The 288,358-nt window shown below is 40.0% G+C and overlaps 2 protein-coding genes, 3 non-coding genes and 3 pseudogenes across 6 annotated transcripts; 2 read left to right on the forward strand and 6 right to left on the reverse strand.

Moving 5' to 3' along the window:
* Window positions 1–3,895: 3,895 nt before the first annotated feature.
* On the reverse strand, window positions 3,896–5,042 carry LOC118626266 (annotated as a pseudogene).
* A 93,143-nt stretch (window positions 5,043–98,185) lies between these two features.
* DIPK1A (divergent protein kinase domain 1A) lies at window positions 98,186–205,982 on the forward strand. The gene is made up of 5 exons (XM_036255838.1): window positions 98,186–98,294; window positions 176,176–176,310; window positions 197,195–197,302; window positions 203,823–203,999; window positions 204,901–205,982. Exons 1-5 carry the CDS (start codon window positions 98,232–98,234, stop codon window positions 205,711–205,713), a joined length of 1,296 nt encoding a protein of 431 aa, XP_036111731.1. The 5' UTR covers window positions 98,186–98,231; the 3' UTR covers window positions 205,714–205,982.
* Window positions 128,584–128,747, reverse strand: LOC118627370. The gene has a single exon (XR_004959120.1). It is a non-coding gene; the product is annotated as a U1 spliceosomal RNA (small nuclear RNA).
* On the forward strand, window positions 135,883–136,223 carry LOC118626322 (annotated as a pseudogene).
* Window positions 189,655–189,835, reverse strand: LOC118627456 (annotated as a pseudogene).
* An 828-nt stretch (window positions 205,983–206,810) lies between the features above and the next one.
* On the reverse strand, window positions 206,811–215,684 carry RPL5 (ribosomal protein L5). 2 transcript variants are annotated; one of them, XM_036255840.1, is made up of 8 exons: window positions 215,589–215,684; window positions 214,866–214,935; window positions 214,656–214,771; window positions 213,649–213,783; window positions 212,270–212,472; window positions 210,741–210,918; window positions 207,456–207,541; window positions 206,811–206,977 (listed from the first exon to the last, which is right to left on the reverse strand). In XM_036255840.1, exons 1-8 carry the CDS (start codon window positions 215,589–215,591, stop codon window positions 206,878–206,880), a joined length of 891 nt encoding a protein of 296 aa, XP_036111733.1. In that variant the 5' UTR covers window positions 215,592–215,684; the 3' UTR covers window positions 206,811–206,877. The 2 variants fall into 2 exon arrangements, with proteins under 2 accessions (XP_036111733.1, XP_036111732.1); XM_036255839.1 differs by having other exon boundaries at window positions 207,456–207,544.
* On the reverse strand, window positions 207,233–207,367 carry LOC118627378. Its single transcript, XR_004959126.1, has one exon. It is a non-coding gene; the product is annotated as a small nucleolar RNA SNORA66 (small nucleolar RNA).
* Window positions 210,991–211,086, reverse strand: LOC118627374. The gene has a single exon (XR_004959123.1). It is a non-coding gene; the product is annotated as a small nucleolar RNA SNORD21 (small nucleolar RNA).
* Window positions 215,685–288,358: the final 72,674 nt, after the last annotated feature.

Below are 288,358 nucleotides of genomic sequence, written 5' to 3' on the forward strand. Positions count from 1 at the left end.
CTCTCCCTTCCTCTCTCTCCCTCCCACGCTATCTGTACAAAAAATGGAAAAATATCCTCGGGTGAGGATAAAAAAAAAAAAAATCCATATATTTCCTATTAGGAGCTTGTAACAATTGAGTTAATATTTATTAAACTGACCATAATTTATCAAATAAATATTTTTAAAAAATTTTTTTCTTTATTGATTTTTAGAGAGAGAGGAAAGAAGAAGGATGCTCAAAAAACTTAGTGAGAACTTCAAGGAACTTAGTGAGAACATCAACAAAATAAAAAAGGACCAGTCAGAAATAAAGGATGCACTAACTGAAATAAAGAATAATTTACAAGGAATTAATGGTAGAGTAGGTGAAACCAAGAAGCAAACCACCGGATTGGAATATAAAGAAGCAAAAAACACCTAATCAGTACAGCAAAAAAAAAAAAGAATCCCAAAAAATGAGGATAGTATAAGGAGCCTCTGGGACAACTTCAAGCATAACATCATTCACATCATTGAAGTGCCAGAAGGAGAAGACAGAGAGCAAGAAATTAAAAACCTATTTGCTTCTTGGCTTCCCCTACTCTACTATTGATTCCCTGTAAATTATTCTTTATTTCAGTTAGTGCATTCTTCATTTCTGACTGGTCCTTTTTTATGTTGTTGATGTTCTCACTAAGTTCCTTGGAGTTCTCCTTAAGTTCCTTAAATGTCTCACTAAGTTCCTTGAATGTCTCACCAAGTTCCTTGAGCAACCTCATAATCAGTGTTTTGAATTCTGCATCTGATTGATTGCTTATCTCCATTTTATTTAGTTCTTTTCCTGGAGTTTTATTCTTTTCCTTCATTTGGGACATGTTTCTTTGTCTCCTCATTCTGGCTGCTTCCCTGTGTTTGTTTCTATGTATTAGGTAGAGTTGCTATGTCTCCTAGGCTTCGTAGGGTGGCCTATTGTTGTAGGTGTCCTGTAGGGTCCAGTGGCACAGCCTCCCTGAGCACCCCAGCTGGGCCCTCGAGGTGCACCCCTACTGTGGACTGTACAGTCTTCTGTTGTAATTGAGTCTTGATTGCTGTTGGCACATCAGTGGGAGGGATTTACTCAGGCTGATCAGCTGCAAGGACTGGCTGTGCCCACTGACCACTGGCCTCTGACTACCTTGGAGGATCAGCTGTGTAGTGGCCCACCATCCAGAGCAAGACTTACTTCATCAAGGCTCTGGTACCCACTGATTCCACTCACTGAGTGTGTCACTTGTGGAGGTGGTTGGGTGGTGGTGATTCAATGTGGTGTGAAGCTGTCCACTGGGTGTGCTGGCTCTGGGGCAAGGTCAGCCTCTGCCTGTGTTCTACCCGGGGCCACCCGGCATAAGCTAAAAAGTGATCTGCAGATGTCTTTTTCTTGTGCTGAGCTTGAAGGTGTACAGAAAAAGCCAAGTTGTAAACCAAGGCTGGCTGCTTCTAGTGCCAAGCCTAGGGCCACTTAATGAGAGGTATGGGGCTCGCTGAGACCAGATGCTGCTTGTTTGAGAGATGTTAGGAAAATCTGAAGCAGGGTAGAAGACAGGCCAATCCTATGGTAAAGCCTTTGGAAACAGCTTGGGTGGGCCAGGGCCTCAGGGGATCACCAGGGCGAAGCAAACAGTATGAGCCAGGTTACTGGAGTCCCAGATATGGCTGCTGTCTGCTGCCCCAGGGAAGGGCTCACCAAAGGAACATCAGCCTCTGCCAGCACGTCTGTCCAGGAGAAAGCTGCTTCTCCAACTCTAGCCCTAATGCCAAACAACTCAGTTCTTTCTCATATGTTTCTGGTGCCTTTCAAGCTGCCTCCCCAGTGCTGGAGCCCAGAAGGAGTAAGTCCAAGTAAGTCCATGTGTGGGCCCTTTAAGAGGAACCACCTGGCCTGGCCAGTATGGCTCACTGGTTGAGCATCGACCCATTCACCATTCACTGGTGGTTTGATTCCCAGTCAAGGCACATGCCCAGATTGTGGGCCCAACTTCCAGTGGGGGGCATGCAGGAGGCGGCCAATAGATGTTCTCTCTCATTGATGTTTTTTATCTCTCTCTAAAAATCAATAAAAAAAAAATTTTTTTTTTTAAAAAAGAGGAACTGCCTGGGGCTCCAGCAGCCTCAGCCTCCCTTAGCCTCAGTTCCCGCTGGTTTTACAGCCAGAAATGATGGGGACTTCTCTTCCTGGCATCCTGAGCTGGAAGCCTGGTGTGGGATGAGGAGCCCTCACTCCTCAGGAATGACCTTCACAGCCGAGGTGTCCCTCCTGATTTTTATCCATCACATGTGGGTGTGGGACCAACCCATACATGCCTCTGCCCCTCCTACCAGTCTCCATCTGGCTGCTTCTTTAATTTCATAGTTGTAGGACTTTCATTAAGTCGATGTCAGGCAGTTCTGAATGATGGTTGTTCTGAAGTTTAGCTGTAATTTTGATGTGGTTGTGGAAAGAGGCAAGACCACATTTACCTACACCATCATCTTGACCAGATGTCCACCATCAAACTTTTAAAAATTAGTTTTCAGCCCTGACCGGTTTGGCTCAGCGGTTAGAGCATCAGCCTGCAGTCCAGAGAGACCCGGGTTCGGTTCCCGCTAAGGGCACGTACCTCGGTTGCAGTTTGTCCCCGGCCCTGCCTGGTTGGGTCGTGCGGGAGGCAGCCACTCAATGTGTCCCTTTCACATCGATGTTTCTCTCTCTCTCTCTCTCTCTCTCTCTCTCTCTCTCTCTCTCTCCCTCTCTCCCTCCCTCCCTCCTCCCACTCTATCTGAACAAAAAATGGAAAAATGTCCTCGAGTGAGAATAAAAAAAAAAATTAGTTTTCAAACACCCTTTGTGGCTGGGATATGATCGTTTGGTACTTATTATGCCTTGGCTGCTATTAAAGTTTCTAAAAAGTTGTATAAACTGCCTGGCCAGTGTGGCTCAGTGGTTGAGCATCAATCCATGCACCAAGAAGTTGCCAGTTCAATTTCTGGTCAGGGCACATGCCCAGGTTGTGGGCCCAATCCCCAGTGTGGGACATGCAGGAGGCAGCCAATCAATATTCTCTCTCATTGATGTTTCTATCTCTCCTTCTCCCTTTCTCTCTCTCTCTCTAAAATCAATAAAGAAAAAAAGTTACATAAACTATAAAATTTCCAGTATTTTATACTCATATTTTTTAGGTTGCTTCTATAAGCCTAAGAAGTTTTGCTTTTAAGTTATTTAGTTGGTTTTTGTTTTTTGTTTTTTTGAATCTTTAGTCCTTCAAAAAACTTTAAACAAGTTATACTACACCATGATTGAAAAGAAACAGTAGACTAAAAACAGAAAGAGATGCCATAAATATTAGTCAACAGCCATAGATGATAAATTTTGGGAACTCTAAGTCTATATAACTTTCTTAAATTGAACTCTTTAGTGTCAGTTCATTTTATTTAATATATTTTGTCAAGTGAGTGGTGATTATTTCTACCCAGATCTCATTCTTACTTTTCCAAGCTTTCACTTTGACCATATAGTGAACTCAGTGTGGGTAATGAGTACATTCGATTTCACAATAATGTCAAAATTATTGGACTGAATTTTGTTTTAGAATAACAAATGTTGTGGTATTTACTTCTTTTATTTTTGAAAATTAAAAAAAATTCAACTGGAACACTATAAAATAATAAAAGTATAACTGTTTAAGCTTAGTTTTCTTATACTTTATTTGAAATAACTATGAACAAGTACTACATCCTTACTAAAGAATAGGTTTAACATTTTAATGAGTATAAACTGGTATCAGTTTCAGTAAAATCTTAATTTCCTGTGGATCTTGACAAACTACTTCCTCCCAGAAAACACCAAACATTACAAAGTAAATACTGAACTCTTGTTAAATATCAGTGTAAATGACTCAGCGTGGAGAGAGGTTTTTCTTTAGAATGACAACAAAAGAAAGAGTGACTTCTCTAAAAGTGGAAAAATTAGCCCATCTCTTTCTTCGGGCATTGCAGGAAAAGACTTTTTTGCTGCAGATATCAGCTCAGGCTTTGGGGCTGGACCCGTAGCAGGAGGTGGTGGTTTCTTTGGTTTGGGAAAGTCCTTATCTAGTTCATCTATCTGAACAGAAAAACTGGAAATACTCCTTCTTTACCATTAATTTCACCCTCCTATGGGTCAGCTTCTCCAATCTCCTTACTGATCAAATGGAGATTCTCTTCCTCGTTCAAAGTAAGTTACTCTTCATTAGTACCTTTATAGTCAAATAACGTTCTACAATATTTCTTAGCTTTAATTTTACCTTCAGGGTCTGTTTTGTTGTTTCCACCCTCTGAGTTCTGGATCCTAGTCACTGTATGATTAAGGACTTTTCTGTTTTTTCCTCTTCTCTCTCACTGGATATTCTTGTCCTAAGTTTCACAGAGCCTTCTTTAAAAATATCTCTGAATTCAATTTCTTGAATTTTCTTTGGCTGTGTAACTGATCCAAGTGCATTTCATTCCCATTCCCCCAGAGAGGAGAGAAATAAGGTGGGCCCTGTGCAAACAGTTTCTGAATCCTCCTGGGCTTCATGAGTCTCACCTTCATCTGTTACCTCTAATTCTTTCACCATATTTGAAGAAAACAGTCCCAACTTGTCATTCGGGGTTCCCCTTCACCAGCCTTCTTCTACCTTTTCATTCAAATCAATACTATCTCTCAATTTCAGCTCCAGTTCACCATCATTTTGTGGAACGTACTCAGATAACTTTACACTGACACTTCTTGGTCTCCTTAATGTTTTTAGTTAGTGGGTGTGGCTGAATTCCTCCAGTGGAAAGTCCATAGGTGTTTATTTGTTGTATAAGACTTGCTATATTCCCATGCCATTCCCACTTGATGGGCAAATTGTCATCCTTAGATTCTGTCTTCCTCTTAATTTCCTTAACAAAATCATCAGGAAACATTTTCTTCTCCCATTTAGTTCTCCTTGTCATCCTTTCTCCGTTAGTTTTTTCACATTCCTGATGATTTTCCCAACTCGAATAGTTAATTCATCATGATGTACAGCATCATAATAAAACCCCACAATACCGTCAGCCATGTGGGGGTTCCAGCTGGGAGAAGCCCAGTGCCTGGTATTTGCTTCTGCTTGAATCAACTATAGTGTACAATACATTGGAACCAATAGTCCTTAGGATAAAAACTATCCATGTACAGATGGTGACCAGAGTGATCAATTAAACTCCAGATGTATAAGTACCGTAAGTACATATTCAGAGTTGTGAATAGAATACGGATTCCCACGGTATTAACCTACTTTCAACAAGCCATGCAAATAAAGTGAAACATAGTCTGTTCTATACAATTTTCACAGTCTCAATTGCTGTAACACGAGAAATGGTTTGTTAAAGGGTAGAAACCCTCAACTGCTTTTAAACCACAAAAGGCCATCAGTTACAGCTGGAAGCTTCTACCTATTCAGAATATTTGGTAATTATGGACAATACTCTCACTGTTTAAGTTAATAGATTTTGTATCCTTGGAATTAAAGTGCTTTTAAACCATGATAGGACTTAATTTTTCTTTAATTTCTAAAGAATTCTGCCCTGGCCAGTTTGGCTCAGCGGTTAGAGCGTCGGCCTGCGGTCCGGAGAGACCCGGGTTCGGTTCCTGCTAAGGGCGCGTACTTCGGTTGCAGTTTGTCCCCGGCCCTGGTTGGTCGTGCGGGTGGCAGCCACTCGATGTGTCCCTTTCACATCGATGTTTCTCTCTCTCTCTCTCTTCCTCTCTCTCCCTCCCACTCTATCTGTACAAAAAAATGGAAAAATATCCTCGGGTGAGGATAAAAATAAAATAAAAATAAAAATAAAAAAAAGAATTCTGTAATGCCCTGGCTAGTTTGGCTCAGCAGTTAGAGCGTCAGGCTGTGGTTCAGAGAGACCCGGGTTCGGTTCCCGCTAAGGGCACGTACCTCGGTTGCAGTTTGTCCCCGGCCCTGGTTGGGTCATGCGGGTGGCAACCACTTGATGTGTCCCTTTCACGTCGATGTTTCTCTCTCTCTCTCTCTCTCTCTCTCTCTCTCTCTCTTCCTCCCACTCTATCTGAACAAAAAATGGAAAAATGTCCTCAGGTGAGGATAAAAAAAAAAAAAGAATTCTTTAAAAGCACTCTTTTTGTTGTTGTTAATCCTCACCCAAGGATATTTTTTCCATTGTTTTTTTTTTTTTAGAGAGAGTGGAATGGAGGTAGGGAGGAGGGTGGAGAAAAAGAGAGAGAATCATCAATGTGAGAGACATATCCATTGATTGCTTCCAGAAAGACGGCCGGGGAAAAACTGCAACCGAGGTACATGCCCTTAGTGGGAACCAAACCCGGGTCTCTCTGAATTGCAGGCCGACACTCGTAACTGCTGAGCCAAACCAGCCAGGGCCTTTGCTGAGCCTTTAAATAAAAACCATGACACCTCTTCCTCAGTTCTTTTCCTTTTTATTTTCTAGCCAACTCTTCCTAAAGTAGTTAATCCACTTCTATGCCTACAATTGTTACCACCTGCCACTATTTCTCCTCTCCTTCCACTAAACAGACCCACTCTCCCTGTGTTCCCATCTTGGCTCTATGTCTATGGTTTTCTACTCCATTTCCACTTACTCTTTTAGGCACATCGGTTGAGTATGCGATGTTTTTACTTACTGCTCTGCCTTATTTCATCCTGTTCCCTCTGCCGGGGCCCTCCATCTCATCTTTCTATCTTACTCATCCTTTCAGGCCTACAGCAAACTTCGCTAGTTCTGTGAAGCCATTCCTGACTCAACCTTCACATTAATTTAACATTTGCTTATAATCACAGCTGAGTGCCACACAGTCTGGTTTATAGTGTCATTAGTTGTAAATTTTGCTTATTTCCTTCACTGATCTGTGACTTCCTGGGAGGTAAGAAGTAAGTACTACTCAACTTTGCATTGCTCTGTTACCAAGTATGTACTAGGAGCATAGAAGACATTAAGTACTTCAGTTTGTGATAATCAGGCTTTGAGCAACTCTCAGTTCTGTTTTCATAAGATACTCCTTGAATTGAGTTGAAACATTGATGGGATTGGTTGTCTGCAAGAAACATTTCTGAAATATTAAATTTTATAATTTAATGCTAATAGGATTTTAGTGTTGAAAGTAGTGTATTTCTTGCTAAGTCATCAAGAAGCATCCAGTCTAAAATATAATAAAAATGTATAAAATAGAGAATTATACTTATAAAAGCCTGTTGAAATGAACAAAGCCTGGTAATATAACTTTTTAAATACCATTAAAAGTAATTGAGCCTTGCTCGGCTGGTGTGGCTCAGTGGTTGAACGTCAACCCATGCACCAAGAAGTGGCTGGTTCAATTCGTCAGGGCACATGCCCAGGTTGTGGGCCCAATCCCCAGTGGGGGGCATGCAGGAGGCGGCCAAATAATATTCTCTCTCATCGACGTTTCTCTCTCTCTCTCTCTCCCTCTCCCTTCCTCTCTCTCTAAAAATCAATAAGGAAAAAAAAAATTTTTTTTAAAGAAATTGAGCCTCAAATATTACCGAAAAAGTAAAGTTGGTGACTAAAATTTCATTAGTGTTTCTCTGGAACTTTTCAAGGGAAAGGTATCTGGATAACTCAATATGAATATCTCACTTGGCATGACAGTCACAGTCTTACGTAATGCATCAGATATTCACAAAGAGCACCAAAGAGAGATATCATAAGGAATTTGTTTTTGTTTTTTTCCAAGAATAAGATTTTCATCATACCCTGAGGTTCTGCTCACTAACACAAACACAGATAAAACTGAATATGCTGTAGCAATGATCAACCAAGTATATTTATTTAGACTAGAAGAATATAAACATTTTAACTATCAGAGCTAATTAGCATATTTGGAAGTGGAGATACAAAATGTTACCACATAAAGTACAAAATCAATTACTTAAAATGCAAATAAATATAAATAGAGGAGGGCTGGGGCAGAACATCAAGATCATCACCAGATACAGACTTGTGAAAATGCAGAATAGGATCAGGAGCAAACACAAACACTTTTCTCTCCCTTCCTTCTCTCTTCCTCTAATAAAGGTTAATTTAGTGCTTATTACATGTCAGGCACTGCGCTAGATATAGGAAATATAGAAATATAAAAGCCTTTCTATATCTTATCCTCAGATTTAAGAAAAGAGTAAATAAATAATTGCAATACAAGTTAAATACTATAATAATGAAATATTCTGTGAGGCAGAAGAACCCTTAAGGTTGCACAGGAAAAAAGAAGAGAAGGAAAGTTAAATTTATGTATGGAGTTGGGGTGAGGGGTTCTACTTCCAATGAGATAAAAATGTGAGGTGATAGATGACAGCCAAGGAGCACACCTCTAAAGGAGTGTTGTACAGTGAAAAGTGTGTTGGCTTGTCTTATTGGAACAAGGAGCTTGTGTTGGGCATAGAGGAATATACGTTTAAAAATATAGGCAGGCAAAGGAAGTTTGTGCCTCGAGAGCAAGGGCCTGGGAAACTTGAAATTTCTTTCTTTTTTTTATCCTCACCCAAGGACATTTTTCCATTTTTTGTTCAGGTAGAGTGGGAGGGAGAGAGAGGAACAGAGAGAGAGAGAGAGAGAGAAACATTGATGTAAAAGGAACACATCGAGTGGCTGCCACCCGCACAACTGACCAGGGCTGGGGACAAACTGCAACCGAGGTACGCGCCCTTAGCGGGAACCGAACCCGGGTCTCTCAGGACCGCAGGCCAACGCTCTAACCGCTGAACCAAACCGGCCAGGGCTTGAAATTTCTTATTAATCCATTACCATTGTGAAAATAGGCATATGCCAGGAGGTGCTTTCATCTTCCAACCTGCCATTAGGGTTTTGGGAGGGGAGGCCTCATGGGGAGCATCAAGGTGTGAGAATCTCCAGAATCATCCAGAATACACTCAAAGCAGATAAATGGCTCTAGTCTCTCCCCTCCTCTCCTACTTTCTCTCTTACCCTATACTGGTTGGCTTTCAAATGGAAGTAATCTGAAAAATAAAGGAGGTTCAGTACTCATTGGTACAGAATTGTGAATTAAAGAAGACAATTTTCTTTCCATGTCTTGATGGCAGAACCATGTGTTTAGTTTATTATAACGAGTTTGAACATGATATTCTCTGATAGGAGAATTACTACAGATAATTTAAAAAATGCTAAAATATCAGGTCATAAAATTAGCATACAAAAATCACTATAAAGAAGCTATAATAGAAGATCCCATTTACAAAGGAAAAACTAAGAAAAAAAGAAAAGAAAGTACCTAGGTATGAACAAGAAATGTCCAAAACATATAAACCATAAAATACTTTTGAAAGATATAAAAATAAACTTGAACAAGCAGAAAGACATGTTTTAGATACAAAAACTCAACATCATAAAAATGTCAGTTCTGAGTTGTTTTTTTTTAATAACCTTTTTTTAATCCACACCTGAAGATATGTTTTTATTGATTTTTTTTTTAATCCTCACCCAAAGATAATTTCCCATTGATTTTTAGATAGACTGGAAGGGAAGGAGGAAGAAAGAGAGGGGGAAACATCGATATGAGAGAGACACATTGATTGGTTGCCTCCTGCACGACCCTGGCCAGGGCTGGGGATTGAACCTGCAACCCAGGTACATGCCCTTGTACCAGAATCACAACCCTTCAGTCTGTGGGCTGATGCTCTATCCACTAAGCCAAACCAGCCAGGGTTTTATTGATATTTTTGAGAGAGAAAGAGAGAGAGAAACATCAATGTGAGAGACAACTGTCGATTGGTTGCCCCCCATATGCACTCTAACCAGGGATGGAACCCATAACCTAGGTATATGCCCTGACCAGGAACTGAATCTGCAACCTTTTGGTATATGGGATGAAACTCCAACCAACAGAGCCACCCGGCCAGGGCAGTTCTCCCTGAGTTGTTGAATAAATTTAATTCACCCAATAAAAATATATTTGGTTTTTTTTTTTACTAGAAAACTGGAACTAGACATTGATTATAATGTTTATTTGGAAGAACAAACAAGAATAACCTGAAAAATCTAAAAAAGAGAAGCAATGAGGGGCCTAGCCTTACCAGATTAAAGAACATTTTACAAAGCCTCCATAATTAAAACCAAGTGCTACTGGCACATGAATTAGCAGAGAAACAAATACTGTAGAATGCAATAGAAAGTCAAGAAATAGACACTAGTCCAGCCAGTGTGGCTCAGTGGTTGAGCGTCAGCCCATGCAGAAAGAGGTTGCTGGTTCAATTCACGGTCAGGACACATGCCCAGGCTGTATGCCTGATCCTCAGTCGGGGGCATGCAGGAGGCAGCCAATTGATGTTCTCTCTCATCGGTGTTTCTCTCTCACCCTTTCATTTCCTCTCTCTCTAAAATCAATAAAGAAAAAAATTTAATAAAAAAAAGAAATAGACACTAATGTATAAAGAAATTCAGTAATTGATAAAGACAGCACCATGAATCAGAAGGTAAAATGTGGACTTTTAAATAAACAATGATAGAATAAGTAAATAACCATATAAAAAAAAGATACAATTGAACTCATTTTTTTCTTCTATTTTCCTTTTTATTGATTTTATTTCTTTTTTTAATTTATTTTTGTTACAGATGTTTCTTCTTTTTCCCCCCTAGACACCCTCCTCCCCATCTTATCCCACCACCCCCAGCATTGTTGTCTATGTCCATTGGTTATGCATACGTGCATATAAGTTCTTTGGTTCATATCATCCATCCCCCCCCGCCCTCTTACTCTGAGGTTTATCAGTCTGAACCATACTCCTTTCTAGGTCTCTGGGTCTATTTTGTTCATCAGCCCACCTTGTTCATTATATTCCACAAATAAGTGAGATCATGTGGTTTTTGTCTTTCTCTGATTGGCTTATTTACCTTAGCATAATACTCTCGAGGTCCCTCCATGTTGTCTCAAAGGATAAGAGATCTTTCTTTCTTATAGCTGCATAGTATTCCATTGTATATATGTACCACAGATTTTTTATCCATTCATCTATTAATGGACACTTGGGAAGTTTCCAGATCTTAGTGATTGTAAATAGTGCTGCTATGAACATAGGGGTACATATAGTCTTTCTGATTGGTGTTTCAGGCTTCCTGGGTATATTCCTAGAAGTGGGATCACTGGGTCAAATGGCAGTTCAATGTTTAATTTTTTGAGGTAACACCATATTGTTTTCCATAGTGGCTGCACCAGTCTGCATTCCCACCAGCAGTGTACTAGAGTCCCCTTTTCTCCACACCCTCACCAGCACTTGTTTGATGATTTGTTGATAGCAGCCATTCTGGCAGGTGTGAGGTGATACCTCATAGTTGTTTTGTTTTGTTTTGTTTTGTTTTGTTTTGTTTTGTACATGCCCCCAGCAGAAATCGAACCCAGGACTCTCTGGTCTGCAGGCCAATGCTCCAGCCGCTGAGCTAAACCAGTTAGGGCCCTCATAGTTTTCACTTGCATCTCTTTGATGATTAGGGATGTTGAGCATTTCTTCATATGTCTCTTGGCCATTTGTATGTCCTGTTTGGAGAGGTGTCTATTCAGCTCCTCTGCCCATTTTTTAATTGGGTTCTTTGTCTTCCTTTTGTTGAGTTGTATGAGCACTCTATGTGTATTGGAAATTAACCCCTTATCTGATGTATCATTGGCAATGATGTTCTCCCATACAGTGGGTTGCCTTTCCATTTTGATGGTTGTTTCTTTTGCTGTGCAGATGAACTCATTTCTTATACCACATACCAGAATAAATTCTAACAAGATTAGAGTCTTTAACATAAAAAGAAGAAACTAGTGAATAGTTCTATAACCTGGGAGTGAAGAAAATTTTCCTCTCCAGAAGCAATAAGGAAAAAGATTTATACATTAGATTTAATAAAAAAAAATTATATTATATAATAAACAACAGAATGAATAAAATTAAAAGGAAAAATTCCTAACTGGGAAAAATTCTGCAACCTTTATTATAGAGAAGGGATTAATATTCCTAGGATATAAAAAGCTTCTAAGTATAAAAAACAAAAAAAATTCTGTAGAAAAATTGAATTAGAGATACAGGAGTTCACCTGAAAAACTGCAAATATCTCTCAACCATGTGAAACTAGGTTGAATACAATCTCACTCAAGAATAGCAATGCAAGTCAACACTAAAGTGAGATATGATTTCTCACCTATAAGACTGATGAGAATTCAAAAGTTTGATGACAGTCTTTTGGTGAGAGTGTTGGGCAGTGTCCACTTTCATATATTGCTTGAAGGAATGCAAAATGCACAAGTGTCAATGGCAGGGAAATTGGCAATATCTGGCAAAATTCATATGAATTTCACTCAGAAATCCCACTTCTAGGAATCTGTCTCAAGCATACACTGACAAAAGTAAGAAAACATATGAAGCTATTTATAACTATATTCTTCGTATTGTCAAAAGACTGAAAAAATAAAACCATTAGTTCATCAATAGGGAAATAATTGAATAAATTGTGATACTGTACAAACTGTAGAACTACAAAGCTGTAGAAAGAAATGGGAAACATCTTTATATATTAGAACAGCATGACCACCCAGATATACTGTTAAGTGAAAGAAGAAAGGTGGAGAAAAGTGTTTTGGTAGATTATCATTTATCTAAGCAGGAATAGGAAAAATGAATGTATATGCACATGCCTATATACTTTTTAAAAATGGAATGATAAATCACACAATTTTTTAAATGGTTATCTGTGGGAGAAAGAAGCAGTAGGCCAGAGGAGACAGGGATAAAATATGTGTTTAATTATACCTTGCTTTTTTTAGTTTAGACTCTGGAACTATGCAAATATTTAATACAATTATAAAACAACATGAAAATTTTTTTTAAATCTGCAAGTTCATGATTATCTTTTTATTTATTTTTTATTTTTTTAATCCTCACCCAAGGATTTTTTTCTATTTATCTTCAGATAATAGAGGGAGGGAAAGAGAGAGAAACATCCACATGAGAGGGACATATTGACTGGTTGCCTCCCGCACAGCCCTGACCAGGACCGGGACGAACTGCAACCGAGGTACATGCCCTTGACCAGAATTGAATCCGCGACTCTTTGGTCCGCGGATTGACGCTCTAACCATTGAGAAAACCGGCCAGGGCTATTTTTATTTTTTAATTAATTTATTTTTGTTACAGATGTTTTAAATCTCTAAAAATTAAAAGCAAAATGAAACAAATTTACATATTCAGTTAGTGGCATAATCACACAGACAGGAGCTATTCCAAATGACTTTAAAAGACAGTAATTTGGCTGTATATTCCTATTGGTATATATTCTAAGGAAAAAGAATTGCAAAAACAAACAAACAAAAAAACAACCTTAAACTTTATTGGTATTAATTTGTTAGTGGAGGTGTTGATATTATCCTGAGATTATTATCCTGAGTGCATTGTGGGTTAAAGCAAATAAGCAACTATATTGGCATCACTAAAAAGTGGGATTTTTGCCTTGAGAGAAGGGAGACATAAATGTAAAAGAAAAGAGGAAAATCCCTGCAAGTACTAAATTTGAATTGGCAATATCAATAAGAACTCATAATGTATTTTATCTTTAAATATGTATTTCCTATCTCTACCCCCTGAAATGATCTATAAACAACGACAAACCAGAAGTAGTGAGCAACTGTAGTGCCCGGTTTGTAGGCTATATGTGCCATTTCCCACTAAAAGAAGTCTCAGGAGAAATGGCCGATTTCATCTAAGGCAGAAAATATAAAAGAAAAGCTTGGAATATTTTGTAATGCCAGAAATCAAAAAGGCAACCAAAAATCACTGGGGTCATGTCAAGAGAACTCAGGAACCATCTGGCCAAAGATATAATAGTTTAAGTTTCAATAAGTTATTAATAAAGAAAATAATTACAATGAGTTGAAAACAAACTTTATATCTATGAATTCACAGTGATTAGAAAAATCTAATTAGTCACATTTAGAGAATGCTGGGGTACCAATACTTTATTTTGAAAACTAATACAGAAGGAAAATAATCAAGCATTTATTCTGCCTTCCCTATATAGACTCTACCAAATAGCTGATGAGAGAAAATTTCTCATGATAAAAATATTCTAGCTAAAAATGTAGAAGGGTTAATAAACTCATCATTTTACAATCCATTATGAATTAATGGTTGTAGGCCTTGATCATCAGTGGCTGCTGACATTACAAAAAGAGAGATAACTAAATATTGTGTGTCTTTTAATGTTAGTACCTAACACCACATATGAAGTAATCTTTAAAAAAAAAAAAAATGTTCTTTTAAGTCCAACCTAAATGTAATCAAACCTAACTTAGATCTACATTACCAATTTATAGGAAATACAGAGGACAAAAGAATATATTAAATAATATCATGGGGATAACTCAGCAAAATTCAGCCTGTGGAAAATGTAGGACAAAAAATTGGTTTCTCCAACAAATAAATTTCAAGTTGAGGGAGAGAGAGGAAACCTATAGATTAAAAAAGACTTGAGAAACACAGCAACCTATTGCAATATGAACATTTTTTTTCTGGATTTTGATTCAAATACTATAAAAAAAAACTTTGTGAGATAATCAAGGATATTTGAATACCATATATTTGATGATATTAAGAAATTGTTCATTTGTTACATAAAATAATTTTGTGATTATGTTTTTGTAAAAGTCCATATCTTTCAGAAATACACATTGAAATATTGATAGATTAAGCCATATGAAGTCTGGAATTTGCTCCTAAGAAATGATAAGGGCAATAGGGGACTATAGATTAAACCAGATTGCCAATGAGTTGACCATTATTGAATCTGAGTGATGAAAATTCTTTATTCTGCCCAGCTGATGTGGCTCAATTGTTGAGCCTTGACCCATGCACCAAGAGGTGTGGGCCCAGTCTCCAGTGGGGGGCATGCAGAAGGTGTCAAATCGATGTTCTCTCATTGATGTTTCTCTCTCTCTCTCTCTAAAATCAATAAGGAAAAAAAAAGGAAAATATTCTATTTTCTCTACTTTTGTATATGTTCGAAATTTTTTATAATAAAAGTTTTTAAAAAGTCACCACCTGGCATCAGAACTCTTTGTTTGGGAAAACCTTTGATATTATGGAGAAGTGAGACCCTGAGGGCTTGAAGAGGAGACAGGGAGCTCATCAGGGGAGTGAGGGGGGGCATTATTAGTCCTGGAGATATATTTGCGCAGATTTATTGATGGAGAGAGAGGTAACAATAGAGATAGAGAACCTGAAAAAACAGGGAATTGAGGAGAGTTGATGAAACAAGGCCTTGTTTTAATAGTAGATTGAGCTCATTTACTCCTCAAAAGTTTTAGAAAAAATTAATTTCTCCTTAGCAAACATATCTTTCAATACTCTGCCCTTCAAAGATCTCATGCACTACTAAAATATTAACTCTCTTAACAAATGTATTCCAAATCAATACTTCTAATTTTGTTCTTTCTCTGCTTTTTGGGCATTTCCGTTTACATATCATGTAATTTCCTCTAACTTAACATGCCCACAAATTAACTCCTCTAACTGGACATCCTCCTGATGTATCTACTTACGTCAATGGGACTGTAATTCCCAAAGTCAACTGTTTGCTAATCCACCAGCTTCTCTTTACATCTTCATTTCCCTTGACACCCCCAGTCCCAGCCAACAAATTCAGCAGATTTTTTTTCTAGACCTCATTCTTGTTATTTTCTTTTCATTCCCATTACTATATCTTTATTTACAGATTATCCATTCATTCCAACAACTATTTTTTAAACTCTTGTTATATACCAAGCACTGTTCTAGATTCTGGGCATATACATTAATGAACAAAAACACCAGAATCACTTTCTTCATGGAGTTTTGCATTTTCATGGAACTCTAGAAATTCCATTATCAAGCAGGTAGGTTCTTAGTTGCAATAACCCAACAACTGGAAGAATCCTAAATTATCAGTCTTTGGTGATTTTCCCATCTTGATAGTTCAATTAAAATAGAAGCTCTGCCTCTTTCCCAGATAGGAGAACGAAGTCCTCTGGCTCTGCCCTCCACCCTGGTGGTTTCTTGCATGATATTGCAGAGGAAGCAGTTGTCCAAATCCCTCCCTCTGAAAACCCCATCAAATATTTAGACAACTGAATCGCACACTCAGGCAACAGAAAACAAGATTCAAATGTCTCTTAAACATATAAAAACATGTTATCGCCTTGGCCGGTTTTGCTCAGTGGTTAGAGCGTTGGCCTGCGGCCCAGAGAGCCGGGTTTGGTTCCCGCTAGGGGCGTGTAACTCAGTTGCAGTTTGTCCTTGACCCTGGTTGGTCATGTGGGTGGCAGCCACTCTATGTATCCCTTTCATGTCGATGTTTCTCTCTCTCTCTCTCTCTCCCTCTCCCTCTCCCTCTCCCTCTCCCTCTCCCTCTCCCTCTCCCTCTCCCTCTCCCTCTCCCTCTCCCTCTCCCTCTCCCTCCCACTCTATCTGAACAAAAAATGGGAAAATGTCCTCAGGTGAGGATTAAAAAATAAAACAAAACAAAAATGCTATCATAACATAATTGCAAATTAAAACTAAATGAAATATCATCCTGCAACTGTCAGATTGCTGAAAAGTAAAAGTGGAACTACCTATTTTGTTGACAGGATTACAGAAATAAATAAACTATTGTTGGGAAGATACAATCCATAATCCATTGAAGATAATTTGGAAGGTATTTCTGTTGCATTTATTCTTTAACCCAGCAATCTCACTTCTAGCAAGTCATCCTAAAATACACACACACACACACACACACACACACACACACACACCCTGGCCGGTTTGGCTCAGCAGTTGGAGCATCAGCATACAGACCAGAGAGTGCTGGGTTCAGTTCCTGCTAGGGGCACATACCAAAAAAAATATATATATACACACACACACACACACACACATATACATATAAATATATTTGCATTTATACAAAGTGACAAATATACAAGGTTATTTGTTGAAGAATTGTTTGTACTAGTCAAGGTTGGAATTAGCCCAAGTGTCCATCTATAGAAGAGTTTCTCATCTCCAGCACTAATTGATATTTTGAACCAAATAAATTATTTGTTGTGGGGGCATCCTGTGCACTGTAGGATGTTTAGCAGTATCCCTGGCCTCTGCCCATCATGTGTCAGTAGAATTCTTCCCTCAAAACCAAAATGACTACAGACATTGACAAATGTCCCCTGGGTCTGGGGTGGAAAGAGACAAGATCTTTCACACTCCCTGTTGAAAACCGCTGACCTATAGAGAACTGACTAAATGAACAATGGTGCATCCATAAGTGGAATACCATGCAGCTGTAAAAATAATGAGCAGCTTTCAATGTACTGATATAGAAAATTGATTGGATAATAAAAAATATGAAAACAAGAGAAGAAAGGAAGTTGCTATTTTGATTACTGCAAGGGTGCCAAGGAGAAAAAGAGGTGAGCCTGTATTTCCATTGCTCATAACACTTTTTAAAAGTATACAGAGGTGGGCAAAAATGGGTTTACAGTTGTGAGTACACAAAACAGTTTATTCTTGTGTTATTATTTATTCTCGTATTATATATTTTGCCATACAAACAACCGTAAACTTATCTTTACCAACCCTTGTATTTTAGATAACTTAAATTTTTAGCAGCATAAAAAGTAAGGCCTTGCCCTGGCCCGTTTGGCTCAGCAGTTAGAGCGTCAGCCCATGGACCAGAGAGTCCCAGGTTCAGTTCCCGCTAAGGGCACATACCTCGGTTGCAGTTTGTTCCCAGCCCTGGTTGGGGTCATGTGGGTGGCAGCCACTCGATGTGTCTTTCTCACATCGATGTTTCTCTCTCTCTCCTTCCCCCTTTCTCCCTACCACTCTATCTGAAGATAAATGCAAAAAAATAAATAAAATTCCTTGGGTGAGGATAAAGAGAAAAAAGTAAGGCCATACTTTTCATCAAGTTTCTATTCAGGAAATAGAAAGCTATAGAAAGAGAGAGCAAAAGTTCAGTTTATAAGTTATAAAAATATTTCTCATATAAATTGATATTTTATAGGAAGTGTTAAAAAAGATACTGTGTTAGAAGGTTAATTGTATTTGATTTTAACAGAAAATCTTGTGCCGCGTAAAGAATTGCTCAGAGATCTGTTCTAGATTCTATTAATAGCTGGTTTGGAAGTTATAAAGTTATATTTTTCTAACGGACTTTAACTTCCTTTTAAAAGACTTTATTAAAGTCCTAAGGCAGAACACAAGCACGCTCTGCTGCCTTTGTGTTTCCAAGAATGTAAAACCATCCTCCAGCTGTGACTCAAATAAGAATAGCTACCTCATAGGAGAAAAAAAAAGATGTCTTGCTGATAAAATGTAGATCACTGACATTGTTCCAAAAATTCCATCTCTAATTAATCTTTCAGCTGCCCCTGAGATCTGTTTATTTCTCCACTCATTCAGCATTGTGCTTGAGTGCCTACTGTGTACCAGACATTATGTTAGGTACTAAGAATACAGCAACAGCCATAATGATACATTTCTTGCTTTCCAGGACTAAGGGGTTAGACCCTAAAACCCCCATAAGTACAGAATGTTATGGGAGTACAGAGAGAAAGCACAGAAAAATTGGTTTATAAATTTGCTTTATTTTATTTTTTTATATTGCTCATATCATCCTCACACCTGTAATAACTGTCTTGCTCTTTCACTGTCTATATAAAATCTATCCTTCCTGTAGAATTTAGTTTAGGTTCTACAGAGTTCTTAGAGAAGACTTCCTGCACCATCTCCAAAACATCATAAATATAATATTTATTGATCATATACTATGTTCTAGGCCCTTATACACACAGTACTTTTATATCCCTTACATCAGCCCTTTGAGGAAGTGATGACTATGCCCACTTTACAAAGGAAATGAAGCTTAGGAAGATTAAAAAGGCTGCCAGTCAAGATGACAGCATAGGTAACTGCAGTACTCACCTCCTCCTACAACCACATCGAAATTACAGCTAAACTACAGAACAACCATCATTAAGAGCTATTTGAAATATAGCTGAACAGAAGTCCTACAACTAAGGATATAAAGAAGAACCCACATTGAGGCCCTGGCTGAGTTGGTTAGAGCATCATCCTGATAAGCCAAGGTTGCAAGTTTGATCTCCTGTCAGGGAACATACAAGTATCAACCAATGAATACATAAATAAGTGGAACAATAAACTGATCTTTCTCTTTCTCTCTCAAAATCAATAATTTAAATTAAAAAAAAGAAGAAGAAACCATATTGAGTCTGGTAGGAGGGGCAAAGACATATAATGGGCTCATCCCATATCCATATGTGTGGATAACAATCAGGAGGAATATCATCACTGTGAAACTGGCGAGGGGTCCCAGCCCCACACAGGCCTTCCAGCCCAGGTTAATAGTGCCAGAAAGAGAAGTATCCATTATTTCTGGCTATAAAAACCAGAGATTGGCCTGGCTGGTGTGGTTAAGGGGTTGAGCATTGATCCATGCACCAAGAGGTCTCCAGTTCAATTCTCAGACAGGGCACATGCCCAGGTTGTGGGCCAAATCCCCAGTGGAGGGCATGCAGGAGGGGGCCAATCAATGTTCTCTCTCATCAATGTTTCTATCTCTCTCTCCCTCTCCCTTCCTCCCTCTCTAAAATCAATAAAGAAAAAAACATTTAAAACAAAACAACAACAAAAAACAGAGGTTGTGGCTGAGTGAGATGGAGTTCTTGTAGAGTCCCAGGCAGTTCCTCTTAAAGGGCACACAGATTTACTCAGACACTCCCTCTGAGCTCCAGTGCTGGGGAAGCAACTCAAAAGGACCCAAGGACAGCCCTGGCTGGTTTGGCTCAGCAGTTAGAACATCAGCCCACAGACCAAAGAGTCCCAGGTTCAATTCTGGCTAAGGGCATGTACTTTGGTTGTGGTTCATCCAGGCCCTGGTTGGGGTTGTGCAGGTGGCAACCAATCGATGTATCTCCCATATCATGTTTCTCTCTCTCTCTCTCTTCCCCTCTCCCTCTCTCCTACTCTATCTGAAGGTAAATGGAAAAATATCCTCAGGTAAGGATTTTTTAAAAAAAAGGACCCAAGGACATACAGGGAGGAACTGATTGTCTATCATGAGGGCTAGAGCTGGAGGGACAGCTCTCTCCAAAACAGAAGTGTTGGCAGAAGCCACTATTGCTTTTCTAAGCACTCCCCACACAGAGCCAGCAGGCAGGTCCCATATCAACTTGGTATCACTATTGACCTCACCCTGGTGATTCCTTGAGACCCTGTCCCACCCAAATTGTGGGCCTACCCTGGCTATTTCCAGTGGCATTTCCATACAAATGGCTTCTCTTGCCTCATGCTTCACACTTTCCTACAATCCCACAAAAGCAGCAGTTGGCCTCTGCATACCTTGTATCTCTTGCTAAGTGGCCCCAGGCCAACCACTAGCAGCAGCAGGCCTTGGTTTACAGCTTGGCCTCTCCTGGGCACCTCCAATTCCAGCACAAGGAGCAGCCATGTGCAGATGGCTCTGTAGCTCATGCCCAGTGGCCCTAGGCACACAGGTGGTGGCTGACCTTACAATTTCCAGGAGGCCCCAGAGCCAGTGCATTTGGTAGACAGCTTCAGACCACATTGAGGCATCACTCAACCACTTCCATAAGTGACACACTCAAGGGGTGGACTCAGGGGTCACCAGAGCTTTGCTGAAATAAGTCCTGCTCTATGGGGTGGGCCCATGCATAACTGACCTTCCAAAATTGTGGCAAATAGTCCTTGCAGCCAATCAGCCTGGAGGTGAATCCCTTCCATTGACGTGCCAACAGCAATCAAGGTCAACTATGACAGGAGGATGTACACATCCCACACAGGGGGCGCACCTGCAGTGCCCAGCTCGGGTGAATGGAGAGGCTGTGCCGCTGGACCCTACAGAACACCTACTATCTTAGGCAAGTCTACCAAGCCTAGGAGATGCAGCAGCTCTACCTAATACATAGAAACAAACACAAGGAGGCAGCCAAAATGAGGAAACAAAGAAATATGTCTCAAATGAAAGAACAGAATGAACCTCCAGAAAAAGAATTAAACTAAATGGAGACAAGCAATATACTAGATGCAGAGTTCCAAACACTGGTTATAAGGATGCTCAATGAACTTAAGGGAAGAGTAGATGAACTTAGTGAAAACTTCAACAGCATAATAAATAAGATGGAAACCATAAAAAGGAACCAGTAAGAAGTGAAGAATACACTAACTGAAATTAATAATATACAGGGAATCAATAGTAGAGTAGATAAAACTGATAATCAAATCAGCAATTTGGAATATAAGGAAGGAAAAAACACCCAATCAAAACACATAAGAAAAAAGAATCCACTAAAATGCCGATAGTGTAGGGAGTTTCTGGGACAACTTCAAGAATACGAACAATCTCATCATGAGGGTGCTGGAAGGAGAAGAGAGAGAGCAAGAAATTGAAAACCTGTTTGAAAAAATAATGACAGAGAGTCTTCCAGTCAAGATGGCGGGTAGGTAAACGCGGTATCGCGTCCTCCCACAACCACATCAAAGTTACAACTAAACTACAGAACAACCATCATTCAAACCCACCTGAAATCAAGCTGAATGGAAGTCCTACAACTACGGAATTAAAGCAGCAGCCACATCCAGACCGGTAGGAGGGGCGGAGGCGCAAGGGGCAGCGGCGACGGCTGCAGCAGCACTACGGGCTGGTCCCACAGCCAAGTGTGGCGGATAAAAATCAGGAGGATACCTCGGCTGGGAAGGTCCTTCCTGAGGACTGAGGGGTCCCCGTCCCACACCAGATGCCCCGCTCAGGGTTCCAGTGCCAGGAAGAGAATCCCCATAACCTCTGGCTGGAAAAACCAGCGGGAACTGAGGCTCAGGGAGGCTGACGCAGCTGGAGCCCCAGGCAGCTCCTTAAAGGGCCCACGCACGGACTTATCCGACTCGCTCCCTCTAAGCTTGGAGGGGAGGCAGCTCGAGGGGCACCAGAGACATACAGGGAAGAACTGAGCTGTTTGGCACTGGAGCGAGGGCTGGAGAGGGGGCTTTCTCCGGGGCTTTACAAACGTGCTGTCAGAGGCCTTTGTTCCTTTGGTGAGCCCTTCCCTGGGGCGGCAGACAGTCTCCATATCTGGGACTCCAGCAACCTGGCTCACACTGGTAGCCCCGCCCTGCTGACTCCCTGAGGCCCCGCCCCACCCCACCCAACTTTCAAGCCCACCCAAGCTGTTGCCACTTGCTTAACCATAGGATTGGCCGGTCTTTTGCTTCAGGTTTTTCCTAAATTCTTTCAAACGAGCAGCACCAGGTCTCAGCGAGCCCCATACCTCTCATTAAGTAATACACAGAAACAAACACAGGGAGGCAGCCAAAATGAGGATACAAAGAAACAGGTCCCAAATGAAAGAACAGAATAAAACCCCAATAAAAGAACTAAGCGAAAGGGAGATAAGCAACCTAACAGATACTGAGTTCAAAATACTGCTTATAAGGATGCTCAATGAACTTAGTGAGAACCTCAGTGAACTTAGGGAGGGCCTCAAGAGCATTAAAAAGGACCAGTTAGAAATCATGGATACACAGAATTGAAGGAGGCATTAACTGAAATAAAGAATAATTTACACAGCTTCAATAATAGAGTATGTAAATCCAAGGAGCAAACCATCAATTTGGAATATAAGGAAGCAAAAAATCCCCAATCAGAACAGCAAAAAGAAAAAAGAATCCAAAAAAATGAGGATAGTGTAAGGAGCCTCTGGGACAACTTCAAGCGTGCCAACATTTGCATCTTCGGGGTACCCGAAGGAGAAGAGAGAGAACAAGAAATTGAAAACCTGTTTGAAACAATAATGGCAGAAAACTTTCCTAACTTGGTGAAGGAAACAGACATACAAGTCCAGGAAGCACAGAGAGTCCCAAACAAGATGAACTCCAAGAGGCCCACACCAAGACACATCATCATCAAAATGCAAAAGGTTCAAGACAAAGAGAGAGTCTTAAAAGCAGCAAGAGAAAGGCAGCTAGTTACCTACAAGGGAGTACCCATTAGGTTGTCAGCTGATTTCTCAAAAGAAACTTTGCAGGCCAGAAGGGAGTGGCAAGAAATATTCATAGTGATGAAAAGCAAGAACCTACAACCAAGATTACTCTATCCTACAAAGCTGTCATTTAGCCAAACTGGCCAGGGCCAAAGCTGTCATTTAGAATCGATGGCCATATAAAGACTTTCCCAGACAAGAAAAAGTTAAAGGAGTTCATCACCACCAAACCGTTATTATATGAAATGATGAAGGGTCTTTTTGAAGAAAAAGATAAAATATATGAACAAACAAAATAGCAATGAATACATATCTATCAACAATGGAATCTACAAACAAAATGAATAGGTAGAACAGAAACATTCTCATAGATACAGAGAACATTTTGTTGGTTGCCAGTTGGGAAGGGGGTTTGGGGGAATGGGTGAAAAAGGTGAAGAGATTAAGAAGTACAAATTCATTGTTAGACTGACAAACCTCAAAGGGAAAGGGGTTGGGGGGGGGGGAAGAAATAAACCAAAGAACTTATATGCATAACCAATGGACACAGACAATAGTGTGGGAAAAGGCGGGAGGGGGGTGGGAGTGGGGAGGAGGGGGTCGACGGGGGGAAAATGTGGAACATCTGTAATACATTTTACATCCAACAATAAAGATTTAAAAATAATAATAATAATAATGACAGAAAACTTCCCTAACCCGGTGAAGGAAATAGACATTCAAGTCCAGAAAGTGCAGAGTTCCCAAAGAAGATGAACCTAAAGAGGTCCACACCAAGACACATCATAATTAAAACACAAAGGTTAAAGATGAAGAGAAAATCTTAAAGACAGCAAGAGAAGTCCTGGCCTGTTTGGCTCAGTGGTTGGAGTGTCGGCCTGCAGTCCAGAGAGACCCGGGTTCGGTTCCCGCTAAGGGCACGGACCTCGGTTGCAGTTTGTCCCCGGCTCTGGTTGGTCATGCGGGTGGCAGCCACTCGATGTGTGCCTTTCATGTCGATGTTTCTCTTCTCTCTCTCTCTTTCTTCTTCTCTCTCCCTCCTACTCTATCTGAACAAAAAATGGAAAAATGTCCTCGGATGAAGATTAAAAAAAAAACAAAACAGCAAGAGAAAAGCAGTCAGTTGCTTATGAGGGAACTCCCATAAGACTATAAGCTGATTTTCAACAGACACTTTGCAGGCCAGGAGGGACTGCCAAGAATTATTCAAAGTGATGAAAAGCAAGGATCTATAACCAAGATTACTCTACCCAGCAAAGCTTTTTTTTTTTCATTCTCACCTGATATTTTTCTATTTATTTTCAGATAGAGTAGCAGGGAGGGAGAGAAAGGGAGAGAGAGGAGAGACAACATTGACATGAGAGGGATACATCAACTGGTTGTCTCCCACACGCCGGGGTCGAACCTCAACCTAGGTGTGTGCCCTTGACTAGAATCGAACCTGCAACTCATTGGTCCGCAGGCCAACACTCTAACCACTGAGCCAAACCGGCTAGGGTATAAAGTTATTATTTAAAATCAATAGACATATAAAGAGCTTCCCAGACAAGAAAAAGCTAAAAGAGGTCCGTCACCACCAAATCAGTATTACATGAAATGTTAAAGGGTCTTCTGTAAGAAAAAGAAGAAAAAAAGATCAACAATATGGACAATGAAATGGTAATAAATACATATCTATCAACAATTGCATCTAAAAAAACAAAATAAACAAGCAGAACAGAAACAGACTCATAGAGAAAACATTTTGATGATTGCCAGATGGGAAGGGGATTGGGGAGACGTAGGGGATTAAGAAGTACAAATTGGTAGTTACAGAATAGTCATGAGGATGTAAAGTACAGCAAATGAGATATAGTCAATAATATTTTAATAACTTTATGGTGTCAGATGGGTATAAGATTTATTGGGATGATCACTTCATAAATTACATAATATCTAATCACTGGGTTGTACATCTGAAATTAATATAATATTGAATGTAAACTGTAATTGAAAAGTAAAAAATGATTTTTTTTTTTTTGTCCTTACCCGAGGACATTTTTTGATATTTTGTTCAGATAGAATGGGAGGGAGAGAGAGAGAGAGAAACATCGACGTGAAAGGGACACATCGAGTGGTTGCCACCCACACGACCCAACCAGGGCCGGGGACAAACTGCAACCAAGGTACATGCCCTTAGCGGGAACCGAACCCGGGTCTCTCCGGACCGCAGGCCGACACTCTAACTGCTGAGCCAAACTGGTGAGGACTGATTTTTTTTTTTTTTTTTTTTTTTTTATCATCCTCACCCGAGGACATTTTTCCATTTTTTTGTTCAGGTAGAGTGGGAGGGAGAGAGAGGAAGAGAGAGAGAGAGAGAAACATCGATGTGAAAGGGACACATCGAGTGGTCGCCACCCGCACAACCAACCAGGGCCGGGGACAAACTGCAACCGAGGTACGTGCCCTTAGCGGGAACCGAACCTGGGTCTCTCCGGACTGCAGGCGGACGCTCTAACCGCTGAGCCAAACCGGCCAGGGCTGATTTTTTTTTTTTTAAAAAGAAAGATTAAATAACTTGTCCAAGTTCTTCCTCCTGCTAAGTGGTATGGAGATTTGAAAAAAGGACTGATTCCAAAGCCTATACTTATAAATACTAATGTATCCAATGATCTAATATTGTGTTCCTCTGAATTCTCAAAGTACTTGTCAACTGTACTGCTCATTCATTTGTTTATCAAACATTAAGCATCTATCATGTACCAGTCATAATAAATGACTCCTACACTTGTCCTTTACTACTTAGGCTATTGTTTTTTTTGGTAGATTGTGGGTATGTGAGTAATTGTCTGACTTCCTTTCTGATTCTAAACTTCCTACGGGCAAGAACTTTTAGGTAGGCCCTACAACATAGCTTTCGTCTTGCATTTGTCTTGCATTCAGCTAACCTCTTAATCTTTTTTATTCTACCTTAAAATGCCTCTCAGATCTCTTTCTTGCTTTCCCTTTCTATTGCCACAGCCCTAACACAACTTGTATCATTTCTTTCTGTGTCACCTAAGTAATCTCTGAGCTTTCATTTTCTTCTTCTCCCTTCAATGATAACTTCCTCTCTGCAGCCCAGATTTGTCTGTATAATGTATGTATCTTATACCTCTTATCAAACACCATTCATTCCACAGGATAAAGGCAACATTCCTGAGCCCTTAGCCTAAGTTCTGTCAGAACCTTCCTAATATACACTCCACTTTCTAGCCCACTAGTCCAGTCCTATTTCCCAAACAGAACAAGTTCTTCCATCGCCCTGGGCCTTCTGCCACACTGGAATGCACTTCCTCTCCTTGTTTACTTGGTGAGCTCCTCCTTAGCCTTCAAAGACCAGTTCAGATGTTCTAGATACTAGTCCCATTAGCACCAGAATGGAAAGCTCCTTCTGTGCTTCACTTTGCTCATATTTCCATGTTTTACTCATTCACATTGATTTATTTAGATATGGGCTAACATGTTTGTTCCTTTTAGTCTGTGCTCTTTGAAAAGAAAGGACTATGTCTCCTCCCTATATGTTCTATTGTAGAGCAGGCTCACAATATAAATAACTGATAAATCAACAATTAGATGAGCATTTCTTTTCTTTTTCTCTTATTTAAACAGCATTACTTTTTGCCTATGCTTTCCCATTAGAGTTAGTCTACATATACCCATAAAATAATTTTTTAAAACCCCACTGTGGATTTTTGTTATATGTTTCTTTCTCTCTCTTTTTTAATCCTCACCAGAGGATATATATTTTTTTCCATTTATCTTTAGATAGAGTGGAAGGGGCGGGGGGAGAGAGAGAAACATCAATGTGAGAGAGACACATCGATTGGTTGCCTCCTGCATGACCCTGACCAGGGCTGGGGGAGAACCACAACCGAGGTACATGCCCTTGGCCAGAATTGAACCCGCGACTGTGGTCCGCGGGCTGATGCTCTAACTGCTGAGCCAAACCAGCCAGGGCTATATGTTTTTTCTCATAAGATTTTTTTTCTCTTTCTCGCTTCTATAATGGCAGGGAGCCCAAGAATATTATTTAAGGGTGTCCTGGAGACCATCTTTCCTCAATTTCTACCCTTTCTATTCCATTTTGAAGCATTAAAAGGGCCTTCACTCAGCCAGCATCAAAGCCTCATACTTAATGATTAGTTGTGTCCTGTAATCTTATACAATATAACCATAGAGATTCCTGCCAGTAAAAGGCCATAATGGTATAGCAACTGATATATATATATATATCAAACTAGGTGCTGGTGTCAATTGTACGCAATTATCCATCATAAGACTACTAGGAGGTATGGTCCCTTGTCTTGTCGATCATCAGTAGTTCACCTATACTATAAACATTTACTGTAACAACCATCCAGCAGCACTGTGTAGACTGTAGGGTCACCTTCTGCTCCAGCCCAATCTTCTTGTAAGTAACTTACTCTACAGTAAATTATGTTATAATAATAAAAAAGAGTCTTCAGGCTTGTCCTTACTTTCAAGTTATAGAAATAATTTTTGATTCAGACTGATGTCCCAGTCTTCTTTTCATTTGGACTATTCACCAGTCAACACTGATTTATTTTAATAGCAAACATTAGTCACAACAGAAGGACAAAATCAAATAAAGTCACTATAATGGCTTTTATTAAAAATTAAATCCTTTCTCTCCTATCTGCAATAGACAGAGGTACCTGGCAGCTTCAGAGGCTGGGTTTCCCTGGACCCTGTCAGCATGTCTGCTGCTTCCCACTTATTTTCGGGAAAAGGCACTCTGTTGATCAGCCTCAGGGATTCAGTATTCTCATGAAATTCACCAATGCTGATCCCAGAAGTTGGAGCACACTCTTCCATGGAGAACTCTCTGTCTAGGTCTGACTGTATTCCATGTATTGAAGTGTTTAGTGCTAAATGTTATAATTTCTTTGAAATTAGTGATCCAAATATGACATGCATTTGATTATACTTGCTTACCACACTATAGACCAGTTAAGGGCAAAAACTGTCAACTATAATACCTTGGGCAGAGTAGACATCTCAAATATTTCTTAAACTAAGTGAATTGAAACCAGGGCTAGGTACACAATTTACAAAGCCAGTGGAGAAAAAGAAAATGAAAATACAAGTCTCCATGTTCATACAGCAGAAAAAAAGTGCCATAAAAATATTAAAGTATAATGTTTATACTAATATTATTAATAATAGCCAAGAAGTGAAAGCAATTCAAATGTCCATCAGCTGCCCGGCCAGTGTGGCTCAGTGGTTGAGCGTCAACCCATGCACCAAGAGGTCACCGGTTCAACTCCCAGGCAGAGCACATGCCCAGGCTGTGGGCCCGATTCCCAGTGGGGGTCATGCAGGAGGCAACCAATCGATGTTCTCTCTCATCCATGTTTCTAGCTCTCTCTCCCTCTCCCTTCTACTCTCTAAAAAAAAAACAAACAATAAAAATAAAGAAAAAAATTAAAAAAAGAAAAATTAATAAATAAAAATCAATAAAGAGCCCTGGCCAGTTTGCTCAGTGGTCAGAGCATTGGCCTGTGGACCAGAGAGTCCCAGGTTTGGTTTCTGCTAAATGCACATACCTCGGTTGCAGTTTGTCCCCGGCTCCAGCTGGGGTTGTGTGGGTGGCAACCAATCAATGTGTCTTTCTCACATCGATGTTTCTCTCTCTCTCTCTCTCTTCCCTCCTCTCTACCTTCCGCTTTATCTGAAGATAAATGCAAAAATGTCCTCGGGTGAGGATAAAAAAAAAATCAATAAAAGAAAAAATTAAAAGAAAACAAATGTTCATCAACTGATGAGTGGATAAACAAAAGTAGTATATCCATACAATGGAATATTGTTAAGCCATAAAAAGGAAGTACTGATATATGCTATAACATGAATGAACCTTGAAATCAATATGCTAAGTTAAAGAAGCCAGTCACAAAAAAAAGCACACACACATTTATATGACTCCATTCATATGAAACATCCATAACAGGGAAATCTATAGAGATGAAAAACAGATTAGTGGTTGCTGAGGGCTGGGCTGGGCTGGGCAGGGCAGAGGGAACTGCCGTGGTGAGAGGAGGCTTTCCTTTCTTTCGTACTTGCTTTATTTCTTTTTAAATATGTTCGTATTGATTTTATAGAGAGAAGAAGGGATCCGGAGGTAGAAACATGAATGAGAGAGAAACATCAACATCAAGTCTGCTGCCTCCTGAAAGCCCCCTACTAGGGATTGAGCCTGCAACCTGGGCAAGTGCCCTGACCAGGAATCAAACCAGTGACCTCTTGGTGCAAGGGTCGATGCTCAACCACTGAGCCACACCAACCATGCAAGAGGTGGCTTTTCTTTTTGAGGTGGTGAAAATATTCTAATATTGATTTGAGTAATGGTTGTACTTGTCTGACTACATTAAAAAACACTGAATGCATACTTCTAAAGGGCAAATTATATGGTATGTGAACTGTGTCTTAATGAAGCTGTTTTTTAAATAAAGGTACTAAAATATAAAGCTTTTTCCTTTCTTCTACAGTCTCCTTCTGGACTTGCAATGGTGTTTTAAATTGGGTATTTAATGTTATTCTAAATAAAGAAAAAATTAAATTTAAATTATTGAATGTCCATCTTTGTACTGTGCTACTCCAGTTTTAATTGCAAATATAACGTTGAAAAATGCAAATATAAGAGCATTTAACTCATGCAGAATTACCAAAATTATACAATTCATATACAGGGGTGGGCAAAAGTAGGCTTACAGTTGTAATCCCAATAAATAATAAATAATTACTACATAACAATACAAGAATAAACTGTGTTTCCCATACTCCCAACAGTAAACCTCCTTTGCCCACCCCTGTATTGTAGCTCATGTATGCACGTGAATTTCATTCTTAGCAGAACAGTGGGAAAGATGTACAAAACTAACTCGACTGTTTTTATTTCACTTCTTTAGATGCACACATTCTACCAGCACTACCGCCAGCTTACTGATAAGGAAGAACTGAAAGGAAAAGAGCTATGGGCTGCTATCTTTTCCTTTCTTTCCATGTCATCATATTCAGTATAAGTGATTGGCTAATACAGAGAAGTGACAAGAGTAAGAAAGGCTATGGTAGGGTTCTTTAGCCATTTTTTTTTTATTTTTTTTTTTTTTTTTAGGATGTCATTGCTTGCTTTCTGCTTTCAAAGCAAGTTCTGGTTTAAATGGAAAACATGGCCTCCCAGGGTCATTAGGGACCCACTTAGTCTTGGATACAGCGTGCTTATGTTGTACTTGCTTTGAATCTTACTGAACTCTCCAGGATCTACACTGGAATTCTGTGTTTCTCGGGTAAATCTAGAGTTAATGCCAGTTTGGCAGTAACAATGACCACAAAAAAGGAGGACACATATCTCCTCTGCTCATGTGCAGGCTTCACTGTCCTATCAAACTTCACTTACAAAATACACTTTCAAAGATAACATTTTTTAGAATTTCAAGATGGAGATAGCAGAGTATTAAATCAATTATGGAGTATTTTTGAGGGTGAGCCCTGTGTGACTGCAGAGGTTGCATGTCCATGAACCAACATTGAAATAGTTGATTTCTAAATGAGTATAGATATATCTTTGGATAAGCAATACATCTGAGGACACGAAATTGCAAATTCTAACTTTTTCTCCAACTGAGGGACTTTGAGCAAATGATGTTTTATTCTTCATCTTTCCCTTACACTGTTCTGACCTAAAAAGCTAAAAGAGTGAATTACATTTTGCTCAACAATTCCAGATTCAGTTTAAAGAAAAGTTCAGTGAAAATATATTTTATAATCACCTGGATATCTAGGCGTGAGTCTAAGTGGGGAACAGATTTTCCTGTTCAACAGATTTCTACCCTCAAGAGGGACTGTGGTTGACTGAGGGAACAGGGGAGGGTTGAGCAGTTGGATCCTGTGGGGAGCATGGTTGTGGTTCATTGGGGCCTGCATCTGGTCTGGATCTGAATCAAATAAACCAGGAGAGGTCTGAGATAAAGCTCATCAGCCACCCAACCCCCTCTCAGAATAAATGAGTAGAAAGGTAGTTTGTAAATTACAATTGCAGATGCTCAATGATAAATTTTAAATAGCTTTTCGTCCACAGTTAATTTAATGACCTTAATAAATAAATGTCATTTATACAAATTACCTAAATGAAATATTTCAATAGCATGTTATTTATACTACTTACTATTTAACCAGAAAAAAAAAAATACTTTCATCAGGGTTCATGTAGCTAAAGCATCAAACACTTCCATTATTTTATAATTATTACAGTAATAGGAGATCGAAAATGCTTACTGAATATAGAATGAGATGAAAATCAGTTTAATCTGGGGATGGGTTGCTAGAATGCAGTAAATTCTACTATCCATTATTCTGTCAGTAAGAAAAAGTTGTTTCCCTGGCCGGTTTGGCTCAGCAGTTGGAGCGTTGGCCTGCGGACCAGAGAGTCCTGGGTTTGGTTCCACTAGGGGCATGTACCAAAAAAAAAGAAAAAGTTGTTAACTGACATTTATCTTTTTAACCCAGTACTATATAATGATTATAGGGTTTCATATATGACCCTTGGCCTTGTGTAGTAATTAAAAATTTTTAAATGGTATCATAACATTCAATTTTATTTTAATAACATCATATTTCAGTGATTTGAAGATTTGATTCCAAGAACATTGTATTTATAGTGTACATGTGGTATTTGATTATTAATATATTCCTATTCTCTGACCAAATATACTCTAATAAGATTTTACTTGCTTAGTTTCTAGATTAAGATTTCTAAACTTCTCTATATAACCTATCATTAAAAACATATTTCTAAAAGACACTACAAAGAAAGAAAACTACAGGCCAATATCCCTGATGAACATAGATGCCAAAATCCTAAACAAAATACTAGGAAATCAGATCTAGCAACACATCAAAAAAATTATCCACCATGACCAAGTGGGATTCATCCCAGGGATGCAAGACTGGTACAATATTCACAAATCAATAAATGTGATACACCACATAAACAAAATGAAGAATAAAAACCACATGATCATATCAATAGATGCTGAAAAAGCATTTGACAAAATCCAGCACCTATTTCTGATAAAAACAATCAGCAATGTGGGAATAGAGGGATCATATCTCGACATAATAAAGGCCATATGTGAAAGACCTACAGCCAACATTATACTCAAAGGGCAGAAACTAAAAACATTTCCCTAAAGAACAGAAACAAGACAGGGATGCCCACTTTTGCCACTCTTATTTAACATAGTACTAGAAGTCTTAGCCTCAGCAATCAGACATGAAGAAAAAATAAAAGAAATCCAAACTGGAAAGGAGGAAGTGAAACTGTCATTATTTGCAGATGACATGATATTATACATAGAAAACCCTAAAGACTCCATCAAAAATCTACTAGACCTAATAAATGAATTTGGCAAAGTAGCAGGATACAAAATTATGTCAAGAAATTGATGGCATTCTTATACACCAATGATGAAATCACAGAAAGAGAAACTAAAAAAACAATCCCATTTACCATCATGGCAAAAAATTAAGATACCTAGGAATAAATTTAACCAAAGAAGTAAAGGACCCCTTTGCAGAAAACTACAGGTCATTGAAAAAAGAAATAGAGGAAGATATAAAAAAAGTAGAAGCACATACCTTGTCCATGAATTGGAAGAATTAACATCATTAAAATGTCCATATTACCCAAAGCAATTTACAGATTCAATGCAATCCTCATCAAAATACCAACGACATATTTCACAGAACTAGAACAAATACTTCAAAAGTTTATATGGAACCAAAAAAGACCCGGAATAGCCACAGCAATCTTGATAAAGAAGGACAAAGTAGGTGGGATCACAGTACCAGATATCAGATTATACTACAAAGCTACTGTAATCAAAACAGCCTGGTACTGGCACAAGAACAGGCATATAGGCCAGTGGAACAGAACAGAGAACCCAGAAATGGATCCAAGACATTATGCTCAATTAATATTTGACAAAGGTGCCAAGAGCATACAGTGGAGTAAAGACAGCCTCTTTAATAAATGGTGTTGGGAAAATTGGACAGCTACATGCAAAAAAATGAAACTAGACCATCAACTTACACCATACATAAGAATAAACTCAAAATGGATAAAAGACTTAAATGTGACTCACGAATCCATAAAAATCCTAGAAGACAATGTAGGCAACAAAATTTCAGACATCATACACAGCAGAATCTTCACTGATACATCACCTAAGGCAACAGAAACAAAGGGAAAAAATCAACACATGGGACTACATCAAACTAAAAAGCTTCTGCACAGCAAAAGAAACAACCACCAAAATGGAAAGGCAACATTTCCAATATATATAGAGTGCTCATACAACTCAACAAAAGGAAGACAAAGAACCCAATTAAAAAATGGGCAGAGGAGCTGAATAGACACCTCTCCAAACAGGACATACAAATGGCCAAGAGACATATGAAGAAATGCTCAACATCACTAACCATCAGAGAGATGCAAATTAAAACAATAATGAGGTATCACCTCACACCTGTCAGAATGGCCGCCATCAACAAATCATCAAACAACAAGTGTTGGCGAGGGTGTGGAGAAAAGGGGACTCTAGTACACTGCTGGTGGGAATGCAGACTGGTATAGTTACTGTGGAAAACACTATGGTGTTACCTCAAAAAGTTAAAAATTGAATTGCCATTTGACCCAGTGATCCTACTTCTAGGAATACATCCTAAGAAGCCTGCAACACCAATCAGAAAGAATATATGTACCCCCATTTTTATAGCAGCACTATTTACAATAGCTAAGATCTGGAAACAGCCCTAATGTCCATCAGTAGACGAATGGATAAAAAAGCAGTGGTACATATACTCAATGGAGTACTATGCAGCTGTAAGAAAGAAAAATCTCTTATCCTTTGAGATGACATGGAGGGGGACCTGGAGAGTATTATCCTAAGTGAAACAAGCCAAACAGAAAAAGACAAATATTACATGATCTCACTTATTTGTGGAATATAATGAAAGTAACAGTCTGAAGAATGGGGTAGACCCAGAGACATGGAAGTAGGGTACAGACTGACAACCCTCAGAAGAGGGGGTGGTGGGGAGAGAGAAGAGATAAACCACAGAGCTTATATGCATGTATGCATAACCGATGGACATGGACAACAAAGCTGGGTATGGGATTAGGGGGATGGGGAGGAGGGTGTCAATGGGGAAAAAAAGGAGAAACATTTGTAACAAAAATAAATTAATAAAGAATTATTTTTTTTAAAAGCCCTAAAAATTTTTGAAAAACAAAACAAAACATATTTTTAGTCCTAGCTGGGTACTTTCATTGTTTAGAGCATTATCTCGATGCCCCAGGGTGGTGGGTTCGACCCCAGGTCAGGACACATTCAAGGAGCAACCAATGCATAAATAAGTGGAAGAACAAATCGATGATTCTCTTTCTTTCTCTCTCTAAAATCAATAAAATAAATAAATACTGTAAATATGAAAAAAATAGTTTTACTTTTTAAGAAAGTTTTTATCATTGTCAAATAAATGTAATGAATTTATTTTTCCAGACCCCTGACCTTCTAAGGTTATAAAATTCACTTTTGTTGCCTTCTTGCATTACAAGCCTTTCTATTAAAACAATCCATACTCTTAGGAACAGCATGACACAAGTGTAATTTTTATCCCAGTGCAGATGGATGATATACTACAGTTTGGTGAAAGGAAGTGGAGGCATGGGAAATACAATCCCAGACCAATTTTGATAGCCTTGTTCAAGCATTGAACAATCTGAGGGCCCACCTGGGACAGTCTACATTCAAGAACACTCAATGCATGAAAATATGCACCAACCTAACCTTTTAAAACGATGATGCATCTGCCCTGACCTGTTTGGCTCAGCAGTTAGAGCGTTGGCCCACAGACCAAGGGGGTTGCAAGTTAGATTCCTGGTCAAGGGGCAAAAACCTGAGTTGCAGGTTCCATCTGGCCCCTGTATCTCTCTCTAACATCATATCTTTATCTCTTCCTCCCACTCCCTCCCTCCCTTCCACTCTATCTAAAAAGCAATGGAAAAATATCCTCAGGTGAACAAGGGAAAAATATCCTAGATGCGTCAACAAAAAGATGACGCTGACGCATCTAGCTTTTTGTTTTGTTTTGTTTTGTTTTTTTTATCCTCACCCGAGGACATTTTTCCACTTTTGTTCAGATAGAGTGGGAAGGAGAGAGAAAGAAACATCAAGGTGAAAGGGACACATCCAGTGGTTTCCTCCCACACGATCCCAACCAGGGCCTGGGGGAATCACAACTGAGATACATGCCCCTGACCGGAATCGAACCCGGAACTCATTGGTCTGCGGGCTGACACTAACTGCTGAGCCAAACCGGCCAGGGCTCTAGCTTTATTTCTTAAAGAAAATCATTGAGTTATATAACTAATACTAAAAGCGATTTTAAAAAACTTCTTATTCAATTGAATTTCCTGGATATAAAGTTGTAGAAATCAGCCCAGCCGTTGTGTCTCAGTGGTTGAGCATTGATCGATGCACGAAGAGGTCGCTGGTTAGATCCCGTCAGGCCCTGGCCAGTTTGCTCAGTGGTTAGAGTGTCGGCCTGCTGACCAGAGAGTCCCAGGTTTGGTTCCCATTAAGGGCATGTACCTCGGTTGCATTTTGTCCTCGCCATGGTTGGGGTCGTGTCACCCAATTGATGTGTCTACATTGATGTTTCTCTGTCTCTCTTCCCCCTTCTCATCCTCCTGCTCTATCTAAAGATAAATGCAAATGTCCTCAGGTGAGGATTAAAAAAAAAAAAAAAAGATTTCCAGTTAGGGCACATGCCCAGGTTGTGGGCCAAATCCCCAGTGGGGGGTGTGCAGGAGGCAGCCAATAGATGTTCTCTCTCATCGATGTTTCTGTCTCTCTCTCCCTCTCCCTTCCTCCCTCTCTAAAATCAATAAAGCCCTGGCCGGTTTGGCTCAGCGGTTAGAGCGTCGGCCTGCGGTCCTGAGAGACCCGGGTTCGGTTCCCGCTAAGGGCGCGTACCTCGGTTGCAGTTTGTCCCCGGCCCTGGTCGGTTGTGCGGGTGGCAGCCACTCGATGTGTCCCTTCACATCGATGTTTCTCTCTCTCTCTGTTCCTCTCTCTCCCTCCCACTCTACCTGAACAAAAAAAATGGAAAAATGTCCTCGGGTGAGGATAAAAAAATAAATAAATAAAATAAAATCAATAAAGAAAAATAAATAAATAAAGTTGTAGAAATTAAAGCTTTTTCTACACCTACTCTCCCTTCCTTATATTTGACTTACATGAATTCCCAAAGTGTTGGACTCTCTATCCAGGGAATAAATTTATCATGGATGACATTAATCCAAGTTTTATCTAAAAGATCCTTTATGTAATGGAAGTAAATCTATGTTGCTAATCTAAGAACCTATAAACAATCATTGCCAGCATTGATCACCTGTCACCTGGGAAGCTGCGTTGGAAACAATGAAGCCAAAGAGAAACTTTTATTTTATTTTATTTTATTTTATTAACCAGATTAGAAGAGTGAGGAAATGCTATGGTTGCAGTGTTTCCTGATTAAAGCAGGGCAGTTGACAAAAATTTCCCATTGTTTCCTTATGGATGAGATGTTAAACTGCAGGCAGCAGATGGCATTACAAGTGTATTCATAGCTGATGGGACATGGTACCCAAAGTCTATTCCCTACTAGTCTGGAGGGAATTTTCTAGTAAAGTGTCCTGAGTAAGCTCCTGGACTTGCCCAATTCAAGATTTATATCAGTGATTTAAATAATAATTTTGAAGGGTCTTTTTTTTTTTTTATCCTCACCCGAGGACACTTTTCCCATTTTTTGCACAGATAGAGTGGGAGGGAGAGAGAGGAAGAGAGAGAGAGAGAGAGAGAGAAACATCGACGTGAAAGGGACACATCGAGTGGCTGCCACCCGCACGACCAACCAGGGCCGGGGACAAACTGCAACCGAGGTACATGCCCTTAGCGGGAACCGAACCCCGGTCTCTCCGGACCACAGGCCGATGCTCTAACCGCTAAGCCAAACCAGCCAGGGCTTGCTTTTTTTTTTTTTTTTTTTTGAGCAAAACTTCACTCATGTAAAATCTTCACAAAAGACAAACATAAAATAGATAAAAATGGAATGGCTTTGGTGACAGTGGGGAGTAAACGAAGACACTTCCCCACACCTGTGGGTCTTTCCAGAGCTCAGAGCACAACTGACCCAGGTTAACAATACAAGCTAACTTTTTTTTTTTTTTTTTAGTACGTGCCCCTAGCGGGAACCGAACCAGGGACCCTCTGGTTAGCAGGACGATGCTCCAACCGCTGAGCCAAACCGACCATGGCATATAAGCTAACTTTTATCGGGACTCACTATGTGCCAGGCATTATGCTAAGAACTCTAGAATCTGTTAGCTAATATAATCACTACCACACCTTCCTATGACAAAGAATCTCTTATTAGTTCCATTTTACAGATAAAGAAACTAAAAGTCAGAGTTGTTAAGTTAATTGCTAAGTTAATTAATGATTATATGGTGATAAATAATGATGCTGGGCCTTGACACCAATTTTCCTGACTCCAAAGCCCAGGCTTCTTTCTTTTTAATCCTCACCTGAGGATATTTTTCCATTTATATCTTCAGATAGAGTAGGAGGGAGAGAGAAACATTGACATGAGAAGGACACATCGACTGGTTGCCTCCCACACCACCCTGACCAGGAACCAGGACGAACCGCAACTGAGGTACGTGCCCTTGACCGGAATCAAACCCAGGACTCATTGATCTACTGGCAGACGCTCTACCGCTGAACCAAACCGGCCAGGGCAAAGCCCAGGCTTTTGACTGTCATGTTATTTGGCCTCCTATGAAAGTTACAGGTGTCAAATGCTGGTCAGTGCAGGGAGGTGAGGGGAATAATAGTGGCATTGGGCTCACTTCAAGCCTCCCAAACCCCAAAACACACCGGCCAGCCAATCACACTGAATTGATCTGTATCTGCTTTCCCGTTTCTTATCTTCATCTCTTTTCTCCTTCTGCCTCTCTTCCATTCCCAGCAACTTATCTGCAGCTTCTCTTTGTCTGCAGTAACCCTTGATCAAATTTGGCACCTTGTGGTTAAGCACAAGCTTCACCCTGTGATGTTCCCATTGCTTCTCTGATCGAATCTGACGCTTACTTCTGCTTTCTAGGAGTCCGCACATCTGTTCTCAGTTTTGTGATGCCCCAGGTGTGGCCACCAGAATGGCAGATGTGGGGCAACTGTTGGTACTGGGAAAACTGCGTGAACATCAAACATATTCTGTTCCTTTTACTTAGAACAGAAACACAAGACATTTATCTTTTGAGGTAAAATTAAGTGCTCTAGTTCCCACACGTATATGTGAACTTCTTCCTTCCTAATAATTCACTAGTTTGAGCAAAATTATTTCAACATTGCTTTGAAAAGTAAAAGTTGCTTATTCCACACTGGCATGTAGTCACTAACAGAATACTTTAAGAAATGTGAGAACTGCTTATTTTTTTCTTTCATAGCACACACACACACACACACACAGTATATACCTCAAATGCAATAGGCAGTTAATATTTGTGTAGAATTCAATGTATGGAAAGAATCTTTCTGCAGTGATCAACAAAAACTCATGTAAAGAAAAATATGTTTTCAAAGATAATTTAAAAGGTATTTCCTCTCTTATACTTCCAAAGTTCTTTCCATGACGGGGTCCAAATGAACTACAAGTTCAAAGACCTTGAGTTGCTGCAGGAGCCTGGTTTTGGCCCTCATCACATTGGCTGTCCTAGAAAGCAGCCCTGCAGAGGGCTGAGAGATGAAGCAACCAGACTGCACCTACCTCCATGTCGTCCAGACCTGCTTGTCACTCAGAACTGTCTGGCAGGGAATAGTGTTCTTTTTATTTTTTTATTTTTTCAGCTTTGCTTTTAATGTTTCTTTCTTATTTCATTTTATTTATTTATTTATTTATTTATTTATTTATTTATTTATTTATTATTTGGTACGTGCCCGTAGTGGGAACCAAACCATGGACTCTCTGTTCTGCAGGCTGACACTCCAACCACTGAGCCAAACCGGCCAGGGCTTTTTTTTAAAACCTCACCTGAGGATATGTTTGGAGAGAGGAAGAGGGAGAGAGAGAGAGAAACATCGACGTGAGGGAGAAACATCGATCGGTTGCCCCCTGTACACACCCCCCACCAGGGATTTGCCCCGACCACAAATTGAACCCACAACCTTTTGGTGTAACAGATGATGCTCCAACCAACTGAGCCAGGGCAAGGGGATAATGTTCCTTCAAGCTGCTTCAGCTCCTATGTCCACCTTGACATCAAACCTTCTACAATTCCCTGGGCCTAGGGAAGTGCCTGCCTCTCTGGAGAAACTTTGGAGTAGGTAAGCACCGCTGTTTTGTTTGCAGAAGCCCCAGTTTTGATACTTTCTGTCTGGGTTTCAGCCACAAAGTCAGTAACATTTCTGGAACTTGGAACTAATTAAGAGGAAGATGCAGGAGTTGGACCGTTGGAGGTCAAAACATCACCTTAATCACTGATGAAGGCTAGTTTCAGAGGGTGTAGTTTAACAGCAGAACTCGACAGACTGACGCACACATAGGGGGAGAAACAGGAAGGAGGACGCTCATCTACTTCACAATGCACCAGTCAGGTCATCCACTCGGCCTGCCACGCAGTGGTGTGGAAGAAGAAACGGTCTGAGGGGTCTGAGGTAGGAATGGAGACAGAGCCCTTGCAGGGGTTGCTGGCCTGGCCATCTGGCCAGGGGCATGGAAGAACAGGATTGGAAGATTGGAGACAAGGAACGTCACCCTGTGAAAGGGCAGAGAGAGTGGTCCCTGAGTGTGAAGATCTTTTTATCACGTGTTAGTTAATACCTGCCAGACGCATCTACCACAGAAGTGCTGAAAAAAGTAGACAAAATGTCTCAGCTAGTTGTTGTTAGCCAGCCTTTGCCACCACCAACCCTGGCACTGGCCTGGCGGGCACATGATTATACTGGCTGTCGTGGTGGAAATGAAGGCTATGTATTGACCTAAAGCATGGGCTTCTACTTCCCAGCACGTCTAACTGTTGCTGCCTCTGAATGTGCAAACTGTCACAACACAGACCAACACTGGGGTCCTCATATGGAACTACTCCTTAAAGAGATCCGTTTAAGGGCCCCTTCTACCCTGGAAGAGCCAGTGGCTCACCCTCAGAAAGGACAGACACTAATTCCAGGGACGGGACTGCCTTTCCTGCTCACAGAGCCACAGCCAAGTACTATCTTTGGGGGGCTGATGGGAAGCTTGACCCACAGAAATGAAATCCCACTCAACATAGCCTCTGACCAGGGGATTCATTTCTTACGAAAGGTGTGGGAATAGGTCCATGACTTCATTTCATGTTTGAATGGTGTGGCCAGAAAATAACTTAGGTTGTCCGTTTTTCATTTGGCATTAGCGGCGTAGCCATTGCGGAGTTGTTGCTTTTTTATTTTTTTAATATGCTGTTACGGGCTGAATTGTATCACCTGCAAAATTCGTGTTAAAGTTCTAACCCTTAATACCTCACAATGTGATTGCACTTGGACATAGAACTTTTAAAGAGGTGATTAAGGTAAAATGAAGTCATTAGGGTGACCCTAATCCAGTGTAATTGGTGTTCTTACAAAAAGAGGTTAGAACAGACATGCGCAGTGAAAAGGCCATGTGAAGACACAGGCCGAGGAGAGAGACTTCTGAAGAAAACCAACCCTGCCCACACCTTGATCTGGGACTTCCAGCTTCCAGAACTGTGAGAAAATAAATTTCTGTCGTTGAAGCCACCCAGTCTGTGGTATTTGTTATGGTAGCCCTAACAAATTAATTCACATGCTAAGTTAACAATAACTAACATTTACACAGGCGTACCTTGGAGATACTGTGGGTTTGGTTCCAGACCACGACAACAAAAACAAGTATCCCAATAAAGCGAGTCGTAATCTTTCTGCTGGTGGAAGGTTTTGCTTTTAATTTGTAAAAAATGTAACATCTGTGGAGCACAATAAAGCCAGGTCTGCCGGTAGCGGTTAATTTTACCGTTTACAAAGCACTGTAGGTTACATACCTTAACTGAATCTCATAATAACTCTGTGAGGTGGTTGGTAAGATAGAATTTTCAGTTAGGAAACCGAGGACATGGGAATTCCTAAGATGACATGGTGACAAAATTAGGTCTTAAACCCATGCATTCAGACTCCAACTTCTCTCTATCAAGTGGGACCTTCTCTGTTTATAAGTTGTCAGTGCCTAAATTCTTTGCTTAGAATGTCATACAAGGTTTCCCTCTTTCTGGTGTGCCCTAGCTTTCCTGTTCCAGCTACTATCATTCACCCTCTTCGGCGTTGCTTTACCGACATGGAATTACTCGCCACTCTTCATCAATCAGATGCACCTTGCTCTCTCAGGCCGCTGCGGGAACTGTTTCTCCAGCTGAATTGCTTTTGCTCCGTTCACAACTTGACAAATTACACATTCTTCAAAACTCAGCTTAAACACCACCTTCTCCGTGAACCCTACTGTGACTTTCTCTCCTCTGTGCTCCCGTATTTTGCACATGTTTCATTTCTAAGCAAATTAATAGAGTGAAAGGGCTATGGCTTTGGAGCAAATCCTTAGGGGCAAATCCTGACTCTGCCATGCTTCAGTCAGTCAAATAGCTTTTATTGAGTACGAATTACATGAAATACACTGAGCCATGTTCCAGGAATACAAAGATGACAAAGCTGTGCTCAGTCTGAGAGAAATTCAATCCTAATGCAATCTAGCTGAGGATTCAGACATATAGTAAATGAAAATTTAGACAAGTGTTCTGCTAGAGATGTACAGGAAGCACTAAGCAAGGCATTGGCCCCTCCTAGGTCAAGGAAGGCTTTTTGAAGGACAAACAGGAATGAGATGAAGGAGGATAGAAATTTTTAGGCAGAGGAATTCGATGCACAGAGGAGAGTGAGAGGCCGGCACAGTGCCTAAGCCTTGGTCTCCTAGGTCGGTGGTGGGATTAAATGACATATCATCTGCAAGTCATCGAGTGAAGTGCCTGGCATGGAGTGTTTAAAATCTTGAGGCTATGATTATTACGTTGTGATTATTTCTGTTAATGTCTCTCCTACTTGACCACCTTTGTATCATTAACTTCTGGCACTGCCTAGCACACAGTGAGCTCAGGGCACAAGTGTTGGATACGCTCATGAGCGCATGAAGAACTCAGCATGTGTGTTGGGATTCTTGTCTATTCAAAAAAGCAATAGCAGCCCTAAAAAATTCTTCAAACTTTTCAAAACTTTCCCTTTAAAATTAATAGAACAAATGGGGCTTCCTTCTGGAATTTGTCTCCTAATTTATCAGAAATTACCAAACCTGCAACTTTAAAAATCTCAGAGAGAGCCCTGGCCGGTTTGGCTCAGCGGTTAGAGCGTCGGCCTGCGGTCCTGAGAGACCCGGGTTCGGTTCCCGCTAAGGGCACGTACCTCGGTTGCAGTTTGTCCCCGGCCCTGGTTGGTCGTGCGGGTGGCAGCCACTCGATGTGTCCCTTTCACGTCGATGTTTCTCTCTCTCTCTCTCTCCCTCCCACTCTATCTGAACAACAACAACAACAAAAAAAAATAGAAAAAATGTCCTCGGGTGAGGATAAAAATCTCAGAGAGTACCCTGGCTGGTTTGGCTCAGTGATTGGAGCATCGGCCTGTGGACCAGAGAGTCCCAGGATCGGTTCCCACTAGGGGCATGTACCAAAACTCAGAGAGCAACCGATCTGGGAGGAATTGATTTTGACATAAAAAAGAGGAGGCATAAGTGCAGATCAGCCACGTATAAATCCAAATCCCCTGATCTTTTCCCCTTCAACCATTCTCAATACTTTGGTACAGAGGATTTAGAGATATACTTAACTGAGAGTTGTTCAATGATAGAAGGCTGAAAGACCAGTGTCTCAGGAACTCCCTTTTCCTCCTTGGCAAGTTCTAAGGGAGGATACTGGGAACATGGCGCAAAACATAGTTTTAATAAATTTTATAAATACCACGTGTATAAAGTTTCTAGGTCTTTATTACAATCGTTCTTTTTTGCACCAATAGGAATGATTATAAAATAAACAGACCTCAGTCTTCAAGGTCAGATTCTCTTAATCCCAAGCTATTAATTGGGAGAGTACTTAAACTGTAATTTAAGCACATTTTAAATAGCCTAACAAATCTTTGTCCGGTCATGCTGTACTTTTAGATTCATATTAAAGATACTCCAGCTGTATGTGTAACCTGAATTTATGTCCAAATTACCAAATCCAGATTCTATTCTCCACTGTTCAATCTATTTTCTTCAGTTTATATGCAGACTCTGCCTAGCAGGTGGTCTATAGCTGGCAATTAACAACACTTACCAGCTGTTAGCTTTACACATCGCTCTCATTTAAATGCTTAACTGTGCTCGGTGCACTCAATTTGCAGCTCATAACACCCCCTCCCTATAGTCCCCAAACCTCTTTACCTATGATAAATCATAGTGTCCCTTGGTAGAAAATGAAATATTTGAATAATCTTATACTTTTTAAATGTTTATAGTTATTTATTAGGAAAAAATCTGAGTATTTTCTCTAAGTTAGTTTTAGAGGGAAGTAAAGAGATATGTTCACTGCCAGGTCTCCTACTAGTCCCTTAACATCCTTTTTGAAATTGGAACACAGGGTGTTACGCCCTTAAAATTTATGGAGAGTCCAAGATGACCAGGGAGGATCAAGGAAATGTAAGTACTTTTCCAACAAAGGCTATATCATTACAAACTGTTACCGTGTCAATGGCATCTAACCAAGGTAAAGAACACAGGTCTGTGAGTGTCATAGTCTGGTGGGAGAAGGCTTTTCTGTCTACCCTCCCCCTTACCTAAAAAATTGAATGTTGATTTTGAAAGAGCTCATCTCATTCAACTTCATTGCTTTATGGATGAGGACACCTGGCCCAGAATGTGCAAGTGGTTTGCCCAGCTAGTGAGTGATGGAGGGCAGCATCTTGACCATTTGACCACCCAGCCTCTCTTGTCCCCCCAGTTTGTTGCCGTCAACTGCAGCAAGAAAAAGGGCAGAATATAAGTAAGCCTTATTTATTTATTTGATTTTTATAGAGAGACAGGAAGGAAGAGAGAGAGAGAAAGAGAAACATCGACGTGAGAGAGAAGCATCAATCGGTTGCTTCCTGCACACGCCCCAACCATGGATCAAATTCGCAACCTACGTTTGTACCCTGACTGAGAATAGAACCTGAAACCTTCTGATGGACGGGATCATGCTCCAACCAACTGAACCACCCACCTGTACAGGGCATAAGTAAGCCTTTTTAAAGACTCGCACAAGATACAGAAATGGATTTTTCCAACCAATGATATCCAGGTGCTTTCTGCTTTAAGCCAAACCACATATGAAAAGAGAGATTTACACTAGGCTGAAATAGAGTGCTTCTTGACTTAATTTGAAAGGATTCACTACTGAATTCCCTTTAATACCTAGCTCCCCTACTGAATTTTAAAGTTGGCTTACACTGGCCTCAAGAACTCATCTATTATGTAAATTAAGGTATTTACGCCCTCAAACTGATTAGCAAGTGTTTATAAAGTACCTAACACTCTGCCAGGTGCTAAACAACTTTTTAAAATAATAAGTACACTATACGTCGTACTCCCTACTGAAAAGGAGCTTCCATCTTAGTTGTTGGCACAAGACAAATACCTGAAACAACTTGAAAACAAAACAGTATGCAATGAAGTGTTAAACTGTACATTATGGAAAATCTGTAGGATATGGATAAGAAAGAAAAAAAGATGCCTTGGCTGGTTTGGCTCAGCGGTTAGAGCAAAACAGCCCATGAACCAGAAAGTCATGGGTTTGGTTACTGCTAAGGGCACGTACCTCAGTTGCAGTTTGTCCCAGTCCCTGGTGGGGTCGTGTGGGTGGCAACCACTCAATGTGTCTCTCTCACATCGATGTTTCTCTCTTTCTCTTCCTCTTTCTCTTTCTCATGCTCTATTTGAAGATAAATACAAAAATGTCCTTGGGTGAGAATAAAAAGAAAGAAAGAAAGAAAGAAAGAAAGAAAGAAAGAAAGAAAGAAAGAAAGAAAGGTGAAAACTTTGTGAGACTTAAATATCTCTGTACTAATCTTATTTGTATGACTTTCTGTTTGTTCTTGGGCTAACAAATGGAAACAGGTTAAAAGCAATGCAAATGAGAAACTTTCTTTACTCCTTTTAAAATACTAGCCATTCAGCTCTTGGGTGGGGAGGTGGAGGGATTGAGCAAAAAAGAAAAAACAAAGAGAAAGAACTCATGGACACGGACAACAGTGTAGTGATTCCTGGGGAGCGGGGTGTGCGTGGAGGTAGAAGAGGGTATAAGTAGGATAAATGGTGATGGAAAAAAAAAAGAAAGGAAAAAAATACTAGTCATGTGGCAGGTTTGCAAGAGTTTGAGTGCCCTCTAGTGGCCAGTCATAATAGTATTATCTGTCTGCATTTACCGTTCTGCAACAACTCGAATGCCAAAAACAATGGAGAAGACTTTAATTCAAAATTACTTTTCAATGTTTTCTTTGAATAATAGAGGTCACACAGTACAGTGGTTAGCACATAATCTCTGGAATTAAACTGCTTCAATCCAAACTTCAGCTTTGCCACTTACTGGCTGTTTGAGCCTGAGCAAATGCTGCTTATTCCTTCCATGTCTCAATTCCCTGTCTGTAAAATGGGAATAAAAATAGTATCCTCTAGCCCAGCTGGTGCGGTTCACTGATTGAGTGTCGACCCATGCACCAACTGGGTTTGATTCCCAGTCAGGACACATGCCCAGGTTGTGGGCCAAATCCCCCATAGGGGGCATGCAGGAGGTTGCCAATTGATGTTCTTTCTCATTGATATTTCTGTCTCTCTCTCCCTCTCTCTTCTTCTCTCTCTAAATCAATAAATAAAAAATAAGTAATATATGGGTATATACTAACTGGCCAAGGCACAACCACTCTTTATTGTCTTTACAGTTTTGCCTTCTCCAGAATGTCATACAACTGAAGTCATACAGAGTGTAACCATTTCAGACTGTCTTGTTTCATTTAGCAATATGCATTTAAGATTTCTCCATGTCTTTTCATGGATTGATAGTTTATTTCTTTTTATTTATAAATAATATCAGTTGGATGGATGTACAATTTATCCAATCAGACAATGCTTAATATTTTAAAGTGCAGAAATAGAGAAGAAGTAATCCTTACTCTGGAGAAGTTTATTGTCATTGGAGTTGGTAACACATAAATAAATCACAGCATGATAACAACATATTACATGTATAATCAAAGTGCTGTGGGCACCCATCAAAGAAAGTAGATGTCTATGTGGGAATGTGATGAGGTGTAGGTACAGAGAGAAGCTGGCATTTGTCTTGGGCCTTGAAGAAAATAATGTATGCATCTGAGAGCGAGAAAGAAGAAGGAAGATGATTGGTAAAAATGAACCTGCCAACAAGTATCGCAAGAAGGTGAGAGATGCTGCCTGGGACTGGATAACAGGTGCATTTTTCTGATCTGCATATGTGACCTCAGAGTTGGCTTTGCAAGTCAGGAGGAAGAGGTTTTGTGGGGCCCCTTCTCTTGGATAATAACAATGACAATGGCTGTCAGTTGTTGAGCACCTACTACCATGTGCCAGGCAGTGCTATATGCACTTCACACATATTTTTTTCCCTCACAGAAATGGACTTGTGCCCTGGCCGGTTTGGCTCAGCGGTTGGAGCGTCGGCCTGCGGTCCTGAGAGACCTGGGTTCGGTTCCCGCTAAGGGCACATACCTCGGTTGCAGTTTGTCCCCGGCCCTGGTTGGTCGTGCGGGTGGCAGCCACTCGATGTGTCCCTTCACGTCGATGTTTCTCTCTCTCTTTCTCCTTCCTCTCTCTCCCTCCTGCTCTATCTGAACAAAAAATGGAAAAATGTCCTCGGGTGAGGATAAAAAAGAAAAAGAAAAAAGAAATGGACTTGTGTGTGTGTGACACACACATGCAAAGATATGAAAAGTTCCATCATTCCTCCTTATATGCTGATACTACTGATGGTGCTTGCTACTCAAGTGTGTGGGGATGAAAGAGACATTGTCTTATGTGTGTAAAGAAAGACTGCCTTTTGCTGTCTTCCTCACCCCAGCTCCTCTTCTCTAGGCCCAAAGCTTTTTAAAAAGCCATCTCATTAGCAGTTGCTGCCTCTCATCAGCATGGCCACCTCCTCTGTCTTATCCAGGAATCAGGTTTCAAGGGCACCTCATTCTCTTCTTCACCTCTAAGATTCTATATTTACCCAAACAATTCCAGAAACTGGGATCAGAATTGGAGGACACCAAGCTTTGTTTTTATGGAAGTAGCAAAATGAGGTCAAGTTTCTCTTGACTCTTTTCCATGTAAGTTTCCTTAAGAAAGTCTAAGCAAATCTGTTGATCTGTACTTAGGCTGGCTGCTCCCTACTCAGAAGTTTGGAACTAAAAACTCTTCTCCTTCATTTGACTGTAATATATGGCAAGGCCTTGAGAATGGGCCAGCACTCCATGGAGGTCATCAGAGCAGCACGGTTCTGAAATAGAGTTCTCTAGGGCAAAGAGCTATAGAAATGTGGAAACTAGAAGAGTAAGAGCTGCCTCCGTTCCAACTCTCTTTGATCAGCATGACTTTTGGCACTGGGAGATGGCATGCCAATTTGTACCAAAAAACAAAATACCAGTTAGAGATCATTTTTGACGAAGACTTGGCAACACTATTGACACTGGAGATCTTTTTCATATTTCAGCCAATGCAATCCGCCAGGGAATGTGTACTGAGTGACATATCACAGAGCTAAAAATAAAGCAGTGGTTAATTTGACACCCACTATTTGATGACAAAAAAGCAAACTGCGAAGTGACTCAATTATTATTTCCAACATTTCAAATACTGGTAATTGAGTTTCCTGTATTCATTTCCTAAGATACAAACTTTTCCAAAATCTAAACTCAAATTTGTTTTGAAGAATAACATTTCAAGATCTAAGGAATAACAGAAAGTCACAATTGCACAAATATAAATGGATGTCCTTATCCGCATTTGGTTAGTATTTAGTATATGGTCTTTATAATTTTATCAGTATTATAATGATACATTTCCCTTTAGTTAAAAATTTGTTTTAGTCAAGTTAAACTAGAGGTAGTTGTGTGTACAACCACTTCCTCTTCTGGACTGAAGCATCCTGAGGGTAGATGTATGTGTCTTTCAAGGGTCCTTATACCTTCCACGCAGCAGAAGCTTCCAGCTGTCCTCCAATATTCATGGTACTTTATCCCCCCCCCCCCCCTCAGTTTTTAAGTGGGTTGCATGGCCACTCAGAATATAAACCACATTTCCTCAGCCTTCCCTACAGATAGGCATGGCCCAGTAACTAAATTCAGACAAGTGATATGTAAGCATAAGTTTACATAGCAGCCTCCAGGAACCTCACTTTAGCTTTCCTCTCTGTCCCTTCCTTCTTCCTGCTGACTGGCTGGTAGATCTGATGACTAGAGGTGAATCTCTATCCTGGACCATGAAGTGATCTTAGAAGGAAGGCCAGGCCTGGCAGAGTAACTTCAAGGAGCAAAGTCACCACTCTGGTTCTGGCCTGCCTCACTCTGGACTTGTATGTGGGATAAACTTCTATCTTGTTCAAGACACTGTCACTTGCAACTGAATATAATTCTAACCAATAATCCTAAAATCTCTAGCTATCCTAGCATATCACCGGAGCAGAATACATAGTAATACAAGTTTATTGAAAGACTGCTGCAAATATTGGGGTATATGTCATTTTTGTTGGCCCAGCAGTTCATGGGAAAACAGTGCGGTTATCCCAAGGTCAGCAGCAAGTGAGATCAAGGAGCTCAAGCAACCAGGAGAACAAATAAGGAAGAAAGAGTCAAAGCTAAGCCTTGGTGGAAGAAGACATGACAGGCTGGGGGACCTGGAGGTACGAGGAGTTTAGGAACATGTATTTTTGGCCTGGAGGATAATGAGCAGGTAGCTCAGGGTTTATGTCAGAAGTTCTCAACTGGGGGCAATTTTGTTCCATAGAGGACGTTGGCAATATCTGGAGACATTTTTGGTTGTTACAACTAGTTGGGGGAGGGGTGATGCTATAGATATCTAGTGTGTAGAGACCATGGATGCTGCTAAAATCCTACCATGGGCCAGGTATCTCCATTAGTTAGAGCGTCATCTTTTTTTTAAATCCTCACCCGAGGACATTTTTGCATTTAGTTTCAGATAGAGTGGGAGGGAAATAGGGAGGAAGAGAGAGAGAAACATTGATGTGAGAGAGCCACATAGAGTGGTTGCCACCCACATAACCCCAACCAGAGTTGGGGATAAAACTGCAACCAAGGTACGTGTCCTTAGCGGGAACCGAACCCGGGACTGTCTGGTCTGCTGGCTGATGCTCTAACCACTGAGCAAAACCAGCCAGGGCTAGAGCGTCATCTTGATATGCCAAGGTTTCGAGTTTGATCCCTAGTCAGGTCACATAAAAGAATCAACCAAGGAACACATAAATAAGTGGAACAACAAATCAATGTTTCCCTCTCTCTCTAAAAATCAATAAATTAATAAAATTTTAAGAAATCTTACCATGCACAGGACAACCCCTATAACAAAGAGTTATCTGGCCCAAAATGTCGACAATGCTGTAAAAAACCCTGCTCTAGCTGACTATAGTTATACCGGTTAGACCCAAAACTCCACTTATTCTCAGATTTCAGGCCAGAGGTAATATGGATCATTTAGCCAGGCTGGATAACAGCTTGGAAATAGACAATCCAGACTTTCATGTTCAGCATCATTAAGCCGAGTTTGTGACTGAGTACCTGCAAATTGCTCCCAGAATCCCAGATAGCTCTCACCTCAAAGTTCCTCCCACAACACAAAGATAACTGCGCCCTACCTGAGGCTGAGACTGTGACATGCTCACAAACCGTTAGGGAGGGTATGGGATAGAAAACAGATAAATATTGGGGCCCTAATATAGACCGAGAAGGCCCCTCCCATTTCAATGTGGGGAGAGGAAGGAAGGAAGTTGGCAGCAGCTTCTCCTCTGGTGCGCTCACCTGCCTACGAACCTTGCGGAAGGAATCATCCCCACACTCCCCAGGCAGGGCTTGTGCGCAGACCCCTGCCCCCTGCCGGGGTGGCTGCGAGGGCAGATGGAGCCTTGATTCTACAGTTGATTTGCTGTTTGAGGGGAGTAAACTTCTGACTTTTTGAGGTGCCGGTTTTCCTTCCCGTGTGAAGGTCAAAATTATCATCAGCTGGAGAAGAGGCCCGAGGGAAAGAGAGGAGCAGCAAGTTCTTGAGCTGGGAGGGCTGCTCCACAGTGTGCGTGTCAGTCAGCTCACTTGAACCTCACCCTGTCTCCGTTGGCTCAGTACTGAGGATATAAAGTCCTATTTATCATTCTGCATCTCTGCTAACTTACATACATTTGTTTCTCATGTTAATTAGACCATGATACTTACTTTTATTTCTCAAAAGACATTTTTTGCCCAATTGCATTCAATATTGATGGAATGCTTATACATTAAGTCCTATGCTTGGTGTTATGTGGTTCCTGCCCACAGAAGGCTTTTCTTCCCATGGGGAAGCAGACATAGACGACAATACAAAGTGGAAAGTTATATGCCATAAAAGGATATAAACAAAGTGTTATAGGTACATAGGGAATAGAATAATCAATGTTGGAAGCAATAGGTTTAGTCATGCATTATTTTGTTTTTGTTTTTTAAATTTTAAAAAATTTTCTTTTTATTGATTTTAGAGAGAGAGAAAGGGAGAGGGAGAGAGATAGAAACATCAGTGAGAGAGAACAACAATTGGCTGCCTCCTGCTTGTCTCCCAACTGTGGATTTAGCCCACAACCTGGGATGTGTCCTGACCGGGAATCGAACTGACGACCTCCTGTTGCATGGGTTGGTACTCAACCGCTGAGCCACACCAGCCAGACCATTTTGTTTTTTAAATATGTTTTTATTGATTTTTTTAGAGAGAGAGATAGAAACATCAATATGAAAGAGAAATATCAATTGGCTGCCTCCTGCACACCCTCTACTGGGGACCGAGCCTGCAACCTGGGCATGTGACCTGACCAGGAATTAACTGAGACCTCTCAGTCTATGGGACAATGCTCAATCCAGTGAGCCACACCAGCCAGGCAGCATTAAGTTTTTAAGGTTCCTCCATGTTGTAGCATTTATCAGTACTTCATTCTATTCTATGGCCAAATAATATTCTGGTGCATGGACATACCAAATTTTAAAACCCATTCGTCAGTTGTTTTCACTTCTTGGATATTATGAATAATGCTGCTAAGAACATTTGTGTACAAGTTTTGGTGTAGACATGGTTTTTCTTTTGTTAATATATTTTATTGATTTTTTAGAGAGAGGGGAAGGGACAGAGAGAAACATCAATGAGAGAGAATCATCAATTGGCTGCCTCCTGCACACCCCCCAAACCCTCCCCCCCCATCCTGGGGATCGAGCCCAAAACCCAGGCATGTGCCCCCACCAACCGGGAATCAATCGGCATAGTTTTTCAATTCTCTTGGTTATACACCGAGGAGAATTGCTTAGTCATAAAAAGATTCACTCTTAAGACCAAGCCTCAAGAGAAGCTTGGGGGAAAAAAAGACTTTATATTTTTCAGAGAAGTCATAAGTTCACAGAAAAATTCAATGATTTTTTTTTTTTTTATACCCCCTGCCCTCACACACACACAAGCTCCATCAACATGGGGAAGCTTTAAACTGTCAGGGTAAATTGCTTCCAGTAACAAACCTGATTACTCTCTTCTGGCACCTTAAAAAGGAATTTTATTTAGGAAGCAGGGGTTGGGGAGACATAATTTTAGAACTTACGGTAAAGTGGGGAAACATGTACGTTAGAACTCGTTTTTTTTTTTACTGTTGAAAGTATTACAGATGCCCCCCCCCTTTCCCTCGAGAACTCTTCTCATCTTAACAGAACTCCTATCCTCAGCTTTGCCAATAGACCAAGACTGATTTTTTTCCCTAAGCTCCAAACCAAAAAATCCTGAGCATGGATGCTAATTCACTTGGCTTATGATTTGACTTAGCTCTGACCAGGTTATGAAAAACTCTGGTTGACTCAATTTTGAACATGTATACATAAAATGATACTCATCAAAATTGAAAATAGTGGTTACTTCTGGGAATGAAGAGGGAAAACATTCAAAAACTCAAGTTTAATGTTCTAATTTAAAATACTTTGAATATGTATATATTTCTTTTTTTAAAATATTTTTTTTCTTTATTGATTTTAGAGAGAGGAAAGGAGAAAGAGAGAGAAACATCAATGAGAGTGAATATCCACTGGCCGCCTCCTGCATGCCCCCACTGAGGATTAGGCCCACAACCTGGGCATGTGCCCTGACCGGGAATCGAACCAGCGACCTCTTGGTGCATGGGTCGATGCTCAACCAGTGAGCCACACTGGCTGGGCTATATGTATTTCTTTCTTAAAGTACATATGTGTGTGTGTGGGTGTGGGTGTGTATATACACACACACACATACATATATATGCATACATCTGAGAGAGAGAAAGAGAAATATTTTTTAAAATAGTATAAACATGAAAAAAGATCGGAAGCAATTATTTTAAATGGTGGCAATATGGCTGATTATTTTCCTCTTTATTCTCTTATTAATATTTCAACTCACCCTTACTAAATAAAACATAATATAAAAATAGAATTAATCATAAAATGGAAGAATTAAACTATTGCTAAGAAGGCTTTTACTGAAATAAACTGATGAAATGGCTTAACCATTATTTTCTGCAATGCCAAACTCACATTCCTTCTCTTCTAGTTCCTAGGCCTAGGATTTCTTCATTTTTCTTTTCTTAACCATTTTCTTTTTAATAACAGTGTTCATGTTCTGAAAATCTGTAGAACGTTGAGAGTATGACCTTGTGCCATGTCTCTACTTTCCAGAGTCGTTTTAGATTCAGAACTGACTGCATATTTTTTCTAACCAGCACAAGTGACTCAGTTCTTTGAAATAATAGAATTTTAATGTCTTTCTATTAATATCTTGCATTTTAAATATGCTTTGTAGAATAGATTATTTTTAGAAACCATAAAATCTATGGTAAAACTTATTTGATCACAAAAGTCTTTGCTGGTTCAAGTAAGTGCTCAGCACCCCTTTTTAGAACTTGCAATTTTAGCAATCACATGGCTGATACTGCCCGAGTTAAAGAATTATTCAGGGGAAGGATTTATGTCTGCTTTGTTCATTGCTACATTTCTCCCTAGTTCCTGGCACAATAGGTAAGTAGCATAGAAAGTGCTCAGTAAAAGTTTGTTGAATAAATAAATTTGAGGCATTTAAAAAATTCCTTACCTGTGTATTGCTTTAATTTTATTTATTTATTTATTTATTTATTTATTTATTTATTTATTTGACACAGAGAGGAAGGTGCAGAGAGGGAAACATTGATTTTTGTTGTTGCATTTATGTATGCATTCATTCATTTATTCTTGTATGTGCCCTGACCGAGATCCAAACTGCAATGTTGGAGTGTTGGGACGATGCTCTAACCAACTGAATACCTGGCCAGAGCTTTATATTGCTTAATTTAAGATGTGGTCTCCTTATGGATGCATGAAACAGAATGACAGATCTCAGAGGGGAGGGAGGATGGGGGGGATGAGAAGAGATTAACCAGAGAACATCTGTGCATATATGTATAGCCCATGGACACTGATAGTGTGGGGAAGGCCTGGGGTGGGCTGGGGGCTGGGTGGAGGAGGCAAAGGGGGGGGAAAAATGGGCGACATCTCTAATACTGTCAACAATAGAAAAAGAAATTAAAAAAACCTTAAAAGAAAGATTTGGTCTACTTTATCTCTAAGTGAGAGCCTCTAATAAAATACATAATAGCCCTGGCCAGTTTTGCTCAGCGGTTAGAGCATCGGCTTGCGGTCGAGACAGACCAGGTTCGGTTGCCGCTAAGGGCACGTACCTCCGCTGCAGTTTGTCCCCGGTCCTGGTTGGGTCGTGCGGGAGCAGCCACTCGATGTGTCCCTTTCACGTCGATGTTTATCTCTCTCTCTCTCTTCCTCTCCCTCCCACTCTATCTGAACAAAAAAACAAAAAAATGTCCTTGGGGGAGGATAAAAAAAATACATAATAAAGCAGCAGGAAATGGACGACTGGACTGATCAGACTTGGGTGTCATGCCCGGTGGGGCAGTGGGAGGCAGTATTAGACTGGAGTGGAAGGGGACCTGCTAGGGAAGAATAGGAGAGAGGATACTGGGAAACCAAACCAGCAGTGTCTACATGGTAGCCCATGAACTCACCATAAATTATTCAATGGCGTTAGGAATTTCAGAAAAAAACCTTTAAATGATAAAGAAGGAGAAAATGCTAGGTATTATGGCAGGGGGCGGAGGGAGGCTGGAAGAACAGAGGGAGGACAGAATGAGGGAGGCCCCGAGCACATGCAAACGAGGGAAATCAGATCAGGCAGGTGCAGCAGGCAGGCGTGCAGAGCTAGGTTTTGTTCTCAGTGTGGTGGAAGTGACGTGACCCATTTATGTTTTTAAAACATCATTGTGGCCCTGGCCAGTTTGGCTCAGCGGTTAGAGCGTCGGCCTGCGGTCGGGAGAGACCCGGGTTCGTTCCCGCTAAGGGCATGTACCTCGGTTGCAGTTTGTCCCCGGCCCTGGTTGGTCGTGAGGGTGGCAGCCACTCGATGTGTCCCTTCACGTCGATGTTTCTCTCTCTCTCTCCCTTCCTCTCTCTCCCTCCCACTCTATCTGTACAAAAAATGGAAAAATATCCTCGGGTGAGGATAAAAAAATAAAAATAAAACATCATTGTGGCAACCACGTGGAGCATGAACACGGAGAGGTGGCAAGAATGGAAGTCTGGAAACCAGATAGGAGGCTGATCGCCAGGACCAGGGTGATAGCAGGCAACCGAGAGAGATGTGTTAGATTAACCAGACATTAAGTGCTATTTACACAAATAATCAACTGTAGTTGGGATCCATGCTACAAACGAGACGAATAAGGCAACTTGGTGTGGTGTGGGAGGTGGAGCGCTGACCGGTAAGGTTTTTTGAGCAAATGATATTCAAGCTGGGACTGGAAGGATGAATGAAGAGGGAGAGGAGCAGAAACAGTTTCTAGCCCTGGGATGCAGGTGGGAAGGCTTTGAGTCCAGGAAGAGCCCAGCTCACTCCAGGATCTAAAAGGAGGCCCGAGTGGCTGGAGCAGAGCAAGAGGAACAGTTACGTGATATTAAGCTAGTGGAATCGGCATGAGCCAGATCTCGTCCGGTCTTCTCAGCCTTATACATCTTGTAAGACTGTTGCATTTTAGCCTAACAGCGCTAGGAGGCCACAGAGGAATTTTAAACCTTAAGGGAACATTACTTGTCCCCTCATTTAACATCTATTTATCAAGCATCATCTCCATGACCACTATCTATGTAAGATTCATACTTTAGAAAAAGTATTTTGAGTGCAATATGGGAAGTGAAAAGAGGGAGTAAGAGTGAGACAGGAAAAGGGGGTGGGCTTCTGAAGTGGACAGTGGGAGACGGTGGTGGTTTGCACCACGGAGGTGGCTATGGGCACCGAGCGATGTAGGTGGATGATGCGGAGATTGGCGGGTTGGGAAACAGGTGTGGGAGAGGTTTGGAGATTGGGCACTGCACAGTAGGCCCTGGCAGATGGGGTTCAGCAAAGGGTTGAGACAAGGAGCACCTAGTTAGTCCCTGCTTCTTATCCTATTAGTATCTTAGAATGTGCTTAAGAGGACTGTAATAAAGCTTACATAATGATTAGCAGAAAACAGGTGGCTTACTTAGAATACTTCTAAGTGGGCTTATTTACAAAGGGTTACTTATAAAGATGTGGGCCGGGTGTAGGGGAACCACAAAGGATAACCCTAGGCCCCAACGAGATGTAATAAGGGAAGAGAACAATTACTAGAACCCAGAAGGAGCAAGTCATGGAGAGGGTCACCTTGACCTCTACTCTTTAGTCAGGGATTCACAGGGAAGAAGCCAAGGAAATAGAAATTCTTCCTAACTCGCTTTTCTCCCTCTCATCAGTCCACTGTCCAGGATCCCCATTGGCCAACCCCAACCGGAAGCCGAGGGCTTGGAAACAGTGTGGTGTATTCAGGTCAGGCCAGTGCTGGTGCAGGTGAAGGGTGGAGAGTGCTTGCCAATCAAATGAACAATTCAAATTCTCACCCCTTAGCCTGCATTGAAATACGATATCAAACATTTTAATGGGGAAACAAAAATGGAAGAAGTGAGCCCTGGCTGGTGTGGCTCGGTTGGTTGAGCATCATCCCATGCACCAAAGGTCACCGGTTCGAGACTGGGTCAGGACACATGCCCATGTTGTGGGTTCGATCCCTAATCAGGGTGCATGCAGAAGGCCACCAATTGATGTTTCTCTCTCTCCTTCTCCTTTCCTCTCTCTCTAAAAATCAATAAAAACATATTTTTTTTTAAAAAATGGAAGATGTGAAGCCCTGGCCAGTTTGGCCCAGCGGTTAGAGCGTTGGCCCGTGGACCAAAGAGTCACGGGTTCGATTCGGGTCAAGGGCACGTACCTGGGTTGTGGTTCGTCCCCGGCCCTGGTTGGGGTTGTGCAGGAGGCAACCAGTCAATGTGTCCCTCTCACATCAATGTTTCCTCTCTCTTCCTCTCTCTACCTCCCTCCCATTGTGTCTGTAGATAAATAGAAAAATATCCTCGAGTGAGGATTAAAATAATAATAGTAATAATAAAATAAAAATGGAAGAAGTGAAATATTTTCAACTGTTGGAGGAAGTCCCTCCACCCATCCGTATCTATTAGTCAGGATATTTAGTTGTAAATTCCGATGAAAATAACATTTTGGGATCTGCAGCTTCTGCAAATCTTTTAACAAGATCTAAAATACAGTCTGAGAAGTAAAGAGTAGAGAGTTCTATAGTGAAATTCAAAGGAATTCAGTTTGCATCCTGCCCAAGTGTGGGTTGTTTTCTGCAACCTAGGCAACTCCTTGGAGCTTAGAGGTATCAGAACCAGGGAATCCTGGCAAGATAAAATTATTTTGCTGCATCATAATGAGCTACCCAGCCGTTCTGCCTTTGTCTTCCCTAGTACCCAAGTTACAGCAAATTTGTTTTTTTAAGTACATTGTCTTTTTAAGATCCATGACAAATCATGGAAAAGTCATCATTGTTGCTTAAAATTTAGCTGGTCAGTACATTTTTCATCTATGACCTAGTAAAAAAAAAAAATGGGTAGCCAGGTATCTTATTTCTTTGCCCTCTGAAATGTTATGATCCTGGAACAGGCTTTTTATATTTGTCTTAATCGCTCTGGTTTCTACTGCAAGTTAACAATGATCATTTGTGGTCTGACAGTTCCCTCCCGTGGCATGACACCAAAAACAGCAGCAAGAAAGCACATTCTCAGTCAGAGAGGTTTAACATCTAAGCCAGACACTAAGCTGTGAATCCAAATTTGCTTCCCTTCTACACCTCTTCTCTCCCTTGAGTAAAAATGTCATCTGGCAGGTTCTTTGGTTTCCTAGCTCCAGAAAGCTATGTACTTGAGCCCAGCAATTCCCAAAAATGTCACAGCATTTTCAAGTCAGTATAAATGTCGATCTGTTTTCTTAAGTAGAATATTTGTCTCCAAGTTAAAAGAAATGAAGTATATATTTTTTCTTTACTTAGAAAGTTGGTTATCAAATATTGTCTTAGGGCAGAACTGCAGTTTGAGATTAATAATGTAGGATGTTGGATGGTAGGTTGTGAGGTGCATACAAAAAGGGTGGAAAGCAATCCCTTTTCTCCCTTACGCTTCCTTCTCAGCCCTGTGTCTGCCTCCCAGCCTCATCTGTAACAGTCCTTCCCTTGAGAGAGACTGGAACGAGAGGAGGGGGTGGGGAGGGCTGTATAAAGAACTTGGGAAAGCTCTGTTTCCGAACATCAACTATCAACATTCAACAACAACAAAATTTTTTATTAAAAACCTTAGAAGCTAAAGGCAACTTAATTTGCCTTTAGTTTTACAAATTAAGACTAGGGAGCAGAAAATTCTATTTAACAAAGACAAAAATTAATTTTAAACAATCCAGTTCTAATGTATAATCATTTAAGGGTGAGGGATGTTAGAGAAAGATAGGAGAATGAAGAGGTGAAGGGAGAAACAGCGAAATGACCTCAATGACTGTCAAATCCCTGAGAAGCTCAGATTTAATGTATTCATATAAGTGTTAAAATATTCATGACATTTTTTGCATTAAAAATTTAAAGCTATAATTTCTTATATATAGCTTATATTTTCCTTTAACAGTTAATTTTGAGTATTTTAAAGCAAATAATAAAAATTAAAAAATTTATAAATGAAAATTTATTGATTTAAGGTGTACAACATGATGATTTTATACACATAGTGAAATGATTACTACAGTCAAGCTAATTAACACACCATCTCCTCACATAGTCACCATTTTTTCCTGTGATGAATGCACCTGAAATCTATGCACCTAGCATATTTCTAGTGTTCAGTACAGTGTTATTAAGTACAGTCACCATGCCTGTACATTATTAGATCTCCAGACATTCATGTTATATAACTATTAATTTGGTGTCCTTTGACCAACATCTCCCCATTCCTACCCACCCTCTCCCCAGCCCCCAGTGACCACTGTTATACTCTGCTTCTATGAGTTCACATTTAAAATTTTTTTTTATTTCGCATATAAGTGAGATAATACAGTGTTTGTCTTTCTGTCTGGTTTCACTTCATAATGTCCTCCAGGTTTATCCTGATAGGTCCTCATTCTCTGCCCACACACTCCTCTCTAGCCTTTTACAAACCCATTTCCACCCTCCCAGAGCTGACCTAGTTTCCTAATCTGACCTCTGAAACCTACTTCGCCCTCACTTCTATTGGCCTGGTATATAATGAATAATTTCTTGCTTTGCATTGGCCTCTAATATTTATGGGCATGTGAATAAAACATTTATTGCTGACTGTTGGGGGAAAGCCCCAAAAGTCAAAGTTTAGGGTTGATTCCAAAGAACGGACACGTGGCCTTATTCAAATTCATAAGCGCTTTCGTAGGATAAGCTCACGCACACAGGCAAAGCAGCTGCTCGCCCTCAGCGGTGGCTGACTGGAGAAAAACCCACTCTCCCAGGACAGGGTCTCTAGGGGGTTAATAGTAAAAGCATATGGTGGATAGTCCACCAGAAAGAACAGTGCATTTCTAAGTTAACAGATAACATCAGGCAGTTACCCACACTCTATACATTTATTAACCTCCCTTCAGGGGTCTGACGTTTATCTTTGGGTAGCACTCCGGCTTTCTGTGTAGTCAGCCATACCTGAGGCTACAGAGAGTTAAACAGTCACAGAAGGTTAAACAGAGTCCAGCGTTTCCCAGACGCCTGAGTGCTGGAGCCATACTGCATCTCTGAGCTCCCCTACACTGACTCACTGCCTGCTTTAATAAGTGTCTTTTTTGAGCAATGTATCTAGTTTACTAGCCCCTGCTTTAGGCAGATATGAGTTTGGATCTGACATTGCAAACTTAACAGCTGTGTGATTTTAGTTATTTAACTACTTTGAGCTTAAATTCTCTTATTTGTCAAATATGAGCAATAGGGTCATTGTGAGGATTATTTGAAACTTCATATATAAAACAAATAGAATAATACCTGGCAGATAGATACTTTTTATTCTTCTTTCTTTTCCATCCAGTAGGGGGAAAAAAGTGAGGAAAGAAGCTATGATTTTATGGGTGTTTAAAGTTCTGTTTTATATCTCACCAAGAAGAGAAATGGGATTCTCTGGGTTTATGAGCAATCTGACAACTAAAGTTTCTGGCAACAGATGAGTCTCCTGGTCTCAATCCCAAGATTAAGAATCACAAGAAAAGCACTGATGTCTTCATTGTCAATGGCATTATTCTACACTGTTGGAAAATTTCAATCAAATCTCGGTGGTAATTTTTTTTTGCTATAGGCTTTTTCTTTTATTGCTTGACAAACTATCCTGGCCTAATTTTTAGAAAGGGACTTGGATAGCAAAAGAAAAACTCTGAATGTTAATCAGTTTTCATGCTTATAAATAGTAAACAGAATTAAAACTGATGAAATCAATCCATTAAAAATTCTCTTTTATAGAAGCAAAAAGAATTCTAAAAGGGTGAAAAATGTTTGGCGTAATGTGCCTCTAAAAAAATAATATCTTTTTTAAGCAATGAGGGTGATGGCAGAAAAAGAGATAATTAATCAGAATAAATCTGGTTAAGAAAGCTGTTTCACAGAGTATAAGCCAGGAAGCAGAGAGAAACCCAGGCAAAGTAATAAATAATAAGAATGATCAAGGAACTGATATTAAGAAAGTAAGTGGCCATTGTAAATGAGTCCCGACTAAGGAAAAACACTCAGTGATTTGAGCTGCAGAGATAATCCCATGCTATGTAGACAGATCTGCTGGACGCTGAGCAGGGGCATGCATGCTGTGAGAGAGGCGCTGTGACCACCTGACATCCCTCCAGCTCTCCTGTGCAAAGCTATCATTCCAGGCATAACCAGGCCACGTTTGCTAATATCCTGTACTCATCTGGTTCCTTTCAGAGTGTCTGGGACTTAGAATGATGAGGTCAATATGCACCTTCTCCCTACCCCACAATCCCAGGGCTCTTCCCAACCCCTACACCTGCTTCAGCCCCAGAAGTGGCTGACAAAGTTAAAAACACAAGGGACTATCCAGCTTCTGATGAAGCAGGGTTGAGAAATTATACGAAATCTGAGTCTGTTTTCCTCATAGAGGATCATGAGTTTGGGTTTGCCTCAGGCTTCCTTTCCACCTGAACTGATTTTAACCCACTGTGTAACTATCTAGACAGCCAGCCTAACATCCCAGGATACCACAGAGCTAAGGAAGGAGTCAAAATGGTACTGTTCCAGCCCTGGCCATTTGGCTCAGCATTTAGAGCATCAGCCCATGGACTAAAAGAATTGCGGGTTCGATTCAGGTCAAGGGCAAGCACCTCGGTTGTGTTCCTCCCCCGCTCTGGGCAGGTTGTGTGGGAGGTAACCAGTCAATATGGCTCTATCATGCCGATGTTTCTCTCTGTCTCTCCCTCCCTCCCTCCCTCCCTCCCTCCCACTCTATCTGATAATAAGCAGAAAAATATCCTCAGGTGAGGAAGAAAAAACAAAACAAAACAAAACAAAAACTGTACTGTTTCAAATGATGGCAGAGGACACAGGCCTGACCAGTTTGAGCCTGTGCCCTTAGGAGTGGCCTAAAACCAAACCCTGGGTTTGGGCATTACTCAGTAAGTATTTGCTTTGTTATCATACTGAAAAACAAAGGCAGGAAAGATTACATTATAATGTCAGTAACAAGTGAAACTTACTTCCCTGCCTATTCCGTGGTCTGTTTTCCCTGTCTGTTCCATGGTCTGTTTTCCCAGTAATCTTACTTCTTTATACGGCAGCAGTAATGGCGAGGCGGGAGTGCAGGCGTAGAAGGAGGGAGCACAGTGGTAGGCAATTGAGAAGACAGCTGCTATAACTAGTAAGTCCCTTGCTCCTCACCTCTCTCCTCGAAATACACCTTCTCCATTTCTCCAGAAAAATTAAGGTCCTATTTGCATCTAGGTTTCAGGTTGAGTCATTCTTTCCCATGGATCCATCAAGGTTTTAAAATGCTCTCCCGTTGAGAGCATCCCTAAATGCTATAATGACACTCTGAACATGAGCCTCCTGAAAGCCCTGGTGAAAAGAACCCGATTGCCTTCGGCATGCCTCTCTGCTGGGTCTCACGGCTTTTCCATCCCTACCCTGCACTGCAGGGGAGACCCACCCTGAGTCCCAGCTGGAAGCCAAGGGGTCCTGCTTTCCCACCTCATTCCTGCTATCCCATTTCTGAGGAGTTGGGCCCCATTCTCATTACTACCCCATTAATTTTGGATAAATTACCTTGAATGACACTACTCTGCTTAGACTTTCTGGAGATGGGATACATGTCAAGACCAGCAAACTCAGTAAATACAGCCCTACCTTTTAAAATAAGGTCCTTGATTAGAAGCGATGTTGTATGATTTACTATGATGGTGAATGATACATTAAGTGTGTATAATATTTCTTGAAGATGATGGTTGGCAATGAAGATAGATTATCCAGAATAAATTTCTATTCCAATGAGGACAAATTACCAAATTACTATTCCTTAGTACTAATAGTAATAGAAGGGGGACAATGTAATCAAGTACCACCAGATGGCAGTGTTTTGCTGCTGAGTGTAGTCCAGAATTAAGGGCTCAAGGTAAGTGGATTTGAGGGTTCAAGGCCAGGTTAACATTCAGCAGTGGGAGTACTCACATCAGCTTTGTTGAAGGGAACCCCATATTATATCCATGAATAATCCCCATCCCTGACACCATCAGTCTTTCCATGAGCCTAATGTACAATTACTGAAGTGTCTGGGGAAAGAATCTGAGAATCACATAATAGGTAATCTTGTCCACTTGATTATTGAGAGCATCTTCTACTGCAAAGGCTATTTGATGGGCATTCACAAGGGACACATTTTCTCACCTTCTTGGATCATTCCAAGATATCCATTCACATATATCTTCCCTAAACATCCAGCTACCAATCCCCTGGCATTCTGTTCTTCCTTCCAACTCTCTGACCATGTGGCCAATTCCTTCTCCCCTACCCTTAACTTTATATAGCTCTACATTTCAGCTCATCTCTTTTTCTTGACAAATTGGCAGAGCTGTACTGGTCAAAGTTGCACCCACTGGGAGGATTTCCATTCTCCACTGTCTTTTTAGGACACACCTAAGTTGGACTGCCACAGCCATTCTGCTTTGACCGGTAATATCCTATCATGGAGAGCCATCTGCAATCCAGGCTTGAATTTCTTTTTCCTTTGTCAACTGACCATAGAGAACTTTCCATAAGGATATAGGTGTGAAGTGTGAAAGGTGTAGGCATACTATGGGAGACACCTGCTCATGAAACTTACTTGGGTCTTCAGAATTTTCTTAAACCTGATCTTTTTTATATTTTTTAAAGTATTTTTTTTTTATCCTCACCTGAGGACATATTTGCATTTTATCTTCAGATACAGCAGGAGGGAGAGAGGGAGGAAAAGACAGAGAGAAACATTGACATGAGAAATGAGAGAGACACATCGAGTGGTTGCCACCCACACAACCCCAACCGGGGCCTGGGGACAAACTGCAGCCGAGGTACATGCCCCCAGCAGGAACCAAACAGGGGACTCTCCGGTCTGTGGGCTGGTGCTCTAACCGCTGAGCAAACTGGCCAGGGCTTAAACCTGATCTTATGATGCCATTTCCCCTTGATGATGGAATGCTTGGCTCACCAAATTTATGATTTGGTGGCTCATACAACTGCCATTTAAGATGAGCAACTCACATAATTTTGGTCCTGTGGTCAGGTAGAGGTGGTTCGATGCCTTGGCAAGATACATGCATTCCAGGGTGGGTAAGAAACTTCATGGAGATTCAGAGACCGCTGCTTCAGTGCGGTTTTTAGGAGTCCAGAGGTCAGGGGCTTGTCAGAATAACCTCTCCACAGGGAAATACAAGTTGCTGCATCTTTCACCCTCACCATAAAAAGTGAAGCACAGAACCTGAAAGTTCACACTTAGGAAGGTTGTTCCTGCCTTTATACTGGGTGACATGGAAGCCTGTCAGCCCTGAGGGAGCGTGGAGCAGGAAAGGGCATGCCAGCAAGTCCAAAATGTGGTCCAATCAACCCTGCCACCTGGGGGCTATGATCCAGCAGAGTACCTGGTCATCTGCTTTGGTGGAGAGAGAAATGGCTCGAGGTAAGAATATATATTGGTGCCTGGGTCATGGGCAATGGCTTGGCTGTCTCCTTGGAGGCCTGGAAAGAATAGGACTGGAAGACCAAAGACAAAGAGGTTTGGGGAGAGGAATGTGTACAGCAGTGTATGTACAAAGTGGGAAGACTTTTATATCACATGTTAACAAACAACAGAAAGCGTCCACCAGATACTAAACAACCGAGTAGACAAAATAGCTCAGCCAATGGACATTGACCAGACTTCGTCATCAGCAGTCCCAGAGCTGATGTAATGGATATGATCATGTGGCAGAGATGAAAGATACATATGTGCCCAACAGCATGGACTCACATTTAAAAAGACCAGTCTATTTCCTATTGCCTCTGAATGTCTAGTTGGTCAACAACAGAAACCAACACTAAGCCCCCAATATAATATTATTCCTTCAGGAAATCATCCTGGACATTGGAACTCTCCTATTCTGAAAAGGCTATTGTTTCCTTCTCAAAAGAATAATACCTATTCCAGGTATGAGTTTGTCTTTCCTTCCCACAGAGCCTTAGCCAAGACTACTATCCTGGAGCTTATGAAATGCTTGGTCCACAGGCACAGAATTCCACACAGCATAATATCTGACCAGGGAACCTGCTTTAGAGCAAAGGTGCAGGGATGCACCTATGACCATGGGTTCCACCGGTCAGATCACATACAACACCATCCAGATGCAGTCAGGTTCAAAGAATGTCCAAGTAACCTTCTAAAACCGCAACTGAAGTACCAGCTAAGTCTGTCTGTCTGTATTTATTTGTTAGAGTAATATACCAAAAGTGCTAACAGTGATTATTTCTATGTGGTGATTTTTTTTATCCTCACCCAAGGACATTTTTGCATTTATTTTCAAATAGAGCGGGAGGGAGCAGGGTTGGGGGAAAAGAAACATTGATGTGAAAGAGACACATTGAGTGGTTACCACCCACATGACCCCAATCGGGGCTGAGGACAAACTGCAACCGAGGTACGTGCCCTTAGCGGAAATTGAACCCGGGGCTCTCTGGTCCACAGGTCGACACTCTAACCGCTGAGCCAAACCGGCCAGGGCTCTATGTGGTGATTTTTCTTTTTTTCTTTTTTCCTATCTGCATTTTCTACAGTTTCTGAATGTATTAGTGTTAAATTAAAGGGGAAAAAAGTAAACTCCCCCTTTTCATTGCTTCAAAAACTAGTCCTCTAACTTCTGAGCTCCAGAATCTCTCTAAAATCAACATGGCATTTTGTGATCTTTAAAAAAAACTCTGGGACTTTTCTAGAAGCACAGAACCACTTCCCTGCAACCACTTACCGCAGAAATCTGCATTGTCTGTCTCCCTTTGTCCCTGAACCCTCTGAATCTGTCATTGTTGTTTTTCCATCAATATTCTGAGAGCTTCTTACGAAATCTGGCAAAGAAATTAACCCTGGTACCTTCTGAGCTCTAGAAACCTGCTGTTATTTTATTATTTTTTTTTATTGATTTTAGAGAGAGCGGGAGAAGGAGAGAGAAAGAGAGAGAGAGAGAAACATTGACTGGCTGCCTCCTGCATGCCCCCACTGGGGATTTAGCCCACAACCTGGACATGTGCCCTGACCAGGAATCAAACCCGCAACCTCTTGGTGCACAGGTTGATGCTCAACCACTGAGTCACACCTGCCGAGCCTGTTACTTAGCTCAAGTTCCAGAAACTCCTATTTCACAGTGTATCTTTACTGGTTATCTATTGCTGCACAATAACCCTGAAATTAGCAATTAAAGCAACATTTATTATCTCACACCATTCTGAAAGGTCATAATCCAGAAACAGCTTAGCAAGGTGGATCTGGCTTAGCATCTCTTAGGGTGTTGTAGTCAAGGTGTCATTTGAAAACTTGAATGGAGCTGGGGACCTGTTTCCAAGATGGCACACTCACATGGCTGTTGGCTCAGTTCCTTCTAGAGTGTACCTTTCCCCCCAGTGTGACAGTTGGTTCCCCCAGAACAAGTGATCCAAGAGAAAATAACCAAGACAGGAACTGCAGCTGCAATGTCTTTTATGGCCTAGTCTGGGAATTGACATGTCAATGATGTCATATTTGATTTGTTAGAAGAAATTCACTAAGTCCAGCCCACCCTTAAGGGAAGCTAAGACTCTTAAAGGGGAGAATATCAAAGAATTTGTGGGCATATTTTAAAACTATCACAGAGTCCACCTTTAGAAAGACTTTCAGATGTAGCAGGGTCCATCCATCCCATTAGTTTCCTCTGAATCCTAAAGCTGTCTCCAGGAAATTGTGCCAAATTGCAGTGTTTAGCCCAAAGTGGGTATTCAGAACCCTAGATGCTATAAATTATTATCCCATTGAGCTATGGAAGTCAACACTTACTCCTCCTGAGCACATGTGGATAAACACTAGGGTGTCATTAAATTCTTTAAAACACTTTTTTTGGTTGTTGTTAATCCTCACCCGAGGATATTTTCCCATTGATTTTTAGAGAGAGGCGAAGGGAGGGAGGGGAGAAAGAGAGAGAGAGAGAGAAACATCGTTTAGTTGTCTCCTACATGTGCCCTGACCGGGGCCAGGGATTGAATTTGTAACCCAGGTACATGTCCTTGACTGAGACCCAAGACCCTTCAGTGAGTGGGCAGACATTGTAACCACTAAGCAACACTGACCAGGGTGATTCTTAAACATTTTTAAAGCATAATTTCCTCTCTTAGATTGCCAAGCATGCTGTTATTTTCCTCCAACCCTCAAAAATGTTGAGTTCTAAGGTCACAAAATACAACGAAAGACCATAGAATATAAAAAGGAGTGGTTTTTCACTAAGAAAGACTTATTAATTGTATTTTCATTATGTTCAAAGAAACAAATGAAAAACCACACACACACACAAAAACAATTTAGGGAAGTCTGATGTAATGGTATCAAATGGCAGATTTGGAATCCGTAGGCCTAAAAGGTATGGAAGAAGGAAGGTGTCAATGGGAGACAACAGGAGGGACATCTGTAATACTTTCAATAACAGAGATTAAAAAAATAAAAATAAAGTATGGAAGAAAAAAAATCTGGGTGAGATGATCAATAAGTTTGATAAAGAGCTGATTACTATTAACAAAGTCTAATTTCTGTTCCGAGGCATGATGGGATAAGGAAATAGATTTACTCTTATGCCAGAAATAACAACAACAACAACAAAAACAAAATACCCTTGAAACTTAAGAAACTACCTTAAGAAACTAGATAAAAGAGCAAATTAAGCCCAGAGTAAACAGAAAGGAAATAATAAAGATAAAAATAGCCCTGGCTGGTTTGGCTCAGCGGTTGGAGCATTGGCCTGCGGTCCCCAGAAACCCGGGTTAGGGTTGGGGATCAATTCTCCTCAATTTGTTCTAAAGATTCAATGTAATTCCAATAAAAATCCCAGTAGCCTTTATTCATAGAAACTAACTCTAAAATTCATGTAGAAATGCAAAAATACTTTAATAGCCAGAATAATTTTGAAACAAGAAAAAAGAAAACAAAGTTGGAAGGCAAACACTACTTGATTTCAAGACTTATTATAAAGCTACAGTATTTGAGATTGTGTGGTACTGGGGTCAGGTAGACAAATAGATCAATATAATAGAACAGAGACTTTGAGAAAAAGATCCACATATTATAGACAACTGACTTTCAGCAAATGTATAAAGTAGACCCAGTGGAACAAGAATAGTCTTCAAAAAATGGTGTTAAAACAATTGTAAATCCAGATACAAAACAATGAACTTCAATCCATACATTATATCATATGCAAAAATTAACTCAAAATGGATCATAGCCTAAATGTGAAACCTAAAACTAAAACACTTCTGAAAAAAAAAAAAAAAAAAATATATATATATATATATATATATATATATATATATATAAATCTTTTGTGATCTTGGGTTAGATAAGGATTTTTTACAGTATAAGCACAATTCATAAAAGCAAACTAATAAAGTGGATTTCATCAAAATTAAAAACTTCTGCTCTTCAAAAGATACTATTAAGAGAATGAATAAGCAAGCCACTGACTAAGAATAAACCCTCTCCAAGCATATATCTTACAAATGACTTGCATTGAAAGTACATAAAAAACTTTTAAAATTTAATAAGAAGACAATCCAATAAAAAATAGGCAAAAGATTTGAATAGCTTCACCAAAGACACACAGATGGCAAATAAGCACATGAAAAGATGCTCATTGTTAGTCATTAGGGAAATGCAAATTAAAACCACAATGAGCCCTGGCCAGTTTGGCTCAGCAGCGGTTAGAGCATCGCCCTCTACCCCCCCACCAGAGATTCCCGGGGTTCCAGTTCCCGCTAAGCTAAGGGCACGTATCTCAGTTGAGGTTTGTCCCCCGGCCCCGATTGGGGTCATGTGGGTGGCAACTACTCGTTGCGTCTCTCTCACGTTGATGTTTGTCTCTCTTCCTCCCTCTCTCCCTCCTGTTCTATCTGAAGATAAATGCAAAAATGTCCTCGGGTGAGGATAAAAACAAACTACAATGAGATACCACTGTGCAGCCACTATAATAAAAAAACAAACAGACATTATAAAGTGTTGACAAAGATATGAAGAAATTAGAACTCTGTACACTGCCACTGGGAATATGAAACAGTACCAACCAGTTTGGGAAGTCTTTTAAAAAGACTTTTAACGAAAAGACTTTCGCTTTGTGATACTGGCTATTTCAGGCCCAGCCAAAACATTTCCATTCCAGGTACCAGGAAGGAGAAAAGAGACATGCCCCTCCTACTTAGGACACTTCCTAGAAGCTGCATATACGCTTCTGCTTACCTCCCATTGGCTGGAACATAATCACACGAAGGCAGGGAGAACTTGGAAATGCTGTCTTCTTTCTAAGCTGCATGTGTCCAGATAAAAGTCAGAGGAAAAAGGAGAATAAGAACATTGAGAGACATCTAATTAGTCCTTGCCATATCCACTAAGTATTCTTTTGAAATTTTTTCCCCCTTATTGATTTCAGAGAGAGAGGAAGAGAGAGACAGAAACATCGATGAGAGAGAACACCGACTGGCCGCCTCCTGCATGCCTCCCACTGGGGATTTGCCTTACAACCTGGGCATGTGTCCTGACCAGGAATCGAACCAGCAACCTCTTGGTGTATGGGTCAATGCTCAACCACTGAGCCATACCAGCCGGGCTTATAACAATTTTATAACAAGGTTGTTTATAACTATGGCCTTATGGTGTGTGTGAACATATATAGGGTGTCCCCCGAAAATGTATACAATACTGAATAATTTTAAAGCCAGTGTTTATTAAAATACATTTTATTTTCAAAATGTAATAGAATCTACAGATACCCTGCATGTATAGTTTTGGGGACATCCTGTACATAAAACTATTATAAAGAATAGAATGAATTTAGGTGACATACTATTTTTTTTATATGTTTTTATTGATTTTTTTAGAGAGAGAGAGAAGAAGAAGAAAGAGAAAGATAGAAACATCAATGTGAGAGAGAAACATCTATTTGCTGCCTCTTGCACACCCCAGACTGGGGATCAGGCCTTCAACCCGGGCTTGTGCCCTGACCAGAAATTGAATCAGGACCTCTCAGTCTATGGGACAATGCTCAATCCACTGAGCCACACAGCCAGACTAGGTGGCACACTATTAAATGAAAAGAGCAAATTATAAAACAGTATATAAAATAAAATCTTACCCTGAGCCAGTGTGACTCAGTTGTTTGGAGCATTGTCCTGTGCACTGGCAGGTCACTGGTTCAATTCCCCATCAAGGCATATATCCAGGTTGTGGGTTTTATTCCCTGTCAGAGTGAGTACGGGAGGCAACTGATCCATGTATCTCTCTCACATCGATGTTTCTCTCTATATATTTCTCTTTCTCTCCCTCTCCCTTCCTCCTTCTCTAAAAAAGAAAATAAAATTGATAAAATACAATCTCGTTTATTTAAAAAATACACATATATACCTAGAAGTGGGATCACTGGGTCAAATGGCAATTCAATTTTTAATTTTTTGAGGTAACGCCATATTGTTTTCCACAGTGGTTGCACCAGTCTGCATTCCCACCAGCAGTGTACTAGAGTCCCCTTTTCTCCACACCCTTGCCAACACTTGTTGTTTGATGATTTGTTGATGGTGGCCATTCTGACAGGTGTGAGGTGATACCTCATTATTGTTTTAATTTTCATCTCTCTGATGATTAGTGATGTTGAGCATTTCTTCATATGTCTCTTGGCCATTTGTATGTCCTGTTTGGAGAGGTGTCTATTTAGTTCCTCTGCCCATTTTTTAATTGGGTTCTTTGTCTTCCTTTTGTTGAGTTGTATGAGCACTCTCTATATATTGAAAATTAACCCCTTATCTGATATATCATTGGCAATTATGCTCTCCCATACAGTGGGTTGCCTTTCTATTTTGATGATTGTATCTAGCCTGAAACACCAATCAAAAAGAATATATGTACCCCCATGTTCGTAGCAGGACTATTTACAATAGCTAAGATCTGGAAAGAGCCCAAATGTCCACCAGTAGATGAATAGATAAAAAAGCTGTGGTACATATACACAATGGAGTACTATGCAGCTGTAAGAAAGAAAGATCTCTTATCCTTTGAGATGACATGGAGGTTCCTGGAAAGTATTATCCTAAGCAAAGCAAGCCAAACAGAGAAAGACAAGTATCATATGATCTCACTTATTTGTGGAATATAATGAACATAATAGTCTGAGGAATGGGGTAGTCCTAGAGACGTGGAAGTGGGGTACAGACTGACAATCCCCAGAAGGGAGGGGAGAGATAAAACACAGAACTTATATGCATGTATGCATGAACAGTGGACATGGACAACAAAGCTGGGGACAGTGCGGGGAGGGGGTGAGGGAGAAATCAGTGGGGGTAAAAGGAGAAACATCTGTAACAAAAATAAATTAATTAATTAATAAAAATAAATAAAAATTAAAAATACACATATATAGAGCTTGTGAAAATTTGGGATTCCTTAGCTTACTGCCTAGGACCCTATTTTCACTTAAAAAAAATCACAATGAGACAAAGATCAAAGGATATCAAGATAGCAACTTATAAAAGAAGTTTGTTTTGTTTTATTGCTTGAGGGGAGTGTGTGTGTGTGTGTGTGTGTGTGTGTGTTATTTTGTAGCCCTACCAGGCATTGTCCTGGTATCAACCACACTACCCCTGACTATCTGCCAGAAGGTGATCTTTCTCAGTGACCTGAAAAGGACTGGGCCCCAGAGTGAGCTCCGCTCACTGAGCAATGAGTAACAACAGGAGGGATGTCCTCTCCCTCTGTGTAACCTTTGCCAAACCAAGTGAGCAAAAGTTCCAAAGAAGGGAAAATGTTCTGATGCCTCCTATTAATTTCCTCAGAGCACAAATTGTGACTCCATGATAATAACCAACCTTGGCCTTTTACTTGAGACCCAAAGAGACAGACAGGTTTCTCTCCAGTCTTTTCTAGAAATACAAAAAGCAAGCACTGATTTTTATACCAAGACACTTAAAGCAGGGTATTATGGATGCTCCATCAACTTTCCTTTATTGCAGATATGAGTTTTATTTCCTAAAATGACCACACAGATCTTGGTGTACCTTGCTTAAGAATAATAGACTGTGCCTGGCCAGTGTGGCTCAGTAGATTGAGGTCGTCCCATGGACTGAGAAGTCCTGGCTCAATTCCCAGTCAGGGTACATGCCCGGGTTGCAGGCTCAATCCCCAGCAGGGGGTGTGCAGGAGGCAGCTGATTGATGTTTCTCACATCAATGTTTCTATTTCTCTCTCTCTTCCTTGCTCTCTAAAAACATATTTTCAAAAAAATAGTCATTATATAATAGTGTTAGGGGCATCAGGCTCCCTGCCCCCAACTCCATGACCTCCTTCCTCCAGGGGATTTCCTTAAGGTTGTACACAGACACAAGAAACCATCTCTGGTGGTTACCCAGGGCCAGCAAGAATAGTGAAGATGGGGGTAGGAATGCTTTCTGTGTGGCTTGAATATTTTACGTGTTTATTATTTTTTTCTGTTGAGAATTTATGCTGTATGCCACCCTAAAAAATCTGAGGACCCTTTTGCCCTGTGTATTCCAGTCCACCTCCAGGGGAAAGTTGGGTGGCTCTCTGTTTAGGTATGCGTACTGGTTAGGTACTTTTCCTTTCATAAAGGGTATCAATTTTAAGTTGATTATCCTTAATTATACCATAGAACTTCTATACTTCAGATTCTTCTCAAAAGTATAATCTTGAATTATCTGGTATTGGATTATTAGCAAAAGTTTAATTGTAAAAACATCTTCAGGGAGAACTGCCTGATGGGAATGGACCCATTCTTTGGTCATTCTCAATTTTATCAGGTTTGGAGATGGATCCTATCCTTGGAGATGTTTTCTAGGCCACATTGTCTCAATACCCCTCTCTCTCAAGTCATTGCCCCTTTCTGACCTACATTTTGGCATTTTGCCTTGGGTCTAAACTGAGAGGTGTTTTAAGAAACAGCCACATGCCCTGGCTGGTATGGCTCAGCGGTTACAGAGTTGGCCCGTGGACCAATGAGTCGCAGGTTCAATTACAGTCAAGGGCACATACCTTGGTTGTGGTTAGTCCCCAGCCCTGGCGGGTCGTGCAGCAGGCAACCAGTTGATGTGGCTCTATCACATCAATGTTTCTCTCTCTCTCTCCCAGTCTATCCAATGATAAATAGAAAAATATATTCAGGTGAGGAATAAAAAAAGGAACAGCCACATTACGGTCGTCATGGTATACACTGTAGGATTGTTTTTGAGAACATTATCTAGGTACCACAACAATAGGAAAAGCTGTGTTTCTTCCTGAGGATCTGGTCCTCTTTTTATCTAATGGAAACTTTCAGCCAAATTTTTGTGCACTTCAGAGCCTATATAGAAGTTTATGGATGAATTTTTAGTGCTTAGATATTATATTAAATTTTTATGCTTAGGTATTATATTTTTCTACCATTTAACTTTCCCTTTGGCCCCTTTCCTTATTTATACTAGTACATTTTTATTGTTATATTTTATGTACTTGTATAAATGATCTCAAATCTTTTTTTTTTCTTTTTAATAAAAAATACTAAGGGATCCACTTTATCTTTGGAGGCTATAATTTGCTAAACTTCACATGATTCGAACCAGAATTCCAAAGTGTTCTATAAGGTTTCTGATTATACCATATTAACACCAGTGTCCCCAACAGTGAGCCCTGTTGTCACAACTCTAGAGTGACCGTGAGAGTTACATTGACATTGACCTCTATAAAGTCAACGCAAGATATTGTATCTCTGGTGAGTGAAAAATAGTCATAAGACTTGAACTTTGTATTATGCTAAGTGAAATAAGCCCTTCAGAGAAAGACAAATACCGCATGATTTCACTTATATGTGGAATCTAATGAACAAAATAAACGAGCAAAATAGAAACAGACTCATAGATACAGAGAACAGACTGACAGCTGTCAGAGGAGAAGGGGTTTGAGGGGCTGGGTGAAAAAGGTAAAGGGATTAAGCAAAACAAACAAACAAACAAACAAACAAAAACTTTATAGACACAGACAATAGTATGATGATTACCAGAGGGAAAAGGAGGTGCTTGGGGTAGAAGAGGGTAAAGGGGGGATAAATGGTGATGGAAGGAAACTTGACTTTGGGTGGTGAACACACAATACAATATACAAATGATGTGTTATAGAATTGCACACCTGAAACCTATATAATTTTATTAACCAATGTCACTCCAATAAATTTAGTAAAAAAAAAATTTTTAAGACTTGAACTCTAGACCCTGTTTATTCATTTACTTCACTATTTATTACTAATTTACTATTCACCAGGCATGCAGTTATGTTCTGTGAATACAGTAGTAAACCAGACACGTCCTATGTCTTCATAGAGTTTATAATACAGAAATAAAGAAAGACATTAATCAAATAATCCCTCGAATGCAATTACAGATCATTAATAGGTCTGGGAGCATATGATGTGGAATCAGAACTTGTCTTGGAAATCAGGGAAGATGTCTTTGAATTGAGATCTACAGGGTAAGTTTGGGGAAAGAAGAAGAAAGAAGCAAGAAGCATTTGGGGAAGTGGTAGCAGAAAGTGCAAAAGCCAAGTGGCAGGATGGAGCGCAGTGCCATGGAGGAAGTGAAAGAAGAGCCCGGGCTAAATGCAGTCATCTGACGCAACAGCAAGAGATAGGTGGAACGTCACTAAATCACTGAACCATTTTAAATGATAACTGACCGTGTGAGCTCTGATAAATGATTCAACGATTCCCAGCCTGTTTACTTGGGTGTAATGCTCTGATCCTTAAGTGCATGGTGATGCCAAGCTACCTGCAGAGCTACCATGCAAAGTACAACGGGATTTAAGCTAAACTTTCTCTAGGGACCAGCACACGGATCATTTCTATTTACTCAAGAGAAAACCATATATAGAAAAGGGGCTCTTGGGGAATTTGGGTTTTTTTTGAAACTCAAATTAGGGATCATGAAAAATAGTCTCAGATGTAAATAACTTTATGATGGGTAACTTAGAGGGCCTGATGTCTGCATCATCCCCTTTAGGTACTGGGCTTTTAGGTAACAGTTTCATTAGCGTCCACAGAACACTTACAAAATACCGATCACTTTCAGATATATTTAATCTACACAACAAGCCTGTGACTTAAGTGTCATTTTTTTTTCAGAGATAAGAAAACTGGGGATCAGAGAAATTGGGTAATTTACTCAAGGCCATAGAGCTGAAAAATTACAGAGCTGGGATTCAAACTCAGGTAGTTTGATCCAAAGCCATATAAATAACCTCACCACTGGGGTCTCAGAAAGATTGAATGTGGCCCAGAATTGCCTGTCATACTCTGTAGTGGCTGTGAAGATGAGGGCAACACGGAAAAACTGGATTCACCAGTTCTCATTCCGTGAACTCAATCTTATGTTCTAAGGAAATGCCCTCAACTTCTGCTATCAACCCATTCAGGTAAGGAATGAGCAAAAGTCATTTATTTATCAAAGTAACTACATGGTCCCCAGCTTAAAAGAAGGATATGAAACAGACATGTCCTCCCACCTATAGAGAGAAAATATTCTGTTTCCACAGGTGGCCTTGACAGGGGTTGGGTTCTGAAAGACCTGTACTTTATAAAGAGAAGGGAAATGTCACCAGACTTTCATATCTGTTGAATTTTATTGGCATTCTTTAAAGAGGGAGACTATAGCATGGTACCACCTGTCAATACTTGTTTTAGTAAGCAAACCACCTTTGGAACAAAATCAGACCCACACTGGGATGGAATAAGATGTCCTAGACACGGCAAGTTCTGACTTGCTTTGGGATTATTAAGAAGCAAGCTTTCCAGTCCTGCTGAGTCAATGGGCAGGATTTATTTTTAGTTCTCAACTTGCCCTGAGATGCTGTAAGTCTCTTGCCAAGTTGAACCAGTGTAGCATCTGTGGGAACCAATTAAAACCTCCACATTACCTACCTAGGCAGAGAGAGCCGAGTGCTGTGAACTCTTATCTGTATAATAGTGTCCAAAAGTGAAGAAATTAGAAAGCAGTCTAGTCATGGAGTCAAATCTTTTGTTAACAGAAGGAAAAGGGAGGACCTGCTCTGGTTGGCCCAGATCCATATTCCCTGGACAACTAAGGTTTCCTTTTTTCTACTAGTCCTGACAGTCCCAAGCTGGATGCCATTTGACCTGAAAATCAGGGTTTCTTTGCAGACTTCTTTGCCTGGGTGTTTGACTTCTGCTGCCCAGACCTCTAGCAGAGGTTGTGCTCTCACCTCTTGACCACCCTTGTCTCACTGGGTTTTTAACCACATGGCTTTTTGTATTACTGGTCTCTTCTAGCATTTCTTTGGGATTTCTGGTCAACTTGGTTGTTGTCTACTTGCCTAGTTTCTGGCACACTCTAAATTCTGCCTGCCTTGGCTTCTCAATCACTGATCTTTCCTGTCCTTCGGTTCCTGTGTACTGCTAGACTCCTGTTTTTCATGCTCGATGGCCCACTGCCTCGCAGATATCCACTGCCAGCTTCCCCTACCTGTTCGATTTTTTTTTTAAACCTGGTTTTGCAAAGCACCACCATTGTTTGCAATCCCAGAACTGACATTTTTAGAGTTTACGGAGGAGCAGTCAAGAGGAAATACTCTTTGGAAAAGGAAACGCAGACTAAAGTGGAGAGTTGCTTGGCCTTCTTTAGATGTGACTCTCAGGAAGGCAAAAACAGAGAACATGCAGTTTAAAAGTTCTTAATTCAAATAGAACGTTGTTTATTATTGGTAATGCAAGTAACAAAATAATCATCTACGAAGAATTTAAAATAAGAACTTTGATAGATCATTAATTTTAAATAAATTTCTACTTTTCATATAACAAAAATTTTGTTCCTTTGAAATAAGTGTTTTTAGCTTATTGCCAAATTTTGAACATATGAATTTATATATTTTTAAATGGGTAAAATATTTTAACATTCACAAACACTTATAATAGAAAATTTATTTTTAGTGTCCCAAGTTTGAAACTAGTGTTTAATTAATCTAATTGAATTGTGCCATTTTCTTAAGGATACACTGACTCTTTTTTGAAAGGTTGTAGAAATTTAAGAGAGTTAAAAATTTTTTTTTTTTATCCTCACCTGAGGATATTTTTTCCATTTTTTGTTCAGATAGAGTGGGAGGGAGAGCAAGAAAAAGAGAGAGAAACATCGACGTGAAGGGAACATATTGAATGGTTGCCACCCACACGACCCAACCAGGGCCGGGGATAAACTGCAACCACGGTAAGTGCCCTTAGCGGGAACTGAAACCCGGTCTCTCCAGACCGCAGGCCAATGCTCTAACCGCTGAGCCAAACCGGCCAGGGCAAGAGAGTTAATTCTTAAGGCATATATATAGCCAGCTGTCCCATATCAACAATATATTTTTCTTATAACTAAATATGTAACTCACTCTTGCCCCTTAAAAATTTGTGAATTATGTGACTCTAGAATTATATAGTTGTAATTGTTCTTGGAATGAGAAAGACAAATCCAGTCATTTCTATATTTTCCAGAATAGTACATAAATGCTCCATATGCCTTCCTGTTGTTAACCCAAATTCAAACTGCACTGTAGCTTCAAGTCTCTGCAAAGGCAATGGGCACAAGTCATGGAGTAGATCATTGGATCCCGCTATACAGTACTTCAACTTTTTTTTTTTTTTTTCAATTTTAATAATTAACCTTTCTTTAGTTTATTCTTGCCCACTCTTTGGCTTCTTCATTTCCTCCTCATTAGTTCCTCCAATAAGACCAACCGAAAGGAGCTGAGGGGAACTGGGACACTCAAATTCTTCTTTCCGTATAAGGTTGGGTGGAGGCGAAGCACCAAATCCATCACCCAAAACACGTACTTCTTTAGCAACTGCGGCACTTTCTGAGGTATGTTTTTTTAAGTTTGAAAAAGACAATAATGGTTTCTTTCTGATTCTCTGATTTCTCCTCTTATTCTCCTGAGGCTTAACATTCTAAGAAAAGAGGCATATTCGCCGGGGCTTTTTTCCTCCACTAGGACCATAGATAACTGGTGTAGAGTTATTCTCAGCTGTACTGTATAATCTTTGTTTCATTTTAAAGCGAATGGCACAAAGCAGCACAAGTATGTAGGGAGTGGGACAGCCTGTGAAAAATTCTGGCTGTGCCGCTTCACGGCATGACCTTGGGCAAATTCCTCAGCCTCTTCTCACCTGAGATTTTTAAACAATTCCAACCCCACAGCCTGTGACCTTTGTCCAAGTCATCCTTGACACTGGTTTCATCTTGATTATACACTAAACTTTAGCTCTCTCCATGCCTCCTTAGTCTTATAATTAGGCCATAGCTTTTATTCCTATTTCAAAGTTTATCTACCAGTTGCCTGTCCAGCACAGTAGATCACCTCTAGGTTTAGAGCCCTGCCCTTCACACATAGACACTGACAATGTCAGTGGTTATAGACACTGACAGTCTTTGGACAGACCTTCCAGTGACCACTTCCCACCTGCCTGTGTGCATCTCAGAGCACTGGCTCCCTGGGAGCTCCCTGACTTGGTGCCAGCTTGACTCAGTGTTCAGCTGCTGCCTCGGGCCACACACTGACAATTGCTTCTGCAAACTGTGGCCTGACACTTTGGAATAGTTGAATACTTGTTGGCATGTCGGTATTCCAAGCTCCAAACCTATACCAGGGGCTATGTTCAAGACTGGTTCTCTTCTTCTCTCTGGTATCAGTAGGTCAAAGCCATCCTACTCCCGAGTGCCAGATATGTGATTCTGTATTGTATGATCCTATAGCAGCAAGAAATTGTTAAACTATGTTCACTATATTTTGTTTAATAAGACAGGAACATGGGTGACATAGCTCTAAAAGGTCTCTCTGAATGTAATAATGGTGAAGTTTTACAAGAATTGGGACTTATAGGAATTAGTATTGTTTACTAAGAAAACAAATCTGTGTGGAAAAGCTCACTTCCCTAAAACTTAAAAATGAGGTTTTTTTAATTGATTTTTTTTTTGAGAGAGAGAGAAACATCAATCAGCCGCCTCACATGTGTGCCCTGACCAGGGATTGAACCCCCAACCTGGGCATGTGCTCTGATTAGGAATCGAACCCTCCATCTTTCTGTGTATGAGACAATGATCCAACCAACTGAGCCACTCGGCTGGGGCAAAAATTAGTGGGTTTTTTTTATTAATTAATTAATTTTTGTTACAGATGTTTCTCCTTTTCCCCCCATTCACAGCCCTCCCACCCCCTTCACAGAACAAGAATGAGTTTTTACCTAAAAGTTTTGGGGAAGGTTTGTTAAAGATGGCTCCCATTAATTTGTTTAGTAACAAATTTCACAAGAATGGTTGTAAACCAATCTACTTATCCAGTTACACCTTTGAATAAAACAAAAACAAAACCCCAAATTCCTTTTACTATCTTTTTTTTTTTTTTTTTTTATCCTCAACCGAGGACATTTTTCCATTTTTTGTTCAGGTAGAGTGGGAGGGAGAGAGAGGAAGAGAGAGAGAGAGAAACATCGATGTGAAAGGAACACATCAAGTGGCTGCCACCCGCACAACCCAACCAGGGCCGGGGACAAACTGCAACCGAGGTACGTGCCCTTAGCGGGAACCGAACCCGGGTCTCTCAGGACCGCAGGCCGACGCTCTAACCGCTGAACCAAACCGGCCAGGGCCTTTTACTGTCTTTTAAGAAAAAGTCATCACACATGCCTTCCAGGATGGCATTTTATTTTATTTATTTACTTATTTATTTTTGTTTATCTTCAGATAGAGTGGGAGGGAGAGAGTGAGGAAGAGAGAGAGAAACATCGACGTGAGAGAGACACATCTAGTGGTTGCCACCCACATGACCCGAACTGGTGCCAGGGACAAACTGCAACTGAGGTATGTGCCCTTAGCAGGAACCGAACCCAGGACTCTCTGGTCCGCAGGCCGATGCTCTAAGCGCTGAGCCAAACCTGCCAGGGCCAGGGTGGCATTTTATATATTTATGTGTGGATAGTGACTACTCCGTGCTAGGCATTATGCTGAGAACTTTATAACATATACCCTCATTTAATCTACACACAGGTTTATCAACCCATTACTAAAGAGGACACTGAGGCATAGACATTTTCAGTAACTTGCCCAAGGTCACACAGCTAGAAAGTGGCAGAACCAGGCAAACAGCTTCTGTTTTCAGATAGCTCCTAATCACTACATGGAAACAAGAAACACTGGAAAAAGAGAGAGAGAGAGAGAAGAGAAAAAAAAAAACCTCAGGAAAGGTAAGAAATATGCTCCACAAGAAGTTTGGAATCCTTACTACATTTTCTGAATTGGTTGGTTCTAAATGAATTTTACTGAGGAAACATCTGGATTCTCGAAGATCTCTGCTGTCAACTAAAAGAATCGGATGTTTCCTGCATTTGGATGGTTATTCCTGTGCTCAAGAGAATTGGGAAACATTTGGGGATGGTCTTCAGAAGGGAGAAAACACTACAAGTCACCCAGGGAACAGTGCTGTGGCAGTGCCATCAGGTAATTTCCTGCTGCATGATGTCTCTACGCAATTGTTCCCTTTGACAGAGCATAGATAGCATAGCCTTCTACACAAAATTAACACGGTAGTGAATCAGTATTGTGGAATGCTGTTTGAATATTATGACAATGACAGTTTGTCTATACAAAACCCTGAGACTATAGCCAGAGACTAAAAATATCGTCAGATAGTCTAGGACAAGTTCCATATCCTGCTGTTCCCAACCTGCTCATGCCCACCATAATCAGGTAACCCTGTCAATAACTCCCATGTGGCAGGTATTGCATGGTCATTTCTGACACACTTGCTACAGTCCTCATGAATTCTCAATATAAATCTTTTAGTGCAACATTTTCATGAAAGGGAATTTCAATTTCCAGAATTATAGTGTTATGCCTCAAGTCAGACAAAATCCTAGTACACCAAATTATTATAGGCTGTTCCTTTCCTTAAGGAACTATTTTAAAAAAAACAACAAGAAAACCCCAATATTTTTTCAGTACTGATAAGAATAAGGAATAGAATAAAGACTGTCACACCCTGGCCAGTTTGGTTTAGAGGTTAGAGAGTTGGCCCGAGGACCAGAGAGTCCTGGGTTTGATTCCTGCTAAGGGCACATATCTCGATTGCCGTTTGTCCCCGGCCCTGGTTGGGGTCATGTGGGTGGCAACCACTTGATGTGTCTCTCTTACATCGATGTTTCTCTCTCTCTCTTCCTCCCTCTGTCCCTCCTGCTCTATCTGAAGATACATGCAAAAATGTCCTCCGGTGAGGATAAAAGAAAAAAAAAAACGGTCATTCACAATACTGTTTCAGATTTTGAATATTGTTTTCAAGTAAAAGAAACATTGTTAAAATCTATTCTGTTTTTATACTTTTTATCCTCTTGGCAGCCTCATTTATGCATTCTTTTATTCTTTCAATAAATGTTTGTGTATTACCTTCTATATACCTGGTGCTGTGTCCGGTATTAGGGACATAACAATGACTTAGAATTTGCCTTCAAATTCTAATCATTCCTTTTCCCTCCCTAAATAATTTCATGTTAAAACCAGATACAGACAATACCTGCTCTACTTCATATTAAGTTTCTTGTGTTCTACACTCTTAACATCATTTTATAACATTTTGAACACAATAGATTCATAATGTTTGGTGGTTTTGTTAGTGGAAAATCAGAGAACCACTGTAGCTTTTTTATTTAATACCCAATTTGCCTTTATTTTTTTATCCTCACCCGAGGACATTTTTTCACTTTTGTTCAGATAGAGTGGGAGGGAGAGAGAGGAAAAGAGGGGGAGAGAGAAACATTGACGTGAAAGGGACATATTGAGTGGCTGCCTCCTGCATAACCCCAACCAAGGCTGGGGATGAATTGCAACCGAGGTACATGCCTCTGACCGGAATCAAACCTGGGACTCATTGGTCCGCGGGCCAACGCTTTAACCACTGAGCCAAATCAGCCAGGGCCCAAATTACCTTTTATTTTATTATTATTATTATTTTTTTACCCTCACCGAGGACATTTTTCCATTTTTTGTTCAGAGAGAGTGGGAGGGAGAGAGAAGAAAGAGAGAGAAACATTGACGTGAAAGGGACACATCGAGTGGCTGCCACCCGCATGACCGACCAGGGCTGGGGACAAACTGCAACTGAGGTACATGCCCTTAGCGGGAACCGAACCCGGGTCTCTCTGGACCACAGGCCGACGCTCTAACCGCTGAGCCAAACCAGCCAGGGCTCCTCTTTTATTCTCTTCACTAGTCCATTTCTTGTTTCCCATTTTAAAACTTCAAAGAAATTCCCAATTGAGTCTACTTTCCCAAATCACTCACTATGAGATTAACTCAGAGATCACAAAGTCAAATAAATGCCTATAGGAATCAACCTGGAAAGAAAAATAAATTCTGGGGGCTGGAGCAGGAAAATTAAGGAGTAAGTAGGACCATGGCAAACTGCAGAGCCCAGGTCCCACCTAGAGGAGGATGTGGTACTCAGTGCCAGCTCATTGTTGTTGAGTGAATGAAAGGCCTGGTCAGCTGATGGTCTGATTTTCAAAAGAGTTAGAAATGTTAATCTGTATGTAAAATATCCCAGTCTGTAAACGTTGAACCAAACAAAACATGTCTGCACAGGGCTGCCATCTGCAACCTCTGTTTCATTGATATTGAACTCAAAGAGTGAAGAGCACCATAGGTTTCTGAAATGTCCTTGAAGAATCTGAGGTGAGTTCTGTGATCCGACCCCCATGATCAAGGGAAAGGGAAAGAAAGGGTTCTTACCAGGAGTGTGATTTGATATTGGTCTAATTAGTACATTTTCATTAGTCTAATTAGTAGGTTGTCATTCGATAGTTTTTCTTAATTTAATAAAGTAATCCATTTTTATGTAAGAACAGGGGGATGAGATATATATTCAGTTTTAAAATATATACTTAGCCCGGCCGGTGTGGCTCAGTGGTTGAGTGTCAACCCATGCACCAAGAGGTCACCAGTTCAATTCCCGGTCAGGGTACATACCAGGTTGTGGGCCAAATCTCCAGTGTGGGGGCATGCAGGAGGTGGCCAATTGAGTTCTCTCTCATCAATGTTTCTGTCTCTTTCTCCCTCTGCCTGCCTCTCTCTCTAAAATTAATAAAGAAAAAAAAATTTAACAGAAGTAATTTACTATGCAAAGTAGGAACAAGGTAGAAAGGCATGAGTGTGGGAATAAAACTTCTCAATGTATACTTTTTTATTTTGTATTTATTTTTGAACCAGGTGAGAATATTACATACTCAAAAGTTAAAATAAAGTTGAAAAATAAAAGGCATTAAAATGTCAATTTGGCCCTGGCCGGTTTGGCTCAGCGGTTGGAGCGTCAACCTGCGGTACAGAGAGACCTGGGATCAGTTCCCGCTAAGGGCACGTACCTCGGTTGCAGTTTGTCCCCGGCCCTGGTTGGTTGTGCGGGTGGCAGCCACTCGATGTGTTCCTTTCACATTGATGTTTCTCTCTCTCTCTCTTCCTCTCTCTCCCTCCCGCTCTATCTGAACAGAAAAATGTCCTCAGGTGAGGATAAAAAAAAAATGTCAATTTGTGGTAGCAGTGGGTGAGCACACACCAGGACGTGGCCTTTTCCTCCCCCGGCCATGGTGTGTGCTCATCCATTGATGTCAGTGCACCCCAAAAAGGCGGAAATCACCAGGCAAAAAGGTCACTTTGCTGATATTGTGAACTTTGTACATCAACTTGTTCAAAGTCAATAGATAGCCCTCTGCTGTCAATGAATTGGCAGGTTATCAAACCAGTGCTGAGTTTTGGAGTACTGGCAGAGCTGTGGCTCAAATTCCCAGAGTTCAGGGTGGTGGGACTCATCGTTCAGACCAGGGTACTTTTGTTGTGGGGGCCACACGTCTGCACCAACCAAAACCTGGTGCTGCTGGCACCTTGGAGTGAATAAAACACAGAAGAGATAAGCTATCTGCTCTGCCCTGGCTGCCTCAGCCTTGCCAGCACTGGTCATGTCTAAAGGTCATCATATTGAAGTCGTTCCTGAACTTCCTTTGGTGGTTGAAAATAAAGTTGAAGGCTGCAAGAGGACCAAGTAGGCGTTTTGCTTTGTAAGAAACTTAAGGCCTGGAATGACATAAAAAAGCTCAGCCAATGAGAGCTGGCAAGAACAAAACGAGAAACCGCTGTCAGATCTAGTGCAGGGGGCCTTTCATCATCTATAATGAGGGCAATGTTATCATCAAAGCCTCCAGTCGCATCCTGGAATTACCTGCTTAAAGTAAGCAAACTAAATATTTCAAAATTTGCTCCTGGTGGGCATGCGGGCTGCTTCTGCATTTGGACTGAAAGTGCTTTCTGCAAGTTAGATGGTCTGTATGACATCTGAGTAAAACTGCCTCCCCCTAGAGCAGGGGTGGGGCGTGTCCGACTCATGGGTCACATAAGGCCTGAGAAATCATTGGGTCTGGCCCTGCCCAGGCAACCACAGGCAGGACTTGAAATTCAATAAATCTAGGATCTTTTATCATAGCAACATAAATTTATATTAAGTGAATCATAATAATGTAAATTTTGAGGAACAAGCAAGGAACGTCCATTACAGGATAGACAGGGCACATATGTGTACATGACAGGACAGACACGCATGCTTCTTATCGGCTGCCCACGGCCCATCTGCCTGTATTGTGGTGACTCAGAGACAGTCAGTGCCAGGCAGGCTGGGAGTGTACACATTGCTAAAGTGTTAACACACTGTGGTGAAACTACAGTGATCCAGTGATGATAAGAGGTGTGATGAGATGATTCCCCAAGACGTTGATGACCCTCTGATGACTGACGACGATGTTGTTGACTTCTTTGTCAACACAGATGGTAACTCCAATCCAACCTTTATCCACACATCCATGATCAACAATTCTCACAAAAACGGAATCTCAGATGAAGATTAAGGACATAGAAAAGAGTTGATGAAACGAACGTTGGATATGTTCCAAGTCCAAGATGCAGGATTAGAACAGCAATCAAAGCAAAATAATCACGTCGCTGGCAACACACACACTGGATAGTTATTAAAACTTCAGTGGTGTGACATCCTACAAATGGTGACAACAAAGAAAAGAAAAGTTGATGCAGAGTGTTGATCTTTCCAAGAGAAATGGACAAATGATTATTTAAAAAAATTTTTTTTTTTATTGATTTTTAAAGAGAGGAAGGGAGAGGGAGAGAGAGATGGCAACATCAATGAGAGACAACATCGATTGGCCACCTCCTGCATGTCCCCCACTGGGGATTGGGTCCACAACTTGGGCATGTGCCCTGACCAGGAATTGAACCAGTGACCTCTTGGTGCATGGGCTGATGCTCAACCACTGAGCCACACCAGCCAGGCACAAACAATTATTTTTTGTTGAAGTCAAAGGCAAACCTCTGTGCCCAGTTTGTGACGATGTGTTAGCAGTAATGAAAAAAGCCAATCTGGAGCACCATTACAGCTCAAAACACGCTAAACTCAAGGAACTGGGATGCCAAATGCATCTGGATAAAAATCAGTGCTGTTTAGCAGAGTTTGGAATCAACAACAAGCTGCTTTCACTAGGCCTCGTTGTGACAGAGATGTTATTCAGATGAGTTATGTAGTAAGTGAGCTAATTGCAAAGAAGCTGAGGCCTCATGTAGAGGAAGAGTTTGTGAAAGAGCGCATGGTGGCTGCTGCGGATTTGTTAGCAACAAAGTCAAATTATTTCAGAGTGTTAGTTTGTCTTGGAGATAACTAGTTAGTTTGTCAGATCAGATAACTAACTGACTTAGCCCAAGATACTGAATAAACACTGAAGGATTCTGCAGAGATTTCCCATTTTTCTCTCTGGCTTGTGACAAGACAGTGGACATAACAAATACTGCCTAGCTGGCCATTTTCATTCGTGGAATAACTGCATAGTTTAATGTGTGAGAGGAACTGCTGTCACTGGAAGCCATGCACGGCACTACAAGAGGTGAGGACTTGTTTTACCAAAAACTTGAGCTAACATTTAAAAGTTAAGTGGTCTTACTGCAGATGGAGCTCCAGCCACGGTTGGCTCACAAAAAGGGTTCATTGCATTTGTCAAGAAAGAACTGAATCGTCTCAGTCTTGATCCAAGTGAATTAATTATATGCCACTGCATCATGCACCAAGAAAGTCTCTGCACAGTCGTTGCGGCTCAATGATGTGATGTCAACAACAGTGTCATGCATACATTTTGTCAAAAGCAGAGTGTTTCACAGCTGCCAGTGGCTGAACAATCTTGACTCTGAGCACAGTGATCTTGTTTATCACTGTTAGTGCAGTGGCTGAGTCACGGGAAGATGCTCCTGAGGTTTTACACACTGCTGGATGAAGTCAAGCAGTTCATGGAGATGAGGAGAAAGCCTGTCAGGGAACTCAATGATAGCAAGTGGCTGTCTGATTTAGTGTTCACACAGAGGTGGATGTTACCAAGTACCTTATAGAGCTGAGTATCAAGCTGCAGGGCCCCACCCAGATTCTCAGTTCCCTGCTTTCAAATGTGAAATCATTTGAAGCTAAATGAAGGCTGTGGAAAGTGCAACTCGAAAGGAGTAACACAGTGCATTTCCCCACTCTGGAAGGACAAAAGCCTTCCACAATACTTGAATATACCGGTGAATGTGCAAAACTCATTGAGGTATTTAATGAAGGATTCAAGGATATGAAAAGTAAACAAATGGAATTGAACATTTTTGCTACACTATTCAATGTGGAATCAGCTGATGTGCTTGATAACCTACAACATGAAATCATTCAGTTGCAAAGCGATGATGAGCTGAAAGCTAGGTACAACCTCCCACTGCTTGGGTTCTATAAATGTTCCATAAGCAATAATGAATTTCCCACTTTGAGGAGACATGCGTTGAAATATGCATCTGTGTTCAGAACAACATACTGCCGCAAGCAGTTCTTTTCAAAACGTACTATCGCAGAGTTCACTGAGCTCCAGACTGCCCAACACAAACCTGGAAAAGCAGTTTTGAGTAGCAACATCAATACCTGCGAACATTGCACGCCTCACCAAAAAGAAGCAGTTCCAGCCATCACATTAGGGGTGAGTTAATTAAATGTTCTATCAAATATAGCAGGCTAATTTTTAAGTCTGAACTTTAATTTTTAAACATAAACTGACATGTGTTTATCCATAAAGGTCAAATCACTTTGGACAGCTTATTTTATTTATTTATTTATTTATTTATTTATTTATTTATTTATTTTTAATCCTCACCCGAGGACATTTTTTCCATTTTTTGTACAGACAGAGTGGAGGGGAGAGAGAGGAAGAGAGAGAGAGGGAAACATCGATGTGAAAGGGACACATCGAGTGGCTGCCACCCGCACGACCAACCAAGGCCGGGGACAAACTGCAACCGAGGTACATGCCCTTAGCGGGAACCGAACCCGGGTCTCTCCGGACCGCAGGTGGACGCTCTAACTGCTGAGCCAAACTGGCCAGGGCTGGACAGCTTATTTTAAATAAAACATGATCAAAGAGGCGGTGAGGGGGAAAAAAGGTCTATTTTTTATTGCAGAATATGGTAGGTTGAAATGTATATTAAAATGCATAAAATATATAACAGAATAAAATTCTATAAGGGAAGTGAAATTATAAAAGTTCAAGAACAAAATTGGTAGTTACAAAAGAGTCATGAGGATGTAAAGTACAGCATAGGGAATATAGTCAATAATATTATAATAACTATATATGGAGTCAGATGGGTGCTGGATTTATCAGGGTGATTACTTCACAGGTTATATAAATGTCTGATCACGAGGTTACACACCTGAAACTAATATAGTATTGTACACCAACTGTAATTAAAAATAAAAAAATATTCTCTCTCATCGATGTTTCTATCTCTCTCTCCCTCCCCCTTCCCCTCTCTCTAAAATCAATAAAGGAAAATATTTTTTTTTAAAGTTCAAGAAGGAGAGAACTATGTTACTTATTTGCAGTCTAAAGAACTAATTTTTTGTTTACTCTTTAAATGGAATTAAATCGCCATGGCGTTATTCCACTCTTATTCTGTACTTAAGATTTGTGTGATCATTTTATTTTTATTTATTTTTTAACTCATCTTTACTGTTGAATGTATTACAGATGTCCCCCCTTTTTCCCCATTGACCCCCTCCTCCCCAGTCCTGCCCCCCTCCTGTCTTCCCCACACTATTGTCTTTGTCCATTGGTTATGCCTATATGCAGAGAAGTTCTTTGGTTTATCTCATCCTGCCCTTCCTCCCCCCTTCCCTTTGAGGTTCATCAGTCTAACAACCAATTTATACTTCTTAGTTTCTTCATCTTTTTCACCCATCCCCCAAGCCCCTACGAATCTGGCAAGCAACAAAAAGTTCTCTGTATCTATGAGTCTGTTTCCGTTCTGCTTGCTCTTTTTGTTTGTAGATTCCATTGTTGATAGATATGTATTACTTGCCATTTTATTGTTAATAGTTTTGTTCTTCTTCTCCTTCAAGACAACCCTTCAACATTTTATATAATACTGGTTTGGTGGTGATGAACTCCTTTAGCTTTTTCTTGTCTGGGAAACTATTTGTCCATTGATTCTAAATGATGGCTTTGCAGGATAGAGTAATCTTGGTTGTAGGTTTTTGCTTTTCATCATTCTGAATATTTCTTGCCACTCTCTTTTGGCCTGCAAAGTTTCTTTTGAGAAATCAGCTGACAGTCTTATGGGAGCTTCTTTGTAGGTAACTGTTTTTCTCTTGCTGCTTTTAACATTCTCTCTTTGTATTTAACCTTTGGCATTTTGTTAATGATGTGCCTTGGTGTGGACCTCTTTGGGTTCGTCTTGTTTGGGACTCTCTGTGCTTCCTGGACTTGTATGTCTGTTTCCTTCAAAAAGTTAGGGACGTTTTCTATCATTATTGTTTCAAACAGGTTTTCAATTTCTTGTTCTCTCTCTTCTACTTCTGGCACCCCTACGATGCAAATGTTGGGACTCTTGAACTTGTCCCAGAGGCTCCTTACACTATCCTCATTTTGTTTTGTTTTTTATCCTTACCCGAGGATATTTTTCCATTTTTTGTTCAGATAGAGTGGGAGAGAGAGAGAGGAAGAGAGAGAGAAAGAGAGAGAGAGAGACATCGACATGAAAGGGACACATCAAGCGGCTGCCTCCTTCACGACCCAACCAGGGCTGAGGACAAACTGCAACTGCGGTACATGCCCTTAGCGGGAACTGAACCCGGGTCTCTCTGGACTGCAGGCCGACACTCTAACCACTGAGCAAACTGGCCAGGCTATCCTCATTTTTTTAGATTCTTTTTTCTTTTTTCTTGTCTGATTGGCTGTTCTTTGCTTTCTTATATTCCAAATCGATGGTTTGCTTCTTGGCTTCCCCTACTCTACTATTGATTCCCTGTAAATTATTCTTTATTTCAGTTAGTGCATTCTTCATTTCTGACTGGTCCTTTTTTATGTTGTTGATGTTCTCACTAAGTTCCTTGGAGTTCTCCTTAAGTTCCTTAAAGGTCTCACTAAGTTCCTTGAATGTCTCACCAAGTTCTTTGAGCAACCTCATAATCAGTGTTTTGAACTCTGCACCTGATTGATTGCTTATCTCTATTTTATTTAGTTCTTTTCCTGGAGTTTTATTCTTTTCCTTCATTTGGGACATGCTTCTTTGTCTCCTCATTTTGGCTGCTTCCCTGTGATTGTTTCTATGTATTAGGGAGAGTTTCTGTGTCTCCTGGGCTTCGTAGGGTGGCCTATTGTTGTAGGTGTCCTGTAAGATCCAGTGGCACAGCCTCCCTGAGCACCCCAGCTGGGCCCTCGAGGTGCACCCCTACTGTGGACTGTACAGTCTTCTGTTGTAATTGAGTCTTGATTGCTGTTGGCACATCAGTGGGAGGGATTTACTCAGGCTGATCAGCTGCAAGGACTGGCTGTGCCCACTGGCCACTGGTCTCTGACTGCCTCGGAGGATCAGCTGTGTAGGGGTCCACCACACAGAGCAACACTTACTTCATCAGGGCTCTGGTACCCATTGATTTCACTCATTGAGTGTGTCACTTGTGGAGATGGTTGGGTGGTGGTGTTTCGATGTCGTCTGAAGCTGTCCACTGAGTGTGCTGGCTCTGGGGCAAGGTCAGCCACTGCCTGCATTCTACCCGGGGCCACCTGGCATAAACTACAAAGTGATCTGCCAATGGTTGCTTCTTGTGCTGGGCTTGGAGGTGCCCAGGAAGAGCTAAACTGTGAATGAAGGCTGGGGCTAGGTATGGGGCTCGCTGAGGCCAGATGCTGCTTGTTTGAGAGATTTTAGGAAACTCTGAAGCAGGATCCAAGACAGGCCAATCCTATGGTAAAGCCTTTGGAAACAACTTGGGTGGGCCAGCTTGGTGGGACAGGGCCTCAGAGAATCAGGATGGGGCAAACAGTGTGAGCCAGGTTGCTGGAGTCCCAGATATGGTAACTGTCTGCAACCCCAGGGAAGGGCTCACCAAAGGAACATCAGCCTCCACCAGCATTTCTGTCCAGGAGAAAGCCGCCTCTCCAGCCCTTCTCCCGTGGCCAAACAGCTTAGTTCTTCCCTGTATGTCTCTGGCACCCCTCAAGCTGCCTCTCCTCTGAGCTTAGAGGGAGCAAGTCCAAGTAAGTCTGTGCTCGGGCCCTTTAAGAGGAACCCCCTGGAGCTCCAGTAGACTTAGTCTCCCTCAGCCTCAGTTCCCGCTGGTTTTTACAGCCAGAAGTTATGGGAACCTATCTTCCTGGCACTGGAACCCTGAGTTGGGAGGCCTGGTGTGGGACGGTGACCCCTCGCTCTTCAGAGAGGACCTTCCCAGCCGAGGTGTCCTCCTGATTTTTATCTGCCACACGTGGGTGTGGGACCAGCCTGTCCGTGCCTTCGCCCCTCCTACCAGTCTCAATGTGGCTGCTTCTTTAATTTCGTAGTTGTAGGACTTCCATTCAGCTCAATTTCAGGTGGTTCTGAATGACGGTTGTGTTATAGTTTAGTTGTAATTTTGATGTGGTTGTGGGAGGAGGCGAAACCAAGTTTACCTACGCTGCCATCTTTGATTATTTTATTTTTAAATGCCAATATTTACAACAGTACACTGGAAATTACTTCCTTTATAATTATTTCATTTTATGAGAAAAATTTTGGAGTTTGATATAAAAATGGGGAAGGGATACATGCATTTTTCAAAATTCTTTTAGTAGTGTGTAAACTAAACAGTTTAAAGACCACTGATCTTCATTTTCATACATTTGAAACCAATGGAGTTACTCATTTGTCTCTGGAAGGCCAACATTTCATTACACATGGTGACTAAGAGGCCATAAATTAGTACCTCTGAACACAACCACATAGATTAATTTTGGATTAGCTGACTTTTACTTAGAAAAACAGAAACTTTTAAGCTTCATAAGGATGGGTACTAGGTAAAATTTGGATGTTTATAAGGTAGGTCCAGTGAATGACATCAAGAATTCACAGGGCGCCCAGCCGGTGTGGCTCAGTGGTTGAGCGTCGACCCATGCACCAAGAGGTCGCCAGTTCGATTCCCAGTCAGGGCACATGCCCAGGTTGTGGGCCAAATTCCCAGTGAGGGGCATGCAGGAGGCAGCCAATCGATGTTCTTTCTCACTGATGTTTGTCTCTCTCCCTCTCCCTTCCTCTCTCTCTAAAATCAATAAAAGAAAGAAAAAAAAGGAATTTGCAGGGTGACTGTAAGGAGAATGTAAAGAAAAACCAAATCAAGAGGTAGAAAGTTTCCTACCCAACTTTGCCACAGGCCAACCTACTTGGATCCATCTTGGGACTCATGTAGGTGGACTTAAATCCAAAGTGTAAGTCCACTTATAATGAGGTTCCCAGCCTGGACCCTGGGGGGCTGCTTGAGCCCCAGACTTCTCTCTCAGGATCCTGGGACATGTGATATCAAAGGAAACAACTCAAGTTTGAAATGAAAATGATCTAAACTAATTTTCCCCTTTCAAATAAAAATTTCATCTTTGTTGACTAAATAGAAATGGAACAGTAATCTTTCCTCATTTGGTTGAAACTTTGCCCTTACTGCAAGAAATCCCAGATTCTCTTCATCTCCCATCCACCGACCCACTTGAAGCTCTTCATATCACCTATTTTGAACCCTTTCCCACCATTACCCAATTTCTGAGACTCTTCCACTATGTTCTCTGGAATTCACAAGCCATTATCTGCAAACCCTCTGTATCTTCAATTTCTCTTCTGAATATTTCCTTCACCTTTTTGTTCTAAAGCAAACATGGCTCATTCCCCACTGATGTTGTGGTTCCTGCAACCACACATCATTCTTTTTTTCAGGCTATGCTCCCTTATTTCTCTTTAATTCTTCCTCCTGACCAATATTTGCTTTTTTAAAAAAACTCATGTCCTCTAATGCCATCACTCTCTTTATTGTGGTAGTCACCTACTCACTCATAGATCACTCTGTCTTATTTCTTAAAAACTTCAGCTTTGGCTACTAGGATCCTCTCCAACACCTCTCCTATCCTGAGTCTTGTTTTCTATATGACATAGATAATCCTTATGAATTCTCACCTTGACTCCTTTCCAGTACCATATCACACACTCCTCGGCCATTTGATGCCACTGTTGTATTCCACCCTAGACTCCATCGTGTCTCCACAATCTTTTTATATTTTTTTCTTTATTGATTTTAGAAAGGGAGAGGAAAAGAGAAATAGAAACATCAATGAGAGAGAACATCAATCGGCTGCCTCCTGCATGCCCCTCACTGGAGATTTGGCCCACAACCTGCGCATGTGCTCTGACTGGAAATCAAACTGGTGAATGGGTCGACGCTCAACCACTGAGCCACACCGGCCGGGCTTGTCTCCATAATCTCTACTTCATGCATCCAACTCTAATTACCATACTATTGTAGTAATTCTTGCAGAAGTAAGATGCACTCCACCTAAAATTTGGTTTGGATGTCAAGACTGATGATGTTACATATGTACTGAGAAAGTATGAAAAGGTTTATCACTCACATAAAGAAGTTTCCTGGGAAGAGCAGGGCAGGCTTCAAGCTAGAAGGGATATGGCTTGAGGAAACAGAGACAGGAGACGTTTTAGGGTTTTATGGTGCTTGGGGTAGAGGTGGGACCCGTGTGAAGGTTCCCTCACCTGGTCTGGATCTTGCATGATTTGAACTTTCCACTGCCACCAAAGGAATGAGTACCTGGGTCTTCCTATCAGTTTGCCCAGTTGTGGGGTACAGGGAAAAAAAGAGTGGTGGGACTTGAAAGCTGTCAGCAAATATCAAAAATAGATCCAGGCCCTGGCCGGTTTGGCTCAGCAGTTAGAGTATCGGCCTGCAGACCAATGAGTCTCGGGTTTGATTCTGGTCAAGGGCACATCCCTCGGATGCGGTTCGTCCCTGGCCCTGGTCGGGGTCATGCGGAAGGCAGCCAGTCGATGTGTTTCTTTCACATTGATGTTTCTCTCTCTCTCTCTCCCCCTCCCTCCTACTCTATCTGAAGATAAATGGAAAAATGTCCTCGGGTAAGGATTTAAAAAAAAGAAAAAATAAATGGATCCAGACTCTTTCTTTCTCTTTCTTTCTTTCTTTCTTTCTTTCTTTCTTTCTTTCTTTCTTTCTTTCTTTCTTTCTTTCTTTCTTTCTTTTTTCTTTTTCTTTCTTTTCTTTCTTTCTCTCTCCTTTCTGTTTTCTGTCTTTCTCTCTCTTTCTTTCTCTCTTCTTTTTCTTTCTTTCTTTCTTTCTTCCCTCCCTCCCTCCCTCCCTCCCTCCCTTCCTTCCTTCCTTCCTTCCTTCCTTCCTTCCTTCCTCACCTGAGGACATATTTTGCATTTATCTTCAGATAAAGTGGGAGGGATGGGGGGAGGGAGAGAAACATCGATGTAAGAGAGACACATCGAGTGGTTGCCACTCACACGACCCCAACCTGGGCCAGGGACAAACTCCAACCAAGGTACATGCCCTCTGTGGGAACCAAACCCGGGACTCTCCAGTCTGTGGGCCGATGCTCTAACTGCTGAGCCAAACTGGCCAGGGCAGGATCCAGACTCCTTATTATACACCTCCTATCTTTCCAGATCATTCTCTCTTGTTCTGACTCTTATTGTCCCTTAATCCAACAAGGACTTGCAATTCATTGATCCTACTACCTTTTCTCTGCCCTAATATCTCCATATCTTCTTGTTCCTCATCTTAAATTCCATGGTGAATCATAATCACTCCCTTACACCCTCAACTTTCTCACTCCTCTCTCCTTACTCTTATTTCCTTGGTAAAAGCTGATTAAATAGAATTCTAAGACTACTCTGAGCCTTCATTCTGGCAGCTGACTATTGCTGGAGTTAAAAAAGCACAATCAAGCCCTGGCTGGGTAGCTCAGTTGGTTAGAGTGTCATCCCTATAAGCCAAGGTTTAGGGTTTGATCACCCTTAGGGCACATAAAAGACTCAACCAATGAATGTATAAATAAGTGGAACAACAATTCGATGTTTATCTCTCTCTCTCTCCCTTCTTCAATCAATATATATATATATATTTTTTTTATCCTCACCCGAGGATATTTTTCCATTTTTTGTACAGATAGAGTGGGAGGGACAGAGAGGAAGGGAGAGAGAGAGAAACATCGACGTGAAGGGACACATCGAGTGGCTGCCACCCGCACGACCAACCAGGGCCGGGGACAAACTGCAACCGAAGTACGTGCCCTTAGCGGGAACCGAACCCAGGTCTCTCCGGACCGCAGGCCGACACTCTAACCGCTGAGCCAAACTGGCCAGGGCAATCAATCAATATTTTTTTTTTTACAAAAAGCACAACACACTGACTTGTCCCACTTAAATTTATTACACTCAGCATCATATATCTTTTCTTAGTCCATTCATCTTTCCAGTCTCTAGATGACTAGTTTACACCTTTGCTTCTCTCCCCAAGCCTCCATTACTCTTCCCCACCTCCTCTCCACTGACAACCTTACTTCTGGTCTCTGAGAAAATGGAAACAATCAAGAGAGAATATCCACAGATTCCTACAACCACTCCTATCCACCTGCCTGCCTGTTTCCATACATGAACAGTCAGTCTGTGCTCCTGTCTGCAGATTATTCATTTACTTGTGTGCTGGATTCTAAATTCTTTTTTTTCTCAAGGAAACATCTCCAAAAATTCTCTCTTCTTGCTCTTACGTAAAATTTTCCCTTCTCTTCCAGATCATCCTCATCAGAAACAAATATTTCTCCCAATGTTTTTGTCAACCTACTTTTTAAAAATATGTTTTTATTGACTTTTTAGAGAGAGAGGAAAAGGGAGAGAAAGAGAGAGAAACATTGATGGGCTGATTCCTGCATGCCCCCTTCTGGGGATCAAGCCCAAAACCCCGGCATGTACCCTGAATGGGAATTGAACCGGGACCTCTCAGTCCATGGGACACCACTCAATCCACTGAGCCAGACCTGTGGGGCTCAACTTTCTAAAAAAAAAATTAGAGGGGGGGCAGGGGAGATGAGATAAAACAAAGAACTTACATGCATGTATGTGTAACAAATGGACATAGACAACAATGCTTGGTGGGGGGCAGGATAGGGAGGAGGGTATCTGGGGGAAAAAAGGAGAAACATCTGTAACAAAAATAAATTAACTCAAAAGAATAAAAATTAATTTTAAAAAATCTTCACTTGATTTTTTAGAGAGAAGGGAAGGGGGGGAAGAGACATCAATATGAGAAACATCGATTGGTTGCCTCCAGTACACACCCCAACTGGGGATAGAACCCACAACCTAGGTATGTGCCCTAACTGGGAATGGAACCTGAAACCTTTTGTATATGGGACAACACTCCAACCAACTAAGCCACCCAATCAGGGCTATCAACCTACTTTTCACTTCACTTCCATCACCACTATCTCATTTTGGGTTCCTCTTTGCAGAAGTTCTCAAAAGAATTGCCTATATTAGCCATCTACAATTCCACTCCTCCCACTTTTTATTAAAAAAAATTTTTTTTATCCTCACCCGAGGACATTTTTCCATTCTTTTGTTCAGATAGAGTGGGAGGGAGAGAGAGGAAGAGAGAGAGAGAGAAACATCGACGTGAAAGGGACACATCGAGTGGCCGCCACCAGCAGGACTGCAACCAAGGTACATGCCCTTAGCAGGAACGGAACCCGGGGCTCTCTGGACCGAAGGCCGACTGTCTAACTGCTGAACCAAACCGGCCAGGGAACTCCTCCCACTTTTTAATCCTCACCTGAGGATAGTTTTCCATTCATTTTCAGATGGAGTGGGAAGGAGGGAGAGAGAGAGATCGACTGGTTGCCTCCTGCATGACCCAGACCAGGGTCGGGGACTGGACTGCAACCAAGGTACATGCCCTTCACCAGAATCCACCCCGCAACTCTTTGGTCTGCTGGCCTATGCTCCAACCGCTGAGCCAAACTGGCCAGGGCCCACACTCCAATCAAGTTCCCCCTTGCTCCAGTGATATGTTGTCATTGGCCTCCATGGTATCAAATCCAAAGGTCAAGTTTCAGTTCACAATCACATATTAGCACTCACTCCTCCTTGATACACTACCTACACTTGGTTTCTAGGCACTCACTCTTGGTTCTCCTACTTCATTGGCTCCTCCTTCTCCAGCTCCTTTGCTGGCTCATTCACTTCTCCCATCTTGAAGCTGCAAGACTTCATCCTTGGTACTCTCTCTACTTATACACTCCCTTGGTGATATTGTCTAGTCTCCTGGTTTCAAATACCATCTAAATGCTGGCATTTTCATTAATCTCTAGCTTGGACCACTCTCCTTAAGCCCAGGCTCATATATACAGCTACCTACTCCAGATCTCCACTTGGACTTTAATATCTCAAATGTAAATGTCCAAAAATAAACTCTTCATCTTTCTTCTCAAACCTACTCTATGTGTAGTCTTCTTCATCTCCACTGATATTTTTTTCATATCCCCTATTGGCTTTATCATCCTATTTGATTTTTCTGTTTATTACATTTAGTATTTATTGTCTGTTGCCCTCATCCAAAATGTAGTATCTGCAAGGGCCGAGTTTTTGTCTGTTTTGTTCACATATATAACCCAACCAACTAAAACAAGGTGCTCAATTAATATTTATTTATTGAATGAATAAAAAAATGAATTAAACCAACAGGATCCATTTTTAGCTTACTCAGAAATTACTAGTCTCTTCACTGAAACTGAAAATCAAATGAGTTTATCTGCCAGCAGTAAAATACTGCCCAGGTTTAAAACCTGTGTCTGAACACGGGTTGGGGAGGAGTGGACAGGAATGTATCTCTTCAGAAATGTAAAGCATCCAGCAAGGCTTAGGTAAAAGCCACAGTGAGATTGTGTCAAGGTCTGCTTCTGGGGAAACCACTTCTCAGAGCCACAGGCCTGAGTGAGTTCTAAATGGCCACCTAAACTTTGTTGGAATCACGTGAGAGGTGGTATGTGGGGCGAAAAGCAAAAACGCATCTTCCGTCACTACGGGTCACCCATATTAATAGGCGTTCTCTCACTAGGGTGTCTGTCTGCCCTTATTTGGATTTCACTGTCAAAAGAAAGACACCACACCCTGAGTTTTGTAGCCTTAACTGAGTAGCTTTGCCACGTCCCAGGTCTCCGGTCTTCAGGACTGTATTTAATTCGGTAATATTTTTCTTTTGAATCAGGGTTCCTGGGTGGGGCCAGGAAAACTCTGAAGCTGTTTGAAACAATATAAACTAAAACGGTCGGAATTTTTTAGAAGTACATTTAAAAAATAGTTTAAGGCCCTTCGAAGCAAACTGGACTCGGGGGTCACGGCGAGTTCAGCACCGAGGAGCCCTGTCCGCAGCGCTCGGCTCGGAGCGAAGAGCCCAGTCCTGGGATGCGCCCGCCGGCGTTTCGGGCTGGGCAGACGCCCCCTCCCCAGCCGCACCCGCCGCCGTGCGCGAGGGAGAAGGCGCCCGTCCCCAGGGAAGGAGTCCCAAGCTTCCCTTGAATTTCCATGCAAACGGCCCCGGCACACCCGCACCGAAGGAGCAGTCCAATGGGAGCGTCAGTATCGCCGGGCGGCCGGGCGGGAGGCAGCGGGCGCAGCGTCGGGAGCCAGGAGCCGCCGGCCAGTTCCCCTCTGCCCGAGAGGTCGGCGCTCCGGGCCGGCGGCGCACGCCCCTCCCCACGCGGCGCGTGCGACACCCCGGCTTCCGCGGCGCCTCCTTCCTCCTCCTCCGCACGCTTCCCCTTTAAACGCCAGGCGCAGTGGTTTGTGTCGGCCGAGGCGAGGCGCAACCCCCTTCTGTGGCAGAGTCAGCAGCGGAGGCTCTGACAACCGCGACGGCCGGGGTGCAGAGCGGGAGGCCAGGCAGGCCTCGAGCAGCGCCGCCGTCACCGCAGCGGAGCCGGGAGGAGGCGCGCGCCGCGGCGGGGGCGGAGGAGTGGGCGGGCCCGGCCGTGCTGGGGGCGGGGAGGCGGGGGAAGGCGGGGAGCCGGGCCGCCAGCGCTCGGGTCCGCCTCTGACTGCGGCGCGGCGGGGCGATGTATGATTACCATGGCGAGGAGTCTCTGTCCGGGGGCCTGGCTAAGGAAACCCTATTACCTCCAGGTAGGCCGGCGGCGAGCCCGCCGCGCGCCCCCCTTCGCCGAGCGGGACTTGCCTGCCTCCCTCCTCCTTCCCTGGGTCAGCGCCCGCCCGAACCCCGCTGCCCCCTGCTGTCGGCACCTGGCGGCGCGCCCTCCTCCGGGCGCCGCAGCCCCCAAGGCAGTGCTGCCCGCGTCCCCACCGCTGCCCCGGGCCGGCCAGGCTCGGGGACCCCGGTCACCCGGCCCAGGCTCGCCCTGGTACCCCTCGCATCCCAGGAGCCCCGAGATGTGACTCGGGTGCGACCCGACACCCCTAGCAGTCGGGGCTCGGCAGTCGGTTTGGGACGTGCCTCGGTCTTCTCCCAGATCTGGTGCTCTCCCCCTTCCCTGGTGGGCCCCGCAGGTCGGCTGTTCCCGACTCTGTGTCCTGGGTCTTCAGTCAGTGGTGGGTAAGGTGGTGTGTCAGTCCTCCATATTTTAGAAAATTATGGCAATTTGTCACATCGGTGTTTCCCCAAACGCCCGAGAAGCGGCGTGTGCTGAGCTCCTTGGTTCGTTCTTTCCATCACCCGTGATTTAAATGGGAGGTATGGCTCAGAAACCCGAACGAGTCGCATGGGTGTTTGCTTTTCGAAAGGAAAGAAGACAGTGTCTGGTGGTGATCCCAAATACCCCAGCAGTGCAAACGTTATTCTAAGTCATGTCATGTGTACTGTTCGCGTGTTAATTTTTCGTGATTTCCGTTCCACCCTCTGTTCCGCTGCCAGTCTGTGTCTTCGAACCCTGCTACTGCCTTCATGTATTGTTGGTCACCAGGGGGACCTAGTAGACACCGTGAGTAGCTGAGCGCAGATCCATCACCCCATTGGAAAAACAACTACAAATCAATGGCTGGTGTGGGTTAGCTGTATTGCCTGCAGAGGACAGATTTTTTTTTTTTTTTTTACCGCTTACATGAAAAGGCCTAAAGGAATTGATAATTTTGGGACAGGAATTCATGCTCAGCTGGTGCTTTTATAAATTATTTTAAAAGTTGAGAAGAAATAACCATTGGGCAAGTAAATCTTACAGTTATGTTTGGAAATTGCATGTGTAAATTATTACCCTGCCGTGAGTGATGTACTGCAGATTGGAAGCATGGTTTGACAATCCATGATATATATGATGGGTATAGGAGTAAAACTGAATCCCCTGCATCTTTGTAGCCAGTAGTACAGCAACTGTGCCTTGAGTAACCATGGAGCAACCCAGGCCAGTTAGTACCTTTATGTAGGCAAAATAATACCCTTCCAGACTCTATCCCCCAAATAAGTTTATTGGTTTATTTAAAATTTTATTTTTTACTAAAACTACTTAGCTATTTATTTAATTTTTTAGATTTCATGGCAGACTTTGTTTTAGACTTTGATTTAGCTTTAAATGCTCTCCACAGATTTGGCTGTGACATTCTTTTGGCACCATAGCACAAGATCTTTCAGATTGGCCGAGGTTAAGATTAATTTTACCACTATTTCTATTCATGGTAAACATTTGATATTTCTGCCTTTCTGATTGTACACACCATTATCTGCTACCAAATTAAGGTGAACACAGATTTTAAGCATTTCAAAGGGTTTTGGGGCATAGTGATATTTTAGTAGGCTATTTCTATGTAAAGTAATGATTAAACAGGAACGTTATTGATTACGGTATTATTTGAGATAAAATTAAAACTTTGGAACCCAGGAGACTGGTGTTTTAAACATTGTCCTGATATTCTATTTCTTTTCTTTTCTTTTCTTTTTTTCTTTATTGGTTTTTAGAGAGAGAGGAAGGGAGAGGGAGAGATAGAAACATTGATGAGAGAGAACATTGGTTGGCTGCCTGCTGCATGCCCACCACTGGGGATTGGGTCCACAACCTGGGCATATGCCCTGACTGAGAATTGAACCGATGACCTCTTGGTGCATGGGTCGAGGCTCAACCACTGAGCCACACCAGCCGGGCTCTGTATATTTTCTTTATCAATTTTCTTGTTAGTTGTCAATTTAACCAGTTAAAATAAGGCCTTAATATTACTCAAGTGTCATATCTTCTTTTGTTCCCTGTTGCCTAAATGTCTCACCTTATGATTTTTTATACATCCTCTACCAGTAGTGCTTCAACCTCAAAATTATTTTGAGCAAAGTCAAAATAAAATACTTTCAGCTGAGCTTACAGCTACTTACAGCTACTCAGTTTCTCAGCCACTGAAGGTTGATTTAATATATACAGTACTACTTTCCTTTCTTATTTTTATTTTTGAGAATAAAATCATGTTCCTTTAAAAACAGCATGAGGCATGAACAAGAGCCGAGTTTTATTTATTTGTACATCTCTTTCATTATGACCTTGAAAAAGTTTTACAACTTTTTGGTTCCTTGCATATCGTAAAGTACAGATTGTAATTCTTAGCTGAATATATACCACATGACTGTAGTAAGGATAAGTTAGATGAAATAAAATCTTTTGTATCTTTACTACATTTTAAATGGAAAAGCATGTGAACTTAAATGCTAAATACATATAGGTGAATATGTTGAAATCCTTCAACCAAAGGTCCTGGCTTTCTGTTCCTCACTTTCTTTTATTTATTGAGCATTTACTGACCTAGGTACATAAAATTTATTTTATTGACTCAATCGCTTAATAAATACTTGTCACATGCCAGAAACTTTGTGAGGTGGTAGAGATTCTATGGGAGCTAAGAAAACACCTTTGTGGTCCTTATAGAGCTTCAAGTCTAGTTAGGCAGACAAACATTAATCCAGTAATTTCAGAAATATATATTGACAACAGTAAATGCTGTGAAGGAAATGGAAAGGAACAAAAGACTACCTGAGAGGAAGAGTTTATCTCTTTTAAAAAGTATTTTAGTATGAAAAATTTTATATGTACATAAAGCAAAAAAGAATAATGAACTCTCATGCACCTATCAGCTGCCCTCAACAATGATCAGTATTTTATTTCATTTCCCCTCCCCCATATCCTCCTTTCAACTACCTAAAGTATTATCATGTAAATATGAGATAGCACATCATTTTATTTAAATATCTCAGTATGCATTTCTAACAGATAAGAATATTTTTAGATATAATCATACTACCATTATCATGCCTAACAAAATTATAACAATTCCTTATTTTTTTCCACCCTCCTAGATATGTATTACCCTAAGAGGACTGTAAATTCAATTTGTCATGGACTAGATTTACTGTGATTTGAGAGGGTCTCTTGGCAAAAAAACAAAAACAATACAAAAACTCTCCCCTTAACAGCTTGTTTCTACTGGAAATTCTTCATTTGAAGGAAACTAATTCTCATTTCATGTCCTGGGAGATAAATGTCTTAGAAAATCAATTTCATATAAATGTATTATTTTAATTTAAAGTGAGGCTGTAATTAGTCATCAGGTATAAAAGATCTTGTTTTGTTTGGGAGTAGGAGGGGTTGAAGCATACAGAAGGAACTGTATTTCTTTCTTTCTTTCTTTCTTTTTGTGGTACGTGCCCCTAGCGAGAACCGAACCCTGGACTCTCTGGTCCGCAGGTCCGTGTTCAACCGCTGAGCCAAACTGGCCAGGGGAGAAGGAACTGTATTTCAAAGAGAGGGGGAAGAAATGAAGGGCCCAGCAAGAAGAGAAGGAAGTTATAGAGACCAGCTCTGTATACTTGGAGTTTTGCCGTTTGTTTTCAGTTGGGTGGGGTCAAAGAACAGGTCCTGAGGTGTTCAGGCCTTAGGGCTTGCAATTAGTTGTCTCTTCCTCCTACAAATTACGGGGAGGGGGGGGTGGATTATGCAATTAACTATAAAGGAGCTTCATTCCTATATTAATCCAGTTATCACTGTGGCAATTGATAATGCTTCTAGAAAATTGTAGTATTATGCAATTAATAATATGTTTTCAGCTACAATGTGGATGAAGTAGGCATTTATGGACTAATGTAGAGTCTAATCACTGTTTATAGTTTTGTTTATATGGCAAAAGAGATTCTGCTGCTTGTGGAGACTCTACTGCTTGTGATATATCCATAGAGTAGATTATTACTCAGCAATAAAGAATGAAGAACTGATACGTGCTATAACATGGATAACCTTATAAACGTGAAATATATGAAAGAAGCCAGTCACAAGAGACCACATAATTATATGGTTCCACTTATATATGAAGTGTCCAGAGCAGGCAAATCTATGAAGACAGAAAGTAGGTTAGTTGTTGCCTGGACCTGGGAGGATTTGGGAGAAATGGGTACAAAGTTTCTTTTTGGAGTAATGGAAATGTTACAAAGTTGATACTGGTGATGGTTGCACAACTCTGAATATACTGAGAACATTGAATTGTGTACTTTAAATGAATAAATTGTATAGTATGTGAATACTATTTCAATAAAGCTGTAAAAAAGAAACTGAATTTATACCATTGTTGTGGTCCTTCTCTCTGCTTCTTGCTGCACTTTCTACCAACGCCAGCTTTTTGGTGCCGGGAGCACTTCTTCCAGAGGAGCAGTTCGCACACTTTTTGCCTGTTTGGCTTCTCTAAGAGCCTGGAGGCTTTGTGACCTCCTGAAGTAGATAGCCAGCAACATTTACCTGAACAATAGGCTTGTCATGGCAAGGCATCCTTCCCAGAGTATACTAACTTACACTTGCATCCTTTCCAGCAGGTTTTTTGAAACCTTACCTGGGAAATAGTACTTCTTGGTTTGGCAGAATGTACCTTGAACAAAGTAGAATCCTGCCCCTGAGATCAGAAACTGAATGTGTTAACCAGTGTAGACCATTTTTAGGCAGTGTTTTTCTTTCGTTCACCATTATGCTGATATAGCTTGTGGTCTGCTGGACTTAGTAACTGTGACATCTGCATCTGTCTGTTTTTAACAGTGTGTTTTCTGCAAATTAGGATCTACTTTGTTTAAGGTTTACTCACAGTCTGAGTGGGACTGATAACACAGCAGCCCTGTAATTTGTTGGTTTTGGTTTAGAATACCTTTTTCCTTCTCACGATCATTCTGAAGAATGACAGTTAAGACTAGTAGGGTAGTTCTCTATACTTAGGTTATACACATTTTCCATTCTAGTCATTCTGCCTGCATGTCCAGTTGCACATAAAAAGCTAGCGAAAATCTCCATATATGAAAAACCTATAGCCAACATCATACTCAATGGGCAAAAACTACAATAGTGTTTCCCTTAAGATCAGGAATGAGACAGGAATGTCCGCTTTCACCACTCTTATGCAACATAGTACTGGAAGTCCTAGCCACAGCGATCAGATAAGAACAAGAAATAAATAGGAAAGGAGCAAGAAAAACTCATTATTCACAGATGACATAATATTGTACATAGAAAACCCAGAAGACTCCACCAAAAAAACTATTAGATCTAATAAATGAATTTGGCAGTGTAGCAGGATACAAAATTAATATCCAGAAATCAGTGGTATTTTTATATGCCAATAATGAACTATCAGAAAGAGAAACTAAGCAAAAAATCCCATTTACTATTGCAACAAGAAAAAATAAGGTACCTAGGAATAAACTTCACCAAGGAGGCAAAAGACTTGTGCTTGGAAAACTATAGGATGTTGAAGAAAGAAATACAGGAATATACAAGCAAGTGGAAACATATACTGTGTTCATGGACTGGAAGAATTAACATCATTTAAATGTTAATACTATTCAAAGCAATCTATAGATTCAGCGCAATTTCTATTAAAATATCAATGTCATATCTCACAGATCTAGAACACATATTCCAAACATTTATATGGAACAAAAAAAAAAAAAAAACCGCCCCAAAACAAAACAAAACAAAAAAAAACAAAACAAAAAACCAATTAGCCTCAGCAATCTTGAGGAAGAAGAACAAAGTTGGAGAGATCACAATATCAGATATCAAACTATGCTACAAAGCCATTGTAATCAAAACAGCCTGGTACTCGCACAAGAACAGGCATATAGATCAGTGGAACAGAACAGAGATTGCAGAAATCAACCCATGTCTATATGGTTAATTAATATTTGACAAAGGAGGCAAGAGCATACAATGGAGTAAAAACAGTCTCTTCAATTAATGGTGTTGGGAAGATTGCTCAAGTACATGCAAAAATAAAAAGGAAAGAAACTAGACCACCATACACAAGAATAAACTCAAAATGGTTAAAAGACTTAAATGTAAGTCGTGAAACCATAAAAATCATAAAAGAAAACATAGACAATAAAATCTCAGATATCTTGTGTAGCAATATTTTTGCCAATATATCTCCTAGGGCAAGGGGAACAGAAAAAAATAAACAAATGGGACTACATCAAACTGAAAAGCTTCTGCACAGCAAAAGAAACCATCAACATAATGAAGAGGGAACCCACTGTATGGGAGAACATATTTGCCAGTGATACATCTGATAAGGGGTTAATTTCCAAATATATAAAGAACGTATACAATTCAACACCCAAAAAACAAATTAAAACTACAATGAGGTATTTATTACCTCATTGCCAGAATGGCTACCATCAGTAAATCAGCAAACAAGTGCTGGTGAGGATGCGGAGAAAAGGGAACCCTAGTGCCCTGTTGATGGGAATGCAAAATGGTATAGCCACAGTATAAAACAGTATATGGCGTTTCCTCAGTTCATTAAAAATGGAACTGCCTTTTGGCCCAGTGATCCCAATTCTAGGATTATATCCTAAGAATTCCAAAACACCATTCAGAAAGACTATATGCACCCCTATATTCATAGCAGTGTTATTTACAATAGCCAAGATCTGGAAACAGCCCAAGTGCCCATCAGTAGATGAGTGGGTAAAAAAGCTGTGGTACATTTTACTACACAGCTGTAAAAAAGGAACTCTTACCCTTTTCAACAGCATGGATGGAGCTGGAAATTATTGTGCTAAGTGAAATAAACCAGTCAAAGAAAGACAAATACCATATGATCTCACTTATATGTGTAATCTAATGAACAAAATAAACTGATGAACAAAATAGAACTAGGGTCATGGATACATGGAACAGATGGACAGAGGTTAGAAGGGTGGGAGGTGGAGAGGACTGGATAAAAGAAAGTAAAGAGAGCAGCCAAAGAACCTATTTGCATAATCCATGACACATACAGCAGTGTAGTGAAAGCCAGGAGAGGAGCTGGATGGAGGACATCTGTAATAGTGTCAACAACAACAACAACAAAATAGCAAAAATTCTAATGAAATTTGAAGTCTCAGATACTTGGGCACTTCTGAAGATTTTAAGCCCTTTGGATTACAAAAGTTTTAAATTTCTTGAGGTATCGTCCTCTTAAAAATTACTGCTCTAGCCCTGGCCGGTTTGGCTCAGCAGTTGCATGTCAGCCTGCGGACCAAAGAGTAGTGGGTTCAATTCTTGGTCAAAGGCACATACCTTGGTTGCAGGTTTGATCTCCGACTCTGGTAGGGTTGTGCAGGAAGCAGCCAATCAGTGTGTCTCTCTCACATCAATGTTTCTCTCTTTCCCTCATTTCCACTCTATCTAAAAATCAGTGGAAAAATATCTTTGAGTTAGGATTAACAACAACAACAAGACTATTCTAGCATTTTCATTATGTGTTCAATAAGGCTGTCCTGAATGAATGGATAGATGGCATGTTCTAATTAGGGTGTTAGCACTTGTTTAATGTTTCTGATACCTGGCTCTTTGGCTTATATTAGTACTATTTTTCAAATATAATTGTAAATGGTTTGGTTCTTTATGACTTAATGTGGATATTTTGGGGGATTTAATGCCTGATAGGATTACTGATACAAATTAACTGGCAATGGTGACAATGTTGAGAAATATTATAGGAAGAGTATAATATGGCTTGTTGCCCATTTTTAGCCTCCGGGATTATTGTAAATCTAAGGATAGTTAGAGTAGGTGGTTGGTCCCTATTCCCCGAAGACTTTAGAGGGAGAAGGACTATAGGTAGTGTGGTTCTCATGAGTTTTATCAGACTTGTTCTTTGGAGCTAAGCTTTTGCCTTTGCTTGAAACTAAGTCTCGAGAACTATTATTAGCTTTCTGAGACTGGTGTGTATGCAGAGAGCCTATGCATCCCATAGTGTCCTAAATTCAAGTGTAGAATTATATAATCCAACCATTTGATATTACCATTAATTGCTTTTATACCCCTGTTAGAAGCTCAAATAAATGGTGACTTCTTGGGCAGATTTCACCTATACCACACTTTCAGGCTGGAGCACACAGTGAGCGTTTTTTCATTGCCACTCTGTTAAATACGAACTCTTTATATTGTCAGATTGAAAAGCTAAATGTCTCACATTTTTAACATACCTATTTCTAGACGTTCAAATAATTTGTGAATAATTTTTCTTTCAAACCTTTTAATCTGCAAAGTATATATGTTTAGAAAAACCAGGATAATGTAATGCGAACATGTTTTAAAAACCCAAAATATTAGTGGATGAATTTTTCTTCCGATGTAAGTAGTTCTTTTTTATTTTTTGGTTGACTAATGAAATTAAATAATATATTTTTTAGATGTGATCATAGTATTATGTTTTTTGTTTGTTTGTTTTTTATTGTGGCCCAAAACACATAACATAAAGTTCACTATCTTTACCATTTTTAAGTGTATAGTGCTGTAGTGTTAGCTATATGTACATTGTTGGCAGTAGATCTCTAGAACTTTTTTATCTTGCAAAACCAAATCTCCGTTTATTGAACAACTCCTCATCTTGCCCCTCCCCCCTCAGCCTGGTAACTACATTCTACTTTCTCTTTCAATGAGTTTGACTTCTTCAGATACCTCATATAAATGGAATTAGGCAGTTTTTATTTGTGTGTGTGTGACTGGCTTATTTCACTTACCATAATGCTCTCCAGGTGCATCTATGTTGTCTCAAATGGAACCCTCCATACTGTTTTCCAAAGTGGCTGCACCATTTTACATTCCAGCTGACAATGCACAAGAGTTCCAATTTTTCCATATCCTCACCAGCATTTGTTATTTTCTGTTTTTGTTTTATTTTTTATAGTGACTTTTCTACCAGGTGTAAGGTGATATCTCATTGTAGTTTTGATCTACATTTCCCTGGTGATTAGTGTTTGGAGTCCTTTGCATACTTCAGTCATCTTTTGATGTGCTTGTTGGTCATTCTTTGGAGAAAGTTCCTTCTTTATCTTACAGTTCTGTAGGTTAGAAGTCTAGGCACAGTGTGGCCTAGCTGGTTCTCTGCTCTAGGTTTCACCAGGTTAAAAATCAAGGTGTCGCTAGGGTTGAGTATTTTTGTTGAGCTCTGGGAATAAATTGGCTTCCAGGCTCTTTCAGGATGTTGTAAGAATTCAGTTCACTACAGTTGTAGAACTGAGGTCTCCATTACTTTGCTGGCTGTTGGCTGGTGGTGGTTCTCAGCTTCTACAGGCCTCCTACATTCCTTGGTTCGTGGCCCACTTTCTCCATCTTCAAAGCCAGCAGTAGTAGTTGGAGTCCTTTATATGCTTCTAATCTCTCTGATTTTCCCTTCTGCCTCATCTCTCTGACTCTTCTTCCTTCCTCTTCTGTTTCAAGGACTCGTATGATTACATTGGGTCCACCTTGGATAATCCAGGATAGTATCTCCATTTTAAAAGTCATCTGATTTAGTAATCTTAGTTTCAACTGCAAAGCTCCTTCATAGCAATGCCTAGATTAGTGTTTGATTAAATAACCAGGGGTAGGGAATCAAGAAGGAGACATCTTTAGAATTCTGCCTATCACAGAAAGAATATAAATGAGTTCTGACAGTTAAAAAAAGTCAGTCACTTCCTAAAATATTTTGTTTCTTTCCTATTACTATTAAGTTTAAAGATGTTGCCATAGAAGAGATTTTATAAGAGAGTTATTGTATTTATCATTTCAACAGTTATTGTGAGAGGAATTTTGGGAATTTATTCAAAGGAAAGAAAATACAAATAGCTGCTGAAGAATGTCTAGCCTGCTTTATTGTAAGAATGCAGTATATAATACATATAACATGCAAAATATGTGTTAATTGACTCTTTGTTATTGTTAAGGCTTCCAGTCAACAGTAGGCTATTAGTAGTTAAATTGGGGGGTTAGTCAATAGTTATGCTCAGATTTTCTAGGAGGTGGGGGGAGGAGTCCGTGTCCTTAACCCTGTATTGTTGAAGGGTCAACTGTAGATGCGGTTCTTTTTTTTTTATCCTCACCCATGGACATTTTTCCATTTTTTGTTCAGATAGAGTGAGAGGGAGAGAGAGGAAGAGAGAAACATCGACGTGAAAGGGACACATTGAGTGGCTGCCACCTGCACGACCAACCAGGGCTGGGGACAAACTGCAACCAAGGTGCGTGCCCTTAGCGGGAACCAAACCCGGGTCTCTCTGGACCACAGGCTGATGCTCTAACTGCTGAGCCAAACCGGCCAAGGCTAGATTGCAGTTCTTAAATCTTTTGTGTCCTTACACAAACCAGAGTAAGAGCTTGAACTCTACGAAAAGATTCTTTAAAGTGTTTCTGCTTATGACTATAATTAATTAAGGTTGTTTTTCTTTACCCCTTAAAGAAGACAATACGTGGTTTTGTTTTAATGTGTCAGCTTACAACATTTTCAATCAGACCTGATTGAAATTTGTCCCCAGTGATGACAGAGCCTGTTTATTACTCTGGTCTTGTCCAGCTTTACTCCTAAAAGGTAACCTCTTTGAACCACTTCTCCTTTCGGATTTCCTGGTGGCTACAGCTCTGACTTCTGGAACTAACTCTGAGTCTAAAGGGAACTGTATGCATCCTGGAAAGGTGCTGAATTTGGGTACTGGAAGAAATTATTTTATATTTTATTTATTCTCATGTGCTTTTTATATCTTAAAGTGTTTATTTTTGTCAGAATAGCTGTTACTTTTCTGTTTGGGGTTTATTATTATAGTAAGCATTCCCCCCTTAAAATCTATTCAAAATTATTCTTATATACTTTTAACTTCTATTTTTGTATAAATTATAATATATATGTAACAGATTAGTATAGTTACAAGTTTATATAGAATGCAAATAAGTAAATATATGGATATTAAGGATTTATGCTCTAAAATATTTTCAGCCCTGGCCGGTTTGGCTCAGCGGTTGGAGCGTCGGCCTGTGGTCCAGAGAGACCTGGGTTCGGTTTCCGCTAAGGGCATGTACTTCGGTTGCAGTTTGTCCCCGGCCCTGGTTGGGTCTTGCAGGTGGCAGCCACTCGATGTGTCCCTTTCATGTCGATGTTTCTCTCCCTCTCTCTCCCTCTCTCTCCCTCCCATTCTATCTGAACAAAAATAAATGGAAAAGTGTCCTCAGGTGAGGATTAAAAAAAAAAAAATTAAAATATTTTCAGAGATTGTACAATAAAAAAGATTTAGGACCACTGCTCTGAATAATAAACTTTACCTCTATTTATCAACTTTGGATAATAGCTATTGACTTTCCACCTTTAAAAATAAGTATTTAACTTACTTATACTACAATCATCTAATTCTCTTCCAGTGTTTGATAGTTGTATTATTAATTTTATTTGTTCTGTTGCTTAACGGAGTAACTTCAGATAATGACAACTCTATTTCTCATTTCACCCATTTTTGACAGTCTTGGTCAACTACCCGCTTTTTAAGAAGGGGCATTAGCCCTGGCCAGTTTTGCTCAGTGGTTAGAGTATTGGCCTTCAGACTGAAAGGTCTTGGGTTCAATTCCTGGTCAAGGGCAAGAACCTGGGTTGCAGGTTTAATCCCCGCCCCGGTCAGGGTCATGCAGGAGGCAACCAATCGATGTGTCTCTCTCACAGCGATGTTTCTCTCTTTCTCCCTCCCTCCCTCCCTCCCTCTATCCCTTCTACTCTATCTAAAAAATCAATGGGAAAATATCCTTGGGTGAGGATTAACAACAAAAAATAAATAAATAATAAGGAAAAGGGACATTAGGGCATATGCTCCTTTTTCTCTGTTTTTCACATTTTGTGTCAACTTTTACATTTTGACCTATTACCGCAACCAAGTCTCCATATAAATTGAATCTAAAACATGAGAACTATAGCCTGGCAGGTGTGGCTCAGTGGATTGAGCGTTGTCCCATGGACTGAGAGATCCCAGTTCGATTCCTAGTCAGGGCACATACCTGGGTTACAGGCTGGATCCCCAGTAGGGGGCATGCAGGAGGCAGCTGATTGATGTTTCTGTCTCTCTCCCTTCCTCTCTCTCTAAAAGATCAATAAAAACATATTTAATAAAAGATGAGAACTATAAATAGTTCTATGTTATTATGACCTACTTGTTAATTCTTATAAAGGAAAATCTCTGTTATGAACCTGAGAACTATAGACTGCAGCATGAAGTTACTTTCTCCATGTCAGAAAAGCAGATAGAATAAACAGACCAGTACAAATGCCTCTTGTTATTAAGCAAAGGACTACAAAGATTTATTCCTTCCCAGAAGCTAAACCATATTCCTGCCAGTAGGGAACATGTGATATTTGTACATTCCCTATAAAAATTTCCTTTTTTTTTTTTTTTTTTTAGGGCCAGGGACAAACTGCAACCGAGGTACGTGCCCTTAGCGGGAACCGAACCCGGGTCTCTCAGGACCGCAGGCCGACGCTCTAACCGCTGAGCCAAACCGGCCAGGGCTCCTTTTTGTTTTTAAGTCATGCCTGCTTGCTTTTAAACTTTCCAGCTAAAGAATAACCATTTAAAGAAAGCCTAGTCTAGAGGATCAGTAATGCAGTAACAGTTATGATTCGAGATCGCGATAGGCCACAGTCCCTCCCGTGAGCACTCATGCCTTTTCTGGCATGGTTACCTCGTTATGCTTAGCTGTCGGGAGTAGGTATTTTTTTTGTCATCTGCCCCCCAAGCCAAGTGACTGAAGTAGTTCTGGGGTGCTGGACCATTTGAATAATGAAAACAACCCTCCCCTTCAGGGAGAGCATTGCAGGTAGGAATTGGCTATCATTTGGTGCCATGTTTATAGAAAATAAAAGAAGAGGGAAACACTTTCGGCTCATCCTTCTCTTAGAGTCCTGAAATTTATGTCTTTTAAAAATTTTTTATTTTTATTTTTCCTTTATTGATTTTAGAGAGAAAGGAAGGCAGAGGGAGAGAAAGACAGAAACATCGATGAGAGAGAACATTGATCGGCCACCTCCTGCATGCCCCCCTGGGGATCTGGCTCACAGCCTGGGCATGTGCCCTGACCGGGAACCGAACTGGCGACCTCTTGGTGCATGGGTCGATGCTCAACCACTGAGCCACCCCAGCCAGGCTGAAATTTATGTCTTGAGACCAAACATATTAAAGTTAGTTCTAGCCTAAGATGAAGAGCATCTCTATTTTTAGTACCCCTTAAACTATGATTCTATAAATACTAGTGCAGAGCCAGCTTGTGTGCTAGGATTACATTTTCTTCTCCCCAGGGCCAGGGTCATGACTACTGGGCTCTCAAGATTCTAAGTTCAATAGCAGCTAGATCCTCTTTTCTCATATTCCATTAATTCCTTATAATCAGGGTGCATGTAAGTTTGTTTCATATTTGAAATGTAGCTTTTTTGTACCATTTGTCCTTTTTTCCTTTTCTTTATTTTAATTTTCAGGGGAGTTTCTAATTGCCTTTCTTCTTCTATTTTTGGGGGGCAGGGCATAATATGCCTTTACCATAGCTCACTTTTCCTGTACTCTCCGGTATGCTTTCTATCCTGTGGTATTCCCCTTTGTAACCAAATGCTTTTCTAGGCTACTGCACAGCTGTCTTCCAGGGATTTCCCTCCACTCTTCTCCGTTCTCAGGATCCTATGTCTTCCACCCTTCTGATTTATGCTGTCATTTTACTGGAGTGTATCTTGAAATAAATTCTTGAGAAAATAATGTGTGGGAAATAAACTTTCTGAGTCATGTCTAACACTATATTTATTCTACCTTAGTACTTGTTTGTAGTTAGGTTGAGAGTAGAATTCTGGGCTGAAAATAATTTTCTCTAGAAAATGTGATGGCATGGTTCCCTTGTCTTCTAACGTCTTCTGTTGCCGATAAGAAGCCAACTTGACTACCAGTCCTTTGTCAGTGACTTGTTTTTTCCTATTCAGGGTCTCCTTTTTATATCTGTATTGGAATTGCTTTAGGAAATGTATAGATGAGAGTCTTTTATCAATTAGTTTTATTGAGCACTCACTGAGTCCTTTCAATCCTAAGACTTACTTCCCTTCTTTGCCCCTGTTGAATTCTATTATTTATTTAATAGTTTCTCCCCCTCTTTGTTCTGTTCCCTCTTTCTAGGGCTCTTACTACTCAAATGTTATACTTCTTGGATTAGCTCTTTGTCTCTTACAGTTTATCATTTCTATCCTTTTATCCATATGCTCTCATTCTAAGTTTCTCAGTTTTGTTTTCTAGATAATCTGTTGATTTTCTTTCCTTTTCTAATCATTCTTTAAATTCTAAGAATTTTTAATTTAACTTAAAAGAGTTCTTCCAAATTTTTGTTCCTTTTTTGTAGATTCCTGTTCTTATTTTCTATGGATGCAGTGCTCTCTTGAATCTTTTTTTTAATCCTCACCCGAGGACATTTTTCCATCTTTTGTACAGATAGAGTGGGAGGGAGAGAGAGGAAGAGAGAGAGAGAGAGAGACATCGATGTGAAAGGGACACATCGAGTGGCTGCCACCCGCACGACCAACCAGGGCCTGGGACAAACTGCAACCGAAGTACGTGCCCTTAGCGGGAACCGAACCCGGGTCTCTGGACCGCAGGCCGACGCTCTAACCGCTGAGCCAAACTGGCCAGGGCTGAATCTTTTGATTATAGTAGTTTTTTAAATGTTTTCTTATGTCCCTTAATTACATTTGTTCCCTTCAGGGTTCCTTTTTCTATATGTTTTTCTTAGCTCTTCTTTTTCATGTTGCTGATTTCCCTATGTGCCTTATAATCCTTGGTTGTCTATTTAGATTTTTAAAAATGTATTTTTAGAGAAAGAAAAAGGAAGAGGGACAGGGAGAGAGAAGAAGAAAGAAACATCGATTTGTTATTCCACTTATTTATTCATTCCTTGGTTGATTCTTGTGTGTGTGTGTCCTGACTGGGGATTGAACTCACAACCTTGGTTTATCAAGATGATACTCTAACCAACTGAGCTACATGGCCAGGGCCTGTCTATGTATATTTTAGAAAGAAGGACTAAGAAACTATTGTGGATTTCCTCTGCTATTTTATTTATTATCATTGCTATTTTAAAATTGTTTTTCTTTATTAATTTTAGAGAGAGATGAAGGGAGAGGGAGAGAGATAAACATCGATGAGAGAGAACATCAATTGGCTGCCTCCTGCATGCCCCTCACTGGGAATTTGGCCCACAACCTGGGCATGTGCCCTGACCAGTAATCGAACCTGTGACCTTTTGGTTCACAGGATGATGCTCAAGCAACTGCCAACTGAGCCAAACCAGCCGGGGCTCCTCTGCTTTTTTTTTTTTTTTTTAATTGTTTTCTCTTTATTGATTAGAGTTGGGGGGGGAGAAGGTAGAAATATCAATGAGAGAGAACATCAATTGGCCACCTCCTGCATGCCCCCCACTGGGGACCTGGACCACAACCTGGGCATTTGCTCTGACCAGGAATCAAACCAGAGACCTCTTGGTGCATGGGTCGACGCTCAACCACTAAGCCACACTGGCCGGGCAACTCCTCTGCTATTTTTTTTCCAATTTTTATTAATTTATTTTTGTTACTCCTCTGCTGTTTTAAAAGTTGTTCTCTTTCCCCTTAAATCTGTCACCTGAGTGGATGCTGATTGAGTCCTCCCTCTGTGTAGGGCAGGAGGCCTTGGCTGGCCTGCTTGCTCTAACATGAGCCTGTGCTCAGGCTTTGGGGGTCCTTGTGCCAGAGGAGTGCTTTACTCTGACTGTATTCCCACTAGAAACCTTGGCTTTCTCCAGGTTGTTTGTTCCTTCAGCGATCTGGTTTTTCGGCTGAGGGTTAATGCCAGGCTGCCTGTAATCTACGTGGGGGTGGGGGAAGCAGATGGGAATGCCAACCAGCACAGTTGCAGGTACAGACCTTCAATTATCCCACTGTCTCAGCCCACTTCTCACTCCTGCCCTCCCTTGTACCTGCTGGCCCAGAGCCCAGAGCCATCAGGCGTTCCAGGGCAGATAGGCTCTCTAGATTCTTCTTAGCATTCCAAAAAGCAGTTTGGTTTCCAGCTCCTTTTAGGCCGCCTTTCTCGGCCTGTCTCATTGGCCTGTCTCATCCATCGACATAATTTCATCTGATTTGTTGCTGTTGTTTTTAATCCTCGCCTGAGGGTATTTTCCATTGATTTTTAGATAGAAATAGAGTGGAAGGGAGAGAGACAGAGAGACAGAAAGACAGAGGCAGACATCAATATCTGAGACACATTGACTGGTTGCCTCCTGCAAGTCCCCAACTGGAGCCGGGGATCGAACCTGCAACCCAGGTACTTGCCCTTGACCGGGAATCCACCCCGAGACCCTTTGGTCGGTGGTCCGATGCTCTAATCACTGAGCAAACTGGCCAGGGCATATCTGATATTTTAATCTAGAAATCTGGTGGATCTTTGATCTACTGATAAGCTGAAGCCAGCCAGGCAAAAAATGGGGACATGGCATTACCATCAAGGAGCATATCCTTTCCACTTTATTCAGTGCTACCCATGCTTTAGTTTTGATCATACTTCTGTCCTACAAAAGATTTTTATATTAATATAATGAATTGCTTAAAAATTTAATCAGCGTTTAAATAGCACTTTGGTGAAATAGAAAGACTCATGAGATAATTTATTCCCCTAGGACAGAGAAGGGATAAACAAGCCCTTTTAGTCTGTGATAGCAGAATGGTTTGGTGAATTTAAAGGCCTTAATTATTATGCTTTAAGCAACAACTTAATTTGTTTCAGTCTGATTCTTAGCTTTCAAGTGGAGCTCTTCCTTTGATATATTGTGTTGCTATTTTGGTGCGTGTCATTTTGCTATTGCACTTTTCCTCATCAAAAAGTATTTACTGTTCACTTCCACACAGTCCCTTGCTGGCATTGATACTGTGGGCTGCGGATACATACTCACTTCTGTCTTTCGGTTGGGTACACTTTTCAACAAGTAGGGGGCATGGATAGTTTAAGGGAGACAATTTGTAGGTCTTTAATGATCCCACATACTTTTTCTAACGTTCTGCCTGAGAATGTGCAGCAGGGTCTGCTTTCCAATCTTCTCTTCCACAGTTGTCCTTCTCCCACTATTGTATTTATCTCAGATCTCATAGAGGTCCCTGGATGTGAACACCACCAGGCGCCAAACAAAGGGCAATTGAAAATATTGTTGTCTGTGTTAAGATAGTGAATGACTAAGTAGTACTCTCTCAGGGAACGACTGGATAACAGTTTGTTTTGTAATTCAACTACTTTCCAATTTTTTGCTCTCACAAAACTGAAAGAGGGCCTAATTGAGTTGTTTGCTAATTAGCTAATAGATTATTAAGTATATTTTTGATGATAGATTACTGTTGTTTTTGTCACATAGCTCAAAAGATTTCAAACAATTGAGAAATAATTGCTCCAACAAGACTTTCATTCTCATCTTCTCATTTATGTGAAGAAGGTTTCTCATCACTCAAAGTTAAAAAACGAAAAATAGGGATAGAATAGATGCCGAGCCCCATTTCATTCTGGCAATAAATAATGGTCACTGCATGAAAACATGAACTAATTGAAGGAGAAAAATTTCACTCATATCTTTAATAAAGTTTGTTTCATGTGTTTAAAAATTTTTTTTTTTTTTTGGTACGTGCCCCTGGCGGGAACTGAACCTGAGACTCTCTGGTCCACAGGGCAATGCTCCAACCACTGAGCCAAACCAGCCAGGGCTTAAGAAATTTTAAATGAAAGTTTGCAATATATTTATATTTTAATTGATTGGGTATTGATAATACAAATAAAGAAAAACTCAAAACAGAAGAAATTGTCTTAATACATGGAGTCCTTTATTACAGAAAATAAAATAAAGAGAAATTTATTTTCAATTTATAAACAGATTTTTGTTGAGGAAAGTATAATAGAGTGGCCAATAAAAGACTTTCAAACATAGAATATATTACATTAAAAATAGCCCTGGCCGCACGGCCGGTGTGGCTCAGTGGTTGAGCATCGACCCATGCATCAAGAGGTTGCCGATATGATTCCCTAGTCAGGGCACATGCCCAGGTTGTGGGCCAGATCCCCAGTGCGGGGCATGCAGGAGGCAGCCAGTTGGTCTCATTGCTGTTTCTGTGTCTCTCTCCTTCTCCCTTCCTCTCTCTCAAACCAATAAAGAAAAATAAAAAGGTCTGGCCAGTTTTGCTCAGCGGTTAGAGCATTGGCCCATGGACTGATGAGTCTTGGGTTCGATTCCGGTCAAGGGCACATACCTCAGTTGTGATTCATCCCTGGCCCTGGTCGGGATTGCGTGGGAGGCAACCAGTCGATGTGTTTCTTTCTCTCTCTCTCCCACTCTCCCTTCCACTCTATCTGAACAGAAAATGGAAAAATGTCCTCATGTGAGGATTAAAAAAAATAATAATAAGTAAATAAAAATTTACTTTTATTTATGTGGGAGGAATTGCATTTCCTGATGTTAAGGCTTATTGTGTAGCTTCATAAATCAGGATAGTGTGGTACTGGTAGAGGGATAGATACATAGATCAGTGGAGTAGAATTGGGAACCCAAAAATAGAGCCACATAAATATGACTAATTAATTTTTGACAAAGGCTCTAAAAGCAATTCAAATGGAGGAAGAATAGCTAGCTTTCTTTTTTTTAAAGAATAGTTAATTGATTTTTAGAGAGAGAAGAAGGGAAAGGGTGAGAGAGAGAGAAACATCGATGTAAGAGCAATACATCAAAAGGCTGCCTCCTACACACTCCTTACCAGGGATCAAGCAGGAAATCCTGGCCTGTGTCCTGACCAGGAATCAACCAGTAACCTCTTGGTGTGTGGGAAGAGATGTCCAACCAACTGAGCCACCGGCTAGGGCGAGGAATAGTCTTTATATTAAATGGTGCTGAACAATTGTATATCCGTTGGCAAAAAAATAAACTTGGCCTAAATCTTATACAATAATGGACTTAAAATGGATCATGGACATAAATGGAAAACCTAAAACTGTAAAACTTCTAGAAAAAAAGAGAAAAATTTTGGGGCCTAGGACTAGGTAAAATGTTCTTAGACTTGACACCAAAAGTATGATCCTTAAAAGGAAAAATTGATAAACTTGATCTCATCAAAATTAAAATCTTGCCGAGCCAGTGTGGCTCAGTGGATGGAGCATCGTCCCATGAAATGAGAGGTCCTGGTTTGATTCCCCATCAGGGCACATGCCCGGGTTTCAGGCCCAATCCTCGGTAAGGGGTATGCAGGAGGCAGCCGATTGATGTTTCTCTCTTACATCAATGTTTCTATCTCTCTCCCTTCCTCTTTCTCTAAAGAATTAATAAAAACATATTTTTTTTTAAAAATTAAATTTTTTTGCTCTGCAAAAGACCTTTAAGAGAATTAAAAGACAAGCTATAGACTGGGAGAAAATATTTGCAAGTCACATATCTGACAAAGGACTAGTATCTAGAATATATAAAGAACTCTCAAAACCCAGCTATAAAAAAACAAACAATCCAGTTAGAAAGTGGGAAAAAGACATGCACAGACATTTTACCAAAGAGGATATAATATGGCAGATAAGCACATGAAAATATGTCTAATCTCATTAGCCGTTAGGGAAATGCAAATTAAAAACACGATGAGATACCATCAGAATAGCTAAAATGAAAAACTAGTGACAACACCAAATGCTGATGAGGATGCAGTAAACCTGGATCATTCATACATTGATGGTAGGAATGTAAAATGATACAGCCACTCTAGAAAACAATTTGACAGTTTCTTTAAAAAACTAAACATGCAACTACCATATGGCCCAGCAATTAAACTCCTAGGCATTTATTCTAGAGAAATGAAAATTTATTGCTTGGATTGAATTATGTCCCACCCCACCCCCGAATTCATCTGTTCAAGCCCTAAACCCCCAATGTGTGGTATTTTGTGATAAGGCTTTTGGAGATGATTAGGTTTTATGAGGTCATAAGACAAGGCTCTCATGGGATTAGAGCTCTCACAAGAAGACCAGTGCTTTAATCGCTAGTTTGCCAAGAAGTTCCTCAAGGGGAACGGCTCTGGAGGACCTGTGCATTGACCTCTTCAAGTGCTACCAGCAGTGTGCCCAGAAAGCAATAAAGGAGAAGGAGATTCCCACTGAAGGACTAGAGTTCATGGACCATGGCAGAGAAAAGCCTGAAAGCTCTTCTTGACCTTGACAGTCACCTTGAAAATTGAGCACTCTGGATTTTGTCAATTAAGGCTGTGAAGATAGACATCAATTTAATGAGGAGTTTAGGGGGGAGTTTTTTTCTTCCTAGATGTTTTCCTCTCACTTGTAAAAGATGATGAACCATCATTTTTTTATTTGGGGATGATTTCTCACTTGCTCTGGCATCTTGTAGGAACTCACTGTGCTAAAACTGAATTATTTCTTGGGATTATGGTTGCAATACTTCCTCTGGGACCCTCTTTAAATATACTTTGTATGTAAATACTGATAAACTTGTCAGGATGATCGTGGTTGCCTGACCTCTTGAGTTACGCTTCAAAGTATATTTGGTATACTGTACTGAGGTTATTGTTCATGGAAGCAATTGGTTAGGACCTCTTTTCTCTCAGGGAGCTAATGCTTTGGAAAGGGATCCCAGTACAACTGTCTCAATCAGTGCTTGGGAGCAGTTTCATTTTTATATAGTAACTTGGCTGTCAAGATTGCTCGTGGACTGGGTTAGCCAAGAGGAAGCTTTTAACAATTCCCTGCCTTAACAAGAGGTGTCAGATCTCAGATTAAGACATAAAAGCTTCAAGAATGTTAGAGTGAACACCATTTCAGAGCTCACAGTGTAGTTCAGTCATTAAGATCCTTGGAGTATGCTATGGAGGAAGATACTAAATTGCAAAGATTTGCTGTTACTAGCTTTCAACCTAAATCAATGAATTAACTCAACCTGTAGATTATGAAAATGCCAAAATGCTATATATGGTTAAATAGAGGGAGAAAGGAATTTGCTTTATTTGCCCTGTATACCCACCCTACACTGTAATGTCTGTAATCATGAAGATGGAATAAATTGTAACATTTAGCCCTGGCCAGGTAGATCAGTTAGTTAGAGCATCATCCAGATACACCAAGGTTGCAGATTAGATTCCCAGTCAGGAATCAACCAAGGAATGCATAAATAAATGGAACAATAAATCGATGTTTTTCTCTCTATATAAAAATATCAATAAATTTTTAAAATTATATTAAAAAAATTTAATTAAAGAAAAAAGAAGAGCCCTAGCTGGTTTGCTAAGTGGTTAGAGCGTCGGCCCGTGGACCAAAGAGTCCTGGGTTCGATTCCAGCCAAGGGCACGTACTACAGTTGCGGTTTGTCCCCAGCCTGGTTGGGGTCATGCGGGTGGCAACCAGTCAGTGTATCTCTCTGACATCCATGTTTCTCTCTCTCACTTTCTTTCCCACTCTGTCTGAAGATAAATGTAAAAATATCCTCGGGTGAGGATTAAAAAATATGTAAAAAAGAAAAAGGAAGGAAGGAAGGAAGGAGGGAGGGAGGGAGGGAGGAAAGAAAAAGAAGATACACCAGAGACCTAGATTTTGCTCTTGCAGTGTCCCTCCTCCCCCCCCCCCCACCCCACCCTGGTCTCTCTACATCTCTCTCTCTCACTCCCTCTGCCTCTGCCATATGAGGGCACAGTGAGAAGTCAATCATTTGCAAGCCAGGAAGAGAGCACTCAGCAGAACCTGACCGTTCTGGCTCCTTGATCTCGGGCTTCCAGCCTCCAGAACTGTGAGAAAGAAATGTCTGTTGTTTAAGCCACCGAAGTTATGGTATTGTGTTATGGCAGCTCAAGATAACTAAGACAGCTATGTTCACACAGACCTGTACATGAATGTTTATAGCCACTTTGTTTGTGATAGCCTCAAACTGGAACAACCCAGATGTCTGTTAAACAAATTGTGGAAATGAAAAGAATGAACTATTGATACTTGCAAATACTTGGATGAACCTGGAGGAAATTATGATTAGTAAAAAGCCAATCTTAAAAGGATACATACTACATGATTCCATTTATATAACATTTGTGGAATAACATAATTACAGGGGTAGAAAACAGATTAATGGTTGCGAGGGGATAGGGAGGCAGTAGCTATAAAGAAGTAACATAAAGGAGTCTCATGGTAATGGTCCAGTTAAGTATCTTAGAGTCTCATGGTGATGGTACAGTTACATATCTTGATTGTGGTGATAGTTACACAAAGTTACATATGTGATAAAATTGCATAGAGCACACATGCACACACAAAATGAGTGCATATATACTGGTGAAATGTGAATAAGTTCTGAATTGTACAAGTGTCAGTTTTCTGGTTTTAATATTGTGCTGTTGTAATGCCGCAAGTTAATGTTGGGGAACATTGGGTGAGGAGAACATGGGAGTTTCCTGTACATTTCTTAGCACCTTCCTATGAATAAGTAAATATTTCAAATTAAAAAGTTAATGCCCTGGCCTGTATGGCTCAGTTGGTTGAGTGTCGTCCCATGCTCCGAAGGGTTGCTGTTTGATTCTTGGTCAGGGCACATGCCCAGGTGTGAGCTTGATTGGGGGTGGGGGTGGGGGTGCAAGAGGTAGCCAATCCGTGTTTCACTGTTATATCTATGTTTTTCTCTCCTTCTCTCTTCCTCTCTCTCTCTCTAAAAAAATCAATTAAAAACTTTTTTAAAAAAAGTTTAAATATTTGTAATAAAAGTAGAAAGGAAAACAAATTTAAGGAAAAAAATGAGAAAACTTCTGACCATTCTGAACCAGTGTTAATCAGTTCGTAGATAGTGGTGGCTATCAAATAGCTGTAGAATTTAAACTCCATTTGTTACATTCAAAGTGATATAAGAGCTTTATTTTAAAATATCAATATCTACAATATGTTAGAAATGACTCCTTTGCAACTATTTAAACTTATGATGAAAAAATTTAGATGTCAATTTAAAAATGTGTGAGGGGGTGTATAGTTTGCAAAATTCTCTTGAGGCCCACAAACAAAAGCTACATTTTAATTACATAATATCCCTACTGATGAAGAGATACATTCCAAAAGTGTATGCATATATATAATATATATATTTAAATTTATTTTCTTTATTGATTTTTAGAGAGAGAGGGAAAGGGAGAAAGAGATAGAAACATCGATGAGATAGAACATCGACCAGCCACCCCCCCACCCCTCCCCGCCAGGGATTTGGCCCACATACCAGGCAAGCGCCCTGACCAGAACCAAACCAGTGACCTCCTGGTGCATGGGTTGACGCTCAGCCACTGAACCACACCAGCCAGGCCCAAAAGTATATATTTTAAAAATCAAAATTTAATTTCAGAGGTACTTGAAATACTAAATAACTTGGAAGCTATTGATTAAGGGTAGGATTGTAGTACCAAAAAGCCATTAAAGAAATAAGAATAGCCCTGGCCAGTTTGGCTCAGCGGTTAGAGCGTTGGCCTGCGGTCCGGAGAGACCCGGGTTCGGTTCCCGCTAAGGGCACGTACTTCGGTTGCAGTTTGTCCCCGGCCCTGGTTGGTCGTGCGGGTGGCAGCCACTCGATGTGTCCCTTCACGTCGATGTTTCTCTCTCTCTCTCCCTTCCCCTCTCTCCCTCCCACTCTATCTGCACAAAAAATGGAAAAATATCCTCGGGTGAGGATAAAAAAAAATAAATAAGAATATAAAATATGGCTCAGGAAGAATAAGAAAATGAAAGTGGTTGTATTGTGTTTAGATGATGTTATTGGCCTTAAATGCTTGTTGTTTCAATCAGTACAATTGTGTTGAATACCTGTGTCTTAGACAAGAGAAGTGGAGGAAAGGGAGACAGACGAGGGTTGTGTTTGGAGCAGTCTGTGTTAAGAAGGGCAGAGTGTCAAGGACTATTTACCTCCACCCCCCAGCAATCACCCTGAAAGGACAACATCTGGTTTGCCTTTAGATAATGCATGATTTCAGACTTCCTATTGCCCCCTCTTATTAAAGGATTAAGCCTTCCATGTCACTATTAAGTTTGCCAGCTTAATATACAAGTACTTGTGGAATTAGTTATAGTATAAATAAATTTCAGTCATTTGATACATGTAAATTCTGTCTGATTATTTTCTAGTTGATAGAGGAGTGAAATATGGAGGAAGGGTACATTTGGAAAGGTTGGGGAAGCAGAGAGTTAAGCTTTGAAAGCTGCAAACAGAAGCAGAAAATGAGGTATTTTGGTCTTGCTAATGCATTGCTTAACATGATTTATGAATAGTTTGATTAATATTTGAAAATACTGCACACTGCTTTATTAAGGAATTTGTATCTCTGAGGATTAATTAACCTAAAATAGATCCCATTAAATCAGATTAATATAAAAATGGCCTGTTGCTAGATCTACCAAGTAAATGTAAAAGTCATTATGTTATGTAGATTTCCCTCCCCAAAGGTGATAGAAATTAACCATACAAAATGATAGTACTGGGTTATAAATGTCTTGTATATCAAGTATTTTTATTGAAGTGACTTTTAAGTTAAAGCAAAATGGAAAGAATTCTCATATTATATGGTTTTAAGATGAATAATAAGTATACTTCAGCATGAAATTTCAAGCATGTGATTTGACCTGTGTCAAGCACTGTTGTCTTTCTTAGCCTTATTTTATTTACTGGTGAGATGATGATGATTGATAGGACAGTGTTTTTTCTTACCTCTCTAATAAAAATTCCATTTTTTCTTATCTCCCTAATAATATTTTCACTATCAAAAGAGGAATCTTTAGATTTCTCATAAAATGCTATGATATCCACAAATTATAAATTTTTGAATGACTTTCAGAGAACACATTATGTCTTTCTATGTTGGACTCTTGCCTATTTTAAACACTTTTTGAAGTCAAATTAATGAAATGACCACTTTCTCCCTTCAAATGGATTATCTACTTTGGTGTATGTTTATGGTTACGTTGGAGGAATACATAGTGTATTATTTCTTTTTTTTTTTTTTTAATCCTCACCTGAGGATATTTTTTCGTTTTTTGTTCAGATAGAGTAGGAGGGAGAGAGAGGAAGAGAGAGAGAAACATCGACGTGAAGGGACACATCGCGTGGTTGCCACCCACACGACCCAACCAGGGCCGGGGACAAACTGCAACTGAGGTACATGCCCTTAGCGGGAACCAAACCCGGGTCTCTCTGGACTGCAGGCTGACGCTCTAACCGCTGAACCAAACTGGCCAGGGCCACAGTGTATTGTTTCTTATTGACAGCTGTTAACATATCCATTACATAAGGATTTCTAAAAAACTCATGTACAGTCATCCCTCGTTTATCGCGGTTAATCCATTCCAGACTCTAGCGGTTGCACCTGGTATTGAAGTATTTGTGGGGGTGCTCGAATACATAGGCCTACAGTCCGTATGTACAGTCATTTTATTGTAATTGTAATACAGGGGTGTATAATTGACTCAGACAGCCGAGCGTGCACTGTATCATTTTCTCTGTCGCAATCAATTTTTTAATGAATATATTTGAAAAAACTGCGATAGCGTGAAGCTGCGCAAGTCAAAGCGCGAAATGGCGAGGGACAACTGTACCAGTCATTTTAAAATTTGTCATTGAGCCTAACTGGTGTGGCTCAGTAGTTGAACGTTGACCCATGCACCAAGAGGTCGCCACTTCGATTCCTGGTCAGGGCACATGCCCAGGTTGTGGGCCTGATCCCCAGTGCGGGGCATGCAGGAGGCAGCCAGTCGGTGCTCTCTCTCATTGATGTTTCTCTCTCTCCCTCTCCCTTATTCTCTCTAAAATCAATAAAGAGAAAATTTTTTTTAAATTTATCATTGAATATAGAGAATTTCATTATTATGTATGATGATAAATAAATGCTTTAATAAACTACAAAGTTACACGGAATTTTTCTTCACTTTCAATAAGTAAATTAGACCATATTTATGTTACTGAATGTGAAAAAGATCCTTCTGATATTTTTGTAGAACAATGAACATGAAAACTGTTCTCATTTTTGAGGAAAGGGCCCAGATAGAATGACACAATGGAGATATAAATGGATACTACCCGTATTTACTAAAAAGAGCCACACGTGCCCTGGGTGGTTTGGCTCATCAGTTAGAGCATTGGCCCTCGGACCAAGGGTTTGATTCCAGTCAAGGGCATGTACGTTCATTGTAGTTCGTCCTTAGCCCTGGTCAGGGTTGTGCAGGAGGCAGCTAATCAGTGTGTCTCTCTCACATTGGTGTTTCTCTCTCTCCGTGTCTCTCTCTTCCTGCCACTCTGTCTGAAAATAAATGGAAAAATATTTTTGGGTGAGGATTTTCAAAAAAGAAAAAGAAAAAAAAAAAAAAAAAGAGCCACATGTGAATTTTTCCTCCTGTAACTAGAAATCCTTTTAAGAGGCAAATAGTAAATATTTGTCTAGATGGGATGCACTCCCTCCAAGCTGCTGGGTGTAGCTTAGATTCGAACATTGGGCTCCCTCCATAGGGGCGCTGTGAGGATTATAGCACTACCAGAAGACTGCTTTATCTATCGGTGCTGGGAGACATGGAAGTGGGGAATGTCCCCACTTAATTCCCTACTTAATATATATTTAAGTGTGTGTGTGTATATAATTTTTTTTTAGTCCTCACCCGAGGATATTCTTCTATTTATTTTCAGATAGAGTGGGAGGGAGGGGTAAAAAGAGAGAAGAAAAACACCAATTTGAGAGAGACACATGGATTGGCTTCCTCCCGCATGACCCCCACCAGGGCTGGGACTGAACTACAACTGAGGTAAGGTACCTGCCTTTGACCAGAATCAAAACGTCTTTGGTCCGAGAGTGGATGCTCTAACTGCTGAGCCAAACCGGCCAGGGCCTTAGTTAATATTTTGATTATGACTTTGTATGAAAAAGGCTAACATATTCATTAAGTATGTATAGTTCTATAATAATAAGCAGGTATGTTTTCTCTCTACTGTAAAGAATGGCATTTAAGTGTTAATGACCTTGTTGAATAGAATGAATCAAAGTGCCTACTTGCTCTGAGGTACCATATCTTCAACTTGGGAAAAAAATCTGCTAAGTAATACTTTTCTGAATAGAAAAATATATAACTAAAGACTGGAAACTGAGTAAAGCTCAATAGTCTAGTCAATCATATATTTTCCACCGGCCAAACTTTATTAAAGCTTTGAGAGTATCCATATTATATAATCAATTCTTGTTAGCATAACTTTCAGAAATAATAACATTCAAGACTTAAAGAAATGCAGACAGTTATGCACAATCAAAAAAACTTTCTCACTGATCTTCATTTTTGACAAAATTGCTTAATCTAGCTGTTTCTTCTGTTATGGCCTAAGACACTCACTAAATTGTTGTCTCATTTAGACCAGTCTCCTGAGACCTCTGACGAACTGTCATTTAGCCAGTTGTTAAAAGCTGTCGCACATTTTTCCTGTAGGCCGATGCATGGCAGGGGCTTTCTACCTTTACTTGTTGCGTCCAGCTTTCATTCCACAACAGTCCCTCTGTGAGTCTTTATACAAAAGGTGGGGAGAGAAGTGTTCTGTTCCTATGTAGCCTCGTAATGTGATTAGGCAAAAGCCAAAGAAGATTATTATCACCCCATGCTGTGAAGCCCCAGTATGCCGATGAGGCAGCACGAAATGGTGGCTAAGATGTGAGCTTAGGCCGTGGACACTCCAGCAGAAGGTCCTGGCTCTACCCTGTATGTGCCGTTTGCCTCTAGACAACATGCTCAACCTAAATCTTAATTGTAAATTCATGAAAATTTAAAAAAAAATTATTTTGTGGAATTATGAGGATTAGATGAAATAATGTGTGTAGTGTACTTTGCTCATCATAACAACGATAGGGGAGGGGGAAGAAAATAATTTTTTTCTAATGCCCTTTTAATCAGAAAAGAGGAAATTCTTACCATTAGACTGTTATTAGATCTCTAGTTCTGTGAAACTGTGAATTTGGTGGTTAATCTGGCATTAGCTTAAACATCAGTTTCATTATTAGCCTTTATAGCATACTTTGGTGTTTATTTAAGGCAGGCTGACATTTTTTTATGTGAAAGGCCAGACCCTTAACGTTAAATAGTAGGAAAAAGTACTGCTTCTTAACTTTTTATTGAAGTAAAAATGCATAGAGAAAAGTACGTATATGATCAAGAAATAGAACCTGTTGACCCTGAAAAGGAAAATACCTGCCAAGAAGGACTCCTGTGGTTAACAGGGCCAAATTCACAACCAGAGTCAAGCAGCCATTGCTTACAGAGGCCTCTCATGCAGGTCAGGGAAAAGCCACAGACTGAGCTGCCAAGCCTCCTGCACTGCATTCCTACAGTCTGAGCCCCACCCTTATAAAGAAGCTCCCAGCCTCCAGGGAATTCAGTTGGTTAGAGTGTCAGTCCCCATAGGCCAAGGTTGCGGCAGGATTAGGATGCATGTAAGAATCACCCAAGGGCCCTGTCAGGGTGGGTCAGTTGATTGAAGCATTGTCCTGTGCACCAACAAGTTGCAGGTTCTACTTAGGTTGTTGGTTTAATCCCCCATCGGGGTGTTGTACAGGAGGCAACCAGTCAACCAATCTATGTTTCTCACATTGATGTTTCTCTCTCTCTCTCTCAAATCAATTTAAAAAAAAAAATCCTTGGATGAGAATTTTTTAAAAAAGGAATCAACCAAGGAATGCATAAATAAGTGGAACAATAAATCAATGTTTTTCTCTCTCCCTCTTTCTTCCTCTCAAAAATCAATTAAAGTAAAAATAATACTTATCAAAGAAGCTCCAGTAGTATTTCCATCAATGGAACTGAGACTGTACCCAACCAATACAAAGCTATATCCTTATTTACATATATATTTTTTTTTAAATCCTCACCTGAGGATATTTTTCCATTGATTTTCAGAAGGAGTAGAAGGGAGGGAGGGAGAAAGGGAGGGAGGAGGAGAAAGAGAGAGAGAGAGAAAGAAAGAGAAACATCGATGTGAGAGAGACACATTGACTGGTTGCCGAGAGAGAGAGAGAGAGAGAGAGAGAGAGAGAGAGAGAGAGAGAGAGAGATATCAACTGGTTGCCTCTTGCACGACCCCACCCAGAGCTAGGGATTGAACCACAACCGAGGTACGTATCCTTGACCAGAATCAAACCCAAGACTCTAGTTCACGGGCTGATGTTCTAACTGCTGAGCCAAAGTGGCCAGGCCTAACATTTGCATCTTTACCTACCAATCATAGTGGCTCTATAACAACCAATCAGGACAGTGCAATTAGGACCCATCAAACTACAAACTTGGAGTCCTCATTTCTATTTAAGTGGACCAATTAGTGGCCAGGGCAGGAGCTTACTCTATATAAGCCAGCTTTGTCTGGGGCAGTGCATTTTTGTTTCCTTTGGAGGCTGTATTACCCTGGTTTGCAAACTGTTTTACCTGAATAAAGTTTCTATTTTTTTTATCCTCACCCAAGCACATTTTTGCATTCATCTTCAGATAGAGTGGGAGGGAGAGAAAAAGGAAGAGAGAGAGAGAAACATCGATGTGAGAGAGACACATTGAGTGGTTGCCACCCACATGACCCCAACCAGGGCTGGGAATAAACTGTAACCGAGGTACATGACCTTAATGGGAACCAAACCTGGACTCTCCAGTCCATGGGCCAATACTCTAACTGCTGAGCCAAACCAGCCAAGGCTAAAGTTTCTCTTTTTACAGCATCCCAGATTGGGGACTCCAGTTGGTACTGGATTGGTGGCAGCAGCCTTTTATTGACAACCTTACCAGCCCCCTTCATGTTCTCCTCCTATCAATATAATGGTTACCTGCAATGGTATACCACCGATACTGACTTCTAATGGAATAGATTAGTTTTGTCTGTTTTTTATTTTTATATAAAAGGATTCATATCTTTGGAGTCTGGCTTCTTTTGCTTAGCATTATGTTTGTGAGATTCATCCATATTGTCATGTGTAGTTAAATGTATTAATTCTCATTACTGTATAGTATTCTATTGTGTGAGCATACCCCAGCTTGTTTATAGGTCTACTGTTAATGGTTATTTGAGTTACTTCCAGGTTTCAGCTATTACATATATTCAAGCTGTGGACATTCTAGTACCTGTTTTGTTTTGTTTTTTTGGGGGGGGGAGCATGAACGCAGTCCCCCACTACCACAAATTATGCAGTCGAGTTTCCCACATTTGGGGAAATCGCAGGGGTCAGCACGTCCGGAGTGCAATGGATAAGCCTCGCCCTGGGGAAACCACCTTCGTGATCATGGTATCTTCCCTGCCAGGTAAGTATCTAGCACCTGTTTTTTGATGAATATATGTAAACATTTGTGTTGGACTGGAATTGCTGAGTCACAGATATGTCTACATTCATTTTTAATAAACAATTACAGTTTTCCAAAAAATTGTACCAGTTTATACCACATGCATTGTATGACAGTTCCAATTGCTCCATATCCTCACCAATACTTGGTATTGTATATCTTGTCATTTCAAATCTTCTGATGGTTGTAGAATGATATCACATTGTGGTTTTAATTTGCATTTCCCTCATGACTGATGAAGTTAGACATCTTTTCAGGTTTATTTGCCATTTGGATAGCCTCTTTTTGGGAAGTCACAAAGTTCAGGTCTTTTGTTTACATTTCTGTTGGGTGTTTTATCTTTTCTTATTGATCATCTATGATAATTTAATCTTTGTATGTCATTTTTCAGATACAGTAGTGTTATATCTTCTTACACTTTTGTGGGTTGTCATTTTACTCTGTTAATGTTTCTTGATGAACAGAAATTCTTAATGTAATTAGATTTATCAATTTTTTTCTTTTGTGGCCAAAGATTTTGTGTCCAATTTAAGAGGATACAAATACTTTAGATACACTAAGGTCACTGACAAAGATATTTTATGTTTTTTCTCTGAAAGCTTTATTGCCTTATCTTTCACATTTAGAATTGTCGCCCATCAGGAACTGATTTTTGTATATGCTGTAATTAGAGGTTAAGATACTTTTTTCCCAACTGGATATTCAAAAAAACCTTGTTGAGGTTTTTTTGAGAAGCAGCATGAATACTTTGGTAAAGTTGGGTCATTCACTGCTAGAATGAATTCTTTTTTTTTTTTTTTTTATCCTCACTCGAGGACATTTTTCCATTTTTTGTTCAGCTAGAGCGGGAGGGAGAGAGAGGAAGAGAGAGAGAGAGAAACATCGACGTGAAGGGACACATCGAGTGGCTGCCACCCGCACGACCAACCAGGGCCGGGGACAAACTGCAACCGAGGTACATGCCCTTAGCGGGAACCAAACCCGGGTCTCTCTGTACCGCAGGCTGACGCTCCAACCGCTGAGCCAAACCGGCCAGGGCTAGAATGAATTCTAATCCTGCCCAAAGGAAACTGAAAGAGCATTTTAAGATCCTTTTCTCTTTCCTGGTTCACCATTTGATTTCCAGCACAATAAAGCTGTAGGAATTTCTGTTCCGCTCTCCATAAGCTGAAAATCATGTCTGCTAGAATTAGGTAGAAGTGTTACATGCAGTAACTGCACTGTAATACTTGTAAATCTTTCATGATGGGTTAGTTACCAGTTAAGGTTCTATGGGGAAGTAGGAGTGATAGGAGAAAGATGTAGATCTGATTATATATAGTTTTGAACTGGGTTGCAGGTTTGATCTCTGGCCCCAGTCGGGGTCATGTGGGAGGCAACCAATTGATGTGTCTCTCTCGAATCAATGTCTCTCTCCCTCTCTCTCTGTCTCCCTCCCTCCTTTCCACTCTACCTAAAAAATCAATGGAAAAATATCCTCAGGTGAGGATTAACAAAATAAAATAAAAACTATTATGTACAGAGTTACAGAATAAAAATATATTGCCATTTTTAGCAAAATATGGATTGATAAAGAGCCTATGCCTTTTAAGTTTTTGACATGGCTTATATAATAAGAATTTAAGATACAAGCAATGTGGTCTTTTTACTATTATTTAGGAAAGTACTACTGCTCAATAGAGAAGTTGAAAGATTATTGAACTGGGAGTCTTGAGACCTGTATTTTATACCATCATCAACTAATGTGATTTCAGACAAATGACCTACGTTCTCTGGTCTTTGGTTTGTTTGTCTGTAAAATAATGAAATATGGCTAGAATTGTAACTAATGACAGTAGTTACTGTCATTATTGCAGAATGTGAGAAGTTAAGTAGAGCAAGTTTGTTGTCAGAAGTCCTTGGACATGAAAATGATTGGTGCCTAATATTCTTCATCTTGACACTACTAAGTAACCACAGACCAGCCAGCCAGCGATCAATCTCTATCTGTAGAACAGCCACTATTGTCCATGTATAGAAGTCTGGAGAGGGTCCAGATTTTATTTTTGCCAGAAACACTCTTGGCAAATATGTATCCCTAGGGATGTCTGTTTAATTTTGTGGTGCAGTGCATGGTTTACTGAAAAAGAAAAGGAATGCTGAGCTATTTTATTCTAAATGCTCTCAGAGATGGCTCATGTTCATTTGTTTCCATACTCTCTATGTTCCAAGATGTTTTGAAGGTGGAGGTGAGCCAAAATGAAATGAAAAGAGGAAGGTGAGCAACCTTCCTCAGTATATGCTGACTCTGGAAATGAATTTGAACTGTGTAAGTTACATGTGTGTTTATATATGTTGAAAACTTCTGATATGTGTATATAGTATTAAATATCTTGCCAGATTTTTTGTTTTAGACTTTCTTGTGCTATATATCTGTTTAGAAATCTTAGAACTTCTTAATTCAATTCTCAATACCGTTAAGCACATAAAGCTTTCTATATGTGGTCCTTTCATCTCCATCCAGCTGAATTCATTCAACAAATACTGTTTTCAGCATCTAATTGTCAGACACTGTGCAAAGGTAAAAATAACTAAAATCTAGCTTCTTGCAGCTGTATAACATCAGTGTTAATGTTAACTTGCCCATGATTATTATCCCATTTAGAAACTTTTTCTACTTCATTCCTTTCCCTTTACATTGTTCTTGTAAGATTATCAGTGATCTCCTTATTACTACCTTCATCAGGCAGTTTTTAGTCTTTCTTTTCATTATTATATATTTTTTATTGTTGACAGTATTACAGATATCCCCCACTTCCCTCTCTTTGCCCCCTTCCACCCATCTCCAGCTCCACCCCAGGCCTTCCCCGCACTGTTATCTTGTCCATGGGTTATGCATATATGTATATAAGTTATTTGGTTAATCTCTTCCTCCCCCACCTCCTTTCCCCTCTGAGATCTGTCAGTCTGTTTCATTCCTCCATGCTGCTGGACCTATTTTGTTCATCAGTTTATTATGTTCATTAGAGTATGCATATAAGTGAGATTATGTGATATTTGTCTTTCCCTGACTGGCTTATTTCACTCAGCATAATATTCTCCAGGTCTAGCCATGCTATCTCAAAGGGCAAGAGATCCTTTTTTTTTTCCCAGTCCTCACCTGAGGATATTTTTTCCATTGATTTTTAGAGAGAGTGAAAAGGAGGGAGGGAGGGGGGAGAGAGAGAGAGAGAAAGAGAGAAAGAGAGAGAGAAACATCAATGTGAGAGAGACACTTCGATTGGTTGCCTCCTGCATGGGCTCCGACTGGGGCTGGGAATTGAACCTGCAACCCAGGTATGTGCCTTTGATCTGAAATCAAACCCAAGACCCTTAGGGCCTCAGGCTGATGCTCTAACCATGGAGCAACACATGCCAGGAGGAGATTCTTATTTTTTTACAGCTGCATAGTATTCCATTGTGTAAATGTACCACAGCTTTTTTTATCCACTCATCTACTGATGGGCACTTGGGCTGTTGTACTTTACATTTTAATGGCATTGTTTACTGTTGACTGTGCTTGCTTTCTTGACAATTTTTCCTTCTATACTTTCTGGGTATAGAAACTATTTATGTTTTTTTATTTCTTCCTGGAACTTTTAATTTTTTTATTGATTTTTTTTTTTTAGAGAAAGATAGAAACATCGATGTGAGAGAGAAACATCAATCAGCTGCCCCTGAATGCCCCCCACTGGGGATTGGGTCCACAACCCAGGCATGTGCCCTGACCGAGAATCGAACCAGGACCTCTCAGTCCCTAGGACGACGCTCAATCTACTGAGCCATATCGACTGGGTGGAACTTCCTTTTTAAGAAACAAAGTTTTAATTTTGTTGATCTTCATTTTAGGTCATTGTCTATTTTATTAGTTTCTGTCTTTATTATTGCTTTCCTTTTTTATTTATCCTCTCCCAAGGACATTTTTTTTTTCTATTTTTTGTTCAGACAGAGAGGGAGGGAGAGAGAAAAGAGAGAGAGAAACATTGACATGAATGAGACGTATTGAGTGGCTGCCTCCCACACGACCCCGTCAGGGCCGGGACAAACTGTAACCGAGGTACGTGCCCTTATCTGGAACCGAACCTGGGTCTCTCTGGACCACAGGCCGACGCTCTAACTGCTGAGCCAAACTGGCCAGGGTTGCTTTCCTTTTATTTCCTTGGTCCCCCTCCCCCCATTTTGTTTATTTGTTTTGCTGTTCTTTTTATAACTTCTTGGGTATTGCTTAGCTCTTTGACTTTTTAAAAAATAGATTTTTTTAACAGTTTTAGATTCACAGCAAAATTGATCAGAAAATAAGAGAGTTCCCATATACCCTATGCACATACAACCTCACCTGCTGTCAACATCCTACACCACAGTGGTACAGTTGTTACGACTGGTGAACCTACACTGACACATCATTATCACCCAAAGTCCAGTTTACATTAAGGTTCTTTCTTGGTGTTGTATATTCTCTAGGTTTGGACAACTATATAATGATATACATACACCATTATAGTATCATAAAAAGTGGTTTTACTGCCCTAAAAATCTCTGTGTTCCACCTATTTATCCCTCCTACACCCTAACCCTTGGCACCCACTGTTCTTTTTACTCTCTCTATAGTTCTGCCTTTTTCTAGAATGTCATAATTGAAATAGTATAGCACGTAGCCGTTTCAGTTTGGCTTCTTTCACTTAATGATATTTATTTAAGGTTTCGCCATAGCTTTTCATTGCTTGATAGCAAATTTCTTTTTAAGACTGACTAATATTCCATTGTCTGGATGTATTATATTTTATTTATCCATTCACCTACTGAAGGATATCTTGTTTGCTTCCAAGTTTTGGCAACTATGAATAAAGTTGTTATAAATATCCTTGTGTAGGATTTTGTGTGGACATAAATTTTCAGTTCATTTGGGTAAATACCTAGGAGCACTATTGTTGGGTTGTATAGTGAGAGTATATTTCATTTTATAAGAAACTGCCAAACTGTTTTCCAACATCGCTGTACCATTTTGCATTCCCACCAGCAATATGAGAGTCCTTGTTCCTCCATATCTTCATCAGTATTTGGTATTGTCAGTGTTTTGAATTTTAACCATTCTAATAAATGCATCATGGTATCTCACTCTGATTTGCTATTCCCTAATGGCATAGGATGTGGAGCACTGTTTCATACTCTTGTTTGCCATTTGTTTATCTTCTTTTTTTTTTCTGAACATTTTATGTCTTTTTTTCCCCCCTTTTACCACTCCCATTTTGTAGTGAGGAATACTGAGGCTCTGAGATTTATTTAAGTCATACAGTGCTTTGTTCTTTTTAAAAAATTTTTTTTCTTTATTAATTTTTAGAAAGAGAGGAAGGAAGAGGGAGAGAGAGATAGAAACATCAATGAGAGAGAACATTGATTGGCCGCCTCCTGCATGCCCCTCACTGGGGATCAGGCCCACACCGGGGCATGTGCTCTGTCCAGGAATCAAACCGGCAACCTCCTGGTGCATGGGTCCATGCTCAACCACTGAGCCACACTGGCCGGGCATGTTTACTATAACTTTTTCCATTCTTTTACTTTTAACCTTTTCATATTCTTAAATTACATGTGATTTTTATGACTAGCACATCATTGGATTTTGTTTTGTTTTTAACTTGTCTAAAAATCTTTGTCTTTCAACAGGCCTGTTAATCTTTGTTTTTTAACAGGAACATTTTGTTCATTTATATTTCATGTTATTAATCTGTTTAGGTTCAAATCTGTGATCTTGCGTTGTTTCTGTTAGTTTATATGATGATACTCTCTTGGTTCTCTTTCTAGCTTTCTGAGTATTCTTAGTTTTCTTGTGTGGGTGCCACTTTCTGCTTACCACTTATATGCCCATGGTTCCCAGGACTCATTATTTATCATTTACTTTTATCACTCTGTTTACTTATACCAGGTCATTTTATTCATATTCATAATTTCAACTACTACTTATTTGCTAAACTTGAAGCCTGAAGTTTAAATGCTTCCTGGACTTTACCACTTGTAAATTCTGTCACCATCCCAGAGTCATCATAACCAAAACATACTTATCTTCTTTGTCTCTAAGTCTGGTCCACTTCCTCTATTTCCTGGGTTGGTGAATATCAACACCCTTCCTTTCACCATGCATCCTGGCCTATGCTCTGCATGTCCATCCCAGGTCCTAGAGCCATCTTCTTTCTGTTCCCAAAGCCACTGCCTTATTTTTTGGTCTTTAACATAATTTGCCTGGTTCATTACAAAAGTCTTCTAAATGGTCTTGCTACATTTATCCTTAAAAAAAAAATTTTTTTTAAAGAAAGCATGTTTTTTTTTTTAAATTTACTTATTTAAAAAAATTTATTCATGTTTTTAAAGAGAGAGCTGTAGTATAAGAAATGATAAAAGAGGGTTTTCAGGCTGAAAGGAAATGGTACTATATGGTAACTTATATCTTCAGAAATGAATGAAGATCAATAGAAATGGTAAAAATGTAGGAAAATATAAAATACTATATATTATTTATTTTATTCTCTTAGTTTCTTTTTTTCTTTTTTTTAATCCTCATCTGAGGACATTTTTCCATTCTTTGTTCAGGTAGAGTGGGAGGGAGAGAGAGGAACAGAGAGAGAGAGAGAGAGAAACATCAACGTGAAAGGGACACATCGAGTGGCTGCCACCCGCATGACCAACCAGGGCCGGGGACAAACTGCAGCCGAGGTACATGCCCTTAGCGGGAACCGAACCCGGGTCTCTCAGAACTGCAGGCCAATGCTCCAACCGCGGAGCCAAACCGGCCAGGGCTCTCTTAGTTTCTTTAAAAAAAATAAAAGTGGTTAAAGCAAATATTATAGCATTGTGTTTTGGAGTTTATACCAATAGCACTAATGATTGGGATACAGAGAACTATGCTTTTATAAGACGTCATTGTTTAATGTTTACAATATTAACTCTAGGTAGTGTTAGGTTAAAAGTACATATTTTAATCTCTAAAGCAACCAGTAAAAGAAAATGCATAGTTATAGCCAAAAAGTCACTGGCGCTACAATAAATACCAGTTTACACCCACTAGAATGGCTATAATAAAAAATATGGGGCAGAGCATGTGTTTCCAAAATGGGGGCAGTGATGGACGTGGATACCCCGAGTGGCACCAACAGCAGCGGGGCAAGAAGCGCTTTGAAGTGAAGAAGCGGAATGCAGTAGCCCTCTGGGCCTGCGATACTGTGGTTGATAACTGTGCCATCAGCAGGAACCACATGATGGATCTTTGCATAGAATGTCAGGCTCGCCAGGCGCCTGCCACTTCTGAAGAGTGCAGCGTTGCACGGGGAGTCTGTAGTCATGCTTTTCATTTCCACTGCCTCTCTCACTGGCTCAAAACACGGCAGGTGTGTCCGCCGGACAGCAGAGAGTGGGAATTCCAAAAGTATGGGCACTAGAAGAAGAATATTCTTCCATCAAGCTCAACTGTTTTGTTATTCATTTAATGATTTGTCCTTCTGTTATTTAATTGTAAATTAGATAGAATGGGGTCTTTTCTGCTTTGTCTTTTCAGTTTGCTATTCCTGCAGTCTTCTTGTGTTCTGTGTCAAATAAAATCCATTTGGATTCTAGAAAAAAAAAATATGGTCAGTAACAGGTGTTGGCCAGGATGTACAGAACTCTCATACACTGCTGGTGGGAGTGTAAAATACTGTGGCTGTTTTGGAAAAAGATTTGATAGTTCTCCAACAAGTTTAACACAGAGTTACATATGACCCGGAAGTTCCACTCTTAAGTATATACCTAAGGGAAATGGAAATGTACAGCCATACAAAAGGATAGATAGCCCTGGCCAGTTTTTGCTCAGTGGTTAGAGCATCAGCCTGCGGTCCAGAGAGACGCGGGTTCGGTTCCCGCTAAGGGCACGTACCTCGGTTGCAGTTTGTCCCCAGCCCTGGTTGGGTTGTGCGGGTGGCAACCACTCGATGTGTCCCTTTTATGTTGATGTTTCTCTCTCTCTCTTCCACCCTATCTGAACAAAAAATGGGAAAATGTCCTCGGATGAGGACAAAAAGATATATACAAGAATGTTTATGACAGTGTTATTCATAATAGTCAAAAGGTTGAAACAGCCTGTGTCCATCAACTGATTAATGGGAAAATGTGCTATATCCATACAATGGATTATTGTTTGGAAATAAATAAAAAGAAGTACTGATACATGCTACAACATGGATAGACCTTGAATAAAAACATTACACCAAATGAAATAAGCCAGTGAGAGAAGACCAAATACTGAATGATTCCATTTATATAAAGTGTCCAAATGAGGCAAATCTATAGAGAGAGGAAGTTGATTTGTAATTGCTTAGTGTTGAGTGGATGGGTTGTGGACAGGGGGCCGGAGGAGAGGAGGGAGACTGGGGAAGGATACCTAATGGGTGTGATATTTCTTTTAAGGGGATTAAAATGTTTTGAAGTTACAGTTTGATGATGGTTGTACAACCCTATGAATATATACATATATTTTAAAAACATTGAATTGTTTTTTTAAACAATTTACTTTAAATGGGCAAATTGTATGGTATGTGAACTGTATTTTAGTAAAACCGTTTTTAAAAGTCAATAGAGAAATACAAATGAAATACTAAAAACTTTTTTTCCGTTAACTGCAAAGGAGGAACAAGGAAACAAGCAAACAGGTAAGACAAATAGAAAAGAGATAGCAAAATGGCAAATCTATATCCAGCCAAATCAAATGTAAATGTTAAACTAAACACATCAATTAAAACGCATATATAGTGAAACTGAATAAAAACCATGACCCGATTGTAACTTGTCTACAGGCATGCACTTTTAAAACAAAGACATTAAGGTTGAAAATAAAAGAATCGAAAATGGTGAAAAGATAGTCCATGCAGGGGGACTTCTGGCCAAGATGGCGGGTAGGTAAACGCAGTATCGCCTCCTCCCACAACCATATCAAAATTACAACTAAGCTACAGAACAACCATCATTCAGAACCATCTGAAATCTAGTTGAATGGAAGTCCTACAACTACGGAATTAAAGAAGCAGCCACATCAAGACTGGTAGGAGGGGCACAGGCATGGACGGGCTGGTCCCACACCCACATGTGGCAGATAAAAATCAGGAGGATACGGTGGCTGGGAAGGTCCTCCCTGAGGACTGAGGGGTCCCCGTCCCACACCAGGATCCCAGCTCAGGGTTTCTGTGCCAGGAAGAGAAGTTCCATTACTTCTGGCTGGAAAACCAGCGGGAACTGAGGCTGAGGGAGGCTGAAGCTGCTGAAACCCCAGGCAGCTCCTCTTAAAGGGCCCGCACACAGACTTACTCTGACTCACACCCTCCAGGCTCCAGCAGGGGGAGGCAGCTTGAAAAGCGGTAGAGACATACAGGGAAGAACTGAGTTGTTTGCCATTAGAGCGAGAGCTGGAGGGGCAGCTTTCTCCTGGACAGACTTGTACTCAGAGGCCTTTGTTCCTTTGGTGAACCCTTCTCTGGGAGTGCAGATGGCCATCACATCTGGGACTCCAGCAACCTGGCTCACACTGTGCCCCACCCTGGTGATTCCCTGAGGCCCTGCTTCACCCAACTTTCAGGCCCACCCAAGTGATTTCCAATGGCTTTACCATTGGATGGGCCTGTCTTGGATCCTGCTTCAGTTTCCTAAAATCTCTCAAACAAGCAGCATCTGGTCTCAGTGAGCCCCATATCTCTCGTTAAGTGTCCTCAGGCCTGGCACTAGGAGCAGCCAGCCTTCGTTCACAGCTTGGCTTTGCCTGGGTACCTCCAAGCCCAGCACAAGAAGCAGCCATCTGCAGATAGCTTTGTAGCTTATGCCCGGTGGCCCCGGGTAGAACACAGGCAGTGACTGACCTTGCCCCAGAGCCAGCACACCCAGTTGACAGCTTCAAACCACATTGAATCACCTCAAGTGACACTCAATGAATGGACTCAGTGGGTACCAGAACCCTGCTGAAGTAAGTCTTGCTCTGGGTGGTGGGCCCCTATACTATTGATTCTTCAAGAGAGTCAGAAGCCAGTGGTCATTGGGCACAGCCAGTCCTTGCAGCTTATCAGCTTGAGTAAACCTCTCCCACTGATGTGCAAGCAGCAATCAAGATTCAATTACAACAGAAGGGTGTACAGTCCACACTAGGGGTGCACCTTGAGGGCCCAGCTGGGGTGGTCAGGGAGGCTGTGCCACTGGACTCTACAGGACACCTACAATAGTAGGCCACCTTACAAAGCCTAGGAGACATAGAAACTCTACCTAATACATAGAAATAATCACAAGGAAGCAACCAAAATGAGGAGACAAAGAAACATGTCCCAAGAGAAAGAACAGAACAAAATTCCAGGAACAGAACTAAACAAAATGGAGATAAGCAATCTAACAGATGCAGGGTTCAAAACACTGGTTATAAGGATGATCAATGAACTTAGTGAGAACTTCAAGGAACTTAAGGAGAACTCCAAGGATCTTAGTGAGAACATCAACAACATAAAAAAGGACCAGTCAGAAATGAAGGGTGTACTAACTGAAATAAAGATTAATTTATAGAGAATCAGTTGTAGAGTAGGTAAAGCCAAGAAGCAAACCATTGATTGGAATATAAGGAAGCAAAACTCCCAATCAGAACAGCAAAAAGAAAAAATAATCCAAAAAAGTGAGAATAGTGTAAGGAGCCTCTGGGACAACTTTAAACATACCAACATTTGCATCATAGAGGTGCCAGAAGAAGAGAGCGAGCAAGAATTTGAGAACCTATTTGAAAAAATGACAGAAAACTTTCCTAATTTGGTGAAGGAAACAAACATACAAGTTCAGAAAGCAGAGAGAGTCCCAAACAAGATGAAACCAAAGAGGTCCACACCAAAACACATCATCAAAATGCAAAAGGTTAAAGACAAAGATAGAATCTTAAAAGCAGCAAGAGGAAAGCAGTTGTAAAGGAGTTCCTATAAGGCTATCAGCTGATTTCTCAAAAGAAACTTTGCAGGCCAAAAGGGAGTGGCAAGAAATATTCAAGTAATGAAAAGCAGTGACCTACAATCAAGATTACTCTATCCTGCAATGCTATCCCTTAGAATCGATGACCATATAAAGAGTTTCCCAGACAAGAAAAAGCTAAAGGAGTTCATCACCACCAAACCAGAATTATATGAAATGATGAAGGGTCTTCTTGAAGGAGAAGAAGAACAAATATGTGAACAATAAAATGGCAATAAATACATATCTATCAACAATTTAATCTACAAACAAAATGAGCAAGCAGAATAGAAACAGATTCATAGATACAGTGAACTTTTTGTTGCTTGCCAGATGGGGAGTCTGGAAGGATGGGTGAAAAAAATGAAGGCATTAAGAAGTACAAATTGAGCCCTGGCTGGTTTGGCTTAGCAGTTAGAGCATCGTCCCGTGGACCAGAGAGGCCTGGGTTCGGTTCCTGCTAAGGGTATGTACCTCGGTTGCAGTTTGTCCCCGGCCCTGGATGGGGTTGTGTGGGTGGCAGCCACTCGATGTGTCTCTCTCATGTTAATATTTCTCTCTCTCTTCCTCTCTCCCTCCCACTCTATCTGAAAATAAATGCAAAAAATAAAAAAGAAGTACATATTGGTTGTTAGACTGATGAATCTCAAAGGGAAGAGGGGAGGGAGGGCAGGAAGAGATAAACCAAAGAACTTCTATGCATATATGCATAACCAATGGACAGAGACAATAGTGTGGGGAAGGCAGGAGGGGGGTGGGAGCAGGAAGGAGGGGGTTAATGGGGAAAAAGGGGGGGACATCTGTAATACATTCAACAATAAAGATAAGTTAAAAATATATATATACCATGCAGTCATGAATCATTAGAAAGTTAGGATTGAGCCCGGCCTCCTGTGTGTCTCAGTGGTTGTGCATCAACCCATGCACCAAGAGGATGCCAGTTCGATTCCCAGTTAGGGCACTTGCCCAGGTTGTGAGCCCAATCCCCAGTTGGGGCCATGTAGGAGGCGGCCAATCAATGGTCTCTTTCATTGATGTTTCTATCTCTCTCTCTCTAAAAATCAGTAATAGAAAAAAAAATTTTTTAAAAGAGAAAGAAACATAGGATTGATATTTTATTTTATTTTACTTTTTTATTATTTATTTTTTATCCTCACCTGAGGACACTTTTTCACTTTTTTGTTCAGAGAGAGTGGGAGGGAGAGAGAGAGAGAGAGAGAGAAATCAATGTGAAAGGGACACATCACGTGGCTGCTTCCTGCACAACCCCAGTTGGGGCTGGTTACAAACCACAACCGAGGTATGTGCCCTTAGCGGGAACTGAACCCAGGTCTCTCTGAACCACAGGCCAGTGCTCTAACAGCTGAACAAAACTGGCCAGGGCAGGATTGATATTTTAATAATGGACAAAATATACTTAAGCCCTGGTCGATTTGGCTCAGCGGTTAGCAAGTCGACCCACGGACCAGAGAGTCCCAGGTTCAGTTCCCTCTAAGGGCACATACCTTGGTTGTGGTTTGTCTCCGGCCCTGGTTGGGGTCGTGTGGGTGGCAGCCAGTCAGTGTATCTCTCTCACATCGATGTTTCTCTCTTTCTTCCCCCTCTCTCCCTCCAGCTCTATCTGAAGATAAATGCAAAAATGTCCTCGGGTGAGGATTAAAAAAAAAAATTAAAAAATATATATACTTAAAAACAGGGAGTACTGCCAGGAACAGATAAGGACATTTTAGAATGGTAATGGCTCAATATATCAGAAGACATAATTACAAATGTGTATGTGCCTAATAATGTAGCTTCAAAATAGGTGAAGCATATGACAAAACCAAGGGATAAAAGGACTCATCCACAATTCTAATTGGAGATTTTCACATCCCTTTCAGATTAATAGAATAAGTAGGTCAAAAATCTACAGACATAGATCTGAACCACCTTGACATAATTAATATTTATAGAACCCAATAATTACAGAATATAGAATCTTTTCAGGTGCTCTGGAACTTTTACCAAGATAGACTATAGACAGGGCCATGAGACAAGTCTTAATAAATTTCAAAAGATTGAAATCAAACAGAAATATTCTCTCATCACAATTAAATTAGAAATCAATAACAAAAATCTATCTGGAAAATTCCCAAAGATTTTAAAATTAAACCATATATTTCTGAATAACCCATGGATCAAAAGAAAAGCACAAGGGAAATTGGAAAATATTTTCAACTGAATGATGATGAAAACAAACATGTCAGCATTTGTGAAATGCAGTGAAAGCTTTGTTTTGAGGATATTTTTTCCACTGATTTTTAGAGAGAGTCGAAGGGAGAGAGGGTGGGGGGTGATAGAGAGAGAAAAAAACTGATATGAGAGAGATGCATCTATTGGTTGCCTGCTGCATGCACCCAGACTGGGGCCAGGGATCCAACCTCAAGCCAGATACATGCCCTTTGACAGGGAATCAAACCTGTGACCCTTTGGTACACAGGCAGTTGCTCTAACACTGAGCAACACCGGCCAGTGTGAAATTTATAGCTTTAATTGTTTATATCAGAAAGGAGGAAGAGTTCAAATTGATTGCGTAAGTTTCCAGAAGCTAGAAAAATACAAGCAAGATAAATCTAAGAAGGAAGAAAATAGCATATGTCAGTTAAATGGAAAACAGACAGCAGAGAAAATTAACAAGGCCAGACAGACTGCTTCAAAAGATCAATAAAATGGAAAAAACCCTGGGAAAACACAAATTACAAATATTAGAAATGAAAGAGGGAGTATCATTATAGATCCATAAACTTTAAAAGAATAATAAGGGAATACTAAAAACAACTTAAGCCAATAAAGTTGACAACTTAGTGAAAAAGAAAAATTCCTGGAAAAATACAACTTGCCAAAACTCACACAGAATGAAATAAAATATCTGAATAGTCTTGTATATGTCAAAAAAACTGAATTTGTAATACAAAATATTTCCACAAAGAAAACTCCAGGCCCAGAGATTATCATTAGTATATTCTATCAAACATTTATGAAAGAAACTATAATAATTTTATAAATGCTTTCCAAAAATAAAGGAAGAAACACTTCTCAACCAATTTTATGAGGCGAGTATAATCCTGATACCAAAACAGTAAAGACATTACAAAACATTAGAATTAAAAATATTTATTAGGATCATAGACAAAAAGCTTTTTATTGATTGATTGATTTTTTTTATCCTCACCTGAAGACATTTTTCCATTTTTTTTGTTCAGATGGAGTGGAAGGGAGAGAGGAAGAAAGAGAGAAACATTGACATGAAAGGGACACATTGAGTGGCCGCCACCCACACGACCCAACCAGGGCCAGGGACAAACTGCAACCGAAGTATGCGACCTCAGCGAAAACCGAACCCGAGTCCCTCTGGACCGCAGGCCAATGCTCTAACCGCTGAGCCAAACTGGCCAGGGCAGACATAAAGCTTTTTAGAAAAATATTAGCAAATTGATCCCAGCAATATATAAAAGGATTAATACAGCATGATCAAGTTGGCTTTATTTCAGGAATGTAAGATTGGTTTTGTATTTGAAAATAAATAAATATAATCTATCATATTTACAGAATGAGGAAAAAACGTGTGATTATTTCAATAGATGCAGAAAAATCATTTGACAAAATTCAGCATTTGTAGTTGATGTATGATCCTGGAATTAATTCCAAAGGTACTTCCTCAATCTAATAAAAAGGCATCTACAAAATACCTGCAACTAACAGTATTCTTTTTGTTTTCTTTATTAATTTTTAGAGCGAGAGGAAGGGAGAGGGAGAGAGAGATAGAAACATGGATGAGAGAGAACATCGATTGGATGCTTCCTGCAAGACCCCCACTGGGGATTTGGCCCACAACCTGGGCCAAACCAGCAACCTCTTGGTGCATGGGTCGATGCTCAACCACTGAGCCACATCAGTCGGGCCCTAACAGCATTCTTAATAGTAAATCACTTCTCTTAAGATCAGTAACAAGGCAAAGGTGCCCACTCTTACCTCTTCTACTCAACATTTTCCTGAATGTCCTTGCCAATGCAATAAGATAAGGAAAGTCAAAGGAATATTGTAAAGGAAAAAGTAAGAACTATTCCTATATGAGGATTATTTATATAGAAAATTTAAGGAATCAACAAAAATTTATTATAGTCAGTAAGTGAATTTAGCTTAGCAAAGTCCCAAGATACAAGGCCAATGCAAATACTATATTTCTACATAATATTTAAAGCCAATTATATTTCAATAGCATCAGCAATAAAATACTTAAGAATAAATTTAGCAAGCATAGTTCTACACTGAAAAGCACAAAATATGCTGAGAAAAATTAAAGGAGATGTAAATACATAGGGTATATATAATGTTCATGGGTTGAAAGCTTCTGTTTTGTTGATACATAATTTCTTCCAGATTAATCTGTTGATCCAGTACAATGCCAGTCATAATCCTAGCCAATTTGTTTTGTAAAGAAAAACAGATCAGCTCCTTCCCTGGGAAGTACACAGCATCTCAGCATCAAGCCACTGCATCTTTGAGCTGTGTCTGTGAGCATCTGTGCTTTATCTCAGTTTATTCTGTACATCTGTTAGCAAGATGTGTTCTAAGGTAGTGAATTACTTCTTTGCTTTATGCCATTTTTGCTTATGAAAGGTTTCGTGGGAATGCTCTACTTTTGGATAGCTGGGGAAACCTGGCTGTTATGAAAGTCCTGGAAGACTTTCTGAAGGACTAACATTAAGCAGAAGGCCATCACAAGTTCTTAGTAGATTCCCAACCCAGCAAACCACACTGATGGAACTGAGCAAACTGATGCATCTGCAGGAATGGAACTGTGTATGTGTGGCATCTGGGGATTTAACTTAAAAGCAAATAATTTTCTTATGAGTTGTTATTCCCCCAGGACAAAATTGTGTAATTGGACACACACAATTCATTAGGAAAATCCTCTCCTCAGGCACTGTTTACCACAAGATTTAGAAGCTCAGTTAAATAAGATTACAGTTTTTTGGTTTTTTTTTTTAAGGAAAGAATAACTTCTTAACAAAAGACTGAAAGGAAATACTAATTAAACAAATTAAATGATTACTATGAGACTGTATGCTTTTCTTAAATCTTCTACTTTCTTATATTTTTCTTTCTTTTTTTTTAAATCCTTACCATCTATCTTCAGATAGAGTGGGAGGGAGGGAGAGAGAGAAACATCGATGTGAGAAAGACACATTGACTGGTTGCCTCCTGCAGGACTCCTACCAGGGTCAGGGACCGAACTGCAACTGAGACATGTGCCCCTGACCAGATTCAAACTCATGACTCTTTGGTCCACAGGCCAACACTCTAACCGCTGAGCTAAACTGGCCAGGGCACTTCCTTGTATTTTTTATCTCTTGAAATGAGCATGTGTTGCTTTTCATGAAAAAAACTAAAGGTGAAAATGCTATTACTAAGCAAAAAAGGCATACAAAATAGTGGAACAAGAGTGAGCCAAAAACAATTAGGATTTCATTAAACAGTGAAATTAAAATATGAATATTATTCAAAGTATAGTATTAGCTAGAACATTGTAAAAGGGAGCATTTAAAGCATTAACCTTTTTTTATTTTCAAAATTCTTAAAAGTTAAAAGAGCATAAGACAAATGTGAGGTCTTAATACCCTTGTACAGTGTCCTCCAACTGGAGAGAAACAATAAGCCCATATTCTGATGAACTTCAAATGTGTTAGTTTTCCAGGTTATTGGAGAGCCAACGGCTGAGGACAGAACTCTTGGTCTCTTGCCTTGCACCTCTTATAGATGATTTGCTGTGCTTTTTAGTGACTACCCTGACTCCATACTTGAAAGTAGAGGCAAGATCAAACTTTTAGCCACACCCATATCTAACAGGCCCCATCTCTAGCAATTAGTTGCCCACCTGATCATCCCTCTTCAGATATCTGAAGAGAAAAAGCCAGAAATCAACTACCTTACCAGCTCTGCACAGTTCCACATGTCCACATGTTTATTCCCTGCCTGCCAACATTGGACAACACAAGGTGATTAAGTTTGAGCATTTTGGTTAGGAGCCTCCCATGTGTTAGCGACTGGGGACCATTAACAACTCACCTGTTGCTTGAGAATTCTTTGGAGAATTCTCTGTATTTGTTACTCTTGACTCCAGAAATCTTTCCGGACTTCTCTCTTGACCTACTTGACCATCTGAATCTTGTAGGTCGTCCTTCACTTGGGTCCAATTTGTGGCTGCCACGCAGCCCTGAGAAGTTGATGTTTTCCAGACTCTGTTTTCAGTCTTCAAATATCCTACCCAAGACTTTGCCCCACAGCCACTCTCTCATCTAAGTCTGGTTCCTGGATTCCCACTCTCCCATTATCCTCAAGAGCACTTAGAATGCAGCAAATTGTCTTTTTGTTTCTTTTTTTTACTCTCTACCACCAAACTCTCCTCTCTAATTAGTAAGCCTGTATATGCTACCTTATTTTCAAGTTTCTTATACATACTTTTTTGTAAATATTCTCTGGACTTGGTCTGATATTCTCATATTTGCATTCTACTTTCATTCCTTCCTTTTCTGGGAATCTTTCACAATATCTTCATTTTAAGTGTGTTTCTATAGCACTTAAAAATGAAAACACAACTGCTTTCCTAACACAACTGTAAATTCCTGTGGGCTGGAATAGTGTCTCATACTTGTCTTATGCAACATAGGACAAAGCAACCTGGCATTTAAAAAAATAATAAAATGTCCATAACAGCAGCCAGTAAATATTTCTTTTGCTCTGTATTAACCCCTGAGCCCCCAACTGTGGAAACTCTTGACTTCCTCCAAACTCTTTCCCAACTAGTTTGGAGAGTCCCCGAGGATAGTCAAATCCGCTCTGGAATACAGTTCTCTGGGCTGTGTCGTGGCAGCCACTTCCCCAGCCTGTGTTCCATCAGTGCTCTTCTCTCTGCCACCACACCCCCACCCCCTTCTATTCCTTCTTACACTCTGGCTACTATGGTAAATCTTCTGCCACCCCCTTGCTCTGATGTTTAATGTCCTCTGAGACCCAGTTCTTCTAATTGATTTTTTATCTGGTCCAGTTCAAGGCACACTATTTTTTTAAAAAAAAACTATTATTATTTATAGATTTTAGAGAGAGAGGAAGGGAGAAGGAGAGAGATAGAAACATCGATGAGAGAGAACAACGATTGGCCGCCTCCTCCATGCCCCCCCCCCCCGCACTGGGGATCTGGCCCACAACCTGGTCATGTGCCCTGACCGGGAATTGAACTGGTGACCTCTCGGTGCATGGGTCAACTCTCAAGCACTGAGCCACACCGGTCAGGCTCAAGGCACACTATTGCCTGCCTCTTCAACACTAACCCATTGTCTGCACTCTAACTTATATGCTAGGATTCACTTTCCCTTAGGTGGTTACTTCTTTTTCTTTTCTTTTTTAAATTAATGTATTTATTTTTGTTACAGATGTTTCTCCTTTATCCCCCCACACACCCTCTTCCCTGCCCCCCTCCCCAAGCATTGTCTGTGTTCATTGGTTACACATACATGCATATAAGTTCTTTGGTTTATCTTATTCCCCCCCCCTCCCCACTCCCGAAGTTTGTCAGTCTGAACTATACTTCTTTCTATGTCTCAGGTCTATTTTGTTCATCAGCTTTTTCTGTTCATTATATTCCACAAATAAGTGAGATCATGTGGTATTTGTCTTTCTCTCATTGGCTCATTTTGCTTAGTATAATACTCTCCAGGTCTCTGCATGTTGTCTCAAAGGATAAGAGATCTTTCTTTCTTACAGCTGCATAGTACTCCACTGTGTATATGTACCACAGCTTTTATATCCACTTATCTACTGATGGACACTTGGGCTGTTTCCAGAACTTGTAAACAGTGCTGCTATGAACATAGGGGTACATATATTCTTTCTGATTGGTGTTTCAGGCTTCTTAGGATATATTCCTAGAAGTGGGATAACTGGGTCAAATGGCAGTTCAATTTTTAATTTTTTTGAGGAAACACCATATTGTTTTTCATAGTGGCTGCACCAGTCGGCATCCCCACCAGCAGTGTACTAGAGTCCCCTGTTCTCCACACCCTCGCCAACACTTGTTGTTTGATGATTTGTTGATGGCGGCCATTCTGACAGGTATGAGGTGATACCTCATAGTCATTTTAATTTGCATCTCTGATGATTAGTGACATTGAGAATTTTTTCATGTCTCTAGGCCATTTGTATGTCCTGTTTGGGGAGGTGTCTCTTTAGGTTCTCTGCCCATTTTTTAATTGGGTTCTTTGTCTTCCTTTTGTTTAGTTTTATGAGCACTCTATATATTTTTGAAATTAACCCCTTATCTGATGTATCATTGGCAATTATGCTCTCCCATATAGTGGGTTCCCTTTCCATTTTGATGGTTGTTTCTTTTGCTGTGCAGAAGCTTTTTAGTTTGATGTAGTCCCATGTGTTTATTTTTCCTTTGTTTCTCTTGTCTTAGGTGTTGTATCAGTGAAAATTCTGCTGTGTGTGATGTCTGAAATTTTGTTGCCTACATTTTCTTCTAGAATTTTTATAGATTCACGAGTAACATTAAAATCTTTTATCTGTTTTGACTTTATTTTTGTGTATGGTGTAAGTTCAAAAGTTTATATGAAACCCAAAAGGACCCTGAATAACCCTGGCCGGTTTGGCTCAGTGGTTAGAGTGTGGGCCCATGGACCAGAGAGTCCCGGGTTTGGTTCCTGCTAAGGTCAGTTGCAGTTTGTCCCCGGCCCCAGCGGTAGTGTGGGTGGCAGCCACTCGATGTGTCTCTCTCACGTTGATGTTTCTTTCTCTCTCTCTCTTCCTCCCTCTCTCCCTCCTGCTCTATCTGAGGATAAATGCAAAAAATATCCTCGGGTGAGGATAAAAAAAATAAAAGAAAAGACCCCAAATAGCCATAGCAATCTTGAAAAAGAACAAAGTAGGAGGAATCACAATACTGGATATCAGGTTATACTACAAAGCCATTGTAATCAAAACAGCCTGGCACTGGCACAAGAACAGGCATATAGATCATCGGAACAGAACAGAGAACCTGGAAATTGACCCAAAACATTATGCTCAAGTAATATTTGACAAAGGTGGCAATGGAGTAAAGACAGCCCCTTTAATAAATGGTGTTGGGAAAATTGGATAGCTACATGCAAAAAAATGAAACTAGACCATCTTTTTTTTTTTTTAATCTTTATTGATTTTAGAGAGAGAGAGGAAGGGAGAGGAAGAGAGAGACAGAAACATTAGGAGAGAGAACATCGATTGGCTGCCTCCTGCATGCCCACCACTGGGGATTTGGCCTAAAACATGGGCATGTGACCTGACCGGGACTCAAACCGGTGACCTCTTGGTACACGGGTTGATGTTCAACCACCGAGCCCCACCACCTGAGCTACTACTTTTTCTTTTAACATTTATGTCAGCCCTGACCAGTTTGGCTCAGCGGTTAGAACGTCAGCCTGCAGACCAAAATGTCACAAGTTTGATTCCAGTCAAGGGCATTTGCTTCAGTTACGGTTTGTCCTCAGCCCTGATCTGGGTAGTGTAGGAGGCAACCAATCGGTGTCTCTCTCTCACGTCGATGTTTCTCTCTCTCTCCCCCTCCCACTCTATCTGAAGATAAATGGAAAATATCCTCGAGTAAGGATTTAAAAAAAAAAAAAGATTTGTGTCAAATCAATTTATCAAACATTTGATGAGCACTGTGTGTCCAAAATACATTCCTACTCCTGGAGATATGGAGATGAATAAGACATGGTCCCTGCACAAAGTAGGTCACAGAACTTTCTTGGGTGTCTCTCCCATCATTTCTCAATTTTTTGTGGTCTGGATAATTTTTGCTGAACCTGGAATTGTCTAATGGAATACATACATACATACATACATACATACATACATAAAGAGGTTAATTACAATATAGTATGCTTAGTCCAGCAATAGAAGTATGTTCCTCATATAGAGATAGCCCAGAAGAAGGCATCATAGAAATCTTAGGATGGACATGTGTGATCCTGGAGGAGATTACTTATGAGTGAGTTATAAAGGATAAAAAGACACTCCAGATGCTCAAATGGGTGAAAGGTACTCCTGAGAGAAGACAAGCATGTGCAAAGATGTGACAAAGCACTGTGTGTTCCAGAAACAATAATACTTTGGTATCTCTGCAGCATAAAGGTTAGTGGGGGGGGGTGGGACATGAAGCTAGGGTAATAGGTGAGATTGTGACCTAAGGTGTTTCATGTTTGGAAAACGTCTTAGTTAAGAGAATGGTAGTCTTGCCCTGGCCAGTTTGGCTCAGTGGTTAGAGTGTCGGCCTGTGGACCGGAGAGTCCTGGGTTTGGTTCCCGCTAGGGGCTTGAACCTCAGTTGCATTTTTTCCCCAGCCCCGGTTGGGGTCATGTGGGTGGCAACCAGTTGATGTGTCTCTCTCACATCGATGTTTCTCTCTCTCTTCCCCCCTCTCTCCCTCCTGCTCTATCTGAAGATAAATGCAAAACTGTCCTCTGGTGAGGATAAAAAAAAAAAAGAGAATGGTAGTCTTTAATATAGCTGATGGTAATAATAATCCAAGTGTGAAACCATGTATTGCAATTTTTTATCCTTTCATCATACAATTAAGTAAGGTTCTGTGGTCATGTAGCTACATTTTAGTGTTCATTGTATGGGTGGATAAAAATGAAAAGAAGAGCTCCCTGGAATTTGTGGTCTTATTGAGGATACAGAATATATTCACACAAACAGTTTCTACAGACTAGTGCAAATTAAAATTGTAAAGATGGTGTATAAGCACAGTCTTTAGGTTATAAGAGTGATTAGGAAAGTGCTAGCTGGGTGACTCAGTTGATTGGAACCTTGTCCTGTACACCAAAAGGTTTCGGGTTTGATTTCTGGTCAGGGCACATACAGGAGGTAACCAATCTCTCTCTCTCTCTCTCTCTCTCTCTCTCTCTCTCTCTCTCTCTCTGTCTCCCTGACTCAATCTCTCCTTTCCTCTCTCTCTAAAAATCAATTTAAAAAACAACTTCTGATGAGGATTTTTAAAAAATGATTTAGAAAGTATAGGGTTATAAAGAAAAACCTGATTTTGGATTAAGGAAAACAATTTCCATCAGAGCTATCTGAGCATGGAAAATGCAAAATGGAGGAATATTCTTGTAAATTAGAAATTTAATGATTTGTAGTCTATAGTAAAGAAATGGCCTAGCTAGACCAGGAAATAATCATCTTTGAGCTTTAGTATAAGCAAGAGCCAATTTTATTTTTCCTTTATAATAAATTTATTTTCTATTGTCTACTGGGGACATGAACCTGTATTAAAGTTTTTAATTAACACTTATTTTTCACTAATTTTATTTTTTATGTAATTTTGGTTTTCAATATGTCTTAGAGTTTGTTTGTTATTTATATAAAATGGGTCATTGTGTTTCTGCCAAGCCGGTCTTAGTTCAGACTACACTGGGATTATTGCAGCCTCTCCTTTCATCTCTTTACTGGCAAAAATAAACCACAGCCTCTGCCTGTATCCTTGTGGAGTGTATTAACCCAGTCTGTCCTTGTCCCGCTAGTTTCACACCCCCAGAGCCCTCGACTTGGATATTCTCTCCTCTCATGGAGCTAGTGCGGACTTTTGTCCAGCCATGGGGTTTCTCTGTGGACCATCCTAGAGCTTCTGGTGATTAAATCACATTTCACATTTAGGAAAACTCAAATAGGAAGTTATGTTTTTTGTTTTTTTTTATTCTTACCCGAGTACATTTTTCCATTTTTTGTTCAGATAGAGTGGGAGGGAGAGAGAGAGAAACATTGACGTGAAAGGGACACATCGAGTGGTTGCCACCTGCATGACCCAACCAGGGTCGGGGACAAACTGCAACCGAGGTACATGCCCTTAGCGGGAACCGAACCCGGGTCTCTCTGGACCACAGGCCGACTCTCTAACCGCTGAGCCAAACCGGCCAGGGCCAAGTCTGATCATTTTTAATAACCACTTTATTGAGATAAAATTTACATATTTTGAAACACCCTTTTAAAGCACAAAATCAGTAATTTTGGATATATATATATATATATATTTTTTTTATCCTGAGGACATTTTCCCATTTTTTTGTTCAGATAAAGTGGGAGGGAGAGAGAGAGAAACATCGACATGAAAGGGACACATTGAGTGGCTGCCACTCACACAACCCAACCAGGGTTGGGGACAAACTGCAACCGAGGTACGCGCCCTTAGCGGGAACCAAACCTGGGACTCTCTGGACCACAGGCCAATGCTCTAACTGCTGAGCAAAACTGGCCAGGCAATTTTTGGTATATTTATAGATTTGTACAACCATAAGTATTATCTATTTTTATTAATTTTTAAAATTTTTCACCTGAGGATTTTTTAAAATTGATTTTAGAGAGAGAAGAGAGAAACAGAGAGAGAGAAACACTGATGTGAGAGAGGAACATCAGTTGGTTGCTTTCCATATGCACCCCAGCTGGGATCTAATGCACAACGTTTTGGTGTGTGGGACCAGGCTCCAACCAACTAAGCTACCTGGCCAGGGCTATTATCTATTTTTAGAACATTAAAAAACAGCACCTGGCCTGGCCAGTATGGCTTAGTGGATTGAGCATCATCCCTGGACTGAGAGGTTCTGGTTCGATTACCAGTCAGGACACATGCCCGGGTTATGGGCTCGATCCCCAGTAGGGGTCATGCAGAAGGCAGCCAATTGGCGTTCCTTTCTCTTAGAAACACATCCATGTTTCTATCTCTCTTTCCTTCCTCTCTCTCTAAAAAATCAATTAAAAATAAACAAATAGCCTGGCCGGTTTGGCTCAGCAGTTAGTGTGTCAATCGAGGACCAAAGAGTTGTAGGTTTGATTCTGGTCAAGGGCATGTACCTCTGTTGAGGTTTGGTCCTGGCCTTGGTCAGGATCCTGTGGGAGGCAACCAGTCGATAAATCTTTTTTGCATTGATGTTTCTCTCCCCCTCCCCCCTTTCTTCCACTCTGTCTAGGATAAATGGAAAAATATCCTTGGGTGAGAATTTTAAATAAATAAATAAATAACAGTACCCATTAGCAGCCACATCCCCATTTCTCCCCCATACCAGCCTTTGGCAACCACTTCTCTACTTTCTGTCTCTATGGATTTCCCTATTCTAGACACTTCATATAAATGGAATCATACAATGTATGGATATTTGTGTCTGCTTTTATTTAACATAGTGATTTCAAGGTTTATCCATGTTCTAGCATGTATCAGTACTTCATTCCTTTTTATGGTCAAATAATATTTCTTTGTATAGTATGCCACATTTTGTTTATCCATTCATTAGTTGATGGACTTTTGGGGGGACTATTTTGAGTAATGCTGCTATATAAACATTGTAAAAAATTTTTGTGTGGACATATGTTCTCAGGTTTTTTTTGGTATATATGTAGGAGTAGAATTGCAGAGTGATGTGTAAGTCTGTGTTTAACATTGTGAGGATCTGCTGAACGGTTTTCTACAGTGACTGTACCATTTTATTTTATTTATTTATTTATTTAATCCTCACCTGAGAGGACATTTCTCCATTTTTTGTTCAGAAAGAGTGGGAGGGGGAGAGAGAGAGAGAAACATTGATGTGAAAGGGACACATCGAGTGGCTACTACCCGCACAACCCAATCAGGGCTGGGGACAAACTGCAACCGAGGCACGCGCCCTTAGCAGGAACCGAACCCAGGTCTCTCTGGACCACAGGCGGATGCTCTAACCGCTGAGCCAAATCAGCCAGGGCAACTGTACCATTTTACACTTCTACCATCAATGTATGAGAGTTCCCTGATGATCTCTTTTTATTTTTTATTATTTGTCTGTTTCATTTCATTTTATTCTTTATTTTTATTTTTTAATTTATCTGCAGATAGAGTGGGAGAAAGAGAAGAAAAGAAAAGGAGAGAGAGAGAAACATCAATGTGAGAGAGACACATCGAATGGTTGCCTCTTGCACAACCCCAACCAGGACTGGGGATGATACGCAACCAAGGCACCTGCCCTTGGCTGGAATTGAACCTGAGACTCATTGGTCTGTGGGCCAGCACTCCAACCGCTAAGCCAAACCGACCAGGGCTCATTTTATTTTCTTAATTTTTTAATCCTCACCCGAGGATATGTTTTTATTGATTTTTAGAGAGAGAGGAAAGGAGGGAGGGAGAGGGAGAGAGAGAAACATCAATGTCAGAGAGAAACATCGATTAGTTACCTCCCATAAGCACCCCAACCAGGGATTCTAGGTATGTGCCCTGATTAGGAATTAAACCCAAGACCCTTTCATTGTATGGAATGAGGCTCCAACCAACTGAGCCACATCAACCAGGGCCCTGGTGATCTTTTGACGTTCCTTGCAGTTCTTAATACAGTGCTTGGCATATAGTAAACATTGAATAGATGCAATATTCTTACTGATATTATCCTCACTTATTAGATAAAACTGGAAATTGCCTTGGGATCCATTGTAAGTAAAATGAGGTCACTGTGTTGTTTCCTTCACTAGGCTGTATTTTGACTTATTTTTATTTTTATGAGCTTATTTGAACTAAAATGAGGACATATGCCTGGGAGCAAGATCTCAAATGTTCCCTTGACTCTTTGTACTCTCATTACTTGGTACGTGTGTGTGTGTATGTGTGTGTGTATGTGTGTGTGTGTGTGTATATATTTAGTTTGTATGAACTAAACACACAAACACACACAAATGAGAACAAGTAAAACAGGGAATCTGAGTATAATCAGTAGATTATATAATGTTATTATCATTGTTGTGATATTATAATTTTACAAAATATTACCATTGGGAAAATTGGGCAAAGGGATCTCTGTATTATTTCTAAAACCGCAAATGATTCTATAGTTATCTCAAAATAACAAAACATACAAAAACCTAATAGAAATCCCACTTTAAATAACTAAATTATTGGTTTATATTTTAAGAGCTATAGCATATTTCTTTTATTAGTAATAGTTTTTATTTATTAATAAATTATTTATTATTTATTTATTTATATATTTTTATTTTTTTATCCTCACCCGAGCGCATTTTCCCATTTTTTTGTTCAGGTAGAGTGGGAGGGAGAGAGAGGAACAGAGTGAGAGAGAGAAACATCGATGTGAAAGGAACACATCGAGTGGCTGCCACCCGCACGACTGACCAGGGCCGGGGACAAACTGCAACCGAGGTACATGCCCTTAGCGGGAACCGAACCCGGGTCTCTCAGGACCGCAGGCCGACGCTCTAACCGCTGAGCCAAACCGGCCAGGGCAAATTATTTATTATTTAATGAAATCTGGGAATGGAGGGGGCCTTGAATGATGCATTCTAGTCCTGGCCCTATTGCCAGTAAAGTAGTTGTTCAGTATAATCTCATTTTGCTCTGGCTGGTTTTCTTAGTGGTTAGAGCATCAGCCTGAGGACCAAAGAGTCATGGGTTTGATTCCTGGTCAAGGACACATACCTGGGTTGCAGGTTTGATCCTCATGTGGCAGGGGACCAATTGATGTTTCTCTCTCTCTTTTCTCCTCCTCCTTCCATTGTACTTTGTCTGAAAATCAATGAAAGAATACCCTTGAGTGAGGAATGAGATTTAATATATATATATATGTTTATATATATGGCTATATATATATATATATATATATATAAAATCTCATTTTGTATAACTAGACAGGGGTTTCATGAGAAGTTATTATTTGTATATAACCCTTTCCCCCTCAATTAAAAAAATTTTTTTCTTTATTGATTTTAGAGAGAGAGGAAGGGGAGAGATAGAAACATCGATACAAGAGAACATTTATTGGCCGCCTCCTGCATGCCCCTCACCAGGGGTTTGGCCCACAACGTGGGCATGTGCCCTGACCAGGAATCGAACTGGTAACCTCTTGGTGTATGGGTTGACGCTCAACCACTGAGCCACACCGGCAGGGCTCCCCCTCAATTTAATATGAACAATATAGGGGACTTTAAAAATGCATATTCCTAGGCTTCATCCCCTAAGGAATCTGATTCAGTAGGTCTGGCATTAGGTCCTGGCAATCTGCATTTAAAATATTTTATCAGCTGCCCTGGCTGGTTTGGCTCAGTGGTTAAAGCATCAGCCCATGTTCCAAAGAGTTGCAGGTTCGATTCCTGTCAAGTGCATGTACCTCAGTTGTGGTTCGGTCCCTGGCCCTGGTTGGGGTCATGCAGGAGGCAACTGATCGATGTGTCTCTCTCACATCAATGTTTCTCTCTCTCTCTCTCTCTCCCTCCCTCTCTTTCACTATATCTGAAGATAAATGGAAAAATATCCTCAGGTGAGGATTTTTAAAAAAAAATTATATCTGCTGATTTGGATTCTAAAGACCAATGGATTACACTTTGAGAAATATTAAATTATAATTAATTTTAATTTTAAAAAATCCTCACCTGAGGTTATGTTTTTTACAGATGAGAGAGAGAGAGAGAGAGAGAGAGAGAGAGAGAGAGAGAGAGAGAGATCTACATGAGAAACTCTGAGCAGGGATTGAACCCGCAACCTGGGTATGTGTCCTGACTGGGAATCGAACCTGCCACCTTTTTGGTGTGCTGAACAATGTTCCAGCCAACTGAACCACACCAGCCGTGGCTTAAATTATAATTTTCATGGTGAATAAATACATGCCCTTTACATTCCTTTGCGGCATACAGGATTTGTGGTTAGGTGAGAATTTTAAAAGCAAAGCACTGATAAAATTTTTCAAACACCCACATGTTGAAAAAAGAATGTTTGACCAAACCAAGTATGTACTTGCTTTGAATCAACAAAAACTTTGAACAAAAAGGAGCTGCCTTTGGCTCTTATTCATGTTGAAGGAGTCCTGCCCCATCTCTTAACTGTTTGGCCTGTCTGACCACTCATGATTTATTTGGTACAAAGGAGGCAAAGACTCCTGCTTTAGTTACATAGACTGTATAAAGGGATTGTGCTGCTAGGGCGAGAAATGCTGAAGCGCTTTATAAGTTCTAAATCTAATATACTCATTAATTCCTTATTTTTTGTAAATGAGGTTCCAACTAGAGTAATTGACCCTATTTTTTCCCACCTAACTCTAGCAGACAAGTCATTTAAAATGATTGTTATTGAAAAACAGATGCAAAGAAATTATCCAATTCTACCTTTTGGGGTGCTTAATTTGCAGCTTGCTGAAATCTGAGTGACCTCTCTCTGCTCTGCCACCTTGAACAAATATTAGAACATTTCACTTAGGGATTCTTCACTTCCCAAACTCCTGGGTATATGCTTTGAGCCAGCCAGTTGTTCTGTGGAAGGCTTCTCTCTCTAGGTTTTAAGCAAGGAAGGATCAACTCTACCCCTTCCTCTTAAGAGAATTCACTGCAGAACAACACATCTCGGCAAATAACCCTCTGTGAACTCTCCCTCCTCTTTACCCTAGATCTGACTGGGAGTGGAGTCAGAGAACCAGCCCCTGGCCCTCTTGGCTTGTGGCTTTATTGTATCTTTGAGACACATGGTACAAAGCACATAGCACCATGCATTACATATAACTTGGTACTTTATGTAGTAAAAATCCATGTGGGAATGATAGATACATTGATTCTGGGGAATGATTTCCTCTGAGGATAAAGGGAAAGATGAGGAATGTTAAGGGGAGAGGGTTTAGATCTGTTTGTAACATTTTTTTTTCTTCTCAGAAAAGTTTTAAATCATTGTGGCAAACTGTTGGCATCTGTTTACATTTAGTGGTGGATACAGAGCTACTTTTTATATTATTTTCTCTAATTATACAGGTATGTTTTCTGTGTGTTTGAAATGTTTTTCATTTAAAATTAAATGGAAAAATGAATCAGGGTTACAGTAATTTTTCTGCTTTAGGTTTCTGTCTCCCTTTATTCTCAAAGACCGAGAAAAGTCATCTGATAAAACCTATCCCAATTCCCCCCAGATATATGCATGTGTACCCGTCCTTTCCTTCTTCCCTCTAGGTACAGTGGAGTCACTGTCTCGTCGTCTGTACTCTGGACCCCCTTTCTTTTAACCTCAGGAATCTTGTGCTGTTAATCTGTCAACACCTCACTCTCTTCAGCCTGTATCTGCAGACTTCTTGTCCACATGTAAATATGTGCTAATTTCTCTTAGCTTAAAAAAAAACCAAACTCTGCCTCAAGCCCAGCTCTTGCCGTATGCTTTCCCCCTCTTCATAGTTAAACTTCTCTTAAGAGATATTTACTTGGTTGCCCTTATTTTCACACCTTCTACGTTTCAACCTACTCATTTGGCTTCTTCCCCACCCAGTTGCTCTTGTCAAGGTCAACAGGACTTCTGTGTCATTAAACCCAATGGATGTTTTTCAGTTCCCAGCTTTGTCACTTCTCAGCAGCATTTGACAATCATACCACTTTCTGCTTCTTGAAATCCTCTTTCCATGTTACAGCATTCTTCTGGTTTGTTTTGTTTTCCCGACCTGTCTGTTCTTCCATGCCCTCCTGTATTATATCAGTTCTCTTTCCAACCAGCCTTCCCAGGGCTCAGGCCTAAACCCTTTTCTCCCTGAGTTATTTTCCGTAATAGCAGCTACTCCCATGGTTTCTATTGCTTTCGCTGTGTGTCCTCTGAGCCTTCCTGGTGACCATCAAGTCTCTACCAGAGGGACTGTCGTTAAGGCTAAGAAAAAATTTAGGTTCCTTACAGGTAACTCAGCACTTGATCTTCACAGCTAGGCTGGTTTGGGGTCATTAGATTCTGGACAGAGACCCATAGTATAGTGAAAAGAGCAAGACTAGACCTGACACTTATTTTGGAGGAAAAAACACTACCAGGTTCCATGGACTGTTTCACTGATCTTTGTACTTTTTTTTGTAATTAATTTATTTATTTTTGTTACAGATGTTTCTCCTTTTCCCCCCACTGATTCCCCCTCTTCCTCCCTCCCCGCCCTGTCCCCAGCTTTGTTGTCCATGTCCATTCACACATGCATATAAGTTCTGTGGTTTCTCTCTCCCCCACCACCCCCTCTTCTGGGGATTGTCAGTCTGTACCCCACTTCCACATCTCTGGGACTACCCCATTCCTCAGACTGTTATGTTCATTATATTCCACAAATAAGTGAGATCATATGATACTTGTCTCTCTGTTTGGCTTGTTTCGCTTAGGACAATACTTTCCAGGTCCCTCCGTGTCATCTCAAAGGATAAGAGATCTTTCTTTACATCACCTTGGGATCCGGCAGAGGGAGGGCGGACTGCACTGGAACTGTGTGGGGACACTCGGGATTTGGAGGGCGCTCAGAGCGTTTGCTGAGTTGTGGCCACGCAGGACGGTGGTCATCTTACTCCTCCGCAGGGCTCTGGGGAGAGGCAGCAGCCCCTCCCTCGGAGATTCAACCCCACCCAGTGGGCCACCGCTTCCTGGTCTTGTCTCTGAGGAATGGCTTGATGAGCGTGTACAGGGCATGAATTACCAGGGCTGGTTGACGAAATGGACTCCTCCGAGGTGGGCAGGAAAGCTGTCCCTCTTTCTCTGCTGGCCTCTGTACTTTTTTCTTCATTGTGTATCTCTACTGGGAAAGTTTTCTGAGTATATATGATTGATATGTGTCACTATTAATATTATGTACATTATTATACTTCCACGAAGAGGACCTTTTAAGTATATTTTTCTTATATCCATGAGTTTTTAAATTTTCACATCTGCATTTTATAGATAAAGATACTAAAGCTCAGGGAAGTTTAGTAAGTTGTCTGAGATCACAGAATTTTACTAACTAGGGTGTTCATGACAAGTCCCAAACCATCTGAAGCTACAGTTACAAAGTTATAGATTTCAGCTGTCATCTGCAAGGCTTCTTCTCGCTCTGGACAACCCGAGTTCCTGTGCTGTTGCTAATACTCACCTATCTAAGATATAATCTCTGATTTAAATTTTTTTAATCCTCACCTGAGGATGTTTTTTTCCATTTATCATCAGATAGTGTGAGAGGAGAGAGGGCGGGGGAGAGAGAGAGAAACATCGATTGGTTGCCTCCCGCACTAACATGACTGGGGCAGGGATCAAGCCTGCAACCCAGGTATGTGTCCTTGACCAGAAATCAAACCCGAGACCCTTCAGTCCATAGGCCAACACTCTAACCGCTGAGCTAAACCAGCCAGGGCCCAGTTCCTTTTTTTCTATATAAAAATTACTGTGATCAAAATAGCTGTCATTTGCCTCTGAAGCATTTTTTATGAGTTTTGTTTCGTTTTAGCTTTCTTTGGAATTTAAGAGATATGGGAAGACAATTTTAGATTAACACCTGTCTGAGAAATTCCAAAATTAGAGAGGGCCATCTGGTTTGCATGATTTGTAATATTTTCAAAATAGGATCTTACCATTCCAAACTGATTTTTAGGCTATTGTAAAATAATAATTTATTTTATATAGGAACACCAAAATATATTAAAAATCTTCTGGGGGACTTCAAAGGAGAAATTGACAGCAATACATCACTAATCATCAGAGAGATGCAAATTAAAACAACAATGAGGTATCACCTCACACCTGTCAGAATGGCCGCCATCAACAAATCATCAAACAACAAGTGTTGGCAAGGGTGTGGAGAAAAGGGGACTCTAGTACACTGCTGGTGGGAATGCAGACTGGTGCAGCCACTATGGGAAACAATATGGTGTTACCTCAAAAAATTAAAAATTGAACTGCCATTTGACCCAGTGATCCCACTTCTAGGAATATACCTTAAGAAGCCTGAAACACCAATCAGGAAGAATATATGTACCCCCATGTTCGCAGCAGCACTATTTACAATAGCTAAGATCTGGAAACAGCCCAAGTGTCCATCAGTAGACGAATGGATAGAAAAGCAGTGGTACATATACACAATGGAGTACTATGCAGCTGTAAGAAAGAAAGATCTCTTATCCTTTGAGACGACTTGGAGAGACCTGGAAAGTATTGTCCTAAGCGAAACAAGCCAAACAGAGAAAGACAAGTATCATATGATCTCACTGATTTGTGGAATATAATGAACATAACAGTCTGAGGAATGGGGTAGTCCCAGAGATGTGGAAGTGGGGTACAGACTGACAATCCCCAGAAGAGGGGTTGGTGGGGGAGAGATAAACCACAGAACTTAAATGCATGTATGCATGAACAATGGACATGGACAACAAAGCTGGGGACAGGGCGGGGAGGGAATTAGTGCGGGAAAAAGGAGAAACATCTATAACAAAAATAAATTAATAAAAGAATTGTGAAGGGTGAAAAAATAATAATAACTTATTTTAAAACTGCTATAACTATCATCATTTTACTATTAAACTGAAGAGGACAGTTAGATATTGGTAATGTTTACTCTAATGAGGAATGCCTAAGTAACCTCTCTGTTCTCTAACAGACTGATATGGGCAGTGTGAGGCCCTGTTTCTCATTCCTTGGACCCATATAACCTAAAGCTTAGATTCCTCTGTGCTTCCAATTATTCTAGGTCAGGCCTAAATTAATCAACCATAGCAACTCTTAAGATATTTGAATTTGATGGAGGGCATCCCTGTATTGGGGATACTTCAGAATTTGACTAGCTCGCCTATGTCCTGTAATCACTTTGAAATAAATTTTCTAGATACATTCATGAAATTCTGAATTTTAGAAATCCTGAGGTTGCCCTTGCCAGGTAACTCAGTTGATTAGAACGTTGTCCCAATATGCCAATGTTGCGGGTTCAATCCCCAGTTAGGGCACATACAGGAATCAAACAATGAATGTATAAGTGGAACAACAAATCTCTCTCTCTCTCTCTCTCTTTCTTCCTTTCTCTCTCTACCTTTCTTTCCAAAATCAGTAAGTTAAAAAAAATTTTTTAAAGACATAAATTCTGAGGTTATTATTCATCTGCTGTGTTCAGTTCTACACTGGTCTAGGTATACCAGGGCTTTGCCAAATCTAGTGCTAAAGATTTAAAGAGTATATAAAAAGCCAAAGCCACTGTCAAAGAATGAAACTAAAACGGTAATTGCCTATAGAATTGGATGCTAGGGAAGGTAAAAAAAAAAAAAAAGTGCTTTTGAAAAATCAATGCATATTAATTGTTGTAAGCTTTTTGGAAAGCAATATAACAATATGTAGCATGCACTTTTTTTTTTAAACTCCTCACCAAGGCTATTTTTCTATTGATTTTTAGATACTGGGAGAGGGGAAGGGAGAGAGACATCACTGTGAGAGAGACACATTGATTGGTTGCCTCCTGAACGACCCCTTCTCAGGCTGGGGATCGAACCTACAACCAAGGTATGTGCCCTTGACCAGGAATTGAACCCGTGACTCTTCGATCCATGTGCTGATGCTCTAACCACTTAGCAAAACCAGCCAAGGCATAGATCATACACCTTTTAAAACTGTATACCCTTTGACCTAGAAATTTCACTTACTAAAATCTATCCTGAAGAAATAAGCAAATACATATATATACATATATATGTATATATATATTTTTTTTTCTTTATTGATTTTAGAGAAAGAGGAAGGGAAAGAGAGAAAGAGAGATAGAAACATCGATGAAAGAGAACATCGACTGGCTGCCTCCAGCATGACCCCCACTGGGGATTTGGCCCACAACCTAGGCATGTGCCCTGACCGGGAATCAAATTGGCAACTTCTTGGTGCATGGGTCAATGCTCAACCACTGAGCCACACTGGCCAGGCATTATATATTTAATGCAGTAGGCAGTAGGGTAGAGCAAGTACTGGTTCTGAAGCCGGGTTGCCTCAATTCAAATCCTTGTTCTCCTACTTATTGCTAGTATAGCTTTGCTTAACTTATGTATGTTTATCAGTTTTTCCATTTGTAAAATGAAGAATAGTTCACCACTCATAGAGTTCTTGTACAGAAAGAATAGTAATCCCCTCCAGTATCAGTTAGCCACCACAGCAATGCTGTATAACAAATAGCCCCATCAGGACATATAATGAACATTTATTTTTTTATTCATACATCTATTGGTCATCTGGGATTCAGCTTTTCTAGGGTGGGTTTGGCTCCAGACTATGGGTTTGGTTCAGATGGGCTACAAGGTCACTTATTTTCCTGGGATCAGTGCACTACCAGGGACCTGTTCTTCCCCAAGCAGTGTCTGAAAGTGCAAGAAGTCAAGTCCAATAGTTCACTTTTCTTTGCATCACATCTACTAACAAGCATTGGCCAAAGCAAGTCACATGGGCCAAAACCAGTAGCAGTGAAGTAGGGAATGTGGGTCAGGGTAAGTGAATGAATATTTGTAATCCACTCAGCTCTACTGTTACAGCAAGAAAGCAACTTTAGACAACACATCAGCCAATGAGGTGGCTGTGTTCCAATAAAACTGTATTTACAAAACCAGATGGCAGTCTGGCTTTGGCTCACGGGCTATAGTTTTCCAACCCTGACCAATATACTATACCAGATTATAGATTTTTTATGAAGGTTAAGTAAAATTAATATGTAGAAAGTGCTGATAACAATTGGTACCAAGTAGCACTAATAAATACTGGCTCTCGTTAATAGTGTTGTTTGTATTATAGAACAATACTGGAAATAATAAAAATGTTCAACAATAGAGATAGGGCTAAATAAATTATGGCTAACCCATACTGTTAAATGTAATAAATCCATTTAAATATGTTTTTTAAATATCAAAACTATTTACTAGCTTAGGAACATGTTTATAGTATGTTAAGTGGAAAAAAGAGATGAATGATATTTATCATATAACCCAATTATTTTTCTTAAAAGATAATGTATTTTACATATTCACATACATAGAAAACAACTGGGAAAGAAGTACACCACACTGCATTATTTATTTATTTATTTATTTTTTATCCTCACCCAAGGACATTTTTTGCATTTATCTTCAGATAAAGCAGGAGGGGGAGAGGGGGGAAAAGAGAGAGAGAAATATCGAGTGGTTGCCACCCACACATCCCAACCAGGGCCGGGGACAAACTGTAACCAAAGTACGTGCCCTTAGCAGGAACCGAACCTGGGACTCTCCGGTCCGCGGGCCGACGCTCTAACCGCTGAGCCAAACCAGCCAGGGCAATTAATTTTTTTATATAATTCTTTTTTGTCTTGTTTTCTATTGAGATATAATTGATATATCACATTTTATTAGTTTTAGGCGTACGGCATGATTTGATATATGTATATATTGGGAAATGATTGCCACAGGAAGTTTTGTTAACATCCATCACATGCAGAGTTATAATTTTTTTTTCTTGTGATAAGGACTTATAAGATTTCTATTAGCAATTTTCAAATATATAATACAGTATTGTTAGCTATGTTGTATGTTATATTCCCAGTACATATTTATCTTATAAAATTACATAATACTCTTGTTCGTTTTTTTTTTCTACACTGAGCTTGTACTGTTTTCTGCTATTAAAGTACTTTGATGAGAAAAGAAAACAGAATCTGGATTCACTGAGCACTGTTCTAACTCTGATGTAGTTACCATTTTACATGTCGCCGTTTTAATTGCTTAACAAGTTAACAGTTTACCTTCAGAGGTGGCTGATTAGGTGGACACATCCCGACCTGTTGTATTCTTAAAGTTGTTCTGCTCTAGGGTTCCTGGACATCTATGGCAGGGTACCAGCCAATGGGAGTAGAGTCCCCACCCTGGCTCTCGGGTCATAGAACAGTAACTCTTTTCGGATCATATTTCCTGACCAACCACAATCTTTTCAGTGACACAAAGGCAGAATGTTGGTACAGAGAGGTGAATAACCTCCCCCATCCCAGTATTTGAACATATACATCTGCTTGTTTCAGAAGGTTAGGTTTCAATATTTAAATGCCACTGTGTCTCGAAGTCACACAAATGAATACAGGGAAAAGAAGCTTCCGAGCTAGGCAGCCTCCTTCATTAACCTCACAGAATATTAACGAAAATTAATTTCTTTGTTAAAGTTCCTTTACAACAATCAAGTTTAATCTCAATTATAATCAGTTAGCCTCTGGATACTCCAAGATTCAAAACTGCATTGAAATTTACATTATATTAATTAGGTTATGCAACCTTATAAAGAGCTATTGCAAATATATTTTGCCCTAAAATATGCTTTAGAATCTGAAATTTAAAGGGAACATGCTTTTTAATCTTAAGTTTAGGTTAAAATGTAGCTAAACTTTGTTTTTAGTTAGTGAATTTAAGTGCCAACTAGGATTCCCATGTACAAGATTTGCATGTGGCTATTGTATGATTTAGTAAGTTTTAGATGCAGTATGGTGCCTGTGGCCAACTAAAAGGGGAAAATGGACACCAGACCTGCCCATTGTGGGTACCAGAATCTTAACTGAAATAACAAGATGATGTGAATCTTATTCAGAAACTTATCTGTAACCACATCTCAAGTAGCTCTTTTACTTGGGACTTTGTGTATATAAGCTAAATATTTGTTGATGGTTACTGAGCCCATGATATGGAATGAGAACTATATTCAGTCAACTCTAAACAGGAATATGTACAACTACACATACTATTAATGAACTTTAATTTTAATTTCCAGTTCTTCCCCACTAACAAAGACGGAAGAACCCATGATCACAATGATCAAGACTTCCTCCTGGCACAACCAGCTTAGGGCCAAAACTGTTAAATCATTCTCTGCTCTGTCTGGGACCTCCACATTGCTTTTCTCCTCATTCTTAGACCCTGCTTTGCTGATCCTACCCTTGAGTGGTAGCTAGTCTTCAAAGATGACCCCTCAGTGAACCATGCCTCCTGGTATTCACAACCTTATGTCATGCCACCAACATTCAATCTGATGTGGCCTGTATAACCAAGACAGTGTGGCAGAGCACTGGCTGAGTAGCTCGGTTGGTTAGAGTGTCATCCTGATTCACCAAGGTTGCAGGTTCGATCCCTGGCCTTGCTTGGGGCATGTGTAGGAGGCAACCAATCGATGTGTCTCTCTCACATTGATGTTTCTCTCTCTTCCTCCCTCCCTCTCTCCCTTTCATTCTCTCTAAAAATCAATGGGGAAAATATCCCTGGATGAGGATTAACAAAAAAAGAAAAAATTTGTGTGGCAGAAATGATGCAGCTTCCTTGGTCAGCAGGAAATCAGCAATCATGTAAGAAGCCTTACTTCCCCGAGCACCATCCTCTGAAGGAGCAAGGCTAGCCATGGGAAGCTCTTCCAGGCAGTCCAGCTGAGGGGTTGGACATGTGAATAAAGAAGCCATCTGCAAGTTCAAACCAGTCAGTCCCTCATCACATGACTCCAGCCCTAGCCACAAACGCATGAAAAACTTGAGATAACCAACCAGCTGAGTTCAACCACAGAAAGACATAAATTATTGTTGTAAGCCCCTAATTTGGGGGATAGCTTGTTATACAGCAATAGAAAATTGGAACACTTAGTTTTCTTAACCCCTGCCCTTCTGCACTGGGGTGTTGAAGAACCCGATGACTGAATTCTCATTTGCTGTTGCAAATGCTAATGTTCCTTTTATGTGGAGTGCTAATAGAGGCTACACCTGCCTCCCATATGCTCTGTAAAATGCTGGCTGGCTGCTTGTTCATTAGAAGCCTTCTGTGTATCTTCTTTTCATTTTATTTTTTTTCTTTATTGATTTTTAGAGAGAAAGGAAGGGAGAGGGAGAGGGATAGAAACAGCGAGAGAGAACATCGATTGGCCCCCTCCAGAATGCCCCCCACTGGGGATTTGGCCCACAACCCAGGCATGTGTCCTGACCGGGAATTGAACTGGCAACCTCATAGTACATGGGTCGACATTCAACCACTGCACCACACTGGCTGGGTCTGTATACCTTCTTTTTAACCCTGGAATGGCTTTGATCTGTTTTCTAGACCTTGCAGCTCTCTGAAATCTGTGCCTAGACTGTGTTCTGTAAAGTAGCAGCAAAGCGAAGATTACAACTTTTGGTGGGAAAAGTCATTTCCTCATTAGCTAAGAATTAAAGTTGCACACATACCCCCAAGGAATTCTATGACATTTCCCATGTAATGCCTTTAGATTTCCTCCTGACACAGCCAACTCAGGGCCAAAACTGTTAAATCATTCTAAGCCTCATATCACATCACCGTGTGGTTGAACTATATGTTCTTATTGTCTCTGAGTCCATAATTTCCAGGAACAGTGGATGAAATACATGAGACACACAGTGTCTCTCATGGAGTCAGGCATAGATTGTGGCTCCATAGTATATGTTTTTCAGCAGAACTTGAAGAGAAATGTATACATTTTAAAATTTATATATTGATTTATATAAAATGAAATAAATTGCTTAATAAAAAATCAGACAGTAGAATATTCCACAGCAAAGAAAATGAACAAACTATGGCTATATGCATCAGTGTGGATGAATCTCACAATATAATGCTGAAAGATGCTAGTCAATAGAATATATGGTGTATGCTTCTATTCTGTAAAGTTCAAGAGCAATGAGCATCATTTTAAACAGATATGATCAGTGATTAAACTACTCTGAAAAGCACATAAATGATTGTCATAGAAGTTTGGAGCATGTTAAAATTAACCCTATATTGGCAGAGGGTACATGGAGATCAGTGAAGGCACTAAAAAAAATTATTAACTCAAGTACAGGTTACATGGTTATTTACTAATTATAATTTAAGTTATATTTATATATTTTTTTTAAATTAGATATGGATGATATATTTTACAGTAAAAGGAGTTTTTAAAAAGTGACCAGGAGAAGGGAGTCAGTGGGGGGAAAAGGAGGGATGTTTGTAATACTTTCAATAACAAAGATAACTTTTTTTTAAAAAGCAACCAGGAGGTCCTGGCTGGTTTGGCTCAGCGGTTAGAGTGTTGGCCCGCGAACCAGAGAGTCTCGGGTTCGGTTCCTGCTAGGGGCGAGTACCTTGGTTGCGGTTTGTCCCTGGAACCCCATTGGGGTCGTGTGGGTGGTGACCAATCGATGTGTCTCTCCACATAGATGTCTCTCTCTCTCTCTTCCTCCCTCTCTTTCTCCCACTTTATTTGAAGATAAATGCAAATATGTCCCCAGGTGAGGATAATAAATAAATAAAATAAAGCAACTAGGAGACTTCTAGATCCTAGAGATGTATTTTTAAATAAATATGCTAAGCACCTATATGCAAATGTCATTTTTTTCTGATTTAAAAAGTAGTACATATTCATGATAGAAAATCTGGCCCTGGCCAGTTTGGCTCAGCGGTTAGAGCGTCAGCCTGCGGTCCGGAGAGACCCGGGTTCGGTTCCGCTAAGGGCACGTACTTCGGTTGCAGTTTGTCCCCGGCCCTGGTTGGTCGTGCGGGTGGCAGCCGCTCGATGTGTCCCTTCACATCGATGTTTCTCTTTCTCCCTTCCTCTCTCTCCCTCCCACTCTATCTGTACAAAAAAATGGAAAAATATCCTCGGGTAAGGATTAAAAAAAAAAAGAAAGAAAGAAAATCTGTAATAGAGAAGAAAAACAGAAATCAACCATAATCCCACCAAAATACCATGAGCATTTTCACATATTTGACACCACATTGAAATAGAAATTACTGTTGAAACTAGCTACAGGCTTAAGGGTCATCCCATACAACTAATTGCCCAGATGTTCTTTTTTTTTTTAATTGATTTTAGAAAGAGAGGAGGGGAAAGGAAAAGGAAGAGAAACATTGATATTAGAGGGAAACATCGATTGGCTGCCTCCTGCAAGCCCCTTACTGGGGATGGAGCCCAAGCAAGTGCCTAGACCAAACCAGCGACCTCCCTGTGCATGGGACGCCTCCCAACCCTGAGCCACACAGGCCAAGGCTGTTCTTGAATTTTTGATGCTGTCAGTCTCTAAGCATAAAAAAAATATGAACCAGGACTCAGAGAAAATGTGAAAATTATCTGCTACTTGTTGGAATTTAAATTCTAGAGTTTCATTGAAATCAAAACAGAGAATATGATAATGCAAATAAAACCTTTAGAATTTAGATCAGCAAACAACTAGGATTCTTCCTATAAATGTGAAAATTCACCTGTTAGAAAGATGAAGAATGGCCTTGGCCAGTTTGGCTCAGCAGTTAAAGCGTGTTCGGTTCCCGCTAAGGGCATGTACTTCGGTTGCAGTTTGTCCCCGGCACTGGTTGGTCATGCGGGTGGCAGCCGCTCGGTGTGTCCCTTCACGTCGATGTTTCTCTCTCTCTCTCCCTTCCTCTCTCTCCCTCCCACTCTATCTGTACAAAAAATGGAAAAATATCCTCGGGTGAGGATAAAAAAAAAAGAAAGAAAGATGAAGAATGTTAAAGCCTTGACATAGAATTCTTCTCTAAAGCTTTGTGATAAAAAAGCATTTTCGTGCTCAAGTCAAACTGAGGAGTGTATACAATTTTACAACCTTTATTTTCATTATTTTTAACTTATATAAACTTAAGGTTTCCCTTGTTTGGAATGGCATAAAAGTTCTTTTTCTGTGTTTCTTTGATTATCATAGGTGTCTTTTGATGTTTGTGAAAATTATCACTAGGATAGTTTAAATTTGGTACATTTAGATATTCTTCTTAATAGTTTTCCAATAGCCCTCCAAATAGTAGTGAAGCATTCTTTATTGAAGATAGGGTCTATTCCAAATAAAGGGTGTCAGCACGTGCTGTGATATACATTAAGTATTTACGCTGTTAAATGGTTTCTTCATATTTGTTTGTTTGTTTTACAGCTACCTTGGTTTTCAAATTTATATTGCTATAAATATCTAGAATTTATTTAAATAAGTGGGTAAAGTCATATTTGGGGATATGTGTCAATAACTTTAACTCTAGTTTTTGCAGCCAGATTACTTCTGAATATACTGTAAAAGTCAGCTAACTACAATGTTGTCAATATAGCAATAAGGAATAACTGATAATTTAACATTTGAATTATCAGAATAACTAGTAATTTAAAAATTTGAATAAAATGGACAGACATGTCTCTCAGCTTTTTCTGTGAAATGATGAATGATGAAATGACTGTATTTGAGCTTAGCAAACAATCACTTTATCAATTGTGTTTCCTGAGTGTTTAAGTCCACAAAATATGTTAAGTAAACTATTTGTGGTTAAAAAGAGAGATAGGACAGATATTTGTCTTCCTTACTTAAAATTAAGAACATCCGCCCTGGCCTGTTTGGCTCAGCAGTTAGTGCGTCGGCCTGTGGTCCAAGGAGACCCAGGTTCGGTTCCCGCTAAGGGCACGTACCTCGGTTGCAGTTTGTCCCCGGCCCTGGTTGGTCGTGTGGGTGGCAGCCACTCGATGTGTCCCTTTCACGTCGATGTTTCTCTCTCTCTCTTTCTTCCTCTCTCTCCTTCCCACTCTATCTGAACAAAAAATGGAAAAATGTCCTCGGATGAGGATAAAAAAAACTTCCATGTAGGGAGTATTGAGGGGTAAAATAAATGGGAGTTTGTGCTTTATGTGTTTATGAAATATATTGACTATGAAATAGATAAGTAAAAGTCTTAAATGGTGAAATTTTAATGTGTTTATCTCGTTATGCCTATTTTTGAAACAATGTAAAATTATTTAACAAAATCAAAGGTTTTCAGATTTGCTTTGAAATCAAAGTTATCACAATGAGATAAAATGACAGAGTGGAATTGATAAAGAAAGTGTGTTTGTTTCATTATTTATACCTTTTCCATCTCCAGTGATTTTTTTTTTTTCATTTATCTTCAGATATAGAGTGGGAGGGGAAAAAGAGAGAGAGAGAAACATTGATGTGAGAAACATCGAGTGGTTGCCACCTACATGACCCCAACCAGGACTGGGAACAAACTGCAACCAGGGTACGTGCCCTTAGCAGGAATCAAACCCGGGTCTCTCTGGACCGCAGGCCGACACTCTAACCACTGAGCCAAACCAGCCAGGGATCCAGTAACTTTTTAAATGTATAAGATATTCTACTCATTTACTCTAGTTATAAAGAACTGCTTTTAATTGTTATTTTCAGACAGATGTCATATTTTTATAATTAGCAGTAGTTTATGCTTTAAAGACTAAAATAAAATGATAGTGTCATATAAGTTTGATTCTTTCAACCCATAATTTTTGTTTTTATTTTGTCATGTAACCATAATGCAAGGGCCAGATAATTCTTTGTTGTTGTTGGGGGAAGGGAGACTTTGCTCTGCACTGTAGGATGTTTGGCAGCATCTCTTTCCTGTACCTACAAGATTTCCAGTAGCACTTCCCAGTTATGAAACAAACATTACCTCCAGACATTGCCAGGAGTTCCTTAGGAGACAAAATGGACTCCGGTTGAGAATCACTGCCACAGTATATTTCTAAAAATCTTATCATGCTTTTCAGGATCATAATTTGGAATAAATAAATGTACCATTAGTACCTAGGCACAAAATCAGCAGAATAGAAATGCTGCTAGGCAGTATTTTGGATAGTTCAATAGTTCAACATAAGTAAAAACGTCAGAAACAATAACTACATTTCTTAATCAAAGACTAGGTTGTCTAGGTAATTGCTACAAAACAGACCACTGGAAACATTTTAGTGAGTACCATACAGGGCAATAAAATTAGTTAATAGCTACATATGTCATTTATGGCTGTTTATCTTCAATCATTATTTTAAATATGAAGTATCAGGATCTATAGATATTAGAGGATACATGAAGGTCTTTGTACCATTTTGTGTTACACAAAAATCAGTTATTTTCCATGGCATGCTGGAAATGTGTTTCACTCTTTTTGTCATTATGTCTACAACCGGTGATGCCCAGTGCCCTGCTGGGAGTGACATTAGTCTAACTTCCTCTCCGAAATGTTTGGCATTCTGTATCATAACGAGCACTCGGCGGGCAAGCCAGTTCACAGGATGTTTTTCAGTTTAAACATATACCAGAGGAAAATTTTAAATGGAGCTATTTGAATTATAAAGAAAAGCAAAATTATTTCAATTTATTAAATTGGGTATGCAGGAGGGAGAAATATACAAGTCTTAGCTTCAACATCTATTAAGCTTACTAAGCGTTAGAAAGCATTTTATAGGCCCTGGCCGGTTTGGCTCAGCGGTTAGAGCGTCGGCCTGCGGTCCTGAGAGACCCGGGTTCGGTTCCCGCTAAGGGCATGTACCTTGGTTGCAGTTTGTCCCCGGCCCTGGTTGGTTGTGCGGGTGGCAGCCACTCGATGTGTTCCTTTCACGTCGATGTTTCTCTCTGTTCCTCTCTCTCCCTCCCACTCTACCTGAACAAAAAATGGAAAAAAATGTCCTCGGGTGAGGATAAAAAAAAAAAAAAGAAAGCATTTTATAGTAGTTTAACTGAACATTTGTACAAAAACCTAAATAAGAATTATTGATGGAGAATCTAAAGGGCAGTTGACATCACTGGTGTCTAGAAGAAGGAAAAATAAGACCAAATCTTGAATACTGGCGGAGAAACCTACTCACCAGTAGGGTCTGTGTTGTTTTCCTTTACTCCATGACTTATTCCTACTGTGGAGCAAGTCAGGAAAAGGAAAGAAGAAAATAGTGTCAGGTTTTCCCTGATTGTTTTACTGAATGAATTAAAATTAATCTTGTTTTAAAACCCTGTTTCGCCCCACCCGGTTTGGTTCAGCCGTTAGAGTGTCAGCCTGTGGTCCAGAGAGACCCGGGTTCAGTTCCTGCTAAGGGCACATACCTTGGTTGCAGTTTGTCCCCAGCCCTGGTTGGGTCCTGCAGGTGGCAACCACTTGATGAGTCCCTTTCACATGGATGTTTCTCTCTCTCTCTCTTCCTCCCACTCTGTCTGAACAAAAAAAAGGAAAAATGTCCTCAGGTGAGGTTAAAAAAAAACAAATAAAACCCTGCTTAAAAAAAAAAAAAAAATCATGTAAAATATTAACAATATAAGATTGGACTTCTAAAAGTAAAATTATGCCATGCTATAGCCCTTCAAGTTACACTTTTAACTGTTTGAAGGGTACTTGTATGGTAGATTTATTATGTGTTCATCCCTTACTGGAGATGTATTGAAAGTGCCTAAGGCAGTACCTGGTACATTGTAGACAGTCAATAAATAGTTGATGAATGGATGAATGTGTGTGAAGGTAGTGTCCTGGTGTGGCAGTATGTCTTATTGTACAATATAAAGATTTTTAAATCAATAGCGAAAAACATATACAAAAGAAAGCATGTACCCATCACCCAACTAGAACAATAACTCATGTCCAATCTTGTTTCAACCACACTACCCATTCTTTTCTCTTCCCACATTACTTTGAATCAAATTTCCGATATATCAGTTCTTTGATAAATATTTCAATATATGTCTCTAAAATATTAGGCCTCTTTTCTTTAAACATTACCACAGATTCTTGTCATACCTAAAATATTAAAATAATCCCTTAATATCATCAATTATCCTGTCAGTCTTCAAATTTTTTTGTCTTTATTGATTTTAGAGAAAGAGGAAGGGAGAGGGAGAGAGAGAGATAGAAACATCCATGAGAGAGAACATCGATTGGCCTTCTCCTGCATTGCATGCCCCCCACTGGGGATTGAGCCAACAACCTGGGCATGTGCTCTGACCTGGAATCGAACTGATGACTTCTTGATGCATGGGTTGATGCTCAACCACTGAGCCACACAGGCTGGGCCAAATTTTAAATTTTTAATCCCCTCCCCCCCACACACACATATTTTCATTTGAATCAGGACTCAGAAAGATGTACATATTGCGATTGTTTGATTTTTTTCTTAAATATTTTTTAATCTTCAGTTTTTCCTATCCTCTTTTTATTTCCCTCCTTATAATTTATTTCTTGAAGAAACTGGGTTGTTCTTTGCAGCATTTCCCAGGCTGGAGTTTGCTGATTGTATCCTCTTAGTGTCACTTACTTAAGTTTCACTTATGTTCCTCTGTCTCCTGTATTTCCTGTAAACTAGTATTGGAGCTAAAGGCTTGATCAGATTCAGATTCAGTTTTCTTCTTGGCAAGTTCAAAAAAGAAGGTAGTGACTGAATCATAATGACAGCATTATTGGCTTTTTGCTTAGTGCCTTGCATATTGATTTAGCTAACATTTGTTGAGTATTTTTTATGTACCTAGAAATACTCTTATATTCTATAGGTATTATGTCATTTAATCATATTTAAGCCTCATAATACTATTACATATCCATTTCTATCTGATTACCAGACCTCTAATTAGGACCAAAAATCTTAAATGTCTTTCAAACAATCCCCTTGGTATATACCCCATTGTCGTTTATGTGATTTTAATTTGGAATTGTCTGAATTTTCTTTTTACTGGATTCATTTAGAGTGTACAAAAATACCTTGCATTAAAAGGCATTTTAATAAAGTTAAAATAATAAAGCTTAATGACTGGTTATTTGACTGTGAATTTGTTGTACTTAAGCTTTTTGGTAATGGGATTCACCATCTGTTAACCTAACAAAGACTGATATCTAAACCATAAAAAGGGCCAACTGAATTCAGTATTTCCTGAGTCTCTTTTTTCTTTGCACTCATTGTCTTCTGCAGGTGCACTTTTATGTCTCTTTCATCTCTTTCTGCTTTCATTGTATGCTCACAGTACTCACAGTATCCTACTATTGCCCAGTGTGAGAAACTGGCTTGTGATTTTAAAAGCAAAACTCGCTTTTTGTTATTTATTTACATACCTTTATTCTGCTCAGTTCTCCCCATAGTCCTAAATTCTGCTTTTTATAAAGCCACTGGGGCTCCAGACTCAAAAAGAAATGTCAAATTATCTTGACCAACTGACACTTCAAGATTAAACTGATAGGTGGTTTGGTGACCCCAAGAAGGACTATACCTGCCAAAAAGGACTCCTTGTGGTTAACAGGGTCCACATTTATAATGGAAGTACAGCAACCATTGGTTATAGAGGCCTCTCAACCACACTGCCTATCACTGAGTTTTGGCTGCCTTAGTAAAGAAGTTCCTGGAATCAAATTTTGACCAATAGAATGAGACCTGCCCTATCCAATTGGAGCAGCACATCTCTGTCCTCGTTTGCATCTTTATTGACCAATCAGAGCACCTCTATAACAATGAGGACTCAAGATTTCAAGCAATCAGAACAGTGCTATTTGAGCCAATCAAACTGCAAATTTGGATTTCTTATTTGCATAAAAAAGGGCCAACCCAGGATCAGGGCAAGCACATTCTCTGTATAAGCCAGCCTCTCCTTTGTGGAGGGGGGCATGTATTTTAGATTTCCACTAGTTGCTGTGTTTCCCTGGTTTGCAAACTGTTTACCTAAATAAAGTTTCTCCTTTTACTGCACCCCAGATGGGGCATTTATTGGAATTAGATTGGTGGCAGCAATCTTTTGTTGACAGGTTGCTGGAGAAAGGGTACCAACCCGGACAAGTTGCAATTAAATATCAGAGTACTGGGAGCAAAACGATGCAAAGAGGATCCTATTATACAACTTTATAAGCTGACATGCAAGGAATAATGTACGCTTTTTAAAAAATCCTCCCCCAAGGATATTTTTCCATTTATCTTCAGATAGAGTGGGAGGGAGGGAGAGAGAGAAACATACACACACACACATCGATGTGAGAGAGACACATCAATTTGTTGCCTCCTGCACGATTCCAACCAGGGCTGGGGACCGAATCACAACTGAGGTCTGTGCCATTGACTGGAATCGAACCCTTGACTCTTTGGTCTGTAGTGATTAGGCAGATGCTCTAACCACTGGCCAGGGAGTAATCTATTCTTTATATGTCTTAACCTTTCTTCTCCAATCATTTCTCTTTTAATAGTTGTAACATTCCCAATTTTCCAGAATATTGATTAGGTGCAGTATTTGATTGGTTAAATAGAAGGAACTTAAGGCCTTGGGGAATACAATAGGGAAATAGAAGAGAATTTCTTATTCTGGTTGTACATCACTATGAGGCATTGGACAACTAGCCAAATTCATTGTTCTTATTTTTTAAAAAACACAATTATTTTTCTCATGATTATCCATAAAGAACGTTAAGATTCTTATTTGAAACAATCTTCTATAAGTTTGTAATAAATAGGAATTGTGTCTCCCTTTACCTGATCTTACAGGGTGCCCTGGGTAGCATGATGCCGTGCTCATGCTTAATAAGTAGCTTTCAATGCTTGGTATTTGAAAAGTTATACATTTTAAAGGGTATTTTGTTCCCCTTTTCATTGGCAAGACCAAGGAGCTTCCTCTTCTAAGACCAGTACTGTTTGAACACAGAGAAAGTACACTTTGTTCTAGGAGATTTGCCATATCAAAGCCTAGAATATATATTGAGTTCTTCCAAGAAGTCGGGAGGGGGGGCGGTAATCATGGTCTAGGACAGTGAATGCTGACTTGGTGCTGAATGAATGATTGTTATGTGCTCTTTTACTCACAGGCTCGCTTCTCATATGTGCGGATGAAATACCTTTTCTTTTCCTGGTTGGCGGTTTTTGTTGGAAGCTGGATTATTTATGTGCAGTACTCTACCTATACAGAACTGTGCAGAGGAAAGGACTGTAAGAAGATAATAGTAAGTGTTTTCTATTTCCTGAGCCTAACCGGCCAGGGCTGAGTGGTTACTCTTAACCCAGGCCATTGGTGCTAGGTGCATGCATGTAGCAGGGGACAAGACATCCTGACCTTACAGATTTATAGGAGGGGCCCTGGCTGGTGTGGCTCAGTTGGTTGGGTGTCATCCTGTGCACTGAAAGGTCGCCTGTTCGGTTCTGGGCTCGATTCCCAGTAGGGGGCATGCAGGAGACAACCGATCAATTATGCTGTCACATCAATGTTTCTCTCTCTCTCCCTTTCCCTTCCTCTTCCTCTGTGTCTAAAAATAAAAAATAAAAATCTTAAAAAACACTAATAGGAGGAAAGAAAATGAATAATTATAGTAAGGTAAGATAAATATTACAATAGCAGGTGTTATAGGAACATAAAACAGAGAGATCCGAACTTTCTAAAATTCTAAGAAAATAAAAATCAATTTAACTCTAGGTACTCTATCAGTCAAGATTTTAAAAAAATTATTCCTCAGGAGTATTACAGCTTCTTAACTAGTCAAGGGAGGAATTACGACTATAAGAAGTATAAGAAGCAGTGGAGGCCTTGCCGGGTAGTTCAGTTGGTTAGAGCATGGTCCCAATATGCCAAAGTTGTGGTTTGATTCTCGGTCAGGGCACACACAAGAATCAACCATTGAATGCATAAGTGGATGGAACAACAGATTGATGTCTCTCTCTCTCAAATCAATCAATCAATTTTTTTTTTTTAAGCAGGGGGCCCTGGCCTGTTTGGCTAAGAGGTTAGAGTGCTGGCCCGTGAACCAGTGAGTCTTGGCTTTGATTCCGGCCAAGGGCATGTACCTTGGTTGCGGTTCATCCTTGGCCCTGGTCAGGGTTGTGAGGGAGGCAACCAGTCAATGTGTCCCTTTCATGTCGATTTTTCTCTCTATCCCTTTCTCTCCCTCTCTCTTCCTCCCATTCTATCTAAAGATAAATAGAAAAATATCCTCAGGTGAAGATTAAAAAATAAATGAAATAAAATAAAAACAGGGGAACTTGGCTAAGTGTGGCTCAGTAGATTGAATATCAGCCTATGGACTGAGAGGTCCTGGTTTGATTCCTGGTCAGGGCATGTGCTTGGGTTGTGGGCTTGATCCCCAGTAGGGGGCGTGCAGGAGGTAGCCGATCAATGTATTTCTTTCACATCAATGTTTCTATCTCTTTCTTTCTTCCTCTCTCTAAAAAAGTCAATCAAAACAAACAAACACACACACACCTCCTTAACTACTTTAAAGAAAGAAAGAAAGAAAAAAAAGCAGAGGAATTAATTAGCAAAGAAAAGTCCCAAATCAGGGTTCAAAGATATCAATTTTATGTTTATTCCAATTGATCATTCCAGATCCTTGAGGAATTTTAACATAGGAAGAACCTCTGGGGTTAGGCAATGTACTGGGTACTTCACATGGTCATTAATACTTAACATAAAACTATGAAAGCCCTCTCCCAAGCCCATTTTACAAATAAAGAAATGTGACTCAGAGGGAGAAGAATTTGCCTGTGATGGTGGAGCCAGAATTTGATCCTAATTCTGTTTCTGCATAAAGCTCATATTCTTTCTGCTATACTATGTCAGGCAAGACTGGTAAAGAGAGTTCAAGTTTAATAAAGCCAACAAAACCCTACAAAACTCACCTTCAATGAAGAAGAAAGAAGCAGAAGTTATATTATCAACTATAAAAACATATACATAACCAAAACCATATGAAATTTTTATTTCCCTTCTTTAGGCCACCTTTCTCAAACTAGGTGCCTGGGGGTGCATTACAAGGTATTTCATGGGTAGAATATTTCCATCAGATATATTTGAAAATGGAGGGTTAAACAAAGGTAAATAGCTGACTTTACTGAGGACTTCTCATGATCTTTAATATACTTATGTACATTGTGCATCTCTAGAAAAAAGCAAATATACTTGATTAGGAAAAAAATCCATCCCCACCACAACCCTCTCAGGAAGACCTAGTAACATCATCTGGTGATGTTAGAACTACTGTTCTAACAAATTGAGCCAAAATGAAATAAATATGTTTTTATCTCTACATTAATACAATAACCTTCAAAATGTAAGGCATATGTTGGTACAGGTTGTTGTGAGTAAAGTACCTCATTATTCTTCCTTAATTTTATTTTAATTGATAAGGAACAGAAGCAGAATATAATTGTAGCATAATTTAATGTTTATCTTACTAAAAGTTGAAAATGATGAAAAGTTGTCTGAGCCTGAAACATCTTTTTTTCTAGGGCTGCTCTAAAAAAAATAATAATAATCTCTCTGCATTTGGGAATTATGTTTTTAAAATTTACCCAAACTGGTAGTACTAAGATCAGTAGTACTAAGACAGTACAAATATTTTATAGGAATTATTTGGTTAGAACTGAGAAGCAAGCAGAAAAAAAATTTTTATTGATTTTTAGAGAAAGAGAGATAGAAACGGATGAGAGAGAACATCGACTGGCTGCTTCCTGCATGCCCCCCACTGGGGATCAGGCCCACAACATGGGCATGTGCCCTCACCGGGAATCGAACCGGGGACCTCTTTGGTGCATGGGTCAACGCTCAACCACTGAGCCACACCGGCCAGGCAGCCCTCTAGGGATTTTAACTGAGATCTTGGGAATTCATTGGGGTTCCTCCCTCTGGCAGGTTCATAACTCTAGTCTGTATCTTGTGAGACTGCCAAAACGTCTGCTCTGCTTTTCAAAGACTTTCCAATGAGGTTTTTAGCCTCCCATTCTGTAAAGCCTCAGGATTTGGCAAATATCCCAACAGGATAACTAGCTGTATGCTTGGGGCTCCCTTAGTTTCCTGTAAAAACTCGCTGGTTTTTTATCCCCAGCAGCAGCTCTGATTCTCAGACCTCTGCCCATGCCCAGTATCAGCAGAATCCCCCAGGGAAAAAGAGGCTATGAGTCAGCTCACCTCTCTGAGGTTCTTTTAGCTTACCTTTACCCCTAGGGTTCAGCTCTTCAGGGTCTCAGCCCAAAGCATGGTGTGACAAGTGTGCCAAGACCCACCCTTAGTAGGGACTGAACTAGATTTTTATCTGCCATAATATGACATAATATGACCTGTATTTCAGGTCATACATCTGAGGGCAATTGCAGTCACAAAACTAGGCTCATCTCTCTCGAATCTCATCCTCTCCCAGATCTTGATCAAGTAATATCTTGTTAGCTCCTAGAAGCAAATATATATGCTTCTAAAAATCATATATATATATATATATATATATATACACACACACACACGCACACACACACATATATACACACTTTAAAATATTTTTTCTGCTTGCTTCTTAGTTCTAATCAAATAATTCCTATGTATTATTAGTGCTGTTTTAGTACTACTGATCTTAGTACTAGCAGTTTTGGTAAGTTTTAAGAACATAATTCTCAAATGCAGAGAAACTACTTTTTTTTAAACCATTCTTATGGAAAAGATACACTTTAGGCTCAGAAAACATTTCCATTATTTGCAAGTTTTAGTAAAATAAGCATTAAATTATGCTAGAATTATGTTCTGTTTCCATTTCTTATCCATTAAAGTGAAATTAAAGTCTCCTGAGGATCACTGCTACTCTCTCATTCATAATTTTGCCTCCAAGCTGAGATCATTGTTTAGGAGTTAGGGATAACAGGTGATCAACAGTGTGATAAATAGTTTACCTGTGTTTAAAAATCATAGTCTGTCTCAGCTTACATAGCTTTCTTATTCTCCATTTATCTGTCTCTGTCTGTTTTCCTCTCCATATGGGTGTCAGGGGTCACATCTATTGTAGTGAAGATCATAAGCATTGGAATAAAAGATGTTCAGGTTTGAGTTCTACCTTTGCCATTCATTAGCTGTATAAGCTTGGGAAAGTTATTTAGCTTCTGTAAAATGAGGATTAATAATACGATGTGTCTCATCAAATGGTTGTGAGGATAAAATGAGTTCATGTATTAAAAGGTTAATAATATTGCATTGTATATTTGAAAGTTGCCAAGAGAGTAGATTTAAAAGTTATTACAAGAAAAGAAACTTGTAACTATGCATGGTCATGGATGTTAACTAGACTTATTGTGGTGATTATTTCACAATATAGATGGTCCCCAACTTATGATGGTTCAACCTAAGATTGTTCGACATTATGATTATGAAAGCAATGCCATCATAAATTATGAGATATTCAACACTTAAACTGGCTTTTTGTTAGATGATTTTTCCCAACTGTAGGCTAATAGAAGTGTTCTGAGTACGTTTAAGGTAGGCTAGGCTAAGCTATAATCTATAAAGTTCTGTAGGTTAGGTGTATTAAATGCATTTTTGATTTAATGATATTTTCCATTTACAATAGGTTTATCAGGATGTAACCCCATCGTAAGTTGAGGAGCATCTGTATATACAAATATCAAATTATTATGTGGTACACCTGAAACTAATATAATGCTATATGTCAATTTTATCTCAAAATTTTTTTTTTTTAAAGAAAGAGAGGTTTATTACAAGGAATTGGCTTACCCAATTGTGGGGGCTAGCTAGGCGAGTCCAAAATCTGTAGGATAGTTTGTCAGGAAGGGCATCTGGAACTTCCGGGCATGGGCTGAAATGGATCCACAGATAGCATCTCTTCTTCATTGGGGAAGCCTCAGCAATTCCCATAAGGCACTTCATCTAATTGAATAAAGCCCACCCAGTCTACCAGAACAATATCTCTTAAAGTCCATTGATTTTGGCCCTCGCCGGTTTTGCTCAGCGGTTAGAGCATGGGCCTGCGGTCCAGAGAGACCCGGGTTTGGTTCCCGCTGGGGGCACGTATCTTGGTTGTGGTTTGTCACTGGCCCTGGTTGGGTCGTGCGGGTGGCAGCCACTTGATGTGTCCCTTTCACGTTGATGTTTCTCTCTCTCTCTCTCTTCCTCTCTCCCCTTCCCACTCTATCTGAACAGAAAATGGAAAAATGTCCTCGGGTGAGGATAAAAAAAAAAAGTCCATTGATTATGGACTTTAATCACATCTACAAAATACTTTCACAGCAACACCTAGACTATTGTTTGCTTCCTTAACTGGGGACTATAAGGTAACCAAGTTGACACATCTAATGACCATCAATCAGGTTAAAATTATTCAGTTTGTACTACAAAGTTTTATAGAAAGAAGGCTTCAGCGATCAGAGGGATCACTGTGGGTAGAATAGTAGAGAAAGGCTTCATAGAGGAGGTAGAACTTCTGCTGGGCCTTATAGAATGGCAGGAATTTGGAAAGGCACTGGGGAGCATCTTGCAGCTTGTCTTAGCATTTTTATCCTGAAGAGCAAGATGCTGACTAACGTTAGATCTGAGAATTCCCAGAACCATGCATTGGTAAGCATTGACCTGCAGCCTTGACTGTTGGGTCTTTTGGCTGCTTGTAAATTAATATATTTTCCTTCTTTCTCCTTTTATTGTAAATTTAAAAAGCAAATTTAGAATGTTGAACAAATCAGGTATGTATCTCATATAAATTACAAACTCTTGTGTATTAGTCTCTTTTAGTACTCAACATGGGAAATCACTACAGAATATTGCTATAATTTCGCTGAGATGTTTTCTCTAACCAGTGGTTAGTTTTTGTTAAAACATGTTGCAAGGTTAATGGGACTCTTAATTTATCTAAGTTTCTAGGAAGCTAGGAGCCAAAACTGGGATTTATTTTGCACTTTGTAAATTGGCAATTTGAATTCAGGTTTCTTGTTTTCAGTTTTTAATAAAAGTATGATTAAACTTTCCACTGTCCTATTCATTACGTAGAACTTGATTCTAGTGAAATGCATAATAGGCTTTTAAAACTTCCGAGAAGGGAAGTGGGGCGGGACACCCTGGAAAGCCCAGGTTCCCCAGTGGAGGTTGTCTGGAGTAAGAGCTGTGCTCTGCTCTTTGTTTGGAGGCAGCTCTCTGAAGCCGGGAGCGACCAGGTTAACTCATTAACTAGCCCTAATGAGATGTGCTTGAAAGGATCCGTTTTTTTCCAGTTGTGCTTCTCTCTCTCTTTTTTTAAAAAAACCAACCTAATTATGATGTTATATAACTCATTGTACCGTACCTTCTCTCTGATCATGGATATCTCTAATTCCCTCATTATTTCAGCAAGTCCTTTTTAGAGCCTAATCATAAAGAAATTTTTCACAGTTTGACTGTAGTTTGCTTGGTTCTTTAAAAAAGAAAAAAAGGTGAGGCGGGGAGAGAAATTTTCCTTTTATACATTTTTCAGGACAACATTGTTTAAATTTAATATTGATATTTCTGGCACGTTCCTCTATGATCCAGAGTGAGGTTCTACCTGGGTACTAATGAGGAACCACTGTGTCATTCTGCGGAACCTTTGTAACTGTTATACAAGCAAATGCTTTAAAATTGAAGCATTAGCCCTGGCTGGTTTGGCTTAGCAGTTAGAGCAGCCACCCTGGGACCAAAGCAAAGGGTTAAGGGTTCAGTTCTCGTCAAGGGCATGTACCTGGGTTGCAGGTTCAATTCCGGGCCTGGTCAAGGGCACATATCTAGGTTGTAGGTTCAATCCCCAGCCTGATCTGGGTCATGCTGGAGGGAACCAATCCATGTGTTTCTCTCTTATTAATGCTTCTATCTCTCTCTCCCTCTCCCTTCCCCTCTCTAAGATCAATAAAAACATATTTAAAAAGAAGAAGAAGCCCTGGCCGGTTTCGCTCAGTGGTTGGAGCATCGGCCTGCGGACCAGAGAGTCCTGGGTTCGGTTCCTGCTAGGGGCACGTACCAAAAGAAAATTGAAGCATTAAAAGATGAAAGAGCTTCTAAATTTTATTACAGTCTCTTTTAAGATTTAATTTCTAGAGATGATGGTTTGTTGCTTTAAACAACTAGCTTAACATATACTAAATTTAATATATTTGGAACCAATAGCAATATATAACTAATGATTCATTTAGCTTTGCATCTGCTTAGCATCAATTATTATTTGACTCCAAAGGTTCATTTTTGTTCCATTATCTGATATTTAAAAAATATATGGAACCAATCCACTTGGAACATACTGTTTTTAAAATATAAGCTTAATTTTTCTCCTTGGAAGAAAAGTATAGTCTTCCTTTGTGCCAACTTGAGTTAGGTTACCAAGCTTTGTAAATTTATAGAAAAATATTTACTAAACAAGTTTATTTTAAATCTCAACAACCATAAGCTTTATTCTAAGGATAATTTTACTGGTTAAATTATAATAGCATTTCTGATGGCCTTCGTGTATTATGCTGTGCTCCTATGTCATGTGATCCTGAGACAAGTGGTATCATTGTAATCATTCGCATCATTCCTGAGAAGCAATAAAGAGACTAAGGGTGAAAACCAGTCTAGAAGACACAAGCTGGTAATAAAACACCCTGTCATTTTAGTTCTGTGCTTACTAACACCGTGCAAGAACCTGGAGGTACAGAATAAGACATGTCCCCACCCTGAAGATGTTTACAGAGTAGTAGAGGATATGGACAAATAAACAAGCAGCACATGACTGAGACTGGAAGAAGTGTTGCTGGATTTATCAAACAACAGAAAACAAAAAACAGGATCTTGGCTATTGTAAATAATGCTGCAGTGAATGTGAGGGGCATATATCTTTTTGAGTTAGTGTTTTTATTTTCTTTGGATAAATACCCACACGTGGAATTACTGGATCATATGGTAGTTCTATTTAATTTCTTGAGGAATGTCCATACTGTTTTCCATAGTGCATCTTCATCATTTTTAAAGGTACATCATTTTAAGTATACTCACATTGGGTGCAACCAGTCTCCATAGCTTCTTCATCTTGCAAAACTGAAACTCTAAACCCGTTAAACAACTTACATTTCCCCCTCCCCGCCAGGACCTAGCATCCACCCTTCTATGATAATGGCAGCCACTGAAAATGTTTGATATAGGTAAGTATTAATAATCCAACACAACCAAATTACTAGGTTATAAGGAAAATGATTTCTGGTACACAGATAGGCATTTATTCAGCATATACTTATTTATAAGCAGTCACACAGCATTGCATATAATCAGTCTGTAAACTCACTGAAGTTCTAACTTGGCCATTTTAGGAGCTCTGTCAGCTTGCGTGAAAGATTTGCTCAAGGCAGAACAATGATACTCCAGAGGCCAGCGTGTTACCCTTGTAATCAAGAACATCAGGGAACTAGAAATTCTGATGACGTTTCTCAAAAGGTCATCTCTTTGCCCAGCTGCATTGATATCATCTGTCAACCGGCTACAAATGCAAATTTTCAGCCCCACCTAAAACCTAATGGCTTAGAAACCCTGAGACTGATTGATGTTCAGCTGTCTATACGTCAGGGAGAGAGAAACATTGATCAGCTGACTTCTACACACCCCCTACCAAGGATCAAGCCTGCAACTTGGGCAGATGCCCTGACTGGGAATTGAACTGGCAACTTTTCAGTGCATGAGATGATGCCCAACCAAGCCACATTGGCTGGGACCAGCTGTCTGTGTTTTAACAAGACCTCCAGGAGATCTGAAGCTTCCTGAAGTTTGAGAACCTCTGTTATAAAATGATTAGCTCTGGGTACCTCCCTAAAGATAAAGGTTATAGCTTCAACTGGTTCTTATACCTTTTTTGGGAAAAGGTAGGGAATATCTCATATTTTAGCCAATCCATGTACTATTTTAAATATTTTTAATTGCACCGATAGCCTTTTCTACCATTCACCATGATCTTTAACAGGCCACAAATTTCACCAATAATTTGCTAATTAACAGATCTTAGAAATGAATCGATCTCGACCAAGATATGGAGCACAGGTTTCCTTATTACCAAATTAGAACTCTAGCTGAGCACCTGTACATTACTGTAGTCCTGATTAGGTTATTTGAGGCACCTGGACTATAAATGTACCTGTACACACACCACCACCGCTGCCGCTGCCACCACACTGTGTATGCTAAAGAATTTTAAAATAAATTAGAGACATTATAACAGAAGGTAAGGAAAGAGTGGAGAGAGAGAGAGAGAATGTATGTAGAGGGAGAGGAAAAGAGAAAGTGATGATCCCTGTTAATGGCTGAGAAAAAGAAGTCAGGAAAGATGGAAAAAATGTGAAGTTGAAAATACAGTGAAAGTGCAGAGAATGGTGACGATTTTACGTAGATGATATAGGGCATGGGAGATGATGCTGACTAAAGACTTGGAGAATTTTCAGGCATAAGAATGCAACTCTGCTGTGTTTTTCTAAGTAAGGAGGAATAGATGACTGCCTCAAATATATTATGACAACACAAATTTTAGAAAATTATTTAAAACCTAGTACTGTGCATCTGTTCATTGTCATTGCTCCAGTGGTACAATTTTCATCATTCATGAAAATTAGTCCTTCAGTTTAGACGGGTTTGGTAAAATTTAGCCAAAGGGCTCCATCTTCTGGTACTACAAGGTATGTGCAAGCAAAGGAGGCTGTAGAGTAAAATCGTAGTAGTAAAAAAAATCTTAAGGACAAATAACCCTTTGACATTTCCTGCTGAGTTTCCTATTGGAAAGTTGAACATTCTTTATAATCTCTGTGTCTTTTTAGTTAGAAGATCAGATTACTGACAGTGATGATAGTGGTGTATACCTGTCTGAAAAACAAAACAGAGTGTGGCTAGCCATCCCTTTTATACAAATATGAGGGAAATTTGCTTTTGGTTCGGAATGGAAGCCTCAAGTTGAAGAGCCTGTTTTTTGTGACGGCCTCTTTGATGCAGGGTTGGCTCGAGGCCTTTGCTCAGAACAAGAATGTGGTTCTTGTAGCTGGAGGTCACTTGTTTTCACTGCTTAAGGTTTACTAATAAGGTATTGGTTTGTTCTTTTTTGTTTATTTTCAATTTTATGGAAAAGTATTAATTTTATCCTCGGTAAAGTTTTAAAATCAAAATTACTATGTGGTTATGGTGGCTATTTAATAAACATTTACCAGACATTTAAATACCAAACTGTGCTGGAAGGGAAGGGGAAGTTCAAAGGTGAATATGACAGTGTCTCTGCCATCAGTTCATCTTACTTTCTACCAGGGAAGATAGCATGAACATGCATGATGTCAGACTTGGGAATGTAAGGAAAGAAGGGAGGAAGAATATTGGCTCAAGAAGGAAATACGCAGCCTTAAGATTATTCACTGGAAGATGGATATTGTGGAAAGGGTCACGTTTATCTCTGGACCTGGGCAGAGTTATGGATAAAGTGTTCCTCAGGATGCAAGAGCCACAGATCAGGAAAGTTAAGGGGGTAACTATATTAGTCATATCCCAGAAGTTGTTCATAATAAAATGTGTCATTTCTGGATGAAAACCCAGAATGCACTTCATTCATTCATCCATTCAGCAAAGCTTTCTTGTTTTAAAAAATATGTTTTTATTATTATTATTGTGAGAGGAAGGGAGAAGGAGAGAGAGATGTAAACATCGATGAGAGAGAACATTGACTGGCCGCCTCCTGTGTGTCCCCCACTGGGGATCAGGCCCACCACTTGGGCGTGTGTCCTGGCTGAAAATCGAACCAGCGACCTCTTGGAGCATGGGTCTGTGCTCAACCTCTGATCCACACTGGCTGGACAGCAAGGCTTTTTATATGCATTTGATTATGTCAGATATTTGTGTCAAGTCCTAAGGAAACAAAGATGAAAGTCCTGGCCCTACTTGGAGTTGCTTGCATAGAGGGAATTAGTGACCAGATCCCCTTTGTAGGAGCACTGGGGATGGGCGTCTGCTCCAACCATTGTTAAGCCTGCTCTACACGGTCCTCTCCTAGATAAATAACTTTGGTGCTTTTACCTCCGGGTTGAAAGCTCATGCTCTGGAGGCAGACTATCTGGGTCAGTCAGATTACAGCACCACCACTAACCTGCTCTTAACCTCTCTTGCCTCAGTTTCTTTATCAGTAAAATAGAGATAATGGTAATAATATCTCTTTCATAGGGAGCTGTAAAGATTAAAGAGATATACATGAGAAGTTCTTAGAACAGTGATGACATATAGAAAACAATATGACAAATACTCATGTACCTACCATCTACTAACAAATCTTAACTTTTCACCATATTTGCTTCATTCTTAAAAAGAAAAGAGCCCTGGCCGGTTTTGCTCAGCGGTTAGAGCATCAGCCTGCGGTCCAGAGAGACCCGGGTTCGGTTCCCGCTAAGGGCATGTACCTTGGTTGCAGTTTGTCCCCGACCCTGGTTGGTCATGCGGGTGGCAGCCACTCCATGTGTCTCTTTCACGTCGATGTTTCTCTCTCTCTCTCTCTCTCTTCCTCTCTCTCTCCCACTCTATCTGTGCAAAAAATGGAAAAATGTCCTTGGGTGAGGATAAAAAAATAATAATAATAATAAATAAATAAATAAAAAGAAAAGAAAAAATCATTGCAGTGCAGTTGAAGCTCTTTTTATCTTGCCTGATATCTACTTCCTCCTCCCCGGGTAACCACCACCTTGAATTTGGTGTGAGTCCTTGCCATCACCTTGATAACTTCACTGAGTGTGTATGGGCATATGAATAACATAGCATTGCTTTGCATGTTCCTAAACTTTAATAAATGGTACTAAACTGCACATATTCTGCAACTTTTTCCAATTGAAATTGTTTTCAACAGTTTTTCTTTGGATACGTATAAGCCAAATTCTTTCATTTTAATTACTGTATAATTATTTTATTGTATGAATATACCACAATTTATTGAGTCATTTGCTTGATGGATATTTATGTTGTTACCTATTTTTCACTCTTACGGAAATCCTGTATCGCACCCTGAGGTCCTCCTAGACTGTACCTTGACCTAATATTTTTTGTTACTGATTCAATTTTGAAATATGTTTATTAGTCTTATTCAGATTTTCTGTTTCTTCTTGCATCATTTTCATCATTTATATTTTTCTATTTCAAATGTATTGCCATAGAGCTGTTTGTATTATTCACTGTCACTACCCTTTCTTCTTTAGTCATCTTTATTGTGCCTCCTCTTTTTCTCATGATCAGTCTTGCTAAAGGGTTAGCTCTTTTGATAAAGTTATCAAAGAACTGGTTTTTGGTATTTTTTCCCATTAATTTATTTTTTGTTTGTTTATTTGGTTTGCTTTTGAAGGCTTACTCTATTACTGTTATAATAACAATGTGGGTTTTTTTTTTAAGCTCTTTAGTTAAGTGCTAACTATATTGTTGTCCCTTGTTTTTTCATCATTGTATTTAAAGCTGAAAGTGTCCCTCTAAGAACTAACTGCATTAGCTGCATCCCACAGGTTTTGATATGTGTGCCCATGTTCAGTCCTAGATATTCTGCTTCTCCATTGTGATTTCTCCATAAGGCCACAAATTAGTTAGGAATGTGCTTTTTAGTTTCCAAACATGTCTGTTTATTTTTACATGATTTTTAGTGTTGAATTCTCATTTCTTTGTGGTCAGAGGATGTGGTGTATGCAATTTGAATCCCTTGGGAGCCCTAAACTATACCAGCAAGAGGTTTCACCCCAGCTCCTGAATAAGGCTTCAGAACTCCCACCACCTTTGCCTCAATAAAGAAACTTGCCAATGAAATTGGAGAGAGAGAGAGAAACATCGACGTAACAGGGACACATCAACTGGATGCCTCCCACAGGACTCCAACCAGGGCCGGGGACGAACCGCAACCGAGGTCCGTGCCCTTGGCCGGATCAAACCCAGGACCCATTGGTCCACGGGTCAACGCTCTATTGCTGAGCCAAACCAGCCAGGGCCATTGGCTGATTCTTGTATGTGCCTGGACCGGGAATCAAACCTGCAACCTTGGCATGTGGGGACAACACTAACCAACTGAGCTACCTGGCCAGGGCTATACTATAACTTTTTAAAATGTACCTTATTCTCTACTTCTTTAGACCATATCTATTTATTCCCTGTTACAAACAATGTTAAAATTATTATAATTTGATTCATCCCATCTTCTTTATTATAAGTAATTTAATCAATATATTATTATTAATTCTTCTAGTCATCATCTCTATACTTTTAAATATATTTCTGTCTCTATAATTTGATGTGTTAGATGTGTTACCTTTTGACTGGAGATAGTAAAGATAAGGAGATTAACATCTTTTTGCCACATGTCCCCTTCATGATTTTTGTAATTTTCTTACTTTTACTAGATAGTTTATAATATTAACATTCTGAACAATATACAGAATGAGCTTAAGAGAATGAGCTCTGGAACCAGGCTGCCTAGGTTGGAATCTTGGTGTTATCATTTTGTAGCTGTGTGACCTTGAACAAGTTACTTAACAGATATTTCTGTTTCCTTATTTTTACAATGGATATAACAATAGGTTCTATGGATATAATAGTGTTGTTGTCATAGTACCAAAAGTATAGCATTAGAATAGTGCCTGACACATAGTGAGCATCTGTTAACTATCAGATATTGTATAAACAGTTATTAAGAAATAGATTCCTGATAAGAACAGATACTATACTTGATCTTAGCCAAAAGGCCGAGAAGTGATCCCTAGGGTTGTTTTTATACCAGTCCTACATTTTTCTCCATTAATTTTTTGGTTGCCTGAAATTCATTCCGTTCAAGAGATGCAATTGGGTGCTATATTTTCTGATCCTTATATGTTCAAAAACATTTGATGCCCTTTACTAGGAAAAAAGTTTAGCTATGTAAAATAATCATTGGTATTACTGAGCACTTATTATCTGTTGAGGTCTTATTTTATTTTATTTTTTATTTTTAAATTTTTTTTTGGTTATAGATGTTTCTCCTTTTTTACCCCATTGGCACCCCCTTCCCTATCCCCCCTGTCCCATCCCTGGCTTTGTTGTCCATGTCCATTGGTTATGCATACATGCATATAAGTTCTGTGGTTTATCTCTTCCCACCTCCACAACCCCCTCTTCTGAGGGATGTCAGTCTGTGCCCTACTTCCATGTTTCTGGGTCTACCGTATTCCTCAGACTGTTATGTTCATTATATTCCATATATAAGTGAGATCATGTGGTATTTGTCTTTTTCTGCTTGGCTTCTTTTACTTAGGACAATACTTTCCAGGTCCCTCCATGTCGTCTCAAAAGATAAGAGATCTTTCTTTCTCACAGCTGCATAGTACTCCATTATGTATATGTACCACTGCTTTTTTATCTATTCGTCTACTGATGGACACTTGGCAGTTTCCAGATCTTAGCTATTGTAAATAGTGCTGCTATGAACATGGGGGTACATATATTTTTCCTGATTGGTGTTTCAGGCTTCTTAGGGTATATTCCTAGAAGTGGGATCACTGGGTCAAATGGCAGTTTAATTTTTAATTTTTTGAGGTAACACCATATTGTTTTCCATAGTGGCTGCACCAGTCTGCATTCCCACCAGCAGTGTATTAGAGTCCCCTTTTCTCCACACCCTCACCAACACTTGTTGTTTGATGATTTGTTGATGGCAGCCATTCTGACAGGTGTGAAGTGATACCTCATTGTTGTTTTAATTTGCATCTCTCTGATGATTAGTGATGTTGAGCATTTCTTCATATGTCTCTTGGCCATTTGTATGTCCTGTTTGGAGAGGTGTCTATTCAGCTCCTCTGCCCATTTTTTAATTGGGTTCTGTGTCTTCCTTTTGTTGAGTTGTATGAGCACTCTCTATATATTGGAAATTAACCCCTTATCTGATATATCATTGGCAATGATGTTCTCCCATACAGTGGGTTGCCTTTCCATTTTGATGATTGTTTCTTTTGCTACGCAGAAGCTTTTTAGTTTAATGTAGTCCCATGTGTTCATTTTTTCCTTTGTTTCTGTTGCCTTAGGTGATGTATCAGTGAAAACTCTGCTGCGTATGATGTCCGAAATTTTGTTGCCTACATTTTCTTCTAGAATTTTTATGGATTCACGGGTCACATTTAAGTCTTTTATCCATTTTGAGTTTATTCTTGTGTATAGTGTAAGTTGATGGTCTAGTTTCATTTTTTTGTATGTAGCTGTCCAATTTTCCCAACACCATTTATTAAAGAGACTGTCTTTACTCCACTGTATGCTCTTGCCACTTTTGTCAAATATTAATTGAACATATTGCCTTGGGTCCATTTCTGGGTTCTCAGTTCTGTTCCACTGGTCTATATGCCTGTTCTTGTGCCAGTACCAGGCTGTTTTGATTACAGTTGCCTTGTAGTACAACCTGATATCTGGTATTGTGATCCCACCTACTTTGTCCTTCTTTTTCAAAATTGCTGTGGCTATTCGGGGACTATTTTGGTTCCATATGAACTTTTGAAGTATTTGTTCTAGTTCTGTGAGATATGTCATTGGTATTTTGATGGGGATTGCATTGAATCTATAGATTGCTTTGGGTAGTATGGACATTTTAATGATGTTAATTCTTCCAATCCATGAACAAGGTATGTGCTTCCACTTTATTATATCTTCCTCTATTTCTTTTTCCAATGTCCTGTAGTTTTCTGCAAATAGGTCCTTTACTTCTTTGGTTAAGTTTATTCCTAGGTATCTTAATTTTTTTGCCGTGATGGTAAATGGGATTGTTTCTTCAGTTTCTCTTTCTGTGAGTTCATCATTGGTGTATACAAATGCCGTTGATTTCTTGATGTTAATTTTGTATCCTGCTACTTTGCCAAATGAATTTATTAAGTCTAGTAAATTTTTGATGGAGTCTTTAGAGTTTTCTATGTATAATATCATGTCATCTGCAAATAATGACAGTTTCACTTCCTCCTTTCCAATTTGGATCCCTTTTATTTTTTCTTCATGTCTGATTGCTGTGGCTAAGACTTCCAGTACTATGTTAAATAAGAGTGGTGAAAGTGGACATCCCTGTCTTGTTCCTGTTCTTAATGGAAATGTTTTTAGTTTCTTCCCATTGAGTATAATGCTGGCTGTAAGTCTTTCGTATATGGCCTTTATTATGTTGAGATATGATCCCTCTATTCCCAGATTGCTGAGCGTTTTTATCAGAAACAGGTGCTGGATTTTGTTGAATGCTTTTTCTGCATCTATTGATATGATCATGTGGTTTTTATTCTTCATATTGTTTATGTGGTGTATCACTTTGATTGATTTGCGAATATTGTACCAGCCTTGCATCCCTGGGATGAATCCCACTTGGTCATGGTGAATAATTTTTTTGATGTATTGCTGGATCCGATTTGCTAGTATTTTGTTCAGGATTTTGGCGTCTATGTTCATCAGGGATATTGGCCTGTAGTTTTCTTTCTTTGTAGTGTCTTTGTCTGGTTTTGGAATTAGAATTATGCTGGCCTCATAGAACGAGTTTGGAAGTCTTCCTTCTTCTTGAATTTTTTGAAATAGTTTGAGGAGAATGGGTGTTAGTTCTTTTTTGAATGTTCGGTAAAACTCCCCCGTGAAGCCATCTGGGCCTGGACTTTTGTTTGCTGGGAGAGTCTTGATTACATCTTTAATTTCCTTAGTTGTTATTGGTCTGTTCAAGTTTTCTATCTCTTCCCGGTCCAGTTTTGGGAGACTGCATGTTTCTAGAAATTTTTCCATTTTGCTTAGATTGTCGAATTTGTTGCCATATAGTTGTTCATAGTAGCGGTTAATGATCTTTTGTATTTCTGTGGTGTCGGTTGTTACTTCTCCACTTTCATTTCTGATTTTGTGTATTTGGGTTCTCTCTCTTTGTTTCTTAGTGAGTCTAGCTAAGGGTCCATCAATCTTGTTTATCTTTTCGAAAAACCAGCTCTTTATTTCATTGGATTGTTTTTTGGTCTCTATGTCATTTATTTCTGCTCTGATCTTTACTAGTTCCTTCCTTCTACTTGCTCTGGGGTTTTCTTTTTGTTTGCTTTCTAATTCTTTAAGTTGTGAGGTTAGACAGTCATTTAGAAATTTTTCTTGTTTCTTGAGATAGGCCTGTAGTGCTATGAACTTCCCTCTCAGAACTGCTTTCGCTGCATCCCAGAGATTTTGTGTTGTTGTGTGTTCATTTTCATTGGTTTCCAGGAAGTTTTAAATTTCTTCCTTGATCTTCTCGGTAACCCATTCATTGTTTAATAACATGCTATTTAGCCTCCATGTGTTCAAATGTCTTTGCATGTTCTTGTTGCAATTGATTTCTAGTTTCATGCCATTGTGATCTGAGAAGATGCTTGCTATGATTTCAGTCTTCTTGAAATTGTAGAGATTTAATTTGTGTCCTATCATGTGGTCTGTCTTTGAGAACGTCCCATGTGCACTTGAAAAGAATGTGAATTCTGTAGTTTTGGGGTGTAATTCTCTGTAGATATCTATTAAATCCATTTGGTCTAGTGCTTCATTTAGAGTCTCTGTTTCCTTGCTAATTTTTTGTCTAGAGGATCTATCCAGTGCTGTCAACAGGGTGTTGAAGTCCCCTGCTATGATTGTATTGCTGTCGATTTCTCCTTGGAAGTCCTCCAGAAGATTTTTAATATATTTTGGTGCTCCTATATTGGATGCATATATGTTTATCAAGGTTATATCTTCCTGTTGGATAGATCCTTTCAATATTATGTAGTCGCCTTCTTTGTCCCATGTTATGGCCTTCATTTTGAAATCTATTTTATCAGATATGAGTATTGCTACCCGAGCTTTTTTTTGCTTTCCATTTGCTTGGAAAATTTTTTTCCATCCCTTCACTTTCAATGTGAGTCTTTTGTTGTGAGGTGGGTCTCTTGTAAACAACATATAGATGAGTCATGCTTTCTTATCCAATCAGCTACTCTGTGTCTTTTTATCGGAGCATTCAGTCCATTTACATTTAAGGTGATTATTGATATGTACTTGTTTATTGCCATTTTTGTTTAGTGTGGTTATATTTTTCTTCCTATTTCTTCTACTAATTACAGTAGTCCTTTTAACATTTCTTGCAGTGCTGGTTTGGTGTTAATGTATTCCCTTAGCCTTTTTTTTTTTTGTCTGGGAAGCTCTTTATTTGACCTTCTATTTTGAATGATAGCCTTGCTGGGTAGAGTAGTCTTGAATTCAGATCCTTGTTTTTTATGACCTTGATTACTTCATGCCATTCCCTTTGGCCTGTAGTGTTTCTTGTGAGAAGTCAGCTGAGAGCCTTATGGGGTTTCCTTTGTAGGTAACCTGTTGCTTATCTCTTGCTGCTTTTAGGATTCTCTCTTTGTCTTTAATTTTTGGCATTTTAATTACTATGTGTCTTGGTGTGGGCCTGTTTGGGTTCTTCTTAGTTGGGGCTCTCTGTCCTTCTTGAACTGGAATGCCTTCTTCCTTCACCAAATTAGGGAAGTTTTCTGTCACTATTTCTTTGAATATATTCTCTAACCCTTGTTCATTTTCTTCTTCTTCAGGGACTCCTATGATGTGAATATTATTACGTTTTCAGTTGTCCCACAGTTCTCTTTAGCTGTCTTCCTGTTTTTTAATCGTTTTTTCCTTTTGGTTTTCTGATTGGTTGATTTTTTCTACCCTGTCTTCTAATTCATTGATCCGGTTCTCAGCTTCCTCTACTCTGCTTTTTAGATCTTCCAATGTGTTTTTCATTTCTGATATGTCATTTTTTATCTCTTCTTGGTGGTTTTTAATTTCCAATTGGTTTATTTTCAGCATCTCTATGTCCTTACTCATGCTGTTGAGCTTCCTTAAGATCATGGCTCTGAATTCTAGCTCTGTTAACATGCCTCACTGCTCCACATTGATCTCATCTTTGGTGGAGGTCTCTTGTTCTTTCATTTGGCTTCTGTTTCTGTGTTTCACCATTTTGGCTATCACAGTGAGCTTTGGAGCATGTCAAGTTTTCCCTGTGGGTGTTGGTGTTCTGCTGTTTGTGGTTCCCTCTCGTGGGTTTAGATTAGCGAGGGAGGACCCACTTTAAACACCACTGTCAAGTCTTACTTTCCTGGTTAGAGTTGCTAGCCCAGGAAAGGTCCTGTTATCCTCTAGCTTTTTGCCCGGAGGCTAGCAGTCCAGGTTACTTGAAGAGTTTTGGGTTGTCAGTTGATTGAAAAACTCCCTCAGGTGCTCAGCATAAGGGGATTTCCCAAGGTTGGGGCAGATGCTGGTTGTTAATGAGCCTCAATTAACATTTCAATGGCACACAGGGTGGGGTTGGATCTCCCAGGGAGGGGCTGCTGCCTCTCCCCAGAGCCCTGGGAAGGAGCAATATGTCCACCGTCTTGAGTGGCAGCAGCTCAGCAAAAGCTCTGAGCGCCCTCCAAATGCCGAGTGTCCCCGCACAGTTCCAGTCCAGTCCGCCCTCCCTCTGCCGGAGCCCAGGGTGAGTGGCTGTGGCTGTTTCAGCCTCTGTCCCGGTTGCGCTGTGGAGCCGCCTGGGAGTGTAACCCGAGGGCGCTGCTCCCAGCTGAGGCCGCTGCCGAGCTGCCGACTGTGGGCTCCCAGCCCTGGTCTCGCGCCTTCGCAAACCTACCAGGATCAAGTTAGTGTCCCTGGTTATATGGTCCTTGCAAGCTGCTTTTCTGTTGCTTTTTCCCATCAATTTGTCTGTGTTTTCCTTGTAATTCCAGTTTGGTCCTGGGAGACGGTCTGTGTAGCCTCCGCTCACTCTGCCGCCATTTTTCGGGATCCTGAGGTCTTATTTTAAACTGTTTCATTAAGTCCTTTGAATTCATAGCAATGTTTGTTCTGCTTCCTGGAAGCATTTTTCTGGAAAATGTATTTATGTGACACCTGCTTTTCTTATTCCTTTCTTCCCTTTTCTTGTAGATTTGCTGTGCATATTTCAAGCTTGTTTTCTTTTGATTATTACTCTCTGCCAAGTATCCATAGGAAGCGATTGGGGCAGTGAACTGAGCATGTAGTGAAGCTGCCATGCCCGTGTGTGTGTGTGTGTGTGTGTGTGTGTGAACTGAGCATGTAGTGAAGCTGCCATGCCTGGGGGTGTGTGTGTGTATGTGTGTGTGTGTGTGTGTGTGTGTGTGTGTAAAGGTGAGACACAGACACTCACACAGATTGGCTTAGCCTGTGTATCTCCCTGGCAGTTACCAGCTGCTCATGATATGTTGTTTTCCAACCTCCATTTCATTAACAGACTCCCTCCATCATACATAACATTGTTAAGGATTTTATCATTTAGCACTGCCTTGCCCTACTTCATGATGCCAAATAGAGTCCTTGGAAGTTCCCCAAGCTGTGACCCTTAACCCTTCATTGCAAACCAAGGTGATGGTTCTTCTCCTCAGATGCACCACCTGTGCAGTGTTTTGCACCTTTGTCTGAGAATTGTGGTCAGACCAGGTATTTAATCTCAGCATACTTCTGGACTCTGGTGTAATTTTCACTGAATTTGGCACACCATCCTCATTTATTGTGTCTTAGGGTTACATTGGTACTTTGTTGTTTTTTTTTCCTTTTTTTTTTTTTTTTGGTACGTGCCCCTAGCAGGAACCGAACCCGGGACTCTCTGGTCCTCAGGCCGACGCTCCAACTGCTGAGCCAAACCGGCCAGGGCGGTACTTTGTTTTAGCAAAGATAGAGTTTGCATTTCTTTTTTTTTTTAATTTAATTTTATTTTTTTCTTTACATTCAATTTTTGGAGGTGACTCTGGTTAACAAAATTCTACAGGTTTCAGGTGCACAATTCTAGAACACATCATCTGTACACTGTACTGTGTGTTCACCACCCCCAGTTTATTTCTTGTTTCTGGGTGATCTCAAGGATGACAGAGGTAAATTTATTTTGGTAATTTAAACTTTATTTTAAAATTTATTTTAAAACCACAGCCATTTTAAAAAGCAAAGTGTCCTTCCCGCTCTATCTGAAGATAAATGCAAAAATGTCCTCGGGTGAGGATAAAAATAAATAAATAAATAGATATTTCTTTATGGTGTCTTTATTATGTTTCTTCTTGTGAAATTTTTTCTATTAACTGCTTTTTATTTCCTGTTTTTAGTGTGACAAGTACAAGACTGGAGTTATTGATGGGCCTGCATGTAATAGCCTTTGTGTTACAGAATCTCTTTACTTTGGAAAATGCTTATCTACCAAGCCCAACAATCAGGTATGGACATTATGCATAAACATTTCAGATTGACAGCACACTCTAATTTTACCTTAAACTAAAGCATTATTAAAAGAATTATTGAGCCAGAACTTTAGGACATTTATGTATTCCAATTTTATGCTTTGATTCACTCATTCCACAGATATTTATTAATCCCCTACTCCTGGTTTATTGCAGACATTGTTTTAGTTACTAGGACTACAGTGGTGATTAAGATAGATAAAATTACTTCCCTGTGGATCTTACAATATCCCAGAAGGGTGGGGAATATAAATAGGTAAATAGATAAGCAAGATAATTACAGATTGTGGTGTGTTTTATCAGGATATATGTAGGGCAAATACAGGGGACAGGTTGGTGGAGATGTGCTTTAGAGCAGGATCAGGGAGACCTTTCCAAGATAACATTTGAGCTCATACCTGAGTGAAATATTAAACTATAGCCCTGGCCGATTTGGCTTACAGGTTGGAGCATCAGCCCAAGGACCAAAGAGTAGTGGGTTCAATTTCAGTCAAGGGCACTTGGCTCAGTTGTGGTTTAGTTCCCGGCCCTGGTCACGGTCGTGTGGGAGGCAACCAATAGATGTGTCCCTCTCACATTGATGTTTCTCGCCCCCCCCCCCCCAATTCCACCCTCCCACTCTATCTGAAGATAAATGGAAAGGTATCCTTTGGTAAGGATTTTAAAAAGAAAAAGAAAATTAAACAGGGATGGGCAAAGGACAGGATGAGCTAAATCACAAAAGAAGAATTACACAGAACTGATACACATAATGGAAAAAAATGTTCCACCTCACTTACCATCAAGAAACATAAATTACTCCTGGCCAGTATGCTCAGTGGTTAGAGTGTCGGCCCATGCATTGAAGGGTCTCAGGTTTGATTTCCAGTCAAAGACATGTACCTGGGTTGCAGGTTTGATCCCTGGCCCAGGTCAGGGTTGTACAAGAGGCAACCAATCGATGTATCTCTTTCACATTGATCTCTCTCTCTCTCTCTCTCTCTCTCTCTCTCTCTCTCCTTCTCCCCCTCCCTCCCTCCCTCCCTTCTACTCTCTAAAAATCAATGGAAAAATATCCTTGGGTGAGGATTAACAAAAACAAAACAATAAAAATTATATTTATAGCTATAAATGCTTACATTAAGAAACAAAAAAATCTCAAAAATAAGCAACCTAATTTACAACTTATGGAACCAGAAAAGAACAAACTAAACTCAAAGCTAGCAAAAGGAAAGAAATAATACAGATTATAGCAGAGATAAAATAGAGAATAGAAGAACAATAGAGAAAATCAATGAAACCAAAAGTTGGTTCTTTGAAAATATTGACAAATTTTTAGGTAGATGATCTAAGGAAAAAAAACTCAAATTGCTAAAATCAGAAATGAAGTGGGGACATTACTACTGATTCTACAGAAATAAAAAGGATTACAGTCGCCCCTTGTTTATCGTGGTTAATTCGTTCCAGACTCTAGCAGTTGCACCTGGTGTTCAAGGATTCCTGGGGAGCTCAAATACATAGACCTACAGTCCATACATACAGTAATTTTCATTTTAATTGTAATACAGGAGTGTATAATTGACTCAGACAACCGAGCGCGCTGGATCACTTTCTCTGTCTCTATCAACGTTTTAATGAATATATTTGAAAAAACCACAATAGAGTGAAGCCGCAAATGTCGAAGTGTGAAGTGGCGAGGAACGATTGTATATGAGTACTGTGAACATTTGTACACCAACAAATTGGATATCCTAAATGAAATTAGAAACACAAAACTTACCAAGAAATAGAAAATCTGAATATATGTGTGTGTGTGTGTGTGTGTGTGTAGTAAGAGGATTGAATCGGTAACCAAAAGCCGCCTAACAAGAACAGCCCTGAACCTGTTGGCTTCACTGGTGAATTCTACCAAATATTTAAAGAACTAGCACCAGTCCATCCCAAACTTTTCTAAAAACTAAAAAAAAAAAATTGAAGAGGAAGGAATACTTCCTAACTCATTCTATGAGGCCAGCATTACCCTGATACCAAAGCCAGATAAAGATACTACAAGAAAATGACAGACCAATATCCCTTCCAAACATTGATGCAGAAATCCTCAACAAAATACTAGCAAACCAAATTCAGCATCATATTAAAAGGATCATACAGCCCTGGCTGGGTAGCTCAGTTGGTTGGAATGTTGGTGTACAGGAGGCAATCCATCAATGGTTCTCTTTCTCATCACTGTCTCTCTCTCTCCCCCTTCCTCTCACTCTAAAAGTCAGTGAACATGTCCTCAGGTGAGGATAAAAAAATATAAATAGATAAATATAAAAATAAAAAGATCATACATGCTGATCAAGTGGGGTTTATTCCTGGAATGTAAGGATGGTTCAAAATGGGAAAATCTATCCATGTAATACACCACGTTAACAGAATAAAGGGGAAAAAAAGGATAATCTCGATTGATGCAGAACAGATATTTTACAAAATCCAGTACCTTTTCATGATAAGAACAATCAACAAATTAGGAATAGAAGGCAACTACCTTAACGTAGTAAAACCAGTATATGAAATAGATACTCAGCAAACATCATACTCAGGGGTGAAAGACCAGCTTTCCCTCTGAGATCAGGAACAAGATTAGGATACCTACTTTTGCCACTTCTGTTCAACAAAATACTAGAAGTTCTAGCCACTAGCCAAATCAATTAGACAAAAAAGAGAAATAAAAGGCATCCAAATTGAAAAGGAAGAAGTAAAATTATCTCTGTTGACAGATGACCTGATCTGATGTAGAAAAACCTAAAGATTCCACACAGCCTGGCCGGTGTGGCTCAGTGGTTGAACATCGACCATGCACCAAGAGGTTGCCAGTTTGATTCCGAGTCAGGTCACATGCCCAGGTCGTGGGCCCGATCCCCAGTGGGGGCATGCAGGAGGCGGCCAGTCGATGTTCTCTCTCATTGATGTTTCTATCTCTCTCTCTAAAATCAATAAAGGGGAAAAAATTTTCAAAAGAATACTTAGTAATTAACCAGAGAGGTGAAAGACTTGTACAATGAAAACTTCTGAAAGAAATTAAAGATATAAACAAATGAAACACATCCCATGTACATGGGTTAGAATACTAAATATTGTTGTTAGTATTACCCAAAGTGATCTACAAAGTCAATGCAATCCTTATTAAAATATCAATGACAATTTTTGCAGAAATAGAAAAATCCATGCTAAAATGTATATGGCATCTTAAGGGACCCTGAATAGTGAAAACAATCTTGAAAAAGAAGTACAAAACTGGAGTACTCACACTCGTGATTTCAAATTTTACTGTAAAGCTACAGTAATCAAAACAGAGTGGTACTGGAATAAAAACCAACTTGTAAACCAATGGAATAGAACGGAGAGCTCCGAAGAAGCCCTCACATACATGGCCAGATGATTTTTTTCTTTTTATCCTCACCCGAGGACATTTTTGCATTTATCTTCAGATAGAGCAGGAGGGAGAGAGGGAGGAAGAGAGAAAGAGAAACATTGATGTGTGTCTCACATTGAGTGGTTGCCACCCACACGACAAACTACAACCGAGGTACGTGCCCTTAGCAGGAACCGAACCTGGGACTCTCTGGTCCGCAGGCCAACGCTCTAACTGCTGAGCCAAACTGGCCAGAGCTGGCAGGTGATTTTTGACAAGGGTGCTAAGACCATTCAATAGGGAAAGGCCTGTCTTTTCAACAAATGGTGCTGGGGAAACTGAATAGCCACATGCAAAAGAATGAATTTGGACCCTTACCTAACATATGCAAAATTAAAGTCAAAATGGATCAAAGATCTAAATGTACAAAACTCTTAGATGAGAACATTGGGTAAAAACTTCAGCATTGAATTTGGCAGTGATTTCTTGGGTGTGATACCAAAGGAACAGGCAACAGTAGTAAAAATAGACAAATTGGACTTGGTGAAAATTTAAAATTTTTGTGTTTCAAAAGGCAATATTAGTAAAAAGGCAATCCACAGAATGGGAGAAAATTTGCAAATCATATATTTGATAAGGGATTAATATCCAGAATATATAGAGAACTCCTAAAATGCAACAACAAAAAACCCAACAGCCAGATTAAAAAATGGGCAAAGGGCCCTGGCCAGTTTCGCTCAGTGGTTAGAGCGTCGATCCATGGACCAATGAGTCACGGGTTCGATTCTGGTCCCGGGCACGTACCTCGGTCGCAATTCATCCCCGGCCCTGGTTGGGGTCATGCGGGAAGCAGGCACTCAGTGTGTCCCTTTCACGTTGATGTTTCTCTCTCTCTCTCTTCCTCTCTCTCCCTCCCACTCTATCTGAACAACAACAAAAAAATGGGGAAGTGTCCTTGTGTGAGAATTTAAAAAAAAAAAAAAAATGGGCAAAGGACTTGGATAGATATTTCTCCAAAAAAAAGAAAAGAAAAAAATACAAATGGCCAATAAATATATGAAAAGACGCACAACATCACTGATCATTAGGGAAATGCAAATTAAAACCACAATGAGATACTACCTTATACCTATTAGGATGGCTACTATAAAAAATTTAAAAAGACAATAACAAATGAAATTGGAACCCTTGTGCACTATTAGTAGGAATGTAAAATGGTATAGAGAAAACAGTAAGGCAGTTCCTCAAAAAAATAAAAATAGAATGACCTTATGATCCAGCAATTCCATTTCTGGGTATATACCTAAAAGATTTAAAAGTGGTTCTTCAAGACATATTTGACACCCATGTTTATGTCGACATTATTCACAATAGCTAAAACATGGAAGTAACCCAGTGTCCATTGGCAGATGAGTGGAAATGCAAAATATATATATATATTTTTTCCTTTATTGATTTTACAGAGAGAGGAAATGAGAGAGAGAGAGTGATAGAAACATCAATGAGAGAACATTGATTGGCTGCCTCCTGCATGGCCCCCCACCCACCGGGATCAGGCCCACAACCTGGGCTTGTGTCCTGATTGGAAATCAAACCTCTTGGTGCATGAGTTGACACTCAAGCACTGAGCCACATAAGCTGGACTGATATTGTTTTTATAATGGAATATTATTCAACTTTAAAAAGGAAGGAAATTCTGACACATGCTACAATCTGGATGAACCTTGAGGACATAATGCTAAATGAAATAAGCCAGTCAGAAAAAGACAAATTCTGTGATTCCATTTATATGAATGAGTCAAAATCATAAAGACAGAAAGTAGAATGGTGACTTTGGGGCCTGAGAGGAAAGGGGTAACCTAGAGTTATTGTTTAATGGGTATAGAGTTTCTGTTTTACAAGATGAAAAGAGTTCTAACAAGGATGGTGGTGATAGTAGCACAACTTCATTGATGTAATAGCACTGAACTGTAAACTAGAAATTTTTAAGATACCTTGGCCAGTTTGGCTCAGTGTTGGCCCTCGGACCAAAGAGTTGCGGGTTCACCCCCAACCCCAGGATTGTGTGGGAAACAACCAATCGATGTATCTCTCAACAATGTTTCTCTCCTCTCAATCTCTTTCCTTCCCCTCCTCCCTCCCTTACACCCTACCTAAAAATCAATGGAGCCCTGGTTGGTTTGGCTCAGCGGTTAAAGCATCGGCCTGCGAACCAGAGTCCTGTGTTTGGTTCCCACTAAGGGCACGTACCTTGGTTGCAGTTTGTCCCTGGCCCTGGTTGGGGTTTGTAGGTGGCAACCACTTTATGGTCTCTTTCACATCAATGTCTCTCTCTCTCTTTCTCTCTCTCTCTCTTCCTCCCTCTCTCCCTCCTGCTCTATCTGAAGATAAATGCAAAAATGTCCTAAAATAAATAAATAAAAAACAAAAATCAATGGAAAAATATCCTCAGACGAGAATTAAAAACATGGTTAGGATGGCAAATTTTATATTTATATATATATTTTTTGTAATTTTACCACAATAAAAAAAAATGGAAAAATAAAATTAATGATCATGGTTAAAAATATATAGATATATACACATTACTTCTATAATTTAAAAATTAAAGAAATGGCCCTGGCAGGTTTGGCTCAGTGGTTGGAGCACCAGCCTGTGGACCAGAGAATCCTGGGTTCGGTTCCCGCTAGGGCCAGTTTGGCTCAGCGGTTAGAACGTTGGCCTGTGGTCCAGAGAGACCCGGGTTTGGTTCCCACTAAGGGCACATACCTCAGTTGCAATTTGTCCCTGGCCCTGTTTGGGCCCTGCAGGAGGCAGCCACTCAATGTATCCCTTTCACATCGATGTTTTTCTCTCTCTCTCTTTCTTCCTCTCTCTCCTTCCCACTTTATCTGAACAAAAAAATGGAAAAATGTCCTCGGGTGAGGATAAAAAAAAAAGAAAGAAAAAAATAAAATTAAGGAAATGATTTCCAATGTGCAATTCAAAAAGAAAGTTACAGAATTTCAATGTTTTGTTGCTTGTTTATGTGCGGTTTTGGAGGAGAAAGACACTATAAAAATATAGTGGCAGAGTTTTCTACTCAGCCTAACGCATAACTTGCCATTCTTTTTCACATAGATGTATTTAGGGATTTGGGATAATCTACCAGGGGTTGTGAAATGTCAAATGGAACAAGCACTTCATCCTGATTTTGGAACTGAATTGGAACCAAGAAAAGAAATAGTGTTATTTGATAAACCAACTAGGGGAACTACTGTACAGAAATTCAAAGAAATGGTCTACAGTCTCTTTAAAGTAAGTATATCCATTCACATGTTGGTAGTGTGAAGCAGTACACTCTTCTGGAAGAATTGGCAGGACCAATCCTAAACCACAAGAATGTTACTATTCTTTGACCTGTATCAGGGATTCTTGAATCTTGAAATAATTCAAAGAAAAGAAAAAAATGTGTGGAAGATGTTTACGTTGACATTATAATAGCTACAAGTGTCCAGATACGAAAGGGGAGTTCATTAAATAGATGGGCTGCTCCATAGTTTGATATTGTAAATGATATTTTTAAAAGGTGAAATAAAACTAGTACACCCTGATTTGCAAATTATTTAAATATTTAAAGAAATATTCATACAGTGATTAAATAGAAATGTTAAAAGATGAAAATAATTACACTTTTGGAATCTTTCTTATTTGTATTGCTCTTATATTTTCACTCATAATCTTTCTTTTCTCTTGACAGTTTATATTTTCAAACTATTTTATCCCAGAGAATCTTCACAGGGAAATACTTTTTAACCTTCATAATTAGAATAATGTAACTTAAATAACTGTGTTAATGTGACAACTGCAAAATAATTTTCAGTTGACCCCTCTTATAATTGGTTATGAGCACATTACACTTCAATTTTGCAAGTAAATGTATGAATAAGACAAAGATTACTTAGTGTCTTGACTATTTATGCAGAGTAAATTATGGGATTTACGGTGGCCATTTCTTAATAAACAGACTTAGCCAAGTTTTACTGAAATTATATAAAACATAGTTCTGACTCACTTAGCAAGCATCATAAACATTTGGAGATGTTTCAAGTTCCTTATGGGGATTCAGCAGCAAATTTATTCCTTAGTAATCTCCATAAAGGAAGTTAGTATATTTTTCATTCCTTCTTTATAATTAGCTAAATTCTTATCTTTACAGGCAAAATTGGGTGACCAAGGAAACCTCTCTGAACTGGTTAATCTCATCTTGACGGTGGCTGATGGAGACAAAGATGGCCAAGTTTCCCTGGGAGAAGCCAAGTCAGCATGGGCACTTCTTCAATTAAATGAATTTCTTCTCATGGTGATACTTCAAGATAAAGAGCATACCCCCAAATTAATGGGATTCTGTGGTGATCTCTATGTAATGGAAAGTATTGAATATACCTCTCTTTATGGAATAAGCCTCCCATGGGTCATTGAACTATTTATTCCATCTGGGTTCAGAAGAAGCATGGATCAGTTGTTCACACCATCATGGCCCAGAAAGGCTAAAATAGCCATAGGACTTCTAGAATTCGTGGAAGATGTTTTCCATGGCCCCTATGGAAACTTCCTCATGTGTGATACTAGTGCCAAAAACCTAGGATATAATGATAAGTATGATTTGAAAATGGTGGACATGAGAAAAATTGTGCCAGAGACAAACCTGAAAGAACTTATAAAGGATCGTCACTGTGAGTCTGATTTGGACTGTGTCTACGGCACGGATTGTCGAACTAGCTGTGATCAGAGTACAATGAAGTGTACTTCAGAAGTGATACAACCAAACTTGGCAAAAGCCTGTCAGTTACTCAAAGACTACCTATTGCTTGGTGCTCCAAGTGAAATTCGTGAAGAATTAGAAAAGCAACTTTATTCTTGTATTGCTCTCAAAGTCACAGCAAATCAAATGGAAATGGAACATTCTTTGATACTAAATAACCTAAAAACCTTACTGTGGAAGAAAATTTCTTACACAAATGACTCTTAGTTCACTTGGACATTGTGACCATTGTGGGAAACTTATCACTTAGACAAGTTTGAGCATTCTTTAAAAAAATGGCTTCTAATTAAAATCCCTGCCAGTTACACAAAACTCCTTTCCCATTCCTAAGAAGTCATCATCTCAAAATATGTCTGTTGCTGAATGGCAGGAGGTATAGGATCAGTAGGTCCAAAAAAATTTTCATTCTTGCTCTTTCAGAAGCCCTCCAGTTCCCAATACATTCACTGTGTAACTATTCTGACTGACTTAAAATAATGCTGTGAAGTCTCATTACATAAACATCAACAGTGAGAGTATTTTGTTAATTTATGTTAGCCAAAATACCACTGCTGGAAATAGTTTGCATTGAAGCTGCTGTTTAAAATTTACACATAAATTTACTAATGTCTTAGCATGGTAAAGTTTGCACATTAACAGAAATGAAGACTGCAAAAAAGATGAATTAAAATTACTGATTTATAAACAGATGTTAATAGTATGTTTTGTTGTATTATACACTTAAAACACATTTTAACTCAGACATCCAAGTTTATGTGGCTTCAGAAAGTTTCGAGTGGCTCTTACCAAGCCTCTTAAAATTTAAAACCTATCACCTGGCCAGTGTGGCTCACTGTTTACTCAGATCTGACATGTACCTTTCAACATCTTCATAAAATTAAATACCTTTTAGAGAAAAGACCCAGTATGCTCTGTTCAGATTTCGCCTGATTAAAGTATTTTAGCTATGTCACCTTCATTGGATAACTCTCTCTCAAAAAATTAAAGCCATGGATTAGCACCAGTTTTGCTTACTTTGAGGTAACTTTCTTCCCACCAATCATCTGGTTACAATAAATGAATGAAGTATTTCCTAGTGGAAGACTGGTATGTTGCTTGCCAGACTTTTAAGGAAGGCTGTACATCATACTATTTGAAGGATAACTCCTGTTGGGAATAACAGATGCCCACGCACAGGTATGAACTCTGAGTCAATATGCAAGACATCTTTTTCTGGAAAAAAATCTATATTTGTTTCTTCAAGAAAATACTGTTAATTTCATGGTATTTCCTACAGTTTCATTAACAAGAGCTTAACACAGAAATAGCTGCTTGTTCAATAAGTTTATTGTCTATTTGAAAAATCTTCATAGAAAATTGTGGTTTGGTTTATTAGCTCTCTGCAGCCCTTTCCTGAGCTCTAAGGAAGCTTGCTTTCTTCTGAGCTACCCGATCTTTCTTCTGGGCAAGAGACATTTTGGGACGGTTCCACCTATAAAACAAAGGAAGAGACAGGAATGTTATTTTTTAAAACCACAGGTAAAGAGGATAAAGAAGTGTTAATTGGATTGAAAAGGACAAAAATTCTGTAATAAGATTTCTCATACAGGTACCTGTTTATGATTTTAAGCTAATTTTCCCAAACCCCAACTTTTGTGATACTGTCCTATTACCACACAGAGCCAAAAATGAAATAAACATATTATTACGTTTAGAATCATTAAGTATTAGCAGTAATTGGTAGTTATACTGTATTAGGATAGAATGAACCACCTCAGTAGCTTCTGAGGCTAATGCATTTCTCTATCACCACAATTACTTTAGCAAACCTGGTTCCCTTCACTCCTGCAACATCATGCAGAGTTAGTGATCGAGTTTGCACTTTACTCAGAGTCTGAGTAAGATAAAACAAGGCAGGTTCGGAACCCCTCCCAAACTCTTTCTTGAAAAGACAACAGTAAGATGAATACCTCTTCTTTTTAACTTCTTTCTTAGGCTTCTTCTCATAGACTGGATTCTCGCGTATAGCAACATGAGCTTTCTTATACATCTCCTCCATCTGAAACAAAGCAAAGCAAACAGTACTTGGTTTCACTTCATATGCCCTAAACAATAATAAAACATACTGTAATCTATTACTTGCTCTGTTTGTCTTTCTAAGCCAGATTCTCAAAAGGCACTAAACTAGGTCAGTGTTGGTATACGCTTAAATTTCTAAATGGAACTGGCTATGCTTTTTAAGTCGTTCAAGTTTAGAGCAAATTGATTTCTGTAGGAACACATTTTATGCTCATTTAAAATACTGTCTGACCTAAATTCCTGGATTCAAGTGAGGATAGATACATGCCCAGTTTTTAAGATGTGCAGATTAAGAGTATATGGGGCCTTGGCCAGGTGGCTCAGTTGGTTGGAGGGTTGTTCCATACATCAAAAGGCTGTGGGGTTCAATCACCAGTTGGGCGCGTACAGGAAGCAACCATTCAATGTTTCCCTCTCTCCCTCTCTAAAATCAAAAACACATCGTTGGGTGAAGATTAAAGAATGTATGGAGCCAAGCAGCAATTGCCAAGTTATTTTGTCCCCTCACATTCCCCAGATTTACATTTTCCAATGATACCTGATAGATCTTTCAAAGCCATTTCCAGTATCGCCTACCAGGACCTCTTCTATCTACTACTACTACGACGGCATGTCACTGGTTTCTGGCAATATTAGGCCTCTGGAACCATAAAGTGGTTAGAATTTTTCTAGAATACCCTGAAAGGCTATCCAATTAGATCTTAATGAAAACAATGTTGTTCAAAGAAACAATGTTGCAACTCTATGAACTGTTTCAATTATCACCCCCAAATACAGGGGACCCCTGAACAACACAGGTATGAACTGTGCAGGTCCAGTTATGCAGATTCATTTTTTGTTGTTATTAATCCTCACCCACAGATATTTTTCCATTGATTTTTAGAGTGGGGAAAGAAAGAAACATCAATTGGTTGCCTCCCACAAAACCCAAACCAGGGCCAGGGATCAAATCTGCAACCCAGGCACATGCCCTTGACTGGAACCAAACCTAAGACCCTTCCGTCAGAGGGCTGATGCTCCAGCCTGTGAGCCAAACCAGCAAGGACCACAGATCTTTTTTCAATAATTACACAGTTGACCCCCCAAGACCCCTGGTTTTCACCTCTGTGGTTCAAAAAGCTTATTTTCAATCCAGAGAGCAGCTGCTGTTAAGTTTTGGGGAAGTCAAAGGCTGTGTATGGATTTTCGACTGTGTGTATGTTGTTTGTGCCTCTAACCCTGCACTGTTCAAGAGGCAACTGTAGCCTTGGCTGGTGTTGCTCAGTGATTAGTGTCGGCCCATGCACTGAATGGTCATGGGTTCAATTTCTGGCGTGTGTGTGGGAGGCAACCAATCAATGTGTCTCTCTCACCTCTACGTATCTCTCTCTCCCCCCTCCCCCCCTTTACTCTAAGAAAAATCAATGGAAAATATATAATCAGTGAGGATTAATACACAGTCAATGGTAAATGACTTGACCCTGTGCAAGATCACTCATGATGAGCAGCTGTAAACTGTTTGAGTGTTCATTATCAAAATGTAGTAAAAATTACAGCCCCCTAAAGAATGAATCAAGTAATCCAGGTCTCTAATAAAACTATTCAATGCGTAGAGAATGTGATTACTACATGAATTTGTATAAAGCTTAGCCAAGAAAAACAACACAAAACATCACTACACAAGACTTCAACCACCTAAATACCTTTTGAAAGTTAATTTCTCTACCTCTTTTAGCACTTTATTACAGTAGCTCTCCACTGTATTTAACAAACCCATTTGATGACTTCATAGGTAGCCATTAAAAATAAAATCTAAGCAACCCAGTTCATTCTTTCCAAGAGATCAGACAAGTAGAAAATACAACCATATATGTAAATAACACCATGAGTTTAGGTAAAGACCACTTCCTGTTGGAAGACATACCAGGTGTCTGCATTGGACTTCAGTATGCATGCATAAAGAAAGATGGCTCCATAGATGAAATTAATGAGCTAGTTGGAAAGTACATTAGCCAAAGAGTGGTCCTGGCTGAAGTACAGAATCTACACAGAAAAGCATCAGATTATCTAAAAACACAGACTGAGAATTTGAAAGTCTTGAACATATGTAACATGACCATAGCAAGAAAAGGTTCGGCGGGGGGAGGGGAATGCAGGACAAAAGTAAGAGACCTTTTTAGCAGGGTGAATAGGGACAGTGCTGGTAGTAACATAAGGGAATATACTCATGTGAAAATACATGCACCTACTCAACTAATATAAATCTACCCTTTTCCTAGTTAAAAACTCAACCTATGTATTTACCCAGCCCTAGACTGTACAAAGCATACAAATGACAATCTTTTCCCAATAAAACTCTATTTTAAAAATAATTTTCACAGCCAAATCTATGCCAAAATAAGAACTATGCACTAACAGATAAAAATATATAAAAAAACAATTACTTAATATATAACCCTCCATTTATATATGATTCTGTATTTGTAACAGTTTTACAGCAATCAGTGTGATTTTTGTGTTTTATGTTTTCACTACAATTTCAAAACTGGTACTATCATCAATTACTCCAATGTATTTAAACAGATAGCCCTGGAGACTCAACTTTAGGAACAATCCACTTTCCAACATTAAACTCACTTTTGCAAACATCGTTCCCTTTAATTCTTAAGCATCATGCAGAACTAGTATTAAAATCTGTCCATCTCCCTTTCTGTGTGTATGCCTGAGACATTCAGAAAGTCCAGAACATAGCACTTGTTTGCTACGAAGAAAAACCTTTCTTCCACCATGGTCACAATGAATGAAGTTTAATAACTAGCACCTCATATCAGAGAGGGTATATTATAACTATAACCATAGAAATGAAGTCAATACAAAACAGCCAAATGTATAAAAGCCACCAAAAACTTTAGATTTAGATACTTAAAACCTGCCATCCTTCAGCATCAAAGAGTCTTAAAAGCATGTTGACAGCTCTAGCTCATTATATTACTTCATCCTTTAACCCGGGTCCAACATCCCGATTTCACGCCATTCATTTTAAGCCAAGGACAGCTTATAAAAGTCTGTCTGTACCTGTAAACATGCCCATATTAAACTCTTAACCTGAAATAAAACTATATAAACGTATTCACAAAAAACTAGTAAATCTGGTTCCATAAATGAACCATACAGGCATTTTAAGTTAAAATTTTTACCATGTCTGGAGTTACGTTGTTCTTTATGTATTGAGAGAATTGTTTCTTGTAAGCATCTTCATCTTCTTCCATTAGATAACGCATATAATCTGCAACATTCTGACCCATGATGTGCTTCCGATGTACTTCTGCGTTGAATTCCTTGCTTTCTGAATCATAGCCAGGGAATCGTTTGGTACTAAAATAAAGTTTCTCACATGTTAGTATATATTGATTGAAACCAGTTCACTAGCAGGAATTCATTTCAGTAGCTGCCATCAGTCCCGTCTTGAAACTATTAATTGCATCATATGCAACCAAAGGACCAACTACTGACTGCTCAGTTGGTGGGATATCATCATTCAGCAGCTAATCTCTGAATTCCAAGAGAGAAAATCATACCACAAGTACTTTAAAAACCCATTATATGAACCAAAGCTCTTTACCACTATAAAGTTAGTTTTCCTTATTATCATAAAAAAAAGGTTTCACACCCTGGTCAGTTTGGCTCCGCGGTTAGAGCATCAGCCTGTGGTCCAGAGAGACCCGGGTTCAGTTCCTGCTAAGGGCATGTACCACGGTTGCAGTTTGTCCTTGGCCCTGGTTGGGTTGTGTGGGTGGCAGCCACTTGATGTATTTCTTTCAAGTCGATGTTTCTCTCTCTCTCCCTCTCCCTCCTACTCTATCTGAACAAAAAATGGAAAAATGTCTTTGGGTGAGGATAAAAAAAAAAGTTTCAAAACTGCTCCCACAAAATCCTAGGATTTCTCAGTGGTGCCTCAGGGTGCATGGGAATGATTCAAAGTCACACAGATGCCTTCCAACAGAACTGCAGATCCTCAAAAACACCCCCCACTGCCACACTGTAAGATTAAGTTCCAGGTAGGTTATATTTTACAGGCTTACAACTCAATCTCTCTCTCTACGCACACACACACACAATTTTTGTTAAATCAACAACCACTAAAATATTAAGAAGCTAATTAATCATTTTAAGATACATTTATCTACTGAACAATATAAAAAAACATTAATTTGAACTAAAGGAATAACCAAATCTAAACAACTATAGCTTCTATGAACGGCCTATAATCTTATTTCCAGTTGAAAGTTTAGAAATCTGTTATGAGCCTTTTTCTCAAACCTTTTCTAGTCTATTTTCCCCCATAATTTAGTAAAGCCATTTTCTTTCTGAAGGAAAAAAAAGGACAATGCATTGGAAGGGAAGAAGTGGCAGTGAAACTGAGTTGCTCATTTCCAACCAAAACTAAGCCACACATAAAAGGTACTAGTTTCAACCCCACCTCTTTTACTTATTGGCTCCAAAATATTGCAAATTATTTACCTCTAAATCCCAGTCTCTTCAGTTGTAAAGTGTGTTGCTAATTCCTTCCTGCCCTGCCAGGTTCATTTTGCACACTGCCTAGTATATAGCAGGCATACAATGATACTACTGTTACTTTTATTACTTCAGAAATCTCCACAGTCCAACTAGTTAGAAACAACAAAGTACTGGGGTCCAGGCAATGAGGCCTCGAATACTATATTACCTGTGAGGAATAGATAAGCCTCCATCCACAGCTCCCTTCAGTGCCCCAAACACTTTATTTCCAGTAGTAGTTCTGGCAAGCCCTGCATCCAAATAGCAGGTGAAGGCACCAGGTTGACCATCAATGCTTTCCACATTGTATTCATCGCCAGTCACCTCCACCTGGCCTTCATAGATCTTGTCCATGCCAAACCTATTGAGAAGCTAATAACAAAGAAGCCAGTCTGAATACTTGTTTGAATATATTCAAACAATTCTAACACTATCTCAAGTCACAATTTTAATGACTTCTGACAAAAAAATTTCCTTCCAATTTATCCCTTAATCCCAACCTACTTTTGAATATAAATTTTAAATGCTATAAAAAGAAACCATTCAATTTCAACAACTGTTAACTTTATTCAATAGCTTCTTTATCTGCTTCATGTCCATATTTGATTTATGTAACAATCAATTAGGATGTGCATAAATCTGACTCTTCAATTTACTTAAGGGAGGTAATCACAATACATCAGTCATATTTGGCTGTAATTTAACACACGCCACTCCTCTGCTAGTACATATCAACTAACTATGGCTTCACAAGCAGTACCTTTGCACCAATTTGCTCTCATATAAAAAGACAACGTTACCCACCCTCACTCAAACATGTTTATGACCAATGAGGATGTGGGTCCCCAACAATGATGCATGCCTAACAATTCCATTACAAAACAAGGTCAGTAACAGAAAAATAAGGCAAAATCACATTTTCATCCTATTATAAATGCTGCCACCCAGAGGCAAAGATGATTAAAACACCCTCGCCCCTCCCCAACACCTCCAAGTTGAAAACACTGCTTCTCAAAATTTGGCATGAATATAAACCACTTGGACATCCTATTAAAACAAATCTGAAGGTCTGCATTAGTCTGCATTTTTAATATATGCTTCTGGTCAGAAGATCATTTCTGAGTAGGTCTATCCAATAAGGTAGCCACTAAGGAGCTATTTAAATTTAAGTTAAAAATTCAGTTCATCAGTAGCACTAAATACATGTCACATGTTCAACCACATGTGGCTGCTGGATACCACTGGCCACCACATCAGACAGATTAGATACCACTGCAGAAAATTCTACTGGTCTGGATATACCTGACAGACACAATAGAAAACAGGAAACTGATTTCCCAAATTATCAGAAAATGCATTGCTGTCTCAAACCTTGTATTTATTAAATCATCTTTCCTAATGACGACTTTGTAAGACACAGGGTAACATCAGACACTCTCGACCCAACAGCGGAGGACATCTTATCCATGTGTGAACATCTATCTTTCAGACAATTCCAAACAATGATCTAATTCCAAAATACATCAATTAAAGTAATCCTGTACATACCCTGCGGGCCAGCAGCAGGCCAGTACAATATGCTGCAGCATAATTTGTCAGGCCAACCTTCACACCATATTTTGGGAGTTCATGAGCATAAGCTGCACAAACTATCATATCTCCTTCTATACGGGCATAAGCAATCTATAGTAAAAGAAAAACCAGGTTAGTAATCTTTTACTGTTTGTCCCAAATGCCTGTTTCCAAAGAACTTGAAAAAAAAAATCTGGACACAGACCTGCATCACTTAAAATCTGTCTGTTAAACCCACTTACCTCCAAGTAGTTTATGGTCTGATCAACTATAGCAGGTAGATTTGAGTCTGTAAATATGTTTGACTAATGTCACACTATGTGAAGTTAAAATTACCACATGGATAAGGAATATTAAAATGCCTTGGAATGAATTATACAGTAATTCCTTACTTCTAAATACTGAAAAGACTTAGCTGGTGAATTAGTGGCACTTTGAAAAGTCACAGGACTTCCCAATTATTTCAAACATCTTTTGAACTAAGCTTATTTTAAGTCCAATAATGTTTCAGACACCTACTGTTTAGTTATCTATAGTTAGGGATGGAGGAAGACATTCACAACCACAAATTAGTTTGCCCAGAAGATAGGTGTGCTTGCTTCCTGCAAAGGCCCCGAAAATCTCAAGTAAAAAGATTTTCCCTAGTTGTAAAAGTCCAGAAAAGTATCTTCTAGGAGCACAATGCCACTTTCTGGAGGTCTTTTATGTGGAGGACAACTTCACACATAAACTGGGTCAGGATCCCCAAACATTACTGATCTCCAGTCAGAGTATTTTTTACAGTACCAATTTTCCAGGCTCCAATTTAAGACCCACAAAAAGGAAAAGAACTAACTCAATGTTTTTGGAGTGCCAGGCTCCACATTCAGTGGACCTTCTAATCCACACATATGTTTTATTTCCCAGGCACAACTTCTCCAGCACTGTGAGTTAAGGGGAGGTGGGGTTTCACCATCATTGGTTGAGTCTCCAAAGCAACTTACCTGACAAATGATATCTCTGTTGGTTACCCGAACTATCATCCTGTATTTAGGTGTGTTGTATTTATTTTTATCCTGGATTACCAAGCGTTTCCGGGCATAGTAATCAGTTTTACCCTCTGGGGAAAAACAAAAACAAAAACAACTTATAAAAGTCTACACCACCGCAGAGCAGACTCCTTTAGTATCGTGAACATGAAAACCTGACCATACCTCGTCGTCTTCGAAATTTCACTTGGTATCTCTTGAAGTAGGCCTTATTTTTGACAACTTTAACGAACCCCTTAAAGAAAATAAGAATGTTAGCAAACGTTCTAGCTTGTGATACTTCTGACATCTGAGTTGTAACAAAGTAACATCTGAACTTCAAAAATGAATGTATACAACTGTCACTTTTGTCGAGTCCCACCTTTTTCAAACCATCTAGGATCGAAAATCACTTTTCCTACTTTCCACCTGTCAAGACCGACAAGCGACTTCTTCAGACCAACGACGCAGGCTTTCTGCAACACCAACCCTCTCCCAGAAAACCCACAAAGCAGTCAGGAGTGGAGCTGGGTCCGAGGAGCCGCACCCCGTCCCCACTCGGCATCCCGCGGGTAGACGGACTAATGCAACCTCCCAGGCCCGGCCGCCTGACGGGGCCTCTTCGGCGAGCCGGCAGTATCCCCGCAGCCTGTCTACTAACCTCCCCGCCTGCCTACCCGCTAAATGCCGCCTCAGCTCCTTCTCTTCTTCAACCTCCTTCCCCCAAAGCTTGCGCTCCTGGCGGCAGCCATTAACGCCACGCTGGGAGCAGCTGCCTGACCTGGACAGAGCCTGCAATCTAGTGCCATCCGACCCCTGAGACACGCGAGACCAACTCTAGGCTGGCATTAGGGCAAGGTGAGGGAACCCCTGTCCATCTGTAGTCTCAAGGTTGGGATACCCACTCACCATCCTGCGGAACAGAAACCCGCGTCCGCGGACCGCCACAGACCAGCAGGCCCAGCACGGCTCCGGTGGGGAAAAAGGCCGCAGCCCGTGCGCAGGCGCAGTATGTAGCGCCGGCGATCACGCAAGCGACGTCTTAAAGAGAGATCCTCGTGCCGTCAGGTGTGCGGCATGCCGCCTCCTGCTGGTAGGAGGACCCATGCGGGCTTTCGCCTTGTCGCAACAAATCTTTAATGCTCCTGGCTGGTGATCCGACTGAGATGGACCGTAAGCGCTAACAGGGAGAATTACCTATTGGAGGGTTTCGCTTTTCTGTGCCAGGAAGTTGTTTCAAAATAAACATATATTACTTGTGTAAGCAGGAAAAGGGTTTAAAAATTAAATAGAAGGAATGTGCTCTGGAGCTCTTTTGCTCCCTCTAGGAAGGACTCTACCTCCTGGACTGCTACTCACCTGGGTCCAGAGCATATAAAGTCCTCCCAGGAAGCCTTGCCTTAGCTCTCCAAGCCTGGGTTAGGAGCCCCTCCTCTGCCTTCCTGCGGCACCTTCGGACCGCGTCGGCCCACCCTGCTCCCAAGTTCACCTTTAAATCTCCAGCACCTAGCATAGTGCTGACATTCAGTAAAATGGTATGAGAACTACTGCCCCGCTTTACCTCCATCGCCTTCCCTGATTCCTGACCACCTCATTCCTTTTCCCTCTCTCTAGCCCCCTGCTCTAATCGGATTAACTCTTTTTCTGTTTGTCTTCTAAAAAATGTATTATTTTGTCCTGGCCATTTTGGCTCAGCGGTAGAGCATCCGCCGCAGACCAAAGAGTCTCGGGTTCGATTTGGGTTAAGGGCAGTACCTCGGTTGCGGTTTGCGCCCCCACTCCCCACCCCCAATCGGGGTCCTGCGGAGGCAACCAGTTGATTTGTCCTCAGGACGATGTTTCTCTCTCTCTCTCCCTTTCTCTCCCTCCCACTCTATCTAGAGATAAATACAAAATATCCTTCGGTGAGGATAAAAAAATTATTATTTTAAACCAATGTAATAAGTCATTTTTTTATTCTCCACATGAAGACTGAGGAGAACCAACCAACTAACCAACCAACCAAGTAAACAAAGCGCTTCAAGAGAAAGTATTCCTTCACCTAACAGTATGGAATTTGCATTGGAATTATTTGGGTACTAGGTAAAATGCAGGTCTATGAATACCTACCACCTCTAATGAACCATACCCGCTGGTTTGGGGACTGGGAATCTGACTTTTAAATTTGGCTTCAATCTTAATCAAAACAAGAGGTCCGAGGAAAGTAAAAAACAAATCCTATTTTTCCCAATAATGGAATGAACTGAGGTTACTAGGAAAAGAAGACAAATTAATTACCACAGCACAACAGTTTAAAATAATGGCATTCTCAAGACCTAGCTGCGTGATTCAGTGGTTAGAGCATCAGCCCTCACACTGGAGGGTCATGAGTTTGATTCCCAGTCAAGGGCACCAAGGGCAGGTACCCAGGTTGCAGGCTCCATCCCGGCCCAGGTCAGGGCTCCTGCCAAGAGGCAACCATCGATGTCTCTGTCTCTGTCTCTGTCTCTGTCTCTGTCTCTGTCTCTGTCTCTGTCTCTCCTCTCCTCTCCTCTCCTCTCCTCTCCTCTCCTCTCCTCTCCTCTCCTCTCCTCTCCTCTCCTCTCCTCTCCTCTCCCCCCTTCCCTTCTACTCTAAAAAAATCAATGGAAAAAATATCCTCAGGTGAGGATTAACTAGCTAAATAAATTTATTTATTTTTCCTCACCCGAGGACATTTTTCCATTTTTTATTCAGGTAGAGTGGGAGGGAGAGAGAGGAAGAGAGAGAGAGAGAGAGAGAGAGAGAGAGAGAGAGAGAGAAACATCGATGCGAAAGGAACACATCGAGTGGCTGCCGACTGACCAGGGCTGGGGACAAACTGCAACCGAGGTACGTGCCCTTAGCGGGAACTGAACCCCGGTCTCTCTGGACCGCAGGCTGACGCTCTAACCGCTGAGCCAAACCGGCCAGGGATAGCTAAATAAATTTAAAAAAATAATCGTATCCTCAGAATGAATTTTAACTCTGTATCCCATCCTCTAATGATATAAGCCTGCTTTGGGGAGATGGGTATGCATGATTTTAATCTAGCAGGAAAGAATCAATGTGTAAACCGTTCACTGTCAGAGCTGGGAGAATGATCTGCCAAACAAGAACTGCCACAAGGGTAAATCAGAATTATGATGCCAATTTACTCTGGTTTCAAAATGTAACTTATCATATAACCAGAAAAATGTACATTGAGTCCACTCTGGCCAGTGTCAACAGAGCAAGCCATCAAGGAGAAATGTTAAAACACTCCTCACAGGCAGGTATGGTTCAATCTTTGTTGAGGAGCTTTTGGAAATGTGAAGAAAGAGGCATACAATTTGTATTTATAGAAAATACTTTAAGACTTTATTTTGGTGGTTCATCAAGTTATTAGCCTACAACAGGTACCACATGTCTTGGTCAAGCCCTGCTTGCACTGAAAGTGGAAGTATAAGGAAGGAAAATCTATATGGAAGTGGGCCTACCCCTAACTTTTGCATGTTTTAGGGCAAGAGTTCATATGAAGGCCCATATACCATTCATCTGAATATTTATGAAGCAAGCTAACACATTGTTGAATTAAATGTGTTATATTCTCTTTAACCTGCTTCTTATCTGATAAATATTTATTACAATAAAATTTAAAATACATGTATCTGTTCCCCTTGGTTGGGAGTTTGTGGCTAGCATGGCTGACCCAGCCTGTGCAGTTGGTGACACCAGAAGCCAGGGGAAATCTTGCTCAAGTGGTAAAAGTTAAAAATCACCAGTAATGGGACAAGTCAACTTTGTGTTCTTCCTGCTATGAAATACAGGAGCATTTTGTGCTAAATTTATATAATCTAATTTAATTACATAATCTAACTGCCTAATCTGATACATGATGAAACTGTAAACAAACCCAAATTAAGAGACATTCTACAAAGTAACTGTTTAATATTAAAAAATGACAAAGTCATGATAGAAGAGGAAAGACTAAAGAAATATTCCAGCCCTGGCTGGTTTGGCTCAGCAGTTAGAACATTGGCCAGAGGACCAAAAAGTCGCAGGTTTGATTACAGTCAAGGGCACATACCTAGGTTGCAGTTTGGTCCCAGGCCCTAGTTGGTGTCCTGCAGGAAGCAACCAATCGATATGTCTCTCTCATATTGATGTTTATATATATCTGTCCTTCCCACTCTATCTGAAGATAAATGGGAAAATATTCTTGGGTGAAGATTAAAAAAGAAAGAAAGAAAGAAAGATTCCAGATTGAAAGAGACCAAAATGACATGACAAATGTATAAAATGTGTGATCCTAGATTGCGTCCTGGACAAGAAAAGAGAAAGGAAGGCTTTTTATTTATTTTGTACAAAGGACATTCTCAAGACAAGCAGTGAAATCTGAATGGAGTTCATAGATTAGATGGTAGTAATAGATCAGTGGTAATTTTATTTTTATAGATACACTATGGTTATGTATGAGTGTTCTTTAGGAAATATACTCTGAACTCTTGGAGTAATGGGCATTATTTCTGCAACTGACTCTCAATCAATGACTCAGGAAAAAATTACATATATATGTGTATGTATAGATACAGATATGTGTATGTAAAAAGAAAGAAAATGATAAGGCAAATGTATTAGTATGTTAACAATGGGGAATCTGGGAGAAAGTTATGTGGAAAGTCTTTGTACTGTTCTTACAAACAATTTGTGATTTGGAAAATTTTTTCAAAATAAAAAATAAAACATTGATCCCTGCTGGAATGGGAAATATTTCTTTTATTATTTGAAATGAAAACAAATTCAGTTTTATCAAATATGTCAAACATATATTATAAATAGAAAATAAATCAGCAATGTTTAGTTCCGGTAGTGATTATGAAAAATATGAAATATGAAAAGATTTCTATGATGTTACTCATATATTATGATTTTTTTTTTTTAATCCTCACCTGAGGACATTTTTGCATTTATCTTCAGAAAGAGCGACAGGGAGAAAGGGAGGAAGAGAGAGAGAGAGAAACATTGATGTGAGAGAGACACACCGAGTGGTTGCCACCCACACGACCCCAACCGGGGCCGGGGGCAAACTGCAACCAAGGTACGTGCCCTCAGAGGGAACTGAACCCGGATTCTCTGGGCCGCAGGCTGACGCTCTAACCGCTGAGCCAAACTGGCCAGAGCACCCATATATTATGATTTTGAGGTACCTACTTGCTGGTTTAATCAGCAGGTTCTGTATTGAAACCACCGACTTTCATAATTATACTCTAAAAGCATCTTGTTATTTCAAAATATTTTTTTCTTTACAATTGCTTTTTGCTTTACATTAGTTTGTGGTTATTCATAAAGGATAGCAAATAGGGTGAACTACTTTATGGTTGTATCCCCTTCATTGATATTAAAAACATTAAAAACATTTTAAACACTTTAAACCTGTACTTTTATATAGGAAAATAGTCTTCAAGGAAAGAATAATCTTTGTTTCTTTAAAAAAAAAAAGTGTAAAGCTATGGTTTTTATGGGACTAAGAGTCGGAAGAATATCAGGGACAACCCACATAATTACGATTGAGCATATCTGGGTGTTCCGTTGATAGGTTACTGATGTCTGAATGACTAATAAGAAAAAGACATGCAATTCATTATAATATACATATTTTTTTTTAAGTTTCTTTTTGACCTGGCCAGTGTGGTTCAATGGATTGAGCATCATCCCATGAACTGAGAGGTCCCAGTTCAATTCCTGGTCTGGGCAAATGTCCGGGTTGCAGGCTCAATCCTCAGTGGGGGGCATGTAGGAGGCAGCCGATCGATGTTTCTCTCTCACATTGATGTTTCTATCTCTCTCTCTAAAAAAATCAATAAAAGCATTTTCTTAAAGGTTTCTTTGGTATCTTTATTTCAGCAAAGCCTCTTTGTTGTTATCACCAAGATATCACATCATATGTGTTGTACAAATAGTAATGCCAACTTGGACAACCTCTTTTTGATCATTGTGGTTCTTAAGTAATTTTTATTAATTTTAGTTAGGAGAATTTTTGCTGTGCTGAAGCAAGAGATACTGGAATTGTAAATAAAATTTATGAAGCAATACTTAGATTTGGAAATGAACTATAATTTTTCCATATCAAATTCAAACAATGTAATGGTGTCATATAGAATAAATTACTGTTTTCACAGAAACTATTACTAGATGTTTGATATTGTCATATGAATCACTGCCACTTTTATTGCTATTTTCACTCTCTCTTACAATAGCATCCACATCCATGCAGGTTTTGATGGGGTGTGGTAAAAAAAAAAAAAAAGCAATATGTTGCTCAAATGTCTTTTCAACTTGTTCAAATGTCTTTTCTTTTTTTTTCCTTTATTGATTTTAGAGAGAGAGGAAGGGAGAGGGAGGGAGAGAGAGAAACATCGATGAGAGAGAACATCGACTGGCCTCCTCCTGCATGACCCCCACTGGAGATCGGGTCCACATACTAGGCATGTGTCCTGATTGGGAATCAAACCGGCGACCTCTTGGTGCATGGGTCAACGCCCAACCACTGAGCCACAGCAGCTGGACTGAAACATCTTTTCTTTTTTTTTTTTTTTTTTTTTTTTTATCCTCACCCGAGGATATTTTTCCATTTTTTGTACAGATAGAGTGGGAGGGAGAGAGAGGAAGGGGAGAGAGAGAGAAACATCGACGTGAAGGGACACATCGAGTGGCTGCCACCCGCACGACCAACCAGGGCCGGGGACAAACTGCAACCGAAGTACGTGCCCTTAGCGGGAACCGAACCCAGGTCTCTCTGTACCGCAGGCCGACGCTCTAACCGCTGAGCCAAACTGGCCAGGGCTGAAACATCTTTTCAATCAGACTATACATTGGTCTATCAGGGTCAGAAAACAATCTCCATGAAAATTAGTTTTAGGTTTATTTATTTACTTATTTAAATCAAATTTATTGAAGTAACATTGGTTATTAATGGTTTTTGGCTATATAAGTTACAGGTGTACAGTTTTATAAGACATCCTCTGTATATTGCATTGTGTACTCACCACTCAAAATCTGGTCTCCTTCTGTCACCATATATTTGACCCCTTTACCCTCTACATTCTCCTCCCATTCCCTCCCACTCTGGAAATCATCATACTGTTGTGTGTTTATGAGTTTGTTTTTCATTTTTTGCTTTCTGTTTTATTTTCCACATATGAGTGAATCATAAGGTTCTTATCTTTTTCCATCTAAGGCATTTCACTTAGCATGATCCTCTCAAGATCCATCTATGTTGTCACAAATTGCATATTTCATCTTTTCTGATGGTTAAGTAGTATTCCATTGTATATATGTACCACATCTTCTTTATCCAGTCACCAAAAGAAGGACACTTTGGTTGTTTCCATGTCTTGGCCACCATGAATAATGCTGCAATGAACACAGAGGTACATACATCTTTACGAATAAATGTTCTACATTTTTCCGGGTAGATACCAAGAAGAGGGATTGCTGGGTCATATAGTAGCACTGTTTTCCATAGTGGCTATACCAGTTTACATTCCCACAAGCAGTGAACAAGGGTTCCCTTTTCCCCACATCCTCTCCAACACTTGTTATTTCTTGTCTTATTGGTAATAGCCATTCTAACAGGTGTGAGGTGGTATCTCATTGTGGTTTTGATTTGCATTTCTCTAATAGCTAGTGAAGTTGAGCATCTTTTCCTATATCTGTTGGCCATCTGTATATCTTCTTTTTAAAAATTTTTATTTATTGACTTTAAAGAGAGAAAGGAAGGGAAAGATAGATAGATAGATAGATAGATGATAGATAGATAGATAGATAGATAGATAGATAGATAGATAGATAGATAGATAGATTTGTTGCTCAACCAATGCATTCATTGGTTGCTTCTTGTATGTGTCCTGACTGGGGATCAAACCGGCAACCTTGATGTATTGGGATAATGCTCTAACCAACTGAGCTACCCGGCCAGGGCATCTGTATGTCTTTGAGAAAAGTGTTTTTTCAGGTCCTGTGCCCATTTTAAAAATAAATTGTTTTTATTGTTGCCTTGTATGAGTTCTTTATATATTTTGAATAATGAAGATATTGGAGGATATCGGAGATATCAGATATAACCTTTGCAAATATTTTTCATTCGGTGGTTGCCTTTTTCTTTTGTTGATTTCTTTTGCTGTGCAGAAGCTTTTTAGTTTGGTGTAATCTTATTGGTTTATTTTTCCTTTTACTTTCCTTGCCTTTGGGGTCAAGCTCACAAAAACCTCTCTGAGACCAAGGTCCATAAGTTTAGTGCCTATGTTTTCTTGTATGTATTTTATTGTTTAAGGTTTTCTTTCAAGTCTTTAAAGTATTTTGAATTATTTTTTGTGATCCCCAGATAGCAGTCTAGTTTCATTCTTTTGCAATTCATGGCTTTCCAATTTTCTCACCATCATTTATTGAAGAGGCCCTCCTTTCTCCATTGTATGTTTTTTGCTCTTTTGTCAAAAATTAGTTACCCATATATGTGTGGGTATATATCTAGACTCTCAATTATGTTCCATTGGTCTGTGTGTCTATTTTTCTGCCAATACCATACTGTTTTGACTATAAAAGCTTTGTAGTATAATTTGAACTCAGGCATTGTAATACCTTCAGCTTGGTTCTTTTTTTTCAGGAATATTTTGGCTGTTTGGGTTTTTTTGTGATTCCACACAATTTTGAGAAATATTTTTTTCTATTTCTTTGAAAAATGCCATTGGGATTTTTATAGTAATCTGTATATTAGTTTAGGTATCATGGCCATTTTATTTTATTATTTAGATTTTTTTTTTTCCCTTTATTTATTTTAGAGAGAGAGGAAATGAGAGGGAGAGAGAGATAGAAACATCGATGAGAGAGACCATCTACTGGCCACCTCCAGCATGCTCCCCACTGGGGATCAGGCCCACAATCTGGGCATGTATCCTGACCAGGTATCAAACCGGAGACTTCTTGGTGCGTGGGTCAACGCTCAACCACTGAGCCACACTGGCCAGACAGTATGGCCATTTTAAAGGTTGATTCTTACATCCTTTAACACAGAATATCTTTCTATTTGTTTCTTCCTCAGTTTCTTTCAACTATGTCTTGTAGTCTTTAGTGTATAGGTCCCTCGCTTTCTTTGTTGAGTTTATTTTTAGGTATTTTATTCTTTTTATTGAAATTGCAAATGGGATTGTTTCCTATGTTTCTTTTTCTGATATTTCATTGTTAGTATACAGGAATGCGATGAATTTTGTACATTTATTTTGTATACTGAAGCTTTACTGTGTTTGTTTATTGTTTTTAATGGTCTTTTAGTGGCATCTTTAGGGTTTTTTTATATATAGCATCATGTCATCTGCAAATAGTAACAGTTTTACTTCATTCCCAATTTGAGTGCATTTTATTTGTTTCTGTTGCCTGATTTCTCTGGCTAGGACTTTCAATATTATGTTGAATAACAGTGACAAGACTGGGCTTTCAGTTTTTCACTATTGAATACGATATTAGCTGAGGGTTTGTCATATATGGCTTTTATTATGTTGGGGTTACTTTTCTTTTATACCCATTTTATTGAGTGTTTTAATCATAAATGGATGTTGTATCTTGTCAAATGCTTTTTCTGCATCTATTGATATGATCATATAACTTTTTTATTTTGTTAATGTAGTGTATCACATAGATTGATTTTTGTATGTTGAATGATCCTTGCATCCCTGGAATGGATCCCACTTGATTGTGATGTATTATCTTTTTAATGTATTATTGTATTTGATTTGCAAGTATTTTGTGTAGGATTTTTGCATCTATGTTTATCAGCGATATTGACCTGTAATTTTGTTTTTTTGTGTTGTCCTTGCCTTGTTTTGGTATCAGAATAATGTTAGCCATAAAATGAGTTAGAAAGTATTTCCTTTTCTTCAATTTTTTTTAAAGAGTTTGAGAAGGATAGGTATTAAATCTTCTTTGAATGTTTGGTAGAATTCACCAGTGAAACCATCTGGTTGTGGACATTTTTTGTCCTGAAGCTTTTTATGAGTTTCAATTTTCTTACTGTTGAATGGTCTATGTAGGTTTTCCAATTCTTCATGGTTCAATCTAAGAAGGATACACACACACACACACATTAAATATATACATATGTACACATAAATAGATATGTGCATAACGTATGTATATACACATGCTCAGAATTTATCCATTTACACACACACACACACACACACACACACAATTTGTCCATTTCTTCTAGGGTATTGAATTTGGTTGTGTATAGCTTTTCATACTATTCTCTTATAATCCTTTGTATTTCTGTGTTGTCCATTGTCATTTCTCTTCTTTCATTTCTGATTTTATTTCAGTCTTTTCCTTTTTTTTCTTAGTGAGTCTAGCCAGAGGTTTGTCAATTTTATTTATCTTTTCAAAGAACCAACTCTGTTTCATTAATTTTTCTATTGTCTTTTATTTATTTATTATTTTTTTAAATATGCTTTTATTGTTGTGTTTTGTTTTTTTTTAATCCTGACCCGAGGACATTTTTTCCATTTTTTGTACAGACAGAGTGGGAGGGAGAGAGAGGAAGAGAGAGAGAGGGAAACATCGATGTGAAAGGGACACATCGAATGGCTGCCACCCGCACGACCAACCAGGGCCGGGGACAAACTGCAACCAAGGCACGCGCCCTTAGCGGGAACCGAACCCGGGTCTCTCCGGACCGCAGGCGGACGCTCTAACCACTGAGCCAAACTGGCCAGGGCAATTGTCTTTTATTTTTTATTTAATTTAACTCTACTCTAATTTTTATTATTTCTTTCCTTCTACTGACTTTGGGCTTTGTTTGTTCTTCTTTTTCTAGTTCTTTAAAGTGAAATGTTAGAGTGTTTATTTGAAATTTTTCTTGTTTCTTGATATAAGCCTGTAATGCTATAAACTTTCCTCTTAGTACTGCTTTTACTGCATCCTAAATATTTTTTTTCGTTGATTTGAGAGAGAGAGAGAGAGAGATTGATTCTTTTTTTTTTCTCATTTATTTTCAGATAGAGCAGGAGAGAGAGAGAGGGAGGAAGAGAGAGAGAGAAACATCGATGTGAGAGAGACACATCAAGTGGTTGCCACCCACACAACCCCAACCAGGCCAGGGACAAACTGCAACCAAGGTACATGCCCTTAGTGGGAACCGAACCCAGGATTCTCTGGTCCGTGGGCTAACGCTCTAACCACTGAGCAAAACCTGCCAGGGCGAGAAATATCGATTCTTGAATGTGCCCTGACCTGGAATTGAATCCACAACCTTCCTGTATTGGGATGACACTCCAAACAACTGATCTATCCGACAGTGTGTCATATTGTTATTTTATTTTATTTTATTTTTTTATTTTTATTTTTTTTTTATCCTCACCTGAGGATATTTTTCCATTTTTTGTACAGATAGAGTGGGAGGGAGAGAGAGGAAGAGAGAGAGAGAGAGAAACATCGATGTGAAGGGACACATCGAGTGGCCGCTACCCGCACGACCAACCAGGGCCGGGGACAAACTGCAACCAAAGTACATGCCCTTAGTGGGAACTGAACCCGGGTCTCTCCGGACCGCAGGCCGATGCTCTAACCGCTAAGCCAAACCGGCCAGGGCATATTGTTATTTTCATTTGTATCTATGTATCTTTTGGTCTCTTTTATTTCTTCTTTGACCCCATATTTGTTCAGTAGTATGTTGTTTAATCTACACATACTTGTGGTTTTTCCAGCTTTCTTCTTGAAGTTAATTCACAGTTTCATACAGTTGTGGTTGAAGAATATGCTTAGTATGATTTCAGTCTTCTTAAATTTATTGAGATTAGTTTTGTGCCCCAACATATCCCTTTAGGTCTGTTAGTAATTGTTTTACATATTTTGGTGCTCCCTGGTTGAGTGCATATATATTAATGTGTTAGGTCTTCCTAATATATCGTCCCCCTTATCATTATAAAATGTCTATCTTTGTTTATACCCTTTTTATATTGAAATCTATTTTGTCTGATAAGTATGGCTATACCTGCTTTTCTCTGGATGCCATTTCCTTGGAGTATCATCATCCACCCCTTCACTTTGAGTCTGTTTGTCTTTGTAGCTGAGTTGAGTCACCTGAAGGCAACATATTGGTAGGTCTTGTTTTTTAATTCATCCTGCTACTCTGTGCCTTTTCTTCTTCTTCTTCTTCTTCTTCTTCTTCTTCTTATTATTATTATTATTATTATTATTATTTGTTGTTGTTGTTAATCCTCACCCAAGGATATTTTTTTTTATTGACTTTTAGATAGAGTGGAAGGGAAGGAAGGAGAGAGAGAGAGAGATTGATTGCTTCCTGTACAACCCCAACCAGGCTGGGGATTGAACCTGCAACCCAGTTATGTACCCTTGACCAGCAATCGAACCTGTGATCCTTTGGTCCGCAGTCTGACACTCTAACCTCTGAGCAAACCAGCCAGGGCACTACTCTGTGCCTTTCAATCGGTGAATTTAGTCCATTTGCATTTGGGTGATTATTGAAATATTAGGACTTACAGTCATTTTATGTTTTGTTTTCCATTTGGTCTATATCACCATTGTTTCTTTTTCCTTGTGTTTCTGTCTGCTATTTTAGTTTGGTGGTATTCTATATATTTTTTTCTGTTTCCTCTTTTTATTTTTATTTTGTGTCTCAGTTTATGTGTGTGTGTGTGCACGCGTGCGTGTGTGTGGTTATGCAAAAAAATGTTTCTTATGTATAGTAGTCCTTTTTCTTCTGATTGTATCTTATCTTCATTCACCTGTGCAAGTTCAGTTATTTTCTTCTTTTATGTTTTTATTGTCCTAAATTATTCTTTATTATACCATGCTTATTTCCAAATTGCAGAAGCTGTAGTCTTTTAAAAAATGCTTTTACCCCCTTTTACCTTTATGTTATATTTGTATTTAATACTCATTTCTGGCCCTGGCCTGTTTGGCTCAGCGGCTGGAGCATCGGCCTGCAGACCAGAGAGTCCAGGTTCGGTTCCCGCTAGGGGCACAGTACCAAAATAAATAAATAAATAAAATAATACTCATTTCTGAAAAAGAGTTGCAATTTCCTGGTTCTGTCTATTTGTCATCTTAACAGTTTTGTATCCTTTTGTCTTTGCAGTGCAGGTAGAAGAGTTTCTTTCAATATTATTTACAGCTGGTGATTTTTTTCTCTTTCACTATTTTGAATACTTGATTCTACTTTCTCCTACCTAGCTTGTATGGTTTCTGCTGAAAAATCTAATGATAATCCAATGGAATTTCTTTGTAGATTATAGTCTTGTCCACTCCCACCCCATCCCCCACCTTGAGAATTCTTTCTTTGTCATTAACTTTGACAGTTTTAATATAATGTACCTTGGAGAAGGTCTTTTGGCATTGAAATAATTAGGTGTTCTGTTAGCTTCTTGTAAGTTAGAGTCCATTTATTTCTATAGTTTTGGGGAATTCTCACCAATTATTTGTTTGAATAAGCTCTCTGTTCCTTTCTCCCTTTCTTCTCCTTCTGGTATACCCATTATTCTTACATTGCTGTATTCTAATGGAGTCAGAGAGTTCTCTCTCTCTCTCTCTCTCTCTCTCTCTCTCTCTCTCTCTCCTCTCCTTCCACCTGAATTATTTCTAGATTGTTATCTTCAAGATGACTAATTCTTTCTTCTATCTGGTATGCTCTATTTCCTAAGTTGTATAATTCATTCTTCATCTAATTTATTGAGTTCTTTGCTCCAGAATTTCTGTTTGGTTCTTTTTTATAGTTTTGGTCTCTTCTGTAAAGTACCTCTTTTGTTCGTTGATTTCATTCCTGAGCTCATTGAATTGCCTTTCTCAGTTTTCTTGCATTTTATTATTTTCAGAACTGTAAACTTGAATTCGCTGTCACTTATATCAGTCTTTTGTGTTCCTGAGTTTATTTTCTAGAAATTTTTCATTTTCTTTCTGAGCTGTTTTGTTACTGTGGTATTTAGGGTACTTGATGAATTATTTCTCTGCCTGCGCATTTGAGAAATTGAAAATTTTCTGTTTGCACCCACCGGAGTGGCTCAATGGTTGCGTGTCCACCCATGCACCAAGAAATCGCGGGTTTGTTGGTTCCCGGTCAGGGCACATGCCCAGGTTGTAGGCCGGATCCCCAGTGGGGGGGAATGCTGGAGGCGGCCAATCGATGTTCTCTCCCATCAATGTTTCTATCTCTCTCTTCCTCTTCTTTTCTCTCTAAAAACAATAAAGAAAAAAATAAAAATAAAAAATAAATTTCTGTTTGCTTTTAACCTCACAGCAGGTTGATAAATGAGTCTTTCTTTTGATTTCCAGTAGATGGTGGTATAGCGCAGATTTTTGTTTTCTTTTACCTGCGCTACTGGGACTTCCGAGATCCTAGTGAGACAGTGTCTTGGCTGAAAATGCCCCATATTCCCCGAGGGGGTGGGCATCCCCTCCATGACGAGGTCTTCTCGGTCTCAGGGCACTACCCACGGTGGTGGGAAGAGGCAGGTAGGTGTTGGGGCTCTAGGCATGTAGTAAGTTCTGGGCACGGCTACCCTGCAACCAGAGGCTGCCAGCTGCCCTGTACTATCTGAGCTGTCCCAGTTGCCTCTGCCGGTTTCTGGCTGCGATAGGGTGAGCAGGGGAGGGCGGGTGAAGCGCTTTCGTGCGTTTGCGGCTTTGTTTTTTTCCACTGGTTTTAGCTGCAATGTGTACCGGCCACTCGGGCTGGAATGTTCCTTCTGCCCCTTTGGCCTTCTCCAGGCAATGGAGTGAGGACTGTAATCTGACACTTCCACTGCGATTGCTTCAGCTGGAGCCGGGTGGACCAAGGGGGCGTGTGCGTGAGGGGTGCGTTTGCACGGCTGTGGCTCTCTTTTGTCCCCTCTTTAGGGCAGCTGCTCAACTGCAGCCTCCACCGTTCCCACCGATTCTCTGCCTCCTGTCACTGAGCTCAGCCCCAAAGGTGTACTGGCCACTCTCAGGCCACAGTGCTGCTTCAGCCCTCTGGCCCCCTTCAGGCTGCTGTGTGTGTGTGTGTGTGTGTGCAACCTGATGCTCCACTGCTGTGGCTGATGCCACAGTGAGCACAGTACTGCATCTGCCTCCATCTCTGTCCTTCCCCCCTTCCTGCCTCCCTTGTTCGCTCTGACCCACCCACCTTCAGATGTCTCAATGCACTGATCTCTTAAACATGTTTGTTGAGCACGGAATTCTTTGTTGAATTATAGTTGTTCAGCTTGTCGTAGCTTTAAGGGGAGAGACTGAGAGGCTTTCTCACTCCACGGAGATACTAATGTTCTAGTTTTAGGTTTATTTGTACAGTAATTTTCTTTTTCACAGTCATGCAAGCTTTCTTTGTTTCCGTGTTCTAATTTTCTTATATTTAATAAAAATATCACATTTATTGACCATTTCTCATGTGGTTACATTCAATTTAGAAACAAAAAGTCTAAAAAAATTTTTTTTTTATCCTCACTCGAGGACACTTTTGCATTTATCTTCAGATAGAGCGGGGGGGCATAGTTGTGAGAGACACATGAGCGGTCGCCACCCACACCACCCCGACTAGGCAGGGACAAACTGCAACCAAGGTACGTGCCCTTAGTGGGAACTGAACCTGGGACTCTGGTCCGCAGATGGACGTTCTAACCGCTGAGCCAAATCAGCCAGGGCTAAAATTTTATTTATGTATGTATTTATTTTAATTAAATAATTTATTTTTGTTACAGATGTTTCTCCTTTTTCCCCCACTTATTCCCTCCTCCCCCTCCCTCCCCACCCTGTCCCCAGCTTTGTTGTCCACGTCTATTGTTCATGCATACATGCATATAAGTTCTGTGGTTTATCTCTCCCCCACCACCCCCTCATCTGGGGATTGTCAGTCTGTACCCCACTTCCACGTCTCTGGGACTACCCATTCCTCAGACTGTTATGTTCATTATATTCCACAAATAAGTGAGATCATATGATACTTGTCTTTCTCTGTTTCGCTTGTTTCGCTTAGGATAATACTCTCCAGGTCCCTCCATGTCGTCTCAAAGGATAAGAGATCTTTCTTCCTTATAGCTGCGTAGTACTCCATTGTGTATATGTACCACAGCTTTTTTTTTTTTTTTTTTGGTACATGCCCCTAGCGGGAACCGAACCCAGGACTCTCTGGTCTGCAGGCCGAAGCTCCAACCACTGTGCCAAATTGGCCAGGGCTATACCACAGCTTTTTTATCCATTTGTCTACTGATGGACATTTGGGTTTCCAGATCTTAGCTATTGTAAATAGTGCTGCTACGAACATGGGGGTACAGCGTTGATTGGTGTTTCAGGCTTCTTAGGGTATATTCCTAGAAGTGGGATCACTGGGTCAAATGGCAATTCAATTTTTAATTTTTTTGAGGTAACACCATATTGTTTTCCATAGTGGCTGCACCAGTCGCATTCCCACCAGCAGTGTACTAGAGTCCCCTTTTCTCCACACCCTTGCCAGCACTTGTTGTTTGATGATTTGTTGATGGTGGCCATTCTGACAGGTGTGAGGTAATACCTCATTGTTGTTTTAATTTGCATCTCTCTGATGATTAGTGATGTTGAACATTTCTTCATATGTCTCTTAGCCATTTGTATGTCCTGTTTGGAGAGGTGTCTATTCAGCTCCTCTGCCCATTTTTTAATTGGGTTCTTTGTCTTCCTTTTGTTGAGTTGTTTGAGCACTCTACTGTATATGTATTGGAAATTAACCCCTTATCTGATATATCACTGACAATTATGCTCTCCCATACAGTGGGTTGCCTTTCCATTTTGACGATTGTATCTTTTGCTGTGCAGAAGCTTTTTAGTTTGATGTAGTCCCATGTGCTCATTTTCTCCTTTGTTTCTGTTGCCTTAGGTAATGTATCAGTGAAAATTCTGCTGCGTATGATGTCTGAAATTTTGTTGCCTACATTTTATTCTAGGATTTTTATGGATTCATGAGTCACATTTTATCCATTTTGAGTTTATTCTTGTGTATGGTGTAAGTTGATGGTCTAGTTTCACTTTTTTGCATGTAGCTGTCCAATTTTCCTAACACCATTTATTTATTTATTTTTTATCCTCACTTGAGGACAATTTTTTTCCATTTTTTGTTTAGATAGAGTGGAAGGGAGAAAGAGGAAGAGAGAGAGAAAAACATCAACGTGAAAGGGACACATCAAGTGGCTGCCACCCGCACGACCAACCAGGGCCAGGGACAAACTGCAACCGAGGTACACGCCCTTAGCGGGAACTGAACCCGGGTCTCTCTGGACTGCAGACCGACGTGCTAACTACAGAGCCAAACTGGCCAGGGCCCTAACACCATTTATTAAAGAGGCTGTCTTTACTCCACTGTATGCTCTTGCCACCTTTGTCAAATATTAATTGAACATATTGTCTTGGGTCCATTTCTGGATTCTCTATTTTGTTCCATTGATCTATCTGCCGGTTCTTGTGCCAGTACCAGGCTGTTCTGATTACAGTGGCTTTGTAGTATAACCTGATATCTGGTAATGTGATCCCTCCAACTTTGTTTTTCTTTTTCAATATTGCTGTGGCTATTCGAGGTCTTTTTTGGTTCCATATGAACTTTTGAAGTATTTGTTCTAGTTCTGTGAAGTATGTCGATGGTATTTTGATGGGGATTGCATTGAATCTATAGATTGCTTTGGGTAGTATGGACATTTTAATGATGTTAATTCTTCCAATCCATGAACAAGGTGTGTGCTTCTGCTTTTTAATATCTTCCTCTATTTCTTTTTTCAAAGACCTGTAGTTTTCTGCAAATAGGTCCTTTATTTCTTTGGCTAAGTTTATTCCTAGGTATCTTAATTTTTTGTTGCAGTGGTAAATGGGATTTTTTTTTTTCTAGTTTCTCTTTCTGTGAGTTCATCATTGGTGTATAAGAATGCTGTTGATTTCTTGATGTTAATTTTGTATCCTGCTACTTTGCCAAATTCATTGATTTAGTCTAGTAAATTTTTGTTGGAGTCTTTGGGGTTTTCTACGTATAGTATCATGTCATCTGCGAATAATGACAGTTTCAATTTGGATCTTTTTTATTTTTTCTTCCTGTCTGACTGTTGTGGCTAAGACTTCCAGTACTATGTTAAATAAGAGTGGGGAAAGTGGGCATCCTTGTCTTGTGCCTGTTCTTAAGGGAAATGCTTTTAATTTTTGCCCATTAATTATGATGTTGGCTGTAGGTCTTTCATATATGGCCTTTATTATGTCGAGATATGATCCCTCTATTCCCAGATTGCTGAGCGTTTTTATGAGAAATGGGTGCTGGATTTTGTTGAATGCTTTTTCAGCGTCTGTTGATGTGATCATATAATTTATTATTATTATTATTTTTTATCCTCACCCGAGGATATTTTTCCATTTTTTGTACAGATAGAGTGGGAGGGAGAGAGAGGAAGGGAGAGAGAGAGAGAAACATCGACGTGAAAGGGACACATCGAGTGGCTGCCACCCACAAGACCAACCAGGGCCGGGGACAAACTGCAACCGAAGTACGTGCCCTTAGCGGGAACCGAACCCGGGTCTCTCCGGACCGCAGGCCGACACTCTAACCACTGAGCCAAACTGGCCAGGGCTGATCATATAATTTTTATCTTTCATTTTGTTTATGTGGTGTATCACATATATTGATTTGCGAATATTATACCAGCCTGGCATCCCTGGGATGAATCCCACTTAGTTATGGTGAATAATTTTTTTGGTGTATTGCTGGATTTGATTTGCTAGTATTTTGTTCAGGATTTTGGCATCTATGTTCATCAGGGATATTGGCGTGTAGTTTTCTTTCTTTGTAGTGTCTTTTTCTGGTTTTGGAATTAGAATTATGCTGTCCTCATAAAACGAGTTTGGAAGTCTTCCTTCTTCTTGAATTTTTTGAAATAGTTTGAAGAGAATGGGTGTTAGTTCTTTTTTGACTGTTCAGTAAAACTCCCCCTGTGAAGCCATCTGGGCCTGGGCTTTTGTTTGCTGGAAGAGTCTTGATTACATCTTCAATTTCTTTTGTTATTATTGGTCTGTTCAAGTATTCTTTCTCTTCCCGGTCCAGTTTTGAGAGACTATGTGTTTCTAGAAATTTGTCCATTTTGCTTAGATTATCGAATTTGTTGCTGTATAATTGTTTATAATGTTTGTTAGTGATCCTTTGTATTTCTGTGGTGTCAGTTATTATTTCTCCTCTTTAATTTCTGATTTTGTGTATTTGGGTTCTCTCTCTTTGTTTCTTGGTGAGTCTAGCTAAGGGTCCATTAATCTTGTTTATTTTTTCAAAGAACCAGCTCTTTGTTTCATTGATCCTTTGGATTGTTTTTTTGGTCTCCATGTCATTTTTTTCTGCTCTGATCTTTACTATTTCCTTCCTTCTACTTGCTCTGGGGTTTTCTTTTTGTTTGCTTTCTAGTTCTTTAAGTTGTGAGGTTAGATAGTCTATTAGAGATTTTTCTTGTTTCTTGAGGTAGGCCTGTAGTGCTATGAACTTCCCTCTCAGAACTGCTTTCGCTGCATCCCAAAAATTTTGTGTTGTGTGTTCATTTTCATTGGTTTCCAGGAAGTTTTGTTGTTGTTTTTTATCCTCACCCGAGGACATTTTTCCATTTTTGGTTCAGATAGAGTAGGAGGGGGAGAGAGAGAGAGAGAAACATCGACGTGAAAGGGACACATCAAGTGGCTAAACCTACACAACCCAACCAGAGCCAGGGACAAACTGCTACTGCGGTACATGCCCTTAGCAGAAATGGAACCCAGGTCTCTGGACCTTAGGCCGATGCTCTGACTGCTGAGCCAAACCAACCAGGGCGATTTCAGGAAGTTTTTAATTTCTTCCTTGATTTCCATGGTAACCTATTCATTGTTCAATAACATGCTATTTAGCCTTCATGTTTTCAAATGTCTTTGCGTGTTCTTGATGCAACTGACTTCTAGTTTCATGCCATTGTGATCTGAGAAGTTGCTTGATATGATTTCAATCTTCTTGAACGTGTGGAGACTTAGTTTGTGCCCTAACATGTGGTCTATCCTTGAGAATGTCCCATGTGCACTAGAGATGAATGTGAATTCTGCAGTTTTGGGGTATAATTCTCTGTATATATCTATTAGATCCATTTGATCTAGCGCTTCATTTAGAGTCTGTGTTTCCTTGCTAATTTTTTGTCTAGAAGATCTATCCAGTGATGTCAGCGGGGTGTTGGAGTCTCCTACTATGATTGTATTGCTGTTGATTTCTCCTTTGAAGTCCTCCAGAAGATTTTTAATATATGTTGGTGCTCCTATATTGGGTGCATATGTTTACCAAGGTTATATCTTCCTGTTGGATAGATCCTTTCAATATTATGTAGTGGCCTTCTTTGTCTCTAGTTATGGCCTTTGTTTTGAAATCTATTTTATCAGATATGGGTATTGCTACCCCAGCTATTTTTTTGCTTTCCGTTTGCTTGAAAGATTTTTTTCATCCCTTCACTTTCAAACTATGTGTGTCTTTTGTTTTGAGGTGGGTCTCTTGTAAGCAACATATATGTCAGTCATGCTTTCTTATCCAGTCAACTACTCTGTGTCTTTTTATTGGAGCATTCAAACTATTCACATTTAAGGTGATAATTGATATGTACTTATTTATTGCCATTTTTGTTTAGTGTGGTTCTATTTTTCTTCCTATTTCTTCTACTAATTACAGCAGTTTTGTTTTGTTTTTTAGCATATCTTGCAGTGCTGGTTTGGTGTTAATATATTCCCTTAGCCCTTTTTTGTCTGGAAAGCTCTTTATTTGACCTTCTATTTTGAATGATAGACTTGCTGGATAGAGTAGTCTTGGATTCAGATCCTTGTTTTTCATGACCTTGATTACTTCATGCAGGGCTAAAATTTTAATCCTTAAATAATTTAGATCTGTTTGGGTTTTGAACACTTGTACTAACATTTTTTATTATTATCATTATTCCTCACTTGAGGATATCTTTCTATTTATCATCAGATAGAGTGGGAGGGAGGGAGAGAGCGAGAGAGACAGAGAGAAAGATCCATGTGATAGAGCCACTTCCACTGGTTGCTTCCCACAGGGTGGGACCAGGGCTGGGAACGACTGCAGTGCCCTTGACCAAAATCCAACCCGCGACTCATTGGTTAGCAGGCTGACACTTTAACTGCTGAGCCTAACCAGCCAGGGCTATACTAACATTATTAAAAGTGAGCAATGCTACATGCCAAATAACTGGATAGCACAAATCCAAAGTTCGTTTTTGTGCCAAAGACTGATTTGCTCTTTACTGGAGCACCTTCTGGTGTTTCACTTTACTCTTCTATAGCATCTCATATCTTGTCTACATCAATCTGTTTTAACACGATGAATACCTCTGGAACCAGGAACTGGAACATAAAGATAAGCAATAAAATGGAGGCTTGGCTCTTCTCGGACATGAAACTTTATTACTCAAGAATAGTTTGCATTCACATTATCAGAAAGAAAGGTTTTGACAATTTGTTTTTGTCTCTAAAAATTTCCATTACTTAAATCTTCCTGCATTCCAAAGCAGTGTCTATTTCAGATACCACCAGCAGCACAAAACCACAACCTTCATGACATTTAGACACAAGTGCCTTTTGTTTCAAGGACACAGCACAAGAAACGCGGAGTAGTATTTCCCTGAGGTTCGGAAAGTGTTGATTACCAGGGCAGATGCTTAGGGTTTCTGGTCAGAGCTGAATGCCAAGTCCTAGTGACAAAGGCAGCCATAGCCATGCATTCTTTAATAAATTTACTTTTCAGTTTGTAATATGCAGGGTTTTTTATTTATTTTATTATTTTATTTTATTTTTTTTATTTTATGAATTTTTATTTATTTTTTGTTACAGATATTTTACCTTTTTACCCCATTGGCACCCCCCACCCCCCCCCCTCCACCCTGTCCCCGGCTTAGTTGTCCATGTCCATTGGTCATGCATACATGCATATAAGTTCTGTGGTTTATCTCTTCCCACCCCCCCACCCCCCATCCCCTCTTCTGAGGGATGTCAGTCTGTGCCCTACTTCCATGTGTCTGGGTCTAGTGTATTCCTCAGACTGTTATGTTCATTATATTCCGTATATAAGTGAGATCATGTGGTATTTGTCTTTTTCTGCTTGGCTTCTTTCACTTAGGATAATGCTTTCCAGGTCCCTCCATGTCGTCTCAAAGGATAAGAGATCTTTCTTTCTTACCGCTGCATAGTACTCCATTGTGTATATGTACCACAGCTTTTTTATCCATTCGTCTACTGGTGGACACTTGGGCTGTTTCCAGATCTTAGCTATTGTAAATAGTGCTGCTATGAACATGGGGGTACATATATTCTTCCTGATTGGTGTTTCAGGCTTCTTAGGGTATATTCCCAGCAGTGGGATCACTGGGTCAAATGGCAATTCAATTTTTAATTTTTTGAGGTAGCACCATATTGTTTTCCATAGCGGCTGCACCAGTCTGCATTCCCACCAGCAGTGTATTAGAGTCCCCTTTTCTCCACACCCTTGCCAACACTTGTTGTTTGATGATTTGTTGATGGCGGCCATTCTGACAGGTGTGAGGTGATACCTCATTGTTGTTTTAATTTATGCAGGGTTTTTTAAAGTGCAGTGCCAGGGCAAGGACCCCTATTGCCTGAATCAAAGGGAGGTCCTTCCTGGAAACTTCATATCCACCAAAGATCACAGGACTTGAGCTCTGTGGCACTAATCTTACTGACTTGAACAGGGAGGCAATGAATGAGGAAAAGAGGGAGCTTCAGGATTTCTATAATTTCTATATATTAGAAACAGTGAATATCTATTGAGAATTTACTATGTGTCAGAGTCTATGTTAAGTTTATGTTTATTACATTATCTCATTTAATCTCAAAACTACTCTAGTAGATAGTATTATTATCTCTGTTTTACAAATGAAGAAATGGATACCGTAGCCAATCACAGTGGAACACGGGTGGCTATCAGCCGTGCAATTTTCAGATCTGAGCCTGCCTTCAAACTGTGCTAAAAGAGAGACCTCATACTCTAAACATTTCATGGGTATGCATATTTGACTTTGGAATATTCTATTATGTATTTTTGTTGGACTAAAATGTAAATATTATTTGGCTTAGACTAACTACAATTAACTTTGTTTAAAAACAAAGGTGAAAAAAAATAAAAATAATAAAGGTGAAACTGTAGCTAGAAAGCTGATTGTTATCTTCTAAGTCATCAGCTAAACCTGAAGCATTACAAACTTCCAAAACATGAAGTCTTATAAAATCTGACCAGTGTGAACTAAGGGACAGAGTCTTGTTCACCAGATGAAGCTCATATTGTTAGAAATAGGAGGGAAGCCCTTGAAGCCTAAAGAAGGCAGTTTCAGGACAAATCTGGGAAGTTCAGCACCACCTTACTAGATGGTTAGTTTATATATGAAAGTGAAAATAGCTCTGGCCCTTTTGGCTCAGCGGTTAGAGCATTGTCCTGTGGACCAGAGAGGCCCGGGTTCAGTTCCCGCTAAGGGCACGTACCTCGGTTGCAGTTTGTCCCAGGCCCCTGTTGGGGTCGTGTGGGTGGCAGCCATTCAATGTGTCTCTCTCACATCAATGTTTCTCTCTCTCTCTCATCCTCCCCTTCTTTCTCCTGCTCTATCTGAAGATAAATGCAAAAATGTCCTCAGGTGAGGATAAAAAAATAAAGTGAAAATATTTATTTATTTATTTATTTATTTATTTATTTTTTTTTATCCTCACCCGAGGACATTTTTCCATTTTTTGTTCAGGTAGAGTGGGAGGGAGAGAGAGGAACAGAGAGAGAGAGAGAAACATCGATGTGAAAGGAACACATCGAGTGGCTGCCACCCGCACAACCGACCAGGGCCGGGGACAAACTGCAACCGAGGTACGCGCCCTTAGCGGGAACCGAACCCGGGTCTCTCAGGACCGCAGGCCGACGCTCTAACCGCTGAGCCAAACCGGCCAGGGCTAAAGTGAAAATATTTAAATGATTCAGTACTATTTAGATGGAGACTAGCTTTATAGTAAGTTATTAAGAAAAAGTTAGAAAAGTCTAGGGATTGCTAAGCTTTGTAAGTCAGTGCTGCTTTAAGGGCCATCATCATCCATCCTACTTGCCTAGAATACTTCTTATTGCCACAACATTGAGGGCATTCTGAAATAAAGGGAAAGAAGTAGCTGGCTAGGAGTGTGTTAGGTGAACTTGCCTAACACTTAGAGAAACCTGCCTAGGACTTAAAGTTATGTTTCTACATCTTTCCTGGAATCATTGAAAGTGACCAGGCTTATTTTGTTTTTGTTTGCTTAAAATATAAACTTCAAGGGGGAGACATCTGTAATACTTTCAACAGTAAAGATAAATTAAAAAAATATATAAACTTCATAAATCCTTTTGAGATGCCACTTGTCAAGTGACAGTAATATTATTTGTCTCCCTTTTCAGTTACTTTGGGCATATAGGGAAGACCCTAGATACACACATAAAAGTCCATCAAGTTTTTTGGGAGAAACATAAATTATTGTGCCTGATTCTCCCCTTAGCACATGACAGTAAAGCCAACTTCTGGATTCTCTCAGTCTCCTGGGTCAACTTCTTCAATGAAATATTGCAAACAAAAAAGGTGTAATCATATCTGTTAAAGACAACTTCAAAGCAATGGTCACAATGCTGAGTCATTCCCGCATTTCTGTGTGGGGCCAGCAATTTGGAGAGTCCGTGCTTAAAGGCACAGTGTCTTGAATGGCACTTGGTGCTCACATCATACCAATTATATGGATGTTTGAATACACAGAGTGACTCCATAGCTCTGACAGAGGAAACAGGACAAATACATAAAATAGAGAAAATAATACCAAAAACTTAGAGTCATACTTGATGCCTCTCGTTTAATCAAGTTCTACTTCTATATCCTAGTGGCTATACTTTAAATATATACATATACAAAATATCTGACCACTTTTTATGCCCTGGTCCAAGCTATCATCATCTATTACTTGGAACATTGCATTAACCTCTTAACAGGTCTGTCTGCCTTGAACCTTGCACTCCTACAATCTATTCTCCACAAAACAAGACTGATCTTTTTTTTTCCTCAATGTTTTCATTGATTTTTTTTTCAGAGAGAGAGAGATAGAAACATTGACGTGAGATAGATACATCAACTGGCCGCCTCCTGAACTCCCCACATTGGGGATTGAGTTCACAACCTGGGAATGTGCCCCGATGGGGAATCGAACCGGGACCTGTCAGTTTGTGGAATGATGATCAATCCACTGAGCCACACCAGCCTGGAAAGACTGATCTTTTAAAAATATAAGTCAGATCATGTCCTTCTGTCCTCAAAAATGTTCAATGGCCAAAGTCCTCACCACATTCTATTAAGCCCTGCATGTTCTGACCAATCTCCACTCATGTTTCTCTGATTTTGTCTCCTCATTCTATCCTTTCCTCATTCTACTCCAAAGTACTGGCCTCTAAGCCTCTTCTGGCTCAGAGCCTTTGCACTAACTATTCCTTTTGTCTTGACTGCTGATCCCCTAGATGTCCATTTGATGTGCTGCCTTACTTCCTTCAGGTCTCTGTTCATTTGTCTTCTTTTCAGGAAGGCCTTTTCCTGACCACTCCATTGAAAATGGAACACCCCACACACTGCTTTTTATCCACAACATTACTACCAACTAGCAATTATAAATATATTTATTAATTTGTTTATAGCCCGTTGGCCCTCTTACTTTAAGCACCCCATGAAGGCAGGGAGGGGACATTATCTGTTGCAATCTCTTGTTGTATCCCCGGCACAAAGAACAGATCTTGGTATGAAATAAGTTGAATGAGTAAATGAAATGAGTGTAATATTATGGTAGACACACTATAATCTCTGATCATTTATTCTAACCATTTCATTTATCAATTGGCATACAATGATCTGCATCAAAACATTGAGGAGTAAAATAATAACACTTCTTTGTTTTGCTCATGAATCTGCAATTTGGATAGGACTCTATTTGGATGGCCTATCTTTGCTTCATTTGGCGTCAGCTAAAGCAGCTGAACTGGGGCTGGAAGGATCCATATTTAAGATGGTTCATTCATATGGCTGGTAAGTTGAAGCTTGCTGTTGTCTAGGAGCTTGGTTCTTCTCCATGTGGGCCTCTCTGTGACATCTTGTGCTTCTTCACAGAATGGAGGTTAGGTTCCAAGACAATGTTCTGAGCGAACAAGGTAGATGTGCATGGCACAGTGTGATTTCTACAGCATTCTACTGGTCAAGGCAGTCACAAAGGCTCACCCAAGGGGAGAAGAGACATGGACTTCACCTCTTACTGGGAGAGTGGCATGGTTCTAGAAGCACGTGTAGAATGGGCGAGATTGTTGTAGCCATCTTTTAAAAATACAATCTGCAGTCTTGGCCAGTTTGGCTCAGCGGTTAAAACGTTGACCTGCGGTCTGGAGAGACCCGGGTTCGGTTTCCGCTAAGGGCATGTACCTCGGTTGCAGTTTGTCCCCGGCCCTGGTTGGGTCGTGTGGGTGGCAGCCACTCGATGTGTTTCTTTCATGTCGATGTTTCTTTCTCTCTCTCCCTCCTTCTCTATCTGAATAAAAAATGGGAAAATGTCCTCGGGTGAGGATAAAAAAATAAAAAATAATAATAAAAATACAATCTACAGCCCTGGCCAGGTGGTGTATGGGATGGAATGTCGTCCCATACACCAAAAGTTTATGGGTTCGATTCCCAGTCAGGGCACATACCTAGGTTGCGGGTTTAATCCCTGTTTGGGCTATGTATGGGAGACAACTCATTGATATTTCTCTCACAAAGATGTTTTTCTGTCTCTCTCTCCCTTTATAAAAGCATCAAAAACATATTCTCAGGTGAGGATTAAAAATAAATGAATAAACAAACAAATAAATAAAAATACAATTTGTTATGCTGATTAAATCAATCTTTGAGAAACTATAAAATCATTATAACAACAAATACACTGGTGTGTATGAGACTGTGCTCCATAACAACTGCACTTTTCTTGGACTCATGATAAAAAGGTATGTTTAGAGAATTGCAAGAAAAAAATCAATTTCTCTCTAGTTTTTACCTCTGGTACTGCCTCCTGCACCTCTTCTCCAGCTTCTATTGTCACTTTTCAAAAGGGACTTCACCCAGGACTGAATTCTTGCTCTTTTCTTTCCTCTACTATAAAACAATTACATTTTATTTATTTATTAAACTTTTTTTCTTTATTGCTTTTATTTATTTATTTATTTTTTATTGATTTTAGAGAGAGAGGAAGGGAGAGAGAGAGAGAAATAGAAACATCAATGAGAGAGAACATTGACAGGCTGCCTCCTGCATGCCCCTCACTGGGGAGCAGGCCCACAACCTGGGCATGTGCCCTGTCTGGGAATTGAACTGGTGACCTCTTGGTGCATGGGTTGATGCTCAACCACTGTGCCACACCGGTGGGGCAACAATTACATTTTAAAATATCAATAAAAAGCCAATAAATGTATCTTGACCACACACCCAAAATGTTCTAATTCTTTTTTTTTCTTTATTGATTTTTTTTTAGAGAGAGAGGAAAGGAGAGGGAGAGAGTGTTAGAAACATCGATGGAGAGAACATTGATTGGCTGCCTCCTGCAGCCCCCCACTGGGAATTTGGCCCAAAAACTGGGCATGTGCCCTGACTGAGAATTGAACCAGTGACTTGGTGCATGGGTCGATGCTCAACTACTGAGCCACACCAGCCGGGCCTATTTTAATTTTTAACTTACTTCTTTTCAAATATTCATCCTTTGTGTAGTTGGATAGACATGGCTTAAAATTCTGGCTTTTGCTAATACCACCTGAGCAAATTTGGGGAACTACTTGTTGGTAATCTGTCAATTTTTCTATTGGTTTGTTAGTCTCTTTCCCTATTGACTTGTAGGTGTTCTTTATGTAGTAAGAACATTAATTATTTTCCCCTGGGCTACTTTCACCTTTTAATTTATGTGCTGTATTTTCTTAAAATATGTTTTTATTTATTTTTTAGAGAGAGAGAAAGGGAGAGAGATAGAAACATGGATGTGAGAGAGAAACATCAATCAGCTGCCTCTTGCACATCCCCCACTGGGGATCGAGCCTGCAACCTGGGCATGTGCCCTGACTTGGAATTGAACCGGAACCTCTTAGTCCATGGGAGGATGCTCAATCCACTAAGCCACACCAGCCAGGCTATGTTTTGTATTTTTTGACATACATAAGTTAATGGTTGATTATAGGTAGGTTGGTACTGCTTGCAGTGCCTCTGTGCACCAGGAGGAAGAATGAATACGGCTAGAAAGCTGCCGGAACATAAAGCTGTATATCAAGAGGCATAAGGCAAAGAGGAAAATGAACAAATGACCTACTCCTCTCCATCCAGAAGAAGGGTACAGTTACTGGTTACTGTCCCAAAAATTGGGAAGTATGGGAGGAAGATACAGGTGAAAGGCTGGAAGAAGCTTGTAAAGAGTCCTTTATTTCCAATAATAGAGGGGCAGGAGCAGGTCAGTTTGAATATGTATCTGTGTGATTGTGTGTGTGTTTTGGGGGATGGGGAAAATGTCTCAGGAAGAGAAGGTGGTTAATGACAGGGTCAGTAGTTGTCAGTAAGAGACTTTACAATTCAGTGTTGTTATCCTAAAACCAGGAAGTAAGCACAGGATTTCATGGATGTTACACAGGTGAATTCATGTGCACTTCTGAGTTTAACCCTAAAGTATGGGATAACCTAGTGTGCCACAGCTGTCCTTTGTATTTCAATTTTCTGTAACACACAGATGTACATGCTCCCTTCAGCAAGGAATGACTTGTATCTCCTAGCCCCACTGTCCCCTCATTTTTATCCCTCTCTTGAACACAGTGATACCTGCTACCAGTCTTTGGTTGAAGCAAAGACCAGCTTGGGTGGAACACCTTTTCAAGACTATCTGAGACTCCGCAGTAATAAATTTGTATATTCTGAAGACTTTAGGGGACTGGATCGATCCTAGGATGGCTTCAAGTTTGAAACCAACAAATCAGAAAGACTCCAGACCATTTCAGGCCTTAGGGCCAGGGCAGCATCAAAGAGGGAGAATGAGCTTCATTAGCACTACAGTCATTGATATAAATAATTAGTATTTACTCAGTTTGTGTAAAGTGCTATGTAAATACAGCTTCAAGGCCTGTTCCCTTTGCCTACCTTCCCACCCAGAAAGCTGTGTGTCCTACACCTCTGCTATGGAGGAATCTTAAAGCCCTCACTTGGTTGTCTGTAGTGACCTATAACATTTGGCTTTCTGGTTTGGCCTGATGTCTACAGTCCTATATTCAGTTTTTGAGTAGGTGCAATTGAGAGCCTTTGAACTTTGCCCAACTTCAAGTCTCGCCAGTGTAGTTAAAATGTTTACATTGAAATAACAGGTTCTGGTCAGCATTAGTATAAGAACAAGTAGGTATAGTTTTAACTAAATTGCAATGTTTGCCTTTAGTTCACTGTGTGTGTACTTTCTTTGGTTGTTTAATCATTAAGTAGTCATTAAAACATGGTGTCATCCCAAGCATAGGTAAAGGCCCAGGCCAAAAAAAAAAAAAAAAATCTAAAATGGCTTTTTGCTTTAAAACCATTTAAATCAGAGTAATTTTCACCCATCAAAAGTATAAAATTAACATGACTTTCTAGATAAGAGACTTTAAAATTTTTGCTGCTACCATTACTTGACAGGCACAGTTGTTTTAAAAAAAAATCATACAATAATTCCTTTTCTCCAGAACTTACTAAGACTTTTCTTAACAATAGGGTAGATACTTTTTTCCCTACCAGAATCAGTCTCGGGAAGAGCAGAGTATTTGCTGGAGGAAATACTCGGATAAACTGCGGGTGTGAAGTGTTCAAGCATCAAGCTTTCTAAATTGCTATACAGAAAGCCAGGTGAAGAATTTGCTTTGCTTCTGAAAAGGAGTAGGGTGGAGGAGAGAAAGGGAAAGAGAGAGAGAACAGTGAAGTCTAATTAAAGTGGCCTTCTTCATGACCATACTTATCTCCAGTGAAGTTAACTAAAATTCACAAAATGTTGGTGGAAGTGAATATCTCGTGACAATGCATGAGGGGCTGAGTTCTGGGACAGCTTTAATAAAAGAGGAAGAAAAACAGTGAGCTCAAAAATATGAGCCAACGGCAGAGGTGACCGTGATATTATAAGCCACTGGATATTAACAGAAATCCTGGTCAGGACATTGGATTTTACAAATCTCAGAAACTGGGAAGTGAGTTCTCTATGGGGAATGGGGGTTCCCCTGCTGACATCTGAAATAATCCTCAGAGAGAGTTCTTTTAGGAAAATAAAGCACTGCCTAACATGAATTTTCAAGCCTTAAAAGGAAGGTAACTGCTGCCTAACCTTATAATTTAAAACCCATATAATATGAATTGCTAGATTTGTATTACCTTGAAATCTACTGGTTGATTTTTTTTTCTTCTTTTTTTTTTTTTTGCATTTATCTTCAGATAAAGTGGGAGAGAGAGAGAGAGAAACATTGATGTGAGAGAGACACATCAAGTGGCTGCCACCTGCACGACCTCAACTGAGGCCGGGGACAAACTGCAATTGAGGTACATGCCCTTAGCGGGAACCAAATCCGGGTCTCTCTGGTCTGCAGGCTGATGCTCTAACCACTGAGCAAACCAGCCAGGGCCTGGTTGGGTTTTATAAAATGCCCTCTCCCAACACCAAATTTTGCAGAAACATCTCTCATTTTTTTAGAGTATGTAACTATTAGAAATCAGAACTTAAGACTGGAATTTTGATGTACCCAAGAGTCCAACTTTGGTAAATCTCCCCAGAGCTCATTTTGTTGCTTTCATGCATTATTTTTCTGTGCCCTGTTTCTCTGGGATGAATGTTTAACTGTATTTGTTAAGTCCTGGGTTTTACAGTGAATAGGTTTTAGATTTCAACATGATTCTACCACTCACTACTTCTTTATTCTTTATTGGTAAAATGGCAATAATTATTATACCTTACCTCCCAGAGTTACTGTGAGGATTGAAGAAATACTAATGTTCATCTTATTAGCAGTATTGGTGGAAATACATATAAGCCTAATTCTTTTTTTTTTTTTTAAACAGAACATAAGCCTAATTCTTACACTGTTTCATAATCTTCCTGGTTTTCAGGTTTATCTCTTGAAACTGATACGGGGAAAGTGTTAGGACCTCAGCAAAAAAGGGAGTTTCTCCTGAATAGGCCTTAACAAGGCAGCCAGTTGATAACAAGGGATTATTCAGAACTACAACTAGAAGTCTCCATAACTACTAAATGCCTCCTCAGCTGTTGGCTAATAGTCCATGATTAGAAATCTAGTCATTTATGTGAAGGTTTCACTCAAATGTAAATATCACTATGGGAAAGATAACATTGAGTGAATAATTTTAAACATTCTTTTCCTAAAAAGAGGGGTTTTGAATGAGATTATGGAGAAAAATATGGGAGCAGTGGACTTCTGATCATTATAAAAAGAGAGACATAATTAGATGAGGTGGGTCCCAAAGACAAACTTGAAGGATTTAGTGATTGAAATGTTAGTGGTTAAGGGAGTCCATCTGCAAAATTCTGCTATTGTATTCTCTAAAGTGGAAACTTCGGTCTGAGGGTGTTGTTTTCTAAACCAGAGTAGTTGGCTTGTCTTCCTGCCTCTCACTCTTACATTGCTTAACTACACTGTTGGAATCTTAGGAAATTTGTGCGTGTGGCCTTAGAAACTGGGAGCTAGAACTGAGGATGGCAGTGAACATGCTGGCTGCTCGCAGACCTATGACTTTCAGCTTTGAGGTAGTTTCTATGATCACTAGAGACTTGACCAGGCAAGCACAGATCTGTTAAAGACTGCAGGGATTTCCTAGAACATGGAGTTGTCAGGAGTTAGACTGGTTTAGGTTTGAGTCCTGACTCAATGGCTTACCCATTGTGTGAATTTAAGCAAATTTATAAATATGATTTTTTAGAGAGGGAGGAAGGGAGGGAGAGAGAAAGAAACATCGATGTGAGAGAGAACCATCAGTCAGCTGATCCCCCACTGGGGATCGAACCTGCAACCTGGGCATGTGCCCTGACCAGGAATTAAACCTGGGCCTCCCAGTCTATGGAACGATGCTCAATCCACTGAGCCACACCAGCCGGGCTAAGCAAATTGTTTAACTGCTCTACACCTCAGTTTCTTCATTTGTAAAATAGGATTAATAATAATTACCTCACGGGGTTGTTGTGGGTATTAAATAATATAGTTCCTGTGAAGTATCTAGCATTATACTTGGCATATTGTAAATGTCCAATAAAGTATAGCTATTTTTGTAATTATTTTCATGTGGGGGTATGATGGTTTGTCTTGTGTCAACTTGGCTAGGCTATGGTATTCAATTGTGTAATCAAACCCTCATGTAGGTGTTGCTGTGAAGGTATTTTGTAGATGTGGTTAACATGTACAATCAGTTGGCCTTAAGTAAAAGAGATTACCCTTGATAATGTGAGTAGTCCTTATGTAATCAGTTGGAGGCCTTAGGAGCAAAACCTGAGGTTTCCTGAAGAAATTCTGCCTCAAGTATGTAGCATAATACTTTTGAGTTTAGTCTGACAGTCTGTCCTACACATTATGAACTTAAGACTGCAACATCAACCCCTGGCTGAGTTTCCAGCCTACTGATCTGCCCTATAGATTTCAGACTAGCAAAGGCCATAAAATAAAGGAGTGTATTGTATGTGTCCTATTGGTTCTATTTCTCTGGAGAACCCTGACTGATACATAGGGTATACTTTGGGCATAGAGTTTTAGAAAATTCAATAGAGAGAGTGGAAGGAAGGACACAGGGCAAGAGATGTTCTAAGAAAAATAGGATCCTCTAAACAGTTCACTAAACCTAATTAGAATTTCCACAGGAAGTGAGAGTCCCCCCACTAATGTACAACCCAAAGACCAAAACCGGGTTTGGTCTCTTTGGAGAACTTTCACTTCACTATTGCTGAGGATCGTTTCTACTGTGAATTGCTTGCTCTACCACACCCCTTCCTCTGTGACCATTTGGGATTCACTGAGAAGAGCTGTCAGAGGTACCTCTTTCCTCATGGCTCAGGGACTTTATAATTAGACTGAAGACTGATGGTCATGTACCAGAATCACTGCAGGAAGACTGGCCCATCCAGCCTCCTAGTCCTTAGTGACTCCGCAACAAAGGTAAATGGCAACAAAATGCATGGGAACAAAAATCTTCTTCAACCCCTAAGGATTTTAAGAATGGACTCTTTCCTGGTTAATGTTATGTACTGGCTGTTATATGTTTCTGAAACCGCTATAGCCCTGGCCAGTGTGACTCACTTGGTTGAGTGTTGCCTCGTGTACCAAAGGGTAGCAGTTCTATTCCTGGTCAGGACACATACCCAGGTTGCGGATTCAATCTCTGGTAGAGATGCATACAGGAGGCAACCAATCAATGTTTCTTTCTCACATTGATATTTCTCTCTCTCAAATCAATAAAAACATATTCTTGGGTGAGGATTAAAATAATAATAATAACAAAATGAAACTACTGTAGATATAACATAGTGATTGGGATCAGAGTTGGAAGTTGCTGTTTACAGTCCCAAGGCACCTCGCTAGTAATTAAAACTCAAACTAATTGCTGCATCTGGGCAATGAAGTAGTTACTTAGCAGAATTTATTTAGACATTACTCATATTAATGACTCAGAAATTAAAAATTCAACTTGCCAAGTGACTCAAAACCACCAATTTCACATCCTGCTTAAAATTATGTAAAAATAAGGCATTACTATGTTTTGAAGACATCTGAACAAAGGGAAACCTAACAAGCGTCATACCGGTATGGATTGTGTCAGTGAGAAACATTAAAACAAATTTTTTTTCTTTATTGATTTTAGAGAGAGGAAGGGAGAGGGAGAGAGAGATAGAAACATAAATGAGAGAGAAGATCGATTGGTCTCCTCCTGCATGCCCCCCACTGGGGATTTGGCCCACAACCTGGGCATGTGCCCTGACTAGGAATTGAACCGGCGACCAACCTCTTGGTGCATGGGTTGATGCCACACCAGCTGGGCCATTTTTTAATATTATAAACATTAAATGCCTACCTGAGTAAATATAGCCAATTAAATACTATTTTTTCTTTTATAGACTTATTACAGATATATTTAAAGGTATTACAGATATCCCCCACTTTTGCCCCTATTGACCCCCTCCTTCCCGCTCCCACCCCTCTCTTGCCTTCCCCACACTGTTGTTTGAGTCCATTGGTTATGCATATATGCATATAAATTCTTTGGTTTATCTCTTCCCGCCCCACCTCCCTGCTTCCCTTTGAGGTTCCTCAATCTAACAACCAACACTGGAGCCCAGAAGGAGCGAGTCTGAGTAAATCCGTGAGCGGGCCCTTTAAGAGGAAATGCCTGAGACTCCAGAAACCTCAGCCTCTTTCAGCCTGAGTTCCCAGAGGTTTGTACAGCCAGAATTTATGGGGACTTCTCTTCCTGGCACTGGAACCCTGAGCTGGAGGGACCTGGTGTGGGAAAGTGACCCCTTGCTCCTCATGGAGGACCTTCATAGCCAAGGTATCCCTGATTTTTATCTGCCACATGTGGGTGTGGTACCAGCCAGTCCGCACCTCTGCCCCTCCTGCCCCTCTCAATGTGGCTTCTTTTTAAATTTCATAGTTGTAGGACTTCCATTTAGCTCGATTTCAGGTGGTTTTGAATGATGGTTGTTCTGTAGTTTAGTTGTAATTTTGATGTGGTTCTCTAATACTATTTTATCTCACTAAATTTCTTGTACCAGGGGTAACTTTGTAACCTAGCATCAGCATTTTGTCCTTCCATCTATTCTCCATATACTTACACTAAGCTTCACCTTCCTGAAATTCCAGTTTTATCAGATCATGATTGATAATAAGCTTCCCCTGATTTAAATTCAAGCACATAAAACAATACTATCTATTTATATATTCTAATTAAAACTCAATGAAATGTTCTTCCCTTATAAAAAGTGTTTCTAATCATGAAGCAAGAAGATCATTATGTCAGTGGATAATTATTGGAAGTTATGTCATCGTTTGGGCAAATTACCTCTGAAAAAGTTTGATCTGAGTAAGGAACTAAAAACATCCTATCAGGGGTTCTTATGTTTCCCAGATCCTATTCAAGAGTATGGGGAAAGGGTTTGGAAAGATTAAGCAAGGAAAAGTGTGATCCTTAGGGTACCCAACAATTTACCACACCCAAGAGATGGTGATAAGGAAGGAGGAATGCAGCAATGAATGAAAACTGTTGCGAAAAGCCTGGAGGACTGACTCAGGAATCAGGTTGTGGGTCAGGATGAATTGGGTATACAGTGAAACTGATGACCATGTAACTGAAAGACTAGAATGAGGAGGCAGATACAGAGCAAATATTGGTAAAATTTTGTGTTGGTAGAGATATGTTTCATCCTATTTTCCATGAAAAAAAAAATGTGAGGAAGAATGTATAAAATTGGAGAAAAAGTGTTGTTCTTGACCAAAATCTGAGTTTTCATCTCATTTTCATCTGTGCCTACTCTGTGTCTATATTCAGGTGGCTCAATGTGTCTGGAGTAAAATGCACAGCTCTCATTTTAAATTTGTGACCACAAACTTCAAGTAGGTTGTTGGTAATGCTGGCAATCATAGTATATTTCTCTAGTGAATGTATTTCTCACTCTTCTAGACAACCCTTTCATACCTTCTCTTGTCTCCTTAAACTGCCAATATTTTCTCCACCCTCACTTTCAAATGATGACATTTCTTCTTGTTTCACTGAAAAATTATAAGCATATTCTGAAAAGAATGTCCACAAATTCCCAGGATATCTATACAGCTACATGCTTTTGTGTACATATACCCTGCCTTGTCTTTAGTAACAATGGATGAATTGTCCATGTTTCCATCTGAAGCTAACTCTTCAACTCCAGCACCAGATCTCTTCCAGCCTACTCTGTGCTGTTGCTTCAGCATGTCTCCCCCTTCTCTACTGCACCCTTAATTTCCCCTCTCTGATAGATCTTTCCCATCAGCATCCAAACATAATGTTATTTATATAATAAAACACTTTTTCTTCAACTAGTCCTCCTTTCCTTTTTAGCAAAATCCTTTCAAAGATTTGTCTGTTTCTCTGATTCCACTTCTTTCCTCTTATTTTTTCTCAGACCCACTCCAGTCAGGATTTAGCCTAGACTGTTCCATGGAAACAGTTCATGGTTACCAGTGATTTTCATGTTGTCAAATTCAATGGTCATTTCTCTTGGCCCATCAGTAACAATTGACTCAGTATTCTTTTATTTTTATTTTTTTTTATCCTCATCTGAGGACATTTTTGCATTTATCTTCAGATAGAGAGGGAGGGAGAGAGGGGGGAAAGAGAGAGAAAGAAACATCGATGTGAGAGAGACACATTGAGTGGTTGCCACCCACACAACCCCAATCAGGGCCGGGGACAAACTGTGGGGGACAAACTGCAACCGAGGTACATGCCCTTAGCGGGAACCAAACCTGGGACTCTCTGGTCCGCAGGCCAATGCTCCAACCGCTGAGCCAAGTCGGCCAGGGCGACTCGGTATTCTTGAAATACATTTATTCTCTTAGTTTCCCAGACTCTACATTCTCCTGGTTTCCCTTCCACTTCATTGGCTGCTCTTTCTCAGTCTTTTTTGTTAGTTCTTCTTCTCCCTAGTCTCTAATTGTGCCCTAGCTAAGACTCAGTCTTTGAGCCTCTTATCTTTTTCATGTATGCTTACTCCCTTAGTTCAATTTCATGGTTTTAAATGTATCAATAAGTCTGATTCCATTTTATAAACAAATCAAACATAGGTATGTATTCATATACTCAAAAATGAGACAGAAAGGAAATGGACCAAAAAAATGAATGGCGATTATCACTTGTTAATGAGATTACATGTGATTTTATTTATTATTTTTAAAAATCCTCACCTGAGGATATTTTTCCATGTATCTTCAAATAATGTAGGAGGGAGGGAGAGAGAAACATCGATGTGAGAGAGATACACTGACTGGCTGCCTCCCGCATGACCCTGACCAGGGCTGGGGACCAAACCACAACCGAGGTACATGCCCTTGACTGGAATTGAATTTACCACTCTTTGGTCCTTAGGCCGATGCTCTAACTGCTGAGCAAAACCAGCCAGGGTGAGATTACAAGTTATTTTAATTTCTGTGCTTTTCTGTAATCACGTTTTATACAATTAATGTATAATGTTTCTGTAATCAGATAAAAAAAAAAAAAAAGGATACATGGCTGGAGAGATGCAGAGAGACTTACCCCATAAACTTTAAAACATTATTTTCCCACCCTAAGCATCAGAACACTTTGGAAACAATGAGAGGCATGCAGATTTGAAACAATTCTTTAGGGATGGGGGAGAAGAAGCCTTAGTTACATAAACTAGGCCAACTTACTTGCATTATCCAAGATGGAGCCTATTTATATTTCCCAGGCTCTGAATTGCTGAGAGTCGGGAATAGTCTTCTGGGGAAGTACAATGGAAAAGCCAGAAGGCTCAAGGATCCCAGTACTTGAATCCTTGGCTCTTGGATTTTTTTTGAAGTAGAATAAAAATTCACTGAATAATTTTGTTCCTTAAAATTGGAATTTTAATACTATTACAGAATTTTTGTTTTTAATTTTTTTACTAAGTAATATTTTCTCATAAAAAATAATACTTGTGTGTAATGAAACTCAACAATTAAAACAGACAGCTCTAAAACCAGAATTTTACTTACTCACTAAACATTACCACCAATACTTTTGTACATACTTGGGCCACTTCTTTCTATCCTATTTCCCTGCTTTTCTCCCCAGAGGAAAAAAACACTAACCTAAATGTTGTTATCATTCTCATATCTATTTTAATGGTTTTGTTGGGGTATGTATTGTTTTTCTTTGTTGATTTTTTAGAGAGAGAAGTGAGATGGAGAGACAGAAACATCAATGAGAGAGAACATTGATTGGCCGCCTCCTGCATGCCCCTCACTGGGGATTTGGCCCACAACCTGGGCATGTGTCCTGACTGGGAATCAAACTGGCGACCTCTAGGTGCATGGGTCGATGCTCAACCACTAAGCCACACCAGTTGGACTGGGGTATGCATTTTTTTCTTTTCTGTACAAACAGCTAGTAGCAGCTTTATTTCTTTTCATTCTTTCTTTCTTGAATTTATTGCGGTGACATTGGTTAATCAAATTATATTGGTTTCAAGTATACAATTCTGGAATACATCATCTGTATAGTGCATTGTGTTCACCATCCAAAGTCAAGTTTCTTTCTGTGACCATTTATTCCCTCTTTACCTTCTTCCACCTCCCCACCCCCTTTTCCTCTTGTAATCACCATACTATTGGGCATGTCTATGAGGTTTTATTTTGCTTATCCTTCACCTTATTCACTCAGTGCTCCAATCTTCCTCCCCTCTGACAGCTGTCAGTCTCTTTTCTGTGTCATAAAGACTCTATTTTATTTGTTTATTTTGTTCATTAGATTCTACATATAAGTGAAATCATATGGTATGATTTTTCTGACTGGCTTTTTCACTTAGCATAATACTTACTCTCCAGGTCCATCCATGCTGTCGCAAAAGGTAAGATAGTCTTCTGTTTTATGGCCATATAGTATTCCATTGTGTAAATGTACCACAGCTTTTTTATCCACTCATCTACTGTTGGGCACATGAAGAGGCAGCCAAAATGGAGAGACAAAGAAACATGCCCCAAATAAAAGAACAGGAGAAATCTCCAGAAAAAAGAGTTAAATTAAATGGAGGCAAGCAATTTACTAGATATAGAGTTTTAAAAAAAATGGTTATAAGGATGTTCAAGGAACTTAGTGAGACCCTGGCTGGTTTGGTTCAGTGGTTAGAGTGTCGGCCCATGGACCGGGGAGTCTCGGGTTTGATTCCCACTAAAGGCACATACCTTGATTGCAGTTTGTCCTGGGTTGGCAGGTGGCAACCAATCGATTTGTCTCTCTCATGTTGATGTTTCTCTCTCTCTTCCCCTCTCTCCCTTTAGCTCTATCCGAAGATAAATGCAAAAAAAAAAAAAAAAAAATCCTCGGGTGAGGATTTAAAAAAAAAGGAACTTAGTGAGAACTTCACCAGCATGAAAACTAGGAACCATAATAATAATAAAAAAATCAGAAATGGCCCAACTGGTGTGGCTCACTGGTTCAGCATCAACCCATGTACCAAGAGGTCGCCAGTTCAATTCCTGGTCAGGGCACATGCCCAGGTTGTGGGCCAAATCCCCAGGGGGGTGTTCAGGAGGCGGCCAATCGATGCTCTCTCTCATTGATGTTTCTATCTCTCTGTCCCTCTCTCTTCCTCTCTCTCTAAAACAATAAAGAAAAAATTAAAAATAAATAAATAAAATAAGAAAGAAAGGAAGGAAAGTAGGGAGGAAATAAGAGGAAAAGGAGGAAGGAAAGGTAGAAGAAAAACAAAATCAATTAGCACTCATAAGAACCAACAACTTCAGTTACTGCATTCCTAGTCCTTCACATTCCCAGCTTCTCCTAAATGTGCTAACAAATGTATGGGGTGGAAATGAAAGGGTGTTAAATGGGTGGATCTCAGTGGCAATGTCGTTGTAAACACTCCCTATGAGTCAGCTATAAATTCCATTCAAATCCCCAGTCTCCCTGTTTTCTCTGCTTATCATGGTTACCACCAAAATGACTGCTGCTTTTAGAAACTCGAGTGGGAAACAGGTAAATGTCTAAAACATTTTTATATTAACAAAAAAAAATGTAAGTACTGCAACAGGAAATATTTGGTTATTTATATAATTTGCCTACTCTTCAAAACACAGGAACAGCTTGTTAACATTTCTTCAGTTTTATTTTAAGAATATCATCTCATTGTACTGTGGCCATTCAAGTAATGAACAAGAATTTATAAAGTGTTAGGTTTAATTCCACACCTGTAAGAAAGTTCTCTTAGTAATTGACTTTTTGTAATTCAATATCATTTCTTTCTTTGCTGTAATTGGCTGCTGGCTATCTTTTTTGAATGTACATTTTCTCAGGAGACCTGACGTGTCTGTATGGGCTTCAAATTTCTCATGTGGAGAAAAGGATCAGCTGAGGAAGATGACTGGTTACCACAGTGTTAGCTCACAAATTCTTTTTGGTGGCAATGTGGATGGTGTATGGCTTTTCAGTGATGACTTCAGCAGTGGTTGCTTCCCAGTCACATTAAGGAGTGCAGCCCATAATAAAAGCTAAATTAATTTAACTGTAAAGCAACACCTTCCTAACACAGTTTTTCTCATCTTTTTTGGTAGAGTTGGGACAGAGTGCTAATTAACATTAGCTAAAGTTTGTACTTGACTTTACTGTTATTAAACCATTTTCACGTGAAATAACACATTTCGCCAACACATCTGTTGTTAACAACTCTTTTTTTTAATCCTCACCCGAGGATATTTTTCTGTTTATCTTCTGATGGAGTGGAGAGTGGGAGGGAGTGAGAGTGAGAGAAAGGGAGAGAGAGAAACATCGACATAAGATGGACACATCGACTGGTTGCCTTTCACACGACCCCGACCAGGGCCAGGGACAAACTGCAACCGAGGTACGTGCCCTTGGCTGGAATCGAACCCGTGACTCATTGATCCTTGGGCCAACACTCTACCGCTGAACCAGACCATCCAGGGCTGTTGTTAGCGACTCATCCTTATTTGCCTGATTAAGAAACTGAAGCTTACAGAGGTTAAAGGCCAGACAATCAGCAGGTGGTAGAGTCAGGATTTTTGTATTTTAGAGTCTTTTTTAAAATCTGTTTTGTTGTTGTTAATCCTCACCTGAGGTTATTTTATTTTTCATTGATTTTTTTTTTTTTAGAGAGAGAGTGGAAGGGAGGGAGGGAAGGGGGCAAAGAGAGATAGAGAAACATGATATGAGAGAGACACATTGATCCATTGCCTCCCACATGCACCCTCACCAGGACCAGTAACTGAACCTGCAACCCAGGTGTGTGTCCTTGAGCAGGAATCAAATCCTTGACCCTTCAGTGGGCAGGCCAGTGCTCTAACCATTGAACACACCAGCAAGGGCTAATCTGTCTTTTTATTTTTGCACATTGGTGCTTTGAGGCAATTATAATAGCTGTCATTTGTTGAATGCGTATTATGTGCTTTGCATGTATTATTTCATTTCATTAACACTTCAGTGCTTAAGTAGATATTATTATTATCTCCAGTTTGTGGATGAGAAGTTTGGAGCTTGAAGAGGTTAAGCACACTTTTAGCAAACACACTTGAAATTTTAGGTCACAAGCTAGTCAATTGCATTAATGTAGAGATTACTAGTTCCCAGATAATTAGTTTAAGTGGAATTACTACTCTAGTTGCACTAAATTTTACCTTCCTATAAAGCTGATATTTCAGAAAGTCAGGAAAAATGGACTTCTCTTTTTGGTGGGTGGGGTGGAAACTGGCAGTCTATTGCTGTTCCATTTTGGTGCCACAATTTCAAAAGCTGTTTTTGGAGTGATGATGTGAATGTCTTACTATCACATATAGAAACCATGTCCAAACTCTAGAGCCAGAGAGCTGGTTCTTTACCACAACTTTGGCAGATCTAGTTTCCACCTGTGCACAAGTGCCAAGGAATGGCAACAGAATTGTGTTCTTTCCTAACTTAATGTGCCTAGCAAACAATGCAATGTGACAGAGGTAAACTGGTGAGGCTAATGGCCATTCTTAGAATCTCAGTACATAGAGAAGCCACAGCTTTTGTGCTTGACTGCATTTTGAATTCATGCCGTGGAAAGCAATGAGCCAAGTGAAATAAATTTTCACTATTTCATTGTGAACCTTCATTTTTCCTAAACAAAAAATATTTGAACATTAGCTGGGAGTCTCAATGGAGTGTTGTTTCTGCTTTTTCTAGAATAATGCTGCCATGAGAACTTTCTGATGGATGAAAATGTTCTATATTGGTTCTGTGCAATATAGTAGCCAGTGGCCACATGTGGCTATTATTGAACACTTGACTTGAAATGTGTAAGTGTGATGGAGAAACTGAAATTTTAATTTACTCTAAGTTTAAACGTAAATAGTCACATGTGGCTAGTGGCTGCTGTATCAGACAGCACAATTCTCAAATGTAACTGAGATATCTTGGTTCTCTAAGGAAGCCCCAAATGCTAGCTTCCCAGGGTAAGGGTGGGGTATTATTTATCGGTGGGTCTGACTCCACTGGTGAGTACCCTGGGCAGTTTTTACCTCTCAGGGGACTGTTCCTTTGCTTTTCCTTTTTTGAGTGTAGAGGCTCACGTGGCTGATTTACAAAACACCTTTGGCAATTGAGAGGATGGAGTTCTGAGATTTAACCCTTGCCAGATTTAGAGAGGATAGAGCTCAGACCTTTCTTTCTGTGACAGGGACACAAATCAATGCCTAAGTGTGTGCGGCATTTGAACATAGACAACTTTGAATTGCTAACTGTACTTACCTTAAACTTTCCTGAAAAGGTGGAACTGCTCACTGCACCCATGCTTTCTCTATCTTCTGTTCTAGTTCGAAGTTCAAGAGTGTGAACCACAGAGTGGCAGAGAGCTGGAGCACAGGCGGTATTGGTGTGAAATTCACATAGTGGAATTTCACTTATGCAAGTGCTCAAGCACTCGTGAGAGGTTAGAATTAGCTATTTATGTGATTAGATTTAGCTATTTCAGTGAAAAGTTAAAGTGTAAGCTATTTCATTTAAAAAATGGGTGAGTTCAGGGTGAGTGAAGGAAAGGAATGAACGAGGGATGGTGCTGGAAGCTCAGAACTAATGGTACAAGCTTGTCTCCTCAGGCCAATGACCTCATTTGAGATAATACATCTCAGGAACTTAGCACAGCAGAGCTGATTATTTAAGTTATTTAGACTACACACATAGTATCAATTAAAAAAATACATATAATTTGATAGTTTAAAAATAGCTGGAGTTCTTTTTAGATTTTGATTTCAATTGCCAAATTGTGACATTTTACCCTACTATGACATAGGTAACCTTTAAACCACATCTTGTTCGAGTTCTAGCATTCTATGAGTCTCATTCATTGATTAAACAAATATGTATTGAACAACTATGGAAATACAACCATAAACCAAAGAAAACCAAGTTCCTGGCCTTATGGAGGTAGTAGTCCAGTGAGGGAAACGAAAACTCACTAAAATAATCATACAGTTACAGGTTCAGTGCATGTATTAGGAAGGGACCAAGGGAGATCTAAAGGTGCTTCTCCAAGTTAGAGATTAGAACTGAGATCAGAAGAATGAGATCAGGCACAGAGCAAAGCACATACAAAAGCTCGGTGGAGAGAGGAAGTTTTGAAGGACTAGAAGAGACCATTGTGGTTGGAACAGAGACAGCAGGATGGAATGTGGTCTGAGCAGTGAGAAGTGGAGAGGTGGGCAAGGCACTGGACTATTCAGGCCTTGGTTAGTTTAGGGTTATTGTCTGAGAGATTGGGAAGCTATTGGAGTGGCTTATGCTAGGAAGTGACAGGGTCATATAACTTTACATAGTCTATGTGAAGAACAGATTAAAGAGGGGCAAGAAACATGTGGATAAACCAATTAGACTACTAGATTAGAATCCCCCCTCTCCCCAACCTTAGTTTAGACTAGGATGGTGATGGAAAAGATAGAAGAGGACAGATTCAAGGACAATTTGGGAGGTAATATCAACAGATTTGCTGATAGATGAGAAATAAGGGAAAGGTGGATTATCAAGATGTTTCTTAGCTTTCTTATACAAGAGGGATTCAGTTGCAATGAAATTGTTAATTGAAATTAACTTCAAATAATGACACGGTTTAAAATTATGTAAAATTTTGCCTCATAGAATTTCAAGTTTTAAAGTTTTTAGCTGGGTGGAGGGCATGGCTCTACTTCCTATTTTTCGTATTTTCTAATCTTGTTAAAAAATGGAGAGTTTTTCTTTTTCTGAAATGTTTATTACAGTGGAACGCCTTCTGGAGATTATAAATTTAAATTAAAAATAACCAGAGCTATCTAATATCTAGGCAAATAATTTTGAAGTTTTTCCTGTCTGATTATTACTATCATTTGGCCACTTCTAAATGTATAATGAGAGTAATTTATAGTGCCTTTATTGTTTTTCTTGCTTGTTTTTCCTGGGATTAGACCGGAATTAGTAGGCTGTTTCTGTCCTAAACTAAGTACTTTCCTTCTAAGAATTTCTTCGTTGATATTGGACGCCTGCCCGGGGCTGGACCTCACATATTTGTGCCCAGGTTCTTCCCCCTGCTGGACTATGTGTAAACCCAGTGTGTTGAGAGGACTGATGGTAGAGTTTGCAACCACAAGTGCCATTTACAAATTTATTATTTCTGAGCGTGACCTAGGTCACCTCTCGGGGAGCTCAGGCAGCTCTGGAAGCCTGCGCGTCTGCATCGGGAGCCGCGGCCTGGGAGACAGGCGCGTGCCCCGTGCGGCGGTGCGGCACTGCGAGGCCCGCAGTCCCGAACGCGGGGTCGCTTCGGGCCCCCAAGGGTGTGTCTTGTGCCGCTCTCACATGCAAGGGGCGGTTCTAAGAGACGGAGGAAGTCAACAATTTGTAGGGCCGAGGGCTAGTGCTTTGAAAAAAGCGGAGGAGGGAGCGGGATTTCCCCGCCCCCCTTCCTCACTGTCCAATCGCTTCGGCTTCTCCTTTTCTCGGCCAGCCCGGCCCCTAACCTGCTCGAACCCATTATGCGGTAAAGGCGGCCGGGTCTCTTTAAGGCCCTGCCGCGCCTGCGCTTTGGGCTCTCCTGACGCGGCCGGGTCGGACCCGGAGGAAGCCGCAAGCGGGCGGACTAAGGGGCTGCGTAGTGGTTGAGACAGCGGCGGCGCCCTCAGTGGAGGGTGAGGGTCGGAGGCTCCCCCGAGCTCCCGAGTGCGCGTGGCGCTCAAGAGAGGGCGGGGAGGGCGGCGAGGGCGGCCCGCGGAGCCGGGAGCGGGGCCGAGGCGCTGAGACGCGGCGGCGCGGCTGCCGGCTGGATGGGAAGTTAATGTTTACCGCGGAGTCCACCCAACGTTTCCAAGGTGAGAGGCGCCCCGCCAGGCCGGGCGGGCCGAGCCTGGGCTCCGCGAGGCGCGCGGCGGGGCCGAGTCGCGCCCTGGGGGCCGCCACCAAACTTGCGGCGCGAGCGGGGCGGGCGCGTCCGGCACCGCCGGGGCCTAAGTTCCCTGTGGCTGTTGCGGCCCGGGACCTTCCTCCCTTGGGAGCTGGGGAAGAAACTCGCCAGCGGGTCTTCCCGTGGACTTCCAGGGGGGTGGAGAGATGGGGCAGCTTCGGGGGCGCTTCCTTGTCAGTCCTGTGGGCTATACTGACCCTTCACCCCCGCCCTGGAGTCCATTCCCTCCGGGTAACCTGACGGGTGAGCCCGCCCGCACCCCTAGCAAAGTTAGCGTCTTTTTTTGGCCTCCGGGGCTCCGCGCGAGGCCATGTCTCCAGGCAGGTGATGGGCAAGCCAGGTGTGCTAGATGACTCCCAAGGATGCACTCGGGGAGCGGTCGTAGCCGTCACTGAATCACCTTATGACTAGCGGGGCAAGCCTCAGCTTAGCCGCAAAATATCCGGTAGGTTGGATTGTGGTGTTGGTGTTCGCTTAGAGTTGCTGTGATTTCTTTGTGTCTTTCTGAAGTCTGTCTTTTGGTTGTCTTAGATCAACCCAGTTGACAGCCTTTCAGAACTTTTGGAATGGTTCCTTCGCTTTGCTCCCATCCATTGCTTTTAGAGGTGATTTTGAAAAGCAACATTTTCTTGCACAGATAGCTTTTCTTTGGGTTACAGTGTAGAATAATAAACTCCTTTCTTTTCTGAAAAGAAAGCAACCCAGTGCTTCATGAAGATCAAGAAAAATGGTCTTTTGGTAGTTTTTACCTTTGTTCTGGGCTGATATGTTAGTAGCAATTTTGGTTTTTAATTTTCTTAGTAAACTTTAAGCAGTTTACAAGAAGCTCCTTTTCTATTCTGAAATACTGGCCTTTGATCTCTGAAAACTTTGTGTCAAAGAAATCTTAGAAAACTAATCAAAGTATGATATACAGAAAAAAGTGCACAATCCAAAGTGTGCAGGTAAAGAATTTTACTTAAGTGTACCATTACAGATCAAGAAACAGAACATTACTTGGTTGGCGTTTACACCCAGGAGTGGAATTGTTGGTTTGTGAGGTATCTGAATGATAAAACTTCAGTGTTAGGTACTGTTAAACATTTTCCCAAAGTGTTTGTACCAATTAGCAGGGAATAATATTTCAGTTATCTCACATCCTTCCTGGTGCTTGTCACTTTTTAAAACTTTTGCTGTTCTGGTAGAGGTATGATAATATACCACTGTGATTTTATTTTGCATTTTCTTGATGATTGTGTTTGAGTGTGTAGTGTGTGTGTGTGTATTTTCCATGAGTCCTTTCTGAGTAGTGTGTGTGTGTGTATTTTCCATGAGTCCTTTCTGAGATATATATAAAGTTTATCTTTTCCACTGTGTATCTTGCCTCATCACTCTTTTAATGGTCCTTTTTGATGAACAGAATTCTCAATTTTAATGAAAAATACTTTAATCTTTTACTTTATGATCACTACTTTTTTGTGCCCCACTTAGGAAACCTATGCCCAGCCAAAGAATATGAAGATATTTTATTGTTACCTTATAGGAGTTTTGTTTTACTCTTCACGTTTAAGTTGTATAATTTACAGTAAATTGCAGATGGATTGTAGAGGTCAAGATTCACTTTATACCACATGGGTATCTATTTGACCTAGCACCTTTTATTGAAAATACCATTCTTGCCCCTCTGCATTGTGTGGTGCTTTTTCATTATCTGCTTATTCATTTCTACAAATTTTGGAAATCAGAACTGAATCTATATATCAGTTTGGAAAGAATTGACATCTTAACAATATTGAGTTTTCCAATTTATGAAAAGGTATATTCCTCCATTTGTTTAGGTCTTTTAAAAATTTCCTCAGTAATGTTTTATAGTTTTCTGTGTAAAAGTCTTACACATCTTTTGATATTTATTCTTAGGTATTTTATATTTTTTTGATATTATTATAAATCATATTTTAAAACATTTGTGGCTGGTATATAGAAATAAAACTGACTTTTTTTTGGTGGCCCGAGAACCTCTGGAAAAACAACCCTTAATCTTCATGGAGGATCTAGTCCAAATACACCTTGTATGTTCTGGTTTTCCAAGTTTTTTAAAAATGAAAAAATTTATTTATTTATTTATTTATTTAATCTTCACCCAAGGATATTTTTCCATTGATTTTTTTTTTTTTTTTTTAAGATAGATTGGAAGGGAGGGAGAGAGAGAGAGAGAGAAACATCGACTGGTTGCCTCAGAACAACCCCAACTAGTCTTGGGAATTGAACCTGCAGCCCAGATAACATGCCGTTGACCAGGAATAAAGCCTGAGACCCTTTGTGTGTGGGCTGATGCTCTATCCACTGAGCCAAACTGGCCATGACTTTTTCTTTATTTTTTTGTATAGTATCGCCAGTGTCTAGATTTATATTTATATTTGATTACTACCTGTAATCAATTTTATATTTATAAATTAAAGATTTATAGTGTTTAGTATATTGATAGTCACTGTGTCAGGCCCTGGGGATACAATGCTGATTAAGATGTTGCTTCTGCCCTTAAGGAACTTAGAGTCTAGGAAGGGTTGTAGATATTCAAGGGAAGATCTTTGTCCTCTATGAGGAAAAATGCTATGATGAAAATTGGTTTGACTGCATGCAAAGGGGGATATTTAAATCAAACTGGGGGAGGTAATATATCTGGCTTTTAGTGTTCTGAGAGCTGGGTGAAGGAAGTGGTCTGTGGTTGGGGGCTGTTATTCACTATACCCACCGGGGATACCTTCCCCAACCGCTCAGTGGATGCCTGAAACCATGGATAGTACTGAATCCTACACAATAAATGCTATGTTTTTTTCTACACATATCTTTTCACTTAAAGGAAGCACTTTACAGCTTCTCATTGTTATATCTGAATTGCCAGTATCACTACTCTTGCACTTTGGGGCCATTATTAAATAAAATAAGGGTTACTTGAATACAAGCACTGCGATACCTCCACAATCAATCTGATAACTGAGATGACTACTAAGTGACTATCATCGGTGGGGCTGGACAAAGGGATGATTCATGTCCTGGGAGGGATGGAGTGGACAGAGTGGGATGTTATGAATTGTTTATTTCTGGAATTTTTCATTTAATATTTTTGGACAGTGGTTGATTGCAGGTAGTAACTGAGACTGTGGAAGGTGGATAATGAGGGATTACTGTACTTCTGCTTAATCCCTCGGCTTTCACCCTTGAGCATTACTTTACTCTTCTATTCTTGAGTTTAGAGTCTCTTGTATTTCTAGAAATTAAATTTATGAGAAGATGTGAATGGTGGAGAAGGGAAACTGGAGGGTCTGTGTACAGACTTTATGGAGACGTGAAACCACTAACCTGCTCTTCAGCACTATACAGACTGTATACATGGAGACTCCCAAGTGTTGAGCTTTACTGGGGTTCCGTATTTCCTTCTACAGACCTATAAATTTAGCTTCCCCTCCTCTACTTCATTACATATTCCTTCATCTCTTTTCTTGTTTCATGGATGCCATATCTTCTTACCTGTCTGAGAACTTTAAAGGTAGTTTCTTTCTTTTTTTTTTTATCCTCACCCGAGGACAGTTTTCCATTTTTGTTCAGATAGAGTGGGAGGGAGAGAGAGGAATAGAGAGAAACATTGATGTGAAAGGGACACTTCGAGTGGCTGCCTCCCGCACAACTCCAACTAGGGTCGGGGACAAACTGCAACCGAGGTCTGTGCCCTTAGTGGGAACTGAACCCTGGTCTCTCTGGACTGAGACTGATGTTCTAACCGTTGAGCAAAACAGCCAGGGCTAAAGGTAGTTTCTTTAAGCTTTCTTTTCTTTGCATAGTTTGTTTCCTCCAAGTTTTTTTTTTTGTTTGTTTGTTTTTCTATTTGGTATAGTTTCAGCAGTAGAGGCCCTCCACAGAGGTCTGGTAATTTTTGGTTGTTTTTTCATGATTAAGAGTGGTGACTGAAAGCTGATTGGAAGCCCGTAGTTTACTGATTTACAGATTTACTCTAATAATCCAGAGTCTGAACAGTGGTTTTGAATTTTGGCTGCACATTAAAATCACATGGGGAGCTTTAAAACACACACATGCACACACACACACACACATACATACACAGGCTACTGCTAGACCAAATACATTATAATCTTGGGGTAGAACCCAGATAGCAATAATTTTTAAAATTTTTTTATCCTTACTCGAGGACATTCCTCCATTTTTTATTCAGACTGAGTGGGAGGGAGAGAGAGGAAGAGAGAGAGAGAAACATCAGAAACATCAGCGTGAAAGGGACACATCAAGTAGCTGCCTCCCACATGCGCGATCCAACCAGGGCCAGGGACAAACTGCAACTGAGGTGCATGCCGTTAATGGGAACCGAACCCGGGTTTCTCTGGATCGCAGGCCGATGCTCTAACCGCTGAGCAAAACTGGCCAGGGCAGCAATAATTTTTTTTAAATTAGGTATAATTGCATATAGTAAAATACACAGATTTTAAGTGTGTAGTTTGATGACAAGCATTGTGAAAACCTTAGAAAATTCCTTCATATTCCTTTCTTTTATATTCCCCACTGCCTGCCCGGGGGCAACTGTTATATTCTGATTTTTATTGCCATAGATTAGCCTCCATATTTTCTAAAGCTGCCCAGACAATTCCAGTGTGTGGTTAAGATTGAAACCATTGGTTGGGTGGACTGTTGGTAGCCATCTCCAGTGTCTCTGTCTTTCCTTTTGTCTGGGTCACATTTCACAGAGCATATCTTCCAGTTTTCTGCTTGAAGAGCAGAGTTCTGGTTGCCAGTGATCTGGGAACTCAGGAAGAGAGGGCTGGGTAATGAACCATGGAGCATTTAGTATATAGGATCACATAATTTGCTCCTTTTTGTTAGGATGCCTATGTGAGTTCCACCATGTATGGTTTACCCTCTTGAGAGAATAAATCTCCAATCAGCTGATGCATTGAGGGATCAGGCTGCAATTTGGAGAAAGAATGGGATGTATGTAGGTTTCTAAAATGTTAAAAAAGCCTTTACCTGGTCCTTTCTTACTTTACTCTCCCCTCCCCCTCTTTGTTCTGGTACTGAGCCTTTTGAGGATTCTGTGGTGTAAACTGGGTTTGTTCTTAGTTGTTAGCACTGCTGACTTATTTGGCTCTTTAGTCAGTTACCACTCATCCATCTTCCTTCCAGCTTCCAAAATTGTGTTACTGTTGTCTCTTTTTCCATTTTCTCTGATCTTATGGTTTGTATTCAAAAAACAACAAAAGAACAACAGAAATTCTTTTTTATCCTTGTTTTAGTAGAGTTTTGGGAGGGAGCAAAATTAGTTATGTGTGTCAGTCTGCTATCTTAACCTGGAAGTCCATCATCTGCTTTCGATTATTCAAAAATGTGTTGCCATTTATCCTCCACTCTTGTCTCCTCCTTGTGGGGTTATAGCTTTTAAATTTCCTTACTGTTATCTAAATAGAACGTCAGGACAGAGAGCACCTAAATATTGGATCAAACTGTCATTTCTGCAGAAGTTCCAAAATTCTTTTGAAAAGTACTCATTGCCCCACAGTCTTAGAATCTCACAATTGGAAATGATTTTAAAGATAAACCAGCCTGTTGAGCTATTTTATACTTTCTGTAGTGGGAAACTCATGGTTAAGAGATGAGTGACTAGAGAAATTGATTGGGCTGTGGATCTTTGCAAGGGTCTGAAAATCCATATGTGCATTAAACATTTAATACAGAATGAGTAAATAGTAGATCTTGCATATTTGTAACATGTAAAAATTATTTTAAAAGTCATGTGGTTTTGTCATGTCAATCAATAATCCGCCCAGCTGGTGTGGCTCAGTAGATTGAGTGTCATCCCCTGCACCCAAAGGTTGCCAGTTGATTCCCAGTCAGGGCGCATGCTCAGTGCCGAGTATGCAGGAAGCAGTTGATCAGTGTTTCTCTCTCATCGATGTTTCTCTCTCTCTCTCCCTCCCTCTAAAATCAGTAAAAACATTAAAAAAAATACTTAAGTCCAACTATGGTCATGGGAGAAGGTAATACTCAGAATTTTTTTATTTTGAAAAAAAGATTCTGTGCCAGCAAAAATAGAAAACTATTGCAAAAGATAAAGTTGTGGAGATCTTAGTTTAGAGCTAACATAGATTGATAAATTAATTAGAACCACCCATTAACTGTTAAGCTCCTCTAATAGTTCTGTTATTCTTTTTACTCTTTCTTTAAAACACTTACGAGGGCAGTAGGTTTCCAAATACTCTTTGAGACCGAGTTTTTACCATAAAGTTCATGATAAAATGAAAATATTATTTTCAATATAATTTATTTCCTCTTAGGCTAACTTTATAAAATCTAATGTATTTACCTTTAAATTATGTCCATCCTTTTCTGTGTTAAAATGTCTTTTATTATTATTATTTTAAAAAAATCCTCATCTAAGGATATTTTTTCCATTTATCTTCAGATAGAGTATGAGGGAGGTGGGAGCGGGGAGAAAGAGAGAGAGGGAGAAACATTGATGTGAGAGAGACACATTGATTGGTTGCATACTGCATGACCCCAGCCCAGGGCTGGGACCAAACAGCAACTGGGGTGTGTGCCCTTGACCGGAATCAAACCCAAGACTCTTTGGTCCACAGGCTGAAGCTCTAACCACTAAGCCAAATCAGCCAGGGTTGTCTTTTTTTTTAATATGTGAAATTTGTGATGCTAGGTATCAGGTGGACTTTTTTTTTTTTTTTAAATGTCCTTATTTGGTAAAATAAAAAGCTGTCATTTCTGTGTTGCTCTTCAAGTTAATTTTTGAGAAGTTTTATAAAATGTAAACATCATTGCACACTATTCCCATTAGCCTCTTTGCTCCTCCACAAATTATTTTACTTTCAGGTTTGCATATAAAATTCAAGATATCAATCAAAGATATTGGCAGTTATTACTGTCTATCTTGGTGATATGCTAGTCCTTCCTCATTGGAAACATGTGAGCTAATTAATTTGTGTTTTGTGGATAGAACCAGTTGACTGTGGCCCCTTGTATTTGTTCAGAAAGGGTCATCCCATTTCTCATTATTGAAGGTTTCCTGGTGTGTTTATTTGTTGCCATTTCCAGCTGTTTGTTTATTTCAAAAAAGCTCTCACTGTCTGTGCTATCTGCGGTTTATCCTTTAAGTGACCAGACCAAAGACAATGTAGATTAGTGCTTGTTAATTGTTCTTTGTACTAATCCAGCCCTCACAATTGTACTCTGAAAAGTGTTTCCTAAAGCTGATTAAACTGGCTATTATCTGAATCTTTATTGTTGGTTTTGTTATGCATTGTCTTTTGAGTTCATGATTAGGGCTCTCTCTTTAAAGAACTGCTAACTCCTATGTTCTAGGAAGGGACCTTTTTGAGGAATAGGAACAGAACTGGCTTTATTATGGATCATTGCTCTTTTTTTTTTAATAGGAAAGTGTAGCACTGATATAGAAGTGAAGAGGGGGATGTTGTCCTACCTTTGAGTTGGTGCTCAAATGATTAGGTGCTGTCTTTGGCTTGGTATAGCTCTTTTGCTATGCCAAAAATGAATCTAGCATTCTCATAAATTATGTTAGTAAGTTTGTGGAGTGGTGGTAACAGATACTGGATGAAAGTGTAGCTTTAATGAACAATTGTATAATATATAATGAACAATTGTATAATATATAATGAACAATTGTATAATATATTTTAATGATACATGAACAAGCATGATGATACATTTACATTTAACATCGAAGATCAGAAAAATGAGTCAGTTAATAATCTAGAAATTTAATGAAGTTATAAACATTCTCCATAGGTCATTAAGAACCACTGAAGAACATATTCAGCATCTTCTATATGTCATGTGTGATAGGTACTGGGGAGATAATGATGATCTATTTTATGTAGACAAAATCCTTGCTGTCATAAAATTTACAAACCAGTGAAAGATACAGCTGATAGATTCTTGCTTTTGAGTGAAATAATTTTTTTAAAAAAGGGTAATTTAGTGATTAATTTGTCTTAAAGCCTGAGGCTTTTTTTTTAACTACTAAGGAAAAATGCAGAGTGAAGTAAAAGTTTTAAATTAAAAAAAAATTGAGATAAATTTATATTTAGAAAAATGTACAGAACTTAAATATACTATTGATTGAGGTTTTTTTTTTAATCCTCAGCCAAGGATATTTTCCCATTTATCTTCAGATAGAGTGGGAGGGAGAGAGAGAGAGAAACATCAACGTGAGAGAGACACATCGATTGGCTGCCTCCCACACGACCCTTCTGGGGCCAAGGATGAACTGCAACCGAGGAACATGCCCTTAGCGGGAACCGAACCCGGGTCTCTCCGGACCGCAGGCCGACACTCTAACCGCTGAGCCAAACCGGCCAGGGCGATATTTTAGTTCTTAATTAAAATGTATTTTCTAGCCAGGCTGGTGTGCGTGAGTGGTTAGTGTTGACCCATGCACCAAAAGGTCACCGGTTCGATTCCCAGTCAGGGCACATGTCCACATAGTGGGCCAAACCCCCAGTGGGGTGCATGCAGGAGGAGGCAGCCAGTTGATGTTCTCTCTCATCAATGTTTCTCTCTCTCCCTCTCCCTTTCTCTCTAAAATCAATAAAGAAAAAAAAATTTAAAATCTATTTTCTAGTCAGAAAAATCAAAGTAAATAAAAGAAGAGTATTATACTGAGTTACATGTTGCAGAGGGATCAGGTAAGATAAGGATTGTATGGTATTTACTGGATTTAGCAACAAAGAAAGTCTTGGTGAGCAACTTTGGTAAGTATGTTTTCAGTAAAATGGTATGGTAGAAGCCAGGTTGCAGTGAAAAAGTGGGAGGTGAGGAAGGAAAGCATGAAAGCTAAATATCTTCCCAGGTACTTAGCTATAGGGGTGGCAGGATGCTGTGAGACTGGGGGTACTTAGGAGGATGCAAGATCCAGTGGGATTTTAAAATATGGCAGAGCAGCATGTTTAAGAATTGAGAGCAGAAACTGGGAAGAGGGGAGAGATCACCTGAGTTCCAGGGATAATTCAAAGAGGTTCCAGGGGTAATTCAAAGAGCTTGAGGCCTGGGGTTTTACTAACTTTAGACGGGAGACCTGTGTGTCTATGATAGGTGAGAACTAAGTGTATGGATATAAGTAGTAGTTAAGCTGATGACATTTAAATTTACTTTAATATTATTAGATTTAAAAAATCTCTTGCAATTCTAAATGCTTCTTTTTCATCTTCTGAACGCCTAAATTATTGTGCAAATTTAATTGTGCTAATATACTCTCATTGTTTTGGTTTGTCCCATAAACTCCTGATTATTTCTTTAGCCTAGTATATGAGGTTCAGGGAATAATACCTTAGTTTTCTATTGCAACATTTTGGGGATTATTTCTGTTATCATTGAAAACTTCATTTAAAAAAAAATCTGCTTATTTAAGGTTGTATCATTTTTTTTTTGACTCTAGAATGTTACAACAGGAAAGCATATATCATTTACTCCAGTCTATTTTCAAGTTTCTGACAAGGAAATCAAGGTTTAAAGAATCTGAATAATTTGTGAAGGTCCTACACATCTTCTTAATAGAATTAGGTACTTTTACCTTGCTGAGATGCTGAGGATCTTTAAAAAATATTATTTCATTGATACTGTATTTGCCAGGATTTCCTGATTTTTCAAATGTATCCTTCTGTCCAGTGTTGATTAACATATTTTCTCCCTCATAATTTCATCATTCTTCCTTTAATAATTAAAATGATTAGCATTAAAATGTAATTTTTAGGCCTTTGCCTTGATTTGTACACTGTGTACCCATTTGAAGAATTATGTTGAAGATTCTTAATGCCATTTTAGGATTTTACAAAACAGTGGTAATTCCTTTTTTTTTTAATCCTCACCCAAGGACATTTTTGCCTTTCAGATAGAGTGGGAGGGAGAGGGGGGGAAGAGAGAGAGAGAATTATCGATGTGAGAGAGACTCACCAACTGGTTGCCATCCACACAACCCCAACCAGGGCTGGGGACAAACTGCAACCAAGATACGTGCCCTTAGTGGGAACCGAACCCGGGTCTCTCTGGTCCAGGGCTTACGCTAACCACTGAGCCAAAGTGGCCAGGGCAGTGGTAATTCCTTTTTATTCCACATTGTGTATGGAGTGAAAGTCCTTAACACTTTTCCACACAGTGCTTGACATATTGTGTATACTAAATTTAAAAATTCATGTAATATGTGATATATTTTCAGATAATGGTTCTGAATTTGTGCTTTTTTCAGACTAGATTGAGACATAAGGATATAGGTATTTTAGTACTCTTGCTGTTGCCAGGAAAAAATTATGTGTATGGATATGCCCCCCCCCAACCCCCTTTTTAAACAATTTTGCGTTTGTAATAATGGGTGGTTGAGGTCAGGGAACAGGCTTATTGCTTCCTTACCCAATCGCTATAGCGATTTTAGGTGCAGCTCAAATGATCAAATTTTAGTCATCTAGTGCTCTTATTTGATGTATTTTAGATACCATTCTTTCTTTCCAGTTTTAATACAAAAGTATTTGTGGGGAAATTACATCAATAATTTGGTAATACAATAAAATATTTCACATAATAATAATGACCTCTTCTGTGAAGGAAAACAACCTTAGTTTGTGTTGTGAATCTAGTAAAATTCTGTATTGCAAATAAATTAATTATGATAACAATTGATAGGTGGAAAAAATGTGGCATGGTATAGTAGAAAGAATAAGCATTCTGCTTTGTCATTTAACCTCTATGAGTTTGTTGTTTTTTTTATCAGAAAAATACATATTTTCATATTTACTGTGCAAAGTTGGTTATAGGGAAGGAAATAATATAAAGTACCTAGAACAGTGCCTGGCATATAGTTTTGGTGCTCAACATAAATAGCAGTTATTGTGATTTTGTGATTATTTTATTAAGGGAAGACTGAAAAAAATGCAGAAAAGTTCAAATGGAATTGAAGATAATATATAAGGAAGATCTATTTGATAGCAGTATTGGTTTTGGTTTTTTATTCAGTTTTGAATGACCAGAATGGCTAAGAAGATTACCAAAACTACCTATAAGACAGTTTTTGAACATGAGGGATTATATTGTCTTCCTCATAAAGTTGTTTGATGCACTGTATGTGTTTAAAAATACTGATTATTTATTATTTGGATGGTTTAGGTGGGCCTACTAGCAGGAGAGATTGTACATTTGTATAATTAAAAAAATAGATTGTGTTTACTGATGTGTATATAACATTAAATTAAGCATCTTTTTCTGTTGTTAATCCTCACCTGAGGATATTTTTTTCATTGATTTTTGGAGGGAGTGAAAGGGAAGGAGAGTCGGGGAGAAGGAGAGAGAGAGGCATTTTGATGTGAGAGAGATACATCGATTGGTTGCCTTCGACACCCCCCCACTGGGGCCAGAGATGCAACCTGCAACCCAGGTGCATGCCTTTGACTGGGAATGAAACCTGAGACCCTTTGGTGTACGGGCTGACACTCTAACCACTGAGCAACACCAACCAGGGCAAATTGTCTTTTTTTTAAAATCCTCACCTGAGGATATTTTCCCACTTATCTTCAGATAGAGTGGGAGGGATGGAGGGAGAGGAGAGAGAGAGAGAAACATCGATGTGAGAATGACACGTCAATTGGTTGCCTTCCCCACGACCCGGAACAGGGCTGGGGACCGAACTGCAACTGAGGTACATGCCTTTGACTGGAATTAAACTCGCGACTCTGGTCCACGGACTGATGCTCTAACCACTGAGCAAAACCAGCCAGGGCTATAATTTTTTTAAAAATATGTTTTTATTTATTTTTTAGAGAGAGAGAAAGGGAGAGAGATAGAAACGTGGATGTGAGAGAGAAACATCAATCAGCTGCCTCTTGCACACCTCCTACTGGGGATGGAGCCCGAAACCTGGGCATGTGCCCTGACCAGGAATTGAACTGATACCTCTCAGTCCATGGGATGACTCCCAGTCCATTGAGCCATATCAGCTGGGCTTCCTCTTTTTTTTTTTTTTTCCATCATGAACAAAACAATTCAGATCCATAGCTCATGGTAATTTTTGTTATTTGATTAAGGTGGTTTAATGGGTCACTATTTCTTCTTAAGAAATAAGTGTAACCTAGCAATGAATATACTGAATGTATTAATATGAAAAATCTTTCAATACTGGGTAGTAGATAAAATGGCCAGCTAAAATATTTTATTAAAATTTTTTTTTCTTTACTGATTTTAGAGAGAGAGGAAGGGAGAGGGAGAGAGAGAGAGAAACATTAATGAGAGAGAACACTGATTTACTGCCTCCTGATGCCCCTCATTGGGATTTGGCCCTGACTGGGAATCGAACCAGCAACCTCTTGGTGCATGGGTTGATTCTCAACCACTGAGTCACACTGGCTGGGCTCTGTTCATTTTCTTTTACTTTCTCTTCTTTCCTCTTTTTTTATTTTTATTTTTTTTTTTTAAAGAAACTATTGCTGTAGCTTACAAAATGGGAAGGTTTCTTTTTGTGTACAATGTTAGAGTCAGGAAAAATGTGAAGTGTTTCTTTAGATCTGTTTACATTATAAAAATTATAAGATGTTTTTGTTGGTGTTCTTGAGACTTTTTCTACACTAATATACATGGATTAAAAAAGATTAAGTGTAGTCTATAATAGGCTATTTTGAAAAGAGGTAGGATTTTTTATGTGACATAGTGACAGTTTATTTTGAAATAGAATTTCCATCTCAATATTTTAGTTATTTGAATTTCTTAAATAGGTTATCAGATTGGTTTTGGGAAGGCCCTGATCAGTCTGTCAAATAAAATCCTCAGGGTCATGACATATCCTGATGTGCTTGCTGTATGTTTGCTTTTATGTTCTACAGTTAGTTTTAGCTCTACTTATCAGATTTCTACTTGTTAGGACATTTTTGTTTTAGGGCTGAATGTTTAATATACTGGCTCCATCATTTATTAGCTAATGGATCTTGGGCAAGTTGTTTAACCTCCATAAACTTCAGTAAATTCTCAGGGTTATTGTGAGGATTAAATAAGGTAATGGATGTGTCTGCATAGTAAAGCATACAGTAGGTAATGGTTGTAGCAGCAGCAATAGTATATCATTAGATACAAGTCTTGCTCTTTTAAAATTTAGCTTTAGAGGTGTGAAGGATCAGGGAGATATGGAAACATGCTGTATGCCTACAGAAAATAAATTAACTCAGAGAAATTTGTCATTGAGACATGTAGAAGAAGGGGACTTGTCAGCATTGTTGCCCTTATTTCCTGTTTTTTCCCTTTCACTGTAATTCCTGTTCTTTTTTTTTTTTTTCTGTTGAAGCCAGTGCTCTTTAACTTCCCTTCTGCCATCTCTGACAGCTGTTAACTTCAGTGAAAGACAGTTTGTAATTCTTCTTTTTGGATATTTACAGGCTATGTGTTAAAATCTACATTCCATACTTATTGATTAGTACTCAAAACATTGATATTTATATAATAATGTTGTTTATTGCCATGTTTACAGAGTTGGAACAATACTTTTTTTATAGCCTACTTAAAAGATTGAAGATAGAGCCTGGCCGGTGTTGCTCAGTGGTTCATTGGCGACCTATGCACCAAGAGGTCCCCAGTTCAATTCCCAGTCAGGGTGCATGCCTGTGTTGTGGGCTCAAGCCCCAGTGGGAGGCATGCAGGAGGCAGCCAGTCAATGTTCCCTTTCATTGATGTTTTTATTTCTTGCTCCCTCTCCCTTCCTCTCTCTCTAAAATCAACAAAGAAAAAAAATTGAAAAGATTGAAGATAGATATTATATTTGCACCCACCTTAAATCCTGCTGGAACAAAGTTGAGTATAATTTTCATTTTTATTTTTTATCTTCTAGATGTTTATTCCGTTGTATGTTAAGTTTATTATGGGCTCAGAATTTCCAACACCTTGTAGAATGAAGAGAAATAATAGTGTGTACAGGTACAATTTAATGATATTTTATATTTACATTGATATAGGCCATTTTGAAATTTGAGCAAACATTTTATTTATTTATTTATTTATTAAAGCTTCACCCAAGGACACTTTTCCATTTTTGTTCAGACGGAGTGGGAGGAAGAGAGACAGAGAAACATCCATGTGAGAGAGACACATTGAGTGGCTGCCTCCTGCACAACCCCAACCAGGGCCGGAGACACATCGCAACCGAGGTATGTACCCCTAGCGGGAACTGAACCCGGGTCTCTCTGGACCGCGGGCCGATGTTCTAACCGCTGAGCCAAACCGCCCAGGGCTGAGCAAACATTTTAGAATGTACTTCTAAGTTTGATCATTGCTGTTTATTTTAGAAGCAAATAAGAAAAAACCTCTCTCGATTCATTTGGCATTATGTACACTTAGATACCCACTAAAAAAGTATGGTGCTGTAAGTCAGTGAAATCTGGGGTTTGTACTCTTTTGTAAGCAGTCCGGGTGGTAGTTTAAATAATGATCCCCAAAATACATTTTTCTGTCATTTGACCTACCTGCCAATTTTCCCCTAAATTTTGGGGTTATAAACTTACTGTGAAACTTGAGTTGTTTGTAATAGTTTATTTCAGTCTGAGTGTAAGTAATATATACAATATGATGTAGGTGGAAGAACTTAGAATTAAAATATCTAAATTTATGGAATTATCCATCTATTTTTTTCAGCCATTTTTTGTTGTTGAGTTTCTAGTATGTACCAGGGACTATGCTAGGTGTTATGGAGGGCAAAGTGGTGCCTTCTCTTTGGTCAGAACAGAAAAACAAGCTGTTTTAGGCTAAAACACTTCTCAGGAGTGTTCTTAACCTGCAATCCGGACCTTAGTAATGATCTCTTAGTATCTTGCATCAGTGTTGTGTTGCTTTCTTCCTTTTATTTCCTTATTGTTTGTTTTTCAGATTAGAACATATATATCTTGTCATGACTAAGGATTCTACAAAAATGATTTCCACTCACTTGTTCAAATAATGCATATTTGTTCAAGAAAAATTGGAAAAATGAAAATATAAATAATATTAAAATTATAAAGTTAATGTCTTATATTCTGTTCAGTTCTGTTGTAATTACTGTTGGTGTTTTCCTTTATGTTCCTTCTGCTGGGTTTCCAGCCAGAGCAGACTGTAAAAAGTTGGCTTGGCACTTGTATGCCAGTGTTCATAGCAGCATTATTCACAGTAGCCAAAAGTTTGGAAACAACCCAAATGTCCATCAACAGATAAATGGATAAACTACAAATGAGTGAAGATACATACATATATACTCTGCTCAGCCAGTGTGGCTCAGTGGTTGAGTGTCGACCCATGCACTGAGAGGTTGCTGGTTTGATTCCTGGTCAGGGCATATACAGGAGGAGCCTATCGATGTTGTCTCTCATCTATTTCTCTCTCCCTTTTCCTCTCCCTCTCCCTCCTCCTCTCTCTAAAATCAATAAAGAAAAAACAAATTAAAAGAAAAACAAGAGGAATATATATAATGGAATATTTTTCAGCCATAAAAGGGATTGAGTTCTAATACATACTACATCATGGACGAACCTTGAAAACATGTTGAATGAAATAAGTAGCTACAGTGGGTAAATTTGTAGAGTCAGAAAGTAGGTTAGAGATTACCTGAGGCTGGGGAGAAGGAAGAATGGATACGCAGTTTCTGCTTTGGATGATGGAAAATTTTGGAAATAGACACTTGTGATGGTTGTACAACATTGTGAATGTAGTTAATTCCAGTGAATTGCACACTTAAAAATGGTCACAGTGGCAAAATTTACATTTAATACATATATTTTGCCACAATTAGGAAACGTTCTGTTTGGAACTTTTAAGGGCTTGTGGGGCTAGTTCATAGTTTTACTCTAAATGAGGCTGAGGTCTTTCTTGTTCATGCTTCATTCATGTTTCCCTCATTTATGCTCCATCATTTTTGAAAAAATGACTAGCACTGATTGAGCCATGAGTTTATGGATAGTTAATTTTTCTTTTTTCTTTAATTTTTTTTGCCATAAATATGGGTCACTTATAATGAAAAAAATTCATAAATAAGAATTCTTTTTTTTTTTTATCCTCACCCGAGGACATTTTTCCATTTTTTGTTCAGGTAGAGTGGGAGGGAGAGAGAGGAACAGAGAGAGAGAGAAACATCGATGTGAAAGGAACACATTGAGTGTCCGCCACCCACACAACTAACCAGGGCCGGGAACAAATTGCAACCGAGGTACACGCCCCTAGCGGGAACCGAACATGGGTCTCTCAGGACCGTAGGCCGATGCTCTAACCGCTGAGCCAAACCGGCCAGGGCAAATAAGAATTCTTTTAAAAACAAAATCAAATCAGGATATATTTTTCTTCTTGAGCCTACTATCTAGTATTCTTTTCTTTTCCTTTTTTTTATATCCTCACCCAAGGACATTTTTCCATTTTTTGTTCAGATAGAGCGGGAGCGAGAGAGAGGAAAAGAGAGAGAGAGAGAGACATCAATGTGAAGGGACACATCGAGTGGCTGCCACCCGCACGACCAACCAGGGCCGGGGACAAACTTCAACCGAGGTACGTGCCCTTAGCGGGAACCGAACCCGGGTCTCTCTGTACCGCAGGCCGACGCTCCAACCGCTGAGCCAAACCGGCCAGGGCTAGTATTCTTTTCTTTTATCCTACCCCCTTTTTTCCCAAAGAGAACAGATTTTCCAGAAGAGCCTGAAAGCCTTTTTTTTTTTTTTTTAGATGTGTTTTTTAGAGAGAGAGAGAGAAACATTGATGTGAGAGAGAAACAATTGGCTGCTTCCTGCATGCACCCTACTGGGGATTGAGCCCGAAACCCAGGCATGTGCTCTGACCAGGAATTGAACCGGGACCTTTCATTCCATGGGATGACACTCAATCCACTGAGCTACACCGCCAGGCAGATCCATTTCCTCTTCTTGATCATCTTTCACTTTTGGGGGGATATATTTATCTCATTCATTTCTTAACTATGCACATTTTATATAACCAAATCGGAGATAATTAGAAAAACAAAGGACTCTTTCTCTCCATCCCCAAATTCACTACTATACATATCCTGGTTTTAATTTTGATCTATTTTCTTCTGTTCTCTTCTCTGCTTATATCGTTGTTCTAATGAGAATACACACACACACATATATAATTTTGAGTTCTTGCTTTTTTCACTTTTTAGTGTAATTAGCATTCTTCATGTGGTCTGCCTTATTTTCTTTCTAACGATCTTTTATAAACAAAGTTACAACTTCCAGTTTCTGGTTTGGCATGGAAGTTGCCACCCTGTGCTAATAAGTAAAAAGCTGAACAACCTGAAAAGTCAACACTTTCTTAGCTTCATCAGAGAAGTGAGGTCACAGGACAATCCACCGCCCCCCAAATTGAAGAGATTCCGAGAATCATAACTTACTAAAGAGAAACTCACAAGTTGAAACCTCTGTGGGAACCAGTGGTAGGGAAGGGAAACCTGAACTCTAACTGAAGAATTGCTGGAGGCTATGTGTGGACAAGTCTGAGAGATAAAACTCCAGGGGGACTCACTCATTTGGGGCCCCCACACTTCTGTGAATTTTACCTCCAGGAACTTGACCAGGTTTTTATAGTGAATATTGGAGAAAAAAATTCCCTCATACTTCCTTCTGGAAGAAGGGAAAAGGAACTATTTCGAAATATTCCAGAACACAAGATGTGCCCTTAGGAGAGACTTTTTAAATCAGGGTCTTGCCTGCTGGGGTTTTATCAGAGTCTAACTGACTTGGCCTAAGGAAAATAACCAATTCTAGCTTACTCTAGTCATCCTGTCCCACAGAAGGGAGTGAGGTGAGGGTGGGGTAGGGGAAGAACAGAAGTACATGTGATGTTCACAATCCAGAGATACAGGCTCACTCAAAGACTAAGGTGGACTCATAGGATCATAAAATGCTTCCCTTACTACCACACCTTCCAACATTACTATTATTATTATTGTTATTTTTTAGGGAGAGAGGGAGGAAGAGAGAGAAACATCAACTGGTTGCCACCCACACAACCCCAACTGGGGCTGGGGACAAACTGCAACCAAGGTACATGCCCTTAGCAGAAGCGAACCTGGGACCCTCTGGTCCACAGGCCGATGCTCTAACTGCTGAGCAAAACCAGCCAGGGCCCTTCCAACATTATTCAAGGTCTATTTACAGCAGTCCCTTTTACCCAGTACCATTATATCCAACTATTAAGAAAAACTGCAAGACATAAAGTAAAAAAACACAGTTTGCAGTATCTAAAAAGGAGGAACTGAAGCTACAAAGTAAAACAGAGGTTTCTAATGGACTCTTAAAGGATTTGAATCTGGGAGCTACAGATTCAAGGAAGACATGAAATGTGCTTCAGGAAAGACAAAAGAAAGCCAGAGGTTATACAGGCAAAAACCACAATTTGTAACAAAAGGAGCTTTTCCTATTGGTTGTCTAACATGGTGTGATGACTAGCTATATGGTAAATGTTCAAACATTTCATGAACATAGGCCAATAATGTGGAATGATTAGAGTAGGCAATTCTAAACATAGAGAAGGTGACTGGATTGTTATAGTAGTATTAAAAGCATTAATGTGCCCAAGAATATAACTACTATAGTAATTATGAAATAAACATAAGAGTTATGCATAACAGGGTTTGGTTTTATTGGTCTGGTCCCAAATCTTGGGAAAGCTTTCTGTTCTGGGTGTTGTCTGCTTCTCATCCAGGTTGTTGTTGTTTTGGGGTTGATCTGAATATTTTTAATTTGACATCTCCAAGAGGCTGGGGTGTTCAGTTGGATGAATCATGTGTAGGTGAGGGTACCTTTTTAAAAATGAGAAACATGAATCCATGAGTCAGTACCTTTGAGTTTAGCAGCACATGGGTAGTCAATAATATCTGTTATGGCCCTTTCCAACAATGTTGGAGGGCATCCTTGTGAGGGTGATGTTTCTAGTAGACCAAACTTCCAGGTTGGAAATAATGATGTTGCAAAACAGCATCTCCTGGGAGCACACTGTGAAAAGGTTGCTCTACAAGCTTTGAATTATTTTCAGGGGCTGTTACAAGTTCTTTACAATTGTTTGGAAGGTTTCTTTAAATAATAAGGCAGGTTTGTCCGGTAATGATTTCAAAAGGAGACAATCAGTGTTTGCTAAAGGGAGTAGATCATAGGTTAAGCAATACAAAGGGAAGGGCTTTATTTCAAGACAGATAAAAGTTTTGCCAAGTGAGTTATAATTATCCCATTTGTTCCACAAGGTCAGAGGACATGAGATTACAAGCATAATGAAAATTTTGTGATATTGGCCAAATCATTTTTTTGTTATAAAATTTATCCTGTAAAGTAGGTTCATTGGTTGCTTTGCAGTTCAGTGGGGATTCCCAAGTTGGAAAAATCCTTTCTAGACCTACTTTAGTGACTATTGTGGCTATATCCTTTGACATGGGGATGCTTCTACCCCATGAGAATGCATGGAAATTATCACTAGTACATACTATATCCTTGAGAAGGGGGCAAGTGGAGAAAATCGATTTGCAAAATCTAAACATTTTAGCATATTAAATAGGTCTGATTAGTTTAATCCTCCTCCCCCCTTTTTAAATCCTCACCCAAGGCATTCTTCCATCCATTTCCAGAGTGGGAGGGAGAGAGCGAGAAGGAGAGAGAAAGAATCATTGATGTGAGAGAGACACATCCATTGGCTGCCTTCCGCACGACTTCGACCAGGGCCAGGGATGAACTGCAACTGAGGTACATGCCCTTGACTAGAATTGAACCTACCACTTTTTTGATCCGCGGGCCGACACTCTAACTGCTGAGCCAAACCGGCCAGGGACTCCCCTTTTGTAAAGAGATTCCCTTTGAAACATTTCAAGGACTGTTCTAAAACATACCAGTTATTTTCAGATTAAAATAAAAGACTAATTTTTGAATTTTGAGACGTTTGTCAAACATCAAAAGTCTTAAAACACTTGGTCAAATAAGATTATAAGTCATGGTGAAACAATACTTATCCATTTAATCATCACAGGCAAACACAGAAGGTTAATGGTTGAAAATAAAATGTAGCTTTTAAAAAATGTATTTTTATCGATTTCAGAGAGAGGAAGGGAGATGGAGAGAAAGAAACATAATGAGAGAGAAACATAAATTGACTGCCTCCTGTGCACCCCCTACTGGGGATCAAGCCTGCAACCCAGGCATGTGCCCTAATCAGGAATTGAACTGGTAACCTCCTGGTGCATAGGATGATGCCCAACCACGCCCACCAGACTAAAATTTAGCTTTTTTAATATTAAGACTTGGTTTACCTAAGCCATCAAAAGCCTGATGATGTAAAACATAGGAAATAATTTTAATAAAACAAAATCTTCTCTTTTGTTTTATAATCTCTAAGAGTATACCAATGGTACAGGAAAACTTTGTCCTTTTAACAGAGGGGGAACACCAAATTCTAATTCTGTATCCTTATACTTTTGATATTAAAAGAAAGTTAACTTAAATAAATCCATTCCAACGTTAGTTTGACCATACATAAAATTTCCTTTCAAGATTTCTTTTCCATGAACCTTCTACAACTTTCGTTTTATACACTCAGATTTTGTCTTGTTTTTCTTTTTTCTATTCTGAAACAATCAGCCTCACTCTAGGACCAAATTCCTTTTTTCTTCAACAGAATGCATTTTCATTTCTCTTATCTTCTGTTATAAAACACACACACCTTACTTTCCATATGCAGTCATTTTCAGTCACCAAATATTCTCCTCTTTAGTCTTATCAGTTTCCCAGAGATTCCACCTTTAGTGCTCGAATCAGGTTTTGTCACAAGCTCCTAGACCTTAATATGCAGCATCTTATGCCCGCCTAGCTTTGCAGAATGGCACACTGAGGTCTCAGACGTATTATACTGCTTTCCCACCTTGTCTGCTAGCCCCAGTTATCAGAGTAGTAGACAACCACATGTCCTTTTCTAATCTCTACTCTTTTTAAAAACTTCTGTTTATTTTTATTTTTTACTTCTCACCCAAGAATATTTTTCTGTTGATTTTCAGATAGAGTGGGATGGAGGGAAGGAGGGAGAGACAGACAGACAGACAGACAGACATTTATTGGCTGCCTCCTGCTCGACCCCAACCAGGGCTGGGGATTGAACCACAACCGAGGCATGTGCCCTTGACTTGAATTTGAACCTGTGACTCTTTGGTCCATGGACCTATGTTCTAACCACTGAGCAAAATCAGCCAGGGCTCAACTCTTTTTTATTTTTTAAAATAATTTTTCTTTATTGATTTTAGAGATAAAATCAATAGAGCGAGGAAGGGAGAGGGAGAGAGAGAGAAACATTGATGAGAGAGAACACAGATTGGCCACCTCCTGCATGTCCCCTACTGGGCGTGTGCCCTGACCAGGAATTGAACTGGTGACCTCTTGGTGCATGGGTCAATGTTCAACCACTGAGCCACACTGGCCGGGCTCAACTCTTTATCTATCTATCTATCTATCTATCTATCTATCTATCTATCTCTCTCTCTCTCTCTCTCTCTCTCTCTCTCTCTCTATCTCTCTATCTATCTATCTATCTATCTATCTATCTATCTATCCATCCATCCATCCATCCATCCATCCATCCATCCATCCTCATCCAAGGACACCTTTCCATATTTTGTTCAGATAGAGTGGGAGGGAGAGAGAGGAAGAGAGAGAGAGAGAGAGAGAAACATCGACGTGAAAAGGACACATCGAGAGGCTGCCTCCTGCACAGCCTGACCCAACCAGGGCTGGGGACAAACTGCAAACGAGGTACATGCCCTTAGCGGGAACCAAACCCGGGTCTCGACTGCAGGCCAACGCTCCAACCGCTGAGCCAAACCGGCTAGGACTCAAGTTTTTTGTTTTTTTTTTAATCCTCACCCGAGGACATTTTTCTCATTGTTTGTTCAGATAGAGCGGGAGGGAGAAAGAAGGAGAGAGAGAGAGAGAGAGAGAGAGAGAGAGAGAGAGAAACGTCGATGCGAAAGGGACACATCGAGTGGCTGCCACCCACACGACCCAACCAGGGCCGGGGACAAACTGCAGCCGAGGTACATGCCCTTAGCGGGAACCGAACCCGGGTCTCTCTGGACCACAGTCTGACGCTCTTACCGCTGAGCCAAACCGGCCAGGGCTCTTTTTTAATGTTTGATTTAATTAATCATTTAACTTAACAGACTTTAAGGATTTGAATGAGCTAAGGATTTTGGGAAACTACTGAAAAGTTCATGTAGAAATTTATCCCATTTATCGAATGTTTTTAACAGTCTCCTGAATGAAGATTACATGAAACTGTAAAGCAGTTAACCATCATTTTGTTATTTTTCTTGCTGACAAGTTTTGTAACAGATAAAAGGAGCTTATGAGACCAATAGAGCCAGATAGAATGAAAGTTGTATGTTTGTATTATTTTTTAGCATTGATAACTCTAAAGACATGCCTGTTTTAATTAAACCAACAATCTTAAGCTCACTTTTATTGACTAAAGATTAATCCTAGATCAGGTGAACCTGAAAAGCATTTGGGCTAATTTTTGTTGTATTTTCTCATTTCATACAAGCACTTGTTTTGTTTTAAGCCAATTAAACAGAGCTCCTTTACACTTTAATTTTAAGTTTACAGATTAATTTTGGCAGTACTGTCTGGAAGTAGAAAAATACCTTATCTCTTGTGTACAAACATAGACATACGTAAACATACACAGACAGAGAGATCTTATAGTTCAAGAGATTGTTAAAAAGATTCATTGTTGCCCTGGCTGGTTTGACTCAGTGGTAGAGCATTGGCCCACGGACCAATGAGTCCTGGGTTTGATTCCAGACAAGGGCGTGTACCTTGATTGCAGTTCGTCCCTGGCTCTGGTCTGGGTCATGCGAGAAGTAACAAGTTGATGTGTCTCTCTCACGTCAATGTTTCTCTCTCTTTCCCTGTCTCTCCCTCTCTCTTTACCTGAAGATAAATAGAAAAATATCCTCAGGTGAGGATTTTAAAAAAAAAGGATCATTGTTGAAATTTAGCTATGTCTCAGGTATAATAATATAAAACTAAAAAATAAAAATTGGGTCCAAATTATGTTTCTCACAGACTAAGTTTGCTGGCCATCTGACCAAAGGTTTTATTTATATATTTTATTATTAAATATGTTTTTATTGGTTGCCCCTGAGACCTGACACCAAACCTGCAACCTGGGCACGTGCTCCGACCAGGAATGGAACTGGCAACCTTGCAGTGCATAGGATGACACTCAACCAACTGATCCACACTGGCCAGGGTGGGCCAAAGTTTTTTTTTACTAAAGATATAAAAATTTTTGTATGCTACCAGGATCCTCTTAAAGCTGATTTAAAAATTATTTTGTCTTGTCCTGGCTGGTTTGGTTCAGTGGTTGTTGTGTCGGCCCACAGACCAAAGAGTTGCGGGTTCAATTCTGGTCAAGGGCACGTACAATGAATGGTTGCCTTCTAAAAAGTTAAAAATTATAGGGTAGATTGGCAAGTAAAAGGGATATGTTGTTGTGAGGTAAGAGACAAAGATGTTTTGAAGTGAATGAAGTAAATGAGGAATTTAATTTTAGATAATTTCTGCTTTGTTAAGGTGAGGCTGTTTGGGACTGTTTAAAGAACCACATGGTGAAGATAGTTGGAGAAAGGCATGGAAATAGAAATATACTAGAGACAAAATAGAATGAAGAGAAGATGGCGGTGGGCAGGACTGGAGGGAGGGTGAGTGTTTGAGAGAGTGAGGGAGTGTGTGAGAGAGTGTGAGTGGACGTGAAGGTGAACGACCAAACCCCTGCAGTGCAAATGCAGAGCAGAAAGTTCCTGTGCTGTGGACAGGAGCAGCTGGCTACCGCAGTAAGCTGCCCTTCAGGGTGCTTCTCCCTGTGCCGCGGGGAGGTCCCACCATTTTGGAAGGTCCTGGGTCTTCCCTGGGAGGAGGCATTGGGAGCGGCTAGGGCCCAGCAACCTGAGCCCACCAGCACACCTGGCACCATAGGACCAGTGGACACTCTGTGTCAACACAGACCAGTGCACAGTAGTGGAGCTCCCAAGGTGCTGGTTGCAGAAGCCGCAGACAGCCCGGAGCCCAGCACCATCCCCCATAGTAGCAGCCTGATCAGAGTCCAGATATACCCCCAGCAACGGAGGCTGGGGAGCAGAAATCCATCCCCAGGCAACAGAAGCACAGACCAGCAGATGAGACCCATCCCCAAACTCTACAGCAAAAGCTGAGCAGGAGTTGAGCCCTATGGGGCAGCAGCACTCCCCAGCCACCAGTGGCGGGACCTGGGGCTCCATAGAGGCTTGTGCGGTCCAGTAGCTCACAAGTGCAGTGGGAAGCCCAAGCCGAGAGAGACTGGTATGATCCAGCTACCAACCCACGGGAACTGCAGGGTGTGGGAGTACCAGAGAGGCCTGTGCGACCCAGCAGGGACTGTGCGATCCAGTTACCCACAGGACCTGCGGGATGCTGAAGCACCAGAGAGGCCCCTTGACCCAGCAGGGACTGTGCCATCCAATAACCCGCGGGACCTGCAGGGTGCTGAAGCACCAGAGAGGCCCGTGCAACCCAGCAGGGACTGTGCCATCCAATTACATGCAGGACCTGAGGGGTGCTAAAGCACCAGAGAGGCCCATTCGACCCAGCACGGACTGTGCCATTCAGTTACCCGCAGGACCTGTGGGGTGCTGAAGCACCAGAGAGGCCTGTGCCACCTAGCAGGGACTGTGCCATCCAATTACCCATGGAACCTGTGGGGGGCTGAAGCACCAGAGAGGCCTGTGCAACCCAGCAGGGACTGTGCCATCCAGTTACCTGTGGGACCTGCAGGGTGCTGAAGCACCAGAGAGGCCTGTGCGACCCAGCAGCCCATAACATAGGCATAGAGCCGGGTCCCCAGAGGGATTGTGTGATCCAGTTACCCGCGGGACCTGCAGGGTGCAGGGGCATCAGAAAGGCCTGTGCGAATCAGCTGCACACAAGATAGGCATAGAGGATGTGAAAAAGGCAGAGTGAATAGAAGCTACACAGACGATCTCCCAGGACCAAATGGGAATTACAACTAAAATAAAGACAAGTCTTGGAAAAAAAGCAACAGAAAAGCAGCAGGACAGGACGATATAACCAGGGACACTGGTAGGATCTGCGGAGGCGTAAGAGGCTGGCGGGCTGGGAGCCCACGGACAGCAGCAGTCTTAGCTGTGAGCAGTGCCCTTGGGGAATAAAGACCAAGCCTGCTCCACAGCACAGAGAACAGGGGCAGAGCTCTAAAATATCCACAGCCGCTCACCTGGGGGCTACAGCAGAGGGAGGGCAGACTGGGCTGAAACTCTGTGGGGACAACCAGGATTTGGAGGGCACTCAGAGTTTTTGCAGAGTTGCGGCCACAAAAGACTGTGGCCAGTGTGCTCCTTCCCAGAGCTGTGGGGAAAAGCAGCAGCCCCCCCCCCCCCCCCCCCGAGATTCAACCTTTCCCAGGTGAAGCAAAGAAATAAAAATTGAGGCTCATTAACAACCAGCATCAGTCCCACCCTCTGGGAATCCTCTTAGGCAGAACACCAGGGCTACATTCCAAGGCACTGAGTAACTGAGACTACTAGCCACCAAGAAAACTAGATGATAACTGAACCTTTCCTGGGCTTGCAAATCTACCCAGGAAAGTAAGACTTGACAGTGGTGTTTAACGTGGACCCACCCAGGCTCATCCAAACCCAGTAGAGGGAGCCACAAACAGCAGAACACCAACACCCACAGGGAAAATTTGGCAGGCTCCAAAACCCACTGAGATGGCCAAAATGGTGAAACAAAGAAACAAATCCCAAATGAAAGAACAAGAGAACTCTATTGAAGATGACATAAATGAAATGCAGCTAAGCAAATTATCAGAGGTAGAGTTGAGAGCCATGATCTTGAGGAAGCTCAACAGCATGAGTAAGGACATCAGCACCATGAGTAAAGATAGAGAAACATTGAAAACCAACCAAGTGGAAATGAAGAATGACATAGCAGAAATTAAGAACACTTTAGAAGGACTAAACAGCAGAGTAGAGGAAGCTGAGGACTGGATCAGTGTATTAGAAGACAGGGTAGAAAAAAATCAACCAATCAGAAAACCAAAAGGAAAAAAATAATTAAAAACCAGGAAGATAGCTTAAGAGGACTGTGGGACAACAGGAAACGTAATAACATTTGCATCATAGGAGTCCCCAAAGAGGAAGAAAATGGGCAAGGGTTAGAGAATATATTTGAAGAAATAATGACCAAAAACTTTCCTAACTTGGTGAAGAAGAAGACATTCAAGTTCAAGAAGCACAGAGAGCCCCAAGTAAAAAGAACCCAAACAGGCCTACACCAAGACACATAGTAAGTAAAATGCCAAAAATTAAAGACAAAGAGAGAATCCTAAAGGCAGCAAGACATAACCAACAGGTTACCTACAAAGGAAACCCCATAAAGCTCTCAGCTGACTTTTCAACAGAAACACTACAGGCCAGAAGAGAATGGCATGAAGTAATCAAGGTTATGAAAAACAAGGATCTGAATCCAAGACTACTCTACCCAGCAAGGCTATCATTCAAAATAGAAGGTCAAATAAAGAGTTTTCCTGACAAAAAAAGGCTAAGGGAATATATTAACACCAAACCAGCACTGCAAGATATGCTAAAAGGACTGCTGTAATTAGTAGAAGAAATAGGTAGAAATATATAAGCACACTAAACAAAATTGGCAGTACATAACAGTTATCACCTTAAATGTGAATGGTTTGAATGCTTCGATAAAAAGACACAGAGTAGCTGACTGCATAAGAAAGCATGACTCACATATGTATTGTTTACAAGAGACCCACCTCACAACAAAAGACACACACAGGTTGAAAGTGAAGAGATGGAAAAAAATATTTTAAGCAAACGGAAAGCAAAAAAAAAAAAGCTGGGGTAGCAATACTCATATCTGATAAAATAGATTTCAAAATGAAGGCCATAACTAGAGACAAAGAAGGCCTCTACATAATATTGAAAGGATCTATCCAACAGGAAGATATAACCTTGATAAACATATATGCACCCAATATAGGAGCACCAACATATATTAAAAATCCTTTGGAGGACTTCAAAGGAGAAATCAACAGCACTACAATCATAGCAGGAGACTTCAACACCCCGCTGACATCACTGGATAGATCTTTTAGACAAGAAATTAGCAAGGAAACACAGACTCTAAATGAAACACTAGGTCAAATGGATTTAATAGATATCTTCAGAGAATTACACACCCCAGAACTACAGAGTTCACATTCTTCTCAAGTGCACATGGGACATTCTCAAAAATAGACCGCATGTTAGGACACAAACTAAGTCTCTACAAGTTCAAGAAGATTGAAATCATGTCAAGCATCTTCTCAGATCACAATGGCATGAAACGAAATCAATTGCAACAAGAACATGCAAAGACATTGGAACAGATGGAGGCTAAATAGCATGTTATTGAACAATGAATGGGTTACCATGGAGATCAAGGAAGAAATTAAAAACTTCTGGAAACCAATGAAAATGAACACACAACAACACAAAATCTGTGGGATTCAGCGAAAGAAGTTCTAAGAAAGTTAATAGCACTACAGGCCTACCTCAAGAAGCAAGAAAAATTTCTAACAGGCTATCTAACCTCACAACTTAAAGAACTAGAAAGCAAACAAAAAGCAAACCCCAGAGCAAGTAGAAGGAAGGAAATAGTAAAGATCAGAGCAGAAATAAATGACATGGAGACCAAAAAAACAATTCAAAGAATCAATGAAACAAAGAGCTGGTTCATTGAAAAGATAAACAAGATTGATAGACCCTTAGCCAGACTCACCAAGAAACAGAGAGAGAGAACCCAAATACACAAAATCAGAAATTAAAGAGGAGAAATAATAACTGACACCACAGAAATACAACAGATTGTTAACAAATATGAACGATTATATGGCAACAAATTCGACAATCTAAGTGAAATGGACAAATTTCTAGAAACACATAGTCTCCCAAAACTGGACCGGGAAGAGAGAAAAAACTTGAACAGACCAATATCAACAATAGAAATTGTAGATGTAATCAAAATTCTCCCGGCAAACAAAAGCCCAGGCCCAGACGGCTTCATGGTGGAATTTTACCATACTTTCAAAGAAGAACTAATACCCATTCTTCTCAAACTATTTCAAAAAATTCAAGAAGAAGGAAGACTTCCAAACACGTTTTATGAGGCCAGATAATTCTAATTCCAAAACCAGATAAAGACACTACAAAGAAAGAAAACTACAGGCCAATATCCCTGATGGACATAGATGCCAAAACCCTAAACAAAATACAAGCAAATCGAATCCAGCAATACATCAAAAAAATTATTCACCATGACCATGCGGGGTTCATCTCAGGGATGCAAGTCTGTTAC

Source organism: Molossus molossus, unplaced genomic scaffold, assembly GCF_014108415.1.
Source record: "Molossus molossus isolate mMolMol1 unplaced genomic scaffold, mMolMol1.p scaffold_m16_p_12, whole genome shotgun sequence".
NCBI lineage: Eukaryota > Metazoa > Chordata > Mammalia > Chiroptera > Molossidae > Molossus > Molossus molossus.

What these genes read in the sequence shown, in the direction of transcription:
- DIPK1A (XM_036255838.1), top strand. Translation starts at nt 98,232, where the DNA reads ATGATTACCATGGCGAGGAGTCTCTGTCCGGGGGCCTGGCTAAGGAAA. An exon ending in GGAAACCCTATTACCTCCAG is followed by an intron (nt 98,295 to 176,175) that starts GTAGGCCGGCGG and finishes TTTTACTCACAG; the next exon opens with GCTCGCTTCTCATATGTGCG. An exon ending in AGGACTGTAAGAAGATAATA is followed by an intron (nt 176,311 to 197,194) that starts GTAAGTGTTTTC and finishes TCCTGTTTTTAG; the next exon opens with TGTGACAAGTACAAGACTGG.
- RPL5 (XM_036255839.1), bottom strand. An exon ending in ACAGAGATATCATTTGTCAG is followed by an intron (nt 213,784 to 214,655) that starts GTAAGTTGCTTT and finishes CTTTTACTATAG; the next exon opens with ATTGCTTATGCCCGTATAGA. An exon ending in GGCTTATCTATTCCTCACAG is followed by an intron (nt 210,919 to 212,269) that starts GTAATATAGTAT and finishes ACTTTATTTTAG; the next exon opens with TACCAAACGATTCCCTGGCT.